The sequence below is a fragment of the Apus apus genome, chromosome 2 (genome assembly GCF_020740795.1).
Source record: "Apus apus isolate bApuApu2 chromosome 2, bApuApu2.pri.cur, whole genome shotgun sequence".
NCBI lineage: Eukaryota > Metazoa > Chordata > Aves > Apodiformes > Apodidae > Apus > Apus apus.
Window position 1 is genome coordinate 1204953 of NC_067283.1, and position 269401 is coordinate 1474353.

At 45.6% G+C, this 269401-nt stretch overlaps 1 protein-coding gene across 1 annotated transcript; it reads right to left on the reverse strand.

The window, feature by feature from the left end:
- Positions 1-12618: 12618 nt before the first annotated feature.
- Positions 12619-132462, reverse strand: PTH1R (parathyroid hormone 1 receptor). The gene is made up of 13 exons (XM_051609964.1): positions 132303-132462; positions 66373-66478; positions 50071-50181; positions 48521-48639; positions 36251-36345; positions 32861-33047; positions 29955-30108; positions 23835-23895; positions 21942-22008; positions 18123-18217; positions 16067-16208; positions 14328-14369; positions 12619-13337 (listed from the first exon to the last, which is right to left on the reverse strand). Exons 1-13 carry the CDS (start codon positions 132375-132377, stop codon positions 12975-12977), a joined length of 1617 nt encoding a protein of 538 aa, XP_051465924.1. The 5' UTR covers positions 132378-132462; the 3' UTR covers positions 12619-12974.
- Between the last annotated feature and the right edge of the window lie 136939 nt (positions 132463-269401).

The following is a 269401-nucleotide window of genomic DNA, read 5'->3' on the forward strand; positions in this document are numbered from 1 at the left end:
GCACCCAATTCACCTTTGTTCTGCCAGCACTTTGCACCACCAGTCCTCTGCAGGAAAAGTCCCCACTGTGCTGATCATCTTCCTTTCTGCTTCATGGGGAAAATGATTCTGCCTAGTTATGGTCAACATAGGGGACGCCAATACCTGCCCTTGCTTCACCTGTGCCCATAAGTTGTCCAGCATAGTGAACTTCTGACCTAACATACACCAGAAACCCTTGGGATGGTGCATAAGTCGTGTTTGTTCTGGTTGGTGGTACCAGTAAGAAAGCAGCTGGGTGCTGTGGAACAAGCCATGCAGGATGAGGGCAGTTGACATCAACTGGTTTAATCCACACTTTGTTTGTAGGGCACAGGAGGTCCCTGATCCCATGTAGGACTGTATGAACCAAGAGTCACCACTAATTTGGGCCTCCTGTATAACAAAACTTGAGTGCTTAGCTGGGGACTCTGAAACCAGTTAGTTTTGGGAGGAATCACTGAGAGCGTGAAGGCTACAAAGAGCACATGAAGTACTGAGCAGCCTAGCCAGTGGGGTTGACATTCTGTAAAGGTCTCCACCAATTAGGTTTTACCATGATTATGTTTCATACTTGCAAGGAGCAGCATTTGGTGCTGGTGCCCAGTTACAGCCCGTGCTCTCTGCAAGGGTAGAGCTCGAGGGAACCACCCTGCATTGTTTGTGCCATGCTGGATGAAGGTGTCACATAGTTGTGGAGGGGATGAGGTGGCCTCTTGACACTGACATTGTGAGTATACCAGGTGGCATGAGAACATCCTTCAAAATAGCCACTGCTACCACATTAGGAGAACAGCAGAGCTAGAAGGCATTGTGCTTTGGGACCAGGAAGAGGTAAAAGGCTGATTTGTCCAATCTGCCTTTTGCTTTATTTTTGTTCTGTAATTTTCTGTTGCATTCTCCACCTGGTGTTTAGGGCCATGGCAAGGGAGATGCCATGTACCTTTTTACTCCAGTGAAATAATATAAATGATGTGGGAAACACAGTCTTCATGTGAGCTGAGGGGCAGGCTCAGACTTACCGAACTTGATCACTGAAACAACTGTTTTCTATGTGGCTGGTCATTTACCAACTTGTATTTGGTTTGAAGTCATTAATCTTGTGCTTGGGAAGAACTGAGGCCTGGACACATGGAGGTGGATGGGATACAAGGTGCTCTCTCATAGAATCATAGAGCCATCTTCTAATTCCAACCTCCCTGCATGGGCAGGGACACCTCCCAGCAGCCCAGGCTGCTCCAAGCCCCATCCAACCTGCCCTTCAACACTGCCAGGGATGGGGCAGCCACAGCTTCCCTGGGCAACCTGGGCCAGGCTCTCCCCACCCTCACAGACCAGAATTTCTTCCTAAGATCTCATCTAAATCTCTCCTGTCTATTCAAGTGAAGGAAAGCCTGGCTGAGGGCAAAGATTGGGGTTATACTTGGCCTATCTCTAGCATGCCACAGAGCTCAGGTTTGAATCTGTGAGTGAAGCTTGCTTGTGTGTAAACAATGGGAATGGGTTGGGAGTCAGACCTAGTCCCTTATGACACCAAAGTGGCATTGTAGACACTCCTCTGGGATAAGCTTGAGGAGCTCTGTAATGGTGAATACCTTCTGCAGTATGATTGTCCTCTCACCTGGCTGTGATCTGGTACTGATATTGAAGTCAGCAAATAGGATCAAGCCAATATATGCAGTAGACCATCTCATTCTGGAACAGGAACAGGTTGTTCCTGGACACTGGGACATGTTATGCAGGGAGGTCGCAGAAGCCCCATCCCTGGCAGTGTTGAAAGGCAGGTTGAATGGGACTTGGAGCAACCTGGTCTGATGGGAGGTGTCCCTGCCCATGGCAGGCAATTGGAACTAGGTGATCTTTAAGGTCCCTTCCAACCCAAACCATTTTATGATTCTATGATTCTCAGCCAAGACCTGCAGAGTTCCTTCTGGAGCAAGCATTTGTCCAGCTGCCTTTGCTCAGCGGTGTTCCCACCCCTTGCTGCTGAGACCTGGGTGCTTTTTGAAATCAGGCCAATCATTCATCTTTTATCCATTTGAAAGAGCAGAAAATGTTGCCTCCCTCTTTCCACCTGTAGCCATAGGCTGGCTTTCCTGAAAACATTGCCAGAGAGGGGCTGCAGCTGGAGTGGTGATGCACAGTCCTTGCCCCTTGTTGGAGCAAGAAGCTCTTTTGCCTAATTCTTCCTTCTGTGCAAAACACATTCCTGCATAAATAAAAAATCCCTTTACCAGCCTCTGGGAGGAAAGACTTTAAATTTCATTTTTGTAAATCAGCTTTCTTCTTTAGATGCTGTTAGAGCTGAACCATGCAGAAGGAGAAGGTTGCCAGCAGTTGACTTAGCATGTCTCCAGAAGCTTCTGCCTAGCAAGAAGTATGGATGGGAGCTGAGCAGGTTTGTTCCTGGTGCTCCTGAAAGCCACGAGCTTAAGTGGGTGCTTAAGCCACCCTGTGTAAGGTCTTCTCAAAGGGTTTCCACAGACATGTTCACTGCCGTCTCTCTGTGTCCTTAATGAACTGGAGAAGCTCATGGAGCTCCTTCCTCATGAACCCAGAAGAATCCCTGACCCACATCCATCTAAGGGTGCCCCTGAAGGATTTTTGAGGCTCTGAGACCTGTAGACAGGGAAAGACACAGAAGCAGTATCTCATGAGAATCAATAAAGGTTTCTTTTTATTTTAATTCCCTTTTACATACACCTGTGGTTTGTCGTTTTCCGCTCGTTACTTTGGTCCATACAGAAAGCAGAAGTGGAGGAATGTAAACCAAATGCCTGCCTGACGACACACACAAGGCAATGTCCTCATAACACATAAAAGAAATCACAGTTTTGTCCTTTAGGTTTTCAGGTTTGTCCCTCTTCTGAAGTGAAATAAGGTCTTAAAAAAACACTTCAGTGAAAGCGCTTGTGTTGGAGGGGGAAGAACATGCCCCAGCTCCCTTCCCTCCTGCTCAGGCTAGAAAAAAGGAGCCAATATCCTGAAAACAGAGTCCCTGGGCAGAGCCTGGTAAACCCCTGGGAATGGCTGAATCCTTTTTCTAATGCCCAGGCTGCATCACTTCTGGCGACCACCGTGGGTGGGTTGCCCTGAAGTTGCTGAGATGAAGCAATGAGTTTTAGCAGCTGGTTTGTCTCTCGGTGCATGCCCCAGCTCATGCAGATGGCAAGAGATTGACATACATTTCTGAACAGGAGGACAGGCCAAAGGGATGGGTTTGGGTGATGGTGCTTGACTATGCCTGTCCTTCCTCTTCTGCCACCAAATGACTTTCCTCTCCCACCAGCTCTGCCTCATACAACCCGTCCTTTAAAACATTTCACCTCTAACAACAAATGCTTTCTTGCTCATCCTTCCCTGCAGCCCTGAAGGAAGAATGATTAATTTAGACAGAGAACAATAAAAAGGTAAAAGCTTGGCCTGGCAAGAAGCATCCAGCTCTATATTTAGAAGGGCTCGTGCCTGTCAGGATGCTCTGGTTTAAATAGCTGCTGCTTCCCTGGTGAAGTCATTGTTTTGTCTTCTGTTTTAGGTACCTGAGGTCTGCCTGTTTGGAGATCACCCTTCACTGAAGCTTGTTTTAAGCAGACTTTCAAGTGGAAATTGTGTCTCTGTTTCAGAGGAGGCAAGCCCAGGCATTTTGGAAAACCAGTGCACACTAATCCCATCTATCTCAAACATTTTAATCCCATGCCTTTTTCTAGCCAAATATCTACCACATCTTAAATCCCCACATGCAGTCACTGACACCAACCCAAAAGCCTAATGTTGTCACTCGTGAAGCATTTCAGGAGAGAAGACCATGGACACCAGCTTCTACCTCTTGATCTCAGCTTTCTGGTCTTGTAGGGCTGTTGATCTAAAGCAAAAAACCAGCCTGAAATATGGGTGACAAGTAAGGATTTGGGACAGAGAAGGTTATTTGTTTAAATAATTTTCTTCTTCATAATTTATGGGTGAATCCCACTCCATGGAAATCAAGAGACATTTTGGTGTTGATTTTCATGGGATCAGGGTTCCATCCCAAATTCTGTCAGCACATTTTTGTTGGTACACACCACATCACTAGCTCACAACCATGAACCATTAGCCTGAGGAAGACAATCAAATACCAACAAATTCCTTAGGTAATGTGCCAGGAGAATGATTGCTATTGTCATAGGGAGAAGTTACTCTGTGGGACTCAAGAGAAATGGGTCTGAATTCCAGGCTCTCATGTTAAGTTTGTTCTAATAGGCCCCCTTTTGTTCAGGTGCAAAAAGAAGGAAGAAGTGCCAGGGAGAATGATGAAGAACAGTAAGTTGTACCGACTTTGTCAGCCTCCCTGTTTACTCTCTCAAGACATCCCTTGTGCTGGATAGTGAGGTCTGCCTGGAAAGAAGCCAGATTTATAAGCCCAACTAATTACTTATGATCATCTGGGTCAGCTCTTCCATAACTTTTTCTTTTGTTCCTGGCTCCTGCCAGACTCTGGATGGATTTCCAGCCTCACCCTGCCTTGCTGGAGTCTTGCAAATCCGTTCTGAATTAGGACATAGCTCATTGCCCTCTGTTCTCACAACCCCTGCCTTTGGCTCCCTTCTGAGGCAGCTTCCACCAAGAGATGTGGTCAGAGAGGAGATGGCCCCAGATGGGTGAGGTAACTGCAACATGCAAAGGCAGTTCAAGGGCCAGCCCTGCTAGTGTGCCCCTCAGCAGCACTAACGTACCAGCCTAGAGAAGGATGTAGAAACCATGCAAGTAGATGAGAATATTAAATTTGAACAAGAATATTTAATTACCAGATCTATTGAAGCACCAGCTTTAACCCCAAACCCTCTGAAACCAGTGGAAAGGCAGTGTGAGCTCTGCAGGTTGTACTGAATGGCTCAAAATCTTCTATGAAGAAAAGGTAAGTTCAGTTGGAGGATGAAATGCTGTGTCAAGGTTTGCAAACCTTTCCCTGGTCCCTGGGAAAGGTTTCAGAGAAACCTTTGATATTTATTTTAGTGCTCCCCTTGATATTCTTTTCCCCACTTGCCTCCCAAGTCCTGGCAAAATGAAGAGAAAAGAGAGAAGAGAGGAGAGGAGAAGAAAGGAGAGGAGAGGAGAGGAGAGGAGAGGAGAGGAGAGGAGAGGAGAGGAGAGGAGAGGAGGAGAAAAAAAAAGGAAAGGAAAGGAAAGGAAAGGAAAGGAAAGGAAAGGAAAGGAAAGGAAAGGAAAGGAAAGGAAAGGAAAGGAAAGGAAAGGAAAGGAAAGGAAAGGAAAGGAAAGGAAAGGAAAGGAAAGGAAAGAAAAGGAAAGGAAAGGAAAGGAAAGGAAAGGAAAGGAAAGGAAAGGAAAGGAAAGGAAAGGAAAGGAAAGGAAAGGAAAGGAAAGGAAAGGAAAGGAAAGGAAAGGAAAGGAAAGGAAAGGAAAGGAAAGGAAAGGAAAGGAAAGGAAAGGAAAGGAAAGGAAAGGAAAGGAAAGGAAAGGAAAGGAAAGGAAAGGAAAGAAAAGAAAAGAAAAGAAAAGAAAAGAAAAGAAAAGAAAAGAAAAGAAAAGAAAAGAAAAGAAAAGAAAAGAAAAGAAAAGAAAAGAAAAGAAAAGAAAAGAAAAGAAAAGAAAAAAGTCCCTACCAATTGGAACAGCTGAGTGTGGCTCAGGAACAGATCAAATGGGATTGTTTTATATGACAACTGATGCCTTGAGTGTCCTTTTATTTAATCTCCAACAGCAAGCCAGGTCTTTAATTCTCATAAAAGTATTTTTCTAGCTAGAGTTGGAAGCTTTATTTTAATTCCATTATGCAAATTGTACATGAGTCTTGAGCTGTGGTCTAGATTCAGATCTGTTTTGCCTTGGCATTAGACTGAGTTAATTTGGTTAACTCCAGGGGAGAAGCTCCTGCCTTCTGCCAACGAATACAGAATCAACATCAGGTCTTTTCCTAAATGTCCTGTCCCAGACACTGGTTTTGAATGACTCTTTGTGCTTGTTATAACTATTCTGTCCACCACAGAACTCTGTCTGCTCAGGAGAAGCCAGACACTGCACAGGAACCACCAGAGAGCTCACCAGAACCTGATGGAACGAACAAAGGATAACTAATAATTACTGCTTTGTTATAACCCTTCTTAAGTGTGGCATAAAGACAGTGAGTCTTTCCTTGCTCTCTCTGCCCTTTTCTCATAAATTCATGTTGAATAAAAGACTATTTTGACAGAGCAATTTTCCACCTCTGCTGGGGTACCTCTGTTCTGAACCTGGTGTGATGGGTACAATGAGATGACAGCAGCTGATGTGAGCAAATCATGTTCCCATTCTCCTGCTCTGGTTTGATTTTGAAACTGAGAGTTGAGATTGGCTTCTAGCTAAAAAAAAAAAGCCTAACAAATCCAAGCTGGAATCTGCATCCAGTTAAAATGGAGAATGAAATGCATAACCAACATCTTTAAGCTTTAGGGGTTGTTTTGTGGAACCAGTTTGGAAAAAAAGAGTTGGGTGTAGAGAAGGACTCCAACCAACCTGAATTTGGGATTGATACAGAGGTTGTCCACCCTGCTGGTGTCTTTTTTGTGGCCTTCTCCACTCACTAGGGACAAACATCCTCAAAGATACAAAGTGGTTGCTGGTCCAGCATTATGGTACAGATGAAGTAGGAACATGGGAGTATTCTGGCACTGCCAGAAGACCAGGTCTCAGTCTCAGCTTCAACTGCAGGACACTCCATAGAAGATACCTGCTCTAAAATCTCCTAAACCACCTACAGACCAAAGAGCAGCCAGTGAAGGTGCCTGTTAGCACCACGATTAGGGACATTTTGCCTGTTACAGACAGCAAATCAATTTGGGGTTAAGCACTAACGGAAGCACATCAGCAAGAGTTCTGTTTCAGGACAGGGTTGCTTGGTTTCTCTGAGATTTAAACGACCAGTTACTGATCACAGGCCAAGGTGGGTTCTGAGTTGCATGTCCATGCATCTCTCTCCATCCCAACTCACTCAAAATGGCCTTTGGCTTGTGGACAGGCCTAGGAGCACATGGCAACACAAAGGAGACCAGCTTTCTGGATAAAAATTTCTGGCCAACTGGGCAGTATTGGAAAAAAAATATAAAAAATGTCAACCTGTATTTTTTTTTCTTTTCTATTTTGCCTTTTTCCTGAATAAAAGCAAATTCAATCTGCATTTCCTCACTGAGTTTTTTAGAACAGTCTCAGTGATGGAGCCGTGTTTTAGTGTTCTCCAGTTAATTTTGTATCTTTGCAACTGCTTGTTTTCCTCTGCCACCTTTAGCTAAGAGCTAAGCTTGAGTTTTGATTTTATGAGAGGTCACAAAAATAGTTTGGGTGGAATAGGATAAGCCCACTGGTTTTAATACAGATGGCAAGATTTGCTGCCTCAAAAAAGAAGTATGTTCCTTTGGGCCAACAATATTTACTGTCTGTCAGGTTCAACTTTTCATTTCCATGGGCAAAAGCAGGAGAACTGCCTTCCAATGGATGTCCACAGAGATGGACATGCCCTGTGTTTTACTTATATGGTTTATGAACCATTATATTTTCCAGGCAAATCCAGACAGCAATGGCCAATTATGATGGAAATTTATTTATAAGGTCTTTCACAAACTCATTTCCTTTACAATGTAATATTTTTCCTCATTTCAGGACACCCTAGAGGAATGAGATATAAAATCTACTCTGTCTGGAGAATCACACTCGATCCTTGAAATCTCTGTAGCTGGCCAAGGGTGTCATATCTGTCCTCTGTTTGCTCTGTAGAACATGGCAGCCCATCAAGGAGAGCAGAGAAAAGAATAATAATAACAATTAAATCAAACAGCAAACCTGTTCCAGCATGAAGTTTGTTGAAAAGCACTGGCCCAGGCTGCCCAGGGCAGGAGGGGAGTCCCCATCCCTGGAGGGGTTTCCAAGCCCTGGAGATGGTGCTGAGGGACCTGGGGCAGGGGTGGCCTTGGCAGAGCTGGGGGAAGAGTTGGACTCCATGATCTTAAAATCAATGGTCCTTCGATTCTATGAAAAAGCTGATTCTCCTAGACCTGCCTGAGGGTGCAATGTGAGCTCTTCTGTGGCAGGTGCTGGTAGCAGGGAGGTGTCATGGAGAAGACTTGGGTTAACCCATCCATGACCTTAAAATGAAGAGTCCTCACCTGCTGAGCAGTTTACAACTTGCGGCCATCACTGCAATGCTAATTTGTGCCATAGGCTATCCAGCTGAGGAGCTGTTACACCCCAAGTTTGGAAAATACTGCCCCAGATAGATATTTTTCTTTTTCATTTTTCCTCCTGTTACAACTAAAACATCATGAAATTCAGGTGAGGCCAGAAAGAGAAGGCGTGAACCCCATTTCTGCTGCATAATGCTCCAAAGCAAGGTACAAACTGGTCTTTAGCAAACTCATGGGCACCAACAGGTGGAAAAAAACACATTCACCAATGTTTCACAGGAAGGACTTCACAGGTTCATACAAGCTCTCCATTGAAGGTCACTTCTTAAAGGGCTTCCTCTCATTTTGTGTGGTCCTACCTCAGAAGAGTCATTGGCCACAGTGAGAAATTCAGATGGGTTGAGGGACCCACTGGTCATGCTGGTCATTGTAACTAGTTCTGCTTGGAAGTTCTTAGGTGGAAGAGGTGCAGAAAAATCAGCCAGTGAAAAAGCAAGAGAACCCAACCTATAACTGAAGTTTCTTAACTTTTTGGAACATCAGAATCTGAAATGTAACAGCTTTTAAGCTGGTCACTGAATTTGTCAAGACAATAAAGAGGAATCAAAATTGGAGCCCTTCCCTCTCAATGTATTTTCACAGTTTAAGAAATGGAACTGTGGATGTCCTATGATTTTCAGCCAAGTGCCCAATCAACAGAAATGAAGCCAAGCCCTGGCTGAAGAATTCAATTTTGGGAGAACTTTGAGAACTGATTTGGCTCTAATATGTATCAGATAAGTAGAAGCAGAGTTGAGGAATGTTGAGGAGTAGGACAAGACATGATCTCATCTGAACCAAGACCAAGCAGTATAGAGAAGGTGTAAAAACAGTTGTCTGCACATATCCAGGCAAAGCAGAAATGACAAGGCTGATGCCAAAAATAATCCATAAGAAACACAAGGCTGAGGAACTTCTAACAGCTCTGGATGTGTCTGTCCAGAAGAGAGGTAGATGAAGCAGGGACAACTCCCTAGGGGAAGAAGACCGTGCTGCTGTTGGTGGGAAGAGAAGAGGAGGTGACCTGGTACCATGAGATGAACCTGCCAGAGGGTGAGACTCCCTGTCTGAGCCCAGCATCTCTGTGGCACTGGAGAAGAGGACACCCATCCGAAAGGTGGGCAAGGAGATTCCTCTCCATGTGAGCCAGGCAGCTGGGATGTTGCAATGCACAGCTTGGCCCGTGCCAGCCCAGCAGGCTTAGAGAAGTGAGAGGGTCTCTAGGGCTCCTGAGTGCTGCCAGCTGCTTTACAGGATGGGAAGAGACACAAAGCTGGAGGAGGGAAAACTAGAAAAAGACAAGCAACCAGCTCCTTTGGATCTTTGCCTCCTGCTAGAAGTGAACTTGAGGGAGCTTCTTTGCCCATGTGTTTGCTGCACCCCAACTCAAAGCAACCTGCTCTGCCAACCCAGGCTGGACCTGAAGCAGGATGGGCACAAACCTTGTCCTGCCTGTAGGGTTTGAAGGGGTCACCAGATGAATCCAGAGAAAACCACAACCACAAAAGGTGGTTCCTCCTCTGTTTCTAGACATCACAGGTCTGGTTCCTTCCTTACTAAAATCAAAGGATGATTTCTTTGGATCTCTGTTCCCTTGTTTTGTTATCAGCATTTTCCCAATGTTTGCATAAATATTGTTCATGCACATGAGCATCCAGAAATAAAATATTTATTATGTATGATTTGTAATTGAAAGGATTAAGAAAATATTTCTTTCCCTGTGTATCCCTTGTGCATGTAATTTTTAGCTATGTTTAGCAACAGTTTTTAGGCATTTATTTTAAATATTCCAGGGATGAATGCATTTCAGTGAGGCTACATTTTATGAGGGGAGTTGTATTTGTTGTTAAATGATGTTATGACTTTTCTAATTCCTTGAACTTTGCTAAGTGATTGTCAAACATGTTCTTAATTTTCAGCTCTCAGTAAGAAACACAAGTAAATAATAAGTCACTGGTGTTTGTTTTTGTTTTAAACATTTTTTCCCCCCTTTTGTTCCAGCAGTGAAATGATACTAAGAAATGTATTTGAGTGAGAAAATCAGGAGGGTTGTTGCATCTACTTGGCAGGGTTTAAGCACAACATACTTCTGGAAGGGTGAACAGCCAGAGCCAGCATATTCAATGTCCTTCTCTCTCGTTGGTGGCTCAGCCAGATGGGCTGCTAATCAATGCAGCTGTGCACTGGCAGCTGGCTATCCCTCACTTCTGCCCCCTTTCATTGCCTCCAGGAGCCACACCAACATCTGGGAGGGAAAGGCAAGTAGTGAGTGCAGCCAGGCTGACCCAGGTTTTTGCAGAGCTGGTGAGCTCTCCATGCCAAACTTTCACTAGAGTTGACTTCTCTTGCAAGATTGCTCTGCAATGCTATTGTTCCTTTTGGTGGAGGAATAACAAGAGCAGCCAGAATTAGAGAGCGTGAAAAAGAGATTGTTCCTTGAAAACCTGACATTTCTAAAGTTGCCATTTGATGGCAAATGGTGATGATGAGTTTTGACTTATTCTAACGACACACACAAGCAAAAAGAACAGCACCACAAATTCCCAGGTTGCCCAGGGAAGCTGTGGCTGCCCCATTCCTGTTCAAGGCCAGGTTGCACAGGGCTTGGAGAAACCTGGTCTAGTAGAAGGTGTCCCTGCCCATAGCAGGGGTTTGGAACTAGATGAACTTTAAGGTCCCTTTCCAACCCAAGTAATTGTGTGATTCTATTAAATAAATACTGGCTTTGAAAGACCTGCTCATGTGTGTCTGCAGCTGCTGGAGAGGAGCTTCAGTTCCTGACAGAAGACAGCCTCTCAGCCTCCACATTCCCTACGTGGTCTGAATCCAAAACTCAGAGATGTCGAGGGGACGAGGTTTTTCCTTTGACTCCACAGGGCTTTGGATCAGGTCCTAACCTGGGAGGTTCTTTGAAGAAGATGTGGGACACAGAGTCCAGATCACAACTGCTCTTGCTGACCTCCTTCAAAATTTTGGGGAAGTTAGTCCTTAATTTGCCTTCAGAAGACCAGTCGATTGCAGTGATTGGATCTCAGAAGTGCTAGCTGGTGTAACCCAGCAGCTCTATCTAAACAATCAGGACGGAGAGTAGATTATACCATTGACTCCACCTGCATCCTAAAGGACTTCTGTTAACTTGCTCAATCTCTCTATTCCATTTGAGTAACTGCCAAGTAAGGTCAAAATGCTTCAAGTACTAGAAACTTGTCAAGAAGGAACAAAAAGAAACAAGAAGAACAAACCCCCTGAGGAGCTGCCTCCTGGACTGCAGCAAGGGATTAGTGATGTTATGACATGGGGTGAAGAGAGGGTCCAGGCTGGCTCAGCCAGAGCCCTTCCAGTTGGGAAAGTCACTGTTTCTAATGTACTACTTCTGGATAATCCTGAATCATGCTTGGAAACTGGCAGGGACCCTTTACTGGATGCTTAGCTGCTGTGAAAGGCCTCCAGCACAGTGACCTGTTGACCAACAACAGTGATTGTCCCTGCTGAAGGCATAATGAGGTGTGTCAGAAAATGACCTTTTGGCATTGCAAAACCCACCAGCAAGGAAAACTCTTCACAGTGACAACATCTCCATGGTCTCTGTCTCCTGTAGGAAGGAGACACTTCCTTCTGCTCTTCCCTCTGGAGACAAAGTTATATTATTTCCTCATCTGAGCATCTCTAGGCAAACTCAAAGATTTAGGTTAAAGTTTTGTTTACTTATACCAGCCAAAACCTTGTCACTCTGCATGTGTGTGTATGTGACCAAATCATAAAGAACAAGGAAGTTCAGAAGATGTTCAGCGGGAGACCATCCACAAACAATCCCTGTGCTTTTATCTGGCAAATATTGCCTTTGGATCTCATGAAGGAAGGTTTGTCTGACTGTATCCAGCAGCTTGTGCTCCTGGGTGATACAGGCAGACTGTTGATGGAGTCTTCCTTCACATGAGGGCTTCAAAGAGTGAAAAGCCAGAAATTCAGAGAGGAGAATGAGAAGCAATTTCAAGGGTTAAAAAAATGATTGAAGCCTGATTCCACAAGCATCCACAAAAATAAAGGGTTGAGTTAGCTACCCTCTGAACTGGTTTTAGGCACATGCACACACAGGCACACATACCCAAGACCTGCAAGTCCTCCAGCCTGCCTCAACCCTCTTGGTGGGCCCCTCTCCACTGCTGCATCTGGAAGGACAAAAACGTCACACATTCTGATAACCACATTTTCCACCCTAAAATTGCACTGGTTTCTGGCTTGCTACCCAAGGGGTCTTGGTCAGTGTTGTGTGTTTTACCAGGCAGACTTTACAGGGAAAGAGCAAACTAATCTGAAGATGCTGATGCCCAGGGTGCCTTGTACCCTTGCAAGAAGATGGCACTATACACTCCCTGCCAGACTCTTGTTTTTCTGGCTGAGACTCCCATCCTCCTTGGCTGCCCACACTCTGCAGGAGGTCCTAGGACCACGTGCAGCTTTCCAATCCTCCTTCACAAACTCTCAGTATCTCTGTTGTTCAGCAGGTGGCAAGGTCTGGATAGCCCTGCCTCTGGTGACACCAGGGAGACTCAGGTCACTGAGCATATGTATGTGATCAACAGCTGGCCACATTGGTGGCTCACTTTTCTTTTTTTTCCCATATAACTTAACCTCTTGTTCCACAGAACAGAGAAACTGTATGGAAACGCTTGGCATCCGATGCGTGGCCTGATATTCTTTTGCCCACTAAATGCTCTCCAGGAACCTTTTTCATCCTTCATCTTTTTTTCCCCCCTCCTTCTCTCTTTACATCACTGTCTCTCTTTCTTCTTCAACAAGTACTGTGGGTCTGTCTCCATCGTAAAGCCCAGAGCCATTCAGGTACTCCTCATCTTTGTTGTACTGCTCTGGTCCAGAAGAAGGCATGGAGTTTTCAGAAATGGAGCCATTTTTTACATAACCTGGCAAATTCCGGTGTCCATTGAGCGTCCCTGGTATAAGTCTTGTGTTGAGATGGAGGGCAAGTGCCCCTCTTGTGGCTACATTTGTGATGCTGGTGTGGGAAACCATTGGTCCATAACTGTAGGTTGTGCTCCCACTTCGTGCTTTTCTTTTAAAGTCAAGTGCTAACGTCCACCTGCTCCATGATTTCTTTATTTCTGCTTGGACCTGAAGAAAAAGGGGAAAAAAAAAGTGAGAGGAGAGAGGGGCAGAGGGTCACCAGAAAGAGGTGTTACCCACAGAGAGAATGGGCGAGGAGTGTGAAATGGGAAGGAGCAGCAAATTCACATTAAATCTGCCCTTTCCAAATGAAATATTTGACACTGGGAGGCTTGAATGGCTGAAACATTGAACTGAAAATGTGAGTTAACTCTTTCCAAGGGTTAAGGGATAGTGAGGAGCACACCCAGGAGACAGTCATCTCAATATACCATGAGCATCAAGCATAAGTGGGATGAACCATGTTTGGAAGTGCCTCAAGTTTCCTCTACAAAGCAGTTAGCTGACTACTTTAGACCTAGCATCCCACTTTTAGATGACTGGAGTTAAGATGAGATCAATTCCCCATCTTGGTTTTATGCTGCAGAACATAAGCAACAAATCTGTAGTTGCATTTCCCCTTAAAATCCAAAACTTAGGCCTAAGGGGCCTTATACTGGGCCATGAAAGTAGCCCTGTTCTGCTCCAATGTGCGTCCACTGACCATCTAGTATCTTAGTTTCAAGTCATAGAAGGAATTAAGGGAAAAAAAGGACATTTAGAGCATATCACTCTGAAAACAGAAGAAAGAAAAGGACAATCAAAAGAGCTTGCTGGTTAGGCAGCTACTCTATCAACCCACTTCTCTTCTTGCCACAGGTCTGAAATGAAGCAGCACTGAACAGTGCTTCTGCTGGGAAAAGAAAGAAAAATTGTAGATTTTTCTGCATTAGCTACTTCCAGTAGCTCATTTCTTGGTGACATGTTGACCTGGATGTCTTCCATGATCAAAAATGGGGGCATGAACTTTCTGTAACGTGGACTGACAGATCTTTCCCTGAGTGCAAAACAGGATTGTGTCTCAAGAATAAGTGGGGATAAATTGACGTGTATCTCTTGTATCATCTCTGTGTGGAGCCAACCTAACAAAGGAAGGAAATAATGAAGCTGGTGACTTACCTCTCCATTGCAAAAACAGTATATGATGGCAACAAAAAATCCCTAGGAGGAAGAAGAAACAACATATTAATGTTAATCTTGCTACATGTGGGCATCTCTTGCCTGATGGTGGTGCCCAGTGTTCCTGTGTCCCCCCTGAAATCACTTACATTAATAATGTGCTGGATATAATGTGCATAAAACCCTTGTAATATTCAGTAGCACCTGAGAGAGAGGTAAAACCAGCCATTTCCCTGCAGAGTTGAGAATGCAGGCAGCTATATAAACCCTCTGGGTCATGGTTTAGTTAAAAGGTCTATTTTCACTGGCAGATGTTTTGCAAAGTTTCTGAGATGTTGAGAGGTGCCAGGGAAGGTGGTGGGGTGTCCCTCACTGCCAGAAGTTTATGAACATCTGGGCTGCATCAAAAGCAGCATGACAGGTTGAGGGAGGATATTTTCCTCCTCTACTCTGCTCTCATGAGACCCCCCTGCAGGGCTGGGAACAGCTCTGGAGTCCCCAACACAAGGAGGACATGGAGCTGTTGGAGAGAGGCCAGAGGAGGCCTCGGAGATGCTGGGAGGGCTGGAGCAGCTCTGCTCTGGAGCCAGGCTGGGAGAGCTGGGGTGTTCAGCCTCGAGTAGTGAAGGTTCCAGGGAGGCCTTAGAGCACCTTCCAGTGCCTGAATGGGGTCTCAGAAAAGCTCAGGAGTGACATTTTTCAAGAGCACTTCCATCCCTGGAAGTGTTCAAGGGCAGGTTGGGGCCTGGGGCGTGGAGCAACCTGGTCTAGTGGGACGTGTCCCTGCCCGTGGCAGTGCAAGATGATCTTTTAGGTCTCTTCCAACCCAAATCATTCTATGATTCTATGTTATTTGATAACCATTTCCAGTGTTTCACACGCTGCTGATTGTGCAGCAGGATGGGAGGGTGAAAGATGGTCCCGATGGGACTTTTCCAGCCCTGGTTGCAAGTGGGGCAGCCCATGTGTGGGCAGAACTGTTTGAGTAGAATCAGCAAAGGAATTCAGATGTGAGCAAACCATGCACATCTTTTTGTCGGTCAATAATTTACCAGGGTCTTGCTGAAGTCACCCACTATTTTATACCATCTGCACCCAGTAGGAACTGTGGAAGCACCTAAGTGCAAGCTTGGTCCCCATCTCCCTACAGTTTCTCTAAATTGTCCTCTGGCCAGAATCATTGTCCACCTTTCATCATCTCTGCTGGTCAGCCATGATGATAGGTAGCAACATGGAGAGCCAAAAGTTAATCTCTCAGGGAAGGGTGCACAGTGATGACCAAATACTGCTCTGCTTGTAGAGAAATGTGCATTCTTGCTGCTGTGTCTCACACAGGACCAGTCCTGTAACTGACCCCACCTTTTGCCCAAATGTAGACCTGAGGAATCCATTCACAGGACTGAAAGACAGCTTGGGACCAGCAAATAGGAAGCTCAAGTGAAACAACATGTCTCTGTGGATCTCTACCAGCTTATGTCTAGATCTAAAGGAATTAATCTTGTGGGGCAAGTTATCTTTCAACAAGAACATTTTTTGTTGGACACATGGAGCTTTTATAGGTTGTTTGGCAAATAAAAACCATACTTGATAGTAAATCTGCTGTCAAATCACTTTGTGAATGGAATCTCCTGTGTTTAAAAAACAGCCCTGCTTCCAAAGACAACACCTTGCACTCTGATTTCCCTCCTGTCCCTTTTGAAATTCTCATGGTTTGCCCCATAGTTTGACTGTGACAATACCTGGAAAGAGTTGAACAGCATTTCATAGTGCATTTGAACTTGCCAAAGAATCCCTGACACGTCTGTATATGGCATAGCCATGAAAACAATATAGTGAACACCAAACAGAGGCATAAGGACGAGGGTAGATTTCAGCAGCTTCCTGCAGCAATAAGGAAAGAGAAAGACATGGAAGAAATTAGTGGATGGAATGAACCTCCCTGCCAGGCTCCTCCACCTCATACCTTGGATGTAATTTCTTTCTTGCTCGCATGTCTCCTTGGATAGGCTTGGCCACCTTACACCCTTTGTTCACCTGACATTTCAAACTCTCACTTCTCTTATGGCATGTGACACAACCCGGCCTGTTCTCCAGCATGTCTTTATGTGCTGGTCTAACCCTCTCTGCATGCATGCCACCATGTGATGCTGCTGTAGGTACTGGAGATGAAGACACTGAAATGCCTTTTTCAGCCTCAAACTATCCCCAGCTTTGGGTCAGTATCCTGTGTAGAAGGTGGAAAGGTGACCGAGAAGACATGCATGCTGTTCCTTCCAACCCTCAGCCCCTGACTGGCACTAAATCCCCTTGTCCAGACTGGTTCTGCTTCAGCTTACAACTGGACGTGGTCCTTACACAACCTACAGTAGCTGACACTGTTTGAGTAAGGGGGAATTGGACTAGATGAGCTCCAGAGGCCTCTTCCAACCTCAACTACTCTGCGATTTTTCCTGCTTATTGAAACAAGATATGAAGGTCCACCTTGGGTCTGTGCCTCTTGTGCAAAGAGCAGGGCTGGTGGAGAGGTAAGAGTATCTGGGAGCAGAATTGTTCTAGATATCAAGGGGAGGAGGATGGTCCATTATGGGGTAAGCAGGAGGTGAAGACTCTTAGGAGGTGCTTTGGACTTCAGTGTCACCTGAATTTAAAGTAGCAGCTCCATCTTACCTAACACCAAAGTTGGGGGCTGGGGGGAAGTACAATACAACCCCAAGTACTTGGCTGGGTTTGCTCCTGAGGGAACCAGCCTTGCCTGGAAGTGATGCTAATTGAAGGATTAAACCTTCTGCCAAGAGTTACAACAAGTCACCAAGTGCAGGCAATTATTGAGAAGGGCAGACACCACTACCAGAAAGACCTGATACCTCCTCTGTCCAGCAACTGGAAACCACCAAGGGAGTTTCACACATTAAAAGGAGAAGGCCCCATCCAAACCATAATTAATAGCAAGCTTCAGCCAGGGAGAAATAAACAAATAGATAAATCAGAGCCCTGACAGGGCAGCAGAGAAAAATGGAGAGGTGTTTTCCTGCCAAATCTCATTCCTGCTTCAAATGAAACGTCTTGTGTTTGGAGAGTGAGATGGCAGCAATGAGCTCATGGTTTGCAGCCCAAATCATTCTGCTCTTCCCCCTCTGCATGTGTCATGCTGCTCAGTCCAGCTCAGGAGATTATGAGAAGCCTCGGGAGCTCTCAAGCAGCTGAGGTGTCTCAGCAATCTGCTTTTTCTGTCCAGTTTTGACTGTGCTACAAATATCCTAAACTATCAGGAGAGAAGAGCTGGCAGGACAAAGGAAAACAAAACAAACAAGGAAAGCCCAGATTGCCAGTAACTAGTCAGGAGTATTTCTTCATTTCAGCAAAAGTGCTGAAACACCCGCTGAAGGGCAAACTGAACAAATAGACCAAGTTTTACAAAGCACAGGAGGGAAATAAAAAAGAAATAAATAAATTGGTACAAGTTTTAGGGGCTTCAACAGCATAAGCAATGCTTTTATTTTTGTGCCCTTGGTTCAAGGCCAGCACAGTCACTGCCAAGCTGGCTGAAGAGACTGAATTCCTCTCTTTAACCTACAAGGCAGGTCCCACAGGTTGTATTTAAAGGGTTTAGGAGATGTTTAAACTGCTGTTGATTCACTCTGTATTACCAGACTTGGGAGATGACATTCTTCTCACCTTATTTTAGGTGTCTCCAGTGTAGACACCATGAACTAGTCACCCTGGGCTCCCTCTGTGGTCAAGGATGTATAACAGGCTCTTTGACATCTCCCAAAAAGTGGAGAGGGTATGACTCACCTGTACTGTTGCCTTGAGTCACACCTCCCTGCATTCGTCTCTCGTAGCTTGGTTGCTAGGACTCTGATAATGTTGATAAAAAGAATAAAATTTACCTGGAAGAGGTGGGGGGAAAAGCACAACAAGGAAAGAACAACTGTTAAATAAGATCAAGACCGTGCTAGTGGTGTTTAATCAATCCTTTCCCCAAGATGAGTTAAGGGGCTGTGGCACACAGTGACCTGGTCGTGCTGTGTATGAAGCTCCTCCTGGGAGACCTTGTGCTGTGGAAGGGATGAGCTCCACAGGAAAGACCTAAAACTTGGTGGGATTTGATCAGCTGTGTTTAACCTGGATGACTGAGAGAGAGAAGGGAATGATTTTCTCTGTCAGAGTCTGGGCACCTCACACAGAAACACCTACAACTGAGCCAACCTGTCCAGCAACTGCCTGTGATATCAATATACAAGGCAGTGCTCACCAGGCATTTTGAGGCATGAGCTACAGACAAGTCAGTATTTTTCTCATAATTGCCTTTAAAAACTCCATACAGTGATACCAGTACTTCTCATGCCTTCATAACCTCTCAAACTTAGTTTGGGGTCAAGGGAGCAAAGAAAAATCAAATTATATTTGTCTCTTGGGACCCACCTGAGATTAAGATCTCCTCAGGCTAAGAGAAGCATTAGTAGGATGCCTTTCCATATTCCCATGTGCAAAAGGGAAGCAGAGCAAGCAGAGTGCACCATGATGGGGACACAGAGCTGACCTAACTGGAGATGACAGATCAAGAATGTGGAAGGGCAATATAACTGTAAACCTGTTGTATATCTACTGCTAACTCTGCTTCTGGGAATGTATTAGGTATGGACCAAATGAGGACAGTGAGGAAATAATGTCTGCTTCCTATGCAGGGAGCCACATCTATGAGCCCACCTTGTGGCCAGCTGCTCAGCCAAGCTAATCCAGTCCTACAGGAACCTGCTGGTGTCAACCAATGGCAGCAAAAGGTAATGACAACATCTCATGACTATGATGCCACTTAACAGAGAAAAATATTAAGAGATGTCTGAGGGATTCCCAGCTTTTCGTTGCTCCTCAGATACTGGTTTCACTAGGGCTGGCATGACACCTGCTGCTGCCTGAGACAAAGCCATTCCTCAGACTATGGCAAGGCCAAAAGCAGAACAGTTGTGTAACCTTCTGCACTGGGCAGAATCATGGGATTGTTCGGGTTGGAAAAGACCTTTAAGATCATCAAGTCCAACCATTAAAAGAACATTACAATGCTTAAACCATGTTCCTAAGCACCACACTTACACATCTCTCTAACACCTCCAGGGATGGTGATTCAACCACCTCCCTGGGCAGCCTATTCCAGTCCACATTGCTGGGCTAACACTGGTGCCTATGGGTTTCTCTGGAGGCTTGCAACAGTCACTTGGCTTCTCAGATGCCAGTATAGCAGCATTGCAAGGAAACAAACCACCATGCCACACACAGGCTCATAGCTTTATGCCAGAACGGGGCCATTGTGAGCCTCTAGTTTGATCTCCTGCAAAACTCAGCCCATAAGACCTCCTTGTATTCATTTTTGTTTGAGCTAGAGCAGATCTGGGCTTCAGTGTTTCCATGACGGAGATCCTACCACAACCATTGGTAAATTGTTCCAACGGTTAATTATCCTCACTGTTAAAACAAGTAGTTCCCTGAGCTGCTGCAGGAACACGGCTTGGTTTGCTATGGCTTTGTCTTCTGTGGTTGGATTCTTTCTCCTTTAACGAGGTGCAAGTTCCTTTTGAACAGCTCTGCTCTGTGTTAAAAAGGGGGTAAGGTCCTATTACACCCTTTTCCTTGGAGGGCCAGGAGTAGAATTTCTCTCCTGTATCTGTTTGACTATTTTCAGGAGGTTTGTGGGAATGTAACATCCATGCAGCCCCATTCCCTTCGTTACATTTGGTTGGAATTTACTGACTGGCACAAAAGTTATAAGGGAGGGATGGACAGATGGATGGACAGAGAAGCACACAGCCTGGGGACACAGAACTCATTTTCATTGGCAACCAATCTGAAAGGGGGGTGTGGGGGGAAAGCCAGGCTTTGTTTCCCATATGAGTTTTTCTAACTTCAAAGGCTCAGAAGTGGAATCTTGCTCTGCACATTTGTCAGCTTAATTGAAGATGTCCAACCTTATCATTGTCAAGAGGGAACTCCTATAACTTCCTGAAATGTGTGCTGAGTTTTAAAAGAAATCCAGACAACTGAGTAACTTCAAAACTAGCAGGAGAGTGGAAGGGTTTTAAGCTCCTCAGCCCTCAAATTCTCTGCAAGAACATCCAGAAAATGTATGACTTGGTCCAGCAACATCTTACCAGCCAGTGTGGGAACTGAAAAGGCAGCCAAGTGAACAATATGAGCCCACAGAAATTAAACAGAAACAACCCACAGAATATTTTTGCATGATAAATAGCTACATTTGCAAATAGACAGGGTACAAGCACAGCAGAACCTCATGGAGAAACATTATTTTTACAAGGATGAGTCTCAATTGAGCTCTTTCTCCTCTGCTAATTGGACCTTACATTAAATGCAATGAGGTTGCTGGCATTCACATAGGTGAACTATCTGAACTTTCTTCTCCATCCTACTCTTTGGTTTCCAATGACCACGGTGTGGGCTTGGTGATTCGTTTCTTCCAAGGTGCAGAACTAATTGCTAAAGCCAGGTGGAGAATTTCCACCAAAAGGAAATTCTGATGAAGAAAATAAGCCCTGACCCCAAGTCCAAAGCAGCTCACCTAGTTGCACTTATGAACATATTCACTTCAGAAACTTTCCTGCTGTTTATATGCAGATATTCTGATTTTCTTCTCACCCACACTAACCATCTTCCAAGGCCTCCTGATTTGTAAGCCAGAAGGAAGTATATAGAGCTTGATGGAAAACCTTCTGAAGACTATAGGGAGATCCTTACTGACTGCACCCAGCTACTCATAGGTGAATGTAAAGGGGAATAGGATGTGAAGGAGTGGAAAAACTCTTTTGCATGCACTCATCTAACCAGCAGATGATGGAGTGATGGAGAATCATGGAGGGAGGAAAGGGGGATATTAATGAGAACTGTGAAAGAAGGTTCTCTAGCTTATGAGAACTCTGCTCAAGCAAGCACATAGTCACCCACTGAATTCCCCTTGTGCAGATAATATCATCTTTCAGTGACCTCTCCAGCTTGGGAGAGCTCATTTCTGTATCTGGATAATGTCACCTATATTCCTTCTGTCCCCTCTGGCTGCTGGGTGGGGGCTGAAGTGAGCTTGTGTCAATGACTACCAGCATGCTGGATCATAGATGGGATGGTTTAACTTTCATCCCCACCTCTGAGGTATCCCAAGCTTTTATTAGCTCAGAAAGGTAGGTCTGAAACACTCTAATGACACAGAAGCATGCCCAGAGAAAAGGTCTGGTCTAGCTATGGAGCCCATGTAAGGTGCCTGGTGACAAAGTATTATGACCCCTGAGGGTTTCTAGTATCTCATGGGTTGGAAATACCAACTTGAAAGTGTTTTATTAATGATTTTAGGGTCTTAACTCCTGTGTAATTTTTATCTCATAAACAAAACTTAAAGCTGCTCATAAACTCCTCTACCATATGCATCTATCAAACTTACAGGCAGGTCAAATATAAGGCCCTTAGACTAGATATACAGAAGCTCCACACCTTTAAGGCACAAACTGTGTTAAAAGGGTGATAAGAGTAGGGCAGCTTGGCTCAACTCTTTGCACTGAGCCTGCAGTGACCCAAGGCTCTGCCTCCCACTCCCCACAATCAGCCGGTACTCACCACGATAGCTGCCAGGATGGGCACCTGAATAATCCATTTTAAATTGCCAGCACTCAAGTCCCAACACCTGAGAAGAGATTGACATCTCATTAGGAAATTATTTGTTACAAAGAGCAACAGAGTTAAGTATCTCGTTGGATAAATCCACCCTGGAAGGACAGGTTCCTCCAAAGCCTGGTGCACTGGAAGGGCCTAACTCTAGTGAAGGGACCTACCTCTGACCCTGCCTTCATTCAGCACGGCTTGAAAATAGCTCTTCTGCTGCTGTTACACTATTCAGAACTAAAATAATTATTAAACACATTTAAACTTATCCTCTCTGTTTGGTGGAACAGGTCTTTCCACCATCAGCAAGACTAGTCCCTTCTGGGGACAACCCATACCTTTCCACTCCTTTTTCACCTCCTTCCCAGAAGGAAAGCTACACTAAAAGTCATCCAGCTTTCATGAAAACAAGAGAGGTGCAAACAGCCTAATACTAACCCTTGGAATAAACCTGCACAACTTGGCTTGGGGACAGGTCCTGTGTGAAGACACAGTGATGGTGACAATACTGTGGTTCTACATTTGACTCCTGCGCTTCCATCAGCCCTGCAGTGAGACCCAGCCATGTCCTGTGAAAGTCTTTATCTCCTTTTCATCTTCAGCCCTTATCTAGGTGAGGACTGGGAGGGCAAACTGTTGGTGGTGTGGACGTTGGGCTACAGGCATTAGTCTGTTAACAAGGGGCTGAACACTGTTTTCTCCCAGGTGCTTCCAGCAGCCATTGAATAAGGTCACTCAGTGTGAATTGCTCTGTTTGAATTCTCTCCAACCATGGACATTGAAGTGCCACAAGCTTTTCTTTATCTGAGCCAGACAGCCCCCACATGGCAGCTGCAGTTTTCATTTTAGAGGCCGAATTCTGCCCAGGCAGTTATTCAAGGAGAAAGAGAGGCAGGGGCAGACAAACCACTGGTGCTGACTGAAAGTCTCTGTGACCATGAGCCTGAGCCAATGCAGATGTGTCACACTTCAGTAGCTCTGCTGCTCTGTCCTTCCAAGGCTGGAGCTGAAATCCCATTTGGAAAGCACTGTCCTCCAAGGTAAAGGCTTTTGGAAAGCTGTCTGGGGATCCCCCATTGCTGATGGATAAAACCCATTGTGTGGTCAGGCCCCTTCATTTTTCTTGGGGAAAATGTGATTGTATTAGGGTTTGAACATTGGATGCTATGGAATATTGTAAAAATATGAGGCCATGAAGGTGGCAGTGTGGGACCAAAGAAGCAGTTGATCCATATCTTGTTCCTGACAGTAGCAAGAAGCTGATATTTAACCTGGAACAGGCAAGTAGGTAATGGTATTTTTCTAGAGTATTCTTCCAACAATCTGCCATTCACCATGGTTTCCTGAGCCAGAACTTTACTGAGCATTTAATACTTCTGGAGAAATTTATCTTCCATGAAGTTGTACAAATTCTTTTAAAACCTAAGGCCACACTGGCATCCACACCTCCTGGAGTTACAGCTTCACCACCTCACCAGTGCCAGATCGTCTCCTTTGACTCTGCTGAACCTGCTATCTCCAAACTTCATTCCCAGTCATTTTGGATGTAAAAGACCACTGTCCTGTCCCTGTCTAGCTGTGAAATATTCCCCTTGAACCTCAGGGGTAACAGCTGCAGGGGTTCAAGTGGATGAAATTCTCTACAACGAAAGAAAGAAAACCCAGGGCATAAAAAACCCTGCCAAAACCTTCCCCAGAAGTTTCCTAACTTCAAATAGAAATCACTTCTGGATTTGCCTGGTTCCTTTTTAACTTTTGATTCACCCACAAAGTCACCCTTGGGGAGCCAAAAGCTCCCAAGAAACCATCACACATAAAAGGGAGGAAAGAAGATCTGATGAGACTTACTCCGTGTCGGCTAGAGTGGCTCTCACGCTGGCCCACGCTGTAACAAATACAGCAGGGAGTCCTGAAAAAAAACACAGGTCAGGCAGGCTGAGTAGAGGGACTAGAGGCTCTGATATTATAAATGCAAGTGGAACAAGCTTGAGGAGGGTGGAAGAAGGAGTTTTTTAATATTTAGGCAAGTGTTCAAGGGCTTGGAGCAATGTGGTCTGGTGGGAGCTGTCCATGCCCATGGCATTGGAGTTGGAACTAAATGATCTTTAAGGTCTCTTCCAACCTAAACCATTCCATGATTCTATGAATTTAGACTAGGAAAGCCTGATCTTGGTCTCACATCTCTTTTGTAGTCCAAATGCTAAAAACAGTGTCAGGAATTATTTTCTGGAAGACAAGTGTCATGGCTAGGACATGTCCACCCTACTGAACTCTCCTGACTTTCAAAACAGGGCAGCTTGCTTTTCCAAGTTGCCAGCCAGGCATTGTCCAGGCTTAAGCACCTCCTCAGCTATGTTTGAAAGATGCCCAGGGGGTCTGGGATGGAGATTGGTCATGGACTTGACAGGATAAATCATCCTATGCTTGTCCTCTAGCACTACACTGTAGATACACAGCCTGTAGGGATTGAACCTGGGTGACTGACACCTGCTCAAGCCAACTCATTCAATTTGAACCAGGAAGGGTTTCCTGCAGCACACCTTTCCCAGGGTATTTGTTCCCTTTCCCTGATGTCAAGGAAAGGTGAATCTGGACTCAGGGCTGGACCATTTCCCCCAGCACAGGGCTGGCTGGATTAGAACCTCTGTGAAGTGTGAGAAACTTGCTGCATGAAGCAGAAAAGTGGTAGAATTTAGGGTAATGCTTGCAAAATACTCTAGCCCAAGGTTCACTCCCAAATGGACCATCCTTATGTCAGCACAGTTACACTGGGCACTATCTTTTCCCTGTGAAAAGTAAAAGAATCATCAATACCTAATTGGAATATTCTATTTATTTTTTTTTGTATGGTCCAGTTCTGCTATATTTGTACAACTGAGTCCCCTACTGGCTTCCCTTAAAAGGCAGGATCAAATCCACAGTAGCTTCCACAAATTCCAGAAGAATAGCCCCTTTCAGGTGAAAAAAAAATTAATTAAAATATAAATAAAGGCGACATTTATCACTGATGACTGTAAATATGCTGTTCCCAGCCTAAGCCCATTGGAGCTCAGCGTGCATAAGCACACGCTTAACTTTCAGCATGCATTTAAGTCTCATTAAAGTGCTTGAAGGCTTTCCTGAGCATGGAGGCTTTCCTGAGCTGGGCTGTGGAGCAGGGACGCCTGCTTCCTACACACATGGACAACAGGGCTGTTATCTTGGCTGGAACCTTTAAAGGCCACGGTAACATAAGAAAGCATAAATAATGAAACTCAGAGTCTCCCTCAGGACCAGCCCAGCAGCACTGCCCACAAAGATACATTTAGAAGGACTGCTCCCTGCTTTACCATCCCCTACCATGGCTGGTGTTGGAAAGAAAATCCTTATTGCACTCTGAACCCTTGAGCCTGCTGAAGCTGAGGGCTTGGAGAAGACAATGATTTATTGTAATGAACACCATCTATTTCCTCCTCCCTGCTAACCAGCTATCTATGAAAAATACGTGTGTGCTCTGAGCTACTGGCTGAGCTACCCCAGGATTAAAGGCATAGAAGTTTGCTGATATCATTGGGGATGTTCCAGGTTGTATGAGAAACTGGCTGCATTGAGAGGCAGAGATGCCTGCTGCCTGCCTGAGAGAGGGGAGGTGTTGACCCTCTATTGTGAAGCTTGAAATATGGATTGTTTCAGAGATCTGCTTGTGTCTGACACGTACTTGTTCCTCTCTAGCCTGCTCTGTACTTCAGAAAAGACACTGTTCCCATTCATCCTGTTCTTGTGCTGTGTTCAAGGTTCCTAACGACAATCAAATATACAGCAGAAAATAATTATACCTAAAAAAATGCCTCTGTGTGGATTTATTGTGCCCTGTGCACTGTTGCCTCATTCTGTTCAGGCAAGCTTAGGAAAAGGATCCCTGACATTTTTTGCAGAACACACCAAGTGAATTCCTGGCACCAGTTTTATTGCTATTTTTGTATTTCTGCATCTTCTGATTTTTTATTTTTTTTTGTGATGTGAGCAATCATAAATGTTCTACAAATGTGGTATGAATCCCCCCCCCCTCACTTTCCTCTGCTCCATTTTTACATTCTCTCTATGTCAATGTGTCAATGTACCATGAAGAGTTCGGGCTCTCAGGCAGCTCCTAGAGTTCAATAATCTCCTCCTCTGGTAGGCAGCCTTTCAACTTAAAGAGTGTGAAGGCTTAGCTTTGCCACCACCTTTCAGAGGGTGATCACCTGCAGTAGATCTGGATGTGTTCCTGTGTTATCTACTGTAGGTGATCCTGCTCTAGTAGGGCGGTTGGACTAGATGATCTTCAGAGGTCCCTTCCAACCCTGACGACTCTGTGACTCTATGACTGACTTTCTACTGTGTACACGTGAAAGTCCTGGTCTGTGATGACCCAAGGCTGACAATCCCCTCTGCTGGGCACTATGAGTGCTCCTTGTTTGGAGAGAAACCAATCAGAAAATTAGGACTCAGGCCCTTGAAGTTTGACATCCAAAGACATCCACAAACAGCAAGATACCCGAGAGGATGCAGCTCCATCAATAGGAAGCCATACATGGTTCCATGCATCTGGCCAACCCACCAGGGAAAAGAAAGTGAGTTTCTGTAAAGCCTGTGATCTCCTGGGTGTCCATGAGCACAGACAGGTGCAGGCATGGATGGATCCATGCATGTCCTCCCCCTTGCATGTAGGCAGCCCCTGAGCACGACCGGTGTGATGCAGGATGAACCCACCAGGCAGCGGTGCCGCGAGTGACTTCTACAGAATCCACATTGTATGCGCTGTGCATTTCCAGTCAATACACACAGTGTGTACAATGCAGGTGCTATAAAGTCAGGTATCTCCCCATCAGCTGGAAAAAGTGCAAACCTCAAGCTGGGCAAAGTCTGGTGGCCATCCCAACCCCCTTGCTCTCCTCTGTTGCTTTTCTTGTGTACGTGCCCCTAGCAGTTGGAAAAGTGGCTCTCATGCACGTGGCAAAGCTGTGAAGAGGGGAGGCCGTTGCAAAGTGACTGTTAGGAGAAGAAAGCTTATGAATAAAGACCTTGTGTAGGTCTGGAGAAGGTTGGTCTCAGTTCGCTGCTATTTGAAAACCTCTCTGAGGAACAATGTATGTGTTTTTTCAGTCCTTCTGTGTCACAGTTTCCTAATATTAAATAGGGCTAATAATAGTCTCCAATGCCTCTTGTCCTGTTGGGTACACACACGTTCAGGCGAGGATCATTTCTGCTTAGATCAGCATGCAGGGCTCACCAGCATGGGAGTTTTTGGACCTGAGCACCTCTAGCAACAACACACCAATCCATTTGTCTTTTCCAGGTTTCCCTACAGCCCTCATTTGCACCATAGCTGAAAGCCAGTGCAGTCCAGCCAGAGGTGGAATTAACATGGTGTGAGGGAAAAATGCCAGTGGAATCAGCTTGGGTTTTCTAGCTATTGGTCATGCTTCTTAGACTTCCTTCATAAAACAGCTGCAGGGAATTTGAAGTCTGCTGGGGAATTTATTGTTGCCAATGCCATTATAATGGCATTATTTATTTATTTCTGTAGGGTGCTGGCAAGGAGCAAGCTCCTTTCTGTCACCAGAGTGTCCCTTGCAAGAAGGACACTCTGGGTTTCCATGGAGCAGTGTTCCCTTGTTCCACTGAGGATGTGGATTGAAAAGACTGGACAGAAATCTCTGGGTCTGACATCAAAGACTAACTATATGTTCTGGTTTCCTCAGCAGTCTGGAAATGTTGTAGGGTGAGTTTTACTCCCTATCCCCACTTTGGAAATTTCCAGGCAGGATAAATCCAGTGTTGTTTGTTGTTACACAAGCATGAAAAAAAAAAAAAGAATAAATAAAACCAACCCCAGTTTGGGGCAAACTTGTCTTTTCTGTACCTACGTGGAATGTCATAATTATTTATTGCTGATTCCCTGTCATTTATTGCTGTGGTATGGGCAGGATCCAGTGCCCACTGCAGGGAACTGGAGTTTTTCCACTGACTCCAGTGGGTCTTGGATTGGGTTGCCCTTTCCAGTGCCCAAAAGCTATCAAAGCAACACGTCGGTGCGGGGCCGTGTGTGTACATTATCATGCTAATCAAAACAAAGCAAAAACAAATACAACTGGTGGGATCCTATGTTCTCATTCCAGAGGAATTTAAATGGAGCAGCCTCAAACTTTTGGAAGCGCGTAGATGATTGGTGTTGTGACAGGTGTGACTTCAGCTTGGTGGTTGCTCTGATAAAATGATTCTACTCTGGCAGTGGTTGGGAGAATTAATGAAAGGAACCCAGGCCTGTTTGACTGTTTTCCTTTGGCTGCATTACGAGCAGCACCAAGTTGTTTTTTCTTGTTAAACATATGGCATTGTTTTTCAACTTCTTCCTTCTAGCATTTGCTCTGGGGAATTGTTTCTTTAAATCTGCTCTGTCCAGTTTAATGCCATTTTCTGAGAAGAAAATCTTAAGTAGCTTGAAGGCTTGAAAGAGGATGGGGTTTGTTTTGTTGTTTGTTTGGTGGTTTGTTTTTTTGGTTTTGTTGGGTTTTATTTTTTTTTAATGTTTTGGTTTTTGGTCATTTGTTTTAAATAAGAGGTGACATCTAAAGTCCTTTCTGTCTCACAGCAGCTGAGGTAAGAAATACTCTGTCCCCAGAGTATCTCTCTTCATTTATTTATTTTCCCCCCAAGCCACCAGCTGGCTGGAACTAGAGTTGGCCTGAGATACAGATACCCACTTTGGGAGTCACTTTTACACCTCCTGTCTTTATCATGTGGCAGTTTCTGACCTGAACATGAGGTTAGTAAGGATCTTGCAGATCCCTTCTCCCCCATCACCACAGTGGAGAAGGAGGAAAGCTAGAAAGATTCCTGCAGGCTGGTCTACCCCAGGCTAGTGAACCCCTTGCTTGCTCTCATAAAGCACAACAACCTCCCACAGGCCTCCATAAATTTAAATCTGCTCTATCCTTGCTCAGAGCTCCACTGTTAGAGACATTGTTTGGTTTCTGGACAGGGTATGGTGTGGTGCACACATTAATCTGGTCCTAAAATGCAGTCAGGATGTGGCCAGGTGCATTTTGGACTTGGAAACTGGGAAGTGGTTGCAGGCCATATGGTTTAGATGTAACCCTAGGCACCTCTCAACAGGTTTTTCCCGCTGTGAGCTCCTTTGTAGACCTACACCCCATTTTTCTTAGTTAAGTCCTTGAGGATCATCTAATACATTTCTTGTTCTACCTTACAGTACACAAGCTTCAAACAACTGTGAGCAGTTGTTTTATTGTCCTCAGCCTACCAACACCTCATAACTCCTTGCAATTCAAAGCTAGTGCCAGAAAAGAACAGAAGGCACATTCTCATCTGAAATGTGTGTGCCCACAATGCCTTCTACTAATGAGCAACCTTCCTGCACCCACATCCCACCCCTTTCTCCTTACTCCAGGAAAAGATCTCTGAGTTAAAAGAAAAGGGGAAAAAAAAAAAAAAAAGCTTCCCCACAAATTGCAGGTTTCTACTGGTGAAACCTCAGGAGCTTTTTAAAGCAACTGAGGTCTGAGGTAGGAAGTCAGAGCTTAGGTCTGCCGTGAGGAGCAGATACTCACAGCCTCAGACAACTTTCCACCCCTCCAGCCCAACCCCTGTTTCTCAGCAGGAGGCCCTTGGCAGAGCTGGGGATCACTCAGAGACTTCACTAAAATCAGCTGTCACGTGTACACATCTGCTACCCTGGAAGGATGGTGAGATACGCTGTCTCTCCAAACCTGAGCAGATCTTCCAGAGATCCTGGAAGTGCCATATTGTGAAAATACCACAATTTAGAAATGATAAAGGCTTCATAAGAAAGCTGAGCTGTCCTTGGAAGAGTCACTGTCCCTCTGATTGTCCCCTCTCCTAATATTTATATCTATGCACTCTCTGCTTCAAAGACTACCACCCACAGGCCTCTTAAATCAACTGTAAGGAGCAGCCATGACTTACCCCAGCCAAATAATGTGAATCCCCAAAGATACTTCTTCTCTGAGAAAAATGCCATGAAGATGAGGCTGTGGAGATAGAGCCCTTCCACCAGAATCCAGTAGTAATTGGTTGCCAGGAAGTAGAGGAAAAAGGTAACAGCTACTTTACAGCCCACCTGCAATCAGAGAATCACAGAATCATTAAGGTTTGAAAAGACCTTTAAGATCATTGTAGAAAGACAAGAACATGGTGTGAAATTCTTTCTCTACTTAAAGCCATGATTTGCCAGGATGGGCTGGAAAACAAGATGGAGAAAGGAAAATAAAATAAGCTGAGTTCCATTGGAGAGCTTTTACAAGGGGGAAATCAGTACAACAGAAGAGATAGACAATTGAGAAGAAAGCTTCTCCTCAGCCTTACGTTGTGTCTAATCTAAGTCTACATCTACATGTCTAATCTAAGTCTCCCCTCTTTCAGTTTTAAGACATTCCCTCTGCTCCCATCCCTCCCTGCCCTTGTCCCAGGTCCCTCCCCAGCTTTCCTGGAGCCCCTTCAGGCACTGGAAGGTGCTCTAAGGTCTCCCTGGAGCCTTCTCTTCTCCAGGCTGAACAACCTCAAGTCTCTCAGCTTTGTCTCCAGAACAGAGCTGCTCCAACCCTCGTATCATCCTCCAAATATCAAGACACTTTCAGAACAGACCTGAGTTTCAAGGTGGGAAACCTAGTAGAAACTTCCAGGACACACCAATTTTAAAGGGGTACATTAGCAGAACTCTCACTCCACACTGACCTGCAGCCCTTTGCTTTCTTGAGAGAAAAACCCTGACTGTGACCCAACAATGCTTTGCTCTCCTGACAGAGTGGGGCAAATCCATCCTTGTTTCAACATTTCTCAGCCCTAGTAGAGAAAAGCTGCAAAGTAATGATGCCACGTGGGGTTAATGGGCACCAAGGGACCCTTAAAACCATCTCTTGTCCATGTGGAAATTCTGGGACTCTGGATAGTCCAATTTCTCAGAAACTTCTGGCCATTAAACACATCCCACAGCAGCACCACATCTCTTTTTGACCCTTCCTTGGAGAGGAATATGAGTGACTTGCAGAAAATTTCAATAAGCAACTTGTAAATAAAACCAGATTCTTTTCTGGCCCAGTTGTTACTTTGATCCTTTGCCAATCAAAATGAATATGTGCATATCATATACATATATATGTAGCTATATGAAATATGGACACATTTACACCTATTTTCTTTTACAGGTGAAACTAGTTAAAGTGGAAGGAAGAGAATTAAAAACCCCCATCCAGCTTTAATAATAGTTTTTGTATTTACAAAAACAAATAAATAGGACCATCTACTCACACACAGGGAGCATCAGACAATAATTGCAAAGCTTCCACTTCACTTGGAAACAAAGGGAGTACATTAATTGTTGCCTTCATCACTTGTTTGCCTTTCAATTCAGCAGAGTGGGAAATGCCATAAAATTGCTAATATTCAAAGAATGTAGTGTATTATCCCAATTATTCCCTATAATGGGTGCAGCTCAAGGAGAAACAGAAAACAGTGCAGTAAAACATTGTGTGTTCTTTCCAAAAAGGGAATGTTTTGAAGTGTGCTGAGTGCTCCAGTCAGAGACTCACCACATTAATGAAATGGATCTCTGAAAGTGGAAGGAAAGATGAGAAAATTCCATTGGAGGGGACTTTTATTGCAGGGGGGTTGGTGGCCAGGTCCCTGGTAGCAGCACAGGCTGTGGAAGACCTGAGAAGCCAAATGAATGCACAGGCAGAAAGTTTATTGCCACATTGTGAGAGCTACTCCACTAAGATGTTTGAACTAGCTCAGATATTTGTGTGCATTGAAGGTGACTCTTGACCTTCGATACTAATATCTATCTCTTCTGTCTCTCTAGCATTCAAAAATTCATGGATGATGAGCTATCACACCTAGAACCCACCACTGCAAATTTGTGATGAGACCTATGACAAGAAGAGCAGAAAGCTTTAGCAAGTGGGGACAACTTTGCAACCTAAGGATGGGTTTTATCTCCCCCAAACACATGGACAATGTGGTGTCTCTGACTGAGCTTTCTACACAATGAAAAGAAACATATACTTCTGGAGACGGGTTCACCTCACTTCAATTTTTATTTTAGGGTGTGGTGTATCATAACCTTGAACCAACTAATCTTTAATCAACTGCCTGTGTTGACTATATTGACCCAGCTGACCACAGGTGGAACCTGGGGTGACTAGATTGAATGAAGGTGTCTCTTTTGTAAACATCTGCTTTTCTGCAGATGAACTCTAACTTCTCTTCTGATTGTTCATAATCTCTCTACTGTCCCTTCTAAAATGTCTTTTTTTTTCAGAGGTGAGAGCTCTGGAGTCAAGGCTGAGAGCCTCCCAAGATGAGTTGATCTGTGTGGCTTTGCTATGTATGGGCTGTCAGTCTGATGGCACAGATGTTACAACACAATAATGTCACCATGGGTCATAGAGAGAGGAGCTTCAGGTAGAAAATCAGACAAGTGCACGTTGTGGTGGGATATCTGCACACTGTGGAACGCAAGAAGTGATGTCCCCTGTGCTGGCAAAGCCAGGGGACTTTCCACAGCTGTACACTTTAGGTGGCATCAGAGAAATGTTGAAAATAGTAATTGTAGATAGAAACAAACACTTCAACCTTGAATTTACCCTTGAATTCCATGGGGAATTTCCTTAGCTGTGGGGCTGGGCAATCCCTCTGGGCCAGTGGATTGAGAGGGACTGGGAAGAAATGGGGAGACCTAATGGAGGATGAGGAAAGTGGGAGAGCTAGTGTTCCTCAGTAGGGTGGAAAATCCCCCCAAAAGAGCTGAGGTGTTGAACAAGAGAGGACAGAGAAATGAAGCCGGGAGACCCAGCTGCTCTGGGGATACTCACAAACTGCGATTTATCTGCTGGAGGTGCTTCAGTGATGGATTTCAAGTCTTCCTCTGAGATCCGTTCCATCTCCTCCAGAGCTGACCCAGAGTACAAGACTGCGTCCTTCACGAAGATGCTCACGGCTCTCAGCATGAAGGAGACAAACAGGTGCATGTGGATGTAGTTTCTAGTGCAGTGCAAACGCCTGGAGGAGGAGACAGGGAAGGGTTGGAATAGGTTAGCCCAACTGTTGGACAGACTCTGGGTCATCTCTTCTTCTGAAGAGCCCCAGCTCCTCTCACCAGCACTGTGCCACCACAGGGAAGCAGTGCTAGTGACAGTGCTGCTCTGCACAAGGAAGAACTGTTTTACCATCAGGGTGGTGAGACCCTGGCCCCAGAGAAGCTGTGGCTGCCCCATCCCTGGCAGTGTTGAAGGGCGTTTTGGATGGGGCTTGGAGCAACCTGGGCTGCTGGGAGGTGTCCCTGCCCATTGCAGAGACAGTGGAACTAGATGACCATTAAAAGCCCTTTCCAACCCAAACCATTATGTGATTCTGTGATTTCCCCATGGGGCTGGTAACAAATTAATTTAATGAAGTAATGAATTCAAGAAATGAATGAATTAAACTCCAGGGGTTTGGTCACAGAATGCTGCTGACTTTGTACTAGGACAATGTCATGCCTCGACTCGTTTAAGCTCCATTATATCTGACTGGGAAACCTTGGGAAGAAGCAGGGATGCATTTTGCCTGTATCAGGCCTGGGCAGTGAGCCTGCATGCAGTGGGCAGTGAGTCTGCACCTGGAGGCTGGTGTGTGCAGTGTACATGCAGCTGGAGGAGGGTGTGCGATAGGCAGTCCATGCTGCGTGTGTGCAAATCTGGAGTGCACTGAGCATGCAGTGCACGTGCGGGGTGTGTGCAGTACCCATGCAACCAGTCTGCAACTGTTTGCACAAGCAGGACACTGTGTGTGCAGTGCACGAGCAGCTGGAGGCAGTGAGAAGTGCATTCAGCATGAAGCACATGTGCAGTGTCTGCACATCTGGCCACCACCAGGATGAACGCAGTGGGTGCACAGCCAGTGTGCAGGGTCTCTGCAGTGAGTGTGCACCCAGCATGCAGTGGACATCCAGGGGATGAACATCTGGCATGCAATGTGCGTGCAGTGAGCCAAGCACAGCTGTGTAGTATGTGCAGGGTGTGGGCACCCTCATCCCTGGTGTTCAGTGCACAGGCAAGGAGAGAGCATCAAGCATGCAGCCCAAGGAGCACAGGCAGAATCCAGGACACACGCACAGCACTTGCTGGTACTACAGTGTGGATCCTGTGTGTATGTCCCTTTCAGCCTGAAATCCATCCCTCCAACAAATCTACCCCTCTCAGGGTAAAACCCTGCATGTAAAGACTTCACACTCGTCTGCACTTTGTGCAGAGGAAATGGGCTCCAAAGGCCACTAAAAGCCTTGAAGAACTTCTTGTCAACTGCTCATCTCTGTGCCCCCTCCCAATGTAGCAGCAGCTATAGCAGTAACTATAGTGTGCTGGGCTGTTTTCTCTGTTTGCCATCAAGCCACTGTCCTTTGCTTGGTCCTACTGAGCCTTTTCTGGGCTCCACTCCAGCAATGGCAGCAATGACCCCACAAATGCTGATTGTAAAGCGCTTTAAGATCCTTTTTTGGGGGGGAAAAAGCTGGATGGTGAGATGTGAATGAGTTAAACCCAGAGCTACTAGATGTGTTTTAGAAACTGATCTTGCCTTTGGGGAGAAGGAGCTAACTGACATATTGAGAACCCCATGTGTCCTCTATAGCTGTTTTGCCTGACTAGCCATGCATGAGTCTGTTAATGGGTTTACACTCTCTCAAATCCCCAGACCCAATAATGGAAATAAGAAATAATAGCTGTGTTTTTTTGGTTTTTTTTTTCTCTTTTGGGGGAGATTGTCACAGTAATAACAGTTGTTTCCTGTGCTGTTGCAATACAAATGATGCCAAGTGGAACTGCTGAGGTATAAATGAAGTTGGGCTTTGTTCCCTGCATTTGAAATGTAACCAGTGAATCCCTGGGCTATGTGTTATCTGGGAAAAAAAATCTGGCTTGGTCCCTGCTGCTTTGATCCCTGGGACAAAGATGCTCTAGCACAGTTGTCTCTGTAGTCTGGGCTGTAAGTGATGTGCTCTGACTGCAGACTGTGTCTCCTGAAACCAGAAGTACACTTGCATACATGGACATTAAATATTTTAACAACCTTGTCAGTGTCCAGTGGGAAATGAAACAGGAGGGAAAGGGATGAGAGGACAGTAGGGTGGTGGCAGGGAGGGGTTCTGGGACTATGTCGTATGAAGTCCCTCCAGGAGGGATCTGCTGTCTCCTTTGGCTTGTGTGTGTCACAGATTTGAGCACTGGGATGCTTTGCTATCCAAGCAAATCCCCCTGAGCTCCTTTTGCTCACTGCAGAGAGGGCTGAGCACTTTTAGAGCCAAGGGCCACACATTTTATTCCCGGTGGTACATGTCTGGGGCTTAGCTGGAGCTTGCACAGTAGGAGCTGCTGAGTTCATCTGCAGATTCCATGTGGTTGTTTGCTGCATGGAGAATTTCCCTCCACAGCTGTTGTCTGGGTCACTGCCAGCCACCAAAGGGAGACAAATATGGGGCTCAAGGCATGAGGAATCAGCACCCAGCTCCACTTGCAGCTCCCCAGATATGGTTTCCAAAAGATCAGGCTTCTAACTGTGAGTGAGACCCTTCATCCCTTCCCTGGTCTCTACATCACCAGGGAGGTGCAACAGCCAGGTCTGAGGGCTGGCTAGCACGTGTTCAAAATGCTATTTAGGGGCCTACATCTCATGGCAGGGGTGGTGGAAAGGGAGAGCATAAAATCAGAGTTATGAGAGTGAGTGATCATTTTTGACTCCCCAGGTACAGCAGCAGCATGGGGGAGTGGGGGAGCTGGAGGAGTCAGTCCTGAAATTTTACATGGCTAAGATCCACCTCAACTGCTCTGTCCCACATGAATTTTTGGGTGTACAATGGAATCTCCCTTCTGAAGCCTTAGCTATCTAAAAAGTAGCCACCTAAATCTAAGGCAATCATCTGCAGGGGTGATAGGGACAGAAAACCTCAGATAGTCTTCCAAGAGAGGCAAACCTCCTCCTGGAGGTGCCTCTCTTCCTGTTTGCTACAAAGAGGGTCTAGAAAACTTCATTGCAGGTGGAAGAAGTTCAGACATCCCACCCACCATCGCCCAAGTTTGACCTAAGTGACACTAACACAGCCAAAACCCAGATGCAACCTCTTGTGGCTCGCTGAAGAAGCACACGCCACCCCACTTTTATCCTTCAGGAAAGCCCGAGGCTTTTCCAGCCTAGCGCCAACTTGCTTAGGTAGAAACAGAGCCGCCTACCTGAAGTATCCCAGGATAAGGACAGCAACTGTGAGGGATCCCAGAGAGATGGAGTATCCAACAGTATAAATCAAATAGAGGCGATCAAAGACCTCCTGCAGTACAAACGATGGAAAAAATAGCGTCACATTAGAACGCGTCCGACTGCATCGTAACACAACCGTGGCAGCAGCACAGAGTCAGGCTACCAGACCTGCTGGGGGTGTGCAGCTCTGGCTCTGGGAAACCTTTAGCAATCACACTTGATATCATTTTTTTTATTATTATTATTATTTTTTTCTTTTACATAAGAGCAGCTTGGAAGGCAGCATCCATCTTTCCTAGTCACCGGAGGGGAGTCGGGTTTGTTTTTCTTTTTGCCAGGGATGGAGTTGGGTTAATCCCACCCCTGGGAGTTCTGCAGCATTTTCATCCCAAAGGAACCCAAAGCGCTTTACAGCCAAATCCAGAGATCACGTGGCCTCTTTTGCTTGACCAAAATGCCCACTGAACTGGGATTTTTGCTGGAACTGGAAAATTTAGGCTATGCCATACCATTGCTGAATGACTGATGTCCAGGCTGGTGGGGTGTCAACCCACCACAGCAAACTTGGAAAGGATATACTTTGGCTGTGGGATAGCAGAAGAAATCACCTGCATTTATTTTTCTTTATTTTAAATCCCAAGCAGCTTATGACTGTGGTTACCCAATCCAGACACAACTTCAGCTTGCCAAAGTCCCATTGGAAAAGGTCCTGTCACAGGATAGCTCAGAGTAATTACTCCTGTAGCAGTTTTTAGTTTTCTTGGCCCTCTGTATTTTAGAGTTGGTCTTAGAAACTGTAAGGGTTTTTTGTTAATTATTGAGATGCTTTTCTTCATCCTGTGTTGGGCATGCAGTTTAACTCAGGGATTACTTAAAATCTTCCTAAAAAGGGTTAAAATGCCTGCTACCATCCTGCCCTGTACTTCCCTTCATAGTCTGAAATTAGAAATCAACCCCAAAGAAACCAATTCAGCATCTTTCTCCTCTCTCCCTCCTCCCCTGCCTCCCGCCTTTCCCTCACCCCACCCGCTGGGCTGCAATAACATTAGTAACTCTGGGCTCTGAATGACAGCTCTGATTTTGATTTGAGGCTAGAAATGCTGTCCTGGAATGTGAAACCTCAGCCCTATTACATCAGAACCCCCAGATATGTGAATGTTTCTTTGCGGTTTCCATTGGTAGAGTGGTGTTCTTGCCAATATTAATGTAGTGTGTGTGTGAGTATTTTTATTTATATATATATATTTATATATATATCTGTGGCAGATATATAAAAATATATATATATCTGAGGCAGCAGGCACTAAAACAGCCAATGTGAGCAGATTCAAGAGATTTAAGGAAAAGGAAAAAAATAAAATGCTCCTTCCCTTCAAATCCTGGTCCATTTTTCCCACTGCCAAGCTGGAATCCTCTTTGAACTGGAAAACATTTGCCTCCACAGTGAAAAGAAAATAAATAAATAATAAGAAAAAAAATCCTACTCCAAGTTTAGGATTCTTGGTAACGTGTGGTAGTTGTGAAGTGTTACTCTACCCAGCTGAACAAAAGCATCCCTGAGCCTCATTCAGAAATTCAACCGGAAAGATCCACGTTCCTGTCAGACAACGACATCATTGTAGCAGCAATGGTCTCTGGAAGGGGCTGCTGATTGGCTGGCAGGACGTTTTTGGAGGCCCTGTGGTTAATTCCTCTGATTAACCACAGGGCCTCTTTTTGAAAGGATGTGGAGTCAGAACTGCCAAGACATACACGTGTGCATGCGTGCGTGCACGCTGGTGTGTCTGCCTGCAGACTTAGGTGCCACAAACCTCACCCAGTGTCACCTTCAGGGAAGGGGTTTTTTTGGATGGGGTGATTAGGTCCTTGGGGAAGACCTCAGGAGCAAAATGTTGAGGTTCTCCAACAGGTTCCACAGGGCAGCTTGTGTTTGCTGCTTCCCAGGAGTGTTTGTTCTCAGGAATGGTGAGACCTGGATTTACCCAGGAGGGGAAAAAAATCAAAAAGCTCTAAAGGCAATTCCAGGTCTTACTCACCTCCTAGCACAAGGGAGGTCCCAGCTCGGTGGAAACCACAATGCTGAATCAGGAAAGGTCCTCCACGTAACAAAATATTGAGTCATCTGCCAGCTGAAACAACCACTTCCATGGTCTGAGAACCTCTTTTTGGAGCTGAGATGGATGGGAGTTTAAATAATTCACAGAAGACCACAAAGGTCCTGAGTGGCCAAGCCATGGACACAACCTGGACCTCAATAGTCTCAAGACAGTGCACTACTTACTAGACCACCCTGCTAAAGCAGGATCTCTACTTAATGTCACTTAAAGAGAAAGACTGACCATCACTGATCTTCCACTGACCTGTTGGAAGAAGCATCCTGCAAAAATTCAGCCTTGCCACAACATGAGACCCTGGTTTAAGAGGTGTGATACTTCAACCAATGTCATTTAGTGTGACTCCTGTAGTAATCCTTCCCTGCTTCAACTGCTGACATATGTGGACTGAAAAAAGAAAAGCTAAAGGAAAACCAGAAGGACAAAACCTCCACATCTGTGATTCCAGGGACTGGGATTAACAGCAAAATACAGAAGCACTCACACCACAGTACCAAGATTAGGGAACATCAGTTTCAAAACTGGCATCCTGGAATATTGCCCTCTGTCCATGCCATTCCATGCTCTGCTGTGATGAGATTATGATGTGGAAGGTGTGGGATGGATCTGATTCTTCCTTTCTTTTACAGCTTTCTTGTGCTTCTTGCATCTGCCACCTCCCTAAGAAATACCCAACTTGTCCCCTTCCCCTGCCAACAGGGAAGGCAGAAGAATGCTCTGGAAGCCTTCCCTTCACATGGCTGAGCCAGTCGTGGTTGGTCCTGGAAGATGCTGGGCAGGATGAGGCCCCTCTGATGTGGCTGAGCTGGTTTTGGGGTTAGTGAAATGACTTTCCATCAAGTCATGCACCATGCATCCTCTCTAGGTCACCACCACACTCGGTGCTGCCCTCAGGCACTGCACAGCCTCAGGGCACGTGCTTTCCCTCATCCTCTCAGGTCAGACATTGCAAATCTCTACCAAACCACAACCATCTACCTTGTACAGCCAGGTGAAACGAATCCACAATGAGCTAACCCACCTGATACTGCCCCCTTCACCTCCCTCCAGCCATAACTCAGAGACTGACAATACACCAAACCACGACAAACCTAAGTACTATGTCAGCTGTACTGGGTGCTGAACCTGTAACGAGATGTCCCTTTCCATCTCCCTCTTGGTTTGGTGGGAGACTTCCTCTCTGCTCCCCTTTGCATCTCAGCTTTCTACCAGCCTGGCCTCAGGGTAGAAACTTCACAGCAGCCTGGTGGCTTTGGGAGAACCAGAAACCAAACACAGAGCTGGAGGTGACTCCTTGCATGAAAAAAACCCCACAAAATTAACAAAACCTAGTGGCTTTGGACATCTACGGGCTGGATGTGTCCCCCTTCAAAGGGCCCTGTATTCCCCACTTCCCATGGTTTTGGACATCTTTCAGGTGTGTGACCCTCAGAGCAGCTGGCTGTTACATTTTTATACTGTGCCCAGGGCTTAATCTGACTCCTAATTTGTCCACTTCCACCAACAGGGAGATAATTTGCATTGATTTGCATCCAGAGGAAAACTGCTTTCCTCTGCAGGACAACTCAGAGCTATGTCAGGACACCAGGATTGGGGTTTCAAGGCCCCATGCATTGTAAAACCACAGCTGTGCTTTTGCTCACACATTGCAACTGTAGGACAGTCTGTGTGAAGGGTATTTCTGCTCCCTCAAATTCTAGTGTGGGTACATGGAGTTTGTCACAGTGGATGTGGTCCTATCTTTGATTTATCAACGGTGTGGATAGCTCCATCAGAGGTTCCAGCAGCAGTATAAAAGGGGTGTTTTAGGCTGTAATTAATCCATTTTAATCCCAGGATGGTGCCCTCAGTCATCACCAGCATTCACTGGGTTGTCACAAGAGGAGTCCAGAGTGACCCGCTCAGGTGTGTTTATATTTATATAAGATATAAATATGTCCATGAAGAGTAGCTGAGGGAACTGGGGTGGTTTAGTCTGGAGAGATGGAGGCTGAGGGGAGACCTGCTGGCTCTGCAGCTGCCTGAGAGGAGGTTGGAGCCAGGGGGGGTCAGGCTCTGCTCCCCAGGAACAAGGGATGGGACAAGAGGAACCGGCCTCAAGTTGTGCCAGGGGAGGTTGAGGTTGGATCTGGGGAACAATTCCTTCCTGGCAAGGGTTGTCAGGCCCTGGCCCAGGCTGCCCAGGGCAGGGCTGGATTCTCCATCCCTGGAGGGATTTCCAAGCCCTGGAGATGTGGTCCTCAGGGACATGGGGCAGTGTTGGTCTGGGCAGTGCTGGGGGAATCATTGGACTGGATGATCTTAAAAGTCTTTCCCAGCCAAAACAAGCCTATGACTCTATATAGCAAGTCCCATCCTTATGAGTCTCATGTAAGAGGTCTTGTGACTTTTAGGACTTAATTCAATTGTCCTTCAATATGTCTCATGCTTGTTTCAAGTGTCCTGTCTGTCTTCAAGTTGCTTTAGCAGAAGGTAATGGGTTTCTTCTAGGTCCCACATTGTATCTGCAGTTCCCGTGCAGCTGTCTCGTAAACTCCAGGACATGTTATTTAACTCCGGGCATAAACATAACTCGTGTTCCTTCATCTGGATGAAACATTCAGGACTTTGGTGTTCATGTGTCCTGTTCCTTTCTAGAGTCACAGAGAGGGATGTGGGTGACTGAGACATGTATTTTCTAGATGACTGGTGGCAAATTCCACTCAGGGTAACATTTCACTGTACCTGCCTTATGAGGAGAGTCTGAGAAAACTGGGTTTGTTCAGCCTGGAGAAGAGAAGGCTTCAGGGAAATCTTATCACCATGTTCCAGTACTTAATGGGTGGCTCCCAAGAAGATGGAGACTCCCTATTTACAAGGAGTCACATGGGAAATACAAGAGGTCATGGGCACAAGTTGCTCCTGGGGAGATTCCCATTGGACACAAGAGGTAAATTTTTCCCCATGAGGACAGTCAGACATTGGAATATTTTCCCAAGGGAGGTGGTGGATTCCCCCACATTGGACAGTTTGAAGTCTCAGCTTGACAGGGTGCTGAGCCACCTCATATCAACTAGAGTAGTACCTAGAGAGGTTGGACCAGATGATCCTTGAGGTCCCTTCCAACCTGGCATTCTAGGATTCTAGGATTCTTGTATCCAACTTTCTCCTTTCATCCTTCTTCTTTCCCCCTTTTTGAGACAACAGCAAGACCCTGCAGCATTTAGATCATAAAGCTGACATGGATCCAGTGGTCTTTTGATGGGCTGGCAGGCCATGCTGAAGGGTGGGATTAGCAGTATATGAAGAAGGAAGCACATGTGAGGGCTTTCCACATCAAGTATCTGCAAAGTTTCTCCAAGCTGCTGATTCAGATGTTGCTAATGACAGGTTTGAAATTAGCAGGCCAAGCATTTTGCTGCTCTGAATGATAAGCAATGCCAGAAAGCCTCTGTCACTAGCTCTAGTCACTGCTTTGCTTCTGTCATGAAACATTTTTTAGTCACATCTGTTATTTAAAAAATAAAATAATAAAAAAAAGTTTTTAAAATCAAAGATGCGACCAAAAAAAGCTTCATGACAGGGAGAAGAGATATTTACAAAAGGCACAAAGCAGTCATTCATTTCCAAAACCCAGGGGAAATGAGTGAGTGTTGAACATGACTTTGTGCTACAGAATTCTGTTCCCCTCATCAGTAGAGGAGACAGGCACCAGATCTCCACCATCTGGATGGCAACTGGGGTCTGCTCTCAAAAATACCCCAAATTTAGATGTGTAAACGTGCATCTCCATGTGTGCTGAGTGTCTGTGTTTTCATAATAGTCAACAAGGAAGGATGCTGAGATTCAGTTGCCTGTACCTAAGCACTAACAGGTGTGTGAGATGTCTGAAAGTGCCCACATGGATCCCAGGTGTTGCTCCAGAAGAACATGGGTCTCATAGACATGTGCCTGCCATGTGCTAATTCTAAATTGGATATTAGGAACAATTCCTTCCTGGAAAGGGTTGTCAGGCCCTGGCCCAGGCTGCCCAGGGCAGGGGGGGAGTCCCCATCCCTGGAGGGGTTTCCAAGCCCTGGAGATGGTGCTGAGGGACATGGGGCAGGGGTGCCATTGGCAGTGTGGGATAATGGTTGGACTGGATGCTCTTAAAAGTCTTTTCCAACCAAAATAATAGTATGATTCTAATACTGTGAGTAGTGTAATACATCTCCAGTGGTGCCAGGTGTCTAAGTGTAGGCAAATAAATTGGACCCCTTAACTGCAGTCAGCAGAGCTGTGGGTTGTTCAGCTCTATAGAGCAATCTATGAAAAAAAAAAGGAAAAAGGAAAAAGGTGGGAGGAGACCCATGTCTCAGCAGCCAGCTGAGCTCTTCGTGTGCCCCATAGCCACATTCACAAAAGGCAGCACTTTTCCATGTCATGCCCAGTTTTTATCCATGGTATTGATAACCACATCCAGGAGGCCACAGAACGAATGTGCCCCAAACCTGCTGTTCACATTAATAGAAAAAACTTCTCCAAATCCTGTGCTAAAGCCACATGCTGAGAGTGTCCCACAGCTGCAGGCTCTGGGAAGGCTCTAAGTAGGGACAAGAACACTCTTCACTCACCAGCCCTTGTATATTTTCCTTCAGCATCTACTATGGGCCAGCAGTGGTTAAATATGGGGTAGTGCTGTGAGAACACTCATGTTTTCATGTGAAGTATTATTATGTTGCTGTTATAAACCACCAGACTTCCCCAGCAGACTTTAGGCATAAACTATTACCAGCAGCATTGCACCAAAAGGTGCTCCAACATTTACAGGAACTCACTAGACCTATCACGTAGGCATGAAATGAGGACTGCATGACAGGGTTGCTTGCAGGAATGAAGAGCACATCTTGATGATGCTGTTTTTCCCTATTCCTGCATGCACTTTCAAACTTCTGCCCATCCTTCATTGGTGCAAATGTATGACTTTGGTGGCTTTTCATCTGTGTGACTCAATAAACACTACGTAAACACGTTTTGTGCCATCGGTTTGAGGCTACACAAAGTTGTTTGCTTTTAAAAGGACCCCAGAGAGCTCCAAGAACAAAGGCCAGGCACAGAAGAATATTGGTTTGAACAATGGAGTTTAGATAAAGCAGCCTGGCAACATGCTGTGCCTTTCCCATTGTGTCTGGTACGTGATGGATTCTCGAGGCCTCTCTGATTACCCTAGAAGCAGTAAAACCACCATGCTATAAACAAGCAGTAGCAGATGAAGACAGGATTGGTGGGTTGAGGTTAGATCTTAGGACAGTCCATCTTGCTAGGCTGGTGGTTCCCAAGCTGAGCTAACCTCCCGTGTTGCTGGCTCATATTCCCCTCCCTTGTGATTTCAGTAGATGTAGGCCACATTTACCCTTAAGCTCATCCTTGAGAACAGGATGGGTTTGACTTGCTTTAAAAAAGGTTGTGTTTGAGATTGGTGTTGTTTTTGAGGAGATTGAAATGAAGGAATTTTTTGCTTTTTGAGCAGAATATGCCATTACTCCTGCCAGTGTCTGAAGAGTTGACTGGAAAAATGACCATGCTATTGGCTGGCTATGAGGAAGGGAAGGGGTCCATAACCAAAGCACTACTATGATTTTTGGAGAGAAATTGCCCCAAGAGCTGCCTACTAATGCCAGAGGCACATCAGGATTTCCCATGTATGCCATGTTTTATCCAAAGATTGAGGAGCTCCAAGAATAGAGCTCATCCTCACTCCTGTTTTGCAGGGAACCTAAGAGAGCTGCAAGGAAAATGGCCAATCTGGGCCAGACCAAACATCCTTCTAGCCCTGCTCCCTGTCTCCTACATGCCCAGAAAATGATGTTTTGGGAAGAGTGCAAGAAGAGAACAAATATAGAATAAATACATATATATATATGGTCAGGGTTCTGGAGCGGGAAACTAGAGATCTCTCAGCTCATCTGCTCAGAGGCAGAGAGACTTTCTGAAGATCCAGGGTACAACTGGGATGAAGGATGCCTCCTGGGGAAGGAGTGGGAGAGGAAGATCTTCCTCCATCTATGCTGCACTAGTGAAAGGTTTTCTTAAAAGTAGAATATGAGGCAATATATACAGACTGTGGTGTGGTGGTGGCTGCCAGCACTGCCTGAAGGCACAAAGAAAAGTGTCTTATCTTTTCATGTTATGCTGCTGAGACATCTTTCTACTAAACTTGATAGAATCACAGGATGGTTAAGTATCATCTAGTTCCAACCCCCTTGCCATGGACAGGTGCACCTCCCACCAGACAGGGTTACTTCAAACCCAATCCAACCTGCTCTTCAACACTGCCAGGGATGGGGCAGCCACAGCTTCTCTGGGCAACCTGGGCCAGGGTCTCACCACCCTCACAGCAAAGAATTTCTTCCCAATACCTCATCTCCATCTCCCCTCTTTCAGTTTTAATCCATTCCCCCTTGTCCCATCCCTCCCTGCCCTTGTCCCAAGCCCCTCCCCAGCTTTCCTGGAGCCCCTTCAGGCACTGGAAGGTGCTCTAAGGTCTCCCTGGAGCCTTCTCTTCTCCAGGCTGAACACCCCAGCTCTCCCAGCCTGTCTCCAGGGAAGAGCTGTTCCAGCCGTCGTAGCACCCTTTTTGCCTCCTCCGGGCTGGCTGCAACAGGTCCATGTCCTTCCTTTTTTGAGGCTCTTCATATGTTCTTTCTACCCCTTGCTAAGTAGTTGTCTTCTACACACTGTGTCCGAGGCATGGCTGTTCACAGCAAGATTAATGCTATCTGCAAAATGTTGGGAGAAACACACTACAGCAGCTACCTCTGTCCTACCTGCTCTCCTGGCTGAAGGGAGAACACCAGCCCTCAGGGCTGTCAACTCAGTTACTACTCTGTTACTCCTGGGCAGTTACAAACTGTTAATTCTTCTGGCTGTGACGCCTCCAGCACGCTCTGCTAATTTCAGGAAGGGGTTCCCGTGCTGCTCCGTGTGAAATAATCCCATTTCTGTGGTTCAGAAAAAGGCAGCAAAAGACACAAAGTTTCTCTGGGACCCTGTATTTGCTGCTTGGGTCAATCTTCTGAGTATCTCACAGTGGTTAAAACGAGAAAATTACACACCTAAACAAACATACACGGACATATATATCTGTGTGTGTGTGCATGGATCTGGGTGGTTATTTAGGTGCGTTTATCTGTGTACGTGGCTATCTATAGATACAGGCCTATTTCTAGAGACAGCCATGCAGACATGTATGTAGAGATAGTCCCAGACAGGCATTTTTTCCCTAATGCTTTCTAATGCATGGTTTCTTAAAAGCTCCTTTGGTTTCATCTGCTGGGATGCTGTCCCACTCGGAGTCAGCCCACGATCTCCTTTCAAAATGTTGGTTAAACGCAGCTGTTGCTGGTGACGCAAAGATGTTGGTCCCTACAGGGGGAAATAATAATAGAAAACAATCTCCCTCTAAAGACAGTGAGTCTATCTTGCCAAATTCCCTGATTCTGACATCTCTTGACATATTTACTTCAAGGAAAAAAAAATAATAAATCAAAATCAAAGGATGGTTTATTAATACCAGTGCCTGAGAGTCAGTCTTGGCTGTGAAAAATAAGAGGCTTTCCTTACTCTCTGAAAGTCCTCACCCAAATGAGAGGAAAGAAAAAGGTCATTCCTTCCCTCTTTTATTTCTGCAGTGCTTCTCATTCTAAAAGGCCCAAGAGACCTGCAGTAGAAGTTTAAGCACAGCTTCACTTGTCACTACAAGGCAGCCAACCCTATGGTAAAATAAGGCAAGTACAGGACAAACTGCAACATCACTGTGAGGTGAGGGCAGGGCTGGACATTGGAAAGCAACTCCTTGCAAAAACAAGGTTTATAACAACAGTGTGATAGATGCTGTTAAAAAGCATTTGTGAATCAAGATACAATTTCAAAGCTGGGGAAAAAATTGCCATTTTTTGGTATGATCTTTGCATTGGGCAGACATCACTTAGGCAAGACCATGCTGTCCATTTCATCTGAGCAATGATGATGGGCTCATCTGCCTTATTATTAAATAGCATTAAATTCACCTCTGTGTAGACAGAAGACTCATGGCAAAAGATGTCTGAGCCTTGAGTACACAGTGACGAGGATGATAATATTGGGATGGTTTATTAGAACCACGATTAGAATAAAGGGAGAGGTCATGAGGGGCAGTAATTTTCCAAGTAAGAGCAGAGCTTGAGAAGAAAAATGAAGTATTTTGCCTCATGACATCTCATCTAATGTGTCTCCAACAGGAAGCACAGTCTGAGTCCCCTGTCTGTGCAGTGACCACCTCTACACTCAGGGGCCACAGTCAAAGACATGTACATGAAACCCAGGACAACAGACTTGGCTTTCAGTCTTTTTTACAAGCCTGCAGGTTGAAGGTCTCTATTTCTTTCTTGTGTTGGTAACAAATGGACATATCTCTTCTTCTTTGTACTCTTCCCCTACTGATATACCTTGACCAAGTCCTAGTTGTCAGCATGGGAGGTTTAAAAGAAAGAACCTCCTTTCCCTAGGGAAAACCTAGGAAATGCCTCAAATGGAGAAATCTTCAGCAGATGACTCCCACCTTGGGGCATGGCTGAGAGAGGTAGGAGATGAGAGACCACAGCTTCAGAGAGGTCAACAAATTATGCAACTTACTAAAGCTCTCAATGTGAGCAAGATGCTCAGTGACTCCAACACCTACTCCAGACACTTCCCAGAAGGCTCTGGGATTAAAACGGTTCTTTCCATTCCATGGCAAACATGAGTCCCACCAAATTTGTTCTAAAAGTTAACATCATCCAGCACTGGTACAACATGTTTTGCTATTAAGCAGCTGGAGCAGCACCTGGTGTATTCAGCCTTGTCTGTTCCTTGACACATAGATGCTCAAATAACATCTTTCCTCGCTAAACAACCTCATTCATGTGTTGCTTCACCATTGAGGACAAAAACCACAACAAAACTATGCTATGGTTGGATTGAAAATGAAGAACGTTCTCCCATAGAAGGCACAGTATATAATTTTCAAGCCTGCTCCCCAACGGTGAAGCTTGTGGCCAGATCTTTATCTCCAACTATTTGAAAATAACCCTGGCTGCAAATGATCAGTCCCTGATGCCATACTCCATAGCCAAGGAGGACACCTTCCAAGTAACCCTGAGAAACCAGAGGTTGCTGCTAAATTCTTTGCAAATTACAGAAACTGAGCAGCAACTGGTGGAAGTGTCTTTCTCTGAGAACAAGAATGTCACATCCTCTTAGGTGACTCCACTAGCAGCTTTGCTGTCATGTCAGCACAGAACTGCTTCTGTGAGGCACTCAGCTGAGGAAGTATTCAGCAGCACTACAGAGCCCCACATGAGCTCAGATCCTCACAGAGGGGGAGGAAATTTCTGCCAGCTACTGTTTTGCCACCTGAATCTGTGTAAAAATAAGGCAAAGTAATCTTATGTATAGATAGACACCATTTTCTCCCTTCCTTTTTTCCCCTAGGATCATCCCAAACCCTCTCCATGTGCTATGAATCCCTTTCTAACTTTGGGCTGGTTTCTCTATTTCAAAATCGACTACACCAGAATTAATTAAAGATCTGTTCTTATATGGTAATTTGCTTTGGCAAAGGACTTTGACCCCACCCGTCTCCAATGAACAGACCTTGTAAAACCTCTGGTCCTTAATTTGTACCTCTCAATCAAGAGGTTCTCTGTTAACCACCTGCAGAAGTAGGGTTGCTTCTGGTTTGATTGACACATCTTTTAGCTCTGTGTTTGTACATCTCCTACCGCAGACAAGGACATAATTACTGGAATTCTTGGTAACAACCTGGTAGCAAAATCATTGCTTGGTGGAAAAAAGGAGTGTCAATGGCATGGAACAACATCCAAACACTTCTTAGTGTCCCTGAGCCCGCTTCAAGTTTCCCAAGATCTCTTTACAAATGGGATCGTGGCAACGTGAGGAACCCTTTCTGGCTTTGAGGACAATTTCAAAGTCAAATGACTCTCCACTAAAACAAAGATGTGGCTTTGGCAAGCTCAGACATAGTTTCCAAGAGGAGGCAACACACTAGAGCACATTGAGGGTTTTAAATGCTCCTTGGGTTAGCCCTGGGTGAGGCCAACACTTGATGCTTCATGCACAAATGCAATTGCCTACCCTTTCCCTGGTCTCGTTGGTGAGGAACTTGGCGCATTCGCTGTAGTTTGCCCAGGTGCGGTTGTTGCCTGGGACCAGCTCCCAGCTCCCGTTCAGGTCACACCGACGATAAGCATGGCCTGGAGGACAGAAACGACAGGGTAGACAGGGCTTGACCAGGCAGAACAGAAGAAACCTCTTCCAAGGGTGGATTTCATCAACCCTTGTGCCTCCTGCCTGCTTTGAAGCTCAGCTGCAAGGACACCATTTCCATCTCCTCAGGAACTTTACCAGTTTGCTAAGTGAGGAACACCAGAGAGCTCATGTCAACTTGTGCTTAGTTTCAGTTAAGATACAGGGTCTACAAAATAAGAAGAGAAGCTTTGAAAAATCCCAAAGCACAGAATCATCCTCAGACTTGCAGCTCTCCTTATGAAAATAAATAGTGATCTACATTGTACTGCTCTTTGTTTACAGATTGGGTGCATTTTAGGGTACATTATTCTATGGCTACCCTCCTCATGATGATGGAGAAAGAAGTCAGGGTTTCCTCTTGGGATTCAGCTACTAGATGAGAACATCCATGTTTGGGTATCTGTGGGGGGGAATCACTGCTTGGACTGTGTGTAAAACAGACCAATAATTTTTTTAGCAGGGATGAAACCAATCAACAGATATATCTGCCCTGTGACCTACAGAGGGAGAATTTAGAGACACCTTTGCACCCAGGGATCTTAATCTGACTCCCACCCTGGCTGAGCAGTGGACATGAGTGAGGTGGGGAATCCACTCCACGTTGGGTGTTGGAGAAAAAAGGGATGGGCTGTTTCTTCATCCTGGCCTCTAATGTGAGGTGCACGTGCAGGTCATAAAGCAGGAGCAGAGCTGGCTTAGCTCACAGTCCCTTACTGAAGAGACAGGATAGACTATGTACAACCAGGGTCCACTGGAATATCATGACTTCTTTTCTGAAAACAGCATCAGTGCTCTGCTGGGAATGGATAGTCTGAATTCTCTGATTTTTCAGTCTTTGGGTGCACAACCTTGCCTGGGAACAGAGAATGCTTAAGTTTTGAAAACACCCCGAGGAGTGAGTGGACTTTGATTGCTTCTGAAAACATGCACAGAATCTGCAGCAGCAGAAGCCAACCAGAAGATGCACTGCCTGAGGGAAATGAGACAGGAAGGAACTCATATCTTCTGGTTACCAGTGCTGTTCTCAGATCCCCACCGTAGGGGTCTGGGCAGAGATCAGGGGCTCGAATTAACAAACCCCTGAAAGGAAGAATATAGATTGGAAGAATATCCTTCTGCTTTCTGCAGTGTTAGAGTCTGGGTGGGGCAGGTAGGAAATTTGTCATTGTTTATATTAACACAGAGCTTATTTTTCCTCTCAGCACAAAAAACCCCAACAAATGGTTCTTTCTTTACTTCCTTTTCCCTGGTTTTACAGCTGTTTGGATGGGAGTCACTGTGTGATCAAAAAAATAAGAGGATTTCTAATTTTTGGACTCTCTGCCCCCCCTTGCTGCAGCTTATCAGGCTCTGCTGACACTGAGGACACCACCTACCTTTGTGATTGAAGTCATAGATGTACTCAGGACATGGCATGGCCACCACTTTGCCTGGCATACCTTCAGGCCAGCAGACAATACCATCCCATTCAGGAAGACAAAAGCCATCTGTTGAAGAGACACAAAGATTAAGAGGAATCATTGGACCTGAGGAAGTGACACTAACACCTCTGTCCCACCTTTTGGGGTGGGCTCTCCATGAAACTGCCAGAAATGCTTGAGAAAGCTGCTTGTAGGCAGGTATAACGTGGGGCTTATAGGAAAGCTGGGGAGGGACATGTTATAAGGCCTTGTAGTGAGAGGACAAGGGGTAATGGATTAAAACTGGAAAAAGGAAGATTTAGGTTGGACATTAGAAGGAAATTCTTCATTATGTCAGTGGTGAGACCCTGGCTCAGGTTGCCCAGGGAAGCTGTGGCTGCCCCATCCCTGGCAGTGTTGAAGGGCAGGTTGGATGGGGCTTGGAGCAGCCTGAACTACTAAGAGGTGTCCTTGCCTGTTCAGGCAGGTTGGATCTAGATGATCTTGAAGGCCCCTTCCAACCCAAACCATTCTATGATTCTATGAGCTCCTCCCAAGCTTTATTTCTGAAGGACATGGTCAGACATAGCTGAGGACTCTCTGAGAGGAGTTAATTAATCTGGGAAGTTTCTTTCATTTGTGGGCTGGAAAAATGGAAATGGGGCAGGAGAGCAGAGTGGAGAAGAAGAGCACTTGAGCATTCAAGACTCTGCAGACTGATGGGCAACCTGGAGATGTCCTAGGGACGTCAGCTGGATGTAGCCTTGGTACAACAGCACAGATTTGAGCCTAGACTACCAAGAGTATGTAGTGGCTTCCCTAAAAGGTATTCATGACCACAGAGTAGCCTGGCTATGATTTAATGCCTACAGGCCATTAATCTAAATTCAGCTGCAATCTTAACTCCCTGTTTACATCAGCCCATGCTATGCTAGATTGCAACACTTGGCTGTTTCTCAGATGAGTTTGTGTGGCTGGATTTGGGTGCACTTTTAAGTCACACTAAGACCAGCAAGACTCTACAGAGAGGTGACTATGGCAATATTTCTAACTCTAAATAGAGAATATTTTATTACTTTGCTCCACAAGTAGTGAACTTATGGAATTTCTGTTTCCTAAAGATTTGCAGCCTTTCCCATCTGACATCCTTTCTGCCTGTGACCTCATGAGTCCCAGCTTCCCTCTTCCCCATTTCCCTCTGATGTTATCACAGGGCAAGGTGCATGTCATGCACTGATTGATTTGGAGCTGTGCCCACGCTAATTAGCTGGCATTGCACACATCCTGATTGACCAGTCACCTGCTGCCAAGCACAGCATCCAAGGGTTGAGGTTTCCCAGCTTTCCCTCCTACTTACTCACTAGTTTGGATTTTTGCCCTTCGCTCAGTCACAGGTTTTCAGAAAACGAGCAGGAAGAGAAAGGGAAGGTGGAGAAATCATATGAGCCCCATTGCCTTAGGAATGCAAATATCCTGGGAACTGTTTATCTCTGTTGTACCATTTTGTTTAGGCCCAGAGCTACTTCCAAACCTTCTGAGAAGTGAGTGGTGGGGTGGTTGTTACAGGATTTTCCTTTAAATCGTCCCTGTTCTCCCTGTTTGTTCATTGAAGAAAGCCAAAATAGCCCTGAAGGAGAAATCCTGCCTCCTGCCATCCAAAGCTCTGCCTCTTCTCTGCATGTTGATTTCTTTGCTGATACCTGTGATTTACATGCTTAGCTGAAGGAAAAGCAGGGATACAAACCACACACACAAAATCTTTCCCAAATTTTAGGTCTGCCTTTTTCCTCAAACATTTTATTTTCTTTTTAATTGACAAACATAGAATATAAAGGCACTGGAACAGGTGGCCCAGGGAGGTTGTGGCTGCCCCATCCCTGGAGGTGTTCAAGGCCAGGTTGGATGAGGCTTGTGCAGCCTGGTCTGGTGGGAGGTGTCCCTGCTCATGGCAGGGATGTTGGAACCTGATCATCTTTAAGGTCCCTTCCAACCTTCACCATTCTATGATTCAATATATTTAAAGGAAGTTCTTTAACTGTCAATTTGCAGTTCTCCAGAACTTGAGAAGTAATTAAGCAGGTCTTCTATTGACCTGCAATTGTGAGAAGCTTCACTTCTCTCTTCACAAACGGAGATACCAGCCAATCATTCAAGGGCTCCAGCATCACGTCCTACATGACCACGTAGGCTGAGAGGGTCAGGAAGAAGCTCTGCACCCCACAGGATTAGCCCCCAGCCTCTGAAGCAGCTGAGATACAAGGATGACTGTTGTGGGAGGTGGGCCACCCAGCCAGCAGTCTCGTCTTCCTTATTGTCTGTTTATTCAGTCTGGACAAAACCAGAATTTATCTGCATTTAAAAGGACTGAGAAATCCTCCAAGCTTCTTGAAAGCTGTGGGAATTGCCCTCATTTTCAACACTGCTTTAAAGAGAGGGAAGTCCAAGCCCATTCCCCACCTCTTACATTTTTCCAGCTTGTCAGCCTCCCATTTCTACAGCTTTTGATTCAGAAAGTCATGGTCCCTCAAGGAAGCACACACCCATTCAGATGTAGAAATTCAACATGGGCTGCATCTCCAGTCCCTGAGGAGTTCAGGAAGGACTCCAAATCTAACCTGGTGTGCTTGGTGTTGGGCTGCACTGACTGCACCCATGGGTTAAAATCCAGCTGCAGTAGAGTATTTGAAGTTTACATAGAGCTTCTGGAGTGAATCCAGGGGAGGGCCACAAAGATGATGGGAGGGCTGGAGCAGTTCTCCTATAAAGACAGGCTGAGAGAGTCAGGGTTGTTCAGCCTAGAGAAGAAAAGGCTGCAGGGAGACCTGAGAGCACCTTCCAGTGCCTGAAGGGGCTCCAGGAAAGCTGGGGAGGGGCCTTTGATGAGGGCAGAGAGCAACGGGTTGATGGGGAAGGGTTTCCAGCTGGAAGAGGGAAATGGAGATGAGATGTGAGGGTGGTGAGACCCTGGCCCAGGTTGCCCAGGGAAGCTGTGTCTGCCCCAACTCTGGAAGTGTTCAAGGACAGGTTGGATGGGGCTTGGAGCAACCTGGTGTCATGAGAGGTGCCCCAGCCCATGCAGGGGGGTTGGAACTCGATGATCTTTATGGTTGCTTCCAACACAAAGCACTCTGTGATTCTGTGAGAAGCAAACACTTAGGAATCTGCCCCAGCCCTGCCAGCAGAGCAGCAGCTGCTCCCTGTACCAGTGGCAGCCTGTGGAGGAGTTTGTCAACAGCATGGAGCCTGACAGAGACACATTACATGGAAGTCCAAAAAAACCCAGCCTGCTCTTATCTGCAGAAGGGCTCCACCAGTAAAGAAATTATAAACACGGCCAAGTTCTCAGCATGTTTCATCAATATCAAAGCCAGTGCCTTAGCAATCTTTCAACCAAACAGTAATTTATCCTTTATAATGAATGTGTTTTCACAAGATAAAATAAGAATCCAGGATTGCTTTAAAGACCTTTGGTTGCTTTGGTGCTCTCCAGGGTTGGAGCAGACAGTGATCAATTCAATTTGCTGGTATTTTGGGACATAAAAAACAGCAGAAAAGCTCATGGTTTTACAGCTGACTCCTTATCTTTAACTTAGTGCTGATTAAAAGGGCCAGACTAATCCCTCCCTGCCTTCTAAAGCAGTAACTGGGAGTGGGGGTAAAGGAGCTAAAATTCCTAAACATCATTGTGATAAAAATAAGTTTATTAAGTTTTCTCTGCCTCCAGTCACATTAGAGGAAGAATAATACCAGACTTCCTATTCACAGAAACTGGGAAAGCCTTTCCCTTTGGCTCATTTGTTGCAGGATAACTTACACTGTGAAAACCAGCCTATTTATTTTTCAGTTCTCTGGAAGGATCAAAAAGGAAAAGGAAAAATAAACCCCACAAAATCTGGATTCAGAAAAAATGTTATTGTCTCTGAGGGTTTTTTTTTTGTAGACAAGAAAGTAAATAGAGGTTTAATTTATGCCTCAAAGTGGTCTTGCTTAAAATAAACTGTTATTTATTATTTTTTTACCAAACAAATAATTTTTGGTGAACTTTAATATTAATGCTGTGGAGAATAAAAACATTGAGGACAACAAAATATTCATCTGAATGTCATGCTCTGAAATGCTGAGAAAAATCCCTTCCACTTTTCTAAGATCTTCAGAACCAATTGCAAAGGTCAGGCTGCAGCACCTTCATTTGGTGTCTTACTAGAATATTTGTCCAGAAAATATAAATCTGGACAAGTATCAGATGGGTCTGCCCTCCCAACACTGCAAACACACAGCACACATTTGTAATGGACTCATTCAAGAGAAAAAAGATGCTTTTTGGGTAAGAAACTGTGCAATTATTTCTTTTGGGGTACTTTGATGCCCCGAATCCTCCCAAATAAGCAGAGGCTGAAGGCTCCGTGCAAGCAACAGGCTGCAAAGCAGGGTTAGGGCACCCGTGTTTTACCCCATGGACAGTCTGGAAAGCCATCAGCTGCTCCAGGAAACTGAACATCTTTGCTGCCTCTCACTGCACCTGAGAGCTCTCTGTGTATTCATCTGGGGAACTGACTCAATAAAGCTGCATGAGATCTGGTGGGACTTTGTCTTCAGGAAGCATCTGCACCTCCCAAGAAAAGACTCAAGTGAATCCCTTGTGGTTACCAAGAAGGGTCTCAACACAGAAACCTCTTCCACCTCCTCTCCATTTCTCTGTCATTCCCTGCTTCTCTCCCAGCACTCCATGAGTGGGAAACTCATTTCAGCCAAGTTCAAAAGAGGGGTAAAACATCTCAGTCAGCATTTCCTTCCTTCAAATTTCATGGGGACTGACGAGTAGGAGAGACAAGGGCAGGTGAACATTTCATTGAATCATATAATATTTTAGGTGGGAAGCAACCTTAAAGTTCATCCAGTCCCAACCCCCACCATGGGCAGGGACACCTCCCACCAGCCCAGGTTGCTCCAAGCCCCATCCAACCTGCCCTTCAACACTGCCAGGGATGGGGCAGCCACAGCTTCCCTGGGCAACCTGGGCCAGGCTCTCCCCACCCTCACAGCCAAGAATTTCTCCCTCACATCTCATCTCCATCTCCCTTTTCCAGCTTGAAACCCTTCTTCCTGCTCCCATCCCTCCCTGCCCTTGTCCCAAGCCCCTCCCCAGCTTTCCTGGAGCCCCTTCAGGCACTGGAAGGCTGCTATGATGTCTCCCTGTAGCCTTCTCTTCACAGCCACAGGTCAAGTCAGGTGCCTCTGGACCTCATGATTGCAGAACAAATTGAGAAGTTCCTACATTGACTGAAACTCTTGGAAAACATTTTTCAAATGGAAATATTGACTGACGTCAGGCTCAGACACACTTTGTGACTGTTGGATCCATGTTCCTGGGTCTCAAAGCAGCCAAAAGCTGTTTCTCCCTTCTGTCATGTGTGCTGTCCTGGACAGGAGCCCCACCACCCTCTCTCTAATAGTCCCATTCCTTCCATCTAAGGAGACAAACCATCCATCCTCCCTACATCCTTTCCTTCCTCCTGCACCCCACACCACTGTCTGTTCCAGTTGGCACAGCTAAATGGCATCTTTACTATTTATTTCACCAGCCTGAGGCACCAATGTGATAACTGGGACCAAATTCTGTCTCTTCTCCCATCAACTTTCTCCTGTTTTACTTGCTTTAGAAGCTACTTAACTGATGAAAAAATGGGGAGGGAAAAATGCCATCTATTCCATTGGTATTGTCCTGGAATCCAAGCAAGATTTTGTTGTTGTTGTTGTTGTTGGTTTTTGCTTTCCCAGATATTTCCTCCAAACAATTTTTTTTCTTGCTTTCTGAAAATATTAACAGTACTAACCACCTGGCTTCTCTCTGTTGTTTGCCTTTCCTCCTGGTCATTTCTCAAAAGGGATCCACACTGAATTACAAGAAGAAATCTGAAAAATGGGGAGACATTTCAAGAAAAAAAATCCAACAAACTAAACCCCCCAGTTTCCTCCCATTCTCTGAACTTCCAAATATAAAATAAACACACTTTTTACAACTTTTTTTTTTTTAAAGTTGTCATCAACAAAGAAATAACTTGCAAATAGTGTGTTTTTGCCATGTTAAAAATAACTCAGTCTCTCCTAAGAGACTGTTAATAATAACATTTAGGCAGATAGATAATCAGAAGGAATCCAGTTGTTCTAAATGATGATTGAACAGCTCTTGAAAAATGTCCTTTTTTTTTTTGGTGAGAAATAGTTTGAGGAGCTCTTGGATCAGTACAGGTGGTGGGTTTGGGACATGAGGTTTCTCCAGGGTAAATGAGATGATTTCTGAGATCTGGTGTGGAAATGGGTAGCCAGCTGGAAAGCTGAGGTGTCTCTGGGAAGCAGAAGTGACATGGTTAATCATGAGACAGCTGCACACAGGGTCTTGAGGCAGGGTTGAGATGCACTGAGCTGTTCCAGGGCAAGGAGGGCAGCTGAGCTCAAGAGTGCAACACACAGAGGAAGTCCTGAGTGACAAGCTGCTCTCCAACTAACCCCATCAATGCCCCAGATTCCTTTTGCTCTAATGAGGTTCCATCTTAAAATCACTTAGGGACATGAGACGTGTTGCTCTTCCCAGGGACTTCATTCCGTACATGACTCATCAGGACAGAAGCTCTCTCTTATATTCCAGTGTAAGTTTTGTTTACTGCCAGGTCACTCCTGTTCGTTTTTGCATCATTTCCACTTCTGTAGCTCATCTCCACTTGTACATTTACCAGTGGGATGAGAAATCCCTTCTTCCTCACTCTCTTTTGCTTGATTAATCAGACCAAGCCTTTAATTCTCCTCCAGGGTCACCAATGAAATTTTCCTACCCTATCAATCCTTCCCTGTTGCTGGGACATTTTATTCTTTCTGTTCTTTTTTAGGAAAGGAACTTGTGAATTTTTCCTCAGTGAGATTATTTGATTTGGCTTGTAGAAGGGATGTCTCAAGATCTGTGAAGCCTCTTCTAGCAAACTATCATGGGATGAAGAGGCAAAGCAAGTCTTGAAAGACAAAGCTGTAATTCCTGCCTCAGCAGTTGACTTTTATCAGTCTCACCTGTTTCCTCTTCTGCCTCCCCACCTGAGCCTAGCCAGAAATCCCATCCCAGGCTGCAGGATCCTTGGTGAAAGAGAATGGAAAGGAGAGGCATATTTAGGCCATGCCTGCTCACTGCTGGGGCTGCATCCCCAGGGTGCAATGAGGGCTATTCCCTCCTGCCTCCTCCTTTCCTCTTGCCTCCTCCTTCCTTTCCTTCCCCCCAGTCTCAGGCTGGGTTTCTGTGCAAGCAGCACATGCATGTGGAGAACACATTAAAACCATCTGCGAGGCTGCTTGGCAGCTGGATAAATGCAAACATGGGCCTGAGGTGTTTATCTAGGGGTATGGAATATAAATCAGCCCGACTTCTTCTGGCACCATGCAAGGCACCAGGGAGACCACAGCTGGAATACGGTGTGCAATTGTGGTCACTCTGTTACGGGAAGGACATTTGGTGGATTGGAAACAGGCAGGGAGGAGCAACCAAAGAAATGACCCAGCATTTGGGGACAGGAGGGGGAGAAAGGGAGTCTTGGAGAGCCTGTGCCTCTGTATGGGGGCGTTTGGTGTTGCAGTTGCGTTTCAAACCTGGCTGTCAGAGCACCAGTGTGTGAGTGTCTGCGTGTGTGTGTATGTAGATCTCTAGGTGGGTGTGTCTGTAGGAAGGGGTGTGTGTTATTGTTCACCTGGTTTGTGCAATGCTGGGGGAGTATGTGTCTGTTTTGGGGACAGACATTCTGCCTGCATCCCAGGGCATTCGCATGGGTAGCTGAGGACATGGGACTGCAGCGTCTCTCAGCGGGGCTGGGCAAACTGTGTCCTGTGGCAGCACATCCATCTCTGAACATCCCTCTGTGTGCAGGCACTGCTCGCTGGCCAGCATGAGGGGAATGCAAGGAGAAGCATAGAATCCCAGACTGGTTTGGGTTGGAAGGGACCTTAAAGATTTACTTCCAATCTTCTGCCAAGGGCAGGAACACCTCTCATGACACCAGGTTGCTCCAAGCCCCATCCAACCTGCCCTTCAACACTGCCAGGGATGGGGCAGCCACAGCTTCCCTGGGCAACCTGGGCCAGGCTCTCACCACCCTCATAGCAAAGAATTTCTTCCTAATATTTCATCTCAATCTTCCTTCTTCAAGTTTGAATCCATCCCCCTCTTGTCCCATCCCTCCCTGCCCTTGTCCCAAGTCCCTCCCCAGCTTTCCTGGAGCCCCTTCAGGCACTGGAAGGTGCTCTAAGGTCTCCCTGGAGCCTTCTCTTCTCCAGGCTGAACACCCCAACTCCCTCAGCCTTTCTCTAGAGCAGAGACGGTCCAGCCCTTCGTGACCCTTCTCAGCACTCACTCCATCAGCTTCATGTCCCTCTTATGCTGGTGGCTCCAGAACTGGGCACAATACTGCAGGGGGGGGTCTCACAAGACTGGAGCAGAGGGGATGGATGGATGGATGGATGGATGGATGGATGGATGGATGGATGGATGAAGAACCTGTCTGTTACTACTCAGAGACCAGGGGCTGTTCCAGCTCTCTCTCTACCCACCTCAAGGCAAATCTTGTGCCTTCCCCATTCTGTCTGGTGCTACCAGACAATTGCTAGTGTGACACAGCTTCAGAGAGCTGGCTACCCTGACATCACTAGCCCATTTCACATCCTGCCTGTCCACTCATTGCACTCACAACCTAAAAGAAGAAATATCACCTTAATTGTCCCTCCTGACAATACCTGACCTGCCATTACTGGCTTGGCTCAGCCCAGGCATCCTTCTCTCCTCATTCAGTCCATCCAGTTTTCCAAAACTTTCCAGATTCTTCTCTGGCAAGAGATAGTGCTGGTTGTAGCAATCGTTTTAAAAAGTATGGAATTCAGGTTTATCATAACTATTGCCTTTTAGTCAATCCTATCTGCTGTTTTTCACCCTTTCCCCATTTTACTTTGGATATCTATCACATGGATCACTTATGCCTATCAAAACTGCTGAGACTTGTTCCTCCTGTGCATTGTAAAACCTTCACTGGTGCCCAGCAGATATTTCTCAATGGGACTGGAACCTCTTGGCCTGTAAAACTTGGCAGGTAGAGGCCAACTGTTGATATTCACTATCTTCTACCACTTCTAATTCAGGCACAGCTGGCAAGTAGCCATCTGTGAAGAACTGCAAGCCCTTGATATTCATCACAGTCTGTTGACTCAAGTGGTAGCTATGGTAGATGGGCTGGGTAGGAGATGGCATCTCTGCCTACCATCTGAATGCTCTTTTGTCCCATCCCAAAACCACAGATGCAATGAGAAAGTTCAGGCTTGACAGACCATAGCTCATTTTCAGCCTTTCCAAGGGCAGCATAGCTCATACCCACAAATCTGAACTCCTCCTCATGCATGCCCCAGAAGAAGAGACTTGTTTGTGCTGCTATCTTGCAAAGTCTCCTGGTCCATGCTGACCCCCAGATGGTGTCCACAGAGGCAGTGACAGCCTCTGTGCTGCACCTGAGTATGGCAACTAGAGGTGGTTTGTTTGTTTGCAGGACATTATCTGGGCCAGTGTTCTGGCCTTACATTGTTGAGTCACAAGGACTAAAACAGAAACATGGAGAAGGCAGGAAGAGCAGAAGGAGATACAGGATTTAAGAATGTCTGGGGTGTTTGGGACAAATCCTGAGTGTCCTGGATACCTTTGTCTCCTTTAACTTCTAGGACACCTGAGGTTCCTCACAACCCCTGAGGATACCCTGGCAGGCTGGAAGATCAGTAGATGGTGCTTGAACCTCTGGAGAGAAAACCAGAAGCAGATCCTGTTCTTCTGCAAGGCCAGAGAGAACCTGGAACTGAGTGTAGGTCCTTTAGGGCCAATGGAACCAGAAATCCAGATGGGCAACACACACACCTTGGGTAAATACACATGGCTTCTCAACTAAAAATAACCCCTCTCCCTAGCAAATACGTTTATTTACTAGAAAAACAAGCCATTTTGAAGCAAGCTGCAACACCTAGGACTCTGAGAAAGGATTGCCCATGGCCTTTGCTAATAACAGGTTTATGTAAAAATTTCTCTTCCCCCACAAAAAGTCCCATCTACTTTTCCAAACCAGGGAAAAACAGGCTTTTAATTCATGGATTTTAAAATAAATAATAATAAAAAAATCAAGTCTGATGGCTTTATGGCTGGGGATTTCACTTCATCCCCTTCCAGGTTTAACTTTGGGGTGGCATCAGGCTGCCCACCATGGCTGAAATGTAATATTTATGTACTTAGAAGAGAAATTTTAGTGTTTCCTGTTCGTTCTGAAAGGCTTTCATCTAGAGACTAAATTTGAAGGAAAAAAAAGGGGGGGAGAAAAAAGAGAGAAAAAGAGCAATGAAGCCAAGTGCTTGTGGGGACAGGTTTGGGTTTTTTTTTTTTTTGTTTTAATTTAATTTTTTTTAAAGTCTCTGTCCTTCAGTGACTTAGCCAGAGGTGGCAGATGAGAAACATACCCTGAGACAGAGATGCACACTGGACTGGCTCTGTGCTGTCTCCCCATGGCACAGGTCCATGTGGAGCTGTGGCCATGTCACTCTTTAGCTCAGAGTCCATGGATGGTCCTCAAGTCCAGGCCTGGCAGGAGGCCAGGTGGAGATAGCACTATCTGTGTGATCTGTCCTTTGAGGACAGGAGGAGACTCACCCTCCATTAGCTAGCATAAAGCTAAAAGTTAAAATATTAAGGGGAAAAAAAGAGAATCTGGAGCCTGAACACATACACAGTGGTTCATTACTGCTGAAGAAAGCTTAGAATTTTACCAATCTTTCACCTTTTTGGTTGCTAGGACTTTCCTTTGTATTCTTAACCCTGCTAGCAATCACACATGTGACAGCCAACGTTCCCACCCTCCAGAAATGCTTGGCATGTCTATTGTTCACCCTGATGCTTCTTAATCCCTAATTCAACTCTTGAAATGTGGCTTCCACCCATATCTACTTAAATTGCATCTGGTTAATTTCAGGTGAATGATGCTGCTGACCCAGGGTCGCAGGTACCATGTTTGAATACTCCACTTAACAGCTAAATGGCTGATCTTTTAGGGCATGGGCCAGGGATTAGAAGAAAGTTGAAATCAAGACAGATTTTCAACATCCCTTCTAGCCTCTGAAAGTCTCCTTCTAGTCTGTACAAGGTGGTCAAACACCACTACTCTCCATATTCCCATCAGCCTTTTCCATGTCTCACAACATCCAGTTCAAGAGCTAGACCTACTATACTGGATCTTATGGCCATTTTTAGAATCACAGAATTGTAGAAAGGTTTGGGTTGGAAGGGACCTTAAAGATCAGCTAGTTCCAACCCCCCTGTATGGGCAGGGACACCTCCCAGCAGCCCAGGCTGCTCCAAGCCCCATCCAACCTGCCCTTCAACACTGCCAGGGATGGGGCAGCCACAGCTTCCCTGGGCAACCTGGGCCAGGGTCTCACCACCCTCACAGCCCAGAATTTCTTCCTAAATCTCCCTTCTTCCTGTTTAAAGCTATATTGAGTAGCTGGAGCTACATTAAGTTCAGCCCCTTGGCACAAAGCTGAAGCCAGCATTGGTCAGGCTAAGTGAAACAGATGAGAGACGAAGTTTTTCCTGCTTCCAGAAGATAATGGAGTGTGATTCAAGGCACTTATGTCTTCTGGACTGGCTACTTCCTAAGGAAGAATTAATTAAGTTCATGCAGAGGCAAGATCACATTTCCCACCAAAGACCCAGTGCTGATGTGTATGTCCATGTTAAATCCCACCCAGTGCTGGAAGAATGATGCACAGAAACCTACTTCTCAAAAGCTCATTTCCCCTCTTGGGGGTTAGCAGGGGTGCTACTCTCACAGGTCCTTCTCATGGTGTCTTCTTCACTTCATCCATGCAGCCATTTCTAGCCTGTGATTGCCCAGTAAATGCATTAGGAGCGGGTAACTGCAAGGTGAAGGAGCAGCAGATGTCAGCCCAAAAATCAAGGTTTGGTGCAGATCCATGCTATCTCTCATCTCTTAAGATGATCTGATATCCCACAAATTCTCATTTTCCTTCTTTGAAAATGTTGATTGAGTGAATATCAGAGTGGAAAAAAGCTAAGTCACGGTGCTCAGCTGTGGGAGACATGGAGGAACCTTGATAAATCCAGGTTCTCACTCAACCAACTGAGAATCTGCCAGTTTAGACCAGGAAAAGAACAGCCCCAAGAAATACACTCAGTGAAGAGATGGAGTAAAGAGGATGAGAACCCAGGTACATGTTGCACTGGAGGACATTTCAAATGTGTTTTCCTCATTTCAGAAACAAAATCAGAGGCTTTAGGGTAAGACCCATGACGAGAGTTTTGAGTTTGAGTCAAGTGGGATTTGGCTAAAGGTTTTCACCAGCTTCTGTCCACCTGGATTTGAATCTTTGGAGCATCACCTTGAATTCCAGGACAAAAAGAAATGTGGCTTGTGGCTTGTGACCTGGCTGAAGAGTAAGGAGATGAGAATGCAAATCTTGGCTCTGCCACAGACTGTCCTTTGAGATGGGAGGTGAGGCATTGAATATCCCTGTACATCAGCTGCCAAGGATGAGGACACTCTACCAAGCTTTCATGCCAGGTTCTGTGACATTTCTTCCTATCTAAAATAATAATAATAATAATAGAAAAAAAATAAAATAAAATTAAGGTGTCCCAAATTCCCTCACTGCTTCCAAAACCACAGATCATTGGCTATTGTGGAGTTGAGTAAATCACAACACTGGGCTGGTGTGATACCCAGGCATGGGCAGGATCCCAGCAGCCCTCTCTGTAGGTGGTGTCTGATGACCAGGGATAGGCATGGATCAAGAGTGCTCACAGGGCAGGACCTGACAGCACCATGTGGATACATACACCCCTTGATGTGAAGTGGGGCTTCAAGGAAGCAAGAGGAGAATGCAATGGGGGATAAGTCAGCTTGGGTTTTCAAACCCTTGGACACCGAGTGGGTAATGCTCAATGCGGTCCTGCTTACACCACCAGCTTCCTTTCCTGACACTGCTGCTTTCCCTGTGATGGCCCTTTTGTTTATGCAGCTTCATGAGGAACCAGATCAGGAAGCTGATCCAGCTGAAAAACAAACCTCCTCCAAAAAGGCTCTTTCTGAAGCTGAGCATTTGGGCCACTGGCCTTGCCCATACTTGTATGCTAAGGGGAGCCTGAAATAGCAAATGAAGTCATGATTTTGATGATAAAACTGGCCTCTATGTTCACACAGGTCCTTGGCACCTCTCTCAGCACAACTGAGCTCTGCTCAGCCCTTGTCAGCCAGGACAGGACCCTGGAGCAGGTCTTATGCTGAAGTCAGCCCTTCCCTTTGCCACAGAGCTATCCTGTAGGACCTGTTCAAGACGTGACACGCAGTTAGGAGCCCAAGGGACTCCATCTTCTTGTCTGAGAGAGGAGACATTACTGCTGCCTCCTCACACCTTCTGTCTGGCTGCCTCTGAGCTGGCAGGAAAACAATGCTTCATTCAGTCTGGCTCAAACTGAAGTGTCGATGAGAGTGGGTTTGCAGGAAGAGTCCTCAAAGGCTCCTTGGAGAAGCAGAAGCTGCCTGCAGAAGAGCACACTTCTATTTCTCATGGCTCAGAGAGCCACAAAAGGGAAACATCCCTGCATGCCCATAGCAATGGATGTGTCTCTCAAGATCTTCTTCTGACTCCATCCACAAGCTGTAACACTGAGTGTTGTGTGTAGGATGACATCCCAGAGCAGAGATGTGAGAGCCAGCCCTCAGGCTGCACAGCAGCCCAGTCTTCACTTGTTCCAGAGCTTGCTTAAGTATCCAGAGCAAAGCAGCTCTAACACAGCCCTGGGGTCAAAGGCCTCTTTTCCTATGACCTCTGTGGGTAAGAGCTTCCCTGGAGAGATGGGACTCTCAAGTCCGAAGCCACTACTTGTTGACTCAGGCCAAGTCTTTTTAATAGGAGCTTTCTCCTTTCCCAAACATCCTGCAGCACTGGGCTGTCTGCAGGGCTGTCCCATGGTTAGAGCTGGTCCATGCTGGAAGCTGCTACAGTGGTCCCAGAGGAATCCTGGCTCTACAAGCAGATCACAAGGTTGGGCAGCTGAGATCCAGCTCTTGCACCAGTGCTTTTTGGTGCTTTCAGACACAGTGAAGCAGAACTAGAGGAAGAGATTTCAACCTCCTTTTCCACCTTTGACACACTGGGCAGTAGAACACTGTTTCTGGAAAGTAATAATATGGATCTAGATTCCTTCAAGCAGAGCTGAATGTGAATCTTTTCCCTCACCACAACAAGCTACATAAGAAATACTGAAGAATTCTCATTCTTTTCTCACTGTCTGATGTGTTTTCCCTATGGTCTCCCCAAAACTGCTGCCTCACTGGGAGCTTGTTATTTTTCCTTTTTTGGAATGATAAACTAAGCATGGATTTGAACATGGAAGACAAAGGAAAACAACTTCAAAAAAACCAACCAACCAACCAAAGGAAACAGAGACAACATGCAAAGCTCCTCTTCTTTTCTGGGGTGTTACAGAGATGCTTCTACTTGAGATTCTTTCACAACATCTTAAGAAAAAGCTTCTTGGGGAAGGTTAAATCAGAATTATTTCTGCTTTGGATTCATAGACTTCTTGCAGATTAATTTGATCTATTTCTTGCTAACGATTGTCTTGAGTATTTCAAGCCTTGATTACACTGCTGTGAACACTGACATCCAGATGATTCCTCCTCTTGGCTCTATTATTTGGGATTGAGCAGAGATTTGTTATCAAGGATGGAGCAGCAAACTTGAGTTTTATTGCCTGTGCAGCTCAGAATAGTTTTTTCCAAGGCCAGGACCCAGCATGGGTCCATGAGATATCTAAGTGACAATGTTTTTGATTCCTTTCTGTTCCAGTCAATGGGAGAGCTAATGCTGGCCTCAGGTACAGAACCAGGGTCTCAAAACAAGACCAGGGACATGTTTGCAAAGCCCTGTGATTTGATTCCCCTCGTTCAACCACACACCAGTCATGGTAAAGAGCTCCAAGTCTGCTTGTCAGTCACCATCTCCCCCCAGTGCCATCAACACAGCTGATGGCAATGAAGGAGAGAGGTCACTTCTAAATGGTGACAGTCTCGTAAAGAAGAGCTGGAAAATAGGCTGTGAGAGGATGACCAGCTGGTTGATCTCACCAGATCCCAAGGTAGGCAGGTGGTCTGTAGCACAACAGAAGAACATGTCTTTACACATATGGTTTTTAATGAGGTGTTAATAGGGCACTGGGTGAACAGGACAAAGAAGCAACAGAGGATGTGGTTTGAGGTTTTGGCTGATGTAAAGCCAGAGGCCTGGAATAAAATGAAATCTGGGTTTTTATGGTCCCTTGTTGTCATTTCCAACAGGAGAGTGACACCAGGTGAGCAGACACCTCTGCTCTAAAACCACTGCTGCCTTTGGGGACCTTTTCTTCTGCTAGTGACGTCGCCAGGTACTCCCAAAGTGCTGGCTGTGGGAAGAAGGACCTCTGAGATACAACACTGGAGGTGGGGAGAAAGCTGGCTTGTCTTTTTCTCTCAAGCAGTAGAGGGAGGTGGGGCAGGACACCCACCCAGGACTAGCTGGGTGGCTGCAGAGTGCCTCAGTGCCAATAATTAACACATGTGAAACTGATGAAAGAAACCAATGGGGGATGCTTACTTTGCTGCCCACATGAGAGAGCTTTCTCCCTTCCTTCTCCCTCCAGCCCTACATCTGGTAGTGATTTTGCATCCCAAAATAGAAAGGAAGTGGTAGAATGGGGCTTAGCTAAGCTTGGCCCTTGAGGAGAATACAGACTGCAGGAGGCAAACAGAGAAGGGGTGTTGGAAAGATACTTCATTTCCCATTCCCCTGGTGTCTGGCTGCAAAGGGAGAAGGGGTGGATGATCCCATCTCCCATGCTTTGCCTGCTGGTGCTCTCTCCTGTGCACTGCCTGGGCTTTGGGGATAGTGATAAGGGCCATGACCATGATCCTTGCATCCTCCTGACCCCTCGGCATCTGGAGTTCTGGAGCAGGAGAAAGAGGCTGTGACAGCTTTGCTTTCCAACACCTTGGGCTGGAAGATCTTCCCCAGAGTGTAACTTGAAAACCCAGTAATTTGGGCTTTCTTCAGCTGCCCCCCTCACATACTCTGAGCTCTGTGTATGAGGTTCTGTGGAGGGGCTGGGGCTGAGCAGAAGGGTCTCAGGCCCAGCCATGCAGCCTGCAATGCTGTGGGGACACTCACCATGCACCTTGGGCACCTTGGCCTTCAGATGTCGTTCACACTTGGCCTTGGCTTTTAGCAGGAGGAAGATCTGCTCCTCTTTGGTGATGACATCATCAGCATCCACCTGCAGCAGCGGAGACAAAGGAGGTTAAACCTCAGCATGGGAATAGCAGCAGGACACCGACTAACTAGATAATGCAGATGAGCTGAATGCAAAATCTCTTTTGCATCAGCAGTTTCCTCCACCAGGAGCTCACACCACTTCTGGGCTGGCGTGTCCCAGCTCGCAGGGATGAGGCTGCTAACCAGGGGGAAAAAGCAAAGTAAATAATATTGGCATAACGTTGCCAAAAGCTTGTCCCTTCAGGACACAGAAGCACAGGTAAATATAGCAGTCAGGGAATGGCAAAGCAACGTTGTATTTCCTGACCCCCTTCTCTTGGAAAATACTGCCAGGGCTTAAAACTACCAAGGATTCTTCTCCTCTGAATTATTGCAACCTGCCATCAACTGTTCCCACCTGTGCATGCAGGTCTTCAGCCACATGGCATCAGGCTCTGTAGACATCCCCCCTAAACCCAAGACCATATGCAGAGGGGGCTGCCTTAGGCAGGGCTGGGAGCTGACAGCAACTGCCCCTCCCCAAAAACCTGAGGGCTCAGGGAAAGGAGGCTGTGAGCATCATCCTGGCAGGATTAGATTTCTCATCCTGTAGGGTTTCCAGACGTCAAGGGACAAGAGGAGGGTGAGCAGGGATGATGGAGCTTGTTTGATTCTTCTCTGTTTGCTGCCTGCTGATACGTGGTGAATCAAAGCCCTCAAAGGCACTTGCTGGTCATTAAATAATTAATGCATTCTTGATTCATGAGGCTGGCACGTTCCCATCAGGCCTGGCTGGCCTTGGGAAGCTGAAGGCACAATCATGGCAGAGGCTTGTTCTACAAATGCTTTGGTTGTTATAGCACACAGGGCTTTGATCTAATGCAATAGAGCTGCTGTAACTTTCTGCTGTGCCTCCTGGGTACTTATATTGTGTGTTCTGCTCAGACATGCAGGACCAGTCCCCCTGGCAGACAAAATCTGAGATGAGGAGAAACTTTCTCCCAGGTCACTTCAGCAGGAGTGACCATGCCAGCAACACTGGGATGATATTGCCTTTCACTTCCCCCCCCCCTTTTTTTTCCTCCCCTAAAATAGCATATACTTAACCTTCTCCTGCATCCATTTGCTGCCCTAGATTTGAATGCAGGCTGCAGATCATCCCCTCTAGGTGCTTTGTGATTTGCAACGTAGAAGGGGTTTAGGAAAGTTGTGGATGACATCCATCTACTAGCAAAGCCTCCCTTGCAGGTTCTGACCTGCAGGATCTGACCACCCATGTGAAGCCCTTGAGTTTTGGGTCCATCCTTGGGTACTCTTTTTGGTAGAAGAGTCTCTGGGAGGTTGGGGCTGAGAGGGATCCTCATCTACAACATCAGCCCAAAGCTGGGACAAAACCCACAACAGAGCTTCTGAATGATGTTTGTAAGGTACTAGCCTGAAATTACAAAGTGATATAATAAGTTGGGATAAATAATTGCTCTTCTCATTGTCTCTGTTTCCCTAATGTTTGTCTGTCTGGATTAATTGGACTAAATACGCTGAGAGCAGATGTTGGCTCTCTCTGGAGAGAGTACAGAACTTAGCACTCAGTCCTGAGGGTGAGTTAAGCAAGAAGAGCTGCAGGATTGTTTCATACAAAGCAACATCTTATTTTATTTTCCTTTTTCTCACTTAAACTGCCTGTGCTGGCGAGATTGGCCACTGTAAGGCAGAGCCCAGGGTAATGCTCCATGTCCTGGTGGATGGAGCAGACCGAAACCTTGAGGCATAATATGTAGGCAAAAGAAAGAACAGAAAACCTTGTGAAGCCAGTAGTGATCTGCAGATGAGAAGAAAACCTGTCAATAGGTTGTAGAACCTGCCCATGGAGGTGGCTGCTCATTTCAATCCCTCACAAACCCAGCTGAAGGGGGGTTATGACATTTTGTTGTATTCCCCAAACTCACTGCTATTCAGAATTAAGGTCCCTTCACTCATTTTAAGTTATTTCATTTTAGAAACCAAGTAAGATAAAGCAGCTGAAGGCCAATCAGTTCTGGAGCAAGACTTACTACAAATGACATAATGAAGGGTAATGAAATCCAGCTTAGAAGCAAACTCAGATTTGGTTTCCCAGTGTGCTCCTGTGGAGAGGAATGGTGGATGTTTGAGCAGCTGGTGTGGAAAAGGACACAGAGATGAGTAGCTAGATCTGATAAGGGGATTCTGAGTAAAACAGAAGTGAGCTTTTCATGTCCTTGGAAAAAATCCACACTAAATATCCTTCAGAAGTGGGAACTGGTTTCTAAACCATGTTAACGTTAATGCAAAACAAAGCCATCCCTTTCCAGATGTTTGGCCTATCCACACTTAAGGCAACATCCCACGTTTCAGCTCTCTCATTGGACACACAAAACCTCTGGGTCAAATCCTGCTGTCATTTGTATCTGCACAAACCCTGAGTGATTTCACCAGAGCTGGAGGAGTTAGTCTGGATTTAGAATGGCCAGACTAGGATCTGAACTCAGGCATTTGAAATAATTCATCCCTTGCATGTTTAGTCCTCAAGCTCCTTTGGCCATGCTCTGAGAGCAGGGCAGCTCCCAGCCAGAGGGACTTATGGTCCTCAGGCCAGGCACAGAAAATTAATTTCACTTCCCAGAAAAGGAGCTATATTACTAAGAACTATGCCCAGAGCTGGGCAGAGTGGCCAGGGCAGAGCTCAGCTCAGGCTTTCCATTTTCCTGAGCCCTGCTTACCAGTCTTAGACTTTCAAAACCTGACAGACCTTTTAAAAAAAAACAAACAACTCCCCATTCTCTCCCCTCCTCTAAACTGGTTTAAGTGCTAAGGGATATGTTCAGGACATGTCTTTCTGTGTTTCTCCCAGGTCAAAGAAGATGAAACACACATGTAAGCACATCTATGAATAAGAATAGAGATTTTCATTGAATTCTGTGACTTGAAGGAGTCACCTACTCTCAAGAGACTTGTAGGAAACCTATGCAGTCTGGCAATGCTGCTCCTTTGCTGTTGAATAACTCACATTAAACACCTAAGGAAAACCGAGCTGATAGCTGGTGGTTTCAAACTCCTCCCCTCCTGTCCCAACCTCACCTTCCATCACTTGCCTCCATTCCCTGTCAACCCCCTTGCTGGGACATTGCAAGGTGTCAGCCAGGCTGAAAGCTCTCCAGGGACAGACAATTGAGCAGTATGCTGCTGGATCAGACACCAAAACAGCTGAAGGGCCATCGAGTTCAAGGGACAGTAGGTAGGACAGGGCACCCACAGCTGGAAACCACAGAGCACCTCTGGACCTGTCAGCTGCTGGAGCACTTTTAAGCATTCAATACCACTTTTTCCTGTGCATCTGATTTTCTTGCTCCGGATCTTCTGGTCGTAAGACAATGCTGCCTTACTTGTCTTTCCATCCTGGCTGTCAAAAGTTAATAGAAATCCACAGGCACATCTGGTTTGCAGCACAGATGCACTCATGATGTCAGACGTGTTTGGATCTGACTTGGCAAAACTTTCTCTTTGACAAACAAACAATCTCAACACCTGATCCAAAAATACCGTGGGACGGCCTTGCTCAAATCCTTAGCAGTTGTGTTTGCCAACTTATTTGGGATCCGAATACCCCTAGGCAGCAAAAAAAGTGGCTTCATTTTCCAAAGGGCTGAGGAGTTTGTAACAGGTGGAAGCTACTGCTGGTGAAGCAGTGGTTACTTTGGAGTGGATTTGGATCCCTTCGGATCAGGAGAGAGATGGGGCTGGAGACACTGTTATGAGAGGTGTCTGTAAGATACTGGGTGTAGAGAAAGGGGGTTAATTAATCACAGTTTTGCAGAGTTTGAGACCTGGGAGGCACAAGATGAAGAGGAGAAGGTCTCAAAGAAACGGGACAATGCATGTAAGCAAAACACATCAGTGGATTCAAAATAGGACTGGGCAAATTAACACAGGACAATCCATCAGTAGCTGTTAAACACTGGAGCCTGGATGCAAATTTCTGATGCAGGAAGGTCTTAAACTGCTGATGACCAAAAGCTGTAAGGTGACAACCATAAGAACTGCCTCTTTATCTGAACACCCTAAACTGGCAGCTCCAGGGGAAGGTCTTTCAGGACAGAAGATTGACTCAATAAGGTTATTTTCTTATGTATCTATAGACCTTCTGTTTTTCTAAGGCCACAGAAACCTGGTGCCCTGCTGAGCACCCAGGAACATCCACGTACATTCAGGGTATGGTTCAGTCTGACAGGCTCAACACAATCTACTCCGTGTCTTCTCTGCACTTGCTGCTCAGGACCCAAGTGAGCACTGCAGCCACAACTCACCAGGATTTGCATCCTTATTTCACTCATCTTTAACCAGGAACCTGTGCTGTGAGCCCACCCATTTCCAGCCCAACATCTCTCAGCCTGCAGATGCTCATCAGCCAACAGAAAGGAGCAAACATCATCATTTCTTGCCATTGTACAATACCTGCCTTGCTGGCCACCTGGGGACATCCAAGATGAGTTTTACCAAGCTTTAGGGTTTGTCTGGAGTTGCTCTTATAGTCACTGAGTGTTTAGCTACACAGATTAGCTGCAATTCACTCCACTCTCAGCTGAAATTCACTCCACCCTCAAACCACCACCTAAAATAAATCAGATCAGCTGAGGGGATTTTTTATTTTTCCTTTTTTTTTTTCCTTTTGGGCAGCTGGCAACTGCAGTAATTGGTTCCCTTAGCAGCACTGAGAAGATCTATGGAGTGTAGGAGCAGAGTTTTTGCTGGCATGAGCTCTGGGAGCAAGAGAAACATCTCTGGGAAGTCAGAAATAGTGTCACAGACAGGTACATCTCCCAGGTCCAGCTAGTTGGAAGCATGAGGTCATCATGCCCCTGCAGAAGTTAATCGCTCTGTAAGAGCTGACAGCAAATCCCTTTTCATCAGCCCTCTCTAAATTATGCTTCAGCATAAATTCCTCCCCTGAGTGAGCCTGGCATCAAATTTATCCAGGCTCAAGGGTTGCAAGGAGGATGGGCACCAGGCAGGGAGGTGCAGAAGGGCAGTTTTGCCCTTCAATCCTGCTGTCACAGACTAGGTGTCAATGGAAGGGATGGGGGCTCCTCCCTGGTCCCCCCACTTTTGCAATCAAATCTCTGCTTCACTTTCTCACTGTTTATCACTTCTCAGCTTCCCTGCACTGTTTATTTTTGCCAGGAGAACAAACAAAAAATGTTCCTCGTGGGGAAAATATCTAGGAATATTTCCCCCCCCCCCATCCTTGTTCAGAGAAAGCAGAAATGTAGAGTAGGAGTCAGGCCAAGCAAGGAAGGATGAAATGACAATGCAATCCAGAGGCTGTTAATTCAGTTTTAGTTCAGCTTTTCCCCCCCTCTCCCTTGCCCCCAGAGGAGGCCATGGGGTAATTATGATAATGTTTTCTGGTATTTCCATTTCATTGGCTGATCTCCCAGCCACTAAAGTAAACCCCAAATCTCAACGGAGAGGTCATATTCATCCTTGTTTATGGGACTCATTTTCAGAAATAACACTATGCTTTTTGTGAAACTTCCCTGGCAACAGCTCAAAAAAACAGCTAAAGGCAAACAGAGTCCTTGGTCGGGGTTGAGAGCATCCCAGCTGCTTGATGGGCCCAAGGCAAGGGGCTGCTGGTGATCACCATCCTGGGCAGCAGTAGACCAGGTAATTGCTGGTGTGCAGCAGAAAGGGGCTGTTGGGGGCAGGGGAGGGATTGAGGGGCAGGTGAAAGAAGAATGGGAATGTGGAAATGAAAGCATCAGTGCTGGATATGGAAGGATAAGGGAGGTGGGAACAGGGTAGGACATTGGTGGAGATGGCCGTGTAGGTTGCACCCCAAAGCGGCCCTGCTGATTTTGGTGATCACCTCTGGAAGGGTGGTCATAGTGATGTCCTGTGAGGAGTGATCACAGAATCACAGAACTGTTGAGGCTGGAAAAGACCTCTGAAATCACCAAGTCTATGACCCAACACCACCACATCAGCTTGACCACGGTGCTGAGTGCCACATCCAGCCTTTCCTTAAACACCTCCAGAGATGGTGCCTCCACCACTTCCCCAGGCAGTTCATTTCAATGTCTAATCACCCTTTCCGTGAGGAAGTGCTCCCCAATATCCAACCTATCCTGATGGACTGGGGTGGGGATAGACACCAACAGTTTGTCAGCTTTGGAGAGTGTGACAAAGCTTGTCAGAGGTTTTCCTTTAGCAGTGATTAGGTGGGCTGGGTGAAGGGTCAAACTGAAGCACCAAGCCAAGCAATAGAAGGTCATAAACAAAGTCCTTTCTATGCAACAGAGACTGCAATTGAGCTGAGGGCATGAGCAGGAAGGAGATGAAATTGGAGCTTCATTCCAGCCTTGCTGATGGAGCAACCCCTCTTCTAAATACTGTGAGGGTCAATACAGCTATTAGGATTAGGAGATTAATCTAACCAAATCTAATCCAAAACCAGAGCTGCAGTTACTACAGGTGAGCATACCTCTACTGACATCAAGGGACTTACAGGAAAGCTGGGAAGGGACATTTTACAGGGGCATGTAGTGAGAGGGCAGGGCAGAATGGCTTAAACTGGAAGAGGGGAGATTTAGGTTAGACATTAGAAGGAAATTCTTCACTGTGAAGGCGATGACACCCTGGCCCAGGCTGCCCAGGGAAGCTGTGGCTGCCCCATCCCTGGCAGTGTTGAAGGGCAGGTTGGATGGGGCTTGGAGCAGCCTGGGCTGGTGGGAGGCGTCCCTGCCCATGCAGGGGGATTAGAACTAGATGATCTTGAAGGTCCCTTCTAACAGAAACCATTCTAGGAATCTATGATTCTATGATCAGAGCAACAGGATGAGCTGAGGGTGATGGGCTGTTGATGCCAGACATGCAGAGAGGGGTGACACAACTAAATAAGGCCACAAATCAGGGATTCAGCTGCCTTTGGCAGGAGCTAATGTAGCTTTCACCACGGGCTGAGCCCAAACTGGGTCTGTCAGGAGCTGGTAGTGATGAGGAATTGCTCAGAAGCAGGAAGAGGCGGCAGGGTGGAGGTGGTTGGGAACACAAGGCATTGCATGAGATTGGTCAGTAGTGGGGTGGCAACATGGGATGGGGAAAGAATTGGAATCTGTTTTTCTTTTATAAATGGAGTTGCTCTTCATCAGATGAGAGGGGATGAATTCCATCCATTGTTTTGTGGTTGCGTTTAGATACATAGTTTGTCTGCTCTGTTTTTCTACGCTTCTGCAAGTGAGTGCTTGGAGAAACCCTTCATCTTCTGGCTCTGATTACCCAGGTCCAGCTGAACCCTGGCAAGTCTGGAAGGACCAGGGATTTGAATGTGCTCTTTTGGACAAAATGTACCCTGTGCAATCTCTGTTACTGGGTCTGCTGCCAGTCCTACAGCACAGTAGGATCTGTCAAGCTCAGCTGGTGATTAACTGTGCCTCTTGTCTGGCTGTTCCACTGAAAAAATACAGGTATGCTGGAGATTTGCTGGGTTGGCACGTTGGCTTTTGAAGTCACTCAGGGCACCGTGCACCCTGGCTAGTAAAACTCCTTGTTGGGTTCAAAAGGAGATCGTGACCCCACCACCTGGCTCTGGCAACTGGCACTTCAGGCAAAAACACATCCCTCTCCCCCAAAGAGCTGCTCTGAACTCATGCTTGGACTGAGAGGGTCTGGAGCTTTGTATTTCAGTGGCAGTTTAGAGCATTTCCCTCACAGAGAGAACAAGCAGAGTAAATACAGATGAGCAGTGTTTATTCTCACTTAATTTGGGCAATGCTGGATTTCCCCACTGCCCAAATAATTTCATTCTGTCTCTTCATTTCCTGCTACCTCTGTGCTTCTTACCCTCTGCTGCCTGCACGTTATCAGTGCCTTGGCATAAAAACCCTATGAAAACAGCAACAAAAAAAGTAATTGAGGACAATTTGTTGTAAAGAGGAGATTGAAGAGATCAAGCAAGAGGTTCAAGATGCTAAACTGGGGGAGGGGCAGCAGGGAGTGATATTTTTTCTGCCCCAAGGGATTTAATTTAACTGAATAGGTATTATTTCCAACATCAGGGGAGAAAAAAAAATATGTGGTTTGAAACCTATTTCCTTTCAGGTTAATGCTGGAAGATTTAAAAATAAATAAAGCCAAAGTGCCAGTTGGCCCAGCCAGAGATACAGTAGCAAAAGCTGCAGAGGCATGAACCACTGCCAGCAGCTAATGGCAAAGGCTGTGGTTTGCTCAGGACACTGGGGTGGTGAAGAGGGTGGAGGGAGGAGGTTGTTTCATAGATGGAGATCCTGGACTCATGGACAGGCCAGCTCCAGGCAAGAGAGAAGTGATTTGAAGCCCCCTCCCCTGCTGGGTCTGCAGCTCCTGTGGGCTCCCGAGGAGGGACTGGTCTCTTCCCAGCAAAGGCTGCAGATGCTTTGCTCAGTGCCTGCAAAGGAGCTGGGGATGGCAGCAGCAAAGCATGAGGCTCAGGGGTGGGATGTGTCTGATTTACCCACCTCTCATGGGGCAAGAGTTCCTGTTCTTGTCCCTGAGCTCTGCTGTGCCCCATGATGGGCAAGCACCCACCTCTCTCTCCTCCACCCGTGGTGGTGATATTGGCAGGAATTCATATTTGAGAGCTCAGGCATGTGTTCCTCACCCCATCCCACATGTTGGGAATCAACCTCATGAGGTATCTTGCTGCTTTTAAAGCCTGAGCCAATGAACACCAGAATGGGACAATCAATTCAAACGCCTGTGAAGACAGAAGGGTGAAAGGAGGAGGAGACCCAGGAGGCACCCATTTGAATACAAAGGTGGAGGAAAACCAACCGTGCCAACCATGTCCTGGGTTACTAACCATGTTCTGGGCTGCATCAAAAGAAGTGTAGCCAGCAGGCCAAGGGGCATAATTCTCCTCTTTTGCTTGGCTCTTGTGAGACCCTGCCTAGAGCACTGTGTCCAGTTCTGGAGCCCCCAACATAAGAAGGACATGGAGCTCATGGAGAAAGTCCAGAGGAGACCACAAAGATGATCTGAGGGTTGGAGCAGCTCTGCTCTGGAGACAGGCTGGGGGCGTTCAGCCTGGAGTGCCCTTCCAGTATCTGAAGGGGGCCTACAGGAAGCCTGGGGAGGGACTTTTACAAGGGCGTGTAGTGAGAGGACCAGAAATAATGGATCAAAACTGGAAGAGGGGAGGTTTAGGTTAGACATTAGGAGGAAATTCTTCACTACGAGGGTGGGGAGAGCCTGGCCCAGGTTGCCCAGGGAAGCTGTGGCTGCCCCATCCCTGGCAGTGTTGAAGGGCAGGTTGGATGGGGCTTGGAGCAGCCTGGGCTGGTGGGAGGTGTCCCTGCCCATGGTGGGGGTTGGAACTAGATGGTCTTGAAGGTCCCTTCCAACCCAAACCAATCTATGATTCTGTGGTACAATTTTGTGAAAAGGAGAAGATGTGAAGGGGAAGGAAGAGCTGGTTAGACCTGGTTGAAATATGACTCTGGCCACAAGCTGGGGAAGCACTGAGGGGTTTGTGCACCAGCTACTCTGTCATCTACCTGCTTTTCCCAGCCTCCCAGTGGGTAAATTAAGTCAGTGGTTTTGCCTTAATTCCTTGACCACATCACCCAAACCACAGCGTGCTCCGGAGCAGCAGGACATCTCTGCTCCAGCTAGCTGAGCTTGAGGACCCTGCACTGAAGATGAAGAAAGCTGAATAACCTTACGCTGTGTTCAGGGCCCTCTCAGCCCTTCCCATGGCTTCCCTCACCAGGCTGGCTGGTCTTTGTTTTCCATTCTACCCTCAAACCCAGTTCTCTGATGTCTGGGAGACTTATACACACTTTGGAGGAGCTGGCCTTCCTCTTTCTCAGGGCCTCCTTGCCCTGAAAGGAGAAGGACACACCTGCACTCAGTCATTAATCTGTCTTCTCTTGCCATGTTTAATAGAGTCAAGGACTCAGTGTGGTTCCCCCATGACTGCTGCAATAAGGAAAATACCAGTAAATGGATAAGGGGAAATGCTGGCAAGGAAAGATGCTGGGCTGAACTGGGAATGTCTCATCCTGTCACTGTTTCTTAGGGAACAGATGGAGCTGATGTCCTTCCAATCCCATTTGCCCTCAGTTGCCATCAGGAAGCCTCATTCTTCAAGCAGAAGAAGAAGAATGGGATGAAAATCAGCCTGGACAAAGCACAGTTTGCAGACTCATGATAGCTCATGCCAAAGGAAATCAACTGATCTGAACACTGGTGTCCACAGCATTTATGACCATATGGCAAAGAAGTTCTTTGGATTGGAGTGACATAACAGCTAGAGAAAAGGACCTTTCTTATCCATGTCACTTTCAAACTGTTTAAGTTGATTACCTGTATAGATCTCCTTCCTTGGCCATCCTGGCATGCTAATGCCTCTGTTATTAAGTGATTTCATGATTTATGATCAGCACTTATCACTTATCAAGAAGAACTGACATTTCTGGTACATTTACAGGACCTGGAGTATTAGGAGAACATTTATCTCACCAAAATGGTTGCCTGCTTCCCTGCTTTACACCCCTGGAGCAAATGGGGTGTAACACAAGAGGCTGAGCTAAGTAAAAAGGACAAAATTCACCACAACTGCTTCTCAGTGCTGCCCAAGCAGAGATGGTCTTCCTAAGGCTTAGAAGGTGGAGTTGGTGTGGAGAGGTCAGCAGAGATCAATAGTGACATGAGTTATGTTCTTGGATCATAAATAAACACACATCACTTGTGCAACAGGGTTCCTGTAGTCAGGAATGATTAAAACCAATCTAATGTCTAAAATATTCAGATGAATGACACCCTGAAACTACCAGTTCTCCTCCCTTGGCTAGGGGGTCCAGAGAAGGACTCACTCAGTTGGAGGCATCCACATGTCTCCAGATCTCTCCTGTAAGATGAGACAAAGCCAGCTGACTTCTCAACTGCTTGTCCAGGTTTGGGATAACCAAACCCAAGGACTATCCCCCCTCCCTAGACCAAGGCAGGAACTGCAGGCATAAATACAAGCTAGAAAAGCAGGTCTGAGCTCTCTGATCTTCCAGAGAGATGCAGGATTGCTCCTTGGTGCCCATTTGGCAGCTGAACGTGGTGCCTGAGTCTCCTGTGACTTGGAGGTCCCCTTGTTTAATGCTGATGGAACCCTGTATCTGTGCCCTACTGGTGGAAACATTAGGACCATAAGAGGACAGATAATGCCACTTGTACAGAGCAACAGAAGGGATGTATTTTTCTGAATTCTTAATGGGAAAGTCCAACTCCTTCCCCTTTGTCTCCTGGTTCTCTTGTACCTCTCAAAATCAACTCCCTCTTTTTGTTTTATCTCCTGGTTTTTAAAGCTTCAGGCAGTGAGGTTTTTTGTGTCGGTTTTTGGTTTTTTTTTTTTTTTTTTTGTTTGTTTGTTTGTTTTAGCCTTTCTAGGAATATCTTCCCTGGATGAGGGAGTTGGGTCTTTTCCTCAAGTGCTCAGAATTGTCCTCAGATAAGACAGATGGTTGCAGCCAGCTGGGCCAAGGGTGCAAACTGAGCTGCCTTCACATGCTCTGACACGTCCTCCCTTGTTACCCTCCCATGCTGCAAAGGACTGATAAGAAATGCAGGAGACAGATCTTTATCAAGTATGAGATTAGAGCCCTACAAGGAGTATTTTTACTTTCATTTCTCACATCAGCAGCAAAAGAGCTGGGGCTTGTAGAGCAGAATATGCCCTGGGGGAGTGTGCTCGGAGGGAGGATGGCAACTGCCTCTCCAAACTGCACAGAAATGGGTTTCTCTCCATTTCACAACTAACTACCCTTGCTGGTCTGAAACCAGGTCAATGTCATTAATGCTGAAGAATCAAAGCCTCCCAGTGGAGGGTCTAATTGAAAGCCACTTAAATTAGCATTTGAAAAAAAAAAAAAGGTCTGCACGTAAACACCTGCTGGTAAGCAGGAAGAATTAATTACCTATTATTAAGTAGTAATACTAATAAATAATGTTAGGGTGACTCTGCTCCATGTGTACTAAAAATTGTTGTGCCACTGTCACACCTCAGCAGTCTTTAGATGCTCAAAATAAGACAAAATACAGACTCATTTATAGAAAGAACAAATATTGTATATAGTGGTCCAACCCCACACAAATATTTTTCTTTTTCTTTCAAACCAAGCCAAGCCAAACCAAACTTTTTCTCTATTGCCTGTGAAATGGGCATTAAAATGTTTACTATAACACCATTAAATTCCCCCTGGGTGCAGCCATAGAGGGAAAAAATAAAATCTAATTTTTCCTATTCTTGGCCACAAAAGTGACTAGAATCCCAATTTTTCTGAGCAGTGCAGAGGTAAGAAAATCTGTGGCAAGTAAGCAGCAGCCTTAGATTGTAAGAACATCACACTGTCTACACCTGGGCAAATCAGGTGAGTGTTCAGTGGTTGGCTGGGTCTCCTGGAGGTGGCATCTGGCAGAGAAGAGTTTCTGTGTGCACGTGGGTGTGGGAACTTGTAAAAATGTCTCTCAAAAGCTGGAGGCTGTGGTACCTTCCTTCCCACCTGAGTCCAGTCTGTCCTGAATCTGAAATGAGTGAGAATTTGTTACCTAAAGTCCAAGTAGAAACTTAAAACCTTAGGTTGATAGTTTAGGGTGAGGGGTAGGGAGGAGAACATTGTTCTTACAGTAGGGCTGGTCCTCCTGGCTTGAAGTGAGAAACTGTGTTACAGGTCCTTCAGAGGTGTCCTCATTGCAGTGGAAGGAGCTAAGCAGATGCAATAGCCTGTTTTCTTGGGGAGTCTTTAACCCCATGGATAAATCCTGGGGGTAGAAAAACCTTTAAGCTCCCTGAGGATGCCCATCAAAGCAGTAGCTCAGGCACTGAAGAATTTTGCTGTGTTCTTGACCAAAACCTAATGATTACAGCTACCCAAGGTCTGGGATTTGCAGACAGGTCATGAAGCACAAAGCCAACATCTCAGAGAACTTGATGCCCAAGTCCTCTGCACATGGCCAGGGCTCTCACAGTTTTGTTCTTGCCTTCTCCTCTTGTGATGGCCAAGCTGCATGGCCCAAGAACCCAGCAAGGGAGGTCCCAGCCCTGCATGTGCAGGGACCTAATTCCAAAGGGTTTGTTTCTCCAGGACAAGCAATTTCAGTTTCCAAAATAAATGTCTTTGTTTTTGTTACAGGAAACACTGAGACATTGGAACAGTCCCAGAAGGAAATAAGGTGGACAGTAGCCTACCACCACCAGCAGTATCCACAAACTGCTGTGCTTTTTCACCAAATGGTTTGGGTTGGAAGAGGCCTTTGAGATCCAGTCCAACTCCCCTGCAAAGGGCAGGGACATCTTCAACTAGACCAGGTTGCTCAAAACCTCATCCAACCTGACCTTGAATGTTTCCAGAGATAAGGCTTCTACCACCTCTCCTGGCAACCTGGCCTTGAACGATTCCAGGGAGGGAGCATCATCCTCCTATTTGTGCAGCATCACCCTTGGCATGTCTCAACTGAAGCATCACCTTTGGACCACTGAAAAACTCAAGGCATAGCTGAGGAGCATCTAGAAAGGAGAGAGGTTGATCTGGACTAAAGAGGTAGAGTGATGGACAGAGTAATGCCAGGCTGTAAAATGAAGTACATCATGCTTCCTCCCTGAAGTTCATCAACACCAGGTTGGATGGGGCCTTGAACAACCTAATTTAGCAGGAGGTGTCTCTGCCCATGCAGGGAGGTTGGAACTAGATGATCTTTAAGGTCCCTTCCAACCCAAACTATTCTATGATTCTGTGCTCTAGGGTCCACTGACTTCATGGACTAGGTCTCCTTATAAAGGTACTTCACTGGGGACATCCCCACCTCATCATCTGAATCCTCTTGTATCTCACTAGTCCTTGCATTCATGGCATGTTCCTCATCATTCTGGAGCTTAGAATGGTCCACTATTACCAGCAGAAAGGGAGATAAGATGTAGAGGTGACTTCAAGGTTCAGGCAGCTTCTAAGGACACTGAAAGGAGTAGGGCCAGGACCTGGGAGCACATGTGCTGTCAGGCACCTCCTGACACTGATCAGCATGACCCTGCTGTGGTGGCATCTTCAGCTCCTGGTTCAGCTGAAGAGTTCCAGCTCAGCACCCACAGGGCAGATCATTGGCCAAGAGGCAGAAAAGCTTGGAATTCAGGGTGATCTTGTCTTACTGATCTGGCCCTGAGCTCAGGAAATGCTCGGGTACCCACATACCTTGCAAATCTAGTCTCTCTAGGTAACTCCATCTGTATCACTGGGAGTTTGAAAACTGAGCATAGGTGACAGTGCTTCTGCCTCAGTTTCCCCCAGGCACAAGAGACCTTCTCCTCTTTCCTTGCCTCATGTTTTGACTACCTCTCAGTATCTTTTTTGTGCATCTGCGTCTCCCTGGGAGCTGTGGGAGGAGAGGAAAGGACTGATCTCAGAGCAGGCAGCTACATGAAGCAGTAAGGAGCTGCAGAAGTGCTGGGCTCCCTTCCGTGGGTGTCAGGGGGAGCTCTGCTTGCAGTGGGAACGAGCAAACAGCTCCTGCAGCCTGAGCTGCTGCTCTGCAGCCCTCGTGCTGATAAATCATCAGCCTTTTTGCTTGGCTGAATTTCCGATGCAGCTGCTCCTGGCCAGTTTACAATTGTTTTCTCCTTTATCTTTTTATCTTTTTTTTTTTTTTTCTTTCTCCCTCCTCCTTCCAAACCATCAGCCCTCCATCCTCCAGCAGGCTGCAGAGTTCTGACCAGGGATCAAGCACCAGATCACCCCGTGGCCCCACGCAGCCCATGAATTTTGCGAGGGAGGCAAAGTTTTGGCACAGCTCCTGCTGCAGCTTGGAGACCTGGGACACCACAAAACCTTTAGGTCAGGCTAACCTGCTCCTTTCCAGAACCCTGTGTGCATTCTGCTCTCTTGGTGCCAGACATCCAGATGTGTCCAAGCTCCAGTCCCAGCAGTTCCCCAGCCAGATACACACACAGCTGTGACAGAGACACAACAGTGAGCTGGCTTGGTGCTGCTCCCCTTTTTTTCCTATCTGGGGAAGAAGTCAGCTGGAAGCTAAACTCATTCTTCCCATCTTTGATGTCCATAAAGAGGCTTGGTGGATCCTCCTGAGATGTTTCTGCTACAAATAGTCAATCCCACATCCCTCAGCCTGCTGCCCCAGTGCTAGGGTTTGGGATTTCCTCATGCCAGGTCACGTCTACTGGTGGGATGCTACCGCATATGGACCGTGGGGAGAGGAGGGATTTGTGCCCCGTTGCACGCTGTGCCAAGGCTGTGAGCCAGACAGACATGGGCTGGATGCCTCCTCCCCCTCTGCACTGAGTGTGCCAGCAGCCACGGCCAAAGGCAGAGAAGACTCAGTGGCTCAGAGAGCTCCCAGCACAGCAGCAATATCTGTTCCTTCTGGGGTGCACCTCTGGGTGTCCTCCTGTGAGGGACGTGCTGAGCAGTGTGCCCAGTAGCAGAGGTTGGGTGCAGGTGACAGATGGCAACGTAGTGTTAGGGTACAACAAGGACAGAAGCCAGCATGGGTTTGGTCAGGAAACTAGTCCCTCAGTGGGGGTAGCTGCCATGGTGCGGGTCAGGCCACTGTGACTATCCTGTGTCCAGAAATGCACAGAAGTGGGATCCATATCCCCAGAGTTTAGAGGTCAGTGCTGATAAGGAAGTATTTCCCAAGGGCAAGGAATCATCTCCCGAGCTAGATATCAACCAAAGACTGCCTGTCTGTGTGCACTGGCTGTTGGCTGTCCAGCTGTGTCTGGACACCTCTGGAACCACAGGAAGGCTCTCAGTTATGGATGTTGCCCAGGGCAGAAGGTGTTCTTCCAGCCAAGTGGCAGAGATTCACATTAGGAAAGATGCTACGGACCTGCATGGGTGAATCAAATTGTCCAGCTCTGCTTTCTGTCCTTGAGGGACATGGGACAATCCTCGTCCTCACTGTCAAACTCCTTCACCTTCCAAAAGTGGGTGGCTGCATCTAAACTGTGACGTGGGAAGGATGGCTGATGCACAATGACTGTGAGCAGGGGAGAGGGACCTTCCATCTGGGTGAAAAGCATGTAAGGAAGCGTGCGTGGCATTTCATCTGAGAGACAGTCATGAGCCCAGAGCCAGGAGCTTTTCCAGTTTATATATAACTTCTAGTGGTAGTCACTGGGTCTCAGTCACTGCATTTCCAGAGCTAAAGTCAGAACTGGGGGTTCTAAAAGCAGGATGCTGTGAAAGAGAGAGTCTGGGTTAGGCTGTTTCGGTGGCCTCTGTTGAGTATAACTCTGGTATGTGGAGATTTACTCTTCACTTGGAGAGATAGTGGTTCAGAGCCACGGTGGAACCAAGATCTGCAGGAGCCAAGAGGAGTGCTGAGAGTCTGGATAGCTGTGCATCCAGCTCCAGTGTCTAAATGTCTTTGGGGACAGTCAGGACAAGCTACAGGCTTCTGGTAGGAAAAGAAATACGAATTGCTGTGGCTTGTGCGGGGTGTCTGGGGTAGCCAGCCCGCTGGGACAGGCTGCACCCAGCCCCCTGGCTTCAGTGCTGCTCTGGACATCCCTCAGCTGCATGTGGGCAAATGCGAAGAAACCTTCAGACCCAGAAAGGGAGGTCAGTGAAGGGAGGAACAAGAGCTGGGAAGAACCTGAATCTCTGGCTTGCCAGAACCCCTTCCAACCCCAGGACCAAAACCCAGAGCCCTGCCCTGCTGCGGTGAAGCTCAGTGCTAGGCAGCACGGGAGAGCATGGCCTGGTGGGATCTCCAGGGTAACTGCAACACAGAGCACGTACTCTCTGCAGCCCTGGAGTGTGTGGCACCACTAATAGGTCTGGAGGAGCTGACATGCCAGCATTCCTCAGCTGGTGCCAGAAAAGCCACACCGAGTACACACGGACTTGGCTCCCCTCCGGGATCACTCTAGAGACACTCTCAGGTCTTCCCAGCTTTTGCTGCAGTGATACATCATCTGCTCCCTTGTCCATGGGAGGCTCTGTGGAGGTGGAAGGAGGCTCTAGGGGCAGCCAACACCTGCACCAGCACAGTACACCAGCCTTTTCCCCCTCATTCCAGCCTCAGGGCAGATGTGCACTGGATGGACATGGCCCATTGACTGAGGACCATCCTGCACTAGGCCACCAGAAACAAGGCTCCTATTCCTTGCTGTTCTTTTCCCCACTTGCATAGCAGGGATAAACTCCCTTCCCTGATCCTGTCTTCTTTTTATGGCTTCAGGTAAATTACTTAATTCCCATGCAAGAAAACCTTTAATTTATTTTGTTATTTCATTTAGATTTCTGAAGGCTTTATGATAACTAGCAGGTCTGTATCTCAACTTCTGCTTAAGATGGAACACAACGACCACCTGCTGTAGTGCAGAGAGGAATCTCATACTGAAATTATCATGTGTGCCAGATTTTTGCCTAGATGACTAATGGATTGCCTATCACAACATCTGCTGTTATCATCCTGGGGAGCAAAGATGCCAAGCAAAAAAAGACACAGACAACAAAGAAGATCAATTCAGCATCCATCCCAAATGTCTGGGACCTGAAACTAGAGAGCTGGAAGCAGGTCTGTGACTGAAGGAGTAGAGATTTCCTTAGGACTCAGGGAGGTCCTGGGAGGATGGATCCATTTGGGGTCCTAGTCCTGTGATGGTGGGAGAAAGCCCTGAAGGAACAGAGAAAGCATTCCAGCCCACAGTCAGGTTTCTGCTTTTTTTTTTTTTTTTCCCTCAAGAAAATTTCTCCCCACTAGTCTGGGAGCCCAGATGCTTCCCCAAGACTTTTTGAATATCAGGCTGATCCATTAGACTAGGCTGCTGCCTTTTGCACGTGGATAAGCACCTGCTGGAGAAGACAGCTATGGGGTGATTCTGCTTGCTGTGAGTCAGTGTGAGAAGCACAGGCAGCCAAACACAGCTGCTCAGAGTCCTACGGGTCCCTGAGCTGTTGTGCCAGAGGATGCTGACACCAGCAAGCTGCTGTTCCTGGAAAGCAGGCACAGAGCATTCTCATGGCACTGAGATTTCCAGGAACACCAGGTTTTTCTTGACTATGATGTCCGTGTCCATTATATGAGACCACTGTGACAGCAGAAATGCTGCAAATCAAGGTAAGTTTCTACTAAAAAACCCCCAACTCTACCCAAACATCTGGGTTTTATTTTGAAGGTGTGTTTTGTCCACAGGAGATGAGAAGTAATGTCAGCAGAAGCTTGTCACATCAACAGCAGTTCTTTGACCAGCAATCAGGCCAGGAACCTAACAAGTCTCTGCAGCAGCAGCCAGGCCAGCAGCTGCACTCACTGTGTCAGGCTGGGCTGAGCTTAAAAAATAGAGAATTCTATTCTAATATTCCTGAGCTCAGTCCCACACAAACGCAACAGAAAGGAACAACAGAAAAAGAAGTTTCAACAAATCCTGTGCTCTGAAGGCCACAGGTCTTGTCCTGTCTAAAGAAACACCTCTCAACAACCCACTGTCAAAAAAGAAAAATAAAATCTTGTTGAGCAACTTTTTGTGGGCCCAAGTTCAGGCCAAAAACAAAGTGGGTGGGATGAAAATGTTTCTGGTGCCTCCTGTTCCTCTTTTTTTCATCATGGAGCGAAGATCAAGCCCATAAGTGGTCAAATGATTCCAGGCATTGTCTGTCTGCCAACTCCACTGCAGCTCCAGCTCCAAGTGTCCATGCTATGTCTATCTGGAGCCAACTTGGGACATCTCCCAGCAGAGCTGCCTACAGCATGACAGATCCAACTGTGGCCCCAGATGTTGCAGAAAAGAGATCCCAGCTTGTGCCAGGAAAGGTGGGGACAAACGTCTTAGTAGGGCCTGTAGTGATAGGACAAGGGGTGATGGTTTTAAACTAAGAGAGGAGAGCTTTAGAGATTAGACATAAGGAAGAGATTCTTTCCTGAGAGCATGGTGAGACACCAGCCCAGGTTGCCTAGAGAGGTGGTAGATGTCCCATCCTTAGAGACATTCAAGGTTGTGTTGGATGGGGCTTTGAGCAACCTGTTCTAGTGGAAGATGTCCCTGTTCATGGCAGGGTTTTGGAGTAGATGACCTTGAAACACCTCTTCTAACCCAAACTATTCTATGATTCTAAGATCTTTTCCCTTACAAAGGGCTTGGGGTAGATAAAAGACATCTCTCCATTCCTATGCACACTGGTAAAACCTCAGCTGGTGGCTGGGTGGAGTCACAGCTTGCTAGGAAGTTTCTTCTGCTTCCTACAGATACTGATTCTTCTCCTTCCAAGGAGGCTGTTTCTTCCCCTGCCTCTAGATTTTCCGTCACCTGGATGAGACTCCCAGCACCTACACACTCTGGGACAGTGTGGATGAGGATGTAGTGACTCAGGCTTCACCCCTTTGGGGGTCCTGCACACAGGCTGGTGTTTTGGCAGAGTATAGAAAATAGAATGTAAAATAGAATGTAGAGGGAGGAGATATGATTACTACTACAGCCTCAACATGTCTCACCCTCCTGGCTTTTCCCACCCTATTCCCCAGCCCCACTGCAGCTCCAACATTGGGCCTCCTCTGAGAAGTTACCACACTCCCACCACTGAACAGGCACTGAGCCATCAACCTGTTTTCATTCATCTGCATCAGGGGCTCAGTAATGCCTGGGCTTGTGTCCCATTCTTCATTGGACTAAAATGGGACACAGTTTAATTTGCAGTAATGGTTTGGGACAGTCAGACAGAGTCACCTGGCTCCCTGTCTTCTGGGGAAGTGAGTGAGTCTCTCCTCTCCCTGCTCTGGGGCCAAAAAGCTCATAGTCTGGATCAGAGGAGCTGGCTGGGTGTGATGGACCCTTTGCTAACCCAAGCATCTTTCAGCTTGGTGCTGCAGTGAGGTCAGCCAGGACTGCCAAGAGTGTAGACATCACTGAAGAACAAATAAGACTGGAAGCCACCTGCAGATGCTTTGGGAAAGCTGAGACATGGATGACATTCTTGGCTAGTAATTTTCAAGAGGTGGTTACTGATCCCTCATCATCAGAAACTTTGAGGCTGAGGTTACATGTTCTCTCCAGCTTTAATTCCCTTCCCTGCCCTCCAACTCATATTTGGTAGCTGTAATTTCAGAAATACTTGCTGTCTCTTCAAACGTCCAGTCCCCTGGATCTCACTGCAGCTCTTGGTTTCCCCACCTCTCTTGTAACAACAAATTCCTTAGGCTGGTAAACCTCTGAAGGTTTCTCAGTGTCATATTTTGTCTCCCTGTTGAATTTGCTCAGAAAATCCCCTTGATCTTTTGCTACAAGACACAAGACAGATGTCTCTGGGCACCTTTTCCTCATAGGTGTGTTTGTCCTCAGCCCTGACTGTAGATAGTGTGATGCCTTTGCTCCATGAGTCAATGCTCATTTGATCCATCTGGGGCCCAAGTGACTGTTCCAGACTAGCCATAAACAAAGGCAAAATCAGACTTAGGCAGATTTCCATGAAAAACACCAGAACTGGGGTGAAGTGGCTTATCAAAACAAATAATGCACCCTACAGTTTAAGTCCTGATGAGGCAAACGTGGTGGGTCTCCAAAAGCCAAATTCTTACATCAGGTAAGCAATGGTGTAGATGACACAGCAGGCATACGTTGGAGCCATGTGAGTAGGCAAAGATAAGGGGCTGGGGTATGGTTTCCAAAAAGGGTGTAAGGAACAGGAAAGCTGAAGCAGGGATTTTTGACTAGGCTATGTAGTGATAGGATGAGGGAAAATAGTTTCAAACTAAGAGAGGGGAGATCTAGAGGTGATATTAGGAAGACGTTTTTTAGTGTGAAGGTGTTAAGGCACTGAAACAGGTTGCCCAGGGATGCTGTGGCTGCCCCATCCCTGGCAGTGTTGAAGGGCAGGTTGGATGGGGCTTGGAGCAGCCTGGGCTGCTGGGAGGTGTCCCTGCCCATGCAGGGGGGTTGAAACTGGATGATCTTGAAGGTCCTTTCCAACCCAAACCAGTCTACGATTCTGTGACCTGTGAAACAGGCCAGTGATAGAAGCCTGGATCTGAGCAAAGCTACAAGAAGGGTCCACACAGCACCTGGTAGAGTACAACATGAAAAGAATGGTACATCTGATGAGTTATAGGCCTTTCAAGGGCTTTACAGGGATTTCAACCATTTAACATTAAGCACCTACATCCGAGCTCTGTGCTCCCTTGGAAGCCAATGAGGAGAAACAGACACTTTATGGCTATGATTGATCAACTGTATTTTACATATTCACTTTTAGGTGAACCAAAATAATGTCTGTATACTGACAGCATGAGCTATAAGGATACAGAAAGATTCCTACACTGCAGGGGTCTGCATAAATCCTGAGCTGAGTGTTTCCTGTGCTCTTTGCATCCTCAGTCTCTTTTTGCACACAAAACTGTCAATAAGAATATTAACCTTGGCAGGTCCTTTCACATTCAGCAGCAGTTCTGAGCACTAGAAGCTGGTGACTTCAGAAAGAAATTCCCCAGAGAAAACTCCATCAAAAAGATGCCAAAGTATCATGTCATTCCTAAGAACTGCCAGGCTGGGAATCAATGGTTTGGATCTAGGTAAAATGCTTCAACACACACACATAACTTTGCTGCCAGGACTCTGGGATCCTCTTTTCTTTTCCCTTGCTGGTGGGGCTGTGGTTCTTGGCCCTAAGGAAAAAGGGACAGAGCTGGTTGAAGAGCAATTAGCTCTGCATTAAGAAAAATTGGCACCACCAGGAATGTTGCTGTTTCTTTGTGCTCTCTTAAGTTTTCATTATAAAAAATGAATTATACGCAAACAATTATTAGACGAATCTGTTTGTCCTGAATAGCTGGTTTATTTATTTTTTTAATGCTTAAATCTTTGCTCTCTGTGAAGGAAGCAGAAAGGTTTTAACCTTATGCAGAAAAGAAAAAAAACAACAAGACTTTTATTTTTTTTCTAGATGAAAAAAGCTTTTCAATGAACATTCCCAATTCATCAAGAAGCCATTTTCCATTGGGAAAAGAAAAATAAATGCTGAGGGAAACATTCTGACCAGCTGCTACAATGCATCTTGCCACCTCTGTGGGGTGCTTGCAGTTTTAATTAGTGGTTAGGATAATAATGTGCTGCTTGATTCTGTGATGAGAAATGTTGGTAAATGATTATTCCAACCGCCTGTTGGTTCCTAGTTTCTTCTGTTGCTTGTGTCCCACTGGGGTTAGCAGTCTCCTGAGGACTGCAAACCATTTTAATAATGGTGACCAAGGATGGTCTTTTGATCAGCAGCACAGTAGTGATGAGTGTGAAAAAGAAGTCATAGAATCTTACAATCTCTCAGTGAAGAGGCAGATTGTTTTTCTGTCTCCTCTTTCACCTGGTAGAGCTTCTAAAATGGGGGCAGGGTGGTGTTTCCTTGGCATGCCATGGGAGGGAGAAGGACCATCACTGCTGAAACTTCACTGCTGGACTTGGTCATCCCCAGGCAAGGAGTTGGAGAGAGTGAGAAGGTCTCCCCTCAGCCTCCTTGGCTCCAGGCTGGACACCCCCAGCTCCCTCAGCTGCTCCTGCTCAGACTGGTGCTCCAGCCCCTTCCCCAGCTCCCTTGCCCTTCCCTGGACATGCTCCAGCCCCTCCATGTCCTTCTTGTCCTGAGGGGCCCAGCCCTGAGCCCAGGATTCCAGGTGCCCCCTCCCCAGGGCCCAGCACAGGGGGATGATCCCTGCCCTGCTCCTGCTGGCCACCCCAGTGCTGACACAAGCCAGGATGCTGGTGGCCTTCTTGGCCACCTGGGCACACCCTGGCTCATCTCCAGCTGCTGTGACCAACCCCCCAGGTCCTTTTCCCCTGGGCACTTTCCAGCCCCTCTCCCCAAGCCTGGAACATTGCCTGGGTTTGTAGGGACCCAAGTGCAGACCTGGCATTGAACCTTTTTGAATCTCATACAACTGGTCTCAGATCCAGACTACCTAGATCCCTCAGCAGAGCCTCAACCCCTGGATCCAGCCTGTCCAGATCCCTCTGCAGAGCCTCAACCCCTGGATCCAGCCTGTCCAGATCCCTCTGCAGAGCCTTCTTACCCTCATTCAGATCAACACTCCTGCCCAACTTGGTGTCATCTGCAACTTTACTGAGGCTGCACTCAGTCCCCTCATCTGTGTCATATACTTTAGGTGGGGAAATTACTTATTGCTAGGATAAGCAACACCTGGGCAAAAGGCACTGAATCACATCTGAGGGGAAAATTCCAATTAATAGAGAAATCAGCATGAGAAGCAATACGTAATTGTCCCAAGGTGAAACCTAAATGCAAAGAGATTAAGTAAAAGGCCCTCTCCCCATCTCAGCATGGCCCACACCACAGATCCCAAGATGCTGGAAGTTTCAAGACATGCTTGGTCAAATACAGCAAAGACTCACAGCATCCCTCATGGCCTTAAACAAATGACTGGGCTAGTATTTCTTTTTCCCAGACATAGGTCAATGGTCTAAAGGTACAAGGTGATGGGTGGTCCAACCTTGCCCCTGAAATCAAGACTAAGCCTTAAATTGCTCTATTCCAGTCTAGAGACATGCAAATGCTCAGGTTTTCCTGCAAGTAGCATGGGAAAGCATCTCCAGCCCCCCCTTCATTGGTACCAGAGCTATGTAAAAATATTTAATCCATGATTATATGGTTCTGTTTCTGCCTGTGTTGGTGCTTAGCAGAAATGAGCACAGTGAAATCCTGGATTTAACAAGAAATCCATCAAGCTGCACAAAATGGGTTTAGTTTCTGGCTTCAACTGCAATGAAATACAAATACTGAGCAAAAATTCTCAACGAAAACTAAATCAATCTCTTCTGGTTTAAAAGGTTAATGGGAGAGACAGAGTCTATAATTTCCTAAGCAGAAAACAATAGACTTGCTCCAGATTTAGCTCACTGCCAGGTCAACTAAATTGGAGCTAGAGTTCCCTCCTCTTGCTGGCTGCCCTTGTTTTTAAAGGCAGCAGTAATAATTGTGGCAACTCTCCACACCCAGGGTCAACAGGAGCTCCCCAACCATCTCCCTTACCAAAAAAGTATATTAAGAGTTTTTTACTGACACATCTGAAGGAGCAGTTGGAGCCATAGTGATTTCATAGAATCAGTCATAGAGTGGTTTGTGTTGGTTTGTGCTGGGAGGGACCTTAACGACGATCTCATTGCAATCCCTAGCACCATAGGCAGGGACACCTCCCACCAGCCCAGGCTGCTCCAAGCCCCATCCAACCTGCCCTTCAACACTGCCAGGGATGGGGCAGCCACAGCTTCCCTGGGCAACCTGGGCCAGGGTCTCACCAGCCTCACAGCAAAAAATTTCTTCCTCATGTCCCACCTAAATCCACCCTCTATCAGGTTGAAACTATTCTCACTTGTCCCATCACTCCTTGCCCTTGTCCAAAGTCCTTCCCCAGCGTTCCTGAAGCCCCCTCAGGTACTGCTTTTAGGTCTCCTTGGAGTTGAGGTTTCCAGGTTGTGGACTGACCATCCCTGCAGGGATTTAAAAGCCATGTAGATGTGGTGCTGAGGGACGTGGTTTAGTGGTGGCCTTGGTAGTGCTGGATTAATGGTTGGACTTGATGATCTTAAAGGTGTTTTCCAACCAAAACAATACTAATACTGTTATCTTGTGACTCTGTCACAGCATTGGCTGCATCCTGGCTCCCATTCCAACTCAGTCTGCACCCTGAGAGCTGGTCCCTGGGCTCTTGGGCACATGCAGCTCAGAATGTCCCTGTGTTTGTCTGTGCTGGGGAGTGTTTGTGTTTGCCCTCATCTGTGTATGCATAAGCCAGTGTGAGTCTGCACGTGAGCAGTGGGATGGGAGCCCCTTGGGGGTTCGGTGCCTTCATGGGCTCCCCTGAGCTCCCTCTCTGAATTCAGAGGAAGGTGATGTTTGCCCTGTCCGACCAAACCCTCTGCTCCTTGTACAGCTGCAATAATAAAAATACCTACTATATCTTCTGATGCATAAAGAAAGAGGATGGGGTTGGACTAGACGACCTTTAAAGGTCCCTTCCAACCCAAACCATTCTATGATTCTCTGGCAGGATAGACACTAGTCCTGAAATCAGAGCCAACTGGGCACAGAAAGGGCTTTGGGTTTTTGGGTCTGGTCACTGGCTCTCCCTGCATTTCCCCTGTTACAGAGCAGTCACACTCTATTTTAGACTTCAATTTTAGGCTTCTTCATCTCCCTAACTCTTGACTGGAAGGCTGTTCAGGAGCTTTATGTGTTTCTTAGGAACCTCCCTTCCAATTTCCAGCCTAAAGCTAAGCTTGTTTGTCCTGGTATCAACAATGTGTAGTGTAACAATGTTCAGGGATCTATAGGCCAGAATTTTGGGAGCCCTGCCTGCATCCTTCTTGCTTGGGAAGAGCATTTTTCATCTCAGAGGGGTTTTTGAAAGGAATCTGGGCTCTCCTGGGTAAGTCTATGATGTGGAACAAGCAGGAATGCCAGTGCCCCTGGTGTGGCATAGCCAGGGGAAAGAGAACCCTCTGGTGGGCTTATGATCCTGTGGAATAACATAGTTGTGCAGTGCTGGGATGGGGTGCTCAGCCTCTCTGCCTCAGGTTAGCTCAGGCATCTATGATTTCAAACCAGCTTAGCCCACTAAATGCTGTGCTCTTGGGAAAATCCAGCTAGGGAATCCTGCATCAGGGCTCATTGCATGTTCATGGCTTTTTCATGTCTCACTGAGGTGCTGAGACAAAGGCAAAGCTCTGCTGAAAGCTGGGTCTTAAAGGTCCCTTGAAAAATCAGAATTTCTCTGAATAAATCTGCCTGATGTTTTTAAAAATAATCTCTCTAAATGGACCTTTGGGGCACCCAGACTATAGGAGAACTCATATATCTCTGTGTGTGCTCGTATCCTTTTCCTCTATTTGCTTTCACACTTGTCTTCACAGTTGTTATTGTGCTTTGGAAAAAGAAAAAAAAAGAAAAAGAAAAAAAATCAGACAAGTATTAATTGCCAGCAGCCTTCTAAAATAACATTTAGAAAAGATTCAGCTGACTAAATGCAGATGTCTCCACTGGAACTAGTCACCTTGGGCTCTCTTCAGCAACAGCAGAGATGTGCTTAAAATAGATGGTATTTGTGTTTGTTAGTGAATGAATTATTGCTGGGGAACCCCTCTGGCTCTGGAGCAGGCACTGGAGAGGTGGTCTGCCCTGTCCCTGGCACACCTTTGGCTCAAACTGCTCCTGAGCATGGGTCAGTGATGGATAAGCACCATCCCTGATACTACTGGGACGGGTGCACCCTGTACTGGGGGTGAGAAGAGACTAATCCTGAGGAAAAATCCCTGTTGGTGTCCAAGCACTGGTGATGTTTAGTTTAGTAGAGCTGTCGTTGTGATGACTGGAGTGCCAGGCATGATTTATCTCCCCTTAAAGTAGACACGTAAACAGGGCTCATGAATCATGCCTTAAAAGTGCCTGTTTTTCCTCAGCGACTATAAAGGGAGCCTGGGGTATGAGCTCAGAGGGAGCGGTCCCCACCCTTGCCACTGAAAGTGTGGGTGAGTTGCTCTCCTTCCTCCTGCCCCTCTGCATCCTCTCCATGTGTCTGTCTCAGAATAGCCTTTTAGAATACCAATCCTTTTTTTTTTTTTTTCAATTAACCACCACTCTCAGAGTTTGTAAAGTCAACAGACTTGACTTACGCAGGGACAGATGGTTCAGATAAGCCAATAAGCCAAAGCCTCCTCACCAAGTGTTTCAACAAAGTTTTCTTTCCAGTATTCAGCAGAAGAAAGATACAGACCTGTTGGAGAGGGTCCAGAGAAGGGCCACCAAGATGATCAAAGGCCTGGAGCAGCTCTGCTCTGGAGACAGGCTGAGAGAGTTGGGGTGTTCAGCCTGGAGAAGAGAAGGGTCCAGGAAGACCTTAGAGCACCTCCCAGTGCCTGAAGGTCTCCAGGAAAGCTGGGGAGGGGCTTTTCATCAGAGAAGATTGTGATAGGACAAGAGGTAATGGTTTTAGACTGAGAGAGGGGAGATTTAGGTTAGATATTAGGAGGAAATTCTTCACTATAAGCGTGGTGAGGAACTGGAAGTGGTTGCCCAGGGAGGTTGTTGGTGCCCCATCCTGGAGGTTTTTAAGGCCAGATTGGACGAGGTTTTGTGCAACCTGGTCTGGAGTTCCCTGCTCATGGCAGGGGGGTTGGAACTTGGTGATCTTTAAGGTCCCTTCCAAACTTAATGATTTTATGATTCTATGATTCTGCTCTCTCTGCCAGGGCCAGAGCTCTGTGGTGGGGAAGAGCAGATCATCTGGCTGGATCTGAGGTATTTTTTTCTGCTGCTGCTTTCTCTGTGCAAAATCCACTCTGCTAATCCCCAGGCTTCCTGCAAATGATGCTGATCTCTGCATTTTTCACCCCAGGACAAGTGACTTGTTGTTCTCTCCATCACAGCCAAGCCTCCCTGATACACTTCTTTTCAGCATGTACAAAGGCAGATGATCATTATTTATGAGAAGGAAACAACAGCAACAAAAACCACCTAAAAATATCTCATGGTATTTAACTACCTAGTTCTGTACAGTTGAAAGCCTTCCCAGAAATTCACTTTGAATTCAGAAACAAGTCAGCCATGAGTGTGCATCAACCAGCCTGTAAAACAGCTAGTGAGTTTTTGTGTGTTCAAAACCAAATTCTTTGTGGGGTGAGGCTCATGAACATTATGACAAACAGTGCCTGCCCACATCCTGATTTGGAGGCTGGACTTGTGTGTCAACAAGAAGCAGAGGGGAAAGAATTTCATTGGAACTGGGAGGATGTTGCAGAGCAGGAAGGTGAGACTGAAGCAGGACTCTGGGGTCATGATTCTATTGGAATGGAAAACAAAACTGTGAAAGGAAACCTGAAGTCTGGCAGGTTCAGGCTGCATTTCTACTCTGCAGGTGAAGTGACATTGTCAGTGGGAAGCTGAGGGAGCAGACATTTCATGATTAGAGGCAAAAGGGGTAAGTTTTTCTGGCTCTGGAATTCCTCCATCTCTGCCATCAGGGCATATTTTTGATCATGACTTTTGGGCATTTCTTAAAAGATGCTGCCAGGAGCTCTGGGTTCAGTACTGCACTGGGAAAGGCCATTGCTCTTATTTTGGAAGCAGGATGAGTGCAACTTTTAATCACTGGCCTAAGGCCTTATTCTGTCTGTTTTTTCTTTAATGATTAAATACCCTGTGCTCAACTATTTTCCCATCAATCTCTTGGTGACCCACACAACATATATTTGGGGTGATCTTATTTGCTAGGTGCTCTATTCTGCAATGGCCACACGAGATCTTCTGTGATCCCAACCTTCAACTTCTGCTGTTTTGTTCAGCACTTTAGGCTTGACTGTGTTGGCACTGACATCAAAGCTGTGGCCTTTCATGGTCGTTGCTTAGTTTGGGTTCATCACATCTATCCAGACAGATAAGAGACACCATGACAATCAGCTTGCCTCCCCCGGCTGACTCCATCAGTGGAAGGAGACTTCTTCCAGCCAGCTACCACTCCACTCAAGGTCTGGAGGTGTCCCTCAATCCATTGCTCATATACAGAGAGAGCTGACCCTAATATAGTAATTTCTGGCACATCTGAAGTTGGGCTTCCTGTCACACAGCAGGGAAAAGGAGGCCTACAAGAAAGATGAGGAGGAACTTTTTACAAGGGCATTTAGCAGCAAAACAAGGGGTAATTTCTTTTGAGTAGAAGAGAGGAGGCCTAGATGAGATATTAGGAAGACATTCTGGGCTGTGAGGGTGGGGAGACTCTGGCCCAGGTTGCCCAGGGAAGCTGTGGCTGCCCCATCCCTGGCAGTGTTGAAGGGCAGGTTGGATGGGGCTTGGAGCAGCCTGGGCTGGTGGGAGGTGTCCCTGTCCATGGCAAGGGGGCTGGAACTAGATAATCTTTAAGGTCCCTTCCAACCCAAACCTGTTGGGGATTCTATGATTGTATAAAAAAATGATATTTATGTATCACATTTCCAGGACTGATCCACAGATACCCAAACCCAAGCAAGTCTTGGGCTCATGTAAAAGCACAGCATCATCCTTCCACATCTGTTTGCTGCTTCTCACCCTGAAGCTGGGAAAATCTGTGCGGCATTTTGAGCCCTTCGTGCTATTTTTCAGTACAGCTGAATGACACAAATTCTCCCATCGTTGGCAGCCCCAATGAACCAGTAACTGAGACACAGCAAATGGACCCAGAATTTCAGGCGATGTAAATCGAGCCACCCCACTGACGTCAGCTGGACTCTGCTGGGGCAGGATCTCTTCCTGAGAGGCTGGTTCAGAATGCCAGTGCTCTCACAATCACAATACATGATTTGTATCCACTAATATCTAGACAGATATGGCCATTAGCACGTGCAAATATCAAATTACTGTTTCCCCAGTTAGAAACACCCGGAGGAGCAGTGGGCGTTCTGGTGCACACCCAGGCCTGTGACTTCTTGCTGATGCACATCAGTGTGTCGGGGCCTTAAATTTAGCACCAGGCTCAGACAATTCTCCATCTGAAAAGACAGATTGGATGCCACCAGAAAAAAAGAGACAGCCCATCTCAACTGCTAGAAAAGGGCTTTGCTTTGAAACGACGGAGGGAATTCCTCTCTTGAGGGACACAGAAAAGCCTTCTGGCTTTCGTGTCCAGGAGCAGCCCATGCTGACACATTGATGCATAAAAAGTGGATGTTGGCAAAGCTAGTTTTCTACAAACCCAGCTCTCACGGAGTCAAAGTGTAGTTGGGATTGGAAGGGTCCTCTGAAGATCAGGTAGTCCAGCCCCCCTGGCTGAGATGGATCATCTACAGTAGATCCCACAGGAACACATCCAGGCAGGATATGAAAGTCTCCAGAGAAGGAGACTCCACAGCCTCTCTGGACAGCCTGTCCCAGGGCTCTGTTACTCTCACAGCAAAGAAGTTTTTCCTTATGCTTAACTTGAACCTCCCATGCTCCATCTTGTGCCCGTTGTCCCTTGTCCTGTAGTTGGACACTGCTGAAAAGAGACTGGACATTGGGAATTTCAGGAATTTTGAATGCCCTGTTGGTGAATAAGGCCGAGTGCAAATTTTAGCTTCACATTTGCAAGGTCACCAACTGGTTCAATTGCTTTCCTCTAACCAATGGCTGATTTTTACAGAGCTTGCAAGCACTGACTGCCTTGGCAGTCTTAACTAAAACTCAGATTTTTTGAAAGTTTTCCAAAAGATTGAAAACTCCTTGAAAGTTATAGCTGTACAGGGAAAATACACACATGCACACACACACACATGTGGACACATAACCAAATAAATCTTATTTCTTTAGAGAATCAAATCATAATAAAAAAAAAGAAGAGCTTAAACACCCCTCATGATTCAGGCTTTTATTCAGCAGTTGGAGATTAGAAAATAAACCTGAACGGAGGAAAGCAGGGGATATTACACCACATATATTTATAATGGTGTTTCTTCCACTTCTTCTGAAATGTCTGGGGTTTGGACCACTTGGGAGGCAGGACCTGGGGTAAAAAGACTCCAGCTGGGTTCAGCTGAGCCCCCTCTCAGTTATCCTTGTGAGAACTGCACAGCAAGAGCAGAGACATCCCACGGTTAGCACCACAAGGCCTCTCAGCCCTGCAGTCATGGTCTCTCAGCTCCCACAGCAGCTCTCCCCGGCGGGTAATGAGGCCTAATTGGCAGGTAACGAGAAGGGAAACAGGCCTCGGAAGGAGAGAAGGGGAAATGTGGCCTCTGCCATCTGGAAAGCTGGTTACTCAAAAACAAAGGCCTGCAACAGGAAACCACTTCTATCAACACGGTCGACAGCCCAAGACAGAAGCCAAATGTCTTTAGCTATAAGCAAGGCCAGACTTAGTAAAGCAGATGGAGGAGGGATGAAATCAAAATGGAAGAGTTTTCACCCCTCATGCAGGAGAGGATGCATCTCAGGTTTCCAGAGACACAGGAGGCACCTGATGAACATTTGCTCAGGATCTCATTATGTTTGTACAGCACATGAGTGGAGGATAGACGTGTTTCCTGTCCCACTTATCTCTCCCTGTTCCTTCACCCACCCTCTGGTGCTACTTTATCCTTTTCAGTGGGAACTGAGAAAGAAAATTGACAACAGCACCATTCACTTTAGGCAGTGGTCCAAGAGCAATTTGCTACCCCACACCAAATGTGATGGTGATTCAATCCATGCTGAAGGATTTGGGCTTCTCTTGAAGGCCCAGAAGAGGATCAAGGCCAGGAGATCATTTCTCCTGATGGTCTCGGGCCATCTGGGTTGGTATGCATAGGGATACTGAGTGGATCCCCGAGAGAGATACTTTCAGCTGGGACACTTTGTAAGACTATCTGAACAATTTGAAATGGCAGAAGACTGAGATCATATGGATGCTGTGGATGCGTGGGAGAAATCTGGGACCATGCTGTGTAGCACATAGCTCAGGAGGTGAGAAAGTGTGATCCTTGAGGAGCCATGAAGGATTTACTGGTGGGGAACACAATTCTTGTGAGTAAACTTGGTCTTTTGGCTCGCATGTAACTTGAATAACAAGCCATGGAGATGTAGGGTTTATGTTTCTTTTCTAAAAACACCGTTTCCACAATTCAGATGCCTCTCATCTAATTTTAAGTAGCACAGCACCTAAATTAGGAGTAGAGCTTTGTGGTATCCCCTACCCACCACATAAGGTGAGGGATTGGTTCTGGAGGATGATTCAGCTCATCCTAAATCACAGAATCATAGAATGGTTTGAGTTGGAAGGGACCTGAACGATCATCTAGTTGCAATTCCACTGCATGGGCAGGGACACCTCCCACTAGACCAGGTTGCTCCAAGCCCCATCCAGCCTGGCCTAGAACAATTTCAGGGATGGAGCAGCCACAACTTCCCTGAGCAACCTGTTTCAGTGTCTCACCACCCTCACAGTGAGGAATTTCCTGCTAATGTCTAACCTAAATCTCCCTTCTTCAAATTTGAAGCCATTACCCCTTGTCTTCACACTACATGCCCTTAAATAAAGACTCCTGTTGAAGGAGCCTACACTGACTACTGGGAAAAGCTCAGCTGACTTGATCATGACTTAGACCTCTTGGTATCTCTCCACATTGTGAAGGAGAATGTCTCCATGTTGACAAATAGCCCTTGAGCTGTTGGTTTAAATGGAAAAGCATTTCTTAGTAAAACCCCACTGGCATGCTTTGGTGTATGCCAGTGTCTCCCAGTTTAGAAGGCTGGCCAGCTCAAGGACAACATGATCCAGTCCCTTGTCAAGAAAGATAATGGCTAAGGGTGACGTCTGGTCATGAACCACCCTCAAGAAAGCATATTCTTGAGGGAGTGTCTTGAGCACTTCTCCCACTAATAGGTCTCCTCTCTAACCAACAATTTGTTCAGCCCTTTTACAGCAAAGGACGTGCTCTGAGGACTGCAGTGCCTGAGTGTGGGTTTCTATATGTTCAATAATAGATGCCAGCAAAACCCCGAACCCAAGCAATTTGCATTCCAGAAATTCTCAGCTGAAAATAAACTCATGATCCCTCACCCTTCTCTCTGCCTCCAGAATGGGCAGCAGTAATCCACAGGCCATTATTTATGTGTTCCTGACTAGTGCTGTGGCAAAATGATCCCAGCTATTCCCAGCAAAGAGCCATCTGAGATAATGTTATTCAAATCCTGATGGTTTTCTCTCCAAGGGCAGGTATGAATTTTTCTCTTGATCTCTGGGCTTTCTGCTGGTATTTGGGTTAGAAGTTGATAGCTTCTAGAAAAACACAGACCAAAGCATCCCCAGCCAGACCTTCTGGCCACGCAGTTCAGTCCATCACTACTGGAGTGAGGGAAACCAGCCTGGAGATCATGAGCTCATGTCTTCCTTGGATTAGGGAGGAATCCTCAAGGAGACACCAAATGGCATCCACACATTTTGTTTTTTTTGCTTTTCCTGGGACAGAAATAACATGAAGCAACTGCACAGACTCATCTTGGTCCCAAATAGACTTGCCTGCTCCCTTTGCAGCAGCCTGCCAGGCCCAGACATGCTCAGTGCTTTTCCACACTGTTCTCCAGGGGCTTTCAAAAGAAAGGATGGCAAGTACCCTAGCTATGAGTTATTTAAAAAGATGATCCCCATTCCCTGTCCTCCTACGTGTTGTCTCCTGGTGAACACAAAAGATTAAGTGAACTTGGTACGTGGGAACTTGGACCTGGTGGGAGTTTGGAGTTTGCAACAAAATTTAAAGATGAATGAGCTGCCCAGGTGGGATTTTGTTCCAAGAGGCTGCATACGGTTCCCTGGTGCTGGGATAAGACACTGAGTGTCTTGCCTGATTCTGGGATGATGTCCTGCTGAGCTGGAGATACTTCAGCACAGAGCTGATTCCTGTGCTTTAAAGGGCAACATCTTACTTGAACTGCACAGCCTCAGTCTTGCTTTTACCCCTGGCACGTGTGAGTCTTAGTCACCACGGGGGACTGAGCTCTACCCAGAAGTCAAAATCAAGGCTGAGACAATCACAGTGTTGTTTTCTAGGAAAAGGGGAGGAATCTAGTTTTGGGACCCATAATTTTCAGCCTCCCCTGTCCCAAGCCATGCAGACACAGCCACCCCTCATCCCATCACAGGACACGAATGGAGCAGCACCCCCAGGCAGTGTAAGAGACTGTCCAGTCCCTGCTGTAGCTGGGGACAGAAAAAGGGTGGAAAGAAAAAGCTTGGTGGGAGAGGAGCACTGGTAGAAGGGAGAAAAGCCTTAAAGCTGGGAAACAGATGAACTGGAAGAAGACAGATCAATGGATCAGGGGAAGATGATGCAGATAGAACTGCAGCTCAGGAGAACAGCAAGGAACCGGAATCTCTTCTCTCCTCTGACACGGACTCATAGTTTGGCCATGACCACCTTCCTTCACTGTTCATATTGTAAACACTCTGGAGTAAAAAGAGCTTGCAAAATTGGCCAGCATGGGGGCTCACCCTCCTCTGGGAAAGCTAATCAGGAGCTGTGGAGCAGGAAAATAAGTAAATAAACAAAGAGAGTAGCCAAACAAACAAAGAGTGAGGCAAAGAAAGTTTTGATTTGGGTTCCAACACTACACCCTGAATTCTCAGGATCTCTGTGTCCTGAGAAGGCACCAGATTGAACAGCTGGATGTTCTCTGCTCCCTTCTGGTTTCATTCAGCCACGTGTGTGCAAGAGGTGAAGTTCTCAACCTTAACCCTGCACTTTTCTCAATTGGAAACAAATGGACTCTCTCTGTTTTCCATTCACTGGTTTTATAACAGTTTGAAATCAGATTGATGAGGTGTTTCCTTGCCAGCACCATCTGTCTTGGTCTAATTACACAGGCTGAGCTAATTGCAGGAGCCAACCTATAGAACCACAGCATTCCTCTTCTATACTTCCAGGGGGAAACGTATGAGGGAACTCATGCTCCTGCTCACTCTGTCTCTCCCTTCTGCTCTCTCTCTCTTCCCTGGGTGATTATGATCCCAAAAGGATAATTAAAGGATTGCAAAGAGTAGGGGACCTGGCAGAGAAACAGTGTTCCAGGCTCTGGAGAAGAGCCATGGATCTGGAGCCTGGCTAAAAAAAATGTGGAACAAAGAGCTGGAGGGGAACAATTCACTAATCCAGCAAAATCAAGGCAAAGTGAGAAACAGCAAGTCTTGGAATGCTTTCTCTTTGGTGGTGAAGTGACTGCTTAGATAAGATAGCTTGCTTCTCTGCTTAGATAAGATAGCTTGAAACACTCTGGGCAGTGAGGCACACAGGTACATCTCACCCCTGCAGAGCTGCCACTGGAGGTAAAGCAGGATTACGGTCTCATCTCTTACAGTGAAGGAACTGAGATGCAGAGGGAGGCCAAGTGATACCACCCAGGTTATCAGCAATCCTGTCTAGGGCAGGAGCACCAACCCAGATTCAAAGGTGAAGTTAGTGATGTGACAGGGGACCCAGTCTGTCTCCCTCAGCAAGTCCAGCACCCACATGAGATGCAGGGAGACAGACAGATGGACTTCAGGTCTGTCCTTAGTGCCCTCCATGATACTGCAGAGGAGAACAGAGGTCATCACCAGGCTGGATGTGTGGGATGTGATGGGAAAGCATGGCTCCACTCTGGAAACAAGACACACAAAACTCCTGCAAAGACACATAGTAAATGGGTGGCTGTGAAACACCCTGAGCCTTCATGCAGCCTCCAGAGCTGGGGGCCTTCAAATGGCAGCTGGGGCAGGAGAAGGGAGAGGATCTCTTCCAAAAGCTCTGTCTTTTATTACTCTTCCTGAGTATCTGTGACTATCCTCTGTGGGAAACAGGGCCTGGTGCTTGACACAGTTTTGGCCTGATCCTGCCTGGCTTTGCTTAAGTTCCTGTAGAGCAGGAATGATTGTGGTCTTGCTGGAAAACGGGGTTGGTAAAGTCAAAACTTCTTTGATATAGAGGTGGGTATGTAAATCTACAGATGGAAAACCTTCAGCTTCATCTTCTTTTTCTATACCTGGACATAATGGCTGCATTTACACTGGCAGAATTAACCAAAACAGGGCCTTTTCTCTGGTGCTGTCACCCCTGCCCTGTTGCTGGACTTTCCCCACGGCTGTCATTTTCCACCACCTTGCCCTGGACAGAGATATTTTTCAGTAGATCAGGTTGCTCCATGACCCACCCAACGTGACTTCAAATATTTCTAACTATGTGGTATCCACAGCTTCCCTGGACAACCTCTTCTGGTGTCCTACCATCCTCAGAACGAAAAATGTACTCCTTATGTCCAATGTATATCTACCCTCTTTCAGTTTAAAACCTTTAGACCTTTCTTCTGCCACTACAGGCCCTGATCAACTCCAGGACCATTCCTGGTGGCCAGTACTGAGGATGTCACTAGTCTTGGCTTCCTCCACAGTCTCCCAGCTCATCCCAGCACCCTGGAGCGTGGGACCCTGGAGGAGATCCAGGGTTTGGTTGCTAGTGGCCGCTAGAGCTGCTCTGCTGGACACCCTCGGATGGGAGCCAGTTGGTGATCTGCACCCCTGCTCCCCTCTCCTTCTGGAGAAGGGACCATGCCAGTGCAGCAAAAGGGTGGAGGAATTTCCTTGGCTTGTGCCTCTGCTCCTGCAGCTCCCAGCTACATCCAGCCAGCACAGCAGGATGCATCGAGACGTTTGCTGCCATCTATGGGCAATAACAAATAATGCAAAGGAGAGCTGAGATCTGGGTGCAGGCTGGAGTTCCCTCAGCACTGCATCTCCACAGGGCTGCCTCTCTCCCAGGGGGACCATGGGGATGAGTACAGGGAGCTGATTTCTAAAATAGACTTTACAGCAGTCCTTTCCCAACATAGTTATGCCATGACAAGCTTCTGTCCCAGGATCCACAGGAGACCAAGGTTCTGCCAGTCGTTTGCCTCAGAGCCCACCAATAATAGCTGTTAAGTGCAGAGACAAGAGACACAGGAACTATCTGAGAGTCTGGGGGCTGTGAATGATGCTGATGCTGCACAGCTGCCCCTCAGGTGGCACAAAGACAGACAGACAGACACACACGTGCCTGAAGGGCTTTGGAAAACATTTCTCTCCCTTCTTCTCGGAGTGGTTTTTCTTATTTTTCCCTTTTACACCCTGGTGTCTCCAGAGCAGATGACTGGAGAAAAGCCAGCTCTGATTTTGGAACTGCCATTGCATCAGCATCCCCCAAACCCCAGGGAGCTGTGTCAAATGGACATGGAAGGTTTGGAGGTGGTGATTTTGTCCCGGCAGGCTTGGCACCAGATCATATATCATCTCTGCACCCTCTTTGGTTTCCTACCAGATCAGATGCAGCCACTGCTGTAGCACAAGCCTTTTTTTCTGTCTTCTGGCTATAGCTGCAGAAATGCTTGTGCTTGATCTGTCCTGGCTTTTTGGGAATGTCACAACTCACAGACACAGTTCTAACGATTCTGGAATAACTGGGAGAGCTGGTTGTTCAGAACAGCTTGCACCTTTGCACCAGCCCTCTAACAAGTTTTTCCTTCTCCTTTGACCTGTGCAACAACAAGGGGGACAAAAAGTAGGTCCTCTAGGGTTGTCTCTGCCAGTGTGGTGGACACAGCCAGGAGCTGGGGAATGGGATGTGCATCTGATCATAAAATGGGACTATTTGAGATCTGAATCTTTTAGCAAGGTCCCTCTGAACTCCAGGCTGTGAATCCCAAATCACAGCACTGAGTTGAAACTCCTCTTCCTCTCCATGACCCCAGTGGCAGATGCAGCTTGCTGAAGGTTTGATGTCTGCTGAAACTCAGAGAAGCAAGTCATCCTGCCAACATGCCAAAGATCCCACGGGCAGCTTAAGATAAAGCAATAACCCAAGGTACCCCAGGGACCAGGGAAACCCCCTTTTCCAAACTGCAAAATGAAGCAGGGGTCCTGTTGTGTTGTAGCCCACCATCCATGTCCCGTGATGCTGGGAAGGCCTTTTTGTAGTCTATGTTTCCTAATGCATGGGATATAAACCCTGTCAGGTCTCATGTGTGTTTCTCACCAAGTCTTGGTGTCTCCTGACTGCATGAGGCCTGGGAGTCACCATGCCACATTTCAGGCAGTGCTAGGGCTTGACAGCAGGTAGGACCTTGCTCCTTGGACAACACTTTCCCTGGACAATCCCATTGCATGAATTCTTGGTCCCTTCTGTGACAACATGATCTAACACACCGGAGTCATAGAGTTGTCAGGGTTGTAAGGGACCTCTGAAGAACATCTGTCTAGTCCAGTCCCCCTGCTAGAGCAGGATCACCTCCACCAGATCAGACAGGAGCTTGTCCAGCTGGGTATTAAATGTCTTCAAAGAAGGAGACTCCACAGCCTCTCTGGGCAGCCTGTCCCAGGGCTGTGCTTCCTACTCTGTGTCTGGTGAGACAGCTGAGGGCTGCATTAATGTACCTGTTCCAGGGACCAAGAGTCCATGGGCGATCGCTGCTGGTGGCCGAGACACCACAAACTCATGTCCTTTCACCACTGCATAAAACCTGGAAACATTAATCCACTTAATGCAAAACCCAGAGAGGGACAAAGTCTGTGTTGCATCACACGGTCCATACGAAGGGTACTTGGGTGTACACACACCATGCAGGGAGCCCTTCACCCTCTGGGCTGGTGTAAGGGAGCCCCAAGGCTGGCACATGGCATCAGCACGAGAGACACACTTGCAGGACAGGCTTCCTTTGATCTCCTTTGCACATCTTCTGTACACAGTGAGAGCTGTGCCCAGGTAAGGTGTCTGTGGGTGTAAGCAGTGTGTTTGAGCACATGATGTGGCCTGGTTTGTATGGTTGCTAGAAATGCACCTGAGCTGCTCTACCAGCAAATGCACTTTGTGTGCAGCACAACTGGAATCACTGTGGGCTTTCTAGCTCCCCCTGAGATAACCATCACCACATGCAGCACAACAGGAAGCACCGTGGGCTTTCTAGCTTCCCCCTGAGATACCATCACTGTGTGCACCCGGGCTCAGTGCACGTGAGGTTATCTGGAAGGTAACGGGGCCATGGGTGCCCAGAGTCAAAGATCTCCTGTGCTGCGAGTGAGGGTTATTCTTCCAGCCCTTGTGAGAACCCAGGCAACGCATCTGACTTTCCAAGGACACAGGTGTTCTCCTACATGCCTACAACAAAACCACAACTGTGAGCTGCATCAGAGCACCCTACAGCAAGCAGAAACTCGACAGACCACAGCATCTTTCTTGACACAGTACAAGTATCACCAGGTAACAGATCAATTTTATTTTTTTCTTTCAGTGAGCCATTTCAACCTCATGCAGATTCCTGCTTGCTCTCTGTCTCCCTAGGACACCACTACTCTCTTGTCATTTGCAGAGGACATGCCACCCACCCCCAGCTCCTCTTGGGCTGGGTCACGCTTGGTGAGTGAATACTCTCTCCCATTCACTGCAGGGCAGAAACGGAAACCTTGGGTGGTGTCTGCTCTTGGCCTCCATCCTCTTTCTTTCCTTCTGCCCAAGAGTCACTGGATGAAGCCAATAACACAGTTTAAGTTAACAGGAAGGTATTTATTCTCTCAAGGCTGTTTACTCCTGCTCTCTCTCAGAGCTGTCATCTCTTAGTGTTGGTCCTGTTCCCAGGTACTTAGTGCAACTAAGTCAGAGGATCCCTGGGAAGAACCAGGTTCAACTCACAGCCTCATGGATTGGGACACAGCTGTTCCCAAAGGCTGGAAAGCCATCTCCATCATGGACCTGCTTCACACACTGGGGACTTTGCTGAGCTGTGTGCCTGGATCACTGACAGCCAGAGCTCACCTGAGAAGGTTTCAATGTCCTGCTCAGTCTGTGCTTTAATGTCAGGATGTGTGTTGGCCTCCCCACACCACTCAGGGGCTCTGCATTCCCTCCCCATGCCTGAGAGGAGCTCACGGCGCCAGTGCCACTGTGCACACACACACTGAACCAGCCCAGGGCTGCCTGCGAGCATCTGGGAGCTGCACAAATGAGCATGTGGTCCCTCCCCCCCTCCCCTCCTTCCTGGCGAGGCAGGAGAAAGCATTCCCACTCTGGATGGCCACTGCTAATGGCCCAGGAATCCTCAATGCAGCTGTTTGTTCTGGCACCAGCACAGCAGCAAAGGTCCTGAAGTCAGTTGAACCGCATCGGCTTCCCTGCCAGGGTCAGATTTCAGAGGTATGTGATTGGGGATGCCCCCACTGGATGTTTCCAGCACCTGGTCTCCGCCTCCTTCCCGAGCTTGCCATCACTTTTGCTCGAGGGAAACCTAAACCTTTTCAACACAGGCAGGAGAACGTGGCTGCCATGAAAGTGATTTACTGGCCTGTGAAATCCGTCACCCAGCCAGGCCACGAGGCAACAGTGCTGCTATTGTGACAACTGCTTTGGTGACAGCAGAGGACCCCTGGGCCTCCCCTGCCCCTCCCCAAACCCAGGTCTTATGGCCCTGTGACCCTCTGACATCTGGGGGACTTGTGTGGCCAAGCATGGCAATGAGCTCCATGGTGTGGGTGGGTCTCTCGGAGCCGGTGTGTCTGGGGTGGGCACTACACTGTTTACCCTCAGAAATCGGATGAATTGAAACTAGGAGGAGGTGGCAGCATTATCTCCAGAGGCCCAAGGAAACACCCTGTCCTCCCAGCTCAGTTCAGCCCTCCCCAATGTCAAGTCTGTACCAAGAACATAGCTGATGGTGAGAGACAGGGTCCTCCATGGGACCACTCTTCAGAACATTCCTAGTCGAGGACTCCCACATTGCTATGTGAACTTCTGCATGTTCAGCTTCAAACCATCGTTGTGGGGCAGGGCAGTGATCTCTATCACTCAGACCTTAGAGGAAATAAAAGATGGTTTGTTAATGTCCTCCCTCTCCTCTGACTTCTGAGGCACCCAGGCATACCCAGAGTCCTAACTCTGCTCCCTCACATTCTTCACTCCAGGTGAAATTAATTTGGGTTGTTTTGTTCAGAAAGCCAAATGGAGCTCAGTGACAGAACTGGGCACAGCAGAGAATGTGGTGAGAAGAGGCACAGCTCTGAAGAATTGTCTAGAAGGGTGGCAGCCATCATGTTTCCAGAACCTGAGTGTGATTTTGAACACAGAGATGTTCTGGCTCCCTGGGAAAAAGAAGTGTGTGTCCAAGAGCCCCCAGGAGGTCTGTGAAGCCAGGTATAGAAATCAGCTTTGTCCACCTTTTCCTGCCAGCCTTGATGATTAGAAAACTCTGCAAGAGTTCTGGTAAAGCTGGAAAAAACTTCTCTATGCAAAACCTTGTAGATGCTAAAAGTTTAAGGGGAGGCTGGAAAGATTAAAACAAACAAACAAGCAAAAAAACCCACTCGGGTCCAGAATGACCATGGGAACTAAGTTTTACTCAGAAAGTCCCTGAACTTTGTATGGTTGGGGTAGTGAGAGGAAGCATTGCATTATGCTTGACCTGTTATATATTTCCAAAACCATCTGCTCTTGGCCACCTACACAGAGGGTTCTCAGGAACCTTTGCTGTAGAGCTGCTCATTGTAAAAAAGCTGTGCAGATGAGTCCTTCTTCATGCTGCTCTCTTGGGTATGAGTTTTCCTTCGCCAAAGACCTGGAGCAGATGTACCTGGAGTACTGCACTGAGCAGTGCAGGCCATTCTTGTGTCCCCAGGAAGGACTGAGTGCTGTTGTGCTGAACACTCTGTGAACACAGTGAGGACCTGAGTAGAGTTTCCTCCATCCTACTTCAGACACTGTAAGTATCTGAAAGTTAGATTCTTCATCTGAGTAAGTCTCTGCAGGCTGCTTTCAGCCAGCTGAAAGAAATCAGCACAGTTTTGGAGAGACTTTGACAGCTGGGTATTCCCTCCATGGCCTATGTCTGTGAGGGCTGGGGTCACCAGCGAGGAGAGAGGTGCTCAGACTTTTGTCATCTGGAAAAACTGAGTCCCCATCACACTGATCAAATTTCTTCTTCTACCTCTGGCCCACTGGGGGCCAGACCTGATCTTCCACTAAGAGCAGTTTTGTTTGTTTCTATTGGCTCACAACCATGAGACTAAGAGCCCTCTCTTAGCCTTTACTCCAGCCTTCTCAATGACACAAGAGGGTCATTGCCCTTGTCTTCGGAGCAGGCTCTAGGAAAAGATGCAGCTTGCAGGAGAAACCCTGTCAAGCCAAGCCTTTGCTACTGAGCTTGTCACAGGAAATTTTCAGTCCAGGGACTGCTGAAACTCTGCATGAGCTTCAAACTGAGATATTCCATGTTTCCTGAGCACACTCATTTCCCTGATCCTTCCTGAGTGCCAGTTACACCAGGGGGGCTGAGCAGTGATGAGGGGCTGAGGGGGGTTGTGCTGTGTATGTGCACACAACACCTCTTGTAGAGTATTATAGATCATAGAATGGTTTGGGCTGAAATGGTCATTAAAGATCATCTAGTCCCAATTCCCCTGCCATGGGCAGGGACCCCTCTAACTAGACCAGGTTGCTCCAAGCCCCATCCAACCTGCCCTTCAACACTGCCAGGGATGGGGCAGCCACAGCTTCCCTGGGCAGCCTGGGCCAGGGTCTCCCCACCCTCACACTACATAATTTCTTCCTAATGTCTGACCTGAATCTCCCCTCTTTCAGCTTGAAACCATTCTCCCCCATCCAACCACTCCATGCCCTTTTCCACAGCCCCTCCCCAGCTTTCCTGGAGCCCCTTCAGGCACTGGAAGGTGCTCTCAGGTCTCCCTGGAGCCTTCTCTTCTCCAGGCTGAACACCCCAACTCTCTCAGCTTGTCTTCATAGGAGATGTACTCCAGCCTTATCATCGTTGTTCTCTCCTCTGGACTCACTCTAGCAAATCCAGGCCTGCTTTGCTTCACAGTAAATGCTTCCAGAAGCACTTTATGAGTGAGAAAACCCAAGGGTGGTTGGGTAACCATCAGTTTTTGAAGGCCGCAGACTCACTGGGAGAACACTTGCCCCACTTTTTCCTGCAGCTGCCACAAGCCTTGTGCAGAGCTGGTGTGGCTCTGAATTTTAAAGTGTGTAACACAAAAATATGACTGCTGCAAGGCCAATTTCATTCACCAACCTGATGACTTTCACAAAAAAACAATAACAAAAACAAAACCCACTCTTTTTCTGCAAGGCAGACAGAAATATACAGTTTCAAGCCTGCCTTTATTTCCTACTCTTCTGGGTATTAGCAAATGAGTCTGTCTCTTGCCAGTCTTCCACCTCTTTTAGGTGCTTTACAGTATTAGATAAAGCCACTGTAGAAAGAAAGGAAATTGAATTAAAAATTGATCTGCTCTTCCTCCTGGGAGCTCTACGAAAGGCAGCTTCCCAGCATTTCCTGGGCAAAGCAGGAGGAAGGGGAAATAAAACCACTTTAAAAACAGGAAAAGCATTAATTAGACTGGAAAGATACACAGGTTGTGCTTCTTTTAGAATTTAGTAGATAACCAGGCAAATGATACATAAGACTACCCAGATGCAGGACAGGTGCTTTCCAAAAAAGCACTGGTGATGGACAAACCAGAACTGGCACCAGTTCAGCTCCAGTGGCCCAGTCATATAGATTCCTACACAGATGATAATGGCCCAGAGTTTTAGAAAATACCTCATGTTTGGGGGTCTGAACTTGCAGCACTTTTAGAGGGCTCACATCTGCAGATTCATGTGTGAGCCTGCAGACCATGGATCAGCAAGACCTGGAAATCAGGCCCAGATGCAGAGGATACAGATTTCCTCATGGATCACCTACCTTGAGCACAAACAGAGGTCAGTCCAGGTCCCTGCACCCAGCTCCCCCCCAGCCACGCTCTGCAGTGACACTATGTGCCTACCCAGCAACTCGGGACATGGAGCACATGTAAACATGCTGTAAACCACAACCAACCCAGTAAACACAGCGAGGATCACAGGCAGTGATCCTCGCTGGCCTGCATCAGCTGTTTGGCAGGGCTCTGGTGATGCAAAGCAGCTGTCAGCTTGGTCATTCCTCTGAGCAACCATCTCCTATGAGCCCAACCTAGCACTTGGGGCTGGCCAGATTGGCAATCTCCATGGATTGCACCCTCCATATCCCTATACATACTTGAGACACTGAAGGGTGTCTTCAAGATATTGACTTGCTGTGCAAGGGCCTGGCAGCTACAAACCCACTGACCTGCAGCCAGCTGTGGAGAAATGTCATTACACAGTTAAACTTGGAGAGCACTGGCAGTTGCATAATGAATGAAACCCAGCCTCACTGGAGGCAAATTACTTTTGTTATGCTTGAGAAAGGAAGGTTTTGTTGACAGCCCAGATATCTGCTTTCACACAGGAACAATTAGAAGGAGTAGGCACAACAATGTCTTACTGCATTAGATAGCCTTACCCAGGCTGATGGGCTTCCCTGTTGTAAAGGTCTGCCCCTCTGGGTTGGGGGCATTAAAATGACAAGTCAGTTCATCCTGTCCTCTAATCATCACTCTCATCTGCAAAAAAAGCCTTCCAGGAGCACATTAAAAAATGCAGTGATTAATTTAGGACGTGCTGTTTGCTGCTTCCACTCCTTCCCTGAAAACGAGCTGCTTGTAAAGGGGATTATCTCAGGGGGTTCTGAAGATCCAGATCAGGTTTCTTTGATCTCTCCTCTGCTGGGAAGTTGACTTAGAGAAGGAAGGTAAAACTAAACGAGTTTTGGGTACAGAGAGGAAGGTGGAAGTGCTGGGCTGGGTGGTCTTTGAGAAAATCATGTCACTGCTGAACTGGTAGAAAAATGGGTCTGGTCAGAAGGACTGTGTTCATTTCCTTAATCAAATGCAGAGTAAGCTGTGCTGTCGTTGCTCTGGGGAGGTATTGGAGTCCTTTTAGAAACTCACAGTGTCCCAGTAGCTCTCCTGCAGTCTGCTCCCCTGCCCTACTATCCTGCCTTAAAAAGCTTCTCCTGACATTTAATGCAATTTCCTTTGCTGTAATCTAAGGTCACTACCTCCTTCCCCTGAGAAACCTTTTTTATTCCTTCTTCCCTCTGTGCAGAAGCCTTTTATGTGTTGGAAGGCTGCAATCATGTGTCCCCTTGATCTTCTCTAGACTAGACGTCTTCTCTCCGCAGCCTCACAGATCATGAGTTCTCTGTCGCTCTCGAGCCACCTCAGGACACAGCCAGATGTCTGCACTGATGACCTTTGCACTTGCTATAAGGGGTTTGATGGCAACCAAAGAATGCTGTTATTCTTAATGCCTGCAGCCACAGTTGAAGATTTATCTCGTATCCTGGAGCTTCCAGAAGGAAGGGATCAAGGTCTCAACCTTGAATCCAGGCGGGCAGTGGAAAAAGCAGAGGATCTGTGAATCCCCAGCCTTTGGTGCTAAGGACATGCCTCGACACAGTCTGAGTGAGACTGTGAGGTCTGGAGGGGTTTCTCCAGCATAACACACACGCTGCACATAGCCTGGCAGCTGTGGAGTGGGAAGAGGAAACCCACGGACCTGAGAGCTGCTGTAGTAGCTTCATGGGCCTGTGAAAACCCAGCCAAGATGTGGCAATGAGCCCTTGCCTGCTAGAGTGGGACACAGTCACCTCCTCCACTGGATGTCTGGGAAAGCATTATCCTGGAGTCTGGTCTCTAGGAGTGACAAGGAGATTTCTGTAGGGGGAGAAGATGGGCCGTTTTCCACGGAGGGTTATGACAGATGCATAACTTTTGAGCCAGAAATCTTCTAATATGTCCTGAACAACTGGATTGAGGCTGTGCTGACAGGCCCTTGGTAAGTGGATACAGGCTGGGCACATCCCTGTGGTCTGAGAGGCCATCTCAAGCCCACCGGGTCTTTCCAAGGAGGACAAAGGATGGTTCTTAGTAGCATTAGCAGTGCTTGGCTGCAAGAACCATGGAGTGACAATGCAGCTGTGGGACATCAGCTGAAGTCAAGAGGTAGCAAGTTTGAGACACTCATGCAACATTAGTTAGAGTCATTGCTGCAAGATGTTGTGACACAAAAGACTTGCAGTGATTGAAGGGATGACAGACCCAGAGTTTCTTATGGAAGAGCCATAAACTGAGAGTTATTCAAAGCAGAGACCCCAACACTCACAAGTTTGGTGAGTCAATGGAGCAGACTAGTCTCTGACTTTCTCCTGTGGGCAAAACATTTTTCTCCTTTAAATACTTCTGGAATTTGCTGAAGTCTTTGAACCCTCACGACTACATCACATTAAACACTCTGCTTTGTTTCCTGGGAGTTGGCAGGTCTCTGACCTCTGCCTGAAGGAGCTGCAAAACCATGCCTGGTTGTTGTCGTGAGCCGTGAGTTGTGATACCCTTGATCTTGAATTCCAACATCCTGCCTTTGATGCTGACCAGCACCACCTGCTTCACATGAAGGCAAACCAAATTTTGTGATACACAGCTACCAAATAGCCTTCCATTGGAAGCAACTTCTTGAATTTATTTAGAGCAGATCAGTTTATGTCTTGAAATATGGCAGGATAGATCACTTCCCAAAAATGTGATTAATGACATAGATTCATGGTCCTTCTCTCCATTTTAATGCTTGTGCTTAAATCCTTCTCTACCCCTGCTCATAATGCCATCCTAGGGAAATTATTTCCATAGATGAAATGTGCATTGTCATAGAAAAAAACCCAAACCATCAGAGGGAGAGATATTTTAGACTAGACCAGATCAGTTCAGTGGGAAGCCTTTTTACCCAAAGGCCACTTTTACCAGAGTCCTCTCTTCACAAGCATGCACAAGTTTCATAGATTTTTTTTGTGAGAAATAAGAAGAAGTGGGAGACAGTTTTGAAGAAAACAATCTGATACCCTGCACAAACTCAGCTTGTCCTGCTTGGCTGACCAGCAGGCTGAAACAATATCCACGAGCACTCAGATGCAAGGGGACAGGGAAGGCAGTTATTTCAGAACGTCTGCTGAAACCACAAAGCTGTCGTGCACAGCTCCCATCGTAATGAGCTCTCAAATCCATTAACTGTGGTTCGTTTACATCCCCCCTCCCTCCCATCCTGGGCTGGTTTGTAGCAAAAGCAATGAGAAAGCACAAAGCTTCTTTGGCCCGACTCCATTCTCTACAGAGGCAAGCAGATACTGGGGAACACCAACCCCAGTCCTCATCCACTCATTTCCTCCCCCCATAGATCATCCACTATTGCTCTGCTGGTGTCATAGAATCATAGAATGGTTTGGGCTGGATAGGACCTTCAAGATAATCTAGTTCCAGCCCCCCTGCATGGGCAGGGACACTTCCCACCAGCCCAGGCTGCTCCAAGCCCCATCCAACCTGCCTTTCAACACTGCCAGGGATGGGGCAGCCACAGCTTCTCTGGGCAACCTGGACCAGTGTCTCACCACTCTTGTAGTGAAGTATTTATTCCCAATGTCTAACCTCAATATCCCCTCTTTCAGCTTGAAACCATGCCCCATCACCCCATTGCTCTCTGTTCCCATCAGAAGCCCCTCCCCAGCTTTCCTGGAGCCCCTTCAGGCACTGGAAGGTGCTCTCAGGTCTCCCTGGAGCCTTCTCTTCTCCAGGATGAAGACCCCAACTCTCCCAGCCTGGCTCCAAGGCAGAGCTGCTCCAGCCCTCCCAGCATCTGTGTGTCAAACACCTTTGAACAGGAGCTGGCATAGCTGGAGCATCTGAGATGCACATCTCTGTACATGTGCTCTCCTCTGAGAATCCTTTGCAACTGCAAATAAAGAAGCACCATCATCTGAAATGAGACACTAGGTTCACACAATAGTTTTTGGAGGCAGAGGACAGGAAGATGTTATTTTTGGCTCTTTGCCTACAGCAAAACCAACCACTCCCTCACACCAAGAGATCTGTGTTAGTGACTCCTGTGGGAGGCACAGCCTAGAGATTTGCATCATTATTTGTGGGACAACCACATTTTAAGGCCATAGATAAGAGTTTGTTGAACTTCTGCTTATCTTTAAGCTTGCAGCAAAACACATCTCCCCTCTGAGGAACTGATGGCTCAGGGCCTAGAAATGAAGGTGTAAAGTTGTTTTGGTGGTAACTCCCTCAGATTTCAGCTCGTACCTAGAAGCTTTGAAAGCCAAGCTTAAAGAAGCAAATTGAACAAAGGACAGAAGAACCAAAAAAAGAAGGGGCTTCTCAAAGTCACCCCAGGGGGATTGGCAGGGCCAGGAATAGCACACAGGTTGTTTTGGTGCAGAGCCATCTCCATCCTCAGCCATATAAAGGTTAAGCATCTAAGCTAGTGTGTTGTTCAAGGCCCTGTCTATAGATGACAAAAAGCAGCAGGAACAACCATCAGGTGATACAAACCACCCTACATGGGATGAGAGAAGAGGTCTGATTGACACCCTGACTATAGAGGAAACCTCAAGAAATAATTTTTGAAAGGCTAGGTAAGGTGAGGTCTGCAGTTCACCAGAGGCCAGAGTACACTCAGGTGTCCATCCAGGCTGGTGTTTCCATGCTATGGGCCACACCAGCCCATGGCTGACAAGGTCTTGACAAGTGATCCCAGTTTCTCTACAGAACCAGAGTAAATGCTTGCATTTTTAACTAAAGGCCAAGAGATTAAAATCATGGTGATCTGAAGGAAATATTGGTGTCTAACTGTTTCCTTGGTCACAGAAATGTGGAAACTGTTGACTGAGCAGTGGCTTTCAACTTTTCTCTGTCATTTGTGAGCTCTTCACCATTTCTTTGTGGAGGTGTGGACCTTGTCTCCAAACTGCATGTCTAGTCATGACAGATTATTGGGTTTTTATCCACCTTTCACAAACCCCTCAGGAGTGTCCATCACTGCAAATGAAGCTGGAGAATGCAGAATCATCACCAGGGAGATATGGTCTGAAGCTACAGGTACTGTTTGTGGTTCCAGATGTTCCTGAAGACAATGTGAGTCTATGGTCTAACTGTACCAGCCACTCTTCAGCATTATATGAAGATGCAAAGGGATGGCAGGGACAGGGACTTGCCACCGTTTTCCCAGAGGTCCCTGCTCAAGTGGACGTTTCCCTTCTGGTCTTTGAAATCAATAGGTTGATTTACAAACAGATAACAGGCTGTTTTCTGCCTCCCCACCCCACAAAAGGATTAAAAAAAAAATATTTAAAATGCACCATTAGATTTGAAGACCAATATTTTGGCCAGAAGGGAAGGATGAACACTCCCAGCCCAGCTGAAGTCCTGGAGGGATTTTTATGGGTAAAAACTGCTTGAGTTACTAGAGCAGCTGTAGGTTTTGACCAGGAATTGGAACTGTCCTAAAATTACTACAGCATAATCACTTTGGGCAAAATCCACCAGAGGTACCTGAGCCATCCTAGAGGAAGTCCCTCCAGCTTAGTCAACAGAGAAAGAGACTCTGCATGTGAGGGGTGCTGCACCCTTTCCAGGTCCCTGTCTTGTTTCACTAACCACAGAGAGGAAAATCCCAAATCTTGCTGTGCCAGAGGCTGTTCAGTGGCCAGAAACTAGGTGTCAAGTGCACCCTGATGCCCTGTAGTAGCTTCCTGATGGGCCAGTGCCATGTCTACCTGCCCTGGAAGACATCTTGGGCACCATAATTGCCTCTATATGGTTACATGATGGCAAATTAATTGAACCTTCATTGCCTACGTAAAGGGAATAGAATGTCTTCTCAGGGTTGATGCTGACTGGAGCTCATGGACAAGCTCAGACTACAAAGGTCATGTAGACACCTGTACATCTCAGATTAGGGCAGGGGAGTCTCCTGCCCAGGATGCCCAAGACAAGGGGAGTGAACCTGCACAAGAGCACGAGGCAGCCTCTGCCTCTAGAAGCTTCCATCTCCAACACAACCAAGGGGAAACAGGAGCACTTGGAGGAGAAAGCAGCCTCCTAAGTATTCCCCTGTAGGTACTCAGACAGTTACTGGCAATCAGAGAATCATAGATTCTGAGAACAGTTTTTGTCGAAAGAGACCTTAAAGATCACCCAATCCCACCCCCTGCATGGGCAGGGACACCTCCCACCAGCCCAGGCTGCTCCAAGCCCCATCCAACCTGCCCTTCAACACTGCCAGGGATGGGGCAGCCACAACTCCTCTTAGTCCCAAGACAGTCTCTGCATTCCCCAGAGACCACTTCTAGCTCTGGGGTTCTTACTGTGATCGTCTCTTTTAGTCACATTCGGGATATATATAAATTAATTTTTAATTCCTGCACAAAATGCAGGTTTTTACTCTTCAAAGATACATTTCCCAGCTCTAAACATTAAACCTTCAGCATCAAGATCTGTTGAACACGACAAATGCAACAAGAGTCCAAATCATCCCCAAAGCACTGAACAAATTAACCCCATTTTCTTCTGAGGCAGTAGCAGGAGGATACCTATTCATATACAAACACAGCAAAGAGAACAATCCCCAGAGGACTGAAACCACAGGAGATGATTATTTTCTTCTAATTTGCCTTTACACTAAAATCTACCACACGGTGACAGGAAAAATAGCTTTTACTTTCAGTAACTCTCCCAAACTCTTCAGACACCTACTTTGTCAACTCCTTCTAGAGGATGACCTGCTGAAGGATGCACAGGAAGAAGACAATTGTATTTTCTTACTCATTTCCCCCTACTCTTTAAAGACATGGGTCTCCAGCCGTGCTGCAGGACTGTCAATTCTCACTGTTTTATCTTTAAAATATGGTTTTCTTTGAGCCTTAGCTTCTGGAGTCATATGTTGAGGGACACACAACACACATTTGGAATAAAAACAAGCCTATACCTGCCAAAGCAGCAGAAACAAACTGGAGATTATTAACTCCAGAGTGCTGGAATAAGGAGAAAAAAAAATAATAAAAAAAAGAGATACATATAAAACCTTCCCCTTTTTTAAAACCTCATGGTATTTTAAGCAACTGCTTTTTTGGAAATGTATTTTCACCTGTAATCATTCAAAGAGGTTGCTGAGGCAAGGTGTCCTTTGCTGCAGCACTGGGTGATACCTGCAACCCTCTTGCATGAGGAGGAGAAAGAGTTGTCCACTGTACCTCAGAGGTTGAAGAGGATTTTTTTTCTACATGGCAGAGACTTACAATGTCTATTGTTGGCATCAAGTGGCAAAATAAATTCAGAGCAGACAGTGTCCAGAGAAACCGGGAAGCCTTTGAGAACATCCTGCTGATGCTGTTAACCACGATTCCACAAACTCAACATTATTGTCTTTAAAGCAGGGAGGATGGCCAAAAGCCCACTGGGGTTAAAAGATGCAAAAATAGGACCACAAAAACAGAAACAGTGTAAAGAACAGAGAGAAAGAGACAGGTGCATTCCTAAGAGAGCAGGCCTGGGCTTTGCCTTGCAGGGTGGCTGGCACCTCCTGCTCAGAGGTGGCTGATGGCTGCCTAGACCAGTGGCAGTCTGTGTTAGTCAGCACTGGTGGGACCTGGCTGACAGACAGGGTCTCCTGAGGGCTTTTATGCTTCTGTCTGACCTAGTGATTCAGCTCCCCTTGTTGCAGATGTCCACAGCATCATAAGCTCACCATGCAGGCTCTCCTGAGAGTAGGGCAGAAATCAGTGACATCATGATGTGTCTTATCTGCTTGCCTTTAGGTGCCTGCTGAAGGATCTGTTTTTTTGCTGGATCTTTGCTGCCTGTGAAGGAAAACTAGGTTACCTCCTGTCCTTGGAGATGGAAGGGTTGTGGTCTCTAAAAGCAGGTGAGATCTATCTCATCTGACTTCCAAACAAGCTTGACGGTGTCATGGTCAACCTCATTCTTGTTATGGGGACTCCTGTCTCTCTCCAGACAGCAGAGACAGAAGGGAAAATACAACTTAACATGACCAAGGTGTCCCCACAAATCCCTCACAGCATGCTCAGGTCTTGATTGCAAATGCAGAGCTTTCTCTCTCCTTCTCCTACCCAGTCCCTCAGCCTTGTGCACTTACAGCACAATATTATGAACCCCAGCCCACCCTGGGATGCCCTGTACTGGCCAAGGCTGGGACAGCTCTCCTGATTGTGTTGTCAGGGACTGGGAGGATGGAGGGCTGGATGGGAACTCTGAGAGCATCATAAAGCATTGACTGGCTTGAGTTGGAAGAAACCTTAAAGACCATCTAGTTCCAACCCCCCTGCCATGGGCAGGGACACCTCCCACCAGCCCAGGCTGCTCCAAGCCCCATCCAACTGCCCTTCAACACTGCCAGGGATGGGGCAGCCACAGCTTCCCTGGGCAACCTGGGCCAGGCTCTCCCCACCCTGGCAGGAAAGGATTTCTTCTTCAGATCTCCTCTCAATCTTCCCTCTTCCAGCTTGAAACCATTCTTATCCTATCACTCCATGCCCTAGTAAAAAATCCCTTCCCAGATTTCCTGGAGCACCTTCAGGCACTGGAAGGTGCTCTAAGGTCTCCCTGGAACCTTCTCTTTTCCAGGCTGAACACCCCCAACTTCACAGGAGAGGTGCTCCAGCCCTCTGACCATCTTTGTGAAGGACACATCCCTTCAGGAGACAAAGGACCACATGTTTTTTTGGGCAGTCCCCAGATGTGGCTGTACTCTGGCTGGTACGCCACTGTCTTCAGATGACTTGTCATAGCTGTTCCCCTGATCTTCTTCCATCTTGTGAGCTCAGCCGTGGTGTCCTGTGATAGGTGGGGACAAACCAGCTTGTAAAGCTCTGCAAATTGCCTGAGTGAACCCAAACCTGAACTCCTGACAGCTTTCCTTAGTCTTTATAACAGCTAATGTCATCTGAACGCCAGACAGAGCTGAGAACCTGTTTCGTGCTGCCTTGGAAAGCAAAGCAACCTCAATCACAGGGACAACGAAGGGGCCCTGTCTCTTCTTTCCCAGGAACAGGAATCCCATTTATTTCTCTCCCAAGCTCCTGGCCCAGCTTTTAGGGTCCTGCCCTCCCACACTCCTCTGCTGTATCTCCTATCTAGTTGGTCTAATTAATTTTCATGCTCTCAAACCCCCACTTCCTTGCCAGTGCTCGTGGGAAGGGAGCAAACTCAGCAGCAAACTCCCTGCACAGAGGCTGCAAGAGGCAAAGCAAAGGCTCAGCAGGCAGGTCAGAAAGCAGGCAGCTCTCTCCTCCACTACTCCTGCAGGCAGGGCAGCCAGGAAACTCCTTGAGAGGGTTTCTTTTATTCTTTCTCTCCATGTTTTCCCCCTCTTGCCTTCTCCTTTCCCTTCCTGCCCCCACCAGCAGCCCATCCCCTGTCCCTCCCAGCACCAAGCCTCCTGCAACGTCACAGCTCCTCTCTTTCCTGAGCAGTGTGTGGTATGATGAGTCTGGCCATGCTGAGCCCTGCCAGCCCACCCCAAACCACAAGTATCTGACCCTGTCCCAAGCCCCATACCACCCATTTATGTCCCGATTCACAACCCAATAGGGTTGGCACCATCGATGGCTGAGGTGGGCCCCCATCCCACTCCCCACTCTCTCCTGTCCTCCCTGCAGTTCCCTCTCCCTTTGCTTGAGGAGGGGGGAAGATCCATTCCAAAAAAAACCACCTGGCAGACACGGTGGGCAGGGAGAGCAGGAGCTGCCAGCAGTGGCCAGGAGCTGTGCATGGTCAGGGTGCTGGTACAACAAGGCCAGCTCTGTCATTCCAGCACATTAAGCTCTCAGTGCTGGGCAGGCAGCTCTGGGGCATGACGTTCTTCCCTGCTCCAGCCAGTCAGATCCTGTATCTCCTGGTCTCCTCTTTTAGCTGAGCATGGAGGGGAGACATTGGAGGGCTTGATATGCTGCTCACCTGGAGCTGAGGGCAGCCATGGCCTCAGAGCAGTGGGAGAAGGTACGGGTGGGAGAAAAGCTACAGCAGCTGCACATGCCTTGGTGGGAGATGGAGAACAGGGAGGAGGAACAGTCCTCAGAGCAAAAAATCCAGTCTATGGCCCATTGCAAGAAGCCAAATCAACCCCAGAGTGCTTTGCCATGGGGCGCCCATGCAACTTCCAGTGGGAACAGAAGCAACATCACACTCTGAGGGTTCTGGGTGGCGGACAGTGGTGATAGTCCCAACAGAGCCCTGTTTTGGGGCTGCTGATACCTTGGATGTGATGGTAGTGGGGCTTAAGCCAAGGACCCGTGGCTGGGACGTGCTGCAGTGTTGGACCCCTCCGATGGGACCACAAACATCAGCTAACCCTGTGTGAGAACACAAATAATCTGGGCCCGTTTCTCTGTCCCCTTTGACCATGCCCATATCCATAGGTTTACAATAGCTCCTTCCCAAAGCAGTGTGAGCTCCTCCAAGTCACCTCCTGCAGCCCCCAGTGATGTGACTAGGCATTATTTGGGGTGGTGCAGGCTGGTGAGAGCTAAAGCAATACCAGGGAACTTGCTGGCAGCACGGCAGCAAGGAGGACTGCAGGACACCACTTCATGTCTGGTCTGCCTTGTTCTTCTTATTAGTGAAGGTAAAGTCCTGGCAGCAGGAAGCTTCTTTGAGCACTGCCAAAGTCTCATCTGTCCTCTCTTGTCCATCCTTCTCCCTGGGTTGGAGGATTGGTTCTCAAAGCTTCCTCTCCCTTGGCCAGTTCTTTTTGTAACCCAAGAAGATGAAGAGGAAACACAAAATGCTGGGACTTTATGAGTCAAACAGCCTTCTCTTCCCAGTTCATTCTGCTTTGCATTGTCCTACAGGTTTTTTGGGACACAAGGGCTTCCCAGCCTGTTGGTTTTGGAGACATGAACTACAAAGCTTTATTCCTGGTCCACTTTCTACAGGATGTTGACTCTGAACCTAGAGAAGGTATTTCTCAATGGAGTATTCCTCCCTCTCACCTGATTTTAGACATCTGTTTTGAAACCTGGGGGCTTAGGCCCAGCAGTGGGGTAAGGAAAAAAGGTGCTACCAAGAGGCAAATGAGAAAGGGATAAACAAGCAAAGCCAGAAGAGAAGCAAAAACTACTGTCCCAGCAGTGAGACAAGGCATAATTGGTTCTTCTGGAGGACTAACAGTGTTGGTAACGAAGGCTGGCACTGTCAGCAGAGTAGAAGAGAGTTGGGCACCAGGATGGGAAAGGAGTTACATGCCCACATCTCTATGGTCTCTGTGCACACCTGTGGACCCTCACCCATGTGTGCTCCCACATGCACAGCAGATTTGGCTGCATTGCAGCTACAGGAGGAAGGGGTGATTCTCCAGGGCAGCAGGAAGGGCTCAGAGACCCACCTGGGCTGTCTGCTCCTACTCCACCTCAGACCTCCCCTGCCACCCAGCTCTGTTCATGGCATGGCAGTCAGTGCACCCTTTGGCTTAGACGTTGTTCTGCTTATCTGGGGAACTCAGAGCCCTTATCACCCCAGGAAGTGCTGAGTCAGATCAGCCAAGCACATGCCCGCATTGACCCGTACCGAGATCCTCTTTGTGTTCAGACTTCTTGGCACAGAATCAGGGCCAGATTCTTACCTGGGTGCAAAACAAGGGCTGACTGTGTTCCATTTTCATCAGCTGAAACACTCTCCCCTCCCCCTGCTCCTCCATAAACCTGAGTCATCTTTTGCTGATGACAGAGTAAATTATGAGTACACGGTAGCTGTAGCTTTGAATGGCCTGATTTCCCACTTCCAGTCCTACAAAATAGGTACAAAAGGCACTTAAAGTTCAGCTTGTTGATCACACCAGCATTGTCAATGACACCAAGGGACGCAAGGGCAAAATCAGCATAGAAATTTGGGTAGAAGAGAAGAAAACCCAACGATCTATCACACAGTATGTTTTAAACACCGAAGATAAATTTGCTCAAATCTCAGAGATTCAGACATCATTGTTAGGCATCCTTTAAGAACGGGCCCAAAATCCACAGCTCAACTCAGCCCTGTCCTGTGGTTTGAAAAATCCTGCCTGCCAGCGTGTTTATCATCCTTCCCCACCACCACCACACCAGAAACAAGAGTGACACTCCCCCCTTTCAGCTCCTCCTCCACCTCAAATTGCTCTTGTTTAAATGCTCTCAAGAAGGCATTCATTCCACCAGGCAGCCAGCCACAAAAGAAGCTACTGAAGCATGGCTGAACATGGTTTGGAGAAGCATCTGGAAACTGGGGGCTTGTCATCCAACCCAGATCTCTTAATTTGCAGAATCTTCTCCCTCCCCTTCCAAATGCAACCCAGGGCCAGGAGACCAGGACCAGCATGTGCCAGTTGGGCTTCTCCAATTTACCTTCAGGCTCTCTCCTTATTTTCCTGCAGTTACACTGACTGACATCAGATGAGACTTTCTTGGCCCTTCAGCATTCCACAGGAATACCACTGATCTATGCCAGCAGAAAGCTCTGGCCCCTTGAGCTTTGTGGTTTCTATGATGAGGTTAAGGCAAATCACAGAGAAACTCTGATCCCAGGAATGAAACAAACAAAAAAACCCCAACAAACATGCTTCATTGTGGTGGTGAAAGGCTGATGGAGGAACACCAGTCATGGTGGGCAACGAATTGAAAATGAAGATGGTCCTCTGCGGTGGGATCATATGGTGGGATTCTTTGAGAGTGTTTAACAATGCTACAGCATGAGTCAGAGCTGTATGGTTGAACCCCCAAGCTCACTTGTATATACACACACACACAACAATTTTGTACCAAACCCTGTGTCTTTGTCAGCTGAGGAAATAAGTCCTCGAGGCCCACCCAGGTTCTGTGGGGTGCAGTCACAGGAGATCTGTGCTGGGATGGTCAGCAACTGACCGGGTTCTTTGAGGATCTGGGGCAGCTCTGAGATGGACAAACACCCAACGCAAACACCTAAAGCCAAGCAAGGGAAATCAGCCCTGTCCTGCTTTGTCCCCATCCTGTGGCTGGCCTGGGTAAACAGCCCTGGTCACTTAGCACTGGTGAAAATAAGCCACATCTGCATTAGATTCAGACCTTCTGACCACCTACTGGTGTGTGTTTTAGTAACCCTGGCTAGTTAAACTGGGAAAACATTTCCACCACAGTGCCTATGGAGCCTTCTCTCCCTCTTTTATCCTTTTCTGGAAGAGCAACAGCAATAAACCACATTTCCAAAGGCAGAGTCCACCTTCACTGCCCATGAGTCCTTTGTGTCTTTGCTGCACACACGGAGCACGACATGCCTGAAAACATGCAGAAGGTCAACAGCAGAACCAAATCTGAACTCCTGCTCTCCTTACTGAAGAAGTCATTTTAGAGCAAACAATTCAGTGAGTGTAACCTGGCGGGTGCTGGAAGAGAATACAAACTTGGAAAAAACTTGAGGCATATCAACTCTGAGAGGTTAAAAGGCTTCATAAACTGACAGCTCCTGATAATCCAGCAATTTGAGCTTTTGAAGCTCTGTGTGTTGATCACCTCTTAGTAGTTCCATCTCTTATCAACTCTTCTCACTTTTATGTATTTTATTATTTTTCTTTCCTGAATTTTTACTGACCTCAGTGAAATTGCTACCCACAAAATAGATACACTACGTAATGTTGCTTTATTGATCTTACTCTTTGAGTGCAGCCAGGAGAAACAGGTCATTTCCTTGCAATCACTCTGCACAGCTGGTGTCTCAGAGCTACTTTAGCTCTGATTGCTCCATGTCTGAAAGGAGAAGTGGTTTGAGATGCACAAGTCAAGAAGAAAGTCAAGGTAACATTAAGGCATGGCAGAGGTTTAGGCAAGAAGAGTGAGTTAGGTGGAAGTAGCATGTGAAGCTCATGGAAATCAGTTCCGTGGTTTCCTTGAATTTTGGAATTTCATGGAATTCCATAGAATTTCACAGAATACAACTGAACTGAACTGGCATGGAATAGAATGGAATGGAATGGTTTGGGTTGGAAAAGACCTTAAAGATCACCTAATTCCAACTCCCCTGCATGGGCAGGGACACCTTCTACCAGTCCAGGTCTCTTCAAGCCCCATCCAACCTTGAACATTTTCAGGCTGTCATCACAATGGGGAGACAGAGCAAGGAAAGAGCATGGTATAGGAAAGTGTGGACAAAATCAGGTTCAAAGGATTCTCCTGGGTCCAGCAGTCCCAACCTTCCTGGCCAGAGTAGGGCCAGGGTGCCTCCAGCTTTCCAAACTCTCCTTTTCATCCTAAGATATGTCCCACTGCATGTCTGCTCTCAGCACCCTTCTGTGCTTGGTGCATGGGGTGGCTCTGGGCTCTTCTGGGATGCTGTGTTCTCTCAAGTGTCCAAGGACTATTAAGCAGGTGAATAAATCAAAGCAATGAGATGATGAATAAATAACCTGCTAATGGTCCTAAACACTGGCAGAGTCCCCCAAAGAACCACTGAGCCTCGTTTAATTAATAGAACCATAGAATCACAGACTAGTTTGAGTTGGAAGGGAAATTAAAGATCATCTAGTTCCAACCCTCTGCCATGGGCAGGGACACCTCCCACCAGCCCAAGCTGCTCCAAGCCCCATCCAACCTGCCCTTCAACACTGCCAGGGATGGGGCAGCCACAGCTTCCCTGGGCAACCTGGGCCAGGCTCTCCCCACCCTCACAGTGAAGAGTTTCTTCCTAATGTCTAACCTATTTCTCTCCTCTTCCAATTTGAAGCCATTACCCCTTGGCTTAGCACTCCAAGCCCTTGTAAAAAGTCCCTCCTCAGGAAAAATTGACCATTCATCCTCTGCTGTGTGTCCAAGAGATGGTAGTTCCTCATCATCTGCTGCTCTTTACAAAGTGTCTCATCCCTTAACCCTCAGCAAGCATAATCTGGGGTTTGCATATCACTTCTCTGCTAAAACATATAGAAAAAGCCCAAACCAAGCCCAAACCAAATAATTTAGGTCCCAAGAGAATGCTTAGTGAAGAAAAGAGAAGGTTTTCTAAGGACACTCAGTGACTTTCAAACCTGCCTTTACAGTTGGAATAGAGGATTCTTCTTGCTCTCAGTGTGGCAAGACCAAGCAGATAAATACACTGAAGTGCTTGGAGAGAGGGGAAGGGAGATTGAAGTCAAGATAACATCAAGAAACCCTGATTAGCAACAGGGCAGCCATGTGAAAAATGAGATAACAAGCCTGCCTTGGGTGCTGAGGCAGCAACTCTTGTCTGCAGCCCTTGCCCCAGACACTGATCTAGGAGGAGGTCTTTTTTGAGAGGCCAAGTCTCCTTTCAATGAGCTGCCCTTATCTGACAGACAGCTGATTCTTGAGGTCGTTATGGTGGAGAGACTCAAAGACACCAAACACCTTTGGACTTTGCAGGTTCACTTGCTCTGCAATTTGCTAGGGTCAGGGAGGTGGGCTAGGGCAGGGTGGCTGCACTTCCTAGTCCTGCCCTGGCTCCACATCTTCCTCAACGTGGATGTAGGTTTTTGGCTTTGCAAGCAGCAGGACAGAAGTCAAGTGAGAAGGTACCAGCTGTGTTGTATCTCAGCTTGCCCAAGCCACTTCTGAGTCTTGGAAGTCCCTTTTTATGTCTGTATGCTACATAAAAGGTCCTGTCTTCTGGTTCTTGAAGCCAAGTGGCACGGCACACTTCATGTCTACAAGCCTCATCTCATTTTCCCCCCCAAAACCTGGAGTGCAGGCACATCCGATACCCCTGACCTACCTTATCCACTTGGCACTACCTGCAGGACTCCTCTGCTCAGACGAAAACTCTGCCAAGAAGCTTGCTGATGATCAGATGGTGTTGCTGATGGAGGGGAGGTGCAGAGGAAGCATGGAGCCTACACTGAGGTCACACTGAACCCTGTGCCTCACTTTGCTATATGTGTATTAATTGCCCAGGAGTGGGAGGTACAAGAGGGTTGAGGTGTGGGGCTGTCAGATGGAGAACTTGAGGGCCTTTATGTCAGTATAATGCAACTGTACAACATGGTGTCAGGACAAACCTGACATTGGTGACCACCCATCCCTTTTTGTCCCCACTTGTGACACACTCTCTCCCTCACGTGTCTCAAGAATTCCCCCAAGCCTTTCGTGTGCAGATGTCACTCACTGATGCAGCCACAAAGCTTCTCCTGTGCTTTCTTTTCTTTTTTGAACCTTGGGTTAGCCTCGTGGAAGCTCAGTGACTTGGATCAGCTCATGAAGGATGCACAGCCAGGAGGGAGGAAGGGAGGAAGGAGCACCATCCCTCTGCTGCTGAAATGCCTTGAACCAGGGATGCTGAGCAGGGGGAGAGGGGAAAGGGGCACAGAAGTCCCCTTTCTGCTTTGCTGGGTAAAGGGAAAAACACATGGGCAGAAAGACAGGCCAGCCTAGCAGGAGATTTCAACAACCAAACCATGGCCTGAATGGTGTCTAGTGGGATTTGGGCTGCAGGGAGATCATGACACAAGACGGCAGAGCTCAGCCTGACCCAGCAGCTATTCTGCTGGCTGTTTTAGCCCCGAGGGTAATTTGTTTATTGCCACATTGGGAAAGGTGTAATGCAAAGATCACCTTTAGTACAGCAGCTTTTGCAAGGCCAGCTGAAGTTTGAGGGGTTATGGGCTGAGATCACCAAATATTGTAACAGCTGAGTGAATGTAGAGTGAGAAGGCAAGTTCTTCACCTGTGGGAAAAATATCTTTGAAATGGTCTAATCTTTAAGACAAGCTGATCCTGTTGAGTTTTTCCTTTTGGACAGGGCTTGCCTTAAGAGATACATTTTCTTTGGGTCTTTTTGTTGTTGTTGTTGTTATTGTAATTGTTACTAACTTAGAGTTGATAACATTTCATTTGCTGCAGGAGCTGAGCAGACAGAGAAAACCCTCCATGCTTGTCCTTTCCCAGAGAACAGCTTGTCCAAAAAGGTGGGGGATTCCTGCTGGCTTTTCCCTTTGATCTGGACAGTGTCAGAGGGTGAGGAAGTTTGGAAGGATTGCAGCTCAAAAGGCTGAGAGGAGCTATGGAGTCAGAGAGCTGCACAGTCCAGTGAGGGCTTAAATGCACGTCAGATTTCATTGCCCTTTCCCAATGAAGTGGGATGAGGATGGAGCTGCTTGGCAGCCACAAGGGTCAGTTTCTGGGGGGCTTTTAAGCCAGTGGTATCTGTATGTTTCTGCTATTCCCTCCTCCTGGTCTTTAGGCACAAAGTAAATTCAGCTTCTGCAGGGTTTAGCTGGAGTTACAGCTTTGCCACTGGCTCCAGGGAGCTGGATGTCCCCAGCCCTGTGTCTCAGTGCCGGGAGAGATGCTTCACCACCTCCTCCCACACTGCGTGATCACAGGCTATGTGGATTTAAGGGGCCCAGTGTGATAAGTTTGGTGTTTGAGCCCCAAACAACTTTGCAAACCAGGGACTGATATCAGCTGGATTTGATCAACAGGCTGAGCAATGCATTTCCCAAGCAGAGGGAAACCCTCCAGCCAGCATCTTTACACCCTAGGAGAGTCACTTATCAGCACAGCCAGCCCAGGAAAAGCCATGATACCAGACACAGAGCTGTGGGGCAACTCTCAGCCTCCCAGCATCATCTTTCAAAGGGACATGGTAACACAGAGGGGGGTGCCAGTGGCAGCAGCTGTCTCTGCTTGGGCTGTCTGGGCTGGGGTTACCCCTTGCAGGGACTGCAGACACACCAGAGTGATCCCACTGATCTCAAAGCACCGCTCGGGGCTATTTCTAGGAGGCCAGAAACCAAACAACAACTGCCTGGACCTGAAAGATACACCTCGGATTTAATTTCTTTCAGCCTTGACCCCCCTGTTCCCACAGTTGCCCTGTTGTTTTTCCTTGTCCCCACACAAAGGACCTCACAGCAAACCCAGCCTGCTCAGGTCAGACTTGCCACCGGGGCAGCTGAATTTTTTTTAGCTGGCACGGGATGAAATCACAGCCCGTGCATCACCCTGACACGGAGGCTTGTTTGCTTTATATTTTGTGGTTGAGTATTTTATAGTCCAGGGATATCAGCTAATCCAGAAGCACAATAACAAAAATTGTATCTTTCATAAACACACGGGGCAGGGATGGGCAAGTTCCCAAGTGTATGGCAAAAAAAGAACATTTCAGACATTGTTTCCCTGCACTTGGAGCTTGTCTTTATTTAATGAAGTTAAACAGCGAGTCGGGCTTTGTAGGATCTCCGTACAGGGTTATTTTATTATTCTGATTATTTTTAGGATGGGCTGTATTCTGGGGCAGAATATGGTTATCTTTCCCTTCCAGCTATAAATTATTCAACTTCAAATCCTTTCCTGATCCCTGAAGCTGTGGATCCGATTAGAGCAACAGGAAGCAAGTCAAGGAGCAAAACGCTGATCGGTGCGTCCTTAATCCAGCTGCTTTGCTGCCTGAGCACTGGGGTTTGGGCTGGTTGGTGACCTGAGTATCACTCAGGTGTGAACCAGGTGATCTTTTCTGGTTTATACTGCATCTTCCTGTTGGAGATTAACAACAGTGCTGGATGCAGCTCCCTTGGGAACAGGGGTTGGGAACCTTCTGCAGGTGACCTGGCTGAGCTTGTCCCTATGTTGTGTTACCCTGGCAAGAAAGGGCCTCAAGTCCCCTTCTGACACCCCTTGAGTTTCTGGGGGAGTTCTATGGCTTCTCTGCAAAACCAGAGGGAAGCTTCAGCACTGCCCGAGAAGCCTGAGAGGGGCCAGGGCTGGGGAACCACCAGCTCCAGCAAACAGAAAAGGATTGAGAAAGTTCTGCTGCCAAGGAGCATCCCCCAAATGTGCAGCACTCCTGTGAGGCAGCGAGCACTGCTGGAAGGCAAGACCCTACCTGTAAAGTGGGGATCCATTTTGTTCCCCACTTCATACACCACATGGACCTGCTTCCCTGGGTCATGTTGAAGGTGATTGCAGCTGGCTTAGCCTGGTACCCTTTTCCCAAAATCGAGCTATTCTGACCCAAAGTCCTAATGAAAGCTGATGGCGTTCTTTTTCTTTTCCTTTTTCTTTTTCTCTTTTTCTTTTTCTCTCTCTTTTTTCCCCATTATTCTGATAATTATTCTACAGAGTATCTCCTCCAGTATCTCCCCCTGGGTTGGTGCCAGGCTGACACTGGCAAGAAAAGGAAATCAGCATCTTTCAGATATAACCGTAGTGCCTACATCTTAACTTCTTCCGTGCTCTGTTGGTGTCAGACCTTGCTTTTAAAGTTCCTTTTGCACAGATCTTCTTTCCAAGCCCATGTTTGCAGAGCTGTCTGACTCAGGACACTCTTGCTTCCCTGTCCCTTGGACCAAATAGCAGAAAGAACCAAAATTTACCCCCTCACCCTGCCAGATTTCAGACACAAAGCCCTCAATTGACAAGCAAAATTCCCTTTTCCATTGAAGCAGGTGTTAAGCAGGAATTCTCCCACGAAAATGCTGGGAGAAAACTTTCTGGATTACTAGGGAGGTTGGAGAACAGCAGAGCTTCACCCAGTACTTTACCCCACATCAAAGACACTGTCTGTCCCTCCCAGCTGCCCCCCTAATGCCCAGGGCAGGGATGCTGATCTCCTTATGGATTTTCCATGGCCACAGGATGGTGAGGGGGGGCCACCATTTCTGCACAGATACTTGTAGCTCTGACAAGACCCACTCCCACAGCATTTTCCTGGGTGCTGAAAATCCCATCCTGGTTTACACTGAATGCAGGGACACTCAGCCCCAGTGCTTCAGAGAAGTGGTTCAGCTGCCACCATCCTTTCCCATAATGTACCAGTGACACAGATAATAATAATAAAAAAAAACACCAAACATTTTCCACCCCTAGCTCAGCACTGTTGCTTCAAAAAGTGACTTTTCTATCATCTCTGCTGGCTGAATAGGAATAACAGGAGTGATAGCTTTGGATTTAGGGTGCTGCATGCTCTGCCTGGTCTCAGCACCACCAACTCTCAGCTGCAAAGCAACCAAGCTGCAAAGAACCCAGCAATTAGGGCCACGACTCTCAAGAATCGAGTCTTCCAGCTTCAGACAGATGAATTGTGCCCTGAAGCTCCGAGCTGTGGGCTGCCTGAGTCTGTGGGAATCCTCCTGACTCAAACCCCACAACAGAGCTTTGCTTTGCTCTGCTGGAGAAACGAAAGATCAGGTACCACTTTTAGCTTAGCCCAGAGCTGCCCTGGAGCCTGTCTCTAAATAAAGTCCTTGCATCCCCATCCTTCTGCTGCTGCCCTCATTGATTTTTGCTTGTTGCTCCTAAGGGAGAGGGACTTGGTGACTTCTATTGATGGCAGCACATAAACCACACTCAGACCTTCTAGCCAAATATCAAACATATACGTGACCCTTCTTACAGTGTAGCAAATCAGACACACTGTGCTGAAACATGCAGTCAATACTATACAGTGGTTTTAAGTTCAACTGAAAATCAAGTTGTTTTGGGAAAGAAACAACAACAGCAAAAAAACACAACCCCAACAAAACAGGCTCTAAGCACCCTGTAAGTTCTCTGCCTCACAACTTGCTGTAGAGTGGGATGATATGAGGCTGACCTTCTTATTCTGCTATATGCCAGAAGGGACACACAACATCTCTGCAGCCCCTGAATTGTCAAGACAACATTTCAAACCTTCTGGCAACTCCTTCTGCTGTCAGAAGTGGGTTTGAAAAGCAAGGGAAGTGTCTGAAATAGGCACTGCTGTCCGGGCATAATTTAATCAAATGGGATTTGTAGTGGCAGGACCCTAAACCAGTACAGCAGAGCAAATACCCTTTTGCATGCTTCACCTAACCCTTCCCAGCAGATTTCCCTGCTTTCTTATTCCTCTGTGAGTCTGGAAAAGTTATTCCTGAATTACACCCAGTTCCAGCTCACCCTGAGCCGCTGTCACCTTCCTGCACTGCTGAGCAGATCACTTGTCATCTGGAAGTGTCTGTTTTGATGGGGGTATAAAAGATAAAATACCCAGTGGGAACAGGAGGCAGCTGACACTTGGTTCACTATCTGGTCCTCTGCGCTTTTTGGAGGTACCAGGATGTACTGGAAAAGGGGAGCAAACTGGGAATGGGATCGTAGATGCTCTCTGCAGCCCTCGCCCGTCTTTTCTGGGTCCTGAAGTTGGTTGAAATGCAATCTAGCTGCTTCAAGAACCTGATTTTCACTGGTACCAAGAGAGACACCAGATCTAGCAGGAGTTTTGTCGCTGACTTCAGCTGCAGAAGGGTTGTGGAGCTGGGGGGTAGCAGGTGCTACAGGACCTACCCTGTCGGGGTACGGACCCAAAGTCAGGTGCGGTCATGGAGATGAGCCTCCAACCCTGGAATTGGGGAGAAACCTAAAGCATGACTAAAACCTCAACAGATCTACAGAGGGTCCCCTCAGCTTCCCCAGGTTACTTTGGATTTTGAAAGGTTTATTCGTGCCTAGAGTTAGACCAAGACAGGGATGGAGTGCACCAAGGATTGTTTTCCGAGGGGCTGTTCCCTGCCATTTATTGATGGGACGTTTCTCTCTAGCACGACGTTGAATGTGTGGAGGAAATGCCCCCCACAACCGGTCCTGTGCAAGGTCCCAAGTAGTCCCTACAAACCCCAGGGATGATGATTCCTGGAGGATCAGGGAGGACCTGGCTGGAGCCAGGGTCAGGGGGAGTGTGCTGCCCTCCAAACACGTCTGCATCCCTCATGGAAAGCGGCCACTGCTTTAGGTGGTGGTCACGGTCCTTTTTGTGTCAGAAGGCTCTGAGAAATGGCCATCAGTGGTGTTGATACTAGGGATGGAGAAAACTAGCTATCAAAGCAGCATGTCCTTCAGTCATTTAACATCTGGTGGCCAATTCTGCATGACATCTCCCTTCACTTCTGCAGAAGGGCTTTGGAGACTGCTTGGGGTCTGTAGATCTTAGCCCATTCCACATCACCACCGCCAAGGCAGTTTCGACAGGCTTTAGCCCTTTTTGCTACTGCTGGAAAGATATTCCCACTCAGTGTGTGCAGGAATGGGTGAAAACAGTGCCAGGGAGCAAAGGGTTAATACTACTTTCATGCTCCTGACTGTAAACTGTCTGCAAAGCCTGTACTATGAGGTCCTCTCCAAACTGAAGCCCAAAGAGGAAGGTAGTGTTTCACTGAGATTGGGCAGATTTGCAGATTAAGAAGATTGAATTAAAACTGAATTTGTCTTCTTGGGAAGGGAGGGGTTGCATTAAAAAAGAAAGAAAGAAAGAAAGAGAAAGGAACAACAGAAAGAAGAGTAAAAGTTGTCTTTTACCCACAGGTGTCTTTTAAATTCGCCCCCAAATGCTGTCCCCAAACCCCTGTCAAGCTTCACGCCTTCCTGTCCTCAGGGGTTTCAAAGTGATTCAAACTCTTTGGGAAGCACAGACATTTTAATTTCATCTGGTGCAAGCAACTCTGGAGACCAACTGCACACACTGTCTGCCAGTGAAATAAAAGCCACTGGGCTGAAAAAAAGAAAAAGGAACAAAAACCAACAGCAAAAAGAGACCAGCAACCCCAAAACCTCAGCACTCTGCCTCCTAAATCCTTGATACAGTAAATTACTCATCAAGGAAACAGCCGTGCAGATCGTTCAGGAATGCGAAGGGAAAAAGCTGGAGGGACTCACCAGAGCGTAGACTGAGCTCAACACGGAGCAGCAGAGGATCAAACCCAGGCTGTGATAAACCAGATATGATCCCATATCCAAGAGGCTTCTTCCAGCATCCAAGCTCGCTCAGGGAAGTAGGAGGACGAGAGGTCTTCCAAGCGCTCCGCTTGCAGATGATTTCTCCTTCTCCTTCCCTCCCTCCCCCCCCCACCCCCACCCCCTCCAGAATTTGTGCTTGTTTGATTGTTTGTTTGTTTCCACAGTTGTTGGTTGTTTTTTTGCGGGTTGTTCTGTTTGTTTTTTTTTTTTTTAGCCAGAAAGGCACATGACAAGAAAGCCCGGTCCTTTGCTTCGCTTTCTCATGGCTGGAGATGTGGGCAGCTCCCGAAACGCCGCCGAGGAGCCCATGTGAAGCGAAGCCGCTCCGCTCCCTTCAGAGCCGCAGCCCCTGGTGCTGGTTGTTTTCCGTGTGCATCTGTCTCGGAGCAGAAAAAATCACATCCATATGTCAAAAACTGCTCTTCTGTTTCCTTTTTATGAGGCAGTGGGAAGTTCAAATAATTTCTTTGTCAAACGCAAACACACAGAAAGAGGGAGAGAGAGAGAGAGAGAGAGGGAGGGAGGGAGGGAGGGAGGGAGAAGGCGAGAGAGGGGTGGAAGGGGTGGGAGATCGGAGAGGGTGGGGGAGGCTTTTAACCACTGCTTTATTTTTAGATCCAGTAATTTTATCTTTTAGGTTTCAAAGGGGTTGGTTTTGGTTGTTTTTTTTATTATTTGTTTGTTGTTGCTTTTTTTGGGGGGGTGTTAAAAGACCCCCCAAACACGGCTCTTCCCCCCCCCCCCCTCCCGGCTTCTCTTGTGGTCCTGCCAACAAACCCCGAAGTCGAGAGTTAAAAAAAGCGAAAACTTGGAAACATTTTCACTTCTCGGTTACCTTTTCGCCAACAGCGGGGCTCGGGGGGGATTTGGGGGGGGGGGGTTGGTTTTTTTGGGTCGGTTTGTTGTTGTTGCTGCTGTTGCTGGTGTGTCCCGGCTCGGCGGCAGCTCGGCCAGGGGCTGGGTCCTCCTGCCCTCCAGGTCGCCGAGCGGGTCCTTCACCCACCGGGATTTTTGCTCCTCTCGCCCTCTCCGGCTCAGAGGATCTGCAGTTTCCAAAAGCCGATTGAGCCCGGCAGGAGAGCGTGGGGCCGCGGGATCGCTCCCCCCGCCCTGCCCACCCCCTTCGAGCAGTTCATTTCAGATTTTTGCCCTTTTTTTTTGGTTGGTTTATCACCCCGTTCCCCGCGGCACACGCGCTGCTCACTCCGCGAAACGGTCGGAAATCTTCGGGTTTGGTTTTGTTTAATTATTTATATATATATATATATATTTATTTCTTTTTTTTTTCCACTCGCTCACCCTCATGAGCACAGACTCCTCAGTCCCGTGTCCAGAAGGAGCCTCCTGAAAGCCGGGGAAGGAGTTTTTAGCCTCCCGGGGCTCGCTCGGGACGTCCCGGAGGGGTCCGGGCTGAGCCCCCCGGGAGGAGCCGCCACAGCCTCCCGGAGCCCATCATCGCATCCTTGCTTCCCCCCCCTTACAGCCCCTCATCCTTCTCCTCCTGGATTCCACCAGCTTTCAGGAGTTTCAAGGCAGGGATGTTACTCCCAGCTCGGCCGGGTTAGTTTCGTTCATAAAACTACCAGGAAAAAAAAAACACACACACCAACGTATAAAAGAATAAAATTCCAATAACCCACCCCCTCCTCCCGCCCCAAGCTGGTGGAGGTTTATTCAAGAGCCCCAAGGAGGCTCCACCAACCATCCCCTCATCACTATTTCGACGTGGGAGGAGAAGTGAGGAGGGGAGGGGGCTAGAAATCCTGACAAGGATGCAACAGGCGGGCGAGCAGGCTCTGCGCTCAGGGCTGATTCCCTGGGAGAACTTTAGAAATCAAACCGTGCTGTTGCTTTCCCCCCCCCCCCCCCTTTTTTTTTTTTCCCCTTGTCATTCTTATTTTTGTTTCGCCTTGCAGAAGCGGCGGGGTCCTCAGGAGGAGCCGAACGGGGGCAAGGAAGGGAAAAGGAGGTAAAAAAGAAGTCACCCTCCTCTCTAGATCTATCAGGGAGCAGACGGTAAAACCATCAAGTTTTCGCAGAGGGGAGCTGTGTGCGTTTCTGTTTTAGTTTTTTGGAGCGAAGGGGAAAAAAAAAAGAAGAAGAAGAGAGGGGGGGGGGGGGGTGAAAAAAAAGCCCTCTACAGTCGGTTTGTTGCCTTTTTTTTTTTTTTTTTTCACAGCCCCATGGCTGTGAATAGGTGCCTTCAGCTAATTTTATGAAAAGGGGCTCTTTCCAAGGCTAAGGTAGAGTAAGGCTTCCTGTAAGAGAGAGAGAGAGGGAGGGAAAAAAAAAAAAAGAGTTCTGCTCTTGATGCAATCTTTTCCTCCTCCTCCTCCCTTCCAAAGCCTCTGCCTCTCCCTCCCGGCCTCAGCGGATCTCCCCAGCTGCGGGGGGAGAGGTGCAGGTATAAAAGCCCCCCCCCACCCCCCCCACCCCTGCCGGGACCCCATTGGTTGGTTGTAACCGGCCTGTGACCGAGGGGCTGGGAAACCCGGGGTCAGTCCTGTATCCTTCCCACCCCCCTGTCCCACCCCATCCCACCCCCCTGTCCCACCCCCTTCCCCCCCCCCCCCCCCGCCTCGCAGGCGGCGCGTGCCGCCAGAGGGGAGGGGGGAGGTGGGGAGGGAGGAGATGGGTAAGGGGGGTGCTAAGGGTGGGGGGGGGTTTAAAAGCAGTGAAGCCTTACCCCCCCCCCCCCCCCATTCCTCCTCCCCAATCCGTTTTTCAAGCTCTCGCAGCTGGTATTAAAATACGTCTTTATCGGGGAGAGGGGCTCCAAAAGGAGGGAAGGGGGGATTGTTTTGTGAGGGGTTCCTCGCGGAATCCCTAGGCAGGTATTTCCACCTCTGCTGGGCTTTGTTTCTGGGGTCTGGCCCACTCCCCTCAACCGAAGGGGGCTGGGGGGGACACAGCCCCTGTCCCCGGGGGGGCTGAGCATCTGTGTGTGTTTAAGCGTGGGGTGGACTGAGCAAATATGTGCTCAGGGCTCTATAGTCTTTCTGAGAAGGAGGGAAATAAAAATCACTGCAAAGTTTCAGGAGCCTCATCACAGCTCCCTGGCTGCTTTTTTTTTGTTGAGTTTTTTTCCCCTATCCTAGGAAAGAAGGGAGAAGCAGGGAAAGTCTCCTCTGTTAAAATGCCCCCATCTCCTGTCACTACCAGGAGGTGTAAGTAAACCAGGATCTGATATGGTTTAGAGGATGGCCACATCCAGGCTTTGGTGACTTTTGGGGTGTGGGACTGGACTGGGGATGCTTCTGGGCTGGTATTTCTCCCCAGAATAGTTAATTTATGAAAGGCAGATACCCCTGAGCTGCTGAAGCTATGCAAGAAGGAAATTGTTCCCTCCCTCAAGCCCTAGTTTAAAGCTTGTCCAAAGAGCACAGCACAGACACCTGAGTGGCCGTGTCTCAATCTGGTGGCCACCAAAGCTACGAAGGATGTTTTCCTGCATCCCCTTTATCCACAAGCAAAATAATCTCACACCTCAGGATTCCCTGGGTCCAAAGTCAGCCTCCTGCCAGGTATGGCAGTCTGGAGGGTGGGAGGTGTGAAGGCTTTAGCTCTTTTCCAAAGGGATGAGCATCACATGCACTGCAGGTCAGTTCTAAGGTGGGTTTCCCCAAGTCGTAGCTCTAACCCTCCTCCCAAACCACTCAATGCAAGACACAAGGGAGGACCGAAAAGGTGCTGCCCCACAACCCCATCCTTCTCTCAGCCCCAGCCATAAGCGTTCATCTGAAGTTCAGTTCACAATTCAACCTCACTCCTGTAGATTTTTGCCAGTGCTGTGGATGAGCTCAGATCCACAGGAGAGCTCTCCTCAGATACCACCCTGCTCTTCTCATCACCTTCTTCTGTCTCCTCCGGGCAGAGCAGGAAAGCAGGAGCTCAGGAGTGGGACTGGGTGGATGGTTGATACAGATGTCTTCTGAAGTCACAGTGAATCATGTCCAGGGACTCCCAGTACCAGAGGTGAACATGTGAATATCTTCACCTTCTACGTGGCCACAGAACAACTTGTCCAGTTCTTTCACCACATAAAAATGTTCCCTGTCTTGACTCATGGGGTGAGACAACCAGACCCTGCAGTTTTAGGCCTCACCATCCTTGGAAATTGTGATTTATGCAAGAAGCAGCTCTACTGCTCTAGTTTGTTTCTGAGCAGGTGCTCCAGAAAAATGCTGTTGTCATCTCCCATCATCCCCAAATGCTGTGTAACCTCTCTGCCCTGATTGCAAGAGGATTCTTTCTTTCTGTACACACTTTTGAGGGTGAGATGAACGATTCTGCATGTCCACATGCCTGCTTTTTTTTTGGGATGATGCATGTGAGCGTGTGAGGTCCCTGCTTGGGATTCTTCCCACTGGAGGACTCCATTCTCCTTAGCAGATCTGTCCCAGGCTTATATTCCTATCAAGACAAGGGTAAATTGAATGTCTCAGTTTTGTTTTGTTTTGCTTTCAGTTTGTATCCATGAAAGTGTATAATGAACCAGAAGGAATGCAGCACTAAAAGAAGCCTTTGTAATGGTGCTATTTTAAGGAGACCCTTGGGGATGGCCTGGGTTGAAATAAGTTTCTCCAACATCTTACAACAAACCTCTCCAAATGTTTCTATCCTTCTACTGATGTAAACCAGAAAAAAAGAATATAAAATCATAATGAATTTAAACTGGCTGAAGTTTTGCCCAGAAATTCTGGCTATTTTGATCAGGGTCTCTGTTGTAACTAACCTTTACCCAGCCAAATCATAAACCTCTCCTCTCCCTGGGTTGTTTGCTTCCCAGCTGGGTGAGCGTTTCCCTTCTGCAGGAGCTGAAATCCCATCCTGGATAAAAAACCTTCTGTCCTTTCTCTCCTGGGTCACTCGGGTTCAGTGAAACCTCCTGGCTTACATCAGCCAAAGCCATCAATCGGGGAGGGAAAGGTCTGACACGGATGGCCCTGGCAGCCCCGCTGCAAAAGTCCCTCATTGTGTAAGAGGTTGGTCCAGTGACCAAGTGTCACAGAGAGTGAGATGGCCTTTCCTGCCCTGTTTTCTCATGCCTTGTGTATAAAGTCAAGGCCAAAATATACAAAAAGGAGCTTTGGGTAAGTTAGGTTTGTGCATCGGGCCAAATGGCCGTCATGGATTTGAGGCCATGTTGGCTGTATGTTTTGTAGGTGGTACAAGGAAGAGAGTTTTGATGTCACCACTTTCTTTTAATGTGAGCAGAGAAGAGAAAGAGTAAAGAGGAAGCCTGATACTGTTTGCATAAGGCTGAAGTCATGACTCCTGGCTGAGATGACTGTGGATGTGGTATGTGATGGCTTCTTTGTTGGGTCTTGAGTGAAACATCTGCTCTGAGTCTTATGGACAAAATCCAAGGGGAAAAACTAGGTCAAAGCATGGAGTTTAGCTCTTGGGGCCTCAGTTTAGCTGTGGCACAGTATCACCACGAAGAACCACCCGTACTGGTATTGCCAGTGGAGGTCAGGACCTCCACATCCTTGCCATCAAACATCTCTGTGAACCTGGATGACACTGTCCTACCCCAGACCTCCTTATGCCTCCCTCGGTCTTGCCTGAAGATCTGTTTGTGGGAAAGGAAGGGCAAAGCCAAACATTCAGCCTACTAATAAAGGGCTCAGTTGAAGTCATCTTGCATAGGGACAGCAGCTTTTCATATCATCAGAAAGGAGGGGTGAGAAAAGAGGTGGAATAGAGGAAGCTGTCAGAGATGAGTTTATGGAGACAGACTCAACAACAGGGACATCTAAGAGGTGTCACGATGCATAAAAAATGCCTTAGATGTTCTCACTCAGTAGTTTCCACACCAAACACAGGCCCAACTTGCTGAACTGGAAAAGGGGCTTGTTTTTCTATCTAGTACTTTCCTCTCTGCAGAGCAGGCATGCACCTGCCCATCGGTACCACCAGTGGGGGTGAGGCAGTGGGATGAAGCGAGACAAGTTTGGGGGCTTTTTTATGATTTTTGTTTGTTTTTTTTTTTGTCTAGCAGAAAGGGATCAGGATGAATATCAGATGGGTAGGCTGTTAGACCTAAGTCTCTGTCCCACTCCTTCCTACTGCTCCACCAACAGCCATCCAGAGAGTTACCACTACTCAGAGCATTCCATGTGGAGTTTCCCTGGAAGATCTTCTCCAGAAAACCAACCCATAGTGATGTCAAGGCTTCCAGGGATGGTAGATTATATTCTTTGTGTCCTTTCCTTGAAACAAAGCATCAACCATTGGTTAATTTCCTGCAGTGCTGGGAAACCAGCCCCCTTTTACCTAAGCTGCTGTTTGTTTGCTGGTCCTTGCTCTGACTTTCTCCATCAGCATTTAGCACTCGAGGAACAGGACTGCCCTGCAGGTGAGACCAGGAAGACACTGTTTTTTCTTACACAACCTGAGTGATCAACCAATGACTCTTTATGAAGAACTGGAAACGAGAGTCTAAACTGTTAAACACTTTCTAGACCAATATTTTTGTTTTCAGAAATTTCTGTTTTATTTTGATTCCTACTAAATCCTGCTCCCCTGCCTCTGTGTGATAGGAAACCCATGTAAGCAAACAAACAAACAAAAAAGGAAATAATCTTGGTCCAGTTTTTAAATATAGGAGTCACCTAAAAATACATTTTAAAAGTAGCTCTATCCAGGCTTATGGCATCAGCTCAGGTTAGGCCTCAGGAGAGCAACAGAAGGAGGGTAACACAAGAAGGACATGGAGCTGTTTGAATGAGTCCAGAGGAGGCCACGGAGATGCTGGGAGGGCTGGAGCAGCTCTGCTCTGGAGCCAGGCTGGGAGAGCTGGGGTGTTCAGCCTGGAGAAGAGAAGGCTCCAGGGAGACCTGAGAGCACCTTCCAGGGCCTGAAGGGGCTCCAGGAAAGCTGGGGAGGGGCTTGGGACAAGGGCAGGGAGGGATGGGAGCAGGGGGAAGGGTTTCCAGCTGGCAGAGGGAGCTGGAGCTGAGATGTGAGGGAGAAATTCTGGGCTGTGAGGGTGGGGAGAGCCTGGCCCAGGTTGCCCAGGGAAGCTGTGGCTGCCCCATCCCTGGCAGTGTTGAAGGGCAGGTTGGATGGGGCTTGGAGCAGCCTGGGCTGCTGGGAGGTGTCCCTGCCCATGGGAGAGGGGCTGGAACTAAATGATCTTTAAGATGTCTTCCAACCCAAACCGTTCAGTGATTCTATTATTCTGAGGTCTTTTTTTACTCTTTTTAAAAATTCTACTTCCCCCACCCCCTTCCCCTGCCACGTGCACGACAGGCTGGATGTCTCTGGGCTTGGATCAAATTGTCCTTTTTTTCGTGTGGCCATCCAGCCCACAGTCCAAACCACACGCAAACTCCAGTTCAGAGGTGAGCAAGAAAAACCCCTCTGGAAGTGCCAGGAGCCGAAACAATTTGGCAAGCTTTGCAGAAGAAAACTGCCAGCAGGGAGCCAGGAGATGGGAGCATTCCTTCAACAGGAGAAGCTCTGATTAGCAGATTATCGCTTAAGAGATGTTGATCCCGGCCACGCTGCCTTCCAAATGAGCCCTTTCCCAGCTGCCAGCTGCACCACGGAGTCAAGCACGGAAATCAGTGGGCCAGATGTTTTGCTGACACGGGTCGAGGCAGCTTTGAGGGACCCTGGTGGAGTTACAACAGCTGGAGGAGTTTGGCTGTAAGGGGGGGCTGACTCGCTCCTGAAACTTCTTCAGGAGCCTGAAGCTGAGCTGCCTGCCTGCTGTGGGATGGGGCAGCTTCTCCTGCTCTAGCAGCATCAAAGCCACAGCATGCTGCAGCTGCAGGGACCCTCAAAACTGTGATTGTGTCGGGTTGCTGCTGGGCAGGGTGTTCTTTGTATGTAATGCTCTTTTTTTTAAAAAAAAATACTAAGTCACAGACTCCGCAGCAGTGGGTGTAAGGAGCTCAGAGCCAGTGTGCAAAGAGTGGGATAAAAGAAGCTGAAATCACCTTATCACTAACAATAAGAAGGTCCCTGCTGAGTCAGGCAGGTGAACAATAAGGGATATATATATTTTTTTTTATTTTTTTTTTTACAAATGCTGAGCTTGTAACCTGTTCCTGGGACCATAAAGCAGCACATAGTGTCTTGCCCTCATAAAGCTCTGTTCCTCTCAGGTGAGCCTCTTTTGCCCAGTGTGTGGGAAACATGTGAGGGACTCTCATGAGCAGCCTTGGGGGAGCTTTCCCCAAGGTTCACAGTCCATTTCAGCTCTGATAAGCAGAGGTGATGGCCTGAAACCTGCAGAGCTGGCAGCAAGGCTGGGGGGGGGGGGGAACAAGGTCTCTTTGTAAGGTTATTCAAGCTTGCTGCTGCACACCAGAGACAACAGAAAACCACAGCTTGCTGGGATGCCTGTGCTTGGTGCGTTGAATGAAATCTTTCATTCTGTTCCCCAGACAGTCCAGGAAGACCCCCAACCTTTGCCCTGAACAAGACTGCAGCCCTTGCCCAGGAAAACTCTGATCAAAAATGTCAGTGACTGCAAGCCCTAGATAACTTTTAGGTTATTGGGTTGAATCCTGGTTTGGCAGCATAAACTTCCTGTAGACTTGGACTTTTCAACCTAGAAAAGAGGGTACTGAAGAAGAGGAGGGAGATGGGTAGGAGCTAGATCTGTGAAAATCCTGAAGAGGGACAGTGGGTAATGGTGATTTGACATCTCTCCTTATAAAGAGAATGGAAACACAGGACCCAAGTTTTCAGGGCAACTGCAAAGCAAAATGAAAAGAGATGGCTCTTCAGAAGCAGGTGGTGAAGCTGTGAAACCCCTGGCACAGGATTTTGTTGGCATGGATTCAACGGGGATTAGATGAGTTAATGGGAAGAAAAACCATTCGAGACTTTTAAAGCAGCCCATGTGCAACCAGCCCCTCTGGGTCTGCCCCAGCCCCTGTGTGACACCACACAGGCTGCTCACCTGGAACGTCACGGCTTGGAGGGGTAGAATAACCTGGCAATATGAAATATGTGGTCTCAGGAGTCGTCCCTTTCTTCCCTCTCCCTGTGTTTTGGCAGGACCAGTCTGAATCTGGGTCCTGCCCGTTGGGACAGGGAATCTCAGCATTATGTTGCTCCCACAAAGCCTGGAGATGATCTTGCAAGGTGTCCTGAGAGTCACAGAGCCCCTTTATGGTGCTTGCCTCTGCTGTCAAAGCCTGAATGTTGCCCCTGATGAGCACAGCACTGACTCCCTTTTTGAAGTGTGTGAAAAGCCTCTAATTGAAAATGAGGGAAAAAAGAGATTCAGAAGCTTGAGTGCCTGAAAATGTGCTGCTGCACATGTTTGTCTTGCTGCTAAAAAAGGTTTCGTTGCGTTTTGGTGTTCAACTCGCACGGCTTTTGTTTCCAGCTCTTGACCTTCCCTATGACTTTTCTTTCATGCACAGAGAAAGGGCTTGCCTGGCCTTTCAGTCCTTACAAAGTCTCCTTTATTGAAGTGGATGGCTTTAAAAAAGTCACCTCTGATTGAAGCTTCCAGCCTGCATCGGGCAAAATTGAAGGGAAAAACAACAACAAAAAAAGCCCATATTTTTCATTGTCAATCACTGCAGATTCAATGAAGTATCCAATTATTTTAAGCAAGACATGATTATGAGCTATTTTCCTACTGTCCTGTAATGTAAGTTCTGAAAGAAAGCATCCTGAGGTGCAGCAATCAAATAAAAATACCAGCACTTACACACTAGAAGAAACCCAGGAAAATTCAAGCTGGTCTTGCAGAAGCAGAGATAATATCCTTCTTCCATTGTGATTTGTTAGCACTTATTCAACTATTCGATTTTAAATAGAAGTAAGAAACTAAAGCATGGCAGAAATGCCACCAGCTACTCAGGACAGATTTATAAACATCGTTTTAATTCACATAGTAAAACCTGGGCAAGTTTTAATGACCAGCTCTTCTTTGTGTGTGTGATTTTCTTTTGGCTTATTTTGCTGCTGTTGTTTTCCTAGTGATCCAAGCAGGGCAAAGAAGGGTCCCATTTTCCCTTTGATTTAGGACTGACTTTGCCTTTTAGGTAGGGCTTGGTAGGAGTCAAAGCTGAGGAGTGGGAAGGGATCAGAAACCACTAAATCCTTTGTATTCTCCATCTGCACAGTTCACCAAGAGCTGCTGGAAGTTGCTCTGAGTGTTGTCTGGACCAGGTTCACACATGTCCAACCTCCCAATGCCACCATTGTCTTCAGAGAAAGACCCTCAAATCTGGCTTGGGTGGGATGCTCCAGTTAGGCAACCCGTGCAGCTCCTTGGGATCACCATGTCCCAGATCAGGAGCTCGCTTTGTGCTTTTGTCTCCAGGGTGAGGAAAGGAAGGGGCTGTTTTGGCTGGTGTCCCTCCCTGAACACAGTTTCTGCTTTGTCAGATTCTAGTCCTTAGTTTTTTATGATTCTATAATTCAATGAAACAGCAAATACCAGTGGACTCTTGTGCAACAGAAACTGCTTCCATGAGGCTGCTTGTGAGTGTCCCATATCCCACCTCTCATCCATAAAAGGCCTTCTCACTTGCCTGGGTTGCACCTTATTCCCACCAGACCTGAAGAAGTCCCCCCACTCTCTGTCATTCATGCATCCAACTACTAATGGGAAATCAGTTTTACCTGCCATGGGAAGTCTTCCAAAAGCTGCAGGAGCTTTGTCTCCAGGGTCTGGCACAAGAGGGATAACCCAAGGTTATAATTAAGGCAGAACTTTACATGAACATGCTCTTTTGTCATAGATGCAATTGGAAAAACATCCAAATATTGAGCAGAGGAGCCTGAAAGGAGATGTTCAGAACACCAGGCTGAGCACAGTGCTTGTGGGTTGAAAATCTTTGGGGTTTTTTTTTCCCACTCATTTCATATCATCTCATAAGAGAAATCCCCTTTTCCAGGAGCCTCACATTTATCAGAAGAGCTGTTTTCAAGAGCCTAGGATGGCACTTTCTCTGAAGCAGTAAACAAGAGAAGATATATTCAGGGACAGAGACTTCCTGCCCTTCCTTGAATGTGGCCGTGGTCCTGAGCCTTCTGCTCCAAATGTTTGTGGTTAGATCATCACTCTGTGCATTTTACTTTATTTTTTTCATCAGAAAATAACTAACTCTGGTTCTATTTTCTCAGCTAATGGTGCAAAATGACTGCTTTCTCCTGCAAGCCCAACGCAATGAATGATGGTTCTCATGCATCTTTGTTAAAAGCAGCTGCAAACTTCACCATGCCTCCTGTTCTCCTCCTTAATAAAAATGAAGAAAACATGGAAAATGACAGTGTCAAAAGAAGATGAGAAAGATTAACAGTTCTCTCAGCTGGAGCTCATGAGGGTCATGAAGAAGAGGGCTTGCTGTTGTGCTGGAGGTGGACTTGGTGAGGAGAAACCCCAATAGCCAGTGCTTGGCAGCCTGGCTTCTCCCAGGCATCAGAGGACAACAGTCAGATAAAGACTGTTCTGAAAAATGTGGGTGTGCAAGGAAATGGCCTTTATTTGGTCAACACTAGGCAAGAAAAAAGAATCAATTCAAATTTCCTTCTCTGGGGGGTAAAAGTAGGTTCAGTCTAGAAGGGAGAGAAAGTTTGTAGCTTTTGAGAAAAGGGTGTGATTTGCTCAAGGAAGTGGGATGTTGTATCTTCTTGTTGTATCTGCTTATTTTATCTGTCAACAAATCTGGTGTACAAGGCAAGTCAGGTGTAACTAAGCATAGTTCAGCTATGTTGAACCAACTGACACAAGACACTGAAGTTATATTAAATGATCTTCCACCTCTAAAATGAGGAAGGGTGAACCTGAACCCTACATACTAAGGAAGATCTGGAATTTGTTCTCTCCTATATTTAATATTTATTTTATATGTATTATAGATAAAACGGGAATTTTAAATACAAAAATAAACATATAAACTATGTTATGCTCATAAATGTACAAAATATTTAAATATTTAAATGTTTAAAGGAGTGTAGATAAATAAATTAAAGCATAAATACATAAAATGCATGAACAAGACACTAAAACCTGTGAGAACACAGCAGTCCTGATTTCTGCCCTGTTCCCCCTGCTCTTCATTTGTTCAGCTTTCTTGGGAGCTAGGTCTAAAAGTGAATGAAGTCAGCTGGTGAAGAAGCACCAGTCCTTTAGGCCAAGTGTAATGACCAGAATATGACATTGCTGCTGAAAAAAAAACAACCTGTCCCTCATTGATAAATGGTTGTTTATGTCCCAGAAGCAATCACTAGGACTGGCATTTTTAATTTCTCCTGTCTCACCTTATAAATGGGACCTGTAATTTGTAAGGAAGAGATACCATGTCACTGGGAAGAGCCACAGTGTTGCAGAGAGGGAGGTGCCTTCTAGCAGTGATGCTTTCAGACATAATGCTGAACATTTACTCTCCCTCTGCTGCTGCTTTTCACTGCATCCTCTCCCCTTCTTCATGACCTGTCCAGCAGCTCTCAGAAAAGGCAGCTGTTTTCAGGAACATGGTGTTGAAGAAAGATGTTCCAGCAGGTGAGATCTAGGATGGGTTGGAGGGACAGTGTGGAATCAGGAACAAGAGGTGGGAGCCCCTCTTCACATGAACCACAGCAGGTCAGTCTTTGGAGGATGGTTTCTGGTTCAAACCCAGTAGGTGGTCTTTTTCCAGCACAGTAACCTGGAAGTGGCACCAGACTGAGCACCTCTCAAGGGGCACCTGGGAGCTCTGGGCTTCCCATAGATGATTCCTGAGTGCTCCAAGTCCTGCTGTGTGCATGTTGGTTCCTCTTCATTATCTGACATGAGCTTGGCCATTGGGATTGGGGGGAAGTACCATGATATCACTGCAGCTTCCCATCTCATCCAGCCAACCCTGGGGCAGCCACCACAACTGCCTGAAGCATCTCACAAGCTTCCATTAGCTAAGTGAGATATGGGAGCTGAACCCAAGGCTCTTTGATTGCCAATCAGAGTGAAGTGTCTGCTCTTCAGTAAAAATAGTGGAATAACACCCAGGCAAACAGGAAAGTGCCTGGAGAAAAAGCAGCAGAAAACTTCAGAGTTTTCAGAAATGGTCTGGGAGGAGAAAAGAAAAGAATTTTATTATCTATATGCATATATATATATATATGTGTATATATATGTACATATATATATATATATATAAGGCTGGGATAATAAGAGCTGACTTCTCCAAGCCTGCATGGTGAACTCGGGAGGACATTCACAGCAAGCAAGAAAGCAAGACCTACAGTTAGACACGTGAATTTCCTGTACCTCAGGTCAAAATTGTGAAGCTGGGGAGAACTCTAGCAGATTGGATCTTGTGCAATAGAAAAATCATGTAGTGTTGGAAGTTTCTTTCTGCCTATCCCCACGATACACAGTAAGCTGACTGCCAGGACCCTGAAATACCAATGTACTATAAATCTACTGTTGCACTTTCATTTCATTAAATCATCTGGATGTGGAACTGGGAGCAAAAATCCATCATGAGTCCAGTGCAAAATCTGCCACCTTGTTTTTTGGCTTCTTTTACAGGTCTGCAAATCTCTGGAGTCAGCTATCATTTGAGGCAGCTTGAATGTAATGAATAAAAAGTTCTGAGAGACACTGGAAAGTTTGTTTCTCCAGCTGAAATACTTTCTTCTCCTTTATTTGAAACTGTTGAGTGTGGGAATTAGGTTGTCTCTAGAGATACTCAGAATGGGAACAGAAGTACAAAATTGAAAGCAATTGGCTTATGCAAGCACTTTAGGATAGAAATGGGAATACTGGAGTTGAAAAGTTAATAACCACTTACATGGTGTCTTCCCACACCTCCTAAAAAAGTGAAATGCTAGAGGAGAACCTGTGAATATGTAAAAAAAATAAGGAAATAAGCAGTTGTGATAAGATTATTACTCCACTGAAGTGAGACTCTAAGAGACTGAGATGTTCTAAGGCTTCTTGGTATTTTATTTCCATAAACCCCCAGTATTCTTCTGATTAGATACTTCAGAACTACAGATTTGATCAGGAAGAGTAGATGAGAGTGAGGAGAGAGTTAGGTGAAGAATACCTCAATGGATTGGATTAGATAAAATTAGATTTGAGGGAAATCTCCATTGACTGGAGGAAGCAGAGAAAAAACTGATCTTCATACAGAGGGAAAAAGAAGGATCAGGGAAGGCTGCCCAATTTCAGGTTTGGGGAAGATATTGGAGTGACTTAATGATGCATTCATAAGCATCTGTAAGTATTACTAGGAGGAAAAAAAAAAACACAACCCACTATGGATCTGTCAAGAACAAATTGCTTCAAACTAATAGACTTTTAGTTTTGACAAGATAATGGGATCAGGGAGGAACAGGAGACTCTGTTATGTCTTGGTTCTGACAAAGCTTTTGGCATTGCTTCATATCAACTCTTGTAAGCAAACTTTGAAATGTTAAGCCAGTGTTTATCTTCCCTATACTCGAGATGCAATGAGTAGCTGTTTCAGAGCCTGTCACCCCGAGGTAGGTAAATAGAAGTGTACAGAAATAATTAATCTCATCCATTTTAGCCACTAAGCTGAAGACAGGAAAAAAAGCACTCTGCAGATGCCTGTTTCTCTCCTCTGCCTGTAAAGAAAACCTAGGGTTACTGGCTCAGCAGTTTCCATCTGTCTTTTAGACAGTCAAGGTAGAGGAGTCTTACTCTGAGTCTAAATCAGTGGTATTTTATTTTATTTTATTTTATTTTATTTTATTTTATTTTATTTTATTTTATTTTATTTTATTTTATTTTATTTTATTCTTAAATATTCCCAGTAGAATTACTATAATTGTCATGACAATTTCATGCAGTTTGGCTGCCAACCAAGACAGAACATCAGTCTCCCTGCCATGGAGACTTATTTAGTACTTTTCTAAGCCACTTAGAAAATTTAGTGTGAGACCAAGTTTGGAAGGGAAGAACTCACAGGAGAACTCAGAGCAATATTAATCACCTGGAAAGGTTGTGCCTGAGCACCAAGATCAGCCTCAGTAATGGCAAAGGAAAGGCAAAGCACAGAGCAAGAGGGAAAGAGATCTAACGTTTATTTTGCAATGAGACCACATGGGAAGAAAAAAAAAATTAACAACCTGGGAGTCAGCTGAACATCATATAAGTACACCAACCTAGAGAGCTGTGTTTAAGTCTCACATGACTTTCTCTCCCTCTCCCCCTTCTCTTCTCTTCTCTTCTCTTCTCTTCTCTTCTCTTCTCTTCTCTTCTCTTCTCTTCTCTTCTCTTCTCTTCTCTTCTCTTCTCTTCTCTTCTCTTCTCTTCTCTTCTCTTCTCTTCTCTTCTCTTCTCTTCTCTTCTCTTCTCTTCTCTTCTCTTCTCTTCTCTTCTCTTCTCTTCTCTTCTCTTCTCTTCTCTTCTCTTCTCTTCTCTTCTCTTCTCTTCTCTTCTCTTCTCTTCTCTTCTCTTCTCTTCTCTTCTCTTCTCTTCTCTTCTCTTCTCTTCTCTTCTCTTCTCTCCCCCTTCTCTTCTCTCCCCCTTCTCTTCTCTTCTCTTCTCTTCTCTTCTCTTCTCTTCTCTTCTCTTCTCTTCTCTTCTCTTCTCTTCTCTTCTCTTCTCTTCTCTTCTCTTCTCTTCTCTTCTCTTCTCTTCTCTTCTCTTCTCTTCTCTTCTCTTCTCTTCTCTTCTCTTCTCTTCCTCTTCTCTTCCTCCTCTCCTCTCCTCTTCCTCCTCTCCTCTCCTCTCCTCTCCTCTCCTCTCCTCTCCTCTCCTCTCCTCTCCTCTCCTCTCCTCTCCTCTCCTCTCCTCTCCTCTCCTCTCCTCTCCTCTCCTCTCCTCTCCTCTCCTCTCCTCTCCTCTCCTCTCCTCTCCTCTCCTCTCCTCTTCCTCTCCTCTCCTCTCCTCTCCTCTCCTCTCCTCTCCTCTTCCTCTCCTCTCCTCTTCCTCTCCTCTCCTCTCCTCTCCTCTCCTCTCCTCTCCTCTCCTCTTCCTCTCCTCTCCTCTTCCTCTCCTCTCCTCTCCTCTCCTCTCCTCTCCTCTCCTCTTTCCCTCCCATTTCCTTTTTCCCAGGTATTTTATTACACTTTATTCTCCCTGGAATAACATCCATGTGTCCAGGCACTGTCTCCCTTTACTCTCTGCTGCAATATCTCAGACACCAGCTCTGTTACTTCCAGTAATATGTGGCAGAGGAATTCTGTGCGCTCAGCAAGATCTCCCTGGCAGACTAATATTTGTAATCAGAATAAAAAGAATATTTGAAGCCCAGATCCTTCCTCCTTACTCTGGAAGTTCATCCCAGCTCTCCAACAATGTAAACAGTTTGAATTTTTGACTTGAAAACAGTTTTAAAACTCATCTTTTTCCTAAACAGCCCTGTTCAGATCCTGGTCAAGAATGTTGTATCAAAATAAACTCTTCTTTCATGGAGGACCATATAGTGTAGTTGGACTCTGACACTTGATGTTTCTTGGAGATTTTTCCTTTCTGTCTTTATTATTTTTATTTTCTTATTTACTTCTTTGTGCTGGCTTTTTTTGTTGTTTTTTTTTTCTTAATTCATAATTCTGCTCTAAGAAATGCAGTGTAGTAGAAGAGTTGCTGTAGGACTCACACCTTATTGCTTGTGGTAGAACATAGCCCCTTCCAGCTTTATGAAAGTCAGATATGCACTGATATTTTTCCATGGATTAAGAGGGAATGTGGGGTGATGATTCATCCCATTTGTTTTAGAGATCAGGTTTTGAGAAGTGAGAAAAATGGGATAATAGACTCCAGGTCTGTGGTGACCAGGGGAGGAGCTGTGAAGTGCTCCGTTCAGAGGACGTCCTCTGCACATCTGGGCAGAACTGTAGTCATTACAAAGTCTTCATGTTACAGCAGTAATTGGGAATATTTTCACTGAGAAATCTGAGTTTTCCTGCCTTTGTACAAGTACTGACACACACTTGTCAGCTGGGTTGAAATTTCCAGAGGAGAAGTTGCAGGTGCCTTTCTGATCTCTTCAGGACTACACGTGCTTTGGAGAGTACCTGCTGGCCAGCTTTCCAGATGTTTTAGAATAACAAATTCATTTTGGTTGGAAAAAACTTTTAATATCATTCAGTCCAACCATTACCCCAGCCCTGCCAAGGCCACCACTGCCCCATGTCCCTCAGCACCATCTCCAGGGCTTGGAAACCCCTCCAGGGATGGGGACTCCCCCCCTGCCCTGGGCAGCCTGGGCCAGGGCCTGACAACCCTTTCCAGGAAGGAATTATTCCCCAGATCCAACCTCAACCTCCCCTGGCACAACTTGAGGCTGTTTCCTCTTGTCCCAGGGCTTGTTCCTGGGGAGCAGAACCCGACCCCCCTGGCTCCAACCTCCTCTCAGGCAGCTGCAGAGCCAGAATGCTCCTAAAAAGCTCCAATCATGTACCCGTAACAATCCACGAGCCTTAAGAGGATCCAAGGTTCCATCAGCTACAGTAGGCATAAGTGGTTAGTCAACAAGAAGATGAGATTTTACAAACAAATTATATTTGCCTTCTTAAAATAAAACTGAAAATGAATCAGTATTTCTTATTGTTCTTAGAGATCTTGTCTGTAAGTTTTTCACTACTTTTGACAACTTACTAAAATGCACCTGGGTTGCAGGACAGTGCCTGGGTATTTTTGAAGGATGAAGACAGACTTTTTATAAGAAAATCGTGGATGTTTTTCCTTCCCTTCAGCAGAAATAGAAATGTTACAAAATAATCAAGGAGAAAGAGAAATTATTTTGTTGAATACATGTGGAATGGAAATTATTGTAATATTCCCCTCAAAGATTCTCCTTTTTTACACCTGCTAGTTGAGAATTAGGATTTTCCTTAAACTTGCTTTCTTCAGGCAGAGCTTGGGGGACATCATCATGCACCCTTAGCTTGCTCTGCACTTCCATGATCTGTCTACCAAAAGGCCACCAATAAAACCCACCAGGACATGGCATGGTTACATGCTCACATTCCATACACATTTTTTTGCTCCATGAGGAAATATTGGAAGTTGGCTCCTGCACATTTCAACAATGTTACTCGGCCAAGCATAAGAATAAGGGAGCAGAATGGAACAAAAATAAGGAAGAAAAGAAAAGAAACACACCAGCCTTTGGAACATTTACTTTTTGCCAGGATTTTAGGTATTTTCAGTTTAGGAATATTTTCCAGCTTCTCTATTAAAAAGCTTTTCTTAGTTATAAATAGTGCTACTTTAGCAGAAGTGAGTGATAAATTACATTTCATTTGATATTAAAATTTCCAAGTCAGGGATCCCTGTTCTTTCAGCATCAGTGTAATCAGGAACAACATGGTCTTGTCTTTTAAAAAGATGAGATATTTGCATTGAAGCAGCTCTCTCAGAGATGGCTTTGGCAGTGTGTTCTGAGCTCTCCCTCACTGCGCAGGACTTTGAAAAGAATAAATTTGTCTATTGTGTTGGAAAGATCAGCCCTAATCACAGAATCATAGAATCACAGAATCGTTTCAGCTGGGAAAGACCTTCAGAACATCAAGTCCAACTGTTCCCCCAGCCCTGCCAAGGCCACCCCTGCCCCATGTCCCTCAGCAACATCTCCAGGGCTTGGAAACCCCTCCAGGGATGGGGACTCCCCCCCCTGCCCTGGGCAGCCTGGGCCAGGCCCTGACAACCCTTTCAGGAGGGAATTGTTCCCCAGATCCAACCTCAGCCTCCCCTGGCACAACTTGAGGCTGGTTCCTCTTGTCCCATCCCTTGTTCCTGGGGAGCAGAGCCCGACCCCCCTGGCTCCAACCTCCTCTCAGGCAGCTGCAGAGCCAGCAGGTCTCCCCTCAGCCTCCTTGGCTCCAGGCTGGACACCCCCAGCTCCCTCAGCTGCTCCTGCTCAGACTGGTGCTCCAGCCCCTTCCCCAGCTCCCTTGCCCTTCCCTGGACACGCTCCAGCCCCTCCATGTCCTTCTTGTCCTGAGGGGCCCAGCCCTGAGCCCAGGATTCCAGGTGCCCCCTCCCCAGGGCCCAGCCCAGGGGGATGATCCCTGCCCTGCTCCTGCTGGCCACCCCAGTGCTGACACAAGCCAGGATGCTGGTGGCCTTCTTGGCCACCTGGGCACAACCTGGCTCATCTCCAGCTGCTGTCAACCAAGACCCCTAGGTCCTTTTTCACTGGGCAAGCCTGGAGCTTTGCCTGTGGTTTTTGTGACCTAAGTGCAGGACATGACACTTAAAATAATTCTAATTAAGCATGTTGAGGACTCGTGGAGGTTCATTCCTTCTCTCTCTTCCTAATCTCCAGATTCTCAGCTGGTGGAAATTTATCATCTTCTGCCTAAGGCAAATGTAATACTCTGAATTTAGGATGTTATGGATAAAAAAAATTAATTAAATATGTTTGGGGGTGGCTGAGGTAGGTTTGTTTGTACCCTGAGGCAGGAGTATGATCAGATGATATCTTGGTGTCCCTTTTGTGTTGGTTTTTCTATGATTCAGTGATGCTGCAGTGATGCTGGAGCAAGGGCAGGGAACCCCATCTGTGGTCAGTTGTACAACTTGCACATTTGTTGGTTCCTCTGGGTGTCAGATTAGATCTTACAGTGGAATTTAATTAAAAAGCATGCTGTTCAATCATTTTAGAAGGAGGCAGTTTCCATAAAACCCTTCCCCTCTCTCTGTAGGATTTTCACTTTGTAGATTACTTTTTCATTTTTCTTATTTATGTTTTTCAGGCTTGGATGTGAAAATCTCTTCATTCCCCTCTCCCCCCCTCCCGCCCAGTCCCAGGACTTGAACAAGTCATTAAAGTTTTGCTTAACTGAAGTGGAAGCTGTTTAAATTACTTAACTTTTTTCAGAGCCCCTTTTGTGGCAGGAGGTCCTCTAGGTGATCTTCTGCAGTATCCATGAAGGTCTGTGAAAGAACCTGAATGTCCAGCCTTGACCAGAGGCTGAACCATTCACAGAACCACAGAACCATCCAGTAAAAGCTGTTTACAGTGTCCCTGATGGTACCTGGTCTGGATCTTGTGAATTAAGCCATTAAATTTCTTCTGGTTTCACATTTTCAGGATATAATTATTTCACGTATCACAGAATGGGTGGAAGAATTGAATGAGAAACTGAAACAAGCTGCAGTTGGCACAGGAAGTGGGACTTCGCAGTGAACTCGTTAAACTCCTGTCTCCCAATAAATGGAAATGAATAACTGCTCATTAATTCCAGAGCATCTAAGGAAGCAAGGATTTGTGTGCCTTGCCCTGCCAGAGGCAGTGAGACAAATAGAGTCCTTGGCCATCGGGGTCAATAAAGAGACAAATGACCTGTTTTGTAAAAGTATGGTGAAGAAGGGAACAGACCACGCAGGATTCATGCAGTTGCAGCTGAAGTATGACTTTCTGTCACTTCTAAATCAAATTGTAGCTCAACTTGTTTAGAGCAGGTCTTATTCATTGCTTATTCTTTGCAGCAGAAGAGCCTGGATGGTCAGAGTGAAGGTAAAAGCCAGGACTGTATCCCATGATCACATACATGAAGTCACAGAGAATTTTGAATGGTATTGGCAGCACAGCCCTATTGTTGAGCTCAGGCCATTTGGGGCAACAAAGAAAGGAAAGCAAAAAAACTGCTACGCATGGTTGGAGAAGGAGCCCTGCCAAAGACCTGGGTCCACAGGGATCAGGGCAGAAAGAGAGTCCCAAAGTGACATCTTCCATGTGGCGTTTGTTTGGCTCAATGGGGAATGTGAAATGAAAGGGAAGCATTTCATCAGTCTCCTGTTGATGTCAATCTCATGTGTTGAGATGAAAAGTTGACCTTTCTCAACTGAAATGCTTCCCTCCAGGAAAGTTTAAATATTTTGACTTCATTCCAGTTTGAGAGGAAAACAAATGTCATAATATCTCCTTGTGCAAGAGCAATGTCATTGCCCCATGTGCTGTGCAGTTGCATTTATTGCTTTGTTTATTCATCTCATCTGATATTTTTTCAGTGGAAAGTTTTCAATTGAGATGTTTTGGGTTGGTTTTGAAGACTGGAGCGAGGCTGAACGTACTTCTCTGGGATTTCTTCTCTTCCCCTCCTCCTTTGCCAAGTAATGTGATAAACTGAATCATGTCTAGGTTCCAGATACAAGTGTCTAGACTTCATTCACACGTGAACACGCATTTTTACTCACGCACGCATGTCCAGTGGCAGGAAGATAACAAACAGAACCTTGTTTATGGCAAATAGTATCAGTTAGGAGCAGGGAGGAGGGAGAAATCCCCAAAATCACCATGCCAGAAATGTGTGGGGGGGAAATGTGTCAAAGAGAGAAGGGAGAGCTGGTTGCTGCAAGCTTGACTTTCAGAGAGGAACATTTTTATCTGAGAGGTAAGAGACTCCCTGCAATACAGTAAATAACATAAAGCTTGTCCAGCATGATACCAATCCTAATCTCCTTGTTTTCAGCCATTTAAAGACACTTTTCTAGGATATTTCAGATGCTTATCTTTTAGTGAGCATGAAGCCCAGCGTTGTCTTCTTTTCTTATGATTCTAGAGGGAACCTAGAGGATTCATTTCAGCTAAATAACTCAAGAGCTGAAGTTAGGTAAAATTCATCCCATTTTTACTATCCATTCCCTGCTGCTGCTCAGACTCCAGTTGAAGACACTGAATACTTACTCACTGCAAGAGAGATTCTAGTGAGCTAATAAAGGAAGGAATTTATGATTTCAGAAGAGTATAAGCATCAACATCCTTATTCCTAGCAAACAGCCTTGAAAAAAACAGAAGTCAGGCAGCAGGAGACATGCTCCATGGACAGAACAGTCCTGAAATAGAAAGTTGGTCCAGCCTTTCTCTGAGATGTCAGCAATTTTTAACTGAGCTTTGCCTGGAGATATTCAACAGATTGGAACTAATCCATTTCCAGAAGAGGTGAATCAGTGTCTAGCAATTCTCTAAGCCTGTTGCCCAAGTACTGGTTGCTAAAAAATCTGTGCTGGTTGCTAAAAATCTGCATTTCATTGCCTTTGTGGGGGTAGAGTCCACCAGCAAGCATGGGTGCATCCAAGGAGGCAGCCCCCAAAGACTTGTTTGAGCTGGTGAGTACAGGAACTGTGGCTGTCAAGCAGAACATCTCAGGCTAGACCATAAACCTTTGTGGATGTGAGTTGGGACACTGGGAGTGGGTGAGGGGTGGGGAGGGAAAAGTGCTGTGCGAGCTAAAGAGCAGTTTTGTCCCTGGATGAATATGAATTGGCCCTGAGCAGACTCAGGCTGCAATGGAATTGGTCTCTGTCCATCCGAGGGGAGTGGGTCCCAAATGAGTTAATTCTGTTAGGCACAGTGAGAGCAGTTTAGACTGATACTTGGGTACAGAGCCAAATGTATTTCCTTGTGCATGATGCAACAAATTTTCCTGAAATAAGACTGAATCTGAATTAAATGGTAAAGAAAATGCTTGTGTATTGGATATGATGACATATGATATATGATCAGAGACTGCAGAGATTTGCTGCCCGTTTATTGAATGCCTCTGGAGGGTTATTCAGGTCATTTGTCTTCACAGGACACAAAGATTACCAAGAATGTAAGCCCTTTGTTTAGGAGCTTAATTGAATGACTTTAAACCCCCCCAAAATAAGAACCTTCCTTCCTGTGAGGCTTTCTGTAGGACAGTTACTTCAGGTGGGAGCCAACTTGCATATTAAGGCAGCTGAAGAGATGAGAGTCAACCTGAGATTCAACCTGGCCCAGGTTGCCCAGAGAAGCTGTGGCTGCCCCATCCCTGGCAGTGCTGAAGGGCAGGTTGGATGGGGCTTGGAGCAACCTGGGCTGCTGGGAGGTGTCCCTGCCCATGCAGGGAGATTGAAACTGGATGATCTTCAAGGTCCCTTCCAAACCAAAACATTCTATGGTTCTATGATTCAGCCTTCTGTGAAACCTTTTTTATTCCAGTTTTTCTTTACACCAGTCTTTAGCCTGGTTTCTTCACCCAAAGATTCTGTGTTAGAAAACCCAATTAAACCTTCCCACTACTCCCTAATACCTGTGTTGACCATCCCAGCATAATGCTGGTTTTATCTTCTGTTACCCAGTGGACTAATGTGCGGGAAACATCCAACCTTCTTGTAGCTGAAGCTACTTTGTGTGAGTGGCCAATGATGCATTTTCTTTCTCATCCAAGGAGGGTTTTTAGTGCTGGAGACCCTAGATGGAGTGTGGTGTCTGCATATCTAACATGATATGCAGAAAAGGAGTCTGAGGGGAGACCTTGTCCCTCTCCTCAGCTCCCTGAAGCAAGGTTCTGGTGAGGTGGGCTTTGGTCTTTTCTCCCAAGGGATAAGCAATAGGAGAAGAGGAACCGGCCTCAAGTTGTGCCAGGGGAGGTTGAGGTTGGATCTGGGGAGCAATTCCCTCCTGGCAAGGGTTGTCAGGCCCTGGCCCAGGCTGCCCAGGGCAGGGGGGGAGTCCCCATCCCTGGAGGGGTTTCCAAGTCCCGGAGATGTGGTGCTGAAGGACATGGGGCAGTGGTGGCCTTGACAGGGCTGGGGGAACAGTTTGACTTAATGATCTTAAAGGTCTTCCCCAAGCAAAACAATTCTATTTTTCTATGACACCCCTGTATAGCCTACCTGAGGGGAGCATGAATGGTCACATCCCCAAAGTGAGTCATTATTCTGAGAGAAAACCCTGGCAGTGCTGAGTGAGGCATGAGGTCTATCCTGATGTCACTTAACTTGTTCTTTAAATAAATCAGCTCATCCACTGTATGATTTTAGAGCAAGTCCTATGACTCTTAATTTCCCATTGATTTGTGATTAAGGCTGTGGCCTGAATCCAGAAAATGCTCCAGGTTTATTATTCAGTCTCACATTTGAGCTGGGGTGTTTAAAGTAGTTGTGCCAATAAACCATTGTGCCGTTTCTCTCCCCTTACCTAAGGCACAGGTATAAATACGGGTGCTATTTCACATCTTTGTTGGTGACATGGACAGTGGCATGGACTGCACCCTCAGCAAGCTTGTTGATGACACCAAACTGTGTGATGAGGTCAACACACTGGAGGGCAGGGAGGGCATCCCGAGGGACCTTGACAGTCTTGACAAGTGGAATTGTGCAAACTGCATGACGTTCAACAAGGCCAAGTGCAAGGTTCTGCACCTGGGTTGGGGCAAACCCAGGCAGAAATAAAGGCTGGGGAGAGATTGAAAACAGTGCAGAGGAGAAGGAACTGGGGGTGGGGGTGATGGTGGACAAGAAACTCAACATTAGCTGGCACCGTGTGCTGGAGCCCATAAACCAACCATGTCCTGGGCCACATCAGAAGCGTGGCCAGCAGGGCCAGGGAGGGAATTCTGCCCCTTTAATTGGCTCTCATGAGACCTGGAGTACTGTGTCCAATTCTGGAGCCTCCAACATAGGAAGGACATGGAACCCTGGGGGAAAGGCCAGACGAGGGCAACAAAGATGATCCAAGGGCTGGGCCAACTCTCCTACGAGGACAGGCTGAGAGAGTCGGGGTTGTTCAGACTGGAGAAGGCTCAGGGAGACTTTAGAGGACCCTCCAGTGCCTGAAGGGGCTCCAGGAAAGCTGGGGAGGGACTTTGGACAAGTGCTTTTAGTGAGAGGTCATGGGGTAATGGATCTATGCTGGAAGAGGGGAGATTTAGGTTGGACACTAGGAGAAAATTCTCTCCTGTGAGGGTGGTGAGACCCTGGTCAAGGCTGCCCAGAGAAGCTGTGGCTGCCCCATCCCTGGAAGTGTTCAAGGCCAGGTTGGATGGAGCTCTGAGCAACCTGGTCTAGTGGGAGGTGTCCCTGCCCATGGCAAGAAGTCAGAACTGGATGATCTCTAAGGTCTCTTCCAACTCAAACCATTCTGTTCTTCTATGATGCTAAGTCCACCAGGCTGGATAGTGGCTTAGCCAGGTCACTGATCCTTTGACCTTCGGTTTCACAATATCTCCAATGCCCCTGCTTTCTAGGGTTTTACTGTCTTCTTTTGTAGTAATTGGGATTCAACTCGCTTAAATGTAAACACGTAATTGGTGGTGTCTAGTCTAAACTCAGTGGGTGTTGTACCTGAGATTGATTCAGTTTAGAAACCCCCCCTAGCCCAGGCTGAGCTGCTCTCTGGAGAAGCCGATCTCTTTTCATGGACTCTAGAGGGAGCCTGGATGACTGCTTTAGAGAGGATGCACACAGATAGGCAGCTTCTGGACAGCTAAATGAGGTGATTGAAATCCTGACATGTCTGTTTTCTGTCGGTTGCTCTTCCATTTCATTATCTCAGCAAAATGGTACATTCAGTCTCGGAAGCTGGGCAGTTCCAGCCATGTTTTAGAGATGTTGCTAAATGCTGCTGCAAAAAAGCAGGTACCATAAGTGAAACCCAAGGTTGGAAGGGACCTTTATGCACTGATGAAATGATCCCATCACCCTTCATTTGTTGTTGGATCAAAACAATTCATAAGGACTGGTAGATGTCAAGGGCTGGTAAAAAAAACCCAGAAGGCAAAATTCCCTAGGGCATTCATGAGTGCAAGAAAAATATGTATCAGTCCTATTCAATTCTAATCTTCCTCATCAAAACAACCACATTTATCACAGTTATTTTATAGCATTACACTTCTTTAATTTTATTCCATATATGTTTTGCCCCTGTCTGTCTACCTGCTTGGCAGGTCCCTCTGTCCCTGCCCTGGTAAGTTCTGAACCTGTTGCTCAGCTTGAAATGAATTTAACAGAGGGATGAAATTCCTGTAAATATTCAGCTACTGCAAGACTTTTGTGAATATTTTGCTGAGTGGAGAGGAAAAATTCCAGAAAAGAACCACCCCAAGAGAGAGTCTGCAATGTGAAATCAGGCACCAAAGAAATGGTGGGATGGAGCTGCAGGAAAGAAATTCTTTAGTTTTGCTGCTTCACAAAACTGCTTTTCTTTTTCTTTCTCTTTTGGTTAAAGTTGAAATTATTTCCCTGCATCCATCCCAAAGTAAAAAAAATAAAATAAAATTATAAATAAGTATTTGTTTTGAAGGATGAATAAGCTATAATCATGTCACTGCATTGTGGTCTGCTGAGTTGGAGTGGACAAAGCCTAATTTAGAGCCACGCTATAAAAAGCTACCAGAGAACCCCAAAATCCCAATCCTACCCTGAAATCTGCTTAAGCAGAGTTTTACTGTGTTTTTTAGTGGTCACCTAGTTTTGCAATGCAGATTTCAGCAACTCATGTTCACCCAGACAGAAGTTATGAGCACATGGTATTGGAAGACCCCTGAGAAAACCTGACTGTAGATGGTTTCACCCGAAAGAATATTGTTATAGGAGGGGAGGGAAAGGGAATGGGGAAGGGACTGGGGAAGAAACATCTTCCAAGAAGGTCCCTGGGCACAGCAGGGGGGGCTGGAGTAGATGACCTTTAAAAGTCCCTTCCAACCCCAGGCATTCTATAATTCTATGACTCTATATCCAATCTTCTTGATGCTGACTAGAATATTTTTGTATTGCTTTTTTGAAATCAACATGGACAATAACAACACTCAAGGCTAGGAAGGAAGGGCATGATATGGCCAGGTTTGCTGTTGACACCCTGTTCTTCATGCTGGTAAGTTCACAAAGGCTGGAGAAAGCTCTAACAAAGCTGAGAAGGATGTTACAACAGCACCTCACCCAGAACAATGTGTTTTGCTCAACACTGCAGTTATGGCAAGATTTATGGCTCCCAATCTAAAAATTTAGCTTCTTAGCAGATGAGTCAGGCAAAAATATGTCTTGCTTACAGATGGTGAACAGAATCATGGAGAAATTAAACTGACTTGATGGGGTTATAAAAGCAGAGTGTTATAGAGCTGGGAATTGATGCCAAACCCCTTGAATCTGTGCCTGATGACTTAGAGTAAGGTTGTCAATGAATGTTTTTGCTATACAAGTGGAGTGTCAAGTTTAAGTCACTTATCTGGATTCCTGTTTCCCACATCTAAGAGCAATTAGCAGCTCCAGATGTTTTGTTTCACCTGGCTCAGCCATCTGCTTTTAGGTGGGACTATCAAGATTGGACTAATGCCTCTTCAGAGTCTGTTTGCAAATAAGCACTTTGAACAATATGGTACAACCAACAGGACTTGACATCATCTCCAGGTCAGCAAGCTGTGGTATAGGATGCATATTTCCAAAGCCATACGACAGGCTTTTTGCATAAGGATATTAAGAAGAAGAACTAAAATAATGTGGTTTTCAGTCTTTTGGAAATGACATTGAAGACCTTCTATAGATGTCTTAGTAGGACTTTGGATGAATTCTCATTTGTTCTTATCAGTGGCAATTTTTATTCTGAGACTTAAGGAGGTCTCAGATGGCACTAGACACCAGGTTTTGGTCACCTAGAGCTGTGCTTCATGAATTTATGTTGAATAGGTTACTCCAATTTGCCTCATGTCCAAATTAACCCGAGAAAATGCAAGTTTGAAAACTCACATTGTTGTAAAGAGATGGAAGCAGAGACCAGAGGTGGCCACTGGAAAGGCAGGTATACACCAAAGAGCAAGCCTAGTTTAGACCTTCTGACATGGTCCTCCTTTGAGATTTGTTCTGTTCATTTTGTGACAAAGCCTTCAGCAGAGATGTAGAGATGAACCCATTAGAGAAGATGGCATGTGACTTCATTGCAGCAACCTTTGTCCCTCCTCACCCCACTCCTGTGTCACCTGCACCTCCTGTGTAGCAAGAAGCATTAAGGACAACAGGTGTTAAGGCCAAACATTGGAAGATGATAAAAAGAAATTGTTTTTTTCCATCTACCTTGGTTCTTTGAGTTCAAATGCAAGAAAGTTCACAGATAAATATGTCTTGGTCTGGATTTCAAGGAACCTTCACTGGTGAGGTCATTTGAAAATATATTGGCTTGCACTAGGGATAAAATAAAATCTGGAGTGAAATGAACCAGGTTTTAGGGAAAAAAAATCCCTTCTGCCTCTGTGCTTAAGCCACCTTTCCAGGAGGTTATGGGTTTGGATTTTCTGAGGGATATCATGCCAGAGCTGCCCAAATGCAGGGAGTGTTGCACTTCCTCTGAAGGGATGTGGGAAGCTCTTTGAACTGTTAGATATGCAATCAGTTCACCTTGGAGCAACCCCTTATCATTAGCTGAACGGAGTGGGGTTGGTGTCCATCTTCTCTGCCTGTGCCAAATGCAAACAAATGCAAAGCAGCATAACTTGTGCTAAAACTGACCTGATCTGCATTATCTGGCATCTCTGGCGGGGGCTGAGAGAACGTGCCTAAGTGTGTATCACCTTCAGCAGCACCACCTCAGGGTTTGCCATAACTTGTCAGTCAGTGATGCTGGAGCAGCTCTGCTCTGGAGACAGGCTGAGAGAGTTGGGATTATTCAGCCTGGAGAAGGCTCCAGGGAAGCCTTAGAGCACCTTCCAGTGCCTGAAGGGGCTCCAGGAAAGCTGGGGAGGGACTTTTGACAATGGCAGGGAGTTATAGGACAAAGGGGAATAGTTTCAAGCTGAAAGAGGCAGATTAAGATGAGATATCAGGAATAAATTCTTCACTGCGAGGGAGGTGGGACCCTGGCCCAGGTTGCCCAGGGAAGCTGTGGCTACCCCATCCCTGGCAGTGTTGAAGGGCAGGTTGGATGGGGCTTGGAGCAGCCTGGGCTGCTGGGAGGTGTCCCTGCCCTTGTTAGGGGAGTTAGAACTAGGTAATCTTTAAGATCTCTTCTGACCCAAGCCACTTTGTTATGATTCTATGGCAGTTTGTGATTCCATGCAACACCAAGTGCCTGAACTATCAGGTAGGTGGGTCACTTACCACCATCAGATCTTACAGATCCAAAGCCTGAAGTGAAATACCAAATTTGCTTGTGATGAGCAGAAGGACAGAGCTGCACAAAATGTTTAGGGACATGGTTCTTGCATTCACTGTTAATCACTCCTGTCCCTGTTCTGGGAATTGCATGGCAAGTTAGCAAATGAATCTGTTCATTGTCATATGTCTCCTGCAAGGATTCCTTAATTTTGCTGTTTCCTTCAATACTGGAAAGATTTTTATTCAGCAGCTGCCACAAATTATCCTCCTTGCTGTCTTGTCATAACATGCCTTAGCCCTCAGGCAAAGATGCAGACCTGCAAATTGCAATTTCAGGTGACATACCAGCAAGTTGCTTGACCTGTATGATGAAGCATGTGCTTCCGGCTGGCCAGCATCTGAAGTCTTGTGGCTGCTGCCTAGTCTGCCATAGCTGCAAAGTTGTTACAATATTATGAGAAGCAGTTTTCAAATCCCAAGGTGCCTGTGAAATGCTAGGAAGTTTATGACCCGTGGTGTCCCCTTCCCTGCTGAGGAAGATGAAAAAGAAAGAGCACAGTCACCTTATCAGAAGGGAATGAATAGATGGTCTGTTATCAACTAACAGTCCCAAAGGCAAAAAGGAATTAACAGTCAACAAACTCCTGCCCCACGTGGTGCCCCAGGGATATTTTTTAATTCTTTAAACAGAAATAAATCATGGAAAACTGAAATAGTTTTTGCTGGGCTCCTATTCTGATTGCACAGACAAGAGAAAAAACCCAAAGGTTTAGTGAAACCCCATTGAAGGGGAGAGGAGGAAATCTCTCTCTAAAAGCTTTTAGAAATAGAGTGCTTTGCTATTTCCTCGGCATTTGCCAAGAGCTCTGTCTCAGCCACCTGTGTCCTAAGGCAGGAGGTTTAGTGATGGCTTTAGGACCTCAACAGCCCACAGGAAGGATGAGCCAGTTGCACGTGGTTCAGCTCCAGGTCCCCTTTGGAGATGGGCAGTAACCATTGCTAGGGCCTGCTGGGTCTGAAAATGTGCAGATTTCCTGAGGAGGAAGCTGGGAAGGACAATGACCTCCTTCTTCCATTAGCTTTGGTGCAAGGATGAACAGTTCTAGGTGGGAGCTAATTTATGGGTGAATACATAGTTAAAGTCAGGGGGAAGAAGGCTCTTTCTCCTGGAGAACTTGGAGGCTGGCATAGAGGTGGTAAGGACTGAAGACATAAGGGCACCTTAGCCCTGCTCACAGCTCCTTGCTCCGTGTTTCCCACCACCTCTGCTTTCCACGTTACTTAAGAACGTGGTCCTCCCTGCTTAAGGTCTCTGCAGGGTCTACATTTGCTTCAAAGATGTGTCAGGGTGGCAAGTGCTTTGCCATTCACAAATATCAAGACAAACTTCCTCCATTTCTGGGGGTTTATTTCTTTTAATGTAAAATTCAGACCGGTATGGAAAGGGATTTAAAATGTGTTGACCTGAAACATAGAGGTCAACTGTTGGAGCCCAACTGGGATCTGCTCATTGTAATAAACTGTTACACCTCTGGCAGATACAACTTGCACAACGTCAAGCACATTGTGGGCTCATAAAGAATGCACTCTGACACCCTGTGATAATAAAATATCTTGCCACACTGAGGGAGGTTTTCTATCTTACTTTACCCTTTTAATTAGCATCACCCCTCCCAACAACCCACAAACCATTGGAATTGCTGCAGCATAACCCCATTTCTGGAAAAGTACTCCACAATGAATGCCAGCACCCTGGAGGCAATAAATCCAGAAAGTCAAGGAAGAAAATGCTTATCTCATCATTTTAGCTTCACAGAGGGAAGCTCCCCCTGTCATGTGCACTAGCAAGTCAAAGTCCATCTGGAGGGCTTCTGTTATTCCAAATCTTCTAAACAGCTCCTCCTCTGATGACATTAATTGTAGGTTGATTCTAAAAATGAGCTGCAGAAACAGAGCATGAGGCAAAGCTCAGTTCAGAAGTGTTCCCCACTCCTTCTAAACAGAGTGGATCAGGCTGTGTAAGAACAAGGACTCTTGCTCTGTCAGAGTTTGCTGGACCTCTTTGATGAGCTTTTCTCTTTTCACCTGCCAGACACTTATCCTGAGCCTAGTTAGCTCCATCCAGATTTCACTGGATGCCTTCCTGCTGTCCTGGTGTCCTATTGCACTGTGGCTGTGGCCATAGCTTCTCATGGGCTACTAAAAAAAAAAAAAAAAAGGAATTAAAAAAAATATTACTCTATTTAGAGTTTTAGCAGCCTTATCAAAATAAAAGCAGTTATTCTACACTGCTACAATCCTTCTGACACAGTCAAAATGATCTAATTTTTGCTAAATCCTAGTTAAAAAGCAATTAGAGTTCTATTATTATACACAAAGCTCCTACTGTTTCCCCTTTTTCCAGAATGATATTCCCTCTTTCCATGTACCATTCCAGCAAGTCATCAGCATGACAAGGACTGTGATATTGAGTGTGAGGGTTTCTTCCCTCCAAGCCATGGTTCTGCTGAGGGTTGCCTTTTATATATTTCCAGAAGTATTATTGATAACACCTTTTTTTTTTTTACATTATTTATTTATTTATTTATTTATTTCTGATTGCCCTAAAAAAATACTGCCAGAATGATTGCTAACATCCAGGTGTTCTTCTGTGTGTGTGGAATGGTTTCCTGCAGAGTTAAGCCCCACAGATGCACATATCTTAGCAAAGTTTAGGTTAAAAAACCACCTCGAGTTAGATGATTTACTAAAACAAACCTCACACCACAGGGTAGGTAATGGACACCTGATGAGTGGGTAATTTTCCCATTCTGTTAGACAAGTTAGACAAGGGTCATTTGAACTTAAAGTAAGGTGCAAACACAGCAAAATATTCTTAAATGGTTTTGCAAGCATAGGTGAAATGAAGACAGAGATGCATTCAAACTCAGAGAAGTCCAGACTAGGCCTGAGAAGCTCAGAGTAATGTGCTAAGCTTGTTTTCAACTACAATTCAATGTCACACGTACCTTCAAGAAGATGACTTTTCCCAAAAGTGACATGGTCTTTGAAAGGGGGTCCTGTAGCAGAACCATCTGCTCAAAAGATTTTTCTAAAGGCTTTGTTCTGGTTCTGTTCTGATCTTCACAAACAGAAAATTGGAGTCATTAGAGTCATCACAGTGCACACGTGCTCCAGAGTCATCATAAAATCTTAGACTGGTTTGAGTTGGAAGGCATGTAAAGATCATTGAGTTCAAACCCCCCTGCATGGGCAGGGACACCTCCCACCAGCCCAGGTTGCTCCAAGCCCCATCCAAGCTGCCCTTCAACACTTCTGGGAATGGGTACATTCACAGCGTCCTTGGGCAACCTGTTCCAGTCTCTTACCATCCTCATAGTGAAGAATTTCTTCCTAATATGTAACCTAAATCTCCCCTCTTCCAGTTTGAAACCATTCCCTCTTTTCCTATTGCTACCTCTGCTTTGAAAAAGCCCCTTCCCCGCTTTCCTGAGGCCTCTTCAGGCACTGGAAGCTGCTCTATAGTCTCCTCAGTCTTCTCCAGGCTGAACATTCCCAGCTCTCTCAGCCTATCTCCAGAGCACAGCTGCCCCAGCCATCTGGGCATCTTTATGGTCCTCCTCTGGACTCACCCCAACAGCTCCATGTCCTTCTGATGTTGGGGGCTCCAGAAATGGACACCATAGTGCAGTGGGGGTTTCATGAGAGTGAAGTAGAAGGGAAGAATGTCTCAAAAGAGCCACCACCTGGACAGTGCCTACAGCTCCTGAATCAAAATGCCAGGGATCTGAGTTGTGGTCAGCAGAGGGTTGTGTCAGGCCCATTTGCATGAGCTGCCAAGCTTACATCTCCTTCCCATTACCTACAGTGTGATCTAGGCAGGCTCAGCACCCTGCAGAATTTGACCAAGTGCATTTTGCATTCATTTCCTCCCACAAGGATGTGTTCAGCACAGACTGTTTCAGTCTCAGCACCATGCCTTCTTGGTTTGTGTTTTTTTGTTTGGTTTGGTTTTGTTTCCCCCCAGGATAATCTGGGTTTTGCTTCAGCAGCAACTTTTATTTTTGTTCTTGCAACCAGATGTGTGAGCTCTTTTTTTATATACTCTTGAAGTTGGAGTTGAAAACTGGAAACTGGACTCACAAACAAATTTTTATGGATAAACTTACAGAATTATTCTGGGTTTTAGAAAGCAGGAATGACAGTTCAACCAGATACACATTTGGCTTTTTAAAAAGATGGATTATCCAGGGAAGATGGAGAGAGAGGAGAAGGAGACAGAGAGAAGAAAAGATGTGTTCCTGTGTAGATCCTGGACTCACCTGCTAGCTCAGTGAAGAGCTAAGTGCACCTGTGAAGCCTAAGCCTCCACTGAAATATGATGGGGTCTCTTGGGCAGCTAGAAGAGAAAGGGAGAAAGTCCAAGGAAAACTGGGGTTCCACATACTTCAATGTATTGGGAGTGTCACTAGATTCAGAGTGGAGTATTAATTTTGAGTATTTGGCTCATTGGAGAATCACAACCAACAGTGAGTGCAGTGAGCAGAACCATTCCTTCCAGGGAAGCTTTGCAGTGGTGGCCTGAGACAGGTGAGCTGCAAGAGGTGCACTCCACAGTGCACCTTGGGGAAGCTGCAAGGAAAGGAACAAGCTTTGCCATAAACTGCTCAGGAAAAGAAAATGAGAGATAAGGTCATCACAAGACTGAAGTCTGGAAATGTGTGTGAAAAGAACTTCATAGCATATCTCAGCCTAGTTCTCTCCTCTGAATGTTGAGCAAACCCAGAGTTTCAGTCACACTGAGCCTTTGATCATCTGTCTTCTTTCTCCTAGCTGTCCACTCCTGTTTGAACTGTATAACCTGAAACTCTCCATGACAATTCAGCTGGGCTGGGAGTTGCTTCTCCCAGCCAAGACAGACCTCAATGCTGTCTTACGGGTCAGAAGAAAAATGCCACAAACTCTGTGTAGGCTGAAGCTAGAACTCCAACTGTCTAGTGATGTACAATATTCTTTCTGAGGTGGTCTGATCAGCACTGAAGTAATGGCCCAGCACAGTTCCTGGCATCTCTTAGGAGTAATTTGTGCTGTAACAAAAGCCACTGAGTTGTTCAAACTTCTTCAATGTCCATCTGCTGCCATAGTGAAGCTTATGTACATCATACAACCTGGGCTTGGCCTGGCGCAGCTTGCAGAAATCAGGAAGCAATCAGTACTCTCACCATGTGGCAGCATTCAAATTATCACAGGAGCAAGGAATAGGAATGCAACAGGGATGGAACACGAATGGAAGGAAAATCATTTCAACTGATCCTGTAGTTGAGACTTTGTAACACAAAATGTTTCAAAAAGGGAAACTTTCTGAGCTGGAGATTTCCCCAGCAGGGGTTACAAATCATGGTAGTTGAAGTGGTTACATTTTTCAATGACTAGGAAACAAGGTTTAAACACAGAGAAAGGAGACACTGTAGCAGAGTAGATGGAAACTAAATGTTTCCATTTCAAGGCAAAATAAGAAACTCTAAAAAAGCCCTGGAGCTCCAGCGCTTGAAACAAGGATTACACTTTATTTTCTTTTAGGGAATTAAGATCCTGAGGATACTGTTTCACAGGAATTGGAATCATTCAGTGGGAATTAACTGAACTCAAAGTTCACTTCAGAACTTGAGACAGATAGACTGGGTGCTTAGCTTAGATACAGTGAATCCCACATTTACCTGCACAAAGAGATAAGACGTGGCTTTCAAGGTAAGTGCAATCAAATGTAACTGCTGCAGCTTTTTGCAGCAGAAGTGTGGTTGCCACCTGGTTTAAAGAGAGGGGTGAACAAGGAACTGTTCCCTGTCCTTGTCACACCGTGCTGGAAATTGCATTCAGGGTTCCTGTGCTTCCACCTACAAAAATCTTTGCAGAACTAGGGGTGTATGCATTGTGCTGTTGAGCATGGTACATGTGGATCAACTTGATGGGACCAGTGCCCGTGGTCCTGCAGACAGAACATCCAGCCACTGTTGCTGAATATTCCGAAGCCACAAGCAAAGGCACTTTTCTAGAGTGAGTAAATTGTGGGATACAGAAGTGGAATGGAAGAGGATTCAATCCCTCTAAACCACCCTGATTAACTCACACCTGAAAGCAAGACCAATTCTTCTGAAGACCCTCTCTTGGCATAATCTGACCTAGAGAAGTGCTGCCACCTCCAAACACCTTAATAAAGAACATGACATTAATTGCTTCAGTGTTTCATGTTATGTTTGGCCTTTCACAGACGAACTGAGGTTCAGTTCTCTTTCCCAGCTAAAGTTTAACTATAATTGGAGTAAAGGAATTTATTTTTTTATGTTTGAAGAATTAAGGAAGGTGGAAAATAGTTGAAAAATTAACTGAGGTGTGGATTTTTTCCTTAATTGAACTTTAAATACTCCTTGAATGGCTACCCAGTAAAGTGAAAACCTAGCCAGAAATTCATCTAGAAGGCTGAGAACCAGCCACAACATCACAAATTAGTCCATTCTCAGCATAAATATGAAATAGAACTCATATTTTCTGTGGCTGGTGTTTTCCTAATTCAAAAAGCTAGCAACAGTTTTGCCCTTCCTCCAGTTTCTCATTACTCACTATTATATTTTAAAATGTAATAATCTTAAAATGTAATAGTGAACATTTTTCAAGGACAACATTCCCAGCAATAAGATTGCCCCCTCTCTTGGCTCAGTTATTTGAGCATGACTTCATCTCTTTACATATTCTGGAAGGGGTTTTAAGTGGTTTTGGTTTGTTTTACTCCTTTTCTTCTATTGTCATAAAGCAAATATCTAACAGGTCTGATAAATCACACATGGAAGTGCTGGTTTCCCACCACTGGCAATAAAAATCTGTAACAGTAAGCCTTGAATGTGGTGGATGAATCTGGAGTTGGATCTGTCTCAGGTGAGTCTTAGCTATTGATTTGGACAAAATAAATGCCTACACTTTTATTTAGTCTTTGGTTTTCAGCTGCTCTGATATATCAACTGTTAGAAGCTGCTTTTTGCACCACTTAGGTGCATCCCGAGTTCTCTTATAGAGATACACAAAAGTGTCCTTTGTCTTCCCTTTTGGGCATATTTCTAGTCTTGGAAAATTCAGAAAATTCAGGGAGAAAATCAAAAAGGACTGGAAGAATCACCAGGGAACTGTAAACAGGCTGCTTTCAAGATATTTGCATTCCTGGGAAATTTTGAAATTAATTGAATCATAGAATGGTTTGGGTTGGAAGGGACTATAAAGATCTAGATGCATCCCCCCCTGCATGGGCAGGGACACCTCCCAGCAGCCCAGGTTGCTCCAGGCCCCATCCAACCTGCCTTTCAACACTGCCAGGGATGGGGCAGCCACAGCTTCCCTGGGCAACCTGGGCCAGGCTCTCCCCACCCTCACAGCACAGAATTTCTTCATAATCTCCCCTCTTCCAGTTTTTATCCATTACTCCTTGTTGTGTCACTACAAGTCCTTGTCCAAAGCCCCTCCCCAGCTTTTCTGGAGCCCCTTCAGATACTGGAAGGCGCTCTAAGGTCTCCCAGCAGCCTTCTCTTCTCCAGGTGGAATAACCACAAGTCTCTCAACCTGTGCCTTGGCAGAGGTGCTCCAACTCTCAGATCATAGAATCACAGAACTATAGAATCACTTAGGTTGGAAAAGACCTTCAAGATCATCAAGTCCCACCATTAACCCTACTCTCCCAAGCCCAGCACTAGGCCATATTCCCAAGCACCACATCTAGACAGCTTTTAAACCCATCCAGGGATGGTGACTCAACCACCTCCCTGGGCAGCCTGTTCCAGTGCCTGACAAACCTTCCAGTGAAAAAGCTCTTCCCAGTGTCTAGTCTGAACCTCCCCTGGTGTAGCTTGAGGCCATCTCCTCTTGTTCTATCACCAGTTACTGGTGAGAAGAGACCAGCACCCACCTCTTTACAACACCCTCTCAGGTAGTTGTAGAGCCCCTCAGCCTCCTTTTCTTCAGACTAAACAGCCCCAGTTCCCTCAGATGCTCCTTGTAAGTCTTGTTCTCAAGGCCCTTGACCAGCTTTGCTGCCCATCTTTAGACACACTCCAGCACCTCCATGTCCTTCTACACCTTTGATGTATTGAGGTGCCCAAAAGCAGTCACAGTTCTCAAGGTGTGGCCTCACTAATGCCAAGTACAGAGGGAAAATCACCTCCCTGGTTCTGCTGATCACATTGCTTCTCATACAGGTCAGGATGCCACTGGCCTTCTTGTTCACCTGGGCACACTGTTGGCTCACATTCAGCTACCTATCAATCAGAACCCTCAGGTCTTTTTCTGCCAGGCACTTTCCAGCCACATTTCCCCATTTAGCATTTCCTGTAGGTTGTTGTGGCCCAAGTGCAGGACCCAGCACTTGGCCTTGTTGAACTTCATATAACTGACCTCAGCCCATCAATCTATCATCTCTACAGCCTTCTCTGGACCCCCTTCAGGTCCTCCATGTCCTTCTTATGTTGGGAGCTTCAGAACTGGACACAGTACTCCAGGTGGGGTCACACGAGAGCTGAATAAAGGGGGAGAATCACCTGCCTTGACCAGCTGAAATTCATAACAGAAGAATTAGGAATAGGATGCAGCTGAGACTGTGCTAAGATCACAGATTGGCCTTTATGAGCACCTGTTGTAGTTTGATGGGCAGGCAGCATGTGTGGGTGAGTATATGAACTTGTGTGCTCCCATTTTCAACTCAATCAGGAAAACCATTTCCAAAATGGAAACAGAGAGAAGAGAGATCCTCAAAGACAGTAAGTAACATGTAGAATTGAGGAGTTATTTCAAGCCTTGTTACTTCAATGACAGCTTGAAAATGTTGACCTGTGCCTTTCCTCTGTCTGTGTCTTCACAGGTAGATAAGGTTGATCAAAGACAAAAGGGACTTGGTCCCTTAGACACAAAGGGATCTAGAGGCATGGAAGGAATTTACATCTAAGCTGGCTGAACTGTTTTGCAGCTTCCTCTGTAGGGAGCAAGAATTTACTTAATGACACATAAATATGTGTTGTTCTCCAGTTCTGCTGGTAAAATAAGATGTGAAGCAGCTGACAGAGATTGACCAAAATCTAGTTTGCCTGATGACTAAACACAAGATTTGTTTATCCAAATTCAAATATAATGGATGTTGTTTTTGACTGATAGGTCTCTAGAATCTTATCCAAACAAAATATTGTCTCTCTCCCATATGTCAACCAAATGCTCTTAGGGCTGTGTAAGATGTAGGAAGTTATTAACTGGTCACATTGTGACTCTGTCACCTAGACTGGAACCAAACTGTTCCAGTCCCTCAAAATTGCCTTCTGGTTTCCAGCTTGAGTTTATGCTGGGTCAATCTTTAACTTCTCTTCCTGTGCCAATAATGACTTTCAACATAAATGAGTAACTCCTTTCCTGGTGGGAGTTCTCTCCTGTATTTATATTCTCACTCACTGTTCATTTTGCTGGACTAAGCATGATATTTTGGCAAACCCTTTGTTTTGCTCTCGTGTCCTTGTCTCTTTTCTGAGCACGCTGTGCTGGTTTGCTCTGGGGTGACTGACCAACTTTTTGGCTGGGACACTATATCCTATGATTCCAACTGTGCCCCTTGGTATGGAAAGAACAGGGCACTCATTAGTATGCACTGAAAGAGAATGTATTCATAGCTTTAATCACCCCTGACAAAACAGCCCTGCTCACGGTCATCCCAGGAGCTTTTTTGTGGAGCTAGTTTTCTATCTCTCTCTGTTTCTTGATCATGGAATTGGTAGGGCTGGGAAAGTACACAGGGCATGAGGTTCATAACTTGAACTTTCCAAGCAGTTGTTTATCCAGATCCAACTGCAGCAAGTTTCTTAAAATCAGTGTAGGGAGAAGGTGCTTCTCAAGGGTATTCATCCTGACCTGAGATCAAGGTTTCAGACAGGTCAGGTGAATTGCTTGGTGGAGACCTCTCTTTCTCCACTGGTGCTGAAGGATGGCTACGTGGTTGAGACTAAAGGTGGGATTAATTTAATCTGATTTCAAACACCTACAGTGCCACTCCATCTGAGCTAATGACTAATGGCTACAGCTTTTTGATAGTCTGTGGGGAGAAATAGGAACGTGCAGGATTAGGAATAGGAATCTGTTGGGTGTGTAGGAATCTGATCATTTTTTCATATTTCTTCAGTGTCTTTGAGAAGCCTATTTCTGTGGTCTATGGAAGGTGTAGGAAAAATGAACAACAGTTCAAGTGTGACTGTTGGTAAAAATTACATATCTAGACTCAAAAAAATAATTTCTGAAATGTCATGAAGAGCAAGACAACAGCTGCAGCTGAGGGAAAGAGCACGTTTCTCTGCTTTCTTATAGCTGCCAAGTCTCTGCAATCACAACGTGATTCCTTTTGCCTATGTTCTTGGAGCAACTCTGCAGAACATCTCCTGCTGTTTTCCTTGGGCTGTGCTCCACCAACCAAGCCTGACTGGCCCATGGCATTGCAGCTAGAGATGTGTGTTAGAGGGAGAAAGCAGAGAAGAGTTTCCCTTAGTAGGGATGCATGTTGAAAGGGATTCCATGGAAAGATAATCTCCTCTCCCCATAGCTGCCCAGAGCTAAAAACCATTTCTTTTTGTATGAGCATAGGGTGTCTTCATTCACCCAGCAGATTTTCCCAGAAGGTTTTCCAAAGCAAAGGTTTAACATGCTAGGAAAAGATACATTCTGCAAGGCTGGTTTGTCCTAGCTCCTTGTGGAGGACTCTATCACCCACCTAGCCCAGGAAAACCACAGAGGTTATGAAGTTGCTCAAGTGCATTGCTTTGTTCCTAGGATGCATCAACTGAGATTCATTTTACCTTATTTTATCTCAATTGAGGCTGTTTATGGTCAGAATTGCTCTTTTGTCTGTTTTTACTTTTCTCATCATATATGGTAATTTCTCACTCCTTGACATGAATTGTCCAGCAGACATGTTGACTGTGTTGAGTTGACACGATCCAGCTGCACCAAACTTGGGGAAATTTGGCTCAAAATCAGCCAGATTATCCAAGCCAAAGGCTACAAAGTACCCAGCTCTTGACATTTGTAAATATTTCCAGAATCTGTGGGAGTCCTAGGGAAAAGTCAGGACACTACTGTGACTTCTCATGCCAGCTACTGTGCATGCACACAGAGATATCCATTTACCTGAGGTAGATGACCAGGCATTGGATATTTAATTCCAAGTTCATCATCTTGGCGTTCTTCATGATGAAAAAAGGGAACTAGACATCTTCAGAAGAAGATTAAGTGTATCTGTCTTGGAGGACTGTCTTAAGACTGGACAAATTGTCTTTTAAGCTTTTGACCTTAAGAGACACTAATCCTCCCTTAATTGTTTAATCTGAATGAAACATCAAGGCATTCCTGGTAGAACAGGAGCAGAGCATGAATCTCTGGAGGGAATTAATGTTGTTTTCAGAATAAGAGCTAAGACTGATGGGATTAAACCTATGAACCTAATGTTTTCTCTTCCCACTGTTTTAGAAAGAGACCATTTGACAAGGTAAGATAGCTCTTGAACTTTTATACACCTCAGACTTAACCTCCCATCTTGGCTGTGGTCGCTGGCTAGAATGTCATACTTTCTCTCTCAAAATGCTGCACGAAGGTACAAGCCATTGAACTATTCCAGGCTGTGCATGTGGCAGTGCCTGAAAACAATGTGAGATAAAGATACAGCATAGAGAGAGGGAAAACTGTTGTCCTTTGGTTCATCAGTACTATTTCTCGTATTCCTGGAGTACAAGAAGCACCTTCTGAACTTAGCAACATGGGCAGTAATGTAAGTAATTCCAGGATGTCAGCCCCTCCCCTCTCTCTGAAAAACTGAGCTACTTTCTGCTTCTGAGTGATTATTAACTAGTGCATAAAATGTCCCAAGGGTCCTGAAGGCAGCTGCAACACCAAGACTTGAGTCCTATGAGTAGGTTTTCTCTCCCCTTGGGTTGGGGTGGCTTGCCTGTAGTACACACATACAAATGTGTTTTGGGAACAGGTCTTAACCCATGCTATTCTCCTAGTTGTGCATGGGTCAAGAACAGTTTCCAAAAGGCAGTTTGAAAGCAGAAATCCCTTCTTAGGGGAGTATTAAAAGCTGAAGAATATTCACACTGAACCCTCACTGCCAGTTGGCCTCCGAGCACCGTCCGTGCATATTTAACTTCCTACCACAGACACAGCCAGTGAGTGCAGAACTCTGCAGGAGCTGAGAGCTCCTTCTCCACCCAGAGGCTGTTCACTGGTGGTATCCAGGCTTCTGTGGTTCCTGGAAAAAAAGACTAGCCACGTTCTTCTTTTGTGCAAGGCAGTGCCTTCTGATGATTCCTGCTGAGGTGCTCAGAAAGAAGTCATTGTCTAAAATAAAAATAAAAATGATGGCAAGGTGCCCTTCCATGCAAAGGAAAGAAAGCACAACTTTGGTTTCCCAGTGAATACCACCCTGACTTCAGCAGTGACTGACAGCTGAGACAGGCATGGGTTGCAATTGGAAAATGCTTTCTAAGCTGGAAAGGCATGGACCAACCACATTCTTTAGCAATGAAAGAAAAATGAAGGATGGGGTGGTGCTGGGGGACAGAGCAGCATGTCAGACTGCAAGGGCTGCACATGCAGCCACAGCTTCCCACAGTCATTTCTGATCCAAGGTTGTTGGTTTTTTTTTCTAGTTGCTGACTAAAACTATCTTGTTTAGAGAACACTGACCTTCAGGCTACAAACAGCTGGTGGTTTCTTGGCTTCCAGGAGGGAAAGGTTTGGGAGTCTACATCCTTTCAGCCTTACTAAAAAAGTCATGATGGCAAAGAGGTAATGGAGAGAGGGAGGTGGTTGCACCATGCAGCCTCATGACACAAGGATGTGTTTTTTGATGAATGAAGAAGTGATCCCACTCTGTCTTTTCTTCTTAATGAAATGCTCTCATTCTTCTGTCTTGCATCTTCACAAGTCCATGCAATACTCTGGAGTGGGATGCATGGGGTTGGTTAGTTTTCAGCCAGAACCATTTCCTGATCTGGCTCCCTGGATTGTCACGGATGGCATGAGAAGGGGAAAAGGACCACTCTTTTTGGCAGCAAATTGGACTTTAAATTTATGTTGAATTGCAATCTTAGATTAATGGAAATACGTGGCTTTCAGTTTACAAAAATAGAGATCGAGGCCAAGAGCCAGGGCCAAAGGGTAAGGTCTCTGTAAGTTTGCTTTAAAGACTGAAGGCAAAATGCAGCCAACAGGCCCAGAATGGAGAGACCTTCCCAGAAAGGACAGGAAGAAAATCTGCAGTATTTCAGATGTGTAACTGAATGGTAGATTGTTATGGAAAGCAACTTCATGAGTGGTATTAAAAAGGGATTAGATAAATTCCTGGAATGTAAATCCAGTGGCTTAGACAGGCCTAAGCTCCTGACCTCCCCAAACTGACAGGACACAGCCATGGGAAATGTAGCTCTTGTTGTATGCTTTCCTTACTGCCCCCTCTCAGAGAAAATAACTCAGTCATTCGCCTTGACTGGATTTTCCTAATTTCAGTTTGCAGACCTGTAGCAAGCAGTTGACTGGAAGAACAAGTCTGTTTTAGCTGGTGCACTCTGATAAACACAAAGCTGCCCTTCAAAGCACAGGATTTACATTGGTGGGATCGCTTTGCAGACACATTGAGGCAGTTTGAAATCACAGCCTGCCTGCATGCCCCTTGCCCACTTTGCCCCATCTCTCTTAAGAATGAATGCTAACCAATTTATTCTTCTGCCTAAACAAAAACCAGACAATTTTCCAGCAGGTCAGGTTTACTGCTCTTGATGGAACGAGCAGTGCAATGTGCACACAGACATTCAGGCTATATGAAGGTTATCCATAAGTCCCTTCTTGAATATGAATATTTCTGAACTTTCTCCCATCCACAAAACATTTCCAAGGCATGGAGAAGAAACCAGTACTCTGGGAGAGCTGGTGGGTTTTTTTCTGCATCACTCAGTATCCTCAACCTGATTTTCTACCTGCAGGTCATATAATAGACTCACATGATAGGCCTTGCATTGATTTGTCTTTGCACTGAGCATCAGCAGGAAGAGACAAAGTTTGTTGAGTTTGTTTCCTTTTTGGGCACTTAAAAAATAACAACAAAAAAAGATGTTATTCTGGTGGGAGACTCATTTAAAGTTAACTTGAGGTAGAGTTGTATCTTGCTGCATCTGAAATTAGAAACATGCTTATCTTAAACGAAGATACACTGTTGAGTTTCTTGCTTCCTGTGGAGAGTGGGAAGAGAGGTTATGAGAGTGAGGGAAGCTGTGTGAAAAATGAGCATAAGTTAGTTCTTTTTTGTGCTCATAATTGTGTCAAAACCAGGATGGTATTTTGGTCCTGTGGGCTACCAACTCAGTCGTGCTTATTCATTCTCAGCAGTTTGGTAGGAAAAGTCACTGCTGCTCTGCACCTTCTGCAGTCCAAAGACTGCACTTTACTCAACTTTATTAAGATTTGTATGCCCATCTTGTTCAGAATAAAAGCTCCAACAAAGAGCTTAATTCATATCATATCTGTGTTTAAACATCACCAGCTTCCTTTGGTCCTTCCCATGAATCTATTTATTTAATGCTTAGTCTGTGTTATCCCAAGGAGTGAAGATAGATGTGAACTGTTCTCCAACTACTCCAAACTGGCACCATTTCAGCCTCCTCTGGATTCCAAAACACAGGGGTATAACACATCTCTCCTATGAATTTACAGGCTCTGGCACAGAAAACATTTACAGTCTGTGTGTTTAAGTTTATCTTTACAGATATTTGCCTTCAGTTACTCCATAGCCCAAGAGGTATGAGGGCTTGTTTGCAGTTTCAAAGAGCTGAAGTTCAGCCCTGGATGGTAGCTGTGGTTCTATGGGTGTGGCCATGGTTCACTACACAGAGGTGCCATGACCAGGATAAAGGATGAGGCTTGGTAGAGGGTCAGGCTGTGGGAAAAATATGCTCAAACAGCTCAGCAATCCCACTGACCAGAGCACTGACTTTGTCCCAGCCGTTGAAGGCCTCCAAAGAATTGTTCTCATAGCTCAGGAAGGAAAACACTCCTCCATCTCCTCTAGTTACCTTGATTGTGGCTCCCACCCACCCCACAGACTCCTCCACTGACAGGACTAAGAAAATAATGTGGGTTTTTTAGCTCCAGCCTCCTCATTCCCTAGGAAGATTCATGTGATTTCAAGGTAATTTACAACAACTTTCATTTCTCATGTCCTGACACCAGTGCTAAAATAGTCTGGTTTGTTTGGTTTTTTTTAACCCATGACAGAAATGTGTAGGAGTGTGTAGTTCTGGAAATCTCTGACTATCTTGGACTCATCTTTCCCATCCTGAACTCTCTTTGGAGCTTTTTTCTTATATGATGTATTCAAGGGTAGGAAAGAAAAAAAGATTATGTTTTAACATATGAGTAGGGAGTGTTTGATGAGGTGAGACACTCTTCCAGTGGGGAAGAAATAACCAAAAAAAAAGAAGTTGTGGAGAAATACCCAGAAGAGAAGACACAGAGTTAGCACATCATGAGAGATTACCAGCATCCTTGGAGACTTTTTAGCAGATGATGTGCATTTATGTGAGGTCCTAACCCAAGGTAAATGCACTTGGAATCAGCAATACAAAGTGGTAAAATCTGAATACATCCTGTTGTTGATGATGTTCAGGGCTCACATTAGTGCTCAAGCTAGACAAAGAACAAGCATTTTCTGATTATTAGGAGAACAGTAATAAATAATGTTTTTGATGATGGATTTAAACTCATGATGAAGGTAAAGGAATCACAATTCAGTAAGAAGATAGAGTGTATATCTGAAGAAGATACATGAAAATATTGCCTCACTCAGAAATGTTGCAGGGAAAACTGCCTCTTGTGAAAGGTTAAGAATTTAGAGATATTCAGTGCTTTGGTCTGGAATCAAGCAACCAAAAGTCCATGTATGTTCTTCTACCTCATGGCTCTTCCTAGAGGAAGAGGTTTTTCTCTCTGTTGGCTCTATGTCTGCAGAGGTTTGTTGTCCACAAGGCAGATTGTGTCATAGACAGGAGGAATTTAGATCACTGGCTTTCTTAGCCTGGTGCTTCAGCCTAAGGTATTAAAATGTCTTATGCAGAAAGTCCAAGTATGAAATAACTTACAGTGAGTGAGCTCTTGAAAACATGGGCTGCAACATCATCTTTCTTTGTATTTTTAGACTCCCTGATTGCTGCCTGAACTGTCAGAGCTCAGGGGGTCATGCAAGCAGAGAGCACTAGAGCAGCAGAGCAATACACAGACAGCAGAACAGGCAGCAGAGCAACACATTTCAGTCCTCAGCTTGGGGAGAGACTTCCAGGCCATTTGATTACATTCCCTCATGCTATGGGACACAGCTGCCACTGATGATGAGTTGGATTGAACATCCTTTACTCAGTGCATGGCAAAATTATCTTCTAGAGAATCATCCCATAACACCAGCACATCTTTAGTGACTCCTTCTCTACATCCATCCAGGCCTGCCAGGCTTGACCAGGTGAGCTGGCCAAGGAAGGAGACATATTCCCTCAACAAATGCATCTCAGCAGTTTGAATCCACTCTGCCTCTCAGTACTAATGGTCATGGCAGTGGAGATAGGGCAGTGACTACTGGAACAGCAGCCTTGTAGGGGTTTTTACTCATCTGGTGTGCCATGCCTCTGCATAGATGCTTTCTGGAGTTTGCTAATCTAGAATCACATCTGGTTGCCTCTTTTCACTGCTATACCTGCACCAGTTAATGCAAAGCTAGTAAGGATTTGGCCCCTTTAGCTACAAGAATCATAGAATCTTAGAATGGTTGGGGTTGGAAGGGACCTTAAAAATCATCTAGTTCCAATCTCTCTGAATGGGCAGGGACACCTCCCACTAGATCAGGTTCCTCAAAGCCCCATTCAACTTGAATTATTTTTCTCTTGTGTCTTCCTCTTATCAAAAACGTATTCTGGTTTTTGATTGCTGCAACACAACTCTGGCTAGATTCTCCTTTAAATGCACTTCATAATGTTTTGGTCTCAGAAAATAACCTCTGTGTTTACTTCTACACTCTTCTGTTCCTCACCCCATGAGCAAATGTATTGTGATAGAAAAGTGCCATTATTTGTGAGATGGTTTTCTTTTCAGACAGCACATCTGCATAAGTGAAATATGGTTTGTGCTTCATTCCTGCTTTTTGCTGTGCAGAAAGGAAAGGAGTATTTTTTAAAAAAATCCAGGTGTTTTCTTAAAGAGAAAATACTGTTTGTGATTGAAGTGCAAATACTAATATAAAACTAGTCTAGAGAAAACAGAGAGACAAACTAGTTGATGCTAAGGGATGAAGATGGGAAGGATGGTTCAGTTGATGAGATATTATTCTGGGACCCTGGAGACTGTCAGGCTCCTGCAAAAGAAGCTACGAATGTGTGTTAAGATACTGCCTCTGCTCTGCTGGGTCAGCACAACTGATTGCATGTTCTCCCTTGGTCTGGTCACTGCAAGTGTGAGCAGTTACTTTAAATGCCTCTTATCTTGTGATCTTACTCATTCCCCAGGTGGTCATTGCTCTTCCATCAAGTCCCACCTGCAGACCTTACAGGCTGCCCTCAAGGTGTGAATATTTCTTTTTTCTCCTTTTATAAGGCAGTTTCAATTACTGCACACCGTAAACTTCCCAGAAGGTTTAAAATTGATGGAACCACTAGATGATCCCAACCCTGTTTCAACACAGGGCAGTTTCTCCTGATGAGCCCTGGCTGAGTCCAGGAACAGCTTCATGACCATCGTACAGAGCAGCATCTCATTTTGAGGTGAAAGATCACCAGAGCAAGTCGTCTTTGTGACAAAAGGTTAGGATTTCTCATTCCCTCGCATTGCAAAGTGTTGCCCAGGTTTTTCTACAGTGCTATTGAGCAGCTTTGTCTTTTCTATATTATCACACAGTTTTACTCCTTCTACCCACCAACATGTTGCTTCAGATCTACTTTAAGCTATTTCAAAACGACCCTCTCAGGCAGGAATCCTCTGGGCTCTTAAACATCACTTACCTCTGTACGCCTCAACATCTCCCACTTGTATTCTTTTGTTTATTTTTTTCCCCATTTATTTTATATTGATTTTCTGACTCTCCCTGTTTTTGCTTTGCCATCTGTCCTAGTGAGATCTCTCCTCTTTAGATAGCTAATAAAAATCCCCCAGAGTTCATGTCCATTTTTCATCTGCTTTTTCTCCTCTGAATCGATTTTACTCATTAATCTTTTCAGGCCAGAGCAAGAAGCCTTTCAGAAGTACCAAGGATATAAATGATGGCTTGAGACTCTTTCACTTTCCTATGAGGACTGTTATCAGGCTATGATCACTGATCCCTCAGAAACCACCAAATTCCAGTTCTGTGAGTAATCCATCTTTGTTAAGTAATGGGTTCCAAAACAACCAGCCTCTGTTACATGTATGACCTTCCAGTGTTACCAGGTGACCAGAAGAAACTGTCCTGATGCTTTATCTGGGTTTCCATCTTCCAGTAAGGGCTGTATAGAGCAGCTGATACATTTACTCCCATGAGGTGCTACTCTGTTATAAACAAAGGTGGTGGGTTCCTTGTGTGTGCAGTTGGCTGAGGTGCCTGAACTAGTTGGTCACAGTCCCAACCAGTTGTCTTACACACAGAGAAGTTACCACAGCTCTCACTGATGTGTGTGGCATGGGATTTGGTTGCCCACAAATGAGCATCCTGTGTCCCTATGCCCAAGGTATATCCGTAGACTCAAGGTGTAGGAGAAGCCTGCAGAAGGTTGGCAGATATGACAAGGGTTCTGCAGAAGACCTTGTACTAAGGTCATCAGGCAGCAAGAGAAGCTTAGAGCTGAGAGAGAGCTTTTCAGCTGAGATCAGTAACTGTGATCACAAGGTTTCATTCAAGGGAAATCAGTCCTGTGCTTACTGGGGGGGAAGAACTGCAGAGAGTCCTCAATTCTGAGTCAATGGGCTGCAGGCTCTCTCCTGTCTTTCACAAGTTGTTCATAACTCCAAAAGTGTGGGCTTTTTTTTGTTTTGGTTTGGTTTTTTTTGGTGATCCCATGGGATGAAGTTGCCTCCTGATTGGGAGATGCTCAGTGCTTAGCTTTGGTCTTTGTGTATTTCCTGTCTCTGCACATTTCTTTCATCAGGCCAGTTCTGTTTGCTTTGGGAAAACTGCAAACCAGCTGATCAGCTGGAAGTCAGTGGGAGTCTTTGAAGAGGCTTTGATGGGGTTTGGATTAATCAAGTGAGAAATAGTATAGACTGACAGGTTCAGCTCTGGCATTAATCCTTTTGGTTGAAATGGCTGGCTGACTCCTGTTGGAATGCATGCCTGTTGTTTCTTTTCAGGGTTTTTACGTAACCGTTCAGCGTCAAATAAACAGCTCTTGAAAGGGAAAGAAAGACAACAAACTATTAGTCATTCTTTATTGCAAGTAGCTCTTTGCATTACGTTAGCACCTGGTGGCTTTGCTGAGTCAGGTGCTGCAAAAGCCTGGGCTTGGAAACACAATTTCTGATAAATTCCTGGACAGACACTGTAGCATCACCATTAGTCCCCAGCTGGGGACTTGAAGTACAAGGGATTTAATCAGTATTCCTCAAATAGATGTTGGCTTAAGTCTTTGAAACAAGGTTTAATGGAAATCAAGTAATTGCAACAGTCAGTGGAAGACTCAGGGCTTCCCTTTCTCCTAGGCTGCATCAAAAGAAGGGTGGCCAGCAGGACAAGGGAGGTGATTCTCCCCCTTTACTTGTCTCTCATGAGACTCCACCTGGAGAACTGTGCCCAGTTCTGGAGCCCCCAACATAAGACAGGCCTGGAGCTGCTGGAGAGAGAGTCCAGAGGAGGCCACAGAGATTATCTGGGGCTGGAGCAGCTCTGCTCTGGAGACAGAGTGAGAGATTTGGGGTGCTCTGTCTGGAGAATAGAAAGCTCTGGGGAGACCTTAGAGCACCTTCCAGTGCCTGAAGGGGCTCCAGGAAAGCTGGGGAGGGACTTTTTACAAGGGCTTGTAGTGAGAGGACAGGAGGTAATGAATCAAAATGGGAAGAGGAGAGATTTAGGTTACACATTATGAGGAAATTCTTTATTGTGAGGGTGATGACACACTGGAACAGGTTGCCCAGGGAGGTTGTGGAAGCCCCATCCCTAACTCAAACCATTTTATGATTCTATGAACTTCCTACTGTTACACCCTTAATGAAAGTGCCTGAGAGCAAAAAGCTGGGAAATCTGAAAATCTGTGTCATCAACTGTATTTCCAACCATGTTTGAATTACTTGTTGTTCACTACTGACCCTATGCAGTTTACTTGGCCAAGGAGAGACTAGGAGATACTACTCAACAAGTCTACAGCCTTTCTGTGTCGAAAAGTGTCCAGAAAAGTCCAGCTTGCCCTTGGTTGATTCACCAATTGCCCAGAAACATCCAACCTGCCCTTCAACACTGCCGGGGATGGGGCAGCCACAGCTTCTCTGGGCAACCTGGGCCAGGGTCTCACCACTCTCACACTAAAGAATTTCCTCCTCGTGTCTGATCTAAATCTCCCCTCCTCCAGTTTTAATCCATTATCCCTTCTACGGTCACTAAAAGTCCTTGTCAAAGCCCCTCCCCACCTTTCCTGGAGCCACTTCAGGTACCAGAAGGTGCTCTAAGATTTTCCCTGGAGCCTTCTCTCTCAGCTAAATACCCACAACTTTCTTATCCTGTCTTCATACAAGAGGTGCTCCAGCCCTCTGATCATCTTTGTGGCCCTCTTCTGGACTCTCTCCAGGATCTCCATGTCCTTCTTATGTTAAGACCTCCAGAACTGATTAGTGAAAAGTTGGTGATATGTTTGCAAGCAGAGTCTGCTGGTGTTCCCCATGCTTGATGTCACGGATGGTTGGTGTCCAAAACACAGCCTTTGTTTCACCTTCTCCCCAAGATCCCATTCTACTTTTGACCACCTCAGGTCTGGAAGAAACTGTCTAGGCTGAAAAAAGACCAATCAGATATTAGGTGGATCCAGACTGGGTTCCTTGAGGCACCTCAGTACAGAAACCGGGTTCCTTCTGATCTTAAAGGAAAACTGAGTGCCTGAGTATTTCTGTTCATTTTTAAATCTTGACAGTTGTGGCTTTCAAGTGATAACCTCTCTGAAATGGTGGGCTGGTGCTAACAACTCCAAAAGGTTCATTGGCACTTTAGGCAGTAGAGAGGAAATAACCTTTCTGCCAGTGTAGCAGTGGTGCTAAGAACTGAGAGTTTGAATTGCAGCCTTTATCCTTCTGTGAAACACATATAAAAATAGTTACTCCCTGACATTGATTACTGTGCAATCAAGTTTAAAGAAAAGCCCTGAGAATGGAGAGCTTTGCTTTCTTGTCTTCATTCCCAGTGCAATGTTGTTTCACACTAGACATTCTTTACTGACAGCCTTCAGTTTACTTGATCTGTTTGGACAACTGCTAGAATAAGAATATGTAGTATTCATAACTCCAGTATGGAGAATAAAAGACTCTAAGTGTTCATTTAATTGATGGTGCTCACTGAATTTCCATTGAGTACAACGTGAGATCAGATGTAGATGTGACTGTCTGGTGAATGGACTCAATACAGTTCTACAAACACAGGTGCTTTTTGGCACCTTTCCAGTCTGAGACCTCCACATGGGACTGGCAGATAAGACACAACATGTATGATCATTCATCCTCTTGGAGCAGCAGCAGGTGTGGTGTTTTGTTTTTTTTATAGAATCACAGACTGGTTTGAGTTGGAAGGGACTGTAAAGATCATTGAGTTCCAACCCCCTACATGGGCAGGGACACCTCCCACCAGACCAGGTTGCTCCAAGACCCATCCAACCTGGTCCGGAACACTTCCAGGGAGGGGACAGTCACAACCTCTCCCTTGGGTGAAATTTGGGTGAAATACCTTGGAGCATCTCCAGCATCACTAGATTCCCAACACTAAGAAACTGCATTAGTCAGTGGAGCTGGTATAGCCTTGGCATGTGCTCCTAAAGCAGGTACCTAAGCCAAGGACTCATCTGGCTTCTGTTAATTGGAAAGGAAGTCCAAGGAGTGAGATGTACCCAAATGGATGTGCACCTAGAGCAGGGTGGAGAATCTTCTGTTTGCTCCTGGAGGGCCCTGTGCACCATGAAGTGCTTGACTTTCCCATTGTCATTGCCATAATAATAATGATTTTCACGTGGGTCCTTTCCCAGCAATTGCAGATGAAATCTGGTGGTAGTTGACTTTTTTTTTGGTACCCAGGGGTGCCATAAGGCCAAAATATAAAGACATACTCTCATTGTCAGAAGATATTTGCCTCCCTTGCCCTGTCCTTTTACAAGGAATAATAATGCCAGAGTTCATTTGTAGCAAGATGAACAGCTTCAAAGGCTTCCCAATAAAAAACAGCCTCATGTGGGGTAGCTGCATATTTTAGTGGGAGGTCTGGAAGAAATGTCATCTCCTCATCTTAGGCTGCCAAGTGTGGGTAGTTGTCATATTCTGAACATTTTAGATAGGGTTATCTTTGGAAGTTCTTGTCTGGTCAAGAGATCTACAGCTGTTCTGCAATTTCCCTTTGCTGTAGGTTTAGTTTGTTCTGTGACGGAGTTTTTTTCTAGAGTATCATAAGGGAGCAGCTACCCTCCCATGCACAGACTGGCAGATGAAGGCTGTCCTAATGAGAACAGAAAATGCAAAGAAATTTTCTATCCAGGCACTATTTCCCTGGGAAAGGCTCCTTCACTGCAGTCAGCACAGTTTGTTCCAAAGGTCTCAGGTCTGATGATCTCCTGAAACTCTAAGACCCAGGAAGCAGCAAAACAGAAGATACTGTCCCAGAACTTTTATCCAGACTTTTCTTATCCTAGGTAGCATGAACTTCGTTCGAGACATGTTGAAAGTACTAAAGCAATGGGAGCTCCTGTTTCAGGACACAAGTTTGAAGCCAAAGTTCTTCCTCTAACTTTGCTGATAACAAGAGAGGGCCTCCTTGAGATTTCTACATGTTTGGAGATGTGGAATTTGTCCTTCAGGCATTGCAGGGGGTGTTAAGAAGGGGTGATTTTACCGTGCCTTTGTGTGTGTATGTGTTGGTGTTCTACTAACTGATACCCTTGGGCTCTCACTGTCTCTTTCCATATGAGGAAGAGAGACTGAGGACAGGGCAAGAAAAACTCAGTATGTTCCTTTTATCTAAACACGTGCTTTGTATGAACGATCTACACATTGCAACCTTTTGCATCACAGTCTTCAGGGGTCGTATAAGACAAACACAAAAACCTCAACGACCACAAAACAAAACAACAACAGAGTTGTGTTTTCTTCTTTGATCCAGTCTCCTTCCCTCCAGCCACAGAATGAGTCTAAATTAATTTATCGCATCATTGCCTTCATAGCACAAGATGAGAAGTTTTCATGTATCTGACATCTGAAAAATAACCTCCTCCCACTGAAGAGGGACCCTGCAGTCCAGCCACTGATGTGGTGAGGATAACAGGGAGAAAGGAGGCAAGATCTTGAGATATTGTCATATTTTATTTTTTTATTAAGGGCAGAATTCCTGCTCTAAATCAAATCCATGCACGCTACTTTTGTTCAGCACTCAGGTCAGTGGGAGCTTTATGGTGAGCTCAAAGAGATGAGGATCCAGTCATAAATGAGTTGTCTGGCCTTTCCAGTCATGACTGTTTTTGTTCTCACAGTCAAGACCCAAAACTTTTCTCAGGCCCTGGTCTCCTGGCTTTCCATTTGGTCCTGCAAACATAGTCTCAGGTCCCAGCTAGAAAGTTCCACCTGAGTATGACCAGTTTCTTAGGATACCATGAAATATGCCCACAAAACCTGCCTGTGAGCCAGCTAGGTGATGGAAAGTTGGGCAAGGTGTGGAATATACTGTGCTTGAACCTGGTCCAGCAGGATAATAAAATCCCAAGTGGCATGAGGAAGGTGAGTAGGGCACTATTCCTCATTTTCTTTTGTACTACCAGCACTTCTGCTATCAAATAAAAGTGCTGGGTAGCATGTTCTGAAGAAGCCAAAGGAGATGATTTTTCACATGAAGCACATTGTTGTTGAAGACAGTGTGGATGCTAAATGTTTAAAGGATTTCAGCAGGTAGACAAACTTAAGAAAGGTAAAAATCTCTTTCTCTGTTCCTATAGTTTCTTGTAGGCATCTGTTTCTGGCCCCCACCAGAGATCAGATATTCTTTTTCAGTCTGTGGGGTTGATTTACATTAAGTGGGTTGACTAGAAAATCCATGCCCTTCATTATGGGGCTCTGAGCAACCTGGTCTAGTGGGATGGGTCCCTGCTCATGCAGGGGGGTTGGACCTAGATGATCTTTGAGGTGCCTTCAGACCTAAACCATTCTATGACATGGTCAAATATACATTTACTTCATTTTTCTTTGTTATATTAATGCTTAAGTGAACCCCGTAACAGCTTTTCTGGGCTGTCCCATCTTGTTGCAAAGATCTGGCACAGTGGACTGGTCCTCTCCTCTCATGCCAGTCTCTAGCAGTATCAGTGGAGTACTCCAGCAGCATCTCTGTCTCCAAACTAGGACCTTTTCCACAGAGCTAAGTGTTTCAAAATAGTTTTAATTCCTTCAGTGTTTTCTTTCCAGCTTTTGTCCTAGATGAAGGTCTCCTTCCTCTTTCTCCCAGGATTGCAGTCTGTTCCTGTTGGGCTATTACAGATCTCAGGGTGCCATAGGCATGCTCAAGGTGAAGCTCAAGCTCACCTGATACTAGCCCTGGATCTCACCATCACACCCCTTCCATAGTGTTGCCATCTGTGACCTGTGAAGAAGAGTTTGGGTGAGTTGACCTAGTGGTTCTGTTGACTTTCAAGTCTCTGGGTAGTTTCCAGCTTACTTCAACTGAAAGTGCTTTATAAACTGAAGACATATGGAGAGGACTGTTCACAAAATGTGTATGTGTGCCTTGAAGAAAGGTTCATGCTGCCTCAGGTGTCAGATGCAGCTGTGGTGTCACCTCTTCTCTTCCCACCACATGGCTCCATGTGTGCTCTTGTGCTTGGGAGATGCCCCTTGCCCCATGACACAGAGTTCTGGTCTAGGAGATGTGCTAGAGAAGGTCTGTGTGGAAAGCAGTGCACTTGCATACTGTTTTCTTATCTCTTCAAACTATCCTTCTCACAGCTCCCTGCCATCTCCTTCCCTCCTGCTGCATCTTGTCTCTTTGCAACTCAAAAAAAAAAAACTAAATCAAAAAACAAAACCACACAAACAAATCTCTTTTCCCTCCATAGAAAGAGACTGTAAAAAAAGGTGGAATCACCACCCATGTCTGATGATGACCTAGATGATGCCTTTGGCAGAGTCAAGCCTTAAAGCTTGCTCTCCTGTGTTCTGGACTCACGTGTAGGGTATGAGGGTATGGCCCTGCAGAGGATGGGTACAATGCTTTCACATTCCAATCTCCACCATTCTGCTTAGAATCACAGAATCATCCTGGTTGGAAGGGATCTTCAATATCATCAAGTCCAACCATAACCTAACCTCCCCTACCCTAACCTGTTTTACCCATTCAGTGCTTAAATCATGTCACTAAGCACTATATCTACATTTCTTTTAAACACTTCCAGGGATGGTGACTCCACCACCTTCCTGAGCAGCCTGTTCCACTGTCCAACCACTCTTTTGGTAAAGAAATGATTTCTAATATTCAGTCTAAGAGGTTTTCAGAAGCAAACAAAGGAACACTTGAATCCTCAGAAATCTGGGTACTGCTGCAGAGCTCGGTTGGTGAGAGGCCAGAAGTCATTCTTCCTGCAGTGATCTAAAACTGACTGCCAGCAAGATCTGTGGAGAATTTCATCTGCTTCAAACTCATGATTAGAAGGAGACCCCTGGCTCACTGAGTTCAGAGATTATAGTGTAGCCTGTAATTTAAATTCCCCAAGGGATTTATCAAGCTGTATTTTACATCAAGATGGAGTTTTTCCTCTGTTGTGTGACATCCATAGCTCTTCTTTTTTCTTTTCAAATTATTTTTTTTTCAGATAGACATTCTGATTTTCAGCCAATTATTTGTTATAAAGTGTTTGATATGACAATGGTTGAAGCAGGATACTGGAATGACAGGATCAAGCAGCTGATCACCATGATTGCTGGGTTCCTTTGTTTATTTAGCACTGTTTTGTCTTGCAAACAGGAGAACCAGAAAGGCACTCTGATGGGGGTTTCTTGTGTAGCTGGAGTGAAAATTAGGCACAGCCCCAGGTGAGAGAGAGATGACACAGAAACAGGTGTTATTATCTTAATGAAGAATTTCACCCAAACCCAATGCGATGCAAAACTTGGTGGTTTCCCTTCTTTCCTCTCTTCAGCCCTCTGTTCTTTGCTTGTTTCTGGCCCACCATGTCTAAGTCAATGCAGGTTTTCTATGTAAGAGGGAAAATGTATGTTGTGCAGGAATGATAGGGTTTCAAGATGGGATAAGTCAACATGAAAGGAAGGCATGGAGCTGTTGGAGCAAGTCCAGAGGAGGCCACAAAGATTATCAGAAGGCTGGAGCAGCTCTGCTATCGAGATGGGCTGGGAGAGTTGGTGGTGTTCATTGTGGAGAAGGGAAGGATCTGTGGAGACCTTAGAGCAACTTCTAGTGCCTGAAGGGGCTCCAGGAAAGCTGAGGAGGGACTTTTGACAAGGAATTGGAGTTGTAAACTGGAAGAGGAGAGATTTAGATGTGATATTAGAAAGATATCCTGTAGTGTGAAGGTGGTGAGACCTTGGCCCAGGTTGCCCAGGGAAGCTGTGGCTGCCCCATCCCTGGCAGTGTTGAAGGGCAGGTTGGATGGGGCTTGGAGCAGCCTGGGCTGGTGGGAGGTGTCCCTGCCCATGCAGGGGGTTAGATCTAGATGATCTTGAAGGTCCCTTCCAACCAAAACCATTCCATGATTCTAGGACTTTATACCTGTGCCCCAATACAGAAGGGGAATGCAAAGGGGTAGTTGAGTTCCTTGCTTGTATACACAGTGGTTTTCTTGGAAATGTTGCCTGTAGATACTTGAGAATACCTGCAGAGGGAAAGAAAAGACCTGAAAAGCAGTTTTGAGATAGGAGGATTTTTGGACTGTACAGAAAATACTCCCAAATGAATTTCATTAAAGGTACTCGCTTTCATGGTTAGCCTTGATTTTCCTTCTGACCCAGATGATGGCCAGGTTGACTAGAAGATGTTCCTAGAGGATGCTGAACTGTAATACCAGCCAAAGATCTATCAGAAAAGCATGGCAGGTAACTGAGAGACATGGATTCGGACCTTCAGGAGTGTAAATCAGCTAAACCTTTTGGATATGACAGAGGTATTCAGCTGGTATCTGCCAGCTTAGTCCTCTTGAGATCAGTGGAGGTAAACTCAACTCAGATGAGAATCTGGTCCAAGATGTTGTTCCAGAGTTATGGGAAACAGAGACACCTTCAAGACTGGGCTGCAGGGTTGGTCAAACCCAAGGGCTTGATGAAAAGGGCAAAAAGGCATCAGGCACTCGTAAGAGAAGGTTGTTAACAGCTGTGCAGAGAGAGTTTATTCTTCTTGGAAATGATTGGCTCATGCTTTTGGCTATTTTTCTGGGAAAAAGACCCCTCTCTTTTAATGGAGCAGAGGAGTGATAAAGGACCTGCTGCATGAATGGTTAAAGAGACTAAATCAATCACTTTTGGCATGTGGAGAAGCCAGTTCATGGAGTTTGGATAGGCTGCAAATAATCTGCTTTGCAATACAGTTGGGTCCAGAACTGCTTGGCCTTGGCCTACTGTTGGGCTCAGTAGGGCCAATTTGAGTGAGTGTACCCCTCTAACCATCTTTGAAGGTCTGGTATCTACTTCTGTACAGCAGGTCTTGGCTCTTCTCCAGGGAATGGCAAGACCATGCAGCAATCTGAAGAGCCCACATTTTTGCCTCAAAGTTGGAAGCATTCACAGACTTCCAACATTTCTCTCTTACTTTTTAGCTATTTATATGTTGGATAAGACCCCTGCCTTCTTAAGACAGGCCCACATGGAACTGTTTCAGTTTTCCTGATCTGCTGAGAAGTGCCTGAAAATGTTTTAAGAGCCATGTGGAGGGGCTGAATAAGTGTTTAGTCTGAGCTAGGCTCCCTTCTGACCAATAGAAAGGTCCAAACATTTGACAGGGATATTTCCAAAGTTGAAGTAGGCTTTAAAACACCTTTTATTTGCTTGCACACTGAGATAATTTCCCACTTATGTGTTGATTTTCAAGAGTCAACTGTGTTCATTGCTACTAAGTCTAATGCATTGTATTTTATTCTATGCAGCACTCTGCTTTTGCAGGTAGGTTTTCTGTTCTCAGACATGCATTTATCAGAGTTATTCCAAAAACAAAGCCAAAATGTCTGGCTGAGGTCACCTTGACTGGTCTGAGTTTTACCTCTTCCACGTTGCTCAGCATGAGCTGTGCCTAATGGAATAGGCCATTCCAGCTGGATTATGCCAGAGCCTGTTACAGGAACAATTTCCTGCACCTGCCTTTTCCAGCCTGACATAACAATAACTGACAACTCAAATTAGTATGATTTAGGACTGAGACTCCTTCTGTCAATATCATGAACCCAAGTATCCAGCAATGCTCAGAGTTTGGATACTGCTGAGGTGTGATGGGCTGCCACGAAAATCTGCAGCTCCTCTTGCAGCACCCTCCTGGCACCTGGAGAGCTCTGGACTAGTGGTGGTCAGAATTTTTTATACCAGGTTCTAGGACTCATAAATGTTAGTTTTCATTTGAATGAAGAAGCAATTCTTTGCCTGCATGAGACTGGCAGGTTTCCTTTTTTTGGAATTGACTCTGGCTTGTAAAAGCACTATAGACCTGGGCTTAGTTAAGCAGAAATGAAGAGCAAGAATAGAGATATTCATTTATCTAAAAATCTATTTATTTATTGACTTAATCCAGTCTCATCAAAAGAGCTGAAGGACTAGTGTCCTGGAGAAAGACCAAGCACTATTATTACAACTTCTTTTTTTTTTTTTATATATACTATGAGTCATTTTCATATCTCTTTGCATTCATTTAACAGGTTCTTAGGATCTCTCTTGGTAATGACTGAACATCAATTTCTTGATATTTGTGGCACTCGTATATTCATAAAATCATTGCAGTAACGTATTTTGGGGTTGCAAAGGCTTCTCTGATATTTTATCAAATACTTTGATGTCCAGTTAGCCTAAGCTCATTTCTGTGTTACCAGAAATTCAACACCATCCAGCACCAGAGCATCCAGAGCTGCCCTGAGCCCATTCCCACCTAACAGGCTCCCACAGCAAAAGGATTTATTGGCTTTTATGCTTTTTTTCTGGTCAAAAAAGAGTAACTGCTCTTTTGTTTCATCATCTAGAAGAATTTATGCCCAATTTGTCCTGTGAGTACACACATTTTTCATAACTTCATGCTATGAAGACAGGCTGAGTGAATTTGGGCTGTTCAGCCTGGAGAAGAGAAGGCTCCAGGGAGACCTTAGAGCACCTTCCAGGGCCTGAAGGGGCTCCAGGAAAGCTGGGGAGGGGCTTTTCACCAGAGAGGGCAGTGCTAGGACAAGGGGTAATGGTTTTAACTGAAAGAGGGGAGATTTAGGTTAAACATTAGGAAGAAATTCTTCACCATGAGGGCAGGAAAGCAGTGGAATAAGTTGCCCAGGGAGGTTGTGGCTGCCCCCTCCCTGGAGGTGTTCAAGGCCAGGTTTGGATGAGGCTTGTGCAGCCTGGTCTGGTGGGAGGTGTCCCTGCTCATAGCAGGGAGGTTGGAATCTGATGATCTTTAAGGTCCCTTCCAACCTTCACCATTCTATGATTCTATGATTTTTCCTACTTTTATCAAACCTGAATTCTTCATGTGGCTATGAAGGGTCACTTATATGACATCATGGATGTTCCTGTCCTGTCACACTGTACCCACTGTGAAGCAGCGACTGATCCCAGGACTTCAAATACATGGAGATATTGCTCTGAACACCTGCATGTCCCCTGTGAACCTGCCAACACTTTATAACAGCATTTTTCCCTCCCTCAATTTCAGTTGAACAAATGTCAAGAGATGTGATACCTCAGTAGGAACATTCCATAATTTAAGAGTGATAAATGCAGATCAGAGTTTTGTTCTACATCAAGCATAAAAAGAGAAGCATTTTCTCCCAGAATTTCCTTTCCACTAAATAACAGATTTATTTATTTATTTGCCTTTATTGGTATTTTTTTAGTTTTCTTCCCTTTGTTTTTTCTCTCCTGACAAGAACCAGTGATCTTTGTGACACTGTTGATTTTTCTGTTCTTGCTGTGACTCTCAGGGCAATGAAGTTATCAAACTTCTCCTCTTGATTCTGCCCTCTGGTACTAAGAACCCTTCAAAAAGTGTCTGTCATCAAGTGACTTTCCACAGTGAGTTGGGAAATTCTCCATCTTCAGGAAAAACAGCCTCAAATTCTTTCTCAATTGCTTTGATCTTTTTGCAGTTCTGATAATTACCCTCTGTGAGGACATGAAGAGCTGAACAGATGATTAGTGGTATTCCCAAGTTGTTATCCAGTTCCTAACTGATTTAAGCATTTACCTTATGCACTCCTTACTGATTTTAACTCAGCAATGGAAACACTGAATTGTAACCACTGAGCTTCAACTGCATGTGGTCTTTGATGTTTTTTAACAGCAGCATCACTGTTTCTGGCACCTCTGGAGCTCCTGTCAATCTATTCAGCCGAAAAGTCCCCACCTACTTCCAGTCTGCTGCAGTGCCATGTGTTGTACCTACAAAACATTTCATAAGCTCCTTTCTTCCCCTGAGCACGTATTCATAATGCATTTCACTTCTGGCACTCTCTAGTTCACTTATCACTTAAAGCCAAGGAAGCTGACAGAGCTCTGCTGCATCCCTTGCCAGAGTTTTGGGAGGAAAGAAGAGCTTTTGTGTAACATAAGGGAGGAGCTGATTCCAACTGACTCACACTAAACTGAGGTAAAGGCTGCACCACACACAGATGATCTAAAAATAATGACCATGAGAATCTCCAACAAATCAGTCACTCAGTTTCCACTGTCAGTTCAAAACATTGGCCTGGAGGGTGTAAAAATGGTCCAGGCTCACTGCAAATCATTTATAAGGTCAGACTTCAAACGGAGAAACTCTCTTGTGCCCCTCTCCCTTCTCAGAATGGTTTCCTATTATGCAGACACAGATGTGGGTGGTGCTGAGTTTTTGGACCAAAAATCTCAACCTCGGACCTGCCAGGGAGAGCTACTGGTCTGTCTTCTGTCTCACCAGAGCTGCAGTGAAGAGGGCCCCTGGTGAATGATCTGGGCTGACACTCTGACATATGCCAGACTTTATCAAGTCCCCTGATGAGAGCCTGGGTTTCCCTTTCCCCCATGGCAAGATCATCTCACTCAAGAGTTTTGGAGAGATCTTTCTGCTGTAGTCATGACATACCTGGTGTTGGCCATGTAGATGATGGCCACAGCTCCTCCATCTATTCCTTGAATCCTCCTGGCCAGGTGGACACCCCATTTCACACCAAGACTATCCCAGCCAACCTGAAATCCCTGTTCACCTGCTCTCTCCTTGATCCTAAGGCAATGGGCAGAGCAAGGGGTTTGAAAGAAACTCCAGCACTGGGAGGGGGGTGTCACCCTTGATGTTTTGTGGGACAGGAATTCATCAGGCAGCAGTACTGCCTCTGCACCCACCCACAGTTCTAGGAGATCCCTTTTGCCCATTCAAGGAAGGCTTTGAAATAACACCATCTGTATTTCAAGTTCCCTGCCCTTCTCTTGCTTAATTTCTGTCTAACAGGGGCTCTGAAATTTGTCCAGAAAAAAGTTCCTATCTACATTGTTTTAATGGATTGCTGAGTTCTTGATTTATTATCCCAAATGTTTGGCCAATGTAAATGTTTCCTTTCCTTAAAGCCAGCAAAGATTTGTAATATGCCTACAAATAATACTCCAGTCTGACCACATCAATGAGCTGGCAGGGAGTTACAGAGAGGCACACAAAGTCCACTCACTGGTATATGTTGTGGATAATTCTACGTTGCTCATAGGACTCACAATCCAGCTTTTATCTCAGCCTGAAAATGGCTGTGCCATCCAAGGACTTCTTCCCCTTTTCATGGTGAATGTCAACCCTTATTAATCCTTTTAAAAACTTCTGCAGCTCATGCTCAGAGGAGCTACCTCATCTGCTAGCAAATGGTTGTCGTATCTGGAACTTGAGATTTCTCTGGGGACAACACATTTGACATCTCCAAAAGGTTATCTCTTTGGCACTCAATTTGGGAGTTGGCTCATATCCTGAGGAACATTTTTATGGAAAAGCTTACAGGAATTGCTTGCTCCTTGATGGCTTTTTAATGCTTTCTGTGGAAGCTGATCTTCTCACGGAGTGGTGAGCACTGAGCACAGAAATCCTGTTGAACTTATTTTGGAGAGAAGAGGGTCATACTTGTTAGTGCGTGTAATGATGTTCATTTCAAGGCAGAATTAGTTCTGATTGGTGGAAATTCACCAAGAGCAAATTGGTTATCCTGGGTTTCTTTAAATCCTGGGCCCTGGAGTTAGGTGAGTACTTAGCCACTTTATACCTCCCTTCTGCCTTCTCTGTGCTCTTATTAAAAAAATAACTTTCTTTTTAGCTAAAAAGTTCTTTCGGTTTTCAGGGATTCAATGAAAATGCCTGAAAATGTGTCACTAGTCATCTCTCAGCTCAAAACCCCAAGACACCAAAACAAATTACCCCACACATGCACAATAAAGCCATGTTGTGTGCAGTGGAAACCAGTTTGTTTGCTCCCCAGTGTGTTTCAAGGCTGGTTGATTATTTTTACTGAATCATACAGGAGGCCACATGTGAGCTTCTACCTTATGGAGCATCAGAGTCTTCTCTGGGGCTGTGGGAGTGGGTTCTTCCAACCAAGGAGATCAATTATCTTAGCTGGAGCTCTCATTAATCTTCCTCCGTGTACTCTCGCAGGACTTTACTAAAGCTAGAGTTCTTACCACAGCTTTTCTCTAGACAGGGGAAATTGTCAATCCTCTCTGCTCTATTCAGATGCTGATTTTCATTAAGCCCTGTAAAAACCTTGGGGAGTTTATCTCAAGTTTAGGTGTCACTGGCATATGGGGTGTAAGTCGCAAGGGGATGCAGCAAAGTGACAGGGAGGTGTTGCTACAGGCATCAAGTCACAGTCAGAGCACATACTCTCATGCCCTTAGGAGGCCAAGAGGAAAACATCCTCAGCAAGACTGAGAGTTTATGTCACATGAAATCAAGCCCTGGAAGGCCCTGGATGCAGGCTGCTTTCCTCTGTGGCTGAGGGCAACTGGCTTTAATCATTGCAGGGCTGTTTCTCTCTCCACCCGGCATCAGTTTCATGCAGCAGGTGCCTCACGGCAGTTTTGCTCCTGCAAGAGGGAGCAGATGATCAGATCTAAACAGATGAGCTCAGATCCCAGTTCTGTGGCTTGGGCTCTTCTCCAGTTATTATCTTTTCTTCGACAGGGGTTTTCTGAAGCCACAAAGGGAATCCCATCCAGCCCCAGACTGTGAGCGCAGGCATTTCCACGGCCAGGCAATCAGATCACATTTCTCCCAGAGCTCAGTGCAGAGCTGAGAAATCAAGAAGATGTTGCAGCAGGAATGTTTTTAGATCCCTTTTGTTGCCAGCAACGGATTAGACTTTTTCCTGGACTGGAGGTCTGTGATTTGGAGGAAGAAGGAGAGATAGTGTCCAAACAAGCCCGAGCAGTCTGTGCTCTGCTTCTATTCTCATCCAAGCAGAGAGGTGAAAATTAAACAAAGAAGAAAGGAAAACAGGCCACCCTCACCATTTCTTCAAATGTGGCACAACGTAGCTGGATCGTTATGTGAACAAAGATGTCAACACTTATTACTGTTGTGGCATAAGCATCTTTGCAGTGAACAGATCTCCTAAGGTCAGATGTGCTGTAGGAGATCACATGGCAGGAACCTGTCTGGAGAGCTGGAGCATGTTCAGCATGGAAGGCCATGTCATAAGGGGATTTAGGATCTTTGCAGAGTCAAGCTGCAGATGCAGGAAAGGCCAGATGACAAGCTGTGGGTCAAAGCCAAGTGTGTGATGCTGTGGTCTTTCTCCATTCTGGGACTTCAGGCACTGGATCCAGCAGACCAAATTGGAATTCAGCATCTAGGATCATGGAGTGGAAGAGAAACTGTGTCTTGTAAATGCATGGTGTCCCAGACTAGCTGCAGGAGCCAGTGAGATAGGAGTCAGTTCAGAGTGTCATGCTGGTAACATGACATGACACATGACATTTTAAAAGTCTGTTTGTCTGAGTATGACCTCCAAGGAGTACTTTAAGGTGAGAAGTACAAGCTAATCCCCACAGGAAGTGGGGTTACACCCATGGCCTGGTTCATGTTTTAGGGCTGTCTCTGAGGCATGTTATTCCCCAGCAACTCCTAATAGTCCTCCTCCTTATTTCTGGGCCAGAGAAACTTCTAGCCCAAATCTGGTCCATTAACATAGAGCTTGTGTGTGTCCTTTCTGGACCTCTTATTGCTTTGGGATGGCCTGAAGATCAAATTCACTATCTCCCAGAGGAGGTCAGCTTCTGCTTTCAGTTCCCTGTCCTCCATCATCCCTTTGGTTCCAACTGGTAACAAAGGTAAATGACTCATGGGGTTGTCAGTATTTTATAGAAAACAGATTTTCTACAAGAAGTGACTCAGAGTGCCTGCCTCAATAGTGAACAATGGGGCCAGTCACCCAGCAGAGCCTCACAAAGCAAACAGCACTGAAACCAAAACCCAGTGTCCTGTCCCATGTCAGCAGAAATATTTTTGCAGGGGTAGCTCCACTAGAGTCAAAGACATGATTGTCAAGGACCTGATTTTAGGGGGAGCATTTCAACATATTTATGGCATATGGATACTCTCAGGAGCAAGAAGTAATGTGATAAAACTTCCTGCAGAGTGATGTGGTGGGAACCATTGATTTTCTGTTATAGTATGAAGATTCTGTTCTAGCTGCAAAGTCAAATTAAACTCTGACTAGTAATAGCCAAATTTTTTAGACTCGACATCTAATCTGGGCTGGATTCTCAGTGAAGGGCTCAGTTCTGCTCCTCTTACTCTTGCCAGATGGACCTTTACTGTCCCTGCAGTTCCTTTATATCAGTATTTCTGGACTGCAAAGGTAGGTAGCATTATAGGTTCCTGCAATATCTTCTTTTATGTTCCAAGATCATCCTTCTGTGGACAGGACTGTAAGGAACCCATCTAGAGGAGAAGCAGAGCACAGCTTGGCTACTAGTAGAGCTTCCTGGGATCTAGGTGAGTTTTGGGAGTGGGTAATAGCTTTCTTCTTTCCCTTTCCCCTTACTGTGCATTTGTACAGTCCAAGGAAGACCATAATTTTAGCAACTGTAAGAGCTCAGAATCTATGAGAGGCATCAAGATATTACTTTAGAAGCAGAGAATTTGAGGGCTTAAATTTTGAATAATCTTCTCACAGAAATGACTGCTTTGATTACATTTAATTAGAAGGGACAGTGGTTTGCCATGCTGAAAATAAAAAAGCCACCTATACTTTAAATCCCTGCTCTGTGCCTGCAATTGCTGTAATGACATAGGTACAACCCCAGCCTCTTTTGGGAAAATGTTTTTATATGTATGTGCTAGAAAATGCTAGTCTTGTGTCTGGGTTATGGCACTGAGGCTCCTTAACTAGGATTCCAGAGGGTGGAAATGTGACATCCAATTCTCCTTTATCTCCTCTGTTTTTCTGCTGTGTTGGTTAAGCCTCCATCAGGTCTACAGAGAAGGCTGTGCCTCAAGTGGGTGTCTAGTTCTGTTTGCTAGGCAATCCAGGAGAAGATGTGTTCAGTGTTCAAGTGGATACATCCCTCATCACAGAGGAATTTTGCCTTCCCATTCCCCCTCCTCCTCCTCCCCTCTCCCTGTGGATGAATCACGTTATAGCAGCCCATTAGCAAGCACAGGTCACTCTCTCACCTCACCATCCACCTTTCTTTAACATGCATCAATTCTCCATTTTCCAACCCACTTATTAATTTGCCACACTTTCAGGTTTCCAGGTACCCATAGTTAACTACATCAGACACTTGGACCTTCTGCCTCATTGACACAAATGCTCAGTTCGTGTCAGACATCTAGGTCATTGCATTTTCATGTTGACCAGTATTAAACTTCCAGCTTTCTACTCTTTCAAGCTTATGTAGATGTCTATCAACAGCTTTAACCTGGCTCAGAGAGACTTTGGACCATAATGAACATTGTTTGTTGTTTTTATTCCTCCAGACATTCAGGTTGAACGTGTGAAGCCAGTCAGATGAGAAAGTTATCTTCAAGGTTTTGAGACATGAAATACTTTTTCCAGGCACAAAACAGGGTATTGAAGAGACAGCAGGAAAATATTATGGGTCCATTAAAACATGTTGATGCAGTAGCTCACAGTTATACTTGTTGAGCTACAAAAGGAACTTACTCTAGCCCCAGTTCATCACTCAGACTCCTCCAGGGTAAATGAAAACTAATAGATTCCTTATGGAGGCAATTAATTTCATCTCACTGACACTGAACAACTGTCCTGGGATGAATTGCCTCGTGGATATAGCTCTGTTCATTGCAATGGACACTGAGATGCATAGTTGATACTAGGTGAGAACATGTAGATGTTTAAATTAGCCTAGAACCCCACAGGATGTGAAGTGTTAGGAATAACTGATCACAGAATGGCTTTGGTTGGAAGGGACCTTAAAGATTCTCCACTTCCAACCCCACTGCATGGGCAGGGACACCTTCATTACAGGTTGCTCCAAGCCCGAACCAACGTGGCCTTCAACACTTCCAGGGATGGGACAGCCACATCCTCCCTGGGCAACCTGGGCTAGTGTCTCACCACCCTCAGAGCAAAGAATTTCTAACTAATGTCTCATCTCACTCTCCTCTCTTTCACGTTGAAACCATTGCCCCTCATCCTATCACTCCATGTCCTTGTCCCAAGTCCCTCCCCAGCTTTCCTGGAGCTTCTTCATGTACTGGAAGGTGCTCCAAGGTCTCCCCAAAGTCTTCTCGAGGCTGAACAACCCCAGATCTCTCAGCATGTCTCCATAGCAGAGGTGTTCCAGCCCTGAGATCATCTTTTTGACCGCTTTGCTTCATGAAGGAATATAATTTGCCTGGGTTTGTCTGGTTCGTGGGACAATTTCTGATCTTGCTCACAGCCTAAGCAGTCCCTTTCCAAGACAGTGAAGGTGAAATTTCCCTGACTGTTCTCTGACTGTCATTCCAAGGATGAGACCAAGCTTCTTGGACATGTTCAGCCACCTATCAATCAGAACCCCCAAGTCCCTTTCTGCTGGATGGTTTTTCAGCCACTCCTCCCCAAACCTGTAGCATCGAGTGGGATTGTGGTCCAAGCGCAGGACCCGGCACTTGAACTTGTTGAACTTCATACAATTGACCTCTGGCTATTCGTCTATTCTGTCCAGGTCTCTCTGTAGAGCCTCCCTACCCTCAGGCAGATCAACACTCCCTCCCAACTGGGTGTCATCTGCAAACTTCCTGAGGGTGCAGTCTATCTCCTCATCAAGATCTTTGACCCCCCTGAGGAGCCCCCCCTGTAACTGGCTACCAGCTGGATGTAACTCTATTCCCCACCACTCTCTGGGCCCATTCAGCCAGTGTTTTACCCAGCAGAGCATGTGCCTGTCCAAGCAATGAGCAGCCAGTTCTTCCATCAGAATGCAGTGGGAGACAGTGTCCAAGGCCCTACAGAAATCCAGGTGGACAACATCCACAGTCTTTCCTTCATCAACCAGACGATGCATTAACCATTAATAAGCTTATTGCCACTTTGAGGCCACTATCTGGCTATTTCTTGAGGTCAACAAATTAGTTTCTCTGCAAACAGCTGTGGGAAGTTCCTGGGACCCTGCACAGGCTGTTTCTTACATTAATTTGTTGCTGTTGGAAGCAATGACCTTACAGCAAGGAAAAAAATAATGCCATGGATCTGATCCCCTCTCTCTCTTCTTTGCTTTTTCTCCCACTCTCGCTGGGCAAGATAAAAACAAGGGCACCTGTATGGAGCATGAGTGGTGTGATAGGGCTGCAAAAGGGAATAACTAGGGAATCCTGTAGCTATGGGCTTCTTTCCTCCTGCAGCCTCCAGGGCTTGGTCTCTGGAACACTCTGTGGCTGCATGAAATAAACTCTGAGCTACGATTGTCTTTGGGAGGTTCTTGAAACTGTAGTAGAGGGGGTGGCTCTTGGCTTGCAGGGCGCTTGGTGGTCTGGCTGAGAAATCAAGGAGCATGGTAATAGCCAGGCTTAACTATCTGGGATTGCTGGGCAATGCAAAATGCCATCATTCATTTTGTTAGCTGCAAGTGGCCTTTATTTACATTTCCACTTAGCTAGGTAGTCTCCTCAAGCCTCCAAGAATTCAAGACACAGACGTGTTATTAAGACATTTTAAACATCCCCATATGTAACAAACACATGTGATGGGTTTGAAAGCCTTTGGATTTGTTTGGTGTTTTTTATTCTTATTCTTCTCCTTTATTTTTTATTGGAAAGCAAAAGCAAATAAAAGTCTAAAGCTCTTGGGCAACTGTAAAGTCTCTGAGAAGGGATTTTCAGCAGCCTGTGCAAATATATTTTTACTGTTTGGTGTTTTTTTTAAGAAAATACTTTAGGGTTTGGATTTCAGGGATCATCCTGCTGGGAGGAAGCCAGAGTTATGATGCTTGGTGAAATATCCATCTGCGGGGTGAAATGAAAGGAGCTGGGATGGGTTTGCAGGTGCTTTTAGTCGACATCCCTGTGTCGATGTGGTTTTTCTTTAGAGTCGGACAGATAGGGGAAAGGGAGCAACAGTTTTGGAGAAAATGGAATGTTGAATGCAGTTCATTCTAAATGAGCAACCACCACTGCTCCAGGCCAGTGGGCAGCTCTGCTGATGATTCCACACAACTTGAGAGTGACACCACCCACCTGTGACTTCTCACACCACCAACACACACCCAGCCTCTCTGCACCCATGGTGAATAAATGCTGCAGTTTCTTCTCTGGCACTGGCTTCCCTGAACACATCCTCCTGTCTGGGCTTTGCAGAACTGAAGGTTAGCAAGATACAGCCACATCTTGCAGGAAAGACATGGTGAGGGCCTGACATGCACCAGGATTTTTTTGCGGTTACACGTACACAAAAAGATTATTAGATAAAGAATTGCAGTACATCCTCAGAGGCTGGAAAACCACTTATTTTCAGTGTTTCTACTGGTAGCCAGAAGGGTGACCATGAGCCAGCAATGTGCCCTTGTGGCCAAGAAGGCCAATGGCATCCTGGGGTGTATTGGAAGGGGTGTGGTTAGTAGGTCAAGACAGGTACTTCTGCCCCTCTACTCTGCCCTGGTGAGGCCACATCTGGAGTGTTGTGTCCAGTTCTGGGCCCCTCAGTTCAGGAAGGACAGGGAACTGCTGGAAAGAGTCCAGGGCAGAGCCACAGAGATGCTGGAGGGAGTGGAACATCTCCCTGATGAGGAAAGGCTGAGGGAGCTGGGGCTCTCTAGCTTGGAGGAGACTGAGAGGCAACCTCATCAATGTCTACAAATAGGTTAAGGGCAGTGTCAGGAGGACAGAGCCAGGCTCTTCTCAGTGGTGTCCAATGATAGGACAAGGGGCTACAGGTGCAAGCTGGAACACAGGAGGCTCCGTGAGGGTTTCCACATGAGGAAAACCTTTTTCACTGTGAGGGTTACAGAGCCCTGGGACAAGCTGCCCAGAGAGGTTGTGGAAGTCTCCTTCCCTGGAGACATTCAAAAGCCTCCTGGACACATTCCTGTGTGAGCTCCTCTAGGTGACCCTGCTGTGGGGGCTGGACTAGATGCTCTTTCGAGGTCCCTTCTAACCCCTAACATCCTGTGATTGTGTGATTCTAGGTGCACACTTCAGCTGCTCCCTAGGCTGTGTTACTTGAGTCTCTGCAGCATTCAGACAATGAAATGTCCACAAAACTTGAACAAAAGCCCCTGAAGTTCCCCAAACTGAAGGATAGAGTTGCTGCGGAAAGTGTCCAAAATAGAAGGCAAATCAGAAAAAAACAAAACAAAATCTGAGCCTAAAACATTAAAATGAAACAACAGCCACCCAAAACTGCTGCCAGCAGCACAAAAAGGAGCCATGCTGTGCCCTTACCAACTCCTACTCTGTAATTAAGTGAAAATGCTGAAGGTTTGGTATTTTTAAAACTGTTCTCTGGTTTCCTAAGGGGAAAAAAAAAAAAGCAAAAAAAACACCAAAGCCTTGTGTTCCTTTTCAGAGTAAACAGCAGAATTTCAGAGGATTAATTCTCCCAGCTCAGCCAGAGATGTAGGATGCTTTTTCTCTGTTATTTTTTTCCCTCTGCGACTTCTAATTTTGTCACCAGGTTGGATGGTTCCTTGTGAGACCAGAAACTCCATGTGGCTCACAAGAGGGATGTTTCAGCTTTAGCTGATCTGGAGAAAAAGACTTTGTGTGTTTCATGAGAAACTGTTTTAGGGGTGAGGAGGAAAGGGTTGGCCTTTAATCATTTCAGGGCTTCTGGTCCTGAGGCCCTGCCTGTGCTGAGGAATTTTCCTATTCAATTGGCCAGAAGAAGGGAAAAACAAAAAAAGGAAAAAAATTCTGTAGAGGGTTATTAAAAACAAAAACAAATTAACTTTTCCTCAGCAAAATGAGGGAGGGGAATGGTATTTTGTTTTGTTTGTCCAAAACTCAAACACCAAAATACTCTGACCAAGAAGCACATGAGGCTGCAGAGCCTGAGGGACAGTGAAGCTCAGATGTTCCCTCCATGGTCTGGACCCATGGGATTGACATTATTTCCCACAATTAACTACAGCAACATATGTAAATGAAGACAGCTGAATCCTGGGCAATGTAGTTTAGCTCTGAGATCTGTCCAGTGAGGAAACCAAGATGATTTTCCATTGCCAAAAGTTCTTGTGTCAGCCTTTCTTCATAAAGATATGTTGGTGTTTGGCCTGCTACTTTTGCATAAATTGAATGCCTGAAAAAACCAAAAGTATCTAAATTTTGTGCTAAAGGCAGGAAGGTCACCCAAAAAGAGTAGTGATGAAACTATTCTCTTTTAATAAGCAGTAGAAAGTCTGAAGACCTGCCCATGCCATTCTTAATTATTATAAGGATAATTTCTCTACCTCTTCCCAGAGGCACCAGTGTGATAACCAGCTACTCTGGTTATTCTTTTAAAAATAGGTAGACCAGTTTTGACTCCTAGAAATGTGAACGTAAAGTTTGATTCTCTCTAGAAGATGGGAGAAAAGTGTGAGGGTGGGGGAAGAGGTTGTTTCTCAGTCTACATGCAGAGTCGTTTGTGAGCATCTGTGGTGCACTGATGAGTTTCTTGAAAAGCCCTAAGAAGGACTTAGCAGAGCAAAGGAAATGGAAAATAGCCAGGAATGAAGAAAACACACAGATTCCATAGGCTTATTCAACTCTTTTTTTTCCATGACTGGAGATCTGATGCTCAGAAGTTGCCTGTAAGCTACCACATAGTCTACATGTCTGATCTCAGCTCACTTTGAGATGATTTTGCATGTGTTTCAGCCACGTCACGTGAATGGTGAGCACTCTGTAACAGTGAGAGATGCCTTCAGACCCTCCACAGTTACTTTGTGGAGAATAAGAATTTCGGCTGGAGCTCCACAGCACTTTGAATGAGCAGGGACAGATCCATGGTTCCTCCTGCTATGTAAAAGGGGAAGATAAGTAGCTGAAAGCCATGGGGCTTCCTGGTCTTTGCATGACCTTGCTGTTATGAAAGAGAAGAATGGCAGGAGAAATTGCATTGTTTCCCATTCAGATGAACCATCTTCATTCACACAAAACCCTTTAGAGACATTCCCAGGCACCAAGGACACGTGCATCAGATGTAAGATAGTATCTTCATGACCTTCAGCATGGACATTGCAGTAACACCCTCAAAATAGAATTCAAGAAGGGAATCAGAGACATGATATGTCTTACATAAGGAGTCACCCAGAATCATAGAATGGTTTGAAGGAACATAAAAGATCATCCAGACCCAACCCTCCTGCACAGGCAGGGACACCTCCCACTAGATCAGGTAAAGACACTAGCAGAGAGGAAAAGTCACAAGGACCTTCCTGTTGACTTGGTGTGTTTCTAAAGAAGCATTGTGGATTGATACAGGTGTCAGCAAGATAAAAACCCAGCTTTGAATGCTCAGCATCTTGCTCCTCTGAGTCATATTTCTTTTAAACCTGTTTTTTTTCCCCACATCTATGTCAGTACATCAAAAAGAGTCTGTTTCTCATGAACCCAACACCTGCTGGAGGATACTAAGAAAAGTGTATCCAGGACAACATGACTTACATGTGTACATAAATGTCTTCGTTCATGTGTATGTCTGCACGTGCAGGCAGTGTTATTTGGATGAACTCCAGACTTGTTCTTACCCTGATAAAAAAACAATATAAAACATGTTTTGTAAGGCTGGGCATATTATAAGGACCAGGGTAAATTGGTACAGTATCACTTGAGTAAATAAGGTGTAATTCCTGTGACCACACATTTACCTGCTGAAGTCAATATGTCCCTGCACAATCTCTACAAGCTTTTATGTATCTGGTATTTAAATGCACAGGCACTCTTGTGCACGTACATACATATTGCTGGGTGTGCTTGCATGCACATTTTTGGGTGTGACAAGATATTCCTGTTTGGCTGCACATTTTGTGGATCTGCAGGACTGGACCAAATTCTCCAGGCTTCCCTGAAGGCCAACATCACATGCTTCAAGTGTAGCTGAAAGAAGCTCTACCATAGCTAGTGTGACACCAGCTGTGCCCTAAATTTGGTCTTTCAGGCTTGTGTTCTGGTTTGGTTTGGTGGGTTTTTCTGTAGCAGGGGAAGGGCACCAGGAATTGGCTCTGGTAAGAAGCTGAGAAAATCTCCCTGCCCCAAAATCCAGCCAAGGAGCCATTAGAGGGACAATAGATGCACCTCCGTGATTAACAAACAAAAGAACTGCTATAACACCTGAGCAGAGCACTGCTGGTGGCTGGTGAGGAAGAAGGGGAAGAAGGAGCCCGAGCAGAAGTTTCCCTGCAACCCATGGCGAGATGGCAGCTGTGCCCCTGCACTTGTGGAGGAACGTGGTGGAACATTCCCTGAAGGTGCCAGGAGGGGTGAACTTGGCCACTGGACTTGGATTTTGTGGCCAGAGGATTTGCTGCTTGCGGACACTGATTGCGCAGCTTTGGAAGCCCCCGGGCCAGGGGAGTTTGCTCCTGAAGCCCCCATGACTCTGTGGGAAGCCCAGGCTGGAGCAGCTCTGGACCTCGTGGTATAGACTCAAGAGGTTTGGGAAGGACTCTCTGCCATGGGAGAGACCATGAGGGGAAGCAGGGCAGGACTGTGAGGAATCCTTCTTCCTGAGGAGGAAGGAGCAGCAGGAACCACCAGCCTGTGACCTGACTCTAAACCCCATCCCCATCCCCTGTGCCACTGGGGGGAAGGAGGGAGAGAAACAGGGAACAAAGGGACTTGGGCCCAGGTAGAAGGGAGGGGTGGGGTCACATATGCAAGCCCGGCTCTGGGTGTGTCTGTGTCCTGTGTGTGTTTGATTAGTGTGAAATTAAATTGTTATTTTTTCCCCAGGTTGAGTCTATTTTGCCTGGGACATTCATTGCTGTAGAACCCTCCTTGTCTCTTGTCTCAACCCATGAGCTTCTTTGTCCTCCTCATCCCAGTGTGTGTGTATGTGGGGGGGGGGGAGCTGAGTGAGTGGCCACGGAGCAGGTTCTTTGTTGTCATGTTGGGTGCATACCACAACAGCTTGGTAACACCAAAACAGGGCATTGGAGAGGCCTCTGCCCTCTGCCACCATCACCATCCTATGGAAGGTGTCCCCTTTTCTGCTCAAGCAACTGCAGCTCCAGTTGTATCATTCTGGGACTGAGAAAGGCATTTAGGGAGGGAGCTGCATCAGGGGTTTTTTAAGAGGAGGACATTGCATTGCTTAGTGGGTCTTGGAAGTGCAAGAGAGGTCAGGTTTCTTGTTGAAGGCCAGTGGGAAATAACTATAGCTCCAACGTGCAACTTGCACTTGTGGAAACCACTTACTTCCCATCTCTTTCTCTTTTAATGGAACTGAGCACACACACACACAGTTCTTCTGCCTCAACTCTGCAGAGCTAGCACAGCTGCACCCTTATCTTCTGCATCAGCATCCCAGGCCTTTTATTGCTGACAGAAGAGAGATGTTTACACAAGAAGGCTGTGGGAACACAGCATTCTCCCTGGCACTTTCTCCCATGCCTTGTTTTCAGTCACAAATAAATAATGGCATGAACAGCTTATCTGTATCATGCAGACAATAACCTAAAAACATAAACCTCTCTGGATTGAGAAGGTCAGACCAGGGGCTGCTAATCAGAGCTGACATAGTGAACTGGAGAATTCCAATAAACCTATGTACTCAGCGCCCAGCTATAAGTCCTGGTCCTGGGCAAACAAAGAGAAGGGTGTTTTGCTTAGCACCTGGTATTAATTGGTACAGCAGCATTAAGTGGTGTTAAGTCATTTTGGATTGACTGTACTTGCAGCCTGCTTAGCAGAGGTTTTACTTTCCTTCCCAAACTGAATTAATAACGCTTAAGGCTTAAACCTAAATCATTCTTTAAAGATGTCTAATGAGATTTTTAGAAAGTTCTGAACGTTTGTCCTTAGAAAAATAAAAGCATTTCAAGTGTCACCAATCTGAACATCCAAAAGAAAGAGTAAGTAATCCCTTTGGAATATCTGCCTGAAATGTTTCTTCCTCTGCTATCAATAGGTGGGCTGTGGTTTCTGACAATCCATTTGTAACACTGAGTTTACTCTACAGAGTTGTTGTGTTCTCTTGAAATTTGACTCCTGCTGCTGCTGTGGTTGTTAAATAAACCATGAAGAATTAATCTTGTTTTCCTTATTGCATGAGCTTATGGATTTCTTCTCTTTGAACACTGGGGATGCAGATATAAGCCTGGAGTCAAGGAATAATCATAGATTCTTGTGTCTGCAGAGAGAATTACTTGAGTACTCACTCCAGTGTCCTCTTCTAGATCACTAGAAACAGTGGGTGAGTTTCACAGTATTCCTTCCCCATTTTTTAAAACTTTGTGTTTTGTTTCTTTTTACTGGTCTTTTTATAAGAATTATTTTTAGTTTATTATTTTAGTTAAGGACCTTCTTATATTTGAATATAAAAGAGGGCTTAAGTTTGTAATAAAATTGGTGTTGGGATCATCACAGCTTGTCACACCTATGGCACATTTGAACCCAGGACACGTCTATACCAAGAATGTGCAATTAAATAAGTCATCTGTGTCTGAGCTCTGGAACTGATCCAGAGATGCCTGCACTGACTCTGCAGTCAATCTCAGAGCTGCAGAAGCAATATAACCAACTGGTACAGCATGGCATGAATGTGGCCCCAGAATTCCAGGTTCAGGTTTTCTGCCTTGCATGGTCCCAGGTTGTGATGTGTGGGTCTCTGTTAGTCTGGGGTCTCTTTGTCATGCTCTCTGCACATGCCATAGGTGTAAACATGTCCTAATGGCATAATACAGCTTTTGCTCAATGCAGTGTCACTCTTTCAATTAATTTCAGCAGGTAAATGCATGTCTCTATGGCAAAACCTTATTGAATGTCCCTAGAAACTCTGTATCACACTTTCTTTCCCACTGTAAGGAACTTTGATTTTTAGTTTTTTAAAAGAATTTTTTTTTCCTAGCTGATACTGACCTGTATAAACCAAATATTTTAATGACCCTGTAATACTTTTTCCAAGCTTTTCACAGGGTCTGGGGATAGTTTTCTCAGTTAGGGATGGAATTTCAGATGAAAGCAAAAGCAGATTATATTAATGTTATCAACCAGTAGCTGGTTATGCAGGAACCCATGTACAGCTTGGAGACACAGGGTGAACTCTCTGCTCACTTTTTATGTGAGTGTTTCAACCAAACTATGAACATTATTGAAAGTTTCATTCCATGGAGACAACCCAGAATTGGTTACAAGAGGAGCTGGATGTGGGTAGCGTGTATTTTCTGTTATATCTCATTGGCTGGTTATGAATTCATGTAGGAAAGGAATATTTACTTGAACTCTGCTTTCATTCTGGACTTTCTGTCCAAGCAGAATGGTCTCTGCCATTCTGGGGAAAATTCTCTTGGGTAAAGAGACATTCAGAGTGGTCACATCCTGTGTGTTTGAGACTGGTGTGAGGAGGCTTTGTTGTTGTATGCAGCAGACAGCAATGGGAGAGATTCCAGAACAAAGAAGCTGCACTGCCCTCCTTGTACTGTATTCTAAACATTTAAATGCTTAGTGAAGGATTACAAAAGGTGTTCTCTGCAACTTCTATCTCCATATGGAAGCACTTTACCTTCAGCCTCATTAGGGTCTTTGGTGCTCACTTGATTCAATCCAGCTAGTTAACAAAAGCCCTTAATAGGTGTAGAATTGGATGGTTGGGTAAGAATCGTTCCCCTTATAACTAATTTCCCTTAGACTTCATCCCCAGCTTCATTAATGATTGAGAAATCTCCATGAATTCCTTCTTGTCCAAAGTCTAGGAAGAGCGGAGCAGAACGAGCAAGGGAAGGGTCTGGCAATGGTTTGATCACTTTGGCATCAACTGCTGCTGCTGATGTGCTGAGCAGTGTTATCTCCTTGTTTTAATGTCTTGCCTTAGATGTCAGCCACGTGCTCTTCAAGATAAGGACTGTGGCATGATCTTCTTTTGAGCTCATTTTAGCTAAACCAGATAATCCGTTGTTAAAAGGAGCCCTTTAAAGGATCATCAATGAAACTTCATGAATTTCACAAGAAGGAAAAGACTTGCCACACCAAATCTTCTGTCCTAGGTGGTTCCCAAGATGCTCCAAGAGATCAGAATGGGATAAAATGCTTCTGTTCTGTTCTCATGTGACAGCTCACTTTAGTGTCCTTAAAGGGCTCATTTAATGGTTGGAATCCTTTAGGGATTCATCAGTGGTCCCTAAAGATGACACTCTGTGCCAGTGAACCTCTAGCCCTGTCTCTCAGCTTTAGCAGTTACAGAAGTCAGCTGTCCCTGATTCTGAAGGATCATACCACAAAGTGTCTAGAAAGCCAGAATGCAACCGATGAGGAAATTCACTCTGAATAAAGGATGAGGCTTCTTTCTATTCCTTTTTTACAGGCAAACCACCTTTCTGATGATTAAAACAGTTTCCTTTTTCTACAGTTATTCTGCTTGAAGCAGTGATACATAATCAAGCATAACTGGCATGGTATTAATGCATAAAGCAGGAAACATCAACCTCCAGCATCGGGCAGACATCAAGAGTACAAATCCAGTCCAGTTTCCAATCTGGGTTACCTGAGCACAACCATAGAGTATTAAGGCTTTAATAAAGCACACAAATCTCAATGTGGCAAACCAGAGGATGAGCCTTGCATGTAACACACCCTGATTGTTCTATAGAAGAAACCATAGCTCAGGGTCTATAGAAGAAACTGTTTCCATCTGGAGAATCAAGACAGTGGCTCTGCATCTCAGTCTTCTCCACCTGATTCAGGCATTAAACCACTGTAAAGAGTCTAAGAACTGTTTGATATAAAGACAAAAAATCCAGATGCCAAAAGAGGAGTGGATGAGTCCTCGTGGACCATATCTAAGGAACACTTGGTAGGTTGACATCTTGATCATACAACCACCACCTTGAGCAAACTTGGACATGACTTTTCTTCCTTAATTTCTATATCCTTAAGCAAGAACAAATCGTTGTTTTGGGATCTTTGATTAATTTAGGTCTGAGCTGAGGGATATTCCTATGTTAGATATACAATTTATTGTTGTGCAGAAGAGAATAAAGCAATGACATCTTGCCTAAATCCAGCTTTTAATGCTTTATTCAACTTCTAGTGTTGTTCAGAGTCTGTTTATGCTGACTTCTGAGCTGGTATTTTGTGACTGGTCATGTAAGACAATCGACTTTGTTCTCTTGTGCAAGAGATTTCTTGTGTAGCTTAATTAACACACTGCCTGGAATGAGTTTCCACTTTACTAGCATGTGCTGCTCAAGTTACTGAAACCTTCAGGGTTTGTAATATTCCCCCTTTGCTACATAACAGCCATTCAACCAGTTGTAAGTTGGGCTTCTCCACTTTTACAAATACGTGCTGTGAAACGGATCAGTACAGGAGAGATCTGAGCTTTCTGAGAAAATGTCTTCATGTCCCATCTGAGTTGCACAGCTGGGCAGAAAAGAAGGGAATGGCCTGGGAAAACCAGACTTAGAGTTGGTCCAGATGTAAATAGAGAACAGAAAATGTTAGTAAACACAGCACTCAACTGATTCTAACATCTGATCACTGAAGCAGAAATCTGTTTATTCCTGGAGTGGTTATCACTGCCAGGTTTTTCACTGGACTGATGCTGCTGGTTTTGCATGGCTGAAATGGTGTTTGCAGCCAATCTGGAGACCAGGAACAAGAATCGGGTCAATGAAATGGAGCTACACCTTCCAGTAAGCAAAACCAGTGACCTCAGTTTGTACCTTTACCTGCAGAAGTAAAAACAACTGCAGCACACAGGAGAAGCTGTTGCTGCTGCTTATGCTGAAATGCCATCTTCTACTCTTCTCCAAGCTGTTTAAACTTGATGGACACCCGTGATATTGCTAATAGACCACTGAGACTGAAATTATATTCAGGTAAGGATTTAGTGGGCCATAACAGACTGGAGAGGTAGGCCAATGTCAGCCTCATGAAGTTCAACAAGGTCAAGTGAAAGGTTCTTCTCTTGGGTCAGCACAACCCCAGGCACAAGTACAGGCTGGGGGAGAATGGCTGGAGAGCAGTGCTGAGGAGAAGGACTTGGGAGTGGTAGTTGATGAGAAACTGGACATGAGCCACCATTGAGCACTGGAGCCCAGAGAGCCACTTGTGTCCTGGGCTGCATCAAAAGAAGTGTGGCCAGCAGGGCCAGGGAAGGGATCCTGCCCCTCTACTCTGCTTGGGTGAGACCCCACCTGGAGTGCTGTGTACAGTTCTGGGACCTTCAGCAGAGGAGAGACATGGAGCTGTTGGTGAGGCTCCGGAGGAGGCCACAAAGATGATCAGAGGGCTGGAGCAGCTCTGCTATGAAGACAGGCTGAGGGACTTGGGGCTGTTCAGCCTGGAGAAGAGAAGGCTCTGGGGAGACCTTACAGCAGCCTTCCGGTGCCTGGAGGGGCTACAGGAAAGCTGGGGAGGGGCTTTTCACCAGAGAGGGCAGTGATAGGACAAGGGGCAACGGTTTTAAACTGAAAGTGGGGAGATTTAGTTTAGGAAGAAATTCTTCACCATGAGGGTGGGAAGGCACTGGAATAGGTTGCCCCCTCTCTGGAGGTGTTTAAGGCCAGTTTGGACCATGCCTTGTGCAGCCTGGTCTAGTGGGAGATGCTCCTGTTCATAGCAGCTCGTTTGGAACCTGATGATCTTTAAGGTCCCTTCCAACCTTAACCATTCTGTGATTTAATGATAAAACAGATAAAATATAATCTACACCTGCCACAGGGGTAGGACAGAGAACTGTTGGGGACCAACTACCACAGCTTAAAGGCTTGTTATTATCCATCAGCTGACCAACAAGGATCAAAGTCTATTTCAGTTAGAGTGGTTAACTTTGGCGTTGCTCTGAGAGCTTAGATAGTCTTGTTTCCCTGCATAATAGAGAGTGGACAACAGGTAGGTGCCTTCCTGCACTGTCCCTGTTCCAAGGGGTCAATTTCCACCATCTCCAATATCTGTTCCACTTCTATCATAGCTGAGGCAAAAAGGGTTATTTCACACGTATGATAGCGAGGCTGAGTAAACCTTGGGATATAATCTCTGGAGGGATGGAGTGAGCTGTCCAGTATGACCAAACTCCAGCATGATTGCAGGAGTCCATGGGAAAGCAATGAGCATCCCTTCCTGTCTCAGCTGGGCAATACATAAAAGTTAGACCTGACAAGAGACTTTGGTATGGGAGAGTATATATATGCATAGACCCTCTAGTCTCCTCCAGAAAGGGAGTTTTGGATTCTTCATTGGGTTTGTTGGGTTTTTTTCATCAGTTGGTGCCTGTGAGTTCTGCATGGCAGTCAGGCTGCAGGGTTTGTTTTTAGACACCTGGATTTCATGCACCAGACCTTGGCAGGTCTGTGGGTTTCCCCCCTGAATCCAGACTTTCAGTTTCTTTCATCCATTCTTCCATCTCGACTCTTCTCCTTTTTGTTTTCATTTGAATCAAGTGTCGGTTGCTACATTTAGATCCCCACAGTAAAGCCATGGGCCAAAATAAACCATTGTCTTGTGGCTTGTGTTTACTTGAGTGCCAGGCCCTCAGGACCACTGTCTCTTTTTTGCTCTTTGTTCAGCTGTTTGCACAGTGGGGACCTGGTGAATCCCCAGGACTCGGAGTACCATCACACTGTGAAGGGGGTTCCACAGTTATGCAGAGAAGAAGGGTGTAACAGGAGGAACTTTTTGTTCCATGTGGCAACTCTGCGTTGCTGTTGCTCACTTCTCCGGCACATGATGTTTGAAATCTTGCTCCTGTGTTTAGGGTTACACGGTTACATGGGTTAGTAATCCCCACTCAGGTTGGTAGTTATAGCCAAGAGAGCTTAGGAGAGTTACCTTAGCCAGCTGAGGACCTGAAGAGATGGTCCATTTCAAATGGCTTTCAGAGCAAGAGTGACTTCTGCTACCAAAAGTTTTTGCACTCTCCGTGCCCCTCCTCTGAAGCTGGTGGAAAAAGTCCCATCCAACTAAGGAGAACTCATCTTACTAAATGTAGAAGGTTACATCTGATTTAGTCATACCAGGCTCCTATTTATACCTCCTGGAATCTTGATCTTCGTTTCTCTTGCCTAAAACTGGGCGTTTACAAAAGGTCACACCAGCTATGATGTAAAAATGCTTTTTCTCTCCTGTCTGTGAAGAAGTCCGAGTTCCATGGCTCAGGTGGAGACATCAACAGTGTGCACATGGATGAAATAAAAATCACAAAGTGTAATTTACCCTCAGAAGTTTCCTAGCTAGTGAAGAAGGACACTTTCAAGGGGAGAGGAAACCTACCCTTGGCACTTACTTTAGGAGATGAATTGTGCCTTTGTGTGGATTGAATAGACCTTCACTGACTATAGGGGAGCTTGAGATAGCTTGATAAAGCAAAGATATCTCAGAGAATCCCATTCTTGATCACTTTTAAAACTGCTTTACCCATCTAGATTGTATTTTAGGAATAAATTCTTTAGTGTGAGGGTGGTGAGATATTTGTCCAGGTTGCCCAGAGAAGCTGTGGCTGCCCCATCCCTGGCAGTGTTGAAGGGCAGGTTGGATGGGGCTTGGAGCAAGCTGCTGTAGTGGCTGTAACGGGAGGTATTCTTGCCCATGACAGGGCAGTTTGAACTAGATGATTTCTAGGCTTCTTTCCAACTCAAACCATTTGATGATTCTATGATCTCAGCTGTTGTGTTTTTATTGTTGCTTCAGCAGCTAAACAAAGTATGTGAACTCCCCCAAACCAATGCACACTCAGTCAAGTCTCACATTCAGCTTTACTTTAAACTGGTCTGGGTGTGTGCAAGGTAGTGGGGGAGGATCCTTTTATGGGACAGCTGTGTGGCAGAACCTTGCAGAGAAGAGAAAATAGGGAACAGCTGGGAGTGGTACTGTAGCCACATGTTCCTGCTAGGTCCAAAAAAACACAACCCTGCCTCTAATCACATTTCAAACCCCAGCAAGGATCACCTTAATTAGATTCCTATTGGGCTTCTGTTCTCCTAGTTGAGACCTTATTGCATTAATTTGCTGGGAGGCAGGTTTCAGTTAGCTGGAGAACACTTACACGTTGTTCCATACCACTTTCAATTAATTGCTTTATAAACCCTCCATGATCTCAGCTCCATAGCTAGGAACCAGGATATAGAGATTTAAAATCACACACAGGAGCAAGGGCAGAGCTTACTATGTTACCAAGACCAGGAGTGGAAGGTAGAGGGAATTCTGAGACATGGAGATATTCTTTGGGATCACTGTAGCTGGCTTTGTTGCTGCAACATGTAATTTCAAGCCTGCTTTAGCCTGGAGAAAGCAAGTTGCCAAAGGGAAGCAGGAAGCCAAGGTGGCTGCTTTGCCTGTCAGGAGTCCTTTCAAACCTGACTGGCTGGAGCTTCTGGGAGAGATAGGATGTGTAGGAGAGGGTCAGCAACTAACTGGGGACACACAGGCTGCCTGGGTGTTGTGGCAAATATTTCCCTGCCAGCCTCATGGCACACAATGAGCCTTGGGTTTTTCTTCTTCGCCAGGTACTTTTTGGTGACAAAAGCAGCACCAAAATGTCATTAAAACAAAAAACTAGTGCAGACCAGAGTTCTCTATTTAAAGAAAGGACAAGAGACTTCCTAGATAGGTTTGTCACACAGCGTGAGGTTCCCTTACCTCCCTTTGACCACCAATAATCTCTCAGATGGCCATCTGAACAATTTCTTATTAGGTGAAAAAGGACAGTAGGCACTTTTGAGGTGTCATTCACCTGACCTGGTCTGGATCATCCTATATTCAGACTGACATGAGCTGTTCCCAGAGTGTTCTCAATTGCCACAATCCTCACTGACTGCAGTGGCACCCCACAGAGACCAGCTTGGATGTAGAATAGAATGTTCATGTAACTAAAGGTAGATTGAATGGAAAAAGAAATAAAAGAAGCTGAAACTTTGACCTCCTTCCATGAGCACCATTCAGGCCTTGTCCATGAAGAATGGCCTGGTCCTTGGGGACTCAGGAGTGACCTGGTAAAAAAAGGGAACACCAGGAAATACATCAATATTTTTCATTGTGGTTACAGTGGCGTAAGACGAAGGGTGGGTGATACAGCTTTGCTTCACAAAATGTGTCTTTGAAGACACGTATCATGCTTCTTATCTGTCAAGGGGAGTGAATATATTTATTTATCTCCTCCCACAATATGAGTGGGTAAAAACTGCAAAGGAAAACATGTGTAGACTCATGTCTTGGGAGCTGAAGACTCTTCGCTTTGGTTTTTCTTTCTTCCTCCCACCCTCCAAAGAGTGATTAGTGAAGAAGAAAACACAGAAGGTGCAGGACCTGGGAGTGAGAGGTGAACAGAAGCCTAGTGAGTGCCTGGAGTCCAAAACACAGCTCACTAATGAGGTGTTAGAGAGGCTTGGAAGCCAGAGAAAGGAAAACATTATTAGATTACTTGAAAAATTAATAACTCTCCTCTTCCATCGTTGTGATTTTTATTTCTCCAGGAAGGAAAATGAAAGGAATCACAAATTTGAACTATGTGGTTCTAGAGTTGCCCAACGCACACCCACCCTTGCATACCACGTATGTGCACACATATGTGTACATGCTTACCCATGTATGCTCGTGTGTGTGTCTGGGTTGGACAGGAAGCAGGTTTAGAGGAGTTTTTTCAGTCAATTTTATGTGGAGTTAGGAGCAAAGTGTGGCTATAGTTGTCCATCTTCCTTCTCAAAAGGAGATACAAAGAAAACTCCAGGGTATTAAGTACCTAAAACATTAATAAATGAAATGGAAGAAAGACACATTAGGAATCCTCCAGAATTAACCTAAAATATCTGAGCCCCCAGACACACCCCAGAGATACCTGTTCCCTCGCAGGGTGTTCTCTGTGGAAGTTGTTTACACACTGTGCATGGACAGGCTCCCTGACCTGCAATCAGGGATGTAAGTGCACAGGCACAGCAGCAGGCAGGAGGGAGATGAGAGTTCAGGGACATGAGAGGAAGTTATTCCTTTTGCATGCCAGGTCTGGTTGTTCCTGGGTTCCTGAGCAAGACAAGGTTTGCAGTCAGAGGGTTTAGAGAGAAGAGAACAAGTAGATGAGATGGTAGTTCCAGTAAAGGCCATGCCTGGGAGCCCGAAACCTCCGTGTTCTTTACAAGGGATTTACCCCCAGCTGAAAAGAGGTTGAGGTCAGACCTTGTCTTTGTAGGGCTTTCCATTCAGGAGGCTGATACAAGGGTGGATAGCATGAGTTTTTGGGGAGTAATCAAATAATTTGATTATCAGGTGGACAATCCGTGGTTGGAAGGGAAAGATATTCTGCAGAAACAAAGAGGGAAGATTTTGAAGGAAGTCTGAGTGAAAGCCAGAATCACACAAGGTGGCAGTGCAGATTGTCAGCAGGGGCTTCTGGACATTAGGAAAAGGTTAAAAATAGTCCTGTTGAATCAGATATAGCAGGAGAAACTAGACACTCACTCATAGTGTATCTTCACTGACTGTACTGGAGTTCTGCTTGTGTGACTCAGCTGCCTAGAAAGCCCACAGGACAACACAATGCTTAATTACTAATAATTGTCATGGCTTAATGGTCATCATTTATTGATCATAGAATTGTTTTGGTTGGAAAAGCCCTTTAAGATCATCCAGTCCAGTTGTTCACCCAGCACTGCCGTTGCCCTTCTCTGGGCACTTCTCCAGCCCCTCCATATCCTTCTTATAGTAAAAGGTCTAAAACTGACCCCAGGATTATAATTTGTTTCAGTCCTGAATTGATCTGACTTTTCCATTTTCAGTCTTTGGACACCATCATTTGGGCCACACTGTGTGTGACTGGTACCTCAAAGACCACAGATGATTTCTGATATCCCTGTGAGATTCTCTGAGGTGTCAGTCCTCAAAGTGAATGATATCTAAATTCACTGCTTTGATTTGATACCCAAAAGGACATGATATGAGCTTTATAGCCCTTTGGTCAGTAGAGGAAACATTCACTCAAATACTTTAGAAGTTTTGATATCCAGTCAAAGTCTGGATATATTTTAAAGCTGAAGACCAGGTAAACAGACAAACTAAATAATTTTGAAATCTGGGTTCCTCCATTTCTCCTGCAGATCCAGTGTAGTTTACAAAGTGCCTTCAAAAATTTGGGATTTAAACATGTCCCTGCTAGGAGGAGCTTATGCAGTTGGAGAAAAAGGGCAGGTCAGGCTGGAAGGCAAACAATAGCTCTTTGCTAGTTCTCTCTTCTGTCTCAGTGGTATTGTCAGAGAACTCAAATAGTGATAATGATCATAGAGTCATAGAATGGTTAAGGTTGGAAGGGACCTTAAAGATCATCAGCTGCCAACCCCTGTGCTATGAGCAGGGATGTTCATGTTATAGGTTGTTTCCCACCAAGAAAGCAACAGATTGTTCAATTCATGTAAGTAGACAGATGCCATGTGGGAAACATAATCAGTTCTTCCAATACTTGGACCTTCAGCACAGTCTGTGTTACATATAATTTATTTAAACATTTCCTTTGGATGCACCGGGTAATATCTGAATACAGAGGTTTTTGGGAATTAGTTCAGACTTGTGCTGGAACAAGAGTGTAGACAACCCCTGTAATCACATATTGAAGATGCATTTGAAAGCAGAGTCCAGAGTTCTCAGTCTGTGGAGAGGTATAATGGCATTTCTAGACGTGGATGCATCATTTCCTCTGTTGATAAGACTGGGACTGGAGCTGAGCAGCACTGGGCTTAGATCTTAGAAACCACTGCAAGATACTCCACCTGTATTAAGGTGCAACCAGGTTGCAGCTCAAATGGGTGCAAGAGTCACTTTTCCCAGCTCTTGCCCACTGCTCCTTCACATCTTCCAGCACAATGTGGTCAGACCCCCACTCAGCCATGCCAAAATTGTCTGGGTTAACTTAGAAACTTCAGAAGAGAGTTCTGCTATTTTTGCTGTGGTTTGAACACAGACAATTTTGTCAGGAGCATGTTTGGAAGCAGCTAGTGCACAGTTATGCCAACACATCCGAGGATGTGGCAACTTCATGTGAGGAGAGAAAGGAGGGACCTGCAGGCAGCTTGGAAAGGACTGGTAATGATAACCTCATAGGGCAGATAAGTGGCAGCCCTAGCAGCAGATGTGGCCACAGGCCAGTTGGTGTAAAAATATACTGTGAGGCACTCTGGAAAATCCTACACAGCACATCTCGGTGACCTTGGTAGTTAAAATGGTCATAATTTTAAAGCTCAGCTCCCACAGAAGTACCTAAATGAATCACAGAATCTTAGGGGTTGGAAGGGACCTCAAAAGATCACCCAGTCCAACCCCCCTGCCAGAGCAGGATCACCCAGAGCACATCACACAGGATCCAGGTAGGTTTGAATGTCTCCAGCAAAGGAGACTCCACAACGACTCTGGGCAGCCTGTCCCAGGGCTCTGGCACTCTCACAGAAAAGTTTTTTCTGATGTTTACATGGAACCTCCTGTGTACCAGTTTGCACCCATTGCCCCTTGTCCTATCACTGGACACCACTGAACAAAGCCTGGCTCTGTCCTCCTGACACTGCCCTGAACATATCTGTAAACTTTGATGAGGTCGCTCCTCAGTCTCCTCTTCTCCAAGCTGCTTTCCTCCAGTCCTCAGGCACCTCTCCTGTTGCCCATGACTGACCTAAGATGATGGAGAGTGGCTTAGCAATGACCTCTGCCAGTTCACTCAGCACCCGTGGGTGTAATTCCATCCAGACCCATCAATTTATAGATGTCCAGATTGCTTAACTGATCCCTAACCCAATCCTCATCTACCAAAGCAAACTCCTCCTTCATCCTGACTCCTTCTGGGGCTTTAGGGATCTGGAGCTCCTGGGGAGAGTCTGCAGCAATAAAGACAGAGGCAAAGAAGGCATCAGCACCTCTGCCTTCTTTATGTCCTCTGTCACCAGGGCACCCACCTCATTCAGCAGTGGGCCTATATTGCCTCTGGTGTTAATTCTATTTGAAATGGATTTGAAGAAGCCTTTTCTATTGTCTTTGACCTCCCTAGCAAGGTTAAGTTCCAAGGAGGCCTTAGCTTTCTTTATCACCTCCCTATATCATCTGACAACAGTCCTTAATTCCTCCCAAGTGACCAGCCCCTCCTTCCATGATCCATAGATTCTCTTTCTCCACTGGAGTTTGCCCAGCAGTTCCTTGTTTAACCATGAGGGTCTCCTGGCTCAACGAAGGGTGTCACTGAATGCAGAGTCTCCCAACACTGACCACCTGCTAAATGTTGAAAGGCTGAATGAGGTATAGGGTAATGACAAGGCAATGGGAGTGACCTCTCTCAGGGATGTGTCACTGATGCCATCATCATGTCAAACCATGTGAATAAGGACCTAGAAGAAGCTGTGAGCAGAGAAAATTCCTTCATGGAAGCAACAGCAGGAGCTTCACTGCTTGTACATGGTGATTGAAAGTCAGGAAATATCAAAGAAAGAACAAAAAACACCCAAGAAATCCTGGGGGCAGGAAAAAAATATCTGTATTTCTTGTCAGATGTGTCCCAGCTTCTGAAGTCAAAACCCATTACAAACAGATACTGACATCCAACACTGCTCCCATGTTTTATTTCCTAGGTCTGCACCTCTTTTAGTGTCTGCCCTTCTCTTTTGGACTTGCTCATCGAGGGATGTGGTTTAGTGGTGGACTTCTTGGGTTAACAGTTGGGATTGGTGGTCCCAGAGGTCTTTTCCAATTGAAATATCTTTCCTTTATTATTTCAGGACTGTTTTCCTCAGATTCTCATTCCTGGGCTCTTAGGAGAAATCCCTAATTTGTTGAAAGGTAGGTAGGCAAATGGGACCAGCAGCACAAGTTTTGAGTTTGCTGAAGGAGATTGTGAAACCTCCAGCAGCCCCCAAGAGATGAAAATATTTATCCTCAACTGCTTGAAGTGTAAGTTAACTTCTGATTGCTTGCTCTTGGTTTTACTGCCAAAATACCATAATCCTTATAATAATAAAGAGGCAAAACAAGTTTTCCTCAGATAGCTTTCTGGTGACTAGTTGGATTTGCGTAAGCCTTTTTCATTCCACATCATTCTTTGGTTCGGGGCCATGCTTCATGCTCAGAGAGGGAGCTGAGAGCTGAGAGTGCTTCTCCAGAAGTGTCCCCTAAACAACCGAGGTGGAGACAGCCACAGCACACAACAGAAAGCTGGATTTATTAGGAGAGCAGGCTGCTGAAAAGGAGGAAAATGGCATTTCCATGAACTCTGAAGATTTGCCAGCAAGAGGAGAGGTTAAGAGCAGAAAGAACAATCCTGGCTTCTGAAGTTTATGCACTCTTTTCCATCTGATAATAGCCTAGAATAGAATACAATTGCATTAATTGACATAAAATTAAAATGAATAGACTTCTATCAGGGGAATCAGTTTCAAGTGCTATAATATGAAGAGCGTTTCTGGAGGGACTTGCTCATTTCAGCAGGTTCAGACGTAAGCACTGTGGAGATGGATGAAGAAAGAGGAGCTTTGTTTGAAACACAGAAGTGGCAGGCATTCCCACTGGTAGCTCTGCTGAAAAGTCCTGAGAAGTTGCATCCCTGAGATGTGGATCTGTCATGACGGATACAGGACACACCAGGAATAAAACAACCCATCCACCTGCGACAGTCAATCAGGACCCCAGGAGTCCACAGAGAAGGAACTGTCTGGAAGGACTTGTCTGACCTTGCAAAAATGCTCAGAAACTGCTGATTTCCTTGTCTGTTCAACCTGCAATGGCCTGGAGTAAGCCTGTGCTGTGAGTGCTCTGCCTTACCACTAATTTGGATTGTTCTCCCATGAGTTTAAACACCCATTTGGGTTGCTTTCCTCTTTCTTCCAGGGTCATTCATATCTATGGTCATGAATAAAAGAAGCCAGGGGCTGATTCTCTAACATTGAAGTCAACTGGCAGGATTTGGCCATGTACATACCATTAGCCCTCCTTAGCCTCCAGGAGGGGATAACCACATCCACAGGGAATGGTCCCTGGGCCATACTAACTCTCAGACAGTACCCAGGAACATGTTGGTAGGGCTGATTACACCAGACCCATGTCAGGAATTGTTCATACAGTCTGGCAGTATAAATGATAATGTTTCAGCTCCTGGAACCAATCTTAAACCCTGTTTAACTTACTGATGTAGATGTCTGCATATTACCAGACTACATTCATGTCGTTGCTTACAGACTTACCTTTGGAGCAAGGACATTGACTCCTTTGGAGGCTTTGCTCCAGGGTCTCCTTCCTGCAGACTGTGGGGGTTTGCTCTCTGCAGTGTGAATGCAAACAAACCTCCCCTAATTGTCTTTGAAGACCAAGCTTCCTATTGTGTGAACCCCAAAGACAGAATGAACAAATGAGCAGGGAAAAGAAAGCAGAAAGTTTGGAGGCTCCAGAGGTACCTGCCAGTCTTGTCATTTATTTCCTTGGAAAGTCACACTTCCAAAGCTCTTTCACTCTCTCACTTCTTCTGCCTCATTTTTGTACCATACACAAAGACAGAGCAATTTTAGTGAAAAAAAGAAAATATGATTAGAAAATAATCCCACGAAAGAAAAAGCAAATATATACATATCAGATAAACTTAAAGAAAAACCCCAATATCTATTGCATAATCAGTAAGACTATAAATAAAATGCTAGTATTATTATTAGTAGAAATGGTCACATTCTGAGTACAAAAATGCTCTCCTGCAGTGCTTTCAACTCACGTGGTAAGACTAGAGCTGTCTCAGCTGAACATTTTTCCTATTATTGGAGTCCCAGATATCACCTTAAAATATGTCAGCCCATCGAATTTTTCAAAGTCTGAAAAGCTTCAGAGGATGTTTAAGTCCTCCTGGTGCTGGGTTGGCACAGAATGACATGCAGGGCTGGGGCAGAGCTCATGGGCCGGGTTTGCTGATAGAGGGAGAAGCAAAGGATGGGTTGCAGATGGGTGAGGTGCCTCTGGAACTGAAGACAGGACTGGGAACCTGAACTGGAGAAGGGTTTTCAGGGTGCTGAACATGCTGTGGGAATAAGAAGAGAAAGAGTATAAAGCTTCTATGCCACAACTTCTATTAGGTTTGTTTTTCATTTAGTTTGGTTGTCCTATATTACTTCTTTCCCTCCCCCCCCACTGCCACCCAAAAATTAAGAAGCCCATCTTGGTACTGTAAAGCCCCAGAAGTTAATTTGACTTGAAACTGCCTAAGTATTTGGTGCTGTGGAGAATGGTGCATTTGCTTATTTCCTTAAATAAAAAAAAAAAAAGTGACAAACAGCACAAAGGCTGTTTTGGGAGTTTTAATAATACTATTCTGCTCTCTTCAGCCAGGAAGGACATTCCCTTCTGTTGGCTCCAGGTCCATATTCCAAGTGCGTGTTTAATTGCTAATCTAGTGGTCCCTGGGGAACCCAGATAAGATCAGGTGAAACTGGTAGGTTTTTTATTTTTCAGAAGTTTCCAAATTAGGGCTTTACTGCTTTCAGATCTGACTTGTGCCTGGATGATAATGGATATTGTTAGCCATCTCATAACCCCTGCTGCTCCCTGTGCCTGGTGGTGTAAATGTACACGTGGGCTAGAAGAATGTCTGCAGGCACTGAAAAGATTTATCTGAACACAGGATAAAACTAAGGAAGGATATTTTCCTCCTGCATCACTTCAGAGGAGCCACATTCCCAAGGCCACCCAGGGAAGCTGTATCAGAGCTGGGTACCAGCTCCCAAGTCCCCCACCCCGTGTATTTGTCTCATTTTCCCTGGTTTAGTCATTTGTGAATGGTGCACAGGATTCTGGTAGCAGACAACTTAGTTATGATTTGGTAGTTAAATATTTGGACAGCAGAGCTTCCAAGCAGAAAGTTTTCCAGTGCAGAAACCTGTTTCATCCTTCACCTCCGCTGTCCTGGGCTGGTTTGCTGTCTCCCAATCCCAGACCATAGAGAGGTTGTGCTCTAATCTTTTCCCATCAGAGCTCTGGTGATCAGACCCTTCTTAATCATCCCCTGCTTCTGCTTCAAATTGGGTAATATCTGGACTATTAATACTAATGGAAAGAGAATCTGCTTCTGTTTGTTATATTTTCACGTGGTTTCTGGAGGCCATCTCCTAGCTGGAAACCACACTGCTTGAAGCACAGACTGCCCAGGCAGCACATACACACCTGCTCAGTTACAGAGGTTTTCCAGATGTTGACTTCCCTGTTGATGTTAATAACCATATTCCTTTAATTCCTGGATAGTCCTCACAGTCCTTTATTTCATTGCCCAACTTAAAAGCCGTTACCAGATGTAGCTGTATCCAATTGTGCTGAAAGCAATAACCAGTTGTGTTTTGAAAGCTCTGGCTGGGCTTTCTGGGATGAGGAGATGGGTTTTTTGCAGGGGTATTTCCAAGTAAAAACATATATAGATAAATTCCCTGGAGATGTAGTCTCAGTAGAATTTACCATTCCTGGTTTTTGCTATTGTTGTTACTGTTGAAAGGGGTTTTTTCCCATCACTTAACCAAGAACTGCATGAAATTCCTCATCTTCTTCAGTGTGAAGTTAGATAAACTTGCTGAAGAGACATTTATAGAACGCATAGAAGGCACTCATACTAGATTTGACATCAGGAAGAAATTCTGTGCTGTGATGGGGTGGTGAGACCCTGGCCCAGGTTGCCCAGAGAAGCTGTGGCTGCCCCATCCCTGGCAGTGTTGAAGGGCAGGTTGGATGGGGCTTGGAGCAGCCTGGGCTGCTGGGAGGTGTCCCTGCCTATGGCAGGGGGTTGGAACTAGATGATCTTTAAGGTCTCTTCCAACTCAAACTGTTCTATGATATAATTAGGGTAGGAGTATTAAACTCCAACAGCAAGGTAGAAAAGAAGTTCTGAGAAGCAGTGGCATCTTGAAGAGGTCCTTTTTTTCCTTCTTGTCTGGCCTCATGTGTTTTCTTTCTCTTTGATTTTTAGCATATTTCTTGAAGAAGAGATCTTCTGTCCTCGGACATGCCACACACTTCTTAGGGCAGAGATGTAGCATGTTCCTACAGGAGAAACAATGTTCAGTTCAGTACTATGGGGATTAGGCTAACTGTAAAGCCCTCACACTCTGTATACCAGCACAGGACTCAGTTCCCCTCCTTGACTGGCCAAGCAACCTAGAGAGCCCAAATCAACAAAATGAAAGTACAGAGAAGAAATTTGTCTAAGACATTCACTGAAAATATGTGAGATTATTCTCATGCTTAGACCTAAGCTGGGGTTTAGCTGCAGTCCAGAGCAGTGACCTGGTTCTCTTGGTGAACTGGAGCTGGGAGACTATAATTTCTCATTTATGCAGCAGTGTGCAGGAGTCACAGCAGACACTGCACTCTCCTCTGCTCTTTCCTCCTCAGTTCTCTGGGCTCCAACCTCTGACCCGTGAAATTGCCCCATTCCTGAGCTCCACAGGGGGGGAAAGCACTTCACAGGAGTGCACTTCAGTTTAGGAAATTGAGACCACCATCCTCAAAGTTATTTATAGAAAGTGGAGGCTTAATAATTACATGAAATTATCCCTTTGGGTAATATCCATTACCTATTTTTGATAAAAAAAAGTAAAATGGAAAAACTGTATTAACTGGAACTAGTTAGTGCAAATGATGATGAGGTCAAAGGACATAGGGTTCAACAACTCAGTTACCAGAAATTGGTTAAAAAGTGTCTTTGAATTGCCTACATATGGAACTGCAGGAAAATGGGTTTGTTCTCTGACTTATTAACAGCTCAAATACTTGGGGACATGCAAAAATACAAACACACACCCACGAAGAAACTCCTGGTCTCCAGCTCCACAGGGAAAACCACTCAAAGGCCAGACTTTTGTCTCCCCAAGAAGGATATATTAGTCTTTTTCACCTCATTCTGAACAGTATATTGGTAAAGCTCAGTGGAGCATGAAGACATCTGCAAATGTGATCTGAGATCTTGATGTCTTATATGATTTAAAATAAATTTGCAGCTTTCTAACAGAAAAAGATCCAGGGAACAAGAGTAAAGTCTTTCAAACACCATTTTCTGGAAGACAGGAAAGTAATACCAGGAAAGGTTCAATCCTTGTGGTGGTATTTTTTTCCTTTTCCCTTTATTTTTCTTTTTTCCCTTGTTCTCTCCCTCTGCCTTAACACTGAACAGTAGCCACTGCTGAAGGTAAAACACTGAACAAAAAGGAGCTTGGAGGCTTCTCCTTGATGCTGGTCTTACTGTTATGTCCACCTTCTCCCAAGACTTAAGGCTCCATCACTAATCTAGTGCTTGACAAGGATTTTAATCTGTTATTTAAAAGGGGTTGTTGGAATTTTCTTCTATTTCTCATTCTGGTGGCTGTGCTGGTTGCTTCCAAAACTAAAACAGAGTCCTGGGACTTTCAAGTCACAACTGATTTTCCCTTTGCCAGAAGCACAGTGAGATGAAGTCAGTCAATCTCTGATCCTCCCATTCTGGTCCTCTCTGAATAACCTAGGGAATATCATACCTTTGAAGAGTGAGACAGAGTCTGGAAGAGCCACTTAAACAGAATAATAGAGTCATAGACTGGTTTGGGTTTGAAAGAAGCTTAAAGATCATCTAGTTCCAACCTCCCTGCATGGGCAGGGACACCTCCCACCAGCCCAGGTTGCTCCAAGCCCCATCCAACCTGGTCTTGAATACTGCCAGTGATGAGGCAGCCACAGCTTCCCTGAGCAATGTCTCACCACCCTCACACTAAATAATTTCCTGCTATTGTCCAGCCTAAATCTCTCCTCTTCCAGTTTTGATTCATTACCTCTTGTCCTCTCACTACAAGCTCTTGCAAAAAATCTCCTCAGTTTTCCTGTAGCCCCTTCAGGCACTTGAAGACTATGAGGTCCCCATGGAGCCTTTGCTCCAGCCCTTGGATCATCTCTGTAGCCTCCTCTGGACTTTCTCTGGGAGTTCCATGTCCTTCTTATGTTGGGGGCTCCAGAAAAGGGCACAGTATTGAAGGTGAGGTGGCCTGTAGGGTTTCAGCACTTAAATAGTGAAGAAAGGAGACAACAGACACCTTTGTTAGATGCCATGAAGCCACAGAAAAAAGGCACTTCCCTGTGGACCCTTCACATGCAATTGATCCTTTCTCCATTTAATTTTCACTGGAATTTGTCTCTCTAGTGGAATTTGGGCAGTTTCTTATCTCCTTGTGCGCTAAGTGTGTGTCAAATGGATGGAATGAAAAACCACAGTGTGAGAATGGAAAGACCACAAAGTGGTCTTCTCCCCACTGTTAGGCAACATATATCACTAAGCAAGACATTTCAGTATCACTTTTTCTTCCCTACAAAACATTTTCTTTCGTCCCCATCTACAGCTCCATGTTGATGTTCGTGCAGACTAATCTGTGGATCTTGTCTCAGGACGTGTGAGTAGAAAAAAGATCAGATCCAAACCCAGAATTAGGAAGGTTATAGGGACAAAAACACATTAATTTAATGAAAGCTGAGATTTTGTTGGAGAGGGCAGGTTCAGCAAGATGCAAGAAGTACAGAAAGGAAAAGGGAAAGAAAACCTTATTTCTAGCCCAGGAATAATTTGTTGCATCCTGTAAGTGCTTCAAAGAAACAATGCTGATGGGCTGGCTTCAGTTAAAGGCAGCAATAAGAGCATCAGCCATATAATAAAAATAAATAAATGTTGTCTGAAAAATTCAAATGTGGCTTTATTCTGTGGATGCTGTCAGCTCCTGGACAGAATACAGACAGGACTGGCCCTGCAGAGAGATAGATGCAGAGTGACAGCACCACGTCCCTGCCAGATGATCACACAGGAGGAGTCTGTGAATTCATTTTAGCACAGGAATGTACTTGGAGAGAGGTCTGGCCACTCAACTCCACACCAATCTATTTTAAAAGGCCTGGTTTTTCTTTCCCTCGTTGTTCCTTGTGTTTTCTTTTCATGTCTGAGGTGTTTATTAGGTTTGAGGGCTGTACAAGTGAAAACAGACAAACAGCCGTCAGTTGGCAGAGGGGTTGTTTAACCAAGGGGACACTGTTTTGGAGATCCACCATGCTGTCTGTCACCACTGCCTGGAACACAGATGTGCAGGAGCTAAATTGCATGTTCCATTTTTAACTTGTCCTCTTGGTCCCAAGGCTTGGTGCGTGGGGGTTATTTGCACAGGTGAAACACTGAGGTTGTGGTGAGCTGCAGAAGGGCTAACAGATATTGTCCCACCCTCTGTCCACAGAGAAAGGCATCAATGGAGCCTATGCATGATGGGAGATGCTTTGCATATTTCTATTTCTGTTTCTAGAAAAAGTCTTGGGTATTGTTAAGCCCCGTGGGATCATAAGGGAACTGGTGATGGAGCTGATCTGCTCTGATCTCAGTGAGGATTAGTGGGACCTACTGAAGGGGTGGGAGAGAAGGAAGATCTTCAAGCTTTGGTGTAGTCTGTGAGGCAAGACAGCATTGGAAATAGCCATCTGTTTTTCTCCTAATTCCACTACAGCTTCTCACTCCTCTGGAGCTGCACAAGCTCTGCCCTGCTCCAACCATTGTTTGAAAAATGGAAGGACGTGAGGATGCAAAGTAGAACACAGCTCTGCTCCAGGTGTCCTCCTTCACTCCCTAAATGCTGGAGAAAAGGCTTGTGGGCAAGAAAAAGGAGATGGAGGCAAAGATTTGCTATACCATCCTACTTCAGATGTCTCCACCTCTAAGACCTCAAGCAAACTCCTTTGGCCCTTCCTGCCTTGTTCTCCCTTCCAAATTTTTAGTGGGTTTCCGAATTCAAGCTGTCAACTCAGACACTTCACTACGAGTTCCCTCCAAAAAATGTTGTGCCTGAATGACACCTAGAGCAAGAGTGGAGCTTGCCATATTTCTGAGGGGTACCACCCTCATGGCTAAGTGCAGGGGCCAGATGAACCTCCAGGATGCAGAGCCATAACTCCTGCAGCAGCCTGCCATGCTCCTGGAGGTCCCTCTTTGTGCAGTGCCACACAAGGAAAAGGGTCACAAGGACACTGGGAGCTAAAGTTTCTGTGTTCCCTCCTGCACAAAGGACATGCCCAAACCGCCCCTAGGGCCTGGTCTCCAGCTCTCCTCTTCTAGTCATGAGCAATCACCCCTGCCTATCCATAGGGTATTTGTTACTGAGTCTGGTTAGAATTTTGGAGCTTTTTGAATGTTTTGGGTTTTTTTTTCTTTTGGGAGGGTTTTGAGGCGTATTTGGGGGCAGAGGGTGTTGTGTGTGTGTCCTTTGGGGTTTTGTGCAGGTTTTTTTGTGGTTTTTTGTTTGGTTGGTTGGGTTTTTATTGGTTGGGTTTTGGTGCTTTTTGGTGTTTCTGTTCTTTCTTGTTGTTTTTGTTAGTTTGTTCTCTTTGTTGTTGTTTAATTGGGATTTTTGGAGGGTTTTGTTTGGTTGCTTTTTGTTTGCTTGGATTTTAATTTGCTTTGTTTGCTTGTTTTAATTATTATTGTATTCCAGGTGGGAAGAGCCTACATTTTATTCAGTCAGGCAACAGATAAAGGACACAGAAAGCTGACAGAGTCACCGGGAAGAGACAATTCTCATGGCCCAAAGCTCAGCTGGCAGAAGATAAGACAGTGAGTTGGGTGCTTGGGGACTTTGCAGGCTGATAGTCTTCTGATGCACAAAGCATCAGGGTGACTGCATGGGAGAAGCCAGCTTTGTGACATCATCTCAGCTCCAGACACATCTTCAAATCTCTTCCCACTTCCTGAGGGACTGCTGTTGGTGTCACTGCTGCAGCAAACCCTCTGGTCAATAGAGAGTCCTCCAAGGAGCAGCCTGCCTGAAGGATTCAAGACCTAAACTGAAGGGACTGCAGAAGGGGGGAGGCAGAAATGGGGACTCCAGTTCTCATCCCTGTGTGCTGCTTGGAGCAGAAATGATTCCTTGGCATGCTGGAGTGAGAGGCAAACTCATAATGGTTCAGTTTTCCTTTTTGTGCCTTTCTGGTGGCACTAGTGATATGTCCAGTTGGTTCTTAGTTCCCTTGCCTCCTCAAAATCTCTTCAAAAGGACACCAAAAAATGCCAAGGATTTCTAAAGAAAAGTGGCCAGAAGCTATCTGCTCCTCAGAGTAGCCCTGCCATAAGTTTCCAGTGATACAATAGGTCTTATAAACTGCTGGCAAGGTATCAGAAGAGATCTGGCCATGTGTGGCAGTTCTTGTGTGGCACCCAGTGGCATCTAAAAACCTAAACCACCTGAAATCTGAGGGGGGTGTGTAGGCACAGCCACACAACATGCAAGAAGGGCTTCATGTGATCCCCTCCCCGGCTCCTCCAAGCAGCAGGGCTTTGGCTGAAGACATCTCTATTTGGAGCTCAGGCCAGGCCAGGTAAAAAATCTTTGAATTCACCTTTATGCAACGCTGTTTTTAAGAGAGTCACTCTGCTGTGTGTAACCACAGAGCAAGGAGAAAGTTTACCCAACCTGGAAGGGGAGGGAAGGCCCCTCACTGACTCTGAAGAGCAGGTACTGTTCCTTCCCAGCGCTATTTCTGGAATGCCTTGGAAGCACCAGGCCTTGTGCTAAAATAACGTACGGGCCTCGACTTACTTCATGTTGTGAGAAGAGGCGAGTGGTTTGAGGTGAGCCTGGAGAAAGGCATCAGACTGTGCTGGGGAAGGAGGCACACACAGCCCTTTTGATTCCCTGAAAATTAAATAAGAAGAAAAGATCCACAAGGCTGAAGGTGGGAAAGTATGTGTGAATTGGTGCCTCTGCTCCAGGAGGAGGTCACCTGGGCGAGAAGTGGTGCAGTGCTGAGGTGTTGCAGAAGGACCATCAGGGCCTCCTGGCATGAGGCGGAAGGTCTACAGTGTCTTCTCCTCCTGTCCCCAAAATGCTTTCAGGAGAGAGAGGAAGCAGGGCAAGAAGCGATGTGTATGAACAGTCATTTTAGGGGGTGGTTTTGAGGGGTGTGTGTTGACACGACAGCAGTGTGAGTGGATGGAGTTTTGCATAGAGAGCCCTGGAGATGAGCACCCCAGCAACAACAAAATGGTGGAACAGGTTTGTACTTAATTTTCACAAGGGAAAAAAACTTGAGGCATTAACAATTTAAGAATTCCTTTCGTTTACCTTTCTGTGATGCTATTTGAAGAGAATCACTCTGCTGGCCATAACAGGGTGACTTACTCAGGCACTGCATAAAGACAATTTGTCTGCTGAAGGCCAGGGCTGCCCTGCATCTCCCTGGATCAACCTAGTGATGTCACTCAAAAATTCAGGTTTCAGGTTCCAGCACCAATGTAGCTGCACCTAGCAACCAGTGAGGGTCACAGCTAACACCTCTACTCAGGACTCCACATCCCTCATCTGGAGTCATTTCAGGAGAAGCAGCAGTGTGATGTGTTTGCTGATGCTCTGGCTGTGCTGGCTTTGCCTCCTTACACCTTTGGGCAGCATTTTGGGCCATTGGAGAGTTTGTTTTCCAGGTCAGTGGTGCTGCATGTAATTCAAGCACTAAATCACACATGACCTTGTTTTATGGCTCTGTGTCTTGGGTGGTCAGTTGTGGGACAAGCCCTGTCCCCCTTTTATGGTGCATTAGCTCATTCTCTTCTCGGTTGAAACTCTGGATACTTCCAGGAGAATTTCTACCTGAGAAACGCAAAGAGTGAGGAAGGACTTATAGTTACCCTCCTTTGGAGATGGGGTATGTAAACAACTATTTCACCCCCAGTCATCTTGTGAAAATGTCACAAAGTGCAAAAACAATTTGGTCAGCAAAGGAAAAAAGTAGATGTCACAGCCAGAGTGAACTAGTGTCTCATCTCCTCTCCTGTCCCGATTTTGAAGTAAAGGTCTTTGCAAAGATGCAATGATTGCCTATATAAATAACAAGATTTAAGGATGCAGCAACATCTAAACAGAAGTTCTTGTGTAGGATCATGTCCAGCCCCTGGTGTATGTGGTTCTCCATTGGTGACAGGACACCAGGTTTGTTTTAATAACCATGAATGGCTGTTCCTTCATTTATATTCCCCGTTAAATCAACACCTTGTGGGAAGGATGAGGTGGTGCAGTCAGACTTCGAAGTGCCCCATCTCCAGCTGGAATCCAGATAGCACAGAGAATAAACCATAAATACCACTTGGCTTGGAGATCTGTTCTCAAGCTGGGATTAAGCTCATTTTGTTAGAGAGAAAGGCTGGTAGACCATATCCCAAACCACATCACCCAAAAGCAATGCCATGGGGTACACAGCTGTACTCTGCATACCTTCCCCCTCAGGTACTAACTCAGCTCCCATGCACTCTCTGCCCTAACTGGGTTTGTCTTTATTGAATCATAAAAGTTAGGTAGGACCACTCCATTTCATGGAGAACAGAAAGGCTGAATCAGCTAGGTAAAAAAAAGGTCGCCTTAAAGAAAATAAAGGTGTTGAGTCAATGTTTTCCCCAAGATCATCAAGTTATATCTACCTTGCAGAAGACATCAAATCCAAGCAAAGGAATGTGGGGTAGCTTGCATCCCTGAGCAAGGTCAGCTTTATCTATAGCAGTCTGTGTACAAACTCCACAGCACTTAGACAAGGGCTTTTCAGGTCCTCACATGATGATCCTAAGAAAAAGTGATTGGGGTTTGTGAGGACAGTGTCTCAGCCTTCTAGGACAGTGTGTTTCTAGCTTTGAAGTTCATATGTGTCTCACGTGGTGTAGGATGGGAAATGGGTATACATTGAGGTGTTTGAAGGAAAAGAGCAACACTCAGGTTTTTCTCTCAAAGGGAACTGGTGGAGTTGTGCCAAAAGAGATCCTGGAAATGAGCTGACATCCAAGTGGTGTGGATGACTTCAGGATGAGAAACTATGTGAATGAAAGTGGTTAGTTATTCAGCAGCTTAGATGCTTTCACCAGGACCGTGGGATTGTGAAACACCAGCCACCCAGCCACTGACAAATCACTCCAGAGGCTACATCAGTAATGTTAAAATAGATGTTCTTGGGACTGTTGTCTTGCCCTTGGCCAATAGACACAGAGGAGCACGTGCATCCCATCAAATTCTGCTACCTTCCACAACAGGATGGTCACATCTCAAATGTCTGTGGGGAATGTCTCCTGGCCCTGCTAACCCCAGACATTGCCCGGGTCGACACTGAAACTCAACATGGTTCCCTGTTTCATTCACCAGTATAGACAGTGGGACAAACCCATCCACCTGCCCTTGCTTGTGTGTCAAATGGCCCTGGCATGGAGTGTCCCCTGTGGGTAATGCCACAAGTGGGCTGGAGGGGGTGTTACAGCTTCTCCTCCAGGGAAAATGCCCATCCTTGTAATTTTCTTCCAATGCTTTGTGGATCAGTTTTTAAAAACAGGTCAAAAATTAATGTTAGGTAGAGGTGAGAAGCTAATGCTTGTTTTGCATCAGAAACAGAGGTGTCCAGTGTTCCTGCAGATCTCTGGCTCATGTTTGGTATCAATCAGTTAATCACCAGGCATTAGCCCAGGACATGGCTGCTATTGACCGCAGCACTGAGAATTTATTAGCTATTGCCCCATGGGCCAGCCTTTCAGACAACCTTCTCCCCCTCCCATCTTCTGCTCTCGCCTGCTCACAAGTAGGAGAGAAATTCAGCTGCTGATGGTGGGAGGAGGAAAGCAGGGGCCTCCTTATTTAAAAAATGAAAGATGCAGCTTCAGCTGTTTGTTTAGAAATATGTGGCAATGGGGCTGAAATAAAAGGGGGTTTGGGTGGACAGAGAGCTTTACAGAACCTTCATTCACTGCCTTTGACTGGATTGCATAAAGGGCTACTGAACAGATAAACTTTTAAGGAATGTGAATTCCTGTCTTAATTAAATTACAAGAAATTAAAAAAGACACATTTCATGGGCTGGCGAGGAAAAAAAGTGATATTTGTCCCCCCAGAAAGGGTCAGCTTTCCAGTCTGTTTAGTCTTGGATTTTGATCTCCTTCCTCCAGTCTGCACAGGAGAAACATGTAGACGCCTAGTCCTGCCTGGAGCTCAAGAGACAGGTCTGTTCTCTGAGGGACAGAAGTGACTCTCTCATCGACATGATAGGATATATTCCCCCAGTAACTATGTGTCAGGAAGGACTAATGTATATTTTGGTAATGCATCACTATCTTTTGCATCTCATGCACGGAAACCATGGGCCATCCCTACCATGAGAAACCTGCAGTCTCAACAGGTAAGAAGGAATTCATTCAAATCTTTATTGGAGATCAAGCTGGTGACTGGAAATCAAATGACTCAGCAAAGATGTGATCCCTTAATAGGTTTTTTGTTCCACTGGAAAACCATGCAAAGCTTGAAGGCACCTTCCCCAGCTGTAGAAGACGCAGGACCCCTTCCAGCATCCCATGGCCATGCTCACTTGTATCTAAGTGCAATTCTGGCAGCACGAAGACATCCTTCTTTCTCTGGCTCTGATGCATAAGGTTTCCAGTGCTAGGAGGTAAGAAAAGCTTCCTGTGCAGAACCGGCTTAGCCTCACCCAAACTTTGTTGTGTTTTGTGTCTTTCAGTGCAGCTACAGCTTCCTGGTATGCCCTCTCTGACCCTTCAAGCATCTTTGTAGTTGCAAACATGAGCATCCTGACCCAAACTGCATTCCTCCCCTAATCCTTAGCTACTCATGGAAAAGAGTAGATTTCTATACACAGTGAGCTGAAAAGCCACCGAGTTATTCTGCCCGGGTGAAGGGGGTGTGTTCTCTGCAGCATGCAACACAATTCAAGCCTTGTTAATGTGTATAAGGGAGGAAAAAAGGAGAGAAAGAGAGTGGGAAAAAAGGTCTTTGTAAAAAAAAAGTGTTTGTGGAAGGAGGAAATGTCTGGCAGAGGGTGTCAAAAACTTGAGAAGACTGAATTTATTTTGGACACTCCCGAGGTTAGATTTTATCAGACTCAAAAGACATAGTTTCACTCTTCATGTGCCACTAATTTTTTTTCTGCCAGCTGAAAAATGTCTTGATACTCAATGGGAAGTTGTCCTTTTCCCATGCCTCAGACCAAGGATATATCTCATCTCTCCAACCCATTCCAGGATGTTTGAACAGAGAGGCAAAGCCATAAACCATGGCTGGGAGTGAGGGTTTGATTTTGATCGGACCATAAATACGTTTATCATGTTTTCAGGGAATGCTTGAAAAAAGATACCACTTCAAAGAGGCTTATGTTTTGTCTGAAGGGATGTAGAAATATTGAACTGCAAGGCTGAAATCTTTTTAATTACATTCTTGCTTTTCGATTTGCCATTGACAGCCTTTTACTGGTGGTTTTCAAGCACTATATTCAAACATTACTATTTTGGACTGCATCCTCCTCACATTCAACAAGTGAATCAAAATACCAGGAGTCCCACTTGAAATGAGGTTTTCTTCTATGATCCCAGAGCACTTGTTCCAAATGTGTTGTTAAACTGAGCCTCAAATCTGGACTGGTAACAAGGCCAGGTCTTTCCAATGTTATGTTCACAGTGCAGGCTGCTGAACCTACCAGTTACCTACCAACATGAGATGTCCACCTGACAGTCCTGGTGAGATCATTCCAAGGATGCTGCTTTTTCTTTGTGAGTATTACCTCATTACATGCTCTATCATCAGAATTCTCTAGATTCTTATTCAGGAAGTTTGCTGATGACACCAAGCTGGGTGGTGCAGTTGACATGCCAGGGGGTTGGGATGCCATCCAGAGGGACCTGGACAAGCTAGAGAAGTGGGCCCAGGTGAACCTCATGAGGTTCAACAAGGCCAAGTGCAGAGTCCTGCACCTGGGCCAAGGTAACCCAAGATATGAACACAGGCTGGGGGAGGTCACACTTGAGAGCAGACCTGTGGAAAAGGACCTGGGGGTACTAGTGGATCAAAAGCTGGACATGAGCCACTTATGTTCAGTTGCAGCCCAGATGGCCAACTCCATCCTGGGCTGTATCAAAAGAAGTGTGGCCAGCAGATTGAGAGAGGTGATTCTGCCCCTCTACTCTGCCCTGGTGAGACCTCACCTAGAACGCTGCATCCAGCTCTGGTGCCCCCAGCATAAGAAAGATGTGGACCTGTTGGAAAACGTCCAGAGAAGGGCCATGAAAATGATCTGAGAGCTGGAGCAGCTCTCTGATGAGGACAGGCTGAGGGAGTTGGGGTTGTTCAGTCTGAAAAAGAGAAGGCTCTGGGGGGAACTCATATTGGCCTTCCAGTACCTGAAGGGGCTACAGGAAAGTTGGAGAGGGGCTTTTTAGAGGGGCTTGTAGTGAGAGAAAGAGGGGTAATGGTTTTAAGCTGAAATAAGAGAGATTTAGGTTAGAGATCAGGCATAAATTCTTCAGTGTAAGGGTGGTGAGACACTGGAACAGGCTGCCCAGAGATGTTGTAGAGGCTCCATCCCTGGTGGTGTTCAAGGCCAGGTTGGATGGAGCTCTGAGCAGCCTGTTCCAGTGGGAGATGTCCCTGCCCATGCAGGGAGTTTGGAACTCGATGATCTTTAAGGTTCCTTCCAACTCAAACAATTCTGTGATTCTGTGAAGGGGGAAAAACCTACCTTCTGGGATCCTTACTTCTTTTTCACCTCCCATAGAAAGTTGCAACTCCCACTGACCTGGTGGGTGAACAAAATGCCTGTTCCTCAAAGTTCAGCTTAAACATTTGTAGCAACACTGGCAGGAAATTTCCTGTGATTGGTGATGGGATGGGGGAATTCCCAGCTTCTCGTGAGCTCCAGTAGCTGTGCTCCATCTTACTTGGTGACATGATCTGGAGAACGGCCTGTCTTCTCCATATCTGTGCAGAATGGCCCATCTTCTCCACACATGCCTTGATGTTAGTTGTGAGTAGCAACCAAAACCCAGAACACAGGAGAAACCACTCTGGCAGCAGTAGCAATCCTATAACCTACTTTTGGTTCAGTCACTAGAGGGACACCATCCCATTTCATTAAAGATTGGATCCCAACTCTGTAACAGCACTGTGAAGACCATGGAAAAGATGGTTTCCAAGGAGGGTATATGAACTAATTTTTCTGTTTGTCTATGTTCTAACTTTAAAAGCTAGGACATACCTCACCACTCAAGGCGTGGGCATAGGAACAAAATTCTAGTGTTAAGTAATAAATAATGGATATTGTAATTTTATGCCCTACATTTTAAAATATTTAGTAGAGTTGTATGAATAAGCAATGGGTTTGGTTCACTGGATGAATAATGAATAGATGAATGAATAAGTAAATGAACAGTCAGAGATCAAAGAAGAGAAAAAATTACTTGTTTCATGGGATTTCTTGGTACATTTAAAAAAAAGAAAAAATCCATGAAACATGTTGGAGTTGTAGGAATAATTTTGTGGGAACTACCAAGCCATGTCTCAACCCTTCAAAATTTTAAGATGAAAATTCTGGTTCCCTTGTAACATGAAATTTTCCAGAACTTGCAAAGGCTGAAGCTTGAGATGACAATTAGATGGATCTGTTTGAATTTGTAGCAAGAAAGTAAACAGAGCTACCTTCACATCAAGGCACTGAGGCCCAAATTACCACACCAGTTGGCCATAGACCATCTTATAGAGATAGCAGGGGGTTGTAGGATCTATTTCTCCTAACCAGAGCCACATCTGCTCATACACATGATGTATCTGTTGACATCTGTTGGAAGAAAACTCTGCTAAACGCAAACAATCCAGGAGGTTCCTAGAGTGCAAGGATGATCACTTCCTTTTCCAAGTAATCGAGGAACCAACAAGGAGAGGTGCTGTGGTGGATCTTGTCCTCATCAACGAGGAAGGGCTGGTGAGGGATGTTAAGCTCAAGGGCAGCCTTGAGCTCATGGACAGTGAGATTGAGTGTATCCTCAGCAAGTTTGCTGATGATACCAAGCTGTGTGGTGTGGTTGACACCCAAGAGGGAAGGGCTGCCATCCAGATGCCTGGTGAGAGGGAACCGATGTTGTTTGTACCAGCTATTCCTTCTACTCTCAGTGGTCTATAACTCAACCAGAGAGGAATATATCTACAAGATATACCAATTCCAGGTGCTCAACATAGACCTGAATGGTCAATATTAAACCACTTAAGCTTCCTTCCATGTGTGGTCATCTGTCCCATCCTCTGAAATAAAAGGCATAACTTCATTGTCGTCATGGTCTTGAAAGCTCATGAGAGGAACAAATTTCAGATGCTGTGATAAGACCATGTCAAAGAAATATGGCCCTAGCAGAAACCCACTGGCTGAACATATCTTACCACTTCAAAAAATAGAGAGAACTGAAAAGGTTCAGAGGACCACGCAAGGAAAGACACAACTTTTGTAGGATGAAGTACTGAGTTACAAAAGGCATTTCCAAGATCTTGGGACTCCAAATTCATTATTCATGAATTAACTCATAGAGGTCATTATATCCTTGCAGAATAGTGCTGATACAGACAATATGTATAGGTACCTTGATCTTTTGGATCAAATCTCCATGCAGGTAGTTTGAAAGGTGTTGCTAAGTACAGCTCAGACATCTCCTGTTTTGGTGCACAACACGATGTGGCCTTAGGTCATAAAGAGGCTGTGGATTCATCTGTTTGTAAGATAATGCCTTAAGGTCAGCATTGTTGGAATGGAGGACCCTGCTAGATGACACTCTACTTCTTCAAGGTACAAAGTTATGGGCTCATCTGTTGCTCCACCAGCTCCCTAGAGCAGACAGAGGTGATGGGAAGATGAAAAAGAGCTGCAGACTAACTGGGTTAATTCATAGAATGGGAACAGGGCTGTGATGATGCTCTCCAGACACTGAAGATACTATCCAGCCTGTGTGAGGTGGGTGCAAATCTTGACTTTCACATTCAGCACATGTATGACAGTGCTGGTGGCACAAAAGACAGTGGAGGGAGTGAAAAGCTGGAGCTACCCATCTCATGGCCTCAGCACCTGCACTAGAGGCAAACCTGGGACTCTGGGGAGAGCTTATAGCAGTCTTCCAGGACCTGAAGGGAGCCTACAGAAAAGCTGGAGATGGACTTATACAAGGATGAGGAGTGACAGGATAAGGAGTAATGTTTTCCAGCTGAAAGAGGGGAGACTGATATGAGATCTGAGGGAGAAATTCTGGGCTGTGAGGGTGGGGAGACCCTGGCCCACATTGCCCAGAGAAGCTGTGGCTGCCCCATCCCTGGCAGTGTTGAAGGGCAGGTTGGATGGGGCTTGGAGCAACCTGGGCTGGTGGGAGGTGTCCCTACTCATGCAGGAGGTTTGGAGCTAGATGGCCTTTAAGGTTGCTTCCAACCCAAACCATTCCATGATTCTGTGATTCTATAAAACCTGGGCCTAGCTACATGTTAACAAGCCATTTTGTTCTCAGGAGCAAATTTGCTAACGATTAGTGGCAAATCTAGCTTCTGTGCAAACCCCTGGGGGAGGTGCTGGAGGAAAGCCCTGTGGTTCCCAAATGAGGGAAAGGGAGAAACATGTATTACAAATGGAAGAGGCTTTCTTCTTCCTCCCACCACTGCCATGATAGGAGCAGCCACAGACTACTTTGAAGTCCTGTCCTTCAGGCTCTTTGCCATCATTTGTGCTCAGCCCTTCCAACAAAAGCACAGTCTGTTGGTGGCAAGAGACTTGGCCAAGGAGCAGAAGGCAGGTTTTTTATATTAAGAAAAGGGCTGTGAACAGTTTTGCCTTTATCACCACAAAAGGGACTGTAAATCCCTCAGAGTTATGGATTCTGGTCCTGCAACTTGATCTCCCAGAACCAGTCATTTAAGTTAGGATAAACCTTTTGGTCCTGCAACTCGATCTCCCAAAATCAGTCATTTAGGTTAGCATAAATCTTCTCATCATTATTACTATTATATGGTTTGTTGTTTTATTTTAAAAGAGAAAGAGAGAGAGAGAGAGGAGGGAGAAATTGGCTCTAACACGGTTTGAAAATAGCATTTGCAACCAAACTGTTATTTTATATATTCTGCTTTGCCTAACTCTACTCTGTCAGAATATGAAAGGACCAAAAGGCTCAGACCAGATTTCTCTGTTAAGAGATGGAGCTCAGTCCATTTCTTGGCACCACTTGGAAAGTCAATATTTTCTCTTTCTTCTTTCCTGGTGGAATTTGGTGGTGCAGAGGTTCTAATTCCCAGCTCCAGTTTGGGATCCCGACAGGCAGCCTGGCAGGCATTTCACCCTACAAATTCAAGCTCTGCACAGTTTTAGTCCTGGCTGTTTCCAGCTCTTTCACACTCACTCATTCAATTCCTGCGTCAGCTCTTCCTAAGTTTGTAGTTTGTGAGTTTGCAGATTTGCTCCATCCTTGGGACCCAAGGGGCAGCTGCAGCTGTGTAGCCTGCTCTGCCATCTGCTTGCCTGGTGTTTGAGGATCTGGAGAGGCAGAGAGGAGAGGGAGAGAGGCCGTCCCACTACGTGTGCTCTCCTCAGGCCTCCAATGACCCGAGGAAAGAGCAAGGTTTCCAGCTGCCACATGTATCTACCTGCTTCCTCACATGCTTAAATCTTGGACACCTTCACCCTGCACATGGGCAGCAGGAAGCTGGGCAGCCTGCTTTGCTTTTAAAGCCTCCTCTTGGAGAAACTGACTTGTTATGGCCTTGACAAATGGTCTGTGCAGTGGGTGGGGAACTGGCTGACAGACCATACCTGGAGGGTGTTAGTAAATAGTCCCTCCTCAAAATGGCAACTGGTCACAAGTGAAGTCTCCCAGGGATTCATATTGGGCCCAATGCTGTTTAACATCTTACTAAGTGACCTGGATGCTGGGATCAAGAGCACCCTGATGAAGTTTGCTGATGACACCAAGATAAGTGGAGAGATTCACACTTTGGAAGGAAGAGGCACCCTCCAGGATGACCTGGACAGGCTGGAGGAGCAGGCTAGCAGGAACCTTATGAAGCTCGATGGGGAGAAGTGTGAGGTCTGGGACCTGGGAACACGTAACACAGGAGTGTAGTTCAGACTGGGATCCACCTGGCTGGAGAGAAACCCTGTGGAAAGGGACCTAGAGGTCTTGGTAGATAACAGGCTCAACATGAGTGAACAATGTGCTGCAGGGCAAAGAAACCAACAGGATGCTGGACTGCATCAACAACAGCATCACCAGCAGAGGTAAAGAAGTCATCATCTTGCTCTACTCAGTGCTGGTCAGACCACACCTGGAGAATTGCCTTCAGTTCTGGTGTCCACTCTACAAAAAGGATGGGACAGGCTGGGGAGGGTCCAGAGAAGGGCCACAAGGATGATCGGAGGACTGGAGGACCTGTCATATGAGGAGAGGCTGAGAAAACTGGGTTTGTTCAGCCTGGAGAAGTGAAGGCTATGGGGAGTCCTTATCACCATGCTCCACTCCAACCTGACATTCTGTGATTCTATGATTTTATGATTAATAAACACCAGTGGCAGCTTTCCTTTACAGTGTGTTTATGGCACAAAATATACTCTTAAAAACATCTCTGCTCTTTGCCACTGGTACCAACCTCAGTATCCATGGGTGCTAATGCACTGGTTTTCCATCACTGTTTGTAATGTATCTCAAACCACTCCCAGCCTGCACCCTGGCAGCTTTCTGGCCTAGATCTTCACAACCAATGTGTTGGGATGAAATGGGGCTTGTGAGTCACCAGTCTCTTGCCTCAGCACCTTGACAAGAGATTTTCCCTCTGAAAACATCATCAGTGTCTCCACCTGGCAACTCAGTTCTGCTATTTCCAGGTTAAAAATCTCTGACTCACTATTCAGGAGGTTGCCCCTTAATTGCCATGAATAAAGAAACAGACTCATCAAGATTTCCTCCTATACACAGATAATAAATCATAACTCAACATAAGTATATGATCCTCACTATGTGTGTACACTTAGGATTTTTTATATATATATATGCATATATTTATTTGTTTAGTGGGCAACATCTTATTCAGTCTGTCTTCGAATGATGAACACCTCCCCTCTCCAGATCCTGCACATGTACAAATGGGTGTAGTGGTTTCTTTCCCATGTATTAGTATCACCTTCCCTAAAATCTTTGGTACAACTGCACATCAGCCTTTCCTAGCTGGTCCTGTTATAGTTGCCTGGATGAGGGAAACCAGTTAATTAAAATATTTGGATGAACCATGAATATTATGACACAACTGGGTTAGACAAGTTTATGTTGACAGGGTGAGGTCTTCACGTGTGGCAACAGGAGCATTATGTGTTCAGACTACCCCTTTCTACCCCCAAAACTGGCATGTCTCACTGCAGTCTTAGCTTCTCCAAGGTCAGCTGCACAAGCAAGAACTCCATCCAGATCTTCTGGGGTCCACTGGAATTCCTGAGCCATGGGACCTTCCCAGACTCAGCCAAGTCTCCATGTCCTTGCTGAGAGCAGAGCCTCGTCTGAATGGAGTGACTTTCTGGGTGGATGCTATTGATCCACATGTCTTTTTTGCTAGGCTGGAGGAGCAGGAAGGCTACAGATCAGAAGCAAACACCTTGAGACACAGTGTATGGACACTTGAATCCACCCAAAGCCAAAAAGAACTAAAAGCAAAACTAATATCCTAATGTCCTCTCCTGGGCACTGGAAGGATCTTCTTTTAAACAACAGTCTGTGCATTTCCCAGAAATTATTAGTGTTTTAAATTAACTGGTGGTAACCAGAATTTAGCAGCAGATGATGTGGATATACAGGCAGCCTCTAGTTATGCTACTATCCCATGAAGCAGAATGGCAAATCATAGAATCCTAGAATGGTTTGGGTTGGAAGGGACCTTAAAGATGATCTAGTTCCAACCCCCATGTCATGGCAGAGACACTGGTTGCTCCAGACTCCATCCAACCTGGCCTTGAACACTTTTACAGATGGGGCATCCATAGCTTCTCTGGACGACCTGTTCTAGATGGCCCAAAACCAGACCTCAGTTGCTAGAAGTAAAATACTGAAGCCAAGCATGGGTGTATGGAAGGAGCTAGGGAGTTGTTCTTCTTTGTCCCCTCGTCAACCAGCCAGCACAATGCATGCGTCATGCCAGAGGGAGATATGACAGCCAGTTGCTTGCATGGCTATCAGCACCTTGGCATCCTTGGCACTCATTAGACTATGAGGTGCCTTTCCCTAGGGAGTGTGACACTCTTCATGCAGGTTCTCCTTAGTTCTGACCATCTTCTTTAAGTTCTTAGGTTGTTGCAGTGATCTAAGGATGTATGGGAGCTCATCATTATAGGTGAGTTACCCCATTCTGGCCTGCAGACATGATGAACCCAATGCTGTGCTAAGACCCTGGTAACCACCTTCTGGAGCAGTGATACCTCCTAGCTGTGCTGGACCTTGGAACTTGGGTCTCTATACATCAAATTATGTGGGCTTCCCTTTACTAGTTCATTGCCATAAGCATTAAAATAATGTCTATTCTTCTAAAAGTGTCTTGCTTGGTAGAGATATTATTCTCACAAAAATGACTAGATTTTGGTGAAAAGTAGTACTTTCTCCATAGGCAAATTATCTGAAGCTCAGCACAGCTTCAGGCAACTTTTTACCAGAACAGCTGGCTGTTAGTAAAGAAAAAGAATGCTGAGTAGTCATGGGAGATGTACTAAACCTCTTGTCTTCTTATACATGGACATTGTCCTTCTCAGTCTGAAAACTGTAAGCACATTAAAATGTTTTTATTGGCCCATCTGTTAGCAGAAAAGGCTTTGTGAAATCTGTGTGAACTTCCATTGATATATGGTGCTCTATTAACTCTCCAAGCTGTGTTGATTATTTATTATGCATTGTTTAGCTTTATAATAGTGTTAATGGAATAAATATTTATTGTAAAAGCTGCTGTTGCCTAGGGCACGTTTGTAAAGCAAGCAGAAGACAGCTTGAGTGAAAGACCACCTTTTCTTCCTAAAACCCTCCCTAACTGTGGTTGGATTCCATGTCTCCATCTCCTGATGGCGTGAAGAAAAAGTGAAAAAAATTATTACAGTAATCTACAGTGAAAACCTAAGTCTGGACTTTTTTTTTTTAGTGACACTTGGGGGAGAAGGATCAAATTTAGTAGAATCACTCTTTTAGAAATGTCTGATTTGTTTCTTTTTAGACATGGGTTTCCTAGGGATTTTAATAAGTGGAAGTCCCCCTAAATGCCCGCCAGAGGACCAAAATATCACCACCACCAGAAGACCTGTTACCTCCTGCCCTGATGGCAGGAAGAGCAAAGGACTGCTGATCTTATGTAGGAAACCATGTCAACCAAATCTATCTGCCACCCATGTCAGGTTGATTTGGAGGCTAGTGATCCCATGAGTGTTGGAAAGTCCATCTGTCCACATGCCAAGGATGGATTTCATTTGTGCTTGGGAAATCTACTTTCCATAGAGTTGTTGTGGGCTCAGAAGCACAGAGATGAACCAGAGGCAGAATATCACTCTCCCAGAGCAAACACTCTCCTGCAGTGACCCACATCAGTCTTTTTTTATTTTCACAGGTTTATTTATTTTTAATGTGACTTGCCTATTTTATGGGCCTGGTCCAAAGTTTATTAGTGTTATCAGGAAAATTCTCAGTGGCAATGGTGGTTTCATGCTCAGGCTGCAGAATGAAAGATCATTCATGCACTATTTGTGCTAACCTTGCAGGGTGGGATCCAGACCAGCTGGGCTACTGGAAACTGCTGAAAAGGAAGCAGTGATTTGGAAATTTCAAGGGGCAAAGCAACTTTTTTAGACCTCAAAGTGCCAAAAATCTCTTCATTTCTCCTCCCCCATGTCTACAACCTTCCCCAGCTCATGCTGTTTGTTCATTAAGAAAATCCCAGTATCATTCTTTCTGCATTTAATGAAACTGAGAGAACCAGTTCCAGATCTGTGCTTTTGTAACTGGTTCTTGTTAGACTCACCACGACAGGTTGGGAATGGAGCCCAGAGTGGATGGTTGGAGAGAACCCAGCCAAGAAGAGCTGGCTGGCTCCTGGGTTGTGCTGTACAGGAGCTCAAGACTTTTCAGAAGCACTTAGGTTTTTCCCCTCAGCTCTGTGCCCTCTTGGCATTTGGCTTCATTTTTAGCCTGACTCCATCTGGTGTGTCTCTCCATCGACATTAAGCCCTCAGGAGCAGGTCCTCCCTCCAAACCACATGCCTGTCCTGGTGTGAGTGGTGAGCTAAGGTGCAGAAACAGTAAAGGGACAGCACATTTTCTGAAAGGTGAATGCATCACCCTGGCAGCAGGGGGCTAAAAAAGAGGAACTCCTGGGCACCACTTCCCAGCCAGCTCCCAACAATAAAGAATCATAGAATAGTTTGGGTTGGAAGGGACATTTAAAGGTCATCTAATCCAATCCCTCTGCAGTGAGCAGGGACATCAACTAGATCAGGTTTCTCAGAGCCCCATTCAACATGATCCAGAATGTTTCCAGAGATGGGGCATATACTACCTCTCTGGCCAACCTGGGCCAGTGTCTCACCACCCTCAGTGTAAAATATTTCTTCCTTTTATCTAGTCTGAATCCTCCCTCTTTTAGCTTAAAATCATCACCCCTTGTCCTATCACTGCAGGCCCTATTAGAAAGTCTGTCCCAATATTTCATATCAGCCCCCTTTAAGGTCCCTGCTGTCCCTCCTGCAGCAGCATCACTGGGTCTCCTCCATGTTCTGCTTCTCAAAACCACTCACCTTTCTTCTGTGTCACCCAGGCTTGTCTTCCCACTCATCTTTCTACATACTTCCTTGAGTCTGTGGTGTGCTGATACCTGTTATCCACATCTTCATGTCCATCCCTCCCCTTTGCCATCCCTACTCCTACATTTTGGTTAGCAGCTGGATGGTGGCTAAGGAAACAGGACAGATGCTGGTCCAACCAAAGCTATGTGATCTCCTGTTACTTGGCAGAACTTACACCTTCTTCCCCAGCACCAGTCAAAATAGCTTTAAACCAGATTGTTTCTAGGAAGCTTACCTTTATGTTGGAAACTATTTCCTTCCTATCCAAAGGCAGATCAGAGCAAACTCAACAAGAGTAGCCTGAAAAAATTCAAAAAGAAAAGGAAAATATATAATGAAGAGGTTAGGCAGGAGAATATCCAGACCCAGTACATTTAGAGATGGGAACAAAGTCAAACCTCAGCCCAGACAGCCATGAAATATGGAGGCAATTACATGAATATAGGTTCAGCCATAAGAACCTGTCTGGATTTTATCCTGGGGTCTTTACCAGCTCACATCCCTGGCTTATGAACCAATGCTTTGCCTTTAAAATCTGGTGAATCTTTTGAGCTCTTTTTTTGGATTCTTGTACACGTGTACATTATGTGCATTTTTTTGGCTCAGTCATTTTTACACTAAACCCACAAATGTTCCACTCCCTTGGAGATTGAGGTTGCTAGTCTCCAAATAGCCCTGGTTCACATCCCTCCCTAGGTTTACCTATATTTGCCTTTTGCTGACTGAGTCTTCAACTAAAATACCACATTTCCAGGGTTTCCCCACAACTATAGAATAAGAAGCAGCTGATTTATTTTTTTTTCCTTTGGTTTTATTTTAAATTTTTTTAAATAAAACATGATATTTTTAAGTAGTCCCAGGAATCCAGAAGCTGGAGTTATTGGGGGGGATAAAAAAGAAAAAATAGAAGCTTGCAATAATAAATTGGCAGTTACAGAAAAGCAGGCCTGTGGTTTGCTATTTATACTTGTGTCTGATCTGTTTGGCTCTTGTCTGAACTAGATCATTGAGGGGATTACTGCTTTATTTGTAATGCACCAAACATATCTTTGGTATGAAAATTATCAACGTACAGATGTGTTCCTTGGGTTGCATCCTGCACACACATCCCTCCTAGTAAATCAGAAACAGCTTCAGGAAAGGAAGCAGATTTGCATGGAAGCAAAACTGGAGTCTATCTTTGTGCCCATTGTATATATTTCTATCAGGCTCTGAGATTTGTTTGACTTCCTATGATTGAATACTGAGCTAATGTTGATATTAGCAGCTAATGGAGATGAAATATTGCCAGAGCTGCTGCCAACTTGCATTCAACCAAGGCTGATGGATTGGTTTTGGGGTGGGATTCACCTCAGCTAATTTTACAGTTCTGCATTTGAGTCAGTCGAGCACAGACTCAGCAGAGGACTTGCACTCCTTTCAGTGGCACAAAGCAGTAGAAAGCACGGAGCAGATCCCTGTGCAGTTGTTCTCCTGCCCTTTATCACAGAATCATAGAGTGGTTTGGTTTGGAAAGGACCTTCAAGATCATCTAGTCACAACCCCCTGCATGGGCAGGGACAATTCCCATTAGACTGGGTTGCTCCAAGCACCATCCAACCTGCCTTTGAACACTTCCAGGAAGAAAGTCATAGCTTCTCTGGGCAACCTGGGCCAGTATCCCACCTCACAATAAATTATTTCATCCTTATGTCCCCTGTCTCCCTAATTTTTTCATTAAATTGTGATATTTAGTTGAACCCTCGGAATTCAGCTTCTAGCATCTTTTCATGGATAGCAAGATGATCAAAGCAAAGGAGAAAACAAACAAAAAACACCAAACCAAACCAATTAACCAACCAAAAATGGAAATGCTTGTGCGCTGGTTTGGTTTGGTGGGTTGTTTGGTATCAGGGGAATGGTCCCAGGAGTGGCTCCTGTAAGAAGCTGAGAAGCTCCTGCTACTCCAAATCCAGCCAAGGAGCCATTAGAGGAAAACAGATGCATCTCTGCCATTAAGGTTTGAAAGAACTGAGATAAGAGCTGAGTAGAGGGAGCACTTAATTGAAAAAAGAAGAGCTGTGCTGGTGAGGCAGAGCACTGCTGATGGTTGGTGAGGAAGAAGGGGAAGAAGGTGCCCAAGCAGAAGTTTCCCTGCAACCCATAGCGAGATGGCAGCTGTGCCCCTGCACTTGTGGAGGAACGTGGTGGAACTTTCCCTGGGGGCAGTAGGAGGGTTGAACTTGGCCACTGGACTTGGATTTTGTGGCCAGTGGACTTGGATTTGCTGCCAGTGGACTCTGATTATGCAGCTTTGGAAGACCCTGATGCCAGAGGACTTGGCAGTTCCCGAAGCCCCCATGACTCTGTGGGCAGCACTGGAGCAGCTCCAGGCCTGGTGGGAAGGGCTGATGGAGCAGAGGTTGGTGGAGGACTCTGCCATGGGAGAGACCCTGTGGGGTAGCAGGGCAGGACTGTGAGGAATCTTCTTCCTGAGGAGGAAGCAGCAGCAGGAACCTCAGCCTGAACTGACTCTAAACCCCATCCCCATCCCCTGTGCCGCTGAGGGGAAGGAGAGAGAGAACCCGGGAACAAAAGGACTTGGGCCTGGGAAGAAGGGAGGGGTGGGGTCACATATGCAAGCCCTGCTCTGGCTGTGTCTGTGTCCTGTGGGCACTGGATTTGTGTGAAATTATATTATTATTTTTCCCCAAGTTAGGTCTGTTTTGCCCGGGACCTTAATCGGTGAAGAACCCTCCTTGTCCTTTGTCTCAGCCCAGGAACTTTGTCCTCCTCATCCCAGAGTGTGTGAGGGGGGAGCTGAGTGAGCAGCCATGGGGCTGCTCCTTTTCTGTCCTGTTGGGCCCACACCATGACAGCTTGGAAATCTGAGTGCCAGTTGTCCCAGAAATAAGGGACTTTCTGTGGAGAAGAGAGACATCTGACTGCCTTTCTGATGGTGAAGTTCTTGTCTTCATCAGGAAGATCTGATGAGGGTTTTGTTTTTGTTTCTTTTAAATCAACTGACTACATGAAGAGATCTGTTTCTAAGCCTAGCCAGGATACAGAAAATACAGATAATTATGCTCTCAAATAATCTTTGAAAATGCTTCATTACCTCAGAAGCTGGAAGCATTTTCATGGGAAGCTTTACTCTCATGACTAACTCCTCTTCTTGAAGATGGTCCTGAGAGCAAATCTTTCTGCAGAAAAACCTTAGTTTTGTTTCAGACAAAATATTTTGCAGAAGCTTCACTTTTGTTAAGCTATTACAGGGCGAAAAGTTTTGCAAATTTTGTGTAGAACTGCTTTATGTTTCCTTCATTTTTTTAATATTTAATGAAATGTCATTAATATTACCTCACTATTGCTGGTTGAAATGCTGTACTTGTTGCTTAAAATAATCAAGGACGGCTGCTTCTCAGTACTTACTAAAAATTCTTATTTTATCTGGATCAAAGTGTCTTCTGTCTGTGTTAAGATGGGGCAGTATAACAGTTTCCCTTTCTTGGGGGGAACTTCAAAAGCTTGTTTGCATTTGGAACAAAGAACATATTTGTTAATGTTTATTTTCCATAAAACAAAAATACTGAGTTTTGACCAGTTGGATTTGAAATCATGAATACTCATCTCTGTTCACTGAGCTGGCTTTTCCAGCAATGTAACTTTAATATCAAACTTTGTCAGTACTTTAATTTGTATCTCTTCTGGATCCATTGCACACTGGTTTTTCTGTATAGTGAAATAAACACTTTTTCCCCCAATATTAACCTTAATCCTATAAATGTTATAATACAGCGAGGAGCAAAAGCAAGGAACGTGAAATGATTCAAAAAATCAATATTGGATCTGTCAGAATATCTAACTCACAATACTCTGGAAAGCAGGTTCAGTAGTTTTGTAGATCCTAACACTTCAACAGGTTAATATATTTCACTTCTATTAAGAAGATATCACTGAGCTGTTTGGCCAAGTACAACATAATCTTCCTTTAACATGAAAAATATAATGTTATGTACGTGTGCACTCAGACCAATCTTATAAAAGTCAGTGAAGTGTAGCAGAGGAAACTAGTTTAATATAAAAGGTTTTCTATCTGTCACTAGAAAGTATGTCCCCTGCTATATTTATTGCTTTACAGCTGTTGAGACACATAGTATAGTATTTATCTTGTCTAAATTTAGCCACCAAAATGTTAGACAGCTGGAATCTCAGCTATTTGAGGGATTAGCCTAGGCAAATTTTGTGTGTTAGATGCTTTAGATAAGCAACGTTTCCCCAGATGAGTCCTAGTTGTAATGCAGAATCTGAAGCTTCAGACTTCAATTCCTAATCACAATGCAGGATCTGAAGCTTCAGACTTGTATTCAGAATAAGCAAAAGAAGAAATTAATTCAGTGTGGCAGAAAGATTCTTAGCACTGCATTCAAATCAACTGATGGTCTAGAAAAGGATTTTGCTTCATCACAAGAAAGGCTAAAGCACTGGTCTTGTTTCCCACCCTCACTCCTAGCCAGGCAACCAAGAATTGTCCAACATTTTTCACACCAAACCTGCCCAAGAAATAAGTGAGCAGACAAACAGCACTCACTCCTCTTTCCACATTGCAGCAGCAAAGAAATCCATTGATTAAAATCCAAAGAAGCTGAGGAATCGAAGTTATACTAAAACACTTGCTTGACATCTGTTGGAGTGGGTCTGAAAATAACAGCTTCAACAGGGAATTTCACTGGGATCTAATTAGGCTGCAATGTGTACATTGTTAATTAGCAAGGATCTATTTTCTTTTTCAAGGTCTTGCACCTGGGTCGGGGCAACCCCTTGTGTCAATAGAGGTTGGGGGATGCAGGGATTGAGAGCAACCCTCTGGAGAACTCAGGGACACTGGTGGATAAAAAGCTGGCAATGTGCACTTGCAGCCCAGAAAGCAAACAGTGTCCTGGGCTGAATCAAAATAAGTGTGACCAGCATGTCAAGGGAGGGGATTCTCCCCCTCTGCTCTGCTCTTGTGAAACCCCCTCTGCAGTGTTGGGTCCAGTTTTGGGGTCCTCAGTACTGGAAAGCCATGGACCTGCTGGATTCAAAGAGGGTAACATAAATGATCCGAGGGCTGGAGCATCTCTGCTGTGAGGAAGGGCTGAGAGAGTTGGGGTGTTCAGCCTGGAGAAGAGAAGGCTCCAGGGAAACCTTAGAGCAGCCTTCTGGTGCCTGAAGGGGCTCCAGGAAAGCTGGGGAGGGACTTTTTACAAGAGCATGTTGTGATAGGACAATGGGGGATTGTTTTCAGCTAGAAGAGGGGAGATTTAGGTTAGACATTAGGAGGAAATTCTGTAGTGTGAGGGTGGTGAGTCACTGGAACAGGTTACCCTGGGAAGTTGTGGCTCTCCCCTCCCTGGAAGTGTTCAAGGCCAGGCTGGAGGAGAGTTTGAGCAACCTGGTCTGGTGGGAGGTGTCCCTGCTCATGGCAGGGGGGTTGGAAATAAATTAATTTTATTATGTTTGTGGGAAATGAAGCCAGAGAAAATTCTTCACCCACCTAAATGAATTCTGGGTAGATCTGATTAAATGTAAAAAACTCCCCTCTCTCACTATTCCCTCATGAACAGTGCAGTCAACTTTCAAATTGACAGGAGCTCTCAGAGCTTGAGCAACACTTTTTTAATTGAGCTAATTTCTGTACATTTTAGGCTCTGTTTCCATCCTCGTCCTCCTCCTTCACCTGAATGATTCCTTGTAAGGTTTGTTTCAGATCTTTAAGCAGCATCCTGAAAAATGTGGCATCCCTACCTCTGGGGATGCTGTCCGACCCTATCAACATAAAATGTAGGCATCTGAGCAGGTGAGTGACTGAAACACCTGGAGAAAGAGAAGACATGGTGGGGTCAAGGTTAAATCAGGGGCTGGTTCCCCCTTCTTCTTAGGTTTGTTTCCCACACCAGAGGCTTCACTCCAAGTTTGTTGTGTATCACAAGTCAAGCTTCGTGAACTGCCAACTGCTCCTCTCCTGGACTTGAGGTTTCACTAAGCTTTGTTTCTTGAAACCTCAGCCTGGATGAAGGAGTGGCTAATCCCTGAGGATCAAGCAGCTTTTTGAATTGCAAAAGGAGCAGAGCCCCACCACATGATCTACATCCTGGTGTCAGCTATTCAGCAGCCTAAGATAAAGGCCATGAAGCCAACATCCTCTTGTAAACAGTTCATTATGTTCTTTACATCTCTGTGTCTCTTTTTCCTGCTGGCTTCTCCCTCCTACACTCCCAGACTAGCTAATTACTTTTATCACAGGCTAAATGTGCAGCCAAGAGGTTCCAGTTGCCATCAGTAGTGTATTTTTAAGCCTTCACAGCTGACATGCCATTTTAAGATTCTGGGTGGCTTATCCTTGGCCTTCATAACTTTGCATACCCTGTGGCTGGGAGGCAGGAAGAAGCAGGATAAGGGATGAAACAGACCAGTCAGGATGAGTCCAGACCAATGGGAAACGTGGGGTGGGTCAAGTAGCCAGGGAGGAGAATGTAATGAAAACTGAAGTCTGGAGTTGCAGGGAGTGAACTCAGCCTAGAATGAGAGAGGATAAAAAGAGGGGAATAAGAAACAAGGAGTAATAGTTTTAAAGTAAAAGAGCAGAGCTTCAGACTAGGTATAAGGAAGAAATGTTTTTATGAGGGTGGTGAAACACTGGCACAGATTGCCCAGGAAGGCAGTAAATGCCCCATCTCTGGAAACAGTCAGTTACGCTGGACAGGGCTCTGAGCAGCCTCATCCAGTTGAAGATGTCACTGCTCACTGCAGATGGGGTGGACTAGATGACCTTTAAATGCCTCTTTCAACCCAAACCATCCTATGATTCTATGGACAGGACATAAAAACTGTCTGATGAAAATCAAGAGAAGGATCTGGCTCAGCCTGAGAAGCAAAATTAGTTTCTATGTAAGAAAGAAACCACATTTCTGGCCTTCGCTTTCTCTTATGAATGTTCTACTAGCTCATGCTCATGTTATGGCAGGACAGCAGGACTGCCCTGTCTCTGGACACAAACCCTGCTTTCATTCTTCAATAGTAACCTGATATGCCCTCTCACACTTCCACATTATTCCAGTTGTGTACCAAAATGTTAATGAATCCTCCTTTCCTCCTCTTTGCACTCATGCATTCCTGCCAAGGATGCTTTGCAACACAAGCATTCAAGCTCTTCATCCAGAAACCCTCAGATGCTGCTCATCTTTTCATCTCTCCCTCCAAGTAATCTGTTCACATCTTTCTGGAACGAATATTAATTGTCCTCAAACTTTCATTCTAGTGAAACTCTCAATGTAGGCATGTCTGTGCATCCTAACCACAGATCAGATGCCTCCTAACCTCGTTATGCTGCTGTGTGACACATCACAACTTCTGAGTGAGGTGGTAAACTAATGATGGAGTGAAGTCCAGCAGTTTTTCCAGCCATCTTCCCCCATTACTGGTAATTGTATGTATTTATTGATTCCTACATTGCAATTTGCCTGAAATAAAAAAAAAGCTTCTGGGTTTGTACAGCCCAAATTACAACTGGAAACATGTCAAGGCTTGAAGATCTTAATCAGGGTAAAAATCAATAGTGTCCAAATACTCTTGCAAGGTAAAACATGGTGGCATAAACAGAATTATTGATGCCACTGACAATTTTGTATGTGGGTATGAATTAACATCTGTTGCTGTTCTCTGGGAGATGGATGATCCAGCAAATAGTTTTCAGTTGCTGCAGCATCTCTCTGGCTTTCCAGCAGGGCTGAGAGGTTTGTGCTTTATGGTAATGACAATCCTGTTAGAGCTGCCTGGGGTTTTCCAGCATTTGCTTTTATGGTGCAGTGTCCCTGCTCTGTTGAAGGGGCTTTATGAGCTTCTCTGAGAGCACCTGGTGCTGCCTGCAGTGGAAATAATGCACCTTATAAAAACTAACTACCATTTAATTAAATACTAGCTTAAACTGGCTCTCATCAGAGGCTCGTCAGCAAAAACGACTAAAGAAAACACCAAAGAACAAGACAGCAGGAAACTTGTTGGGAAAACTACCTTGAGATAAATACTGCTGAAGTTTATTTTTCTACTCTTTTAATGAGGTAGTAGTTGGGGATGTTACAGGGATGAAATTATATTGGCTGACGGGGTTGGCATCTTACATCACCACTTTTCATCTTCTAGGATTTCCTTCCATTGGATTCTGGGGAACTTGTACTATGCTAAGTGCTTTCTTGGTAGGGAAAAGAGGAATCCTGGGGGAGGAGTGTTTTGTAAACATGCCTTGGCTATCAGAACAGTTATGGAGAGCCTGCAAGCTTGATGGCTTTCTGTTGGGTGTGCAATCTGCCTAACACATCTGAAACTCTTCCATGTGCAAATGTGTTTCTGAGTGCCTTGGACTATTTGAGATGACAAGCACAAGCTGCAAGGATGGTTTTCTTTAAGTAAAACATACTAGGTAATAATAGCCCAGGGACATTTCACATGCAGCTGTTAACAGCAGAAAGCAGAACAAATGGATGCAATACCCCCGAACACTAAATGTTTGCAGAGGGGAGGGATCAGGCTTTCAATACACACCACATTTTCTGGTCTGCAAAAGCATTCCCTGTGTGTTGGAGCATGTAGAAGGTATTTGTAATTGCTAAATTCCCTTCTGAATTCATGAAGAAAAATAGGCACCTCTGAGAGGTGGTTCACCTCATCTTAAAACCTGATGTAAAATAAGTTACAAGAAGTCAAGTCATCCAGTTGATTTGGGGTATTTATCAATTACTGCTCTAAGAGACATTCTTATCCAGATCAACTTTCACAGTGAATTTTTCTGCACATATTTCTAGTGTGTTTCTTAGAGGAAACAACCTCTGCACATATCTTCTCACTCTATGTGCCTATGAACTATGCCAGCTTTTAATTTTCTTCCTTTTCTTTGGTGCCAGGTTCTCAGAGCCAAGGACTTGGAATTTCTTTTCTGAGAATCTGATATTGTGGAGTTACTGAGAGACTTTGTCACAAGGCGTCTCGTATTCAAGGCACCGGGAGTCTCTGGAAGCTGCAACTACATGGGTAAATGAATTCAGCCAGCTGCAAGAAATAGTTATACCTGCTGTCTTCCTGATTGCTGAGGGTAGGATTCAACTCACTCGAAAATTAAGCACTTGGTTTAGGCAAGTCATTTAGGCTGCTTGGAGAGGCAGAGCACTTGTGGGGAGCCAATCACCTGGGTTAGACACTTGAGTCAGCACGTTTACTGATGCTGAATGTTTGCATGGATTCAAAATACAAACAAGTTAATGACAGATTAAAAAACCCACGAAGTTTACTACATAATAATACCCACTCCAGGTCAGGAAGTCCCTGAGGCAGACATTTCTGGAATGCATTTTGAGGATGTGTATTTTTTTTTTTTTTTGATTCCACATTGTCTCTAGGCATCTACTGTTGCTCAATTTCCAAGAAAGACTTTCTTAGATGGATCAGAGGTCTGGTCCACTGCAGTTCCTCTTACATATTTATTTTTTTTCAAATGGGATTAATCACTCTCTAGCAGTACCTGTATTTTTTTAGGGTTAGAGAGAGAGCCTGAATCAGGTGTTACTGGGTGTGAGGAATGGGATTCTTATGTTAGACAACTTAGATGTAGACATCTACTCTGGAGGTAGTCATCCCCAACCTTCTGCAGTCATTGTAAACGAAAAGGGCATTTTTAGAGAGCAATCCATCATGTAATGGATTAAACCTGTAGGAGGGGACATTTAGGTTAGATATTAGGAAAAAATTGTTTAGCGTGAAGGTGGTGAGACCCTGGCCCAGGTTGCCCAGAGAAGCTGTGGAATTCCCATCCCTGGAAGTGTTGAAGCGTAGGTTATATGGGGCTCTGAGCAACCTGATCTAGTGGGAAGTGTCCCTGCCCATGCAAGGGGGTTGGAACTAGATGGTCTTTAAGGTCCTTTCCAACTCAAACCGTTCTATGATTCTCTGTTTCAATGTGTATTGAAATCTGTCTCTTCTATAGACAAAACCCACCGTACTCACCAAGTTTGTATTTTCCTCCAGATTTTTCAGAGAACAACACAACTCATCCTAACTTCTGTCTCTTCTACAGACCAGGTGCATTGTGACCTCAAAGTTCCTATTTATCTTCTGTTTATGTCCCAGAGGACTCAGGTACCCAAGCAAGAGTATGTGAGGTGAATTCCTGCTGTGTATGGGTAGTTGAAGTAAATTGCTATGGATCTCACCTTTCATGTCCTTGTTCCAGATATGACTAACCAATTTCATGCTTATTTTTCACAAAGAACCAATTGTGTTTTCTAGACATGTGGTCTGCCACTGACTGATACTTTGGTTCTGATGCCCAGAGCTGTGGTCCCATGTGACACTCTTTGACTCTTTCCACCAGAGACGTAGAGAAGGTCTCCTTTGTTCTTTGAACTGTCCAGTTTACTGCTTCAGTTCACCATTTTCCATACAACTTCCATCATGGTGGACTGGAAAGGTTTTGTGGTGTTGACATAAGACAATTCTATGTCTGATTAATTTGTGATACGTCTTCTACCTCTTGAAGCAAGAGTGGGTACACAGCAGAGCAAACAGTATTCTACAAGGCAGTACTCCAGGTTTAACCCCAAGATGAAGGAAATATTTTCTTGTAGGAAACCCCTGAAAGGACTTCCTTCTTTCAAGATTTTTCTTGACACCAAGGAGAACAAAACACACTATTTTTCTGGATTTTCTTTCAAACCACTAAACGTCAGATCCATAGGAAATCAGTTCTGCTCATGATTTGGCAGAAGATGGAACCATCAGATGTTTTTTGATCAGAAGTACTGATTGCTTTCTGTAAAAAAACAGGGTCTCTCCCAGTCTCAGGACAAAGATGCCACATCCACAGGTCATCTCACAGAGCCAAGAAGCTGGAGACTCGAAGACTCTTTGCAGTGTGGACTTGTCACACTACAACACAGCAATCTTTGTTCCTTCTGAGCAATTTCTTTCCCTCACCCAACAAAATCTCCTATATAAGTGGGATGGTGGAACATGCTGTTAAATGTTTATTACTAAAAATTTGAGGGAAACCACATGGATTTGCTAGACAAGACTTACAAAAACAAGTTGCAATAAAAACTTTATGGCATCTCCCCCAGCACCCTAACATAGACTTCCTTTTTCTTTATGAAACATATGCACAAACTGATGGGCAAAATTTGCCTCTCTGGCTACATGGCAAACATCCATTTCTGACTCTGTTCATATACACCAGATGAAGAGTTTTCCTGTTCCCACTGCATCTGAAGTATTAACATTCAACACACAACTGAGATCTGCACTGCATGGGGCAGAGTTACAGGAGGAAGCAGAGGAACACTAGGTTGCTAACAGAAATTGATGTTATTTTCCCTCATTTCTTTCTCTCTCCACTTCGCAGACATTTACTATGAAATTGGTAGGTGTGATTATAACATCATTATAAATAGTCTGATTATCTCAGCTTAATGAGTTACCTGTGACCACCTCATCAATTTATTCAGAAGCCAAGCACAGTCCATTGAGCAAAGGAATTCTGCTTAACAGAGCAAAGCTTGGAGCACATACAAATACAGTAAGTTCCTCACTTGTGTTTTCCTTTCAACTTGAAACTAGTAATAATCAAATAGGTAGGTAAAAATTATTAATATTAACAGTGATATTAATATTTTATAGTGTTACAGTACTGCACCAATGAAAATTGTTCTCTCTATGGCTTGCTGCTGTATAAACTTGAAGTAGTTGAATGTTCCCAAGAAAAATGAGGAGAATCTGAAGTGTAAAAATAACATAAAGGTCTAAAAAGTTATTTTCAAGTTCTCAGCATCCAACCCAGACAGGCCAAATAGTCAGAGGGTTAAATTGCAATAGGGATGAATCAGTTTAGATAAGTGTATAAAAACAAACAAACAAACAAACCCACCAAAATCTGTGGAATGACTCGGGGAAATAAACCTTCTGTGCATTACTTGGAAAGACAAAGAATTTCCCATCCATGCAGATTTTAGTCATGTTCCTGTTGGAAGTCACAGGTGGACTCTCTCTTGTCTTGGCAGAAGAGACACGAGTGAGATGGTTTTTAGAGATTTCAACCAACTTGACAATTGTATTGAAAAGGTTAGTTTTGCAAATATTTTGTTAATTCTTCGTTGCTTTTTTTGGCATAGGCAGGAATATAAAGCCTTGTTAGGATGGAGATTTATAAATAAGATTAGGATGAGGCCTAATAGAGCAAAAGGGACTCTAGTAGCTTTGGTATTTGACAAGTCTATCCAGTTTTCTCCCATATGTCAAGTAAAGCTAACAGTGAGTTTCCTGTTGGAAGAACACTCTCAGGAAGTACTGCTTGAAATAAACCCAAACAGAATAAATTGATTTGGTCATTCTTTGGGGGAAAAAAGAGGTCTTATAAACACATTTTAATCACACAGGATAGCTTTGCTTTTTGTGCACACGTGTGTGCAATGATCTGCCTTTTATCTGATGTAACACAAGCCACCACGATACCCTAAAGCAGAGGAAAGTGGCTTTTGCAACTGTGGAAGTGGATAGTTCCTATGACAAATTGGACAATGCCCAAGTAGAGATGACAGATGGAGTCAGAGACTGATTAGTCTCTCTTTAATCATCCACCATGAAGATTTAAAAATTTATTGCTCTTTACCTGCTTCTACCTTCTTTCACCCTGCTGGTGGTTTGCTCTTTGAGGTTAACTGTCTCCACAATTTGCTTGTGGTGCAGCTCTTAGGGGTGCTGCCTTGCACCATGAGATTACCTGTCCTCGTGCTGAAGCAGAAGAAACAGTGTCCCACTTATTGCTGGTTGCAAGGGTCTGCTGTTTCTTCTGGGGACAGGGAAGAACAAGCAGTGTGGGGAAGCTGAATCCACACCAGCTATATATAAAAACAGGCCTTCATCAGCCAACCTTACAACTCCTCCTGGAGTACCCAAATGATGTCAACAGTGTGTTAGCAGGCTGCAGGAGCATCACACTTCAAGCTGGTGCATAGAGACAGACAGCTGAATATACTAACATTCTATCCAGAAGAGCTAGGTCTGGAAGAGGTCCCTCTGTACCCTGACAGCTGAACCTCCACTCTGTCCCCAGGAGGTGGTGGCTATCCAGTGCTCTTTTTCTTTGGTAGTGGTGAATATTCTTTGGGGCTTTTAAGTGATGAAATATAAGAACAGAGATGTGTGCATGAGCAATGGCTCGGTACAGGAAAGGCTATGAGGAAATGTGATCTGACATGAGACTGCAGCCCTTTGAATATGGAGATATATCAAATCCCTTTCAGAAAAAGCAGAGATCAGTGACCTAAATAAAACAGCTATCCCCTTGGTTTTATGGAGAAAAATTCTTTTGTCTTCAGCACATCTTGGATTGGCCCAATTGAGAAACCACCAGTAAACCCACATCAAATCAGAGCTGGGAGAAATGTTGAGGATTGATCAAATCAATATGCATATCTCGAGGTGGAATGGAGTAGGCTCTAAGACAGTCTTCTGGGATCATAGGCCCGTGCACAGTATGTATGTATGAAACTATGCAGATAGTTTCCCCACCTGTCTTTCTCTGTTGATGGAACAAGCTGAGACTGAATATTCCTAGACCTAATAACAAGAAGTCTGAGGCATTGGTGTCTTCCTGGTGGGCCTTGGGATGATGCATGTCCTTTCCTTCCTCCTTTGCTTTTCCAAACGATTAATGAAAAAAAACCCTACTCTAGACTCACCTGGCTCCTTCCAGTGTCCTTTGCCCCTGCTGGGACAGAGATATGAATTCAGCAGAGTTTTTTTGGCTTGTCACTTTTTTTATAGCCTGTGCAATTACTAGCTACCCTGGTCAGGATGTCTGTTCAACAAAAAGAGCTGGATCCCATCCATACGAAAACATCTTAGGGAACCTGGACCAATGTCAACCTATCTGACTGCATAATTGGTACCATTCACTGACACACTGGGCCCAGTGGTCTATGTGATGGCTGGGGATGTCAGAAAATGGAAGAGCCTGGAAGAGCCTCAAGACACGTCCCAAACTTGGGTCACCCTTACACATAACGCTCACCAACATGCTGGCTGATTCTTCATGGTGGTGGCTCCTTCCCATGAGGTCACCTTGGTTACTGAGCCCATCTAGGTTTCAGTGTGATTTGCCTTAGATGCAAAACAGAGGCCTAGGATCAGATGACAGCAATTGGTCCCGTTGCATCCAAAACACTGCCTCTCAGCAGAGAAATATGTCTGGAATGCACCGTCATTGTATTACACAGGGGCACGATTTCACTGCAGGGGATACACTAAACCCCTGAAAGATGTTGGCAGATGGACAGATCATGCCATAAGACTCTGCTCAGATTGCTTTTGGCGTGGCTGCCTTGAGACAAGTCTAATTAAAACCAGCTGGCCCTAACTATATTTAGTGATATTTATTTGGGTTTTGACGCTTCTTTTTTTCTTCTCTTGAAGCCATATGGCTGCAAAGAATTTCTACACAAGCAAGAACAAGCATGTTGCTGATCAGCGAATGAGAACAAGAGCTGGATAAAATGGGGTAAAACCCAGTTGAAGGGCCTGATATACCAGTGAACCCACCGTAGGCAACAGAGCTGTTGAGCTTTATGTGTTGCAAGGTTGTGACTGGAAACTAAAGCAGCAAATTGTCATGCCTGGGTGATTGAGAGGGTGGGATTAGTTCTGATTCTTAGTGCAAATCCCAGAGTCCTTAGAGACCCTGAAAGACCATCAAGTCCCAAGGCAGGAACAATGACACCTATGCTCTTCCTGACAACAGTTTATTTAAACTCACCTTAAAGCTTTCCAGCAAGCAAAATGTTTCAATTAGGCTCCAGCAGACAGCATTCATCCTAAAACAGTCTATCCTAATATTTAAGCACAAAGATTAACTGTCCTGCAGTTTAATCTCTTTATTATCACAGACACTGGGAGCAGAGCAGTTTTATATGCTCTTCAGCATTTTTTTCATGTTCTTGAAAGTTATCAGATTCTCCCCTTCTCTTCCCATCTTCCCCATCTCATTCCTCTTCAGTCCAAACAACCCCAGGTCATTCAGTCTGTCCTCATAGGTTGTATTTCTTTGGTTCTCTGTTGGTTGGCAGCACCTGGGGGAAGCCCACCTTCCCCTCCCCACACACACAACAAAACTACTTCTGTGCCTCTGTCTACTGGAATTGATGGGTTGCCATTTGGGTGACATGGGTGGGCTGCACATCATGTGGCCATTCCCACTTCACAAGTGCTCACCCCTTACTAACCAGTACTCATCAGATGAAGATTTACACAGCTGGAAGCCCCTTCCCTTGTCCCTCCTTTTAAATCAACTTCTGAGCTCGTGCTGTAATGAGTCAGAGGGTCATACAGCTCCTGCTACCCTGGGATCCAAGCAAGGCTCCTCATTTCATCCAACACCTTGTGAGCCATGGCTTGGATTCTGATGTTCTGTGAAACCATGCATTTCACAGCTGATGAACCAGAAGGGAAAATCTGGTAGACTCTGTGTTTTATGAGAACGGGGAGAACAATGCTGTCATCAGATTGAGCTCAGTCTTTCCCTCTTGGCAGTCCAGATGGAAGTGACGTGGACATGCTGCTTTGTTTCAGCCTGTGCAGTGTTGTACAACTGTTCTCTCTGCAGCACTCGTTCAACATGACACAAATGAGACAAAATCAAACTTTGTGAGACTTGGAAAACTCATTTGGTGAATCCTCCATCTGACCTGTTTCTTTCTTTTCAAACCCTCTTTTTCTGTAGTTTTCCTCCACTGAACTGCTGTGTACAGGGGAAGATGCCCAGCAGGCTCACACTGACTGAAAATATCTGTAAGCAGTTGCAGGTGGTTCTCCTTCTCTACAGATATTTTTACCAGCTGAGGATGGGAAATGGGATGTAGCAATGTCCACTTCCATGTTGGACTCTGCATTGATTTCCTTACATTTACTTTGTATGCTCAGGTGTAACCCAGAAAATAATCATAGCTGCATGTTTGTTCAAGATACACAGAAAAAATTATCAGGACTGGGGGGGTCTGAACAAATCACAACATCCAGCTTTTCACTTGTGCCTGTGAGACTGGAAACTGGTTCACCAAATAATGTCAGTACCTGAAGGGGCTACAGGAAAGCTGGGGAGGGAATTTTGACAAGGGCATGGAGCGATAGGACGAAAGAGAATGGTTTCCAGCTGAAAGAGGGGAGACTTGAAAGAAATTTTTTGCAGTGAAAGTGGTGAGAGCCTGGCCCAGGTTGCCCAGGGAAGCTGTGGCTGCCCCATCCCTGGCAGTGTTGAAGGGCAGGTTGGATGGGGCTGGGAGCAGCCTGGGCTGGTGGGAGGTGTCCCTGCCTGTGCAAGGGGTGGGACTGGATGATCTTTGAAGTCCCTTTGAAACCCAGACTATTCTGTGTTTCTATGAAAAAAGGTCTCTCCCTGCCCAACACTAAAAAATTATCATAATCATCCCCAACTAACAGCCAAGTCTCTCTGCACTACTCTGATTATATTTTATCAAGCCCTAGATCCCCTTCATCCTGCTAGAAGGACTGTAGACCTTTCTGTGCCTAGAAGTTCAGGAGTCTCGTGTCTATCCAGTGCTCATTTCACAAAATACAGAAGGAGCATAAAACCCCCTGATCATTCAGGAACAAAATCAACAGGCAGCTTTTCATTTTTTTTGTTGTTCTTTCCTTTTTCCTTTTTTTTTTTTTTGGTAGTTTTGTTTTTTGTTTGGCTGGTTGGTTTTGTTTTTTTGGGTAGTTCATTTATTGTTTTTTTAATGACAATATTATTAATGCTTTCATATTGACCTGACATACAATATGATGATATAAATGTGATATACACAAATTCATATATATGTATCTTCATAAATGCAAAATTTTTGACAGATTCATTTAAATACATTGTTTTTCTCACATCCTGTTATATATGTATTTAAACAGTAACCTACACATATTTATAGGCATGTATGTGGCAATGCAAGCACTCAGTTATCTATGTATTTCTGCTCCAGATAAGGCAGTGTAACAAGACAGAGAGGAAACACATATGCTTTGATATCACAGCCTCAGAACATTCTTACTGAACCACTTCTGGGTTTTGAGGAATACTTCAAAATGGTCAAGCATGTCTCTGGTTTGTTGACGTCAACAAGTATGAATTGGAGTCATTCTATCCAGGAAATCTCCTCTTCAATTATGTCCTTGTGGTGTGTTGAAAACCCAAGATGTAACTGGCCTGGACTACTGGGGATCACATGTCTCTTATTCCATCATCTGGAGACCAAGGTCCACTTTTGAGCTTAGCCCCAGCATGCATTAAATTTTGATGTGCTCTCAGACACTTCTTTGGGATCTTGAAAGGGATATCCAGAGTGTCAACTGCTGTCAAGTGCAAACCACTGGTAATAAATTGCTATTTGGGGGCAGAAGGGATTGCATTTCTGTGTGCAGGGTGCAGGGTATCCTGCAGACACCACTCATGGGACGTGAAAGGTTAGTTGCTTCTGCAGCTGACTGGTCTCTCCTGTGGGTATCACAGCACAAAGGGCTGCAGGTTCAATGTTGCATTTCCCATGTCCTTACTTCAAAATATCTTTTGGTTGTCTTCTGTACCATACCATGTCTGGAGAAATCCTTGCAACTGAAACTGGGCAGGACCAGGCTATTACCCATTTGACGTTTATTTATTTATTAATACCAACATTTACTACAGAGATCTGGGATGTTCTCAGTGAGGGTAGGCTTGTTTGCTTTAATTTTAAATTTTTTCTTTTAATTTTGACATTTTTCCCTAGATATGCTTGGAGTAGGCTGTGTCTTTAGAGGGAGTTTGGCTGTTTAATGTATCCTTCACAAAAAAGTGTAATCCCATAAGGACCAGACACCTTGACACCTCTTTAAACAGAAAGCTGAATCACAGAATCATAGAATGGTTAAGATTAGAAGGGACCTTAAAGATCATCAGGTTCCAACCTCCCTGCTATGAGCAGGGACACCTCCCACCAGACCAGGCTGCACAAGTCTCATCCAACCTCTAGGGAGAGGGTATCAACTACCTCCCTGGGCAACCTATTCCACTGCCTTCCTACCCTCATGGTGAAGAATTTCTTCCTAATGTTTAACCTAAATATCCCCTCTTTCATTTAAAAACCATTACCCTTTGTCCTATCAAGGACTGAAGGAGTAAGAAAACCTAAGACCAGAACATCCATCCTCTGATCCTCTTTCCCATGTGTCTTCTAGTAACCCAGTCATAGTGCCATTGTAATTACAATCCATCTACTCTTGTTTTCCCACTGCAAACCAATGCCATTTTGGTCTCTTAGGCACAGTCAGATGGGCAAGCTTGGCAGATACCTGGTAGGCCAAAATACTCAAGCCATTTTGGCTAAGCACAAAAGGATTATAGTGAAAGGGGAAAAGATTTAGTAGATGTCCTCTCCACGTGGAATGGTAGACATTGCAACCAGCCATCATTAGCCCTCCTTGTCATCAGCAGAACACAATGTGAAAGGAATAAACCAAAAGTTGTTCAAAGGAATAAAGCCTGAAGAGTACATGAGAGGTCAGTGATAAGTTCTGGCCTATCCAGTGAAAAATGCATAATAAATAGAGCTGACTGATGACCAACAGCTTTTCAGATCCCAAAACCTGTGCCTCTCATCCCAGGTGAGTTTCAGCTAATGAGTGTTAGCAGTGGATCAGCTGGCCAGTCTTAGAACTCATGCAGTCTTTAGCTATTAGTATCTAGCCAAATATTATTCCAGCTTTTTGAGGCTGTGTGTGTGGGATATTTCATGTGGCACAACTAAAAAACCAGGGGAAGGAGAGGGAAGAGCCAGCAAAAATGGGGAAAAAGGTAATTTTTGAAGAACAATGAAAGTTCAACTAGATGTCGACCAAAAATATGTGTTTGGTGGACATCTCTTTTAAAAAGCTTCTTCAGAAACGTGCCAAGTGCCAACAAAGAAATAAGAAATAAAGGGAGAGGTGATGACTAAGAGCAAGAAATGTAACTAGGAACACAGCCTAGGGCAAGGTCTGGGTATGACTGCTGGGGGTTAGCACGGGATCATATTCCCTGCTTGTGGACTGAATTGTGTCTGTATGTTGTGACCTGATCCATGGGCAGATCTAGATCTCCACATGCTTTGCACATACTTGAACTTTGCACGTACTTAAAGACTGACGTGGCTGCTGCAGCTCAATTCTTTTTTCACCCCTCCGTGGCTTCTTCAGCCAAGCAGTGTATTGGTGGAGGGTCCCCAGGGTTTCAAGAGCATGGGTTGGAGGTAGCCATGGAGTGGAGTCCTTCAACCCAGGACATTCCTGGCATTCCTCTGCCAGCCAAGTCTATGTGACTATTGTTCCCAAGCTGTTGATTCAGATTAAGTTACAGCCCTTCACAGGGGGTGTAGAGTTTCACAACCAGGCCAGGAATTCCACTGCACAAAAAGGAAGATTAGTATTTTGGGAAATGACATTAATGTTCCACCTGTGACATCACATTCCATGTTCCATGGACCATCAACGTCAAGTAAATTATTTCCTGGTAAAATATTGCTGTGTAAAGTCTTGTGAGCATGTCCCATCACACTCTGTGTGCCTTCTGCAGGAATTGCCTCCAGGTCCCAGGATGCACAGTGTGGAGGCGTAATAAGAAATGTATTTTTTCCCTAATTCTTTCACAGACTCTGTTTGTCTTTGGTCAAGTCATCTATCCTCCCACTATTAACAAAAAAAGAAAACAAAAGGTATAGGACAACATTCCCCACTCCTTTTTTCTTCAGTTACTTCTGTGTATTTTATACATTTTTCTATTTTTATTTCTGCATTTTACATACTTTTAAAATTATGTTTCTTCTCCATGTCTGTAGCTAGTGAACTGGAACTGTGGTTTCTGCTGGGACCTCCAAAAAATCCTGTGACTTAAATTATAATGAGAAATGAGAGCAAAGTGTGAATTACTTTGATTATGACTGCAAAAGTTGCCTTTATGGTTATGGCCCAGAATTCTAAATATCTGCAGTAATAAAAAAGGGAGTAGGGAAATGGGTAGCAGGGCCAGAGCATGAGTCTTTATGGTTCATTTGAAGTTGTTAGTGCTCATCTGCAAGCAGGATCTGGCCTATGGGAAGCAGAAATGAGATAAGCCACATACATCTATTTTTGTCATTGAATAGCAAGTTCCAAAAGAGGCCTGACTTGTTGGAGGCTGGTTCTTGTGATGTGGGATTTCTGCCTTCATCTCCCATCCCATCAGGAGATAAAATAAGCTCCAAGTTTCCCAAAGCTGTGCTTAATGCTACAGTTGTGGATGTCCTGGGAACCTCCTCTGATGAGCTTGGGGCTTTGGCTTTGGTAATGACTGGAGTAGAGCAGCTCCACAAAAAGCTCATGAGCTTCTTGGGGGTTGGACTAGATGATCTTTCAAGGTCCCTTCCAACCCCTAAGATTCTGTGTGATTCTCTTGCAGATCAAGCTGAGAGCATCAAAATAGAAAACGAGAGTCTCAGACTCAGTCTGGGACCTTTACTAACCCCAGGGTTGTGATACTGCTGTGGTTACCACAACTTCACAGCTTGAAATACAATTTTATTTGGCTGGAGCTCATTTCACATAAGTTGCCATCCTGATTAGTCTCCCAGGCTTCTTGTCTGGTAAGTGGAGTGATATAGTTGTCTTTGAAAAGCAAACAAGCAGGTTTCCAAGAGAATAAGGAAAGAGTGAAAGTTTTTTTGAGGCTGGAGGCAAGTGTCTTAATTGCATGAACAGTGGCCAGTGCTCATACTCTGGAGGTGACTGATTGGAAACCTTCAGTTTCTAGAGGACTTCAGAACAAACCTTAGGAGATCTGACTTGCCACTGTGGTTTCTCTACTTCAGAACAAAATTATCAATGTTTGATGATGGGTCTGGGTGAAGATGCTTCCTAAAACACCCACCACATTCCCTCCAGTGTGTGATACATTCGTTTAAATGGCAAGAATGTATAGAGGATCCTATTAAGGAGACTGCATGGTTAACTATCTCCTGTGTCCACTACCAGGTCATGCAAGACTCCTGAGATGTCCTCTACTCAGACTTTGCTGTGAATCCAGATAAATATTGCCTTTCCCCCCCACCCCATCCCACATCCCCCACTGGCCCCTTTTGGGTCATTTTCCTAGTAACAGAGCTAGATCTCTAGATCTTCAGGTTTCTAGAAGACAGCAGCTGTTCCTTACAGTCCCTGGAATTGCTTTTCAGTTAATACCACTGAAGACCACAGAGCTTGGAAGAAAGGAAGAAATCCACCTTTGCCCACCCCTTGCACTGCAGCTGTCTCTGGTAGGGGTTTAGTACCAACGTGAAGTGCTCAGCTTTGAGCTTTCCAGCAGCCACACGGCAGTACCAGTGGGGACAGTCGAAGGCTGGAAAAACAGTTGCAGTGCCAGCTGAGCTGCTGATCTTGTACAGTACCAAAATCAACCAACCAACCGAAAACAACCAAAAAAAGAAGAGAAGGAGCAGAAAGGAGGGAGCAAAATGCCAGAGCCCCATGGAAATAAGCTGTTTATCTCATTTGCCTTATAGAGTTGAAAAGACAAGGTAATGATGTAATGGTGATGCCCATGGAGACTTCTGGGTAAATCAACATGTATTTACTGCTTTTGCCTTAAGCATCTGCTCTTGGATTTGCAAGATCACCTTGAAAAGAAGACTTTACTTGCCTGCTAAGTAACCAATGATCGGGGGATAGGTAGTAACCAGTTGTCAACTCGTCAGTCACTGATGATGATCACTTTGTCCCTGAGAAAATCATGAGCTGACTTGCTCGTAGCCCGTAAGTATATAAAGGAGAAGAGTTCTCAGACTCTGTTGAGCCCCAGAGAAAAAGGCATAAAAACCTGTGGTGGATGGGGGCTGGGGTTAACTGTGCTCCTTTTGGAGCGAAAGGACTGTGTTATTTTGTTCCTTTTCTGAAAAGAAAATTGAAATATCCTAGTGGGGATGAAATGGGCTGCACAGCTCTGGAAATGTGGAATTTCCTCCCTTTAAGCATCTGAAAGTTAAGCCCCTAATGTGAATGGCTGGGACTTCCACTGCCAATACATATAGTGAAAGAAAAGTCTAGAAGGATATTTATCCTACCTATTCTAAAGACCAAAAGCTGGAAAGCATCACCGTTTGGGAGTGTTTCTACATTTTGACAAAGAAAAGGCATAGCTGCTGGCTGATCTACAATTTAGACATTCCCCTGCTGCTAAAGTTAAATGGCATCACTGTCCCCTAATGTTTCTAATAGGAACTAGATGATTTTCTGAAGAAAACAGAGGTCTGTACTTAATAGAAGTAGACTATCTTGAAATCTGTGAAATACCTGTTAATTAGCACTTTTACTTGACATCTAACACTTTTTCCCTTTCAGCAAACCACCTGAGGATCCTGTTGGCTTTTTTCAGGCTTTGACTGGCTTTGTAGCAGGGCTTCAAAAGTTTGCTGTGGCTGGAAAGCAGCAAGCATTTCATTCCTGTTCCTTGTCCTGTGGTACCTACATAGTCTCAGAAACCATTACACGCTAATTTTCTGCTAAATCCCACGTCTTCGTGAGCAAGAACATTATTTCCACTGAGTTTTGTGTCAGTGCTGCTGCTTTGTTGCTTGGTATCTGTGATGTATTTTCTATATAAAAGATACAGCTTGGTTGGGTTTTTTTGGATTGTTTTTTTTTTTCCTCTACCCCACCCCAATGAACAGCAAACATGTGTTCTCCTGATCCCAATAGTCAGAAAGTTAATGGTAGTTACTGCCAGATAATATACTATTCTGGTCCATATCCACAGCTGGTATAAATCAGCTTAGTTCCCTTGAAGTTAGTGGAACTCACTGATTCATAGCAGCTGAAGAGCTGGTTTAAAGGCAGGCATTTGCTCTTCTTTTGATGGTATCATAAAATCATAGAATCACTTAGGTTGGAAAAGACCTTCAAGATCATCAAGTCCCACCATTAACCCTACTCTCCCAAGCCCAGCACTAGGCCGTATCCTGAAGTGCCACATCTAGACAACTTTTAAACCCATCCAGGGATGGTGACTCAACCACCTCCCTGGGCAGCCTGTTCCAGTGCCTGACAAACTTTTCAGTGAAAAAGTTCTTCCCAATGTCTAGTCTGAACCTCCCCTGGTACAGCTTGAGGCCGTTTCCTCTTGTTCTATCGCCAGTTACTGGTGAGAAGAGACCAGCACCCACCTCTTTACAACATCCTTTCAGGTAGTTGTAGAGGGTGATGAGGTCTCCCTTCAGCCTCCTTTTCTTCAGACTAAACAGCCCCAGTTCCCTCAGCTGCTCCTTATAAGACTTGTTCTCAAGATTCTTCACTGGGTTTGTTGCCTTTCTTTGGACTTGCTCCAGCACCTCCATGTCCTTCTTGTATTCAGGTGCCCAAAACTGGACACAGTCCTTGAGGTGTGGCCTCACCAGTGCTGAGTGCAGAGGGACAACCACCTCTCTGGTCCTGCTGGCCACACTATTTCTAATACAGGCCAGGATGCCTTTGGCCTTCTTGGCTGATGTTCCTATAGGGAGCAGTGGTAACATCGGTCAGACAATTCTGCCTATGGAAATTTGGAGCAGCAACAGTGATCTCAGAGAACATTCTCATTTTTTACCTTGATTTCTGTCCTCCTCCACCTTTGCTCACAGCAGCTTCCCATCAGATAAGCAGCTTCCCATCTGACCCACCACATCCCTCTTTTTCCATACGAATATAAGTGTTTCTACTTTTTTTTTCCAGGATCTTCTCCTCTGATTGTTACTCAGGTGTGGATGGAACTTTTAACTACTTAAAGTATGGCTGGAAAAAAATGGTGAGCTCTACAGATGACAAAAAATAGGGAGAGGAGTGGAGATTTCTTGGAAATTCCCTCCCCACCTTTTTTTTTTTTTTTTCCTCTTTTTCATTAACTGTCTTCAAAATGCCATTTGAAAATATCTAACTTTCTTTTTATAACTTGGTTATATTAAAATACAGAGGTTGAGTAGCATATGAGCAGATGTGGTTTGGAGCCTGCTTTCTTCGTCCAACAGCTGACAAGACATCTGCTGTGCTGGGGACTGAAGAAGCAAAAAAATAAACCATCTTCTGGTTGTGAAGCTTCTAAAAACACTTTTTCTGTGTTCTCTGGGGAAGACACTCAAGCTGTGGCCATCTTACAGCTTTAAGGACAGCATTCCTTATGGGGGAAAGTTGCACAACCACTTTTGGTTGGAGAGGGAACATCTTTGACGTGGTCTCAACCTCTCATTTAAAGATGTCTGGAGAGTTTCCATCAATGGTTGTTTTTGAGGGGAGAATGGAAGTTTAAACTCAAAGATTCATTTTATTTTTAACAGAAAAAAAAATGCCAACCTACATGTGAGGGGAAAAGGATGTTATTCTGGTGAGAAGCAAAATATCTGAAAACTGATCCTACCAAATGTTGGACCAGATGATCTTTTGAGATCCATTCCAACTTGGGCTGTTCCATAATTCCAGTAAAACTGAACCAACAGAGGTCCACTTATCAAGGACCACTGAATCATAAGTCACTGTGGCAATATTCCCAAATGCAAACTATTCCAATTTTGGCCAAAATATTTTGTTTTCACTTATATTCTTTTTTTCTAGTTCTTAAATCTATTTTTTTTTCAATGGGAAAAATCTTGATGATCTCCATTCTCTTTGAAGATGATCCTGGTTAATCTCTCAGGAAAAACTCATCAACGGATGGGTTGTTATTTATGACTTATTAACTGATGATCAAGTGAATTTTAGAAAATTCACAGCTAGCTCATGTGGGACTCTAGGGTGACTCTGGAATAGCTTTTTTGGCACTGAGATCTGCTTCTAGCATCTGCTGTGAGCATGGCTGACAACTGAACAGCACTCCCCTCTCCTCATCCCCTGCCGTTCAAAACCTATTAATAGGAAGAAGAATTTTTGGTCAGGGACTTCATTTATTTTTTTTTTGCAGCTGCTGAGACTCTAGGGATCTTCATGGAAGAGATGAACAGGGGTCTTAAGGCAAGATGAGCTGCATAGATTTGGCTGTTTGCAGAAGGATTTACAGGGCATTAGTGTATCTTTAATCCGTGGAACTGATCCAAGACATTCACCCAGAAGTGGTTAGCCAGCCCTACAGGTACTGAAAACTCATAAAACACCTTCCTGGTTTGCCTTGACATTGTATATTTATATAAAGACAAGCACAGATATATGTAGGAATCATGTTGTGATGAAAAAGAGAAGTGAAGAGCCACCTTTTGCTGAGGAAGGGCTGATCTGCTGGGGTATTTTGGTCATTGGTAGGGCTAGAGAGTTAAAACAAACAGAAGGCAGGAGGGACTGTGCCATTGGTCTAGAAGAGGAACAGACAGGTAGGAGACTGAATAAAATCCCAAAGTATTGAATTGGGATTTTTTGGCATTGCCAGAAACCTCCCTACCAAGCTGAACTGACCACTTACAAAAATATAAGGAAATACTTCTTTACTCTGAGGGTAACAAAGAATTAGAACGGGCTGCCCAGGGAGGTTGTGCAGTCTCCATCCCTGGAGACATTAAAAACTGGACATGTTCCTGTGAGATCTGCTCTAGGGGATCCTGCTCCAGCAGGGGG

Bases quoted from the DNA above. Each gene is read 5' to 3' on its own strand.
- PTH1R (XM_051609964.1), bottom strand. From the start codon at position 132,377: ATGGGATCATATCTGGTTTATCACAGCCTGGGTTTGATCCTCTGCTGC. The intron at 33,048-36,250 runs GTAGGCGGCTCT...CTCCTCCTCCAG, and splicing joins CTTATCCTGGGATACTTCAG to GCGTTTGCACTGCACTAGAA. The intron at 23,896-29,954 runs GTAAGTCATGGC...GTTTTTTTTCAG, and splicing joins ATTCACATTATTTGGCTGGG to GACTCCCTGCTGTATTTGTT.